This window comes from Oncorhynchus nerka, linkage group LG2 (genome assembly GCF_034236695.1).
Source record: "Oncorhynchus nerka isolate Pitt River linkage group LG2, Oner_Uvic_2.0, whole genome shotgun sequence".
Lineage (NCBI taxonomy): Eukaryota > Metazoa > Chordata > Actinopteri > Salmoniformes > Salmonidae > Oncorhynchus > Oncorhynchus nerka.
In genome coordinates this window covers 49267476-49555833 of record NC_088397.1, presented here as the reverse complement: position 1 = coordinate 49555833, position 288358 = coordinate 49267476, and the positions used below count along the sequence as shown (strand labels likewise).

General features: G+C 41.2%; 2 protein-coding genes and 1 long non-coding RNA gene across 12 annotated transcripts in view; 1 reads left to right on the top strand and 2 right to left on the bottom strand.

Annotated features, from left to right (window-relative positions):
- The first annotated feature begins 54441 nt into the window (after positions 1-54441).
- On the top strand, positions 54442-220351 carry LOC115136960 (contactin-4-like). 3 transcript variants are annotated; one of them, XM_029672915.2, is made up of 23 exons: positions 54442-54743; positions 78023-78163; positions 99686-99818; positions 103782-103957; positions 123418-123513; positions 142559-142762; positions 148105-148207; positions 148533-148717; positions 151688-151827; positions 165167-165296; positions 166942-167092; positions 190378-190505; positions 208324-208499; positions 209848-209965; positions 210777-210935; positions 211611-211760; positions 211969-212039; positions 215823-216057; positions 216342-216457; positions 217381-217567; positions 217663-217775; positions 217871-218039; positions 218396-220351. In XM_029672915.2, exons 2-23 carry the CDS (start codon positions 78109-78111, stop codon positions 218485-218487), a joined length of 3087 nt encoding a protein of 1028 aa, XP_029528775.1. In that variant the 5' UTR covers positions 54442-54743; positions 78023-78108; the 3' UTR covers positions 218488-220351. The 3 variants fall into 3 exon arrangements, with proteins under 3 accessions (XP_029528775.1, XP_029528756.1, XP_029528766.1); XM_029672896.2 differs by having other exon boundaries at positions 209845-209965; XM_029672906.2 differs by lacking the exon at positions 54442-54743 and adding an exon at positions 54926-55042 and having other exon boundaries at positions 209845-209965.
- On the bottom strand, positions 142421-152919 carry LOC135575145 (uncharacterized). 2 transcript variants are annotated; one of them, XR_010465718.1, is made up of 4 exons: positions 152840-152919; positions 151624-151784; positions 144564-144678; positions 142421-144125 (listed from the first exon to the last, which is right to left on the bottom strand). It is a non-coding gene; the product is annotated as an uncharacterized LOC135575145 (long non-coding RNA). The 2 variants fall into 2 exon arrangements; XR_010465716.1 differs by having other exon boundaries at positions 142421-144678.
- Positions 220352-243391: 23040 nt separating the features above from the next.
- The window catches only part of LOC115136901 (band 4.1-like protein 1), a 113881-nt gene continuing 68914 nt past the window's right edge, over positions 243392-288358 (bottom strand). The window contains exons 3-21 of one of the 7 annotated variants that reach the window (XM_065027317.1): positions 287875-288042; positions 284366-284470; positions 279048-279090; positions 277642-277717; positions 272033-272251; positions 271483-271570; positions 271159-271311; positions 269885-269982; positions 268245-268420; positions 267812-268056; positions 264862-265011; positions 255675-256055; positions 254302-254433; positions 252069-252149; positions 251226-251291; positions 247664-247759; positions 247432-247512; positions 247097-247271; positions 243392-246520 (exon numbers count right to left, since the gene is read on the bottom strand). In XM_065027317.1, the coding sequence (XP_064883389.1) occupies positions 247134-247271; positions 247432-247512; positions 247664-247759; positions 251226-251291; positions 252069-252149; positions 254302-254433; positions 255675-256055; positions 264862-265011; positions 267812-268056; positions 268245-268420; positions 269885-269982; positions 271159-271311; positions 271483-271570; positions 272033-272251; positions 277642-277717; positions 279048-279090; positions 284366-284470; positions 287875-288042 (2496 nt within the window). In that variant the 3' untranslated portion in view covers positions 243392-246520; positions 247097-247133. Of the gene's footprint in view, positions 246521-247096; positions 247272-247431; positions 247513-247663; positions 247760-251225; positions 251292-252068; positions 252150-254301; positions 254434-255674; positions 256056-264861; positions 265012-267811; positions 268060-268244; positions 268421-269884; positions 269983-271158; positions 271312-271482; positions 271571-272032; positions 272252-272686; positions 273073-277641; positions 277718-279047; positions 279091-284365; positions 284471-287874; positions 288043-288358 lie in introns of those variants that run through there. The other 6 variants (XM_065027310.1, XM_065027325.1, XM_065027332.1 and 3 more) reach the window with 6 other exon arrangements.

Genomic DNA, 288358 nt, shown 5'->3' with positions numbered 1-288358 from the left:
TGTCAACCGTGATGGCGAGATCATGGAACGGGCAGTCCTTCCCGGGAGGAAGAGCAGCTCCGTCTTGCCGAGGTTCAGCTTGAGGTGGTGATCCGTCATCCACACTGATATGTCTGCCAGACATGCAGAGATGCGATTCGCCACCTGGTCATCAGAAGGGGGAAAGGAGAAGATTAATTGTGTGTCGTCTGCATAGCAATGATAGGAGAGACCATGTGAGGTTATGACAGAGCCAAGTGACTTGGTGTATAGCGAGAATAGGAGAGGGCCTAGAACAGAGCCCTGGGGGACACCAGTGGTGAGAGCACGTGGTGTGGAGACGGATTCTCGCCACGCCACCTGGTAGGAGCGACCTGTCAGGTAGGACGCAATCCAAGCGTGGGCCGCGCCGGGAGATGCCCAACTCGGAGAGGGTGGAGAGGAGGATCTGATGGTTCACAGTATCGAAGGCAGTCGATAGGTCTAGAAGGATGAGAGCAGAGGAGAGAGAGTTAGCTTTAGCAGTGCGGAGCGCCTCCGTGATACAGAGAAGAGCAGTCTCAGTTGAATGACTAGTCTTGAAACCTGACTGATTTGGATCAAGAAGGTCATTCTGAGAGAGATAGCGGGAGAGCTGGCCAAGGACGGCACGTTCAAGAGTTTTGGAGAGAAAAGAAAGAAGGGATACTGGTCTGTAGTTGTTGACATCGGAGGGATCGAGTGTAGGTTTTGTCAGAAGGGGTGCAACTCTCGCTCTCTTGAAGACGGAAGGGACGTAGCCAGCGGTCAGGGATGAGTTGATGAGCGAGGTGAGGTAAGGGAGAAGGTCTCCGGAAATGGTCTGGAGAAGAGAGGAGGGGATAGGGTCAAGCGGGCAGGTTGTTGGGCGGCCGGCCGTCACAAGACGCGAGATTTCATCAGGAGAGAGAGGGGAGAAAGAGGTCAGAGCACAGGGTAGGGCAGTGTGAGCAGAACCAGCGGTGTCGTTTGACTTAGCAAACGAGGATCGGATGTCGTCGACCTTCTTTTTCAAAATGGTTGACGAAGTCATCTGCAGAGAGGGAGGAGGGGGAGGAGGATTCAGGAGGGAGGAGAAGGTTGCAAAGAGCTTCCTAGGGTTAGAGGCAGATGCTTGGAATTTAGAGTGGTAGAAAGTGGCTTTAGCAGCAGAGAGAGAAGAGGAAAATGTAGAGAGGAGGGAGTGAAAGGATGTCAGGTCCGCAGGGAGGCGAGTTTTCCTCCATTTCCGCTCGGCTGCCCGGAGCCCTGTTCTGTGAGCTCGCAATGAGTCGTCGAGCCACGGAGCGGGAGGGGAGGACCGAGCCGGCCTGGAGGATAGGGGACATAGAGAGTCAAAGGATGCAGAAAGGGAGGAGAGGAGGGTTGAGGAGGCAGAATCAGGAGATAGGTTGGAGAATGACCAGGTGGCGAATCGCATCTCTGCATGTCTGGCAGACATATCAGTGTGGATGACGGATCACCACCTCAAGCTGAACCTCGGCAAGACGGAGCTGCTCTTCCTCCCGGGGAAGGACTGCCCGTTCCATGATCTCGCCATCACGGTTGACAACTCCATTGTGTCCTCCTCCCAGAGCGCTAAGAACCTTGGCGTGATCCTGGACAACACCCTGTCGTTCTCAACTAACATCAAGGCGGTGGCCCGTTCTTGTAGGTTCATGCTCTACAACATCCGCAGAGTACGACCCTGCCTCACACAGGAAGCAGCGCAGGTCCTAATCCAGGCACTTGTCATCTCCCGTCTGGATTACTGCAACTCGCTGTTGGCTGGGCTCCCTGCCTGTGCCATTAAACCCCTACAACTCATCCAGAACGCCGCAGTCCGTCTTGTGTTCAACCTTCCCAAGTTCTCTCACGTCACCCCGCTCCTCCGCTCTCTCCACTGGCTTCCAGTTGAAGCTCGCATCCGCTAAAAGACCATGGTGCTTGCCTACGGAGCTGTGAGGGGAACGGCACCTCAGTACCTCCAGGCTCTGATCAGGCCCTACACCCAAACAAGGGCACTGCGTTCATCCACCTCTGGCCTGCTCGCCTCCCTACCACTGAGGAAGTACAGTTCCCGCTCAGCCCAGTCAAAACTGTTCGCTGCTCTGGCCCCCCAATGGTGGAACAAACTCCCTCACGACGCCAGGACAGCGGAGTCAATCACCACCTTCCGGAGACACCTGAAACCCCACCTCTTTAAGGAATACCTAGGATAGGATAAAGTAATCCCTCTCACCCCCTTAAAAGATTTAGATGCACTATTGTAAAGTGGCTGTTCCACTGGATGTCTTAAGGTGAACGTACCAATTTGTAAGTCGCTCTGGATAAGAGCGTCTGCTAAATGACTTAAATGTAAATGTAAATGAGAAGGTTTGAGCAGAGGGAAGAGATGATAGGATGGAAGAGGAGAGAGTAGCGGGGGAGAGAGAGCGAAGGTTGGGACTGCGCGATACCATCCGAGTAGGGGCAGTGTGGGAAGTGTTGGATGAGAGCGAGAGGGAAAAGGATACAAGGTAGTGGTCGGAGACTTGGAGGGGAGTTGCAATGAGGTTAGTGGAAGAACAGCATCTAGTAAAGATGAGGTCGAGCATATTTCCTGCCTTGTGAGTAGGGGGGGAAGGTGAGAGGGTGAGGTCAAAAGAGGAGAGGAGTGGAAAGAAGGAGGCAGAGAGGAATGAGTCAAAGGTAGACGTGGGGAGGTTAAAGTCGCCCAGAACTGTGAGAGGTGAGCCGTCCTCAGGAAAGGAGCTTATCAAGGCATCAAGCTCATTGATGAACTCTCCGAGGGAACCTGGAGGGCGATAAATGATAAGGATGTTAAGCTTGAAAGGGCTGGTAACTGTGACAGCATGGAATTCAAAGGAGGCGATAGACAGATGGGTAAGGGGAGAAAGAGAGAATGACCACTTGGGAGAGATGAGGATCCCGGTGCCACCACCCCGCTGACCAGAAGCTCGGGGTGTGCGAGAACACGTGGGCAGACGAAGAGAGAGCAGTAGGAGTAGCAGTGTTGTCTGTGGTGATCCATGTTTCTGTCAGTGCCAAGAAGTCGAGGGACTGGAGGGAGGCATAGGCTGAGATGAACTCTGCCTTGTTGGCCGCAGATCGGCAGTTCCAGAGGCTACCGGAGACCTGGAACTCCACGTGGGTCGTGCGCGCTGGGACCACCAGATTAGGTGGCCGCGGCCACGCGGGTGTGGAGCGTTTGTATGGTCTGTGCAGAGAGGAGAGAACAGGGATAGACAGACACATAGTTGACAGGCTACACAAGAGGCTACGCTAATGCAAAGGAGATTGAATGACAAGTGGACTACACGTCTCGAGTGTTCAGAAAGTTAAGCTTACGTAGCAAGAATCTTATTGACTAAAATGATTAAAATGATACAGTACTGCTGAAGTAGGCTAGCTGGCAGAGGCTGCGTTGTTGACTATGTAGGCTAGCTGGCAGTGGCTGCGTTGTTGACACTACACTAATCAAGTCGTTCCGTTGAGTGTAATAGTTTCTACTGTGCTGCTATTCGGGGCTAGCTGGCTAGCTAGCAGTGTTGATTACGTTACGTTGCGTTAAAAGAACGACAATAGCTGGCTAGCTAACCTAGGAAATCGCTCTAGACTACACAATTATCTTTGATACAAAGACGGCTATGTAGCTAGCTATGTAGCTAGCTACGATCAAACAAATCAAGCCGTTGTACTGTAATGAAATTAAATGAAAAATGTGATACTACCTGTGGAGCAAAGCGAAATGCGACCGGATTGTTGAGTGCGGAAGTTCTGTTCGGTAGACGTTGGCTAGTATCTGTAGTTTATTTGACTATTTATATTTTTCACAACTTTTAATTTTACTTCACTACATTCCTAAAGAAAAATATGTACTTTTTACTCAATAGATTTTGCCTGACACCCAAAAGTACTCCTGACATTTTGAATGCTAGGCAGGACAGGAAAATTGTCAAATTCACACAATAATCAAGAGCAATTGCATTTACTTTTGGTACTTAAACATATTTAAAACCAAATACTTTTAGACTTTTACTCAAGTAGTATTTTACTGGGTGACTTTCACTTTTACTTGAGTCATTTTCTGTGAAGGTATCTTTACTTTTAAGTATGACAGTTGGGTACTTTTTCCACCATTGAGCATTAATACAGAGTAGACCCCCCCTTTGCTTCTATAACACCCTCCACCAGTCTGGGAAGGCTTTCCACTAGATGCTGGAGCATTGCTGATTGCTGTGGGGACTTGCTTCCATTTAGCCACAAGAGCAGTAGTGAGGTCGGACACTGATGTTGGGCGATTACGCCTGGCTCGCAGTCGGCGTTCAAATTAATCCCAAAGGTGTTCGATGAGGTTGAGGTCAGGGCTCTGTGTGGGCCAGTCATGTTCTTCCACACCAATCTCGACAAACCATTTCTGTTTGGACCTCGCTTTGTGCACGGATACCGTCATTGTCATCCTGAAACAGTAAAGGGCCTTCCACAAACTGTTGCCACAAAGTTGGATGCACAAAATTGTCTAGAATGTCATTGTATGCTGTAGCATTAGTATTTCCCTTCACTGGAACAAAGGGGCATAGCCCGAACCACGATAAACAGCCCCAGACCATTATTGCTCCACCACCAAACTGTACAGTTGGCACTATGCATTGGGGCAGAGTGAGTCATCACTCCAGAGAACACGTTTCCACTGCTGCAGACTCCAATGGTGGCGAGCTTTACATCCCTCCAGTCGACACTTGGCATTGCGCATGGTGATCTTAGGCTTGTGTGCGGCTTCTTGGCCATGGAAACCCATTTCATGAAGCTCCCAACGAACAGTTCTTGTGCTGACATTGCTTCCAGGGGCAGTTTGGAACTCTGTAGTGAGCGTTGCAACCGAGGACAGATGATTTTTATGCACTACGCGCTTCAGCACTCGGATGTCCCGTTCTGTGAGCTTGTGTGGCCTACCACTTCATGGCTGAGCCGTTGTTGCTCCTATATGTTTCCACCTCACACCGAGGACAGATGATTTTTATGCACTACGCGCTTCAGCACTCGGATGTCCCGTTCTGTGAGCTTGTGTGGCCTACCACCAACAGTTGACTAGGGCAGGTCTAGCAGGGCAGAAATTTGACCAACTTACTTATTGGAAAGGTGGCATCCTATGACGGTGACACGTTGAAAGTCACTGAGCTCTTCAGTAAGGTCATTCTACTGCCAATGTGTGTCTATGGAGATTGCATGGCTGTGTGCTCGATCTTATACACCTGTCAGCAACGAGTGTGGCTGAAATAGCTGAATCCACTCATTTGAAGGCGTGTCCACATACTTTTGTTTATATAGTGTTCTTCCACGCACACACATACACACACACACACACACACACACACACATACACACACACATTCACAGAAATCAGTAACATGGACAGCCACATCATAATTACGTTGATTGGACTAAATGGTTTTTGGTATCTTTTAGTTGTCACTGTATTAGACTCAGCATAGGTGATTAGATGATGTTGAAGTTGAAATGTTGCTGGAATTGAAACTTCCGGTAACTCTCCGTGGCTCTAAATCAATAGGCCTAGTTGTTAAGTAGTCGGAAAATGTCAGAAACATTAACTTGTTTGACAATGCTGTAGGTCATGTAGTTGTTTGTGACATGCAATATGTTTTGTGGACTTCGCTGGACAGATGTTGTTCTCTGGTTTTGCGCTGAAACAAAAGGTGTGGTTGAATTTATTCTGCCCACTGTGTCTTCTTAATGTCCCGGCCTTAGGTGTATATGTGACATTGTCAAGGCACATGAACTAACAGGTTATAGAGCAAACAACGCAATTATCACAACACATGAGCCTATATGGCTTTTCTTTCCTGGCTTGGCTTCCCCAGTGATTTTAATCACGCACCGCTAACCTGCATGATTTCAAAAGTTTCCGTCTCATTACGTTGTTATACATTTTATCACCAGCCTGTAGGCTACAGAAAAGGCCACTTAGGCCTACTCTTTCTACCATAAGATTTATGTTATATTATTATTATTTTGACGGAACGTTGGTGGAGCGCCACAGCGATGCGTCTCTCCAACAGCACCCTGGAGAGGCGCGCTGGGAATGGACAAGATAAATATTTTGCGGTCCTGCCTTTGACTGACGAAGTGGGCACTTCTTTTCACAGGGCGGCATCAGTGCTCAGCTAAAAATACCATGTGACACCGGTTGAGAGAAACTGTCATTGTTTTGGGGCAGAATTATGTGAGGTTTTATGTGTTTTTGGAAGTACGTATTGGTCAGTTTAGCTCAGAAAATGCCATACTCGTTAATCTGCCGCCATAGTCGGCTGCCTAATCCTCCCTAATGATCGGTCCGGCCCTGCAACACCCTTGCCAATTTAACCTCCAAACACTGGCTTCTCTGGCATTATCACTTACTTAACTGACTACTTTAACGAGAAGAGAATGATTGATCAGATGTTTGTTATTTCTATCCCAACCATAGAGACATGTAGCCCAACCTTCCACTGTCTGACTACAACAGGAAATGAGGGGTGTAAATACCGTTTATCCATTTTGCATTTCACCAATGAACATTTCATTATGCATTCACCAATTATCCTTCCCTAAATTACAGGTTGGCATGAACCGCACAACGTATCGCTCCTAAACACACCCCTGTTTGCCTGCCACAATCTCCAACCAGGGGTGTATTCATTACGCTGAGGTACATAAACCATTTACTCCAAATGGAAAATGTTTTGAAATGAAAACAAGAGTTTCTATTGGACAAATTCAAGTAGGTCCCTTCCTGTTTTTTTTCTCCGTTTGATCTGTTTGCTTCCGTTTGTTTCTTAAATGGTGTGTTTCTGTTGCAAGACGTAATGAATACACCCAGGACACATTAAGGACTCCTCAAAAAATATTTGGACAAAGAAGTAAGTGTTTACATTTCTTTAATGTAACTTTAGCGTTAATTCTGAAAAAGGATCATTGGTACTGTAGTTTTCATTTTAATCAACAAATACATAAATGGAAATAGTGTGGAGTCGCAAACAAAAACTTTGGTGGCTAAACGAAGTACATCGGCATCCGTGACCACACATTACCATACATTTCATTTTTGTTTTCACCAGTGATCAACAATCAAACTAATTGAGAACATTTTTGCAATTACAAAACCTATATTTGATTAAATTGTTTTTGATAAATGACATCGGCAAGAGACTGGGGCTAAATCCCGGCATTTGTGCAGGGAGGGCTTTTGTGAAGGTAACTCTTCTTAGGTCCCAATTGAAACTGGTCTTCAGGGATGCAGCAACCAACCATATGGTGAAAATAAACAAGTGAGTTTCCTCATAAAAGTGAGGGAGGCATGGAGCTGTTATGAGCTGCTTCCATTAGCCCCAATAAACTCTGAAGGTGAGGTGGAACAGTGTGACAGAATCTAAACCGACAGCAGTTTGTTTTTGCAGTTTTAATTAAGGAAGGCAGGTGTGATAAGAATTGGTGTGTTATGCAGCATATTAGTGATAATAACACAAATGAATGTTATTCTCTCACACTTTGTTTTATTTAGTACTCAATCTCCAAGTGCTCTACATAAAGAGAGAGACACTAACAGGTTACAAGAGGCTAACAGGTTACAAAAGGCTAACAAGTACAAATAAGACTATTTTGCACAAGTGAACACTTGGATGAGCAATACATTTTCAGAAAGTAAACAATGACAAAGACTGAGATCATGGGCCCCAAATCCCTCATCAAGAAACTGGGTCAACACAACATGACTATTGATGGCTGCACCATCCACTCCATCTCCACAGTCAGGAACCTTGGTGTCACATTTGAGCCCAGTCTGTCATTTAAACCCGTCATCATACAGAACATCACCAAGTCAGCTTTCTTCCACCTCCAAAACATCTCAAGACTCCGACCCTCTCTCGCTGACCCCACTGCTGAAACTCTCTCTCACTGACCCCACTGCTGAAACCCTCTCTCGCTGACCCCACTGCTGAAACCCTCTCTCACTGACCCCACTGCTGAAACCCTCTCTCACTGACCCCACTGCTGAAACCCTCTCGCTGACCCCACTGCTGAAACCCTCTCTCGCTGACCCCACTGCTGAAACCCTCTCTCACTGACCCCACTGCTGAAACCCTCTCTCACTGACCCCACTGCTGAAACTCTCTCTCGCTGACCCCACTGCTGAAACCCTCTCTCACTGACCCCACTGCTGAAACCCTCTCTCACTGACCCCACTGCTGAAACCCTCTCTCGCTGACCCCACTGCTGAAACCCTCACTCGCTGACCCCACTGCTGAAACCCTCTCTTCGCTGACCCCACTGCTGAAACCCTCTCTCACTGACCCCACTGCTGAAACCCTCTCTCACTGACCCCACTGCTGAAACCCTCTCTCACTGACCCCACTGCTAAAACCCTCCTCACTGACCCCACTGCTGAAACCCTCTCTCGCTGACCCCACTGCTGAAACCCTCTCTCGCTGACCCCACTGCTGAAACCCTCTCTCACTGACCCCACTGCTGAAACCCTCTCTCGCTGACCCCACTGCTGAAACCCTCTCTCGCTGACCCCACTGCTGAAACCCTCTCTCGCTGACCCCACTGCTGAAACCCTCTCTCGCTGACCCCACTGCTGAAACCCTCTCTCGCTGACCCCACTGCTGAAACCCTCACTCACGTCTTTATCATTCATGGACTACTGCAACACCATTCCCTACGGACTCCCCACCAAAACACTGGACAGACTTCTACACATAAAAAATTCAGCTGCACGAGTCCTCACACACACTAAACCTTGGGACCACATCACCCCCACCCTCATAAAACTCCACTGCCTCCCAGTTCAATACAGGATCACCTTCAACTGCTCCTGCTCACCTACAAAAGCACTCAATGGACTGGCGCCCACATATTTTACTGATCCCCTACACTCTTAGAAAAAAGGTGCTATCTAGAACCTTAAAGGGTTCTTCGGTTGTCCATAGGAGAACCCTTTGAATAATTTTGGGTTGCAGGTAGAACCCTTTAGGGTTCCATAATGCCTTTCACCATTGAACACTTCATTATACATTATATGTTCACCAATTATCCTTCCCCAATTTGCAGGTTGGCATGAACCACACAACACATTGCTCCTAAACGCACCTCTGTGTGCCTGTTACAATGTCCAACCAGGGGTGTATTCATTCCGTTTGCTCTGTTTGCTTCTGTTTGGTTCTTAAACGGTAAACTGTTTCCGTTGAAAGACGTAATGAATACACCCCAGGAAGCATGAAGATGAAGAACCCTTTGAAGAACCCTTTTTGGTTGCATTTAGAAACCTTTTTGGTTCCAGGTAGAACCCTTTTGGTTCCAGGTAGAACCCTTTTGGTTCCAGGTAGAGGAGTGCACACTCACTGCGCTTTTCTGACACTGGCCTCCTCAACATCCCTCGCACCAGGCTCTGCTCCAAGGGAGACCGGGCTTTTAGCAGTGCAGCTCCCCAACTCTGGATCTCCCTCCCTCTCCATGTCAGAACCTCACAATCCATACAGATATTCAAGTCCAAACTAAAGACACCTCTTCACATAGGCTTACCCGGATACTCTGTTTGTCTTAGCTTTATATCCCTTGTCTCGTTCCTTCCCTGTTTAGTCTGTCATCATGATTAAGTCGGGTAAGTCTGTCCTGGTAAGTCTGTCCTGGTAAGTCTGTCCTGGTAAGTCTGTCCTGGTAAGTCTGTCCTTATGTTAAGTCTACTTTTACATACTTATTTTAATGTGTGATTTTATAGCTTTTTATCCCACTGATTATCTTGTGTATGTAAAGTAACTTGATAAGTACTTTAAATCAAATGTATTATTATTATCATTTTTGTTATTATAATAATATTATATAATCAGTCAAAGTTAGTTTTGAGGCCTGTATAAAACTCCTGGTGAGAAATTGGCTTCAGTCTATGGTAATTAGGAAGAGCCCTGAGTGATACATTTAATTTTTAAGGCCTAACAAACACATTTGTCACAATCATTTGTAACCATTGTCACAATGTGGCATACCATTAAACATGTGATTATGTGTTAACAGGTGCTCACAAATGATAATAAAATTGGATGATTATGTTGTATCAATTGAAATGTAATTCTAAAATGAGAATATTTCTAATTAAAGAACTAAAACCAATTTCTCATCACCAGTCTGTTTTCTACTCCTTTGAGAGATTTGAGTAATTGAGTGGAACCCACCAAGAGATTAATGACATGGTTTTTGCAACTTGGCAACTAGTCCTTATTATGGCTGGCAAGAGGGAAATAGTACACAACAGTGTGTAAACACAGATCTGATTTGATGTAATGATCCCAGTTTTCCCAAATCCCAGTAAACTCTCTGAAGAAAAATAAGCTAATTTGTTCAAAATTTTCCCCATGCTCCTGCGGGCAAAGTCTGGTTCCAAGGAAAATTGGGTCTAATGGAGTGTGCGCCCTAGTGGTATGACCTCAATTAACGTTGCCATCCTCAATGTCTGTACAGTGTTCAACCCTCGGTGACCACATCAGAAAATCTCTTGCATGTCTTGTTCCCTCCTTATTTTTTCTCCATTTTATGAAAAGCACAGATGTTCTTTGCTGCTGTTTTCCATTGCTTCCTGAACTTCTGTCTTTCAATCAACTTTCTACAGACGAAGACACTCAAATAAGGTAGACAAACAGCCGCCCTGTTTCAAAAACATATTTGATACTTGCCCCTTCTGCACCACTGAGAAATGGTTACTGTTTTTTATTAAATAAGGGTCAGGGAGAATATTATAAACTGCATGAAGGGCAGTCGCATGACCCTATTGTACACTAAGAATGATCAGAATTCATGTTTGCAATGCTTGACAAGAACTTATCTCATCCAAGTGGCCCCATTTTCAGACTTGTCTCATGGCCATGGTTTAAAAAACCTGGCACAGGGACTGGACTAAGGGGCGTAGCTGCCATGTGAAATCCTTCACATGCATAACTAGGCGGAAAAGGACAGATTCCTGAAATACCCCTTAAAACGCGAGGCAGTTGCCAGCTCATAGCTGAGATAACTACACAGAGCCAGACTGCCTGAAGCCTCAATGCATCATTGGGCCATTAGTACAGACAGTGTTGTGTGTGTGTGTGTGTGTGTGTGTGTGTGTGTGTGTGTGTGTGTGTGTGTGTGTGTGTGTGTGTTTGTGTGTTTGTGTGTTTGTGTGTGTGTGTGTGTGTGTGTGTGTTGTGTGTGTGTGTTTTTGATACTTTCCGTTTTTTGATTGACTCATGTTTCTTTGAGGCATCCGTCTCCTAAGAGTGACAGCCCAGTGGCCAGGAGAGCCAAGTTGCCAGACTTGATGATGATAGATGATGCCAATGGGACACGCTTACCGCATGGATCAAATATAAAGGAATGTGACACTGAAAAATGACTTGACCAAAAAGTATCATTTGATTGAATAGTTCTGGATTAGTCTCATCATCTCACACAGAAAACTGCATGACAATTCTTACATCACTGCAATTCCTGCCTTCCATGGAAATAGGATAGAGCATGTAGCACTTAGATCCGAAATACTGAAAATAGTCTTTCATGTCTCATTAACTTGCAAAGACATTGGGAGCTTAATAGACTATTATTATAGAGTGCTCTGAGTACATTCCTTTTTATTTTTCACAACGTAGTTGCTGTGGGCTTTGATTTCTCCAGTCTTCCTTAACCCCCTAATTATTTGAATGCACCTGGCATCTTGAAATTAGAAAATTGTTAGACACTTTTTGTCATATATTTATGACACCAGTGCAACAATCTTCTAACTTGTTGGGTTACAGTTAGAAGCAGTTGAGTTTGACAATCTTCCTCTGGGTTACAGGAGAGCAGTCGTCTGGGAAGCCAGTAAATGCTATTGAAGCATCGCTGAGCAAATATATCCAACCAAGTCACAGCTATTTTGTTCAAGGAAACACAATCTGCGGTCCACTGACAATTCAGAGAAAAGGGTTGGCTAAAATTGCATTTGTGATGCCAGTAATGTCTCACTGGAGAAACGGAGTCCAATTTCTTTTTGAAATAGTTTACAGTAGCGCTAGGCAGGCAGCACCCACAGTTGTCCCTCCTCAGTGTACTCCTACATGTGCATTTTTCCAGGTTTTAGTGGATCCTGTCAGCAGGCTGGAGTAATCCAAGCCTGGAACTCAATCACCATACACAGAGAGAGAGTCTTGTTACCGTACGGTTACCATGGACGCAAACTTGGCTACACCCCATGAAGATGAGAGATGTAGCAGACATGTATGTTTTGAGAATCGACACGGACAAAGTCATTACTGCAGTCGCCGCGGTGATCCTCCAGGGCAAGGGCTGATGTAAAAAAAGGGCTTTTGTAAATACATTTGATTGATTGGTTGAATGACAAATCGTTAGAAGGTACTTTCTAACGCCAGACAATATAGTGAAGGTAAGACCAGACATTCTTTAACAATGTCATTTAAATGTTGCCTGGCAAAGAACCCAAAGAGGGCCATACTTGGAGTAATCCATGAATGGTTTGAAAAAGCCTACCTGTTGAATATACTTTTGTCTACAGCAAATACATCTATTACAGTGCACTTTTTAGATGAGGGCATTCCTACCACGGGAAGAGTGAAATAAATGTATTTCATTGAAAAGATCACCTACTAAAATCATGCTGCGAACGGAATGCACAGTATGTGAAAAAATATTGGACCTTCTCCTTGTAAACAATATTGTGTAGACGTACGACTTATTAGTCTCAAAACAGCCAAACAAACACATGATCGTTTGATGATTTTCTTTTTGCATTTCTTTTTTTTACTTACTTTATTATTTTAAACCAAGGGTCAACATTTGCACGCTTTCCTTTACCTTAGTCATCAATAGCCTATTTCTCGCAAACCGAATGTGCAAGCTAATGATATCCGACAGATGTGTCGTGCAGAATGTATACGCTGGAAATGTTCCAATGAAATGTTTGTTTTTTCTTACTGTCAGTGCATTTACAGTACCTGTGATACCATTCCAGAATGTCATACTTGTCTTGTATTTGTATTTTTTATTGAATACTGTATGTAGTACTTTGTCGTGTAGAAAGACAGTGCGATTGTGGTGGGCCTACTCTATGTTATTGGAAACACGGCAGCAGGTTGCTGGTGGGTTTAGAAGCAGCTGTGTCAACTGCAGCACCAGCCCCCTTTAAGCATCACAGCTCAATCCATCAATCCAGGAGACACATTTTCGACACCGATATACACACAGCATTGTATGTGCTGCAATGCCTCATGGATGTGGGACAGCTGTTTGGAACATCTAATAGATTCAACAATGGGAGATTTTGTGGAATCATTTGTAAAAAAAAATACGACATTTAATGGTGAATGAATCATTCATTACATGAGTATTATACATGTGCATGTTACGTTTATGATTTTCCTTTTTCTTGCTGAAATGGGAGCTGTAAATGAATAGGCGATACATGCAATTGTCCTCATTATGTCACAGTGATAGAGTGTGTGAGTGCTCCTCTGGCATTCTTCAGGGCGGCTGTTTTATCAGGGCTTCTCTGCAGACAGCCCCATGGAGGGAACCAACATTTGGGCTTGTGACTATCAGAGCCTATTGTCAGAGAGCTCTGACTTGCACCCTGGGAGCCATCAAACCCACACAGCCCGAGTGTCTGTTGCATGAGTGGCGAAGCAGGGGCAAAGAGAAACAGGAGGTAATATCTGGAGCGTGGCTCTCCGTTAAAAAAAAGAGATTTCATGCAGTGTGCTGTTGGGATGTATTTTGGCATTTTTATACACCTAAACACTACAGGTTTTATTGTGCTGCTGTGTTAATGCTGAGGCTTGTGTTTCTTTGCCCAGTGATTGCGTTAAGTGCTGTTTTGAGTAATGTATGTCTACCTCTTACCTTGGAGGGTGTCTTGTGGGTGGTGTCTGCTCCCCTCCATGTCTTTGTATGGGAGGTGAGTGGGAGGTGGGAGAGCGCCTGTCTGAATGAAAGACTAGGGCAGGGAGGTTTATAAATAAAATTGACAGCAGACACCTTGCTGAACCATGACTGGAATTTTTAAAGGGTGGCAGAGCTTTTGTGAGAGGCCAGGGAAATATCTAGCTCAAACGCCTTGCAGAGTACACTGCCTCACTGGGTATAAATATGGATAGGGTGGTCTCTTTAGAGTGCTGGTCGGTGGGTTCACGTGATCTGTGCAGTACATCTCAATGGTGGGGAAAGGGAAAGAAAGCTACATGTGGCGTTATTTGAGACAAGCTGGAAATCAGATCGTTGATTTCCTGAGCTGTTACCTGAAGCCAAAGGCCACCTGAAGCAGACATGTCCTGGCTGGACGGACAGCAATGTCACAGCTCTCAATTTGATCAAGATTAAAAAATGGACAAAAATATTGAAATAACAAAAATCTTTTGAAAGGTTAATCTTTTGCACTCCTTACAAAGAGAAGAATGAAAGAGAAGGGATTGAAGAAAGAGAGACAAAACGATCCAGGAAGAAAATGAAAATCATATATCTGAAAGGACAACCTGTTTTCAGTTTCCATTTTTTTTTCATGACTGATAACCTTATCTCAAGCAAATAGCAGTTGTGTCAAAGAGTCTTGATGTATAGTAAGAGGGAACAAAATTACCTTGGGTCAATCGATACTCATCAAATTCTGTTATCACCTTGAGACCCCATGCGAAAGGTTTGTGTCTCCATTGGAGGTGCACATTTCACCTCTGCTCTGGCTTTAAGGAGCTGATATGGTTGCCTGCAGCAGATTCCCCTCTCCCTCACACACACAAACACCTATGTAGAAGTGACTCCAGGGAGATATACCCTTTCTTTTGGCTGCGATAAATCTCAACACATTAGGAATTTAACCTTTTGTTTTGAACTTGAGCCTTGGCCTAGCTTTCCCTGTTGTGACATCTCTAGGGCAATGGAGATGAGCCATCCATCAGATATAAGCTTCACCTATATTAAAGATTACTTACACTCAGCTCTGCCCTTCTGCTCCGTGCACACACACATAACACGATTCTGTCATCGAAAGAGGAAGAACAACCTGGAGCACAACATCAAACAGAACTTCTTGCACCATCCATGAAACCAGCATGACTTATCATCAGAGCATATGAAATGTTTATCCTTCACATTGGCACGTTTAAAAAAAAAGAAGTCATTTAGCAGACGTTCTTATCCAGTTCAATTTAAAGTTGTGAGTGCATACATTCTCGTACTGGTTCATCGTGGGAATCAAACCTGGCGTTGCAAAGCACAATGCTCTACCAACTGAGCCAAATGGATTGTTTAAACACACTAGCATTTTACTAGCATTTTTCTGAGAACACACAGCACCCTCTTAGCGTGCTTGCATCTTTTATCATCTAATTTAAAAGGTACAGCAAAAACAGTTCGTACACTTGTTTGTACTAAAGCCTTGTACCATTTTCTATGCATGCACATGTCTATGCATGCACATTTCTATGGCGCCACATTTCTATGCATGCACATTTCTATGACGCCACATTTCTATGACACCACATTTCTATGCATGCACATTTCTATGACGCCACATTTCTATGCATGCACATTTCTATGATGCCACATTTCTATGGCGCCACATTTCTGTGACACCACATTTCTATGCATCCACATTTCTATGGCGCCACATTTCTATGCATGCGCATTTCTATGATGCCACATTTCTATGCATCCACATTTCTATAGTGCCACAATTCTACGAATATGCACATTTCTATGACGCTACATTTCTATGACGCCACATTTCTATGGCGCCACATTTCTATGGTGCCACATTTCTATGGCGTCACATTTCTATGACGCAACATTTCTATGACGCCACATTTCTATGGCGCCACATTTCTATGACGCCACATTTCTATGGCGCCACATTTCTATGGTGCCACATTTCTATGGCGTCACATTTCTATGACGCAACATTTCTATGACGCCACATTTCTATGGCGCCACATTTCTATGACGCCACATTTCTATGGCGCCATATTTCTATGGCGCCATATTTCTATGGTGCCACATTTCTATGATGCCACATTTCTATGGCGCCACATTTCTATGCATTCATTGCTGTGTATCTCTTAATGATCCTGCTTTACAAGAGATCCACGTTAAAATACGACACTTAAACCCATCTGTGTTTTACATAACTGCATCTAGAGATGTTATAGTAAGTCTGCCTTCATGGAACACACATGCTTGTGACCGTATGGTCTTTTTGTTATCCACATCAGTGATCAAAGCGAAGGGGAACGTTTTCCAGGCCATCCCATCCCATGTTTTCAAAAGACCTCCCGTTTGTAAGGTAAAATAAACCTATTCTGAGAAATAAACTAGTGTCTCAATTTCTCACACTGCCCGCCTCTCCTGCTTCCTCAGGGGACCCAGCGCCCCTGTCCCTGAGTCTCCAGAGGTTGACGTAGACCTGCTCATTGCACATTTTCTCTCCCCGTCTCAGCTTCTCCCGGCTCACTGTTAACTGATTAGTACAGTCATAGCCTACTTATTATTACATTCTGCCAGCCACAGGGACACGTTCCAATAAGTTCTCAGAAGGAAATGGGGGATTAGTTTGCATGTTTTTAAGATTGCTTTTGTGAGTGAAAAAGAAAATGCTGTGAGCACTAGAAATGGAAAGGTAAGAAAGCTTTATGTATTTGCATCGTTTTTTGGCATAAAGGGCATTTAAAGGCTAAAAGTATTAATCCCAGAAATTGGGTAATTTATTTGATTGACATGACGCAGTACCATTAAAGGTATACCATTTCAATAAAAAGGTAACTTCATCCATGATTCCTAGTTATAATAGATAGGGACTCTGGTAGAGTGACCCGAAAGCACTTTTGTTTAAAACCGGTCATTCAATCAAATGTATTTATAAATCAGCAGTTGTCACAAAGTGCTTATGAAAAAAATATATCCAAAAACCCAAAAGAGGAAGTAATACAGATGTAAAAGCACGAATGCTAGGAAAAACTCCCTCGAAAGGCAGGAACCTAGGAAGAAACCTAGAGCGGAACCAGGCTCTGACGAGTGGCCAGTCCTCTTCTGGCTGTGCCAGATGGAGATTATAAGAGTGCATGGGCATTAGGGCCAGATCATTCTGGCCTTTAAACACGGTCAATAACTTAGACAACTGCTATGGTGCCTCAGGGCAATATCACACCACTTGGGAAGGTACAATTATTGACCAAAGTAACAAAAATACAGGGAGGAACTGAACTGACCTGATTGAACAGGTGAATTAAAAAGCACACTCATATCTCTTGGTTGATTTTCCACCCACCCATTCTTGGGATTGTGGAGTAAGGTGGGACTTGATTCTATAACATCAGTATAAATGTCAATGGAGAAGGACTCTAATGATGGCTACACAATAGCAGCTTTGCTCCAGGGACCTGATTAGGTTAGAGGAAAGAGAACTCACCAGGTGGGAGTCCATTGCACTGGCCATAATGAGTGGAAGCTACACAGGGTATTTGAATGTCAACTCTGCCTCCCGAGAGCTGCTTTCTTACATTTTTTGGGGCATTCTAGAGTGAAACATCGGGGAAGATCCATGAGCTAAGGGTGCCATTTTACAGGTAAGACATGAATATTCCTGTTGCATGTTCCTGTGTCAAAAACTGATGAGCGAGGATGATATGTCACTTCCTCCTGCCAATTTGAGCTGACATGTCTATAATGATATCCTAGTGTGCTTTATTTGTAAGGATGATGAGAACGTCAGATTTTGAGGGGAATGACATGTCAGACCAATATGGCAGGAAGGTATTCAACTCTATAAAACTGTATAATAGTCAAGTTTCGCGTACTGTAAGCCGAATTTAGTATTTACATTTTACTTCAAAATATTCTGATGAGTACTGTTGGGGGAAGCAACTGCTCTAGTTTTGTTAAATGTGTTCTCTTCAATTACCGAGTAAACATCGACTACCTAAGGTTACCTATTTTTGATTGTCACCCTAATGTCAACCGTTCAAGTGGCAGAAGAAACATGCGGAATTGGTGCGTTCGGTTGCTCTTTAACTTTTATCTTTGGAAGAGTTGGAGACGTAATTCCAACATATCATTTCTTAACTTGTCGACAAGTTAATAGGTTATTTATTCTATTTCAAAAGTGGTATTGAATTGTGTTTGGTTGTCAATGCAACCAAATAGTAACATTTGAATGAGATTTATCTTCTGCTTGGAAAGTTCCATCTGTGCCAATGACTTAGTCTGGCTTTAATTCCAGTTTGATGTGTTGGATTCATGAAAAAAAATCTAAATAATCTATAGAATAGTACTAAATCAAATAAACCTTCAAAAAATATATATATTTATTTAGCTCAGCTCCAGTACAGTGGGCTTGGCAGCACCTGCCTGCATTGCGTCTCTTCCGGTGGTGCTGCTGTGACAGGCTCTTGCTCATTGACTGTCAGACGTCTATTGTCTGGAGAATCATCATGAATCCTCTCCCCGGCCCTGACTAGTCCTCCATCATGAGGCTTTAGCCCTGGTTCTCTGGCGGGGATGTGCACCTGTCACCTCAGCCTAATCTCACAGGCAATCTACAGTTCAGCCAGCCTCATGTCACTGTGACATTGGCCTGTTATTAGCCTCACTACTCTTTTAGGGAGCATGCAAAGACACTTTTGGCAATCCGACAGCTCCGTGGCCTGAACTTCATTTTGGTGCAGGTAATACAGCTGCCAGCGGGACTGGATCCTGATGCTCAGACGAAGAGGAGAGAGTAAAGGTAGGCCCCCAATTGGGAATTCTACGAGCCAATCCCCTTCAAACTCCATTCTATGGTAGTATAGCCAGGCAACATTGGAGTCTTCCTTGTCTCAGCCATGCTTTGGATATCCCTGACATCACGTTTGACTGTGGATTGGATCTGCTGGGATATCCCACTTACCACGGCTAACCCCTGACAAACCTATCTAAAACGTTCATTATTACTACTGCAATGTAGGGAAAAGAGATACCTGGTCAGTTGCACAACTGAATCCCTCTGAATCAGAGCGGTGCGGGAGGCTGCCTTAATCTATGTTATCGGCGCCCGGGGAGCAGTTGGGAGCAGTTGTGGTTGGTGGTTAGGGTGGCAGGTGGTTAGGGTGGCAGGTAGCCTGGAGGGTAGGAGCGTTAGACCAGTAACTGAAAGGTTGCTGGATCAAATCCCTGAGATGACAAGGTAAAAAAATCTTACGTTCTGCCCCTGAGCAAGGCACTGTTCTCCGGCTGCCGGTGGATGTCGATTAAGGCAGCCCCCCACACTTCTCTGATTCTGAATCAAATGCAGAAGACACATTTCAGTTGAATGCATTCAGTTGTACAACTGACTAGGTATCTCCCCTTTAAACGGCCTTGCTCAAGTGCAGAACAGTAGATTTCTCCACCTCAGAGATTCAAACCTCTAGGCTACCTGCCGCCCGTACTGCTACTAGTCGCTTCAGGCTATGTACTACTACTATTACCTAGTCTCCCACTGAAAGCTAATATTTATAAAACATTCACTCCTAGTACACCAGCCTCAATTTTTTTGATACAATAACAAACATATAAACTTCCCCCAGGAGATGCACCATCATATTTCTCTCCCTAAATAATAGCCTAAAACGTTTAGAATGTCTTATGAGTAAAAGTGTAGTAGCCTGGGTGTAGTTCTTTGTGATATGGGATCTAACCGCCCCACACTCCAAAGTCATGATGTTGATATAGTAGTCTGTCAATGTACTCAGACCAGATATTTCAATATATTTACCTTTGACTATATTTCACTGCTTCACATAAGTAAAAGGGTTTTAAACCTCTTCAACGACCACTAAAAGAATACTTTTATAGAGCTGAAGCAAGTCCTTTTGTCCCCCAGGGAGAATAATGTATTACACTTAATGAAACTAATTACACATTTACAAACAGGCCTAAGAAGAATATGTGACATTTTCTGTGTTGTTAATTCAAGCTACGTTCACCCTTAAATTACATCCCGATTGGCAAAAATTTCAGCACAATTGGTCCGTCAATCAAGAATAACTAAATAGCCCATTTACAGAATTTAGACACAGCACATAAATATATGTTAGGTTAACAGGAGTTAGTTGACTGGATATGTAACCTTTGTCCAAACAGTGTACAACTGCAAATGCACAGGGGGACCTCGGACTTCTGTCTCTTTACATTCTACTGAGAGGAAGCCAATCCGGATGTTTTTTTTCTTCTTTCTTTCCAACTATACTTGTTACAAGTCGAAGAATGATGTATAACTGTCTTGACTAGGAAATCCCTAACAGGACCACAAGAGAGTTGTTTCAAGAGTACAAAGAAAAGCACATTTCTTATTTCATCTGCTGTATGCTATGTTCATCATCCTTCCTATTGGGCGTGCTCCATTGGCAAGTTATACAGTTATGTTCTTATTTGAGATTTCTCCCAATCAGTTTCTTAGAAGTGCAACACTAACGGCATCTCCATCAGGTATACAAGACAAAAAAAACAAGTTGATGTGTCAAATGGATAGTATTTTCACTATCTTTTTAAGAAATGTGTTCAAGCTGTGTGTAAGGCAAGTGCAATTGTTGGTCTGATAAGAAGATGCTGGCTCTTAAGCAAGAAACACAGTGTAGGAAAACCCTAACCTTTAATGATAGACAACATGGCCATGTTAACTTTGACCTTCCATTAAGATTTCCATCAGTTATTTTGTTGTTGTTCATTCGGGACCATTTCTGTGTTAAGATGAACCTGACCTTCTTGATATAACAACATCTGCCAATGTGTCTTTGATGGGATCTGCAGAAACATAAGGAGATGTTGAATTCATAAAGTGTTTATCCGAGTACTCAAAGTGCTTCACATTGACGGCAAGAATACGGTGTATTGGAATGTTTTAATTAGCGTCGAGCAGGGACATTCACAATTATTTTAACACTTGTGGTTATCATACCCTCTCATGTTATTAACAGCTGTTTACATACACTGAGTGTATAAAACATTAGGAACAAAATCCTAATATTGAGTTGCACCCCCTTTTGCACTCAGAACAGCCTCAATTCGTCGGGGCATGAACTACAAGGTGTCGAAAACGTTCCACATGGATGTTGGCCCATGTTAACACCAATGCTTCCTACAGTTGTGTCAAGTTGGCTGGATGTCCTTTCGGTGGTGGACCATTCTTGATACACACGGGAAACTGTTGAGCGTGACAAACCCAGCAGCGTTACAGTTCTTGACACACTCAAACCAGTGCGCCTGGCAAATACTACCATACCCCATTCAATGGCACTTAAATATTTTTGTCTTGCCCGTTCACTCTCTCAATGGCACACATACACAATCCATGTCTCAATTGTCTCAAGGCTTAAAATCCTTCTTTAACCTGTCTCCTCCCCTTCACCTACACTGATTGAAGTGGATTTAACAGGTGACATCAATAAGGGATCATAGCTTTTACCTGGATTCACCTAGTCGGTCTAGATCATGGAAAGAGCAGGTGTCCCACATGTTTTGTACACTCAGTGTAATTCTCACTTATTCAAACACAGAGTTCTCAGAATTGCAACCCAGATGGCTTACTAAGGGCATGATGGTGTGTGAACCTTCTTAAAGGCATATATGAGTTGGGAGGCTAAAAAGCAACAGTTCTCTAAATAACACTTAGTAGTGCTGTTGTGTATATTTTACCATATGCTATTGTATTGAACTATAATGGAATTTCAAACATTCAGTTCAGGGGTATTTTAAAATTGACAGATGTTTAACTTCATGGGGCCATGCTTGCGAATATAAGCAACCATTTAAATTGAACAGTTTCGTATCAACATATCAGCCAATTCAAATTGCAGATTTACACGTGACAGAATGCTAAATTGTAGCTAGTCCAATCAGAGAACATGGCACACATTAGCCCTACAGTATGCTAAACTCGCCAAACAACGGCATTTCTGGCCAACAGAGGGATATTTTAAACTTACAAATTCAGGGTTTACTGTTGGTCTGTAACAAAATGTTGTGCACCAATGTTGTTAATTTATTTTAAAAATATATATTGATTGAATTTCAAAAACATACAATCTACCTGCTGGGTAGCCGCTCAACATCTACATTACATTCCAGTCATCTAGCAGACGCTCCCATCCTGAGCAACCCACAGGAGCAACCAGGGTCAAGCACCCCGACCAAGGGCACATCTACAGATCCCCAGCCCAGTCGACACTGGGACCCTAACCAGCGACCTCCCGGCCACCGGCCCCAACGCTCCCAACCGCCAGGCCACCCATCACCCCCAGTCATCCAAGATCCCCCACATTTCCCCCCCAAGGGCTGCCCCTCAACCATACAAGACCCTCCCACAGTCCCCCTCGAAAAACCTCTCCCTCCTTTCCCCAACCCCAATGACCCATCTCCACCCCCTCCAAGCCACCATCCCCGTCCAACCCAACCAAAACAGAGTTATCCAAAGTTGGCTAGCAAGCAAGCAAGGGATAAGAACGTTGCCAGGCATCATGGCAACGGAACAGTTAGAACCAATGACTGGGTCGTGTACATAGATTTAGAACAAAAAAATTTATGACTGGGTTGCGTCTCAGGCAACCGAACCGGTAGAACAAACGACCAGCCAGCTTGGGTAGCAACCCTAGATTTGTGTCGGGACTATATCTCACGGAAGGATGAAATAGTATGATTAAATTCATCAAAATTATGTTTTTAATGAAAATATGTCAAGCCGTTGTATAAAAGTGATAATGTACTCCAAGTGTTAAGGGGATATATTGTCAGGGTTTGACGGCTCACAACTTCATCTCGTAACAACACCTGTGCCAATATATCCTACAAACACCGGCCTCAAGGGCAATATCACTTAACTGTAAGTGGGAAAAAGGTATGGGTAGCCTAGTGGTTAGAGCGTTGGACTAGTAACAGGAAGGTTGCAAGTTCAAACCCCTGAGCTGACAAGGTACAAATCTGTCGTTCTGCCCCTGAACAGGCAGTTAACCCACTGTTCCTAGGCCGTCATTGAAAATAAGAATTTGTTTTTAACTGACTTGCCTGGTTAAATAAAGGTAAAAAAAAAAATTAAAAAAAAAAAAAAGTGCAGTAGTTACAGCACCTATAGAAAGTCACCCCTCCCATTGGATTTCTTCTCATTTTATTGTGTTACAAAGTGGGATTAATTGACATACACAAAATACACTGTAATATCTAAATGGAAGAAAAATTACGAATATACCTTGGTTGCATAAGTATTCACCAACCTCAGGTAATACATGTTAGAAACACCTTTGGCAGCAATTACATCTGTGAGTCTCTAAGAGCTTTGGAAACCTGGATTGTAAAATATTTTCCAATAATTATTTAAAAATTCTTCAAGTTATTTCAAGGCATTGAGGATCCATGGATAGAGAGCAATTTTCTAGTCTTGCCATAGATTTTCAAACAAATTTACACTACCTTTCAAAAGTTTGGGGTCACTTAGAAATGTCCTTGTTTTCCATGAAAACATACATGAAATGAGTTGCAAAATTAATAGGAAATATAGTGAAGACATTGACAATGTTATAAATAAGGATTTTTAATTGGAATAATAATTGTGTCCTTCAAACTTTGCTTTCATCAAAGAATCCTCCATTTGCAGCAATTACAGCCTTGCAGACCTTTGGCAATGCTAGTTGTCAATTTGTTGAGGTAATCTGAAGAGATTTCACCCCATGCTTCCTGAAGTACTTCCACAAGTTGGAATGGGTTGACGGGCACTTCTACGTACTATATGGTCAAGCTGCTCCCACAACAGCTCAATAGGGTTGAGATCCGGTGCCTGTGCTGGCAACTCCATTATAGACAGAATACCAGCTGACTGCTTCTTCGCTAAATAGTTATTGCATAGTTTAGAGCTGTGCTTTGGGTCATTGTCCTGTTGTAGGAGGAAATTGGCTCCAATTAAACACCGTCCACAGGGTATGGCAGGGCATTGCAATATGAAGTGATGGCCTTCCATCTTCAAGATCCCTTTTACACTGTACAAATCTCCCACTTTACCACCACTAAAGCACCCCAGACCATCACATTGCCTCCACCATGCTTGAGAGATGGTGGCAAGCCCTCCTCCATTATCAATTCATTTTTTCTGCATCTCACGAATGTTCTTCTTTGTGATCCGAACACCTCAAACTTAGATTCAACTGTACATAACACTTTTTTCCAATCTTCCTCTGTCCAGTTTCTGTGTTATTTTGCCCATCTTCATCTTTTATTTTTATTGGCCAGTCTGAGATATGGCTTTTCTTTGCAACTCTGCCTAGAAGGCCAGCATCCCGGAATCGCCTCTTCACTGGTGACGTTGAGACTGGTGTTTTGCAGGTACTGTTCTGTGAAGGGAGTAGAACGAGATCTTCAGTTTCTTGGCAATTTCTCGCATGGAATAGGCTTCATTTCTCAGAACACGAATAGACTGACGTGTGTCAGAAGAAAGTTATTTGTTTCTAGCCATTTTGAGCCTGTAATCGAACACACAAATGCTGATGCTCCAGATACTCAATTGGTCTAAAGAAGGACAGTTTTATTGCTTCTTTAATCAGCACACAGTTTCCAGCCGTGCTAACATAATTGCAAAATGTTTTTCTAATGATCAATTACCCTTTTAAAATGATTAACTTGGATTAGCTACACAAGGTGCCATTTGAACACAGGAGTGATGGTTTCTGATAATGGGCCTCTGTACGCCTATGTAGATATTACATTTAAGAAATCAGCCGTTTCCAGCTACAATAGTCATTTATAACATTAACAATGTCTACACTGTATTTCTGATCAATTTAATTATTTTAATGGACAAAAATGTGCTTTTCTTTCAAAAACAACAACATTTGTAAGTGACCCCTTTTGAACGGTAGCGTATGTCTAAAATGTAACTTGGCCACTCAGGAACATTTACTTCTTGGTAAACCTTCTTTGGGATAGCCCCCTTTTTTCAATTTTTGCCTAAATGACATACCCAAATCTAACTGCCTGTAGCTCGGGTATGCATATTCTTGTTACCATTTGAAAGGAAACACTTTGAAATTTGTGGAAATGTGAATTGAATGTAGGAGAATTCAACACAGTAAATCTGGTAGAAGAAAATACAAAGAAAAAAACGACCTTTTATTTCTACCACCATCTTTGAAAGGCAAGAGAAAGGTCCCAGTTCTAGCCATCACTCTGGTTGTAATTCTGATAGTGTCCACAAGATGTGTACTGGCTTATTTTCCATCATAATTTGCAAATAATTCATAAAAAATACTACAATGTGATTTTCTGGATTTTTTTTCTCATTTTGTCTGTCATAGTTGAAGTGTACCTATGATGAGAATTACAGGCCTCTCTCATCTTTTTAAGTGGGAGAACTTGCACAATTGGTGGCTGACTAAATACTTTTTTGCCCCACTGTATGTACTGACATTTGTTGCTTCTCTAAAATATGCGATCTTAATTAACATAAGGCGCTGCATGATTTATTTTAAGGTAAGCAACTCCAGTGTAGATTTGGCTCTGTGTTGTAGGTCATTGTCCTGCTGAAAAGTGAATTTCTCTCCCAGTGTCTGGTATAAAGCAGACTGAAGCAGGTTTTCCTCTGAGATTTTGCATGTGCTTAGCTCCATCCTGTGTATTTTCATCCTGAAATACTCCTCAGTCTTTTCCGATGTCAAGCACACCCATACCACCGCCATGCTTGAAAAGAAGGAGGCAGTTACTCAGTATTGTGTTGGATTTGCCCCAAACATAAGGCTTAGCATTTAGCCAAAAAAGTGTAGTCTTTTGCCGTGTTCTTTTGCAGTATTACTTTAGTGCCGTGTTGCATACTGTACATGAGCATGTTTTGGAATATTATTCACAATATTAGTCACTACAGTGTTGTTGAGATTTCTACACCACTGTGTCTGTGTGGATGGACCATTTTAGGTCCTCAGTGATGTGCACGCCAAGGAACTTGAAGCTTTTGACCCTCTCCACATCGGCCATGTCGATGAGGATGGGGGTGTGCTCTCTCTGCTGTCTCCTGTAGATCAGCTCCTTTGTTTTGTTGTTATTTTCCTGGCAGCACTCCGCCAGGGCCCTCACCTCCTCCCTGTAGGCTGTCTCGTCATTCTTTGTAATCAGGCCTACCACTGTTGTGCGTTAGCAAACTTGGTGATTGAGTTGGAGACATGCAGACATGGGTAAACAGGGAGTACAAGAGGGGGCTGAGCAGGCACCACTGGCTGAGGTGTTGTTGCCTATCTTCACCACCTGGGTTTGGCCTATCAGGAAGTCTAGGACCTAGTTGCACAGGGAGGGGTTCAGACCCATGGCCATGAGCTTAGTGATGACCTTGGAGGGCACTATGGTGTTGAAGGCTGAGCTGTAGTTGATGAACCGCATTCTCACATTCCACATCTCCAGGTGGGATGGGGCAGTGTGCAGTGCAATGGCGATTGCGTCGTCTGTGGATCTGTTAGGGCGGTATGCAAACTATAGTGGGTTTAGGGTGTCAGGTAAGATGGAGGTGATATAATCCTTAAACTAGCCTTTCAAAGCACTTCATGATGACAGAAGTAAGTGTTACGGGGTGATAGTCAATTATTTCAGTCACCCTCGCTTTCTTGGGTACAGGTACTGTTCTGAGGTTAAATGCGGGTGCAACTCAACGTGTTCTTAATGTTTGATATACTCAGTGTAGTGTAGAGAATCATTGTACCATCTAAACTGTTGTGAAATATATTTTCCAAAACCCCAAATATTATATTTTCAGCTTTTTGAAGCTGGTGTACGAAGTCGAACGTAAAAGACGCAAAAACTGAACTCGCTTCTAAGACTTGCTTTCAATGACAATGGCAGATCTATAACTCACAATTCTATTGCTGTATTTAGACTTGACAATTCATGCAGATTTAGTATTCTGATCATAGAGTTCTGATCATGGAATTCCGAACGCGTCATGCGTCTACAACTACATTTAAAGGTGTCTACCGTGTCCACAGTGTGTCCAGATTCCCTTTTCCCACACTTCAATTGCCAGTAAGCATTCTAAAAATGGTGGAGCAGTTGCCATACCAGGCGGTGATGCAAACGGTCAGGATGCTCTCGATGGTGCAGCTCTGCTACCGCACGGTAATTGGTACTGGAGCATAAAATCTAGGACCAAAAGGCCCCTTAACAGCTTCTACCCCCAAGCCATAAGACTGCTGAACAATTAATAAAATGGCCACCCGGACTATTTACTTTACAAAATACCTCGACTATTCTGTACCCCCGCACATTAACTCGGTACCGGTACCCCTTGTATTTAGCTTTGTTATTGTTATGTAATTTTCTTGTGCTACTTTTTAATTTAATTTAATTTTCTTTCTTTAGTTTATTTAATAAATATTTTCTTAACTCTATTTCTTGAACTGCATTGTTGGTTAAGGGCTTGTAAGTAGACATTTCACAGTAAATACAAATACCTGTTGTATTCGGCACATGTGACAAATACAATTTGATTTGATTTGAATATTCTTACACCAGCTAAACTCTCTAGCAAGTCAGCAAGCTAGCATGCAATGCTAAAGGGATTGCTAACAGGTTAGCATAACTATCCAAACCAAAACTAGTTTTTCTAATTATTAGCAAACTGGCTAGCATTTATGAGTCCAGCAAACTTGTTCCTCACACGCTAGGAATGTATTTCCTCTAACGCTATGATGAAAGGTGCCTCTCTGTCCCCAAACACATGTTTTCTGGAGACTTCTGCTAGGAGTGCTGGTGATGTTGTGCACTGTATGCGCTTTCAGTTGCCTGATTGCATCTAGACTGAGGAGAAATCCACACACAATGCATCCCTGACTACCTCCTGAAGTGGTCAGACAGATATGAACACAATCAGAACACAAAGCAACTATTGCACGTCTAGACCCATCTTTGCAATGCAATCTTCATATTCTGATAATAGGAAGTTGCATGTAAGTGTCAAGTGTAGACACGACCTCTGTGAATTTGTTTGGGTCGCCCAAAAAGTTACATATTGCAGCTTTATGGCCCTTACAGACTGTACGATTTTACGCCATCTTATGCCATCCCATGTTGTGGGCAAATTCTTAGAACGTAAAAGATTGTCAGACGTCTTTATTCAGTGTAACAGAGTCTAGGTGTGCCTTGCAGTCGTAGGCTCTGACAAGGTTCTGGCAGTGTCCTAAATATTGAGCCTTTTTCGTGTAGTGTGTGGCTGGTGTTAAGAGCCGATCTCGGTGACTGACCAATAGGAACATTGCCGGGCAATGACACAATGCAGTTTTTTCTTTTCAAATAATCTGTAGAATTCACACATCGTATAATTAAAACTTGGTGCAAGTAATGGGTTGTGTCTAGTTACAAAAAACAAACACACCACAAATGTCAAAATCGCAACTCTTGTATTGAGTAATGCCAAGGATTATTTGGAGACGTATATCACATTCAAGCTATGGGGCTTAAATTCGGCATAACGTTTCCATGTTCTGATGTGCCTCTTCAATTCGAGAGTTGAGCTTTTCATTACAAGGAGCGCACTGTCAGAGAGGTAGGAGGAGCCTATCAGTCATCAATATAGAAACAGCTTGCTGTAAGTTCTTTCGACTTCATGCTTGATACGCCCAGTTGACGTAGACCTACGTCGCAGTTAACGGAGTCTACGTCCAGCTGACGTAGCCTCGCAAGCCAATCGAAAAGAATGTGACCAACAAACTGAAGCAAATTGTACAATCTGGCCCGGTTGATATAAAGATTTTAATTTTGGTCACATTGCACAGTGTGACGCATGATAAGTGTAAAAGACCGAGTCCGACGTACAGTGTGGGAAGGCCTTTAGTTCCAATATCTCTGCCCCAGAATGTGCCTAATGCCCAAGTTTGACCAGCATGATGGAAAATGTGATTTTTCTGTGTACCCTATGTGCACTACTTACAGCATAATAATGATGACAAAAGTAACTATAAATATGGTTATTCCATACTCTAAGTATGTATGATTACATAGTCAGTTTATATTGATATGTTCAGTAAATTTGGTCAGAATGTGACTATCCTATTTGGCTGCATGTACATTTTACCCATAAAAAATTGCATAACGGTTTCAATATCTCTGGCCCAGAAAGTCAGGTAAAATCTCCCACAGTTTTCTGAGAGGGTCTACATCATCTGAGAACGGCTCTTGGTGGTGCTGTTCTACTTGATAATGAATTGCACACACTTGGTGTCCCAGGTCTAAATCAGTCCCTGATTAGAGGGCAACAATGAAAAAATGCAGTGGAACTGGCTTCGAGGTCCAGAGTTGAGTTTGAGGGGTCTAAGTGTTTATGTTTGATAATGCACCCAGTTTTTGTTGAGAATTTCAGGATATTTGACCTAAACCTATTCCTTTTTCCATTATGCCCATTTTCACCAGATTTGACCTTTAACCCTTTGAAAATCTAAATTTAACTTGTTATCCAGCCTAACTTTTAACAACCTCTAAAAACCAACAGTTAACTGAAAGTCAGTAGGTTAACTTAACTACTATTGTGGGTTTTTGGTTGCAAGCAAGTTTGTTTTAACCCGCAGGTGCATGTAATCACCTGTTTTAAGAAACCCGGTGCTAATGTTCAGCTATGTGATACAGTAAGCCCTGCCTTTTGGTTACAATTGAGCCTATGGTACTGACACACTGGCATTCCCATGGTAGGCTACTTGGAGCTGAAGAAATGGCAATATTGTCAGTGAGCTGTATGCTATGACAGTGTGAACGTTCTGAAGAGTGCTTAATATCAAGGGCAGAAATGGAGGATATTACAGTTCCTTTCATATCTCAACTGTTCTCTGACACAATCTAATCTCACAAGCTGCATCCTCTTTAATCAACAGGGTTTGGTTAAATAGCAAGTCATGAAGTCTGTCAAATAAATCTGGAACATCTTATTAATTAAGTTAGTGTTACAGTCATTTTGATCAAGGACCAATTTCCCTCTAGATTGAATGCCAATCAATAAAGCTGTGGCTTGCTATTGGCCTCGCTAATGGTGTCAGTGGACGTTTTTTCCTTGAACAGAAACTTAGTCCCCAATTCAATCTAAAGTTCGTCTTGGAGATAGGAAATAATTTATCTGTGTAAATCTGGCTTTAACACCACACCACACCATTGGACACCAGACGCCAAGACCATGCTGCTGCTCCCTGCCAACATAGTCAACATAAGATAAGAGCCTATCTCCAAAGAGCAGGTACACAGGTAATTTAATCTACAGGGAGGCAGGTAAAACGATTTCTTGTCTGCTGCAGTTCATTGAATATCAGTAAGAAGAGCAAAATGTAGATTATGCGTTGCTATACAAGTACTGCATTTTTAAAAATCTAGACCTCTTGCATTTCCTTTCTGAACCATTACAATGCATTAAAACAAAATCCATTAACGGGACAAATATGCCATATAGATAGCTAGCCCTTCCTGTTACAGTACATTAATGACCTTAAGATGCCCTTCCACTTACTACTGACCCATATATTTCAGCAGTGAAACACAGTTATGCATTTAATAAACCTGAACACTTTAGTGAATTGGAAGCTGGACTCTTTTGTTCAAGTTCAATTCCCTCTTGGTTTGTGGAACAACATAATCATTTCCTGAGCTGGCTGGTTATGTAATATAAACTTAAAGTAGCATTTATGTGAACCGTTTAGGTTCGCCTCAATAGCCCAGAGGTAATGCTTGAAGACAAAAAGCTCTAAGCAGCCACTCCTGAGTTGTACAAACAAGTCAATTGGATTAAGATCCATCTGTGATTTAAATAGGAACAACAACAAAATAAAACATCAGTGACACGTTCAGCAATTAAAGTGCAGATGGTGGAATGAAGCAGTTGGTACCTGTACAGGGAGACGGGGCATGTTGCACGATGCATCTTTCAATTAAGTGTGCTTTAAATGTTTGATTGTGACACTAAGCTCTGAAAGGTTGTACTTGCAGATCTCCTGCTAACCATTAATAACGCATTATATTTTATTTGGATGTTGTCTACTTGTTAATGAGTGCCTGTATCTGGTATAAAGGGTGTGTGTGTGTGTGTGTGTGTGTGTGTGTGTGTGTGTGTGTGTGTGTGTGTGTGTGTGATTATCAGTTACACATACATGTCAGTACATACACACAACAAGAAGGTCACATGGGGGAGAGGCGTTGTGCCGTGAGGTGTTGCTTTATTTGTTTTTTGAAACCAGGGTTTGCTGTTCACTTGCGCTATATAATATGAAAGGGAGTTCTATGCACGGATGGGTCTGTATAAAACTGTACGTTTCCTTGAATTTGTTCTGCACCCGGAGGATGTGAAGAGACCACTGGTGGCATGTCTGGTGGAGTAAGTGTGTGTGTCAGTGCTGTGTAAGTTGACTATGCTTGTTTGTAGGCTTATGTAGCTTAATTGTATCTATGATCGGACGCTATCCATTTATGTTTTTTGTGTGCTATTTTAATATATGAGAATTAACCAATGATATCAGGCCACATTGGGCCATGATTACAGACACCTGTGTGTGTCTAGTGACACTATTTAAACGAGTCATCCCGCAGTGTTTGTCATTATACCCTGATGAAGACAGCTTGTCTGTCGAAACGTATATAAATAAATATTTTTGCATCTGAGCTCCTAGAGTGTGTGGCTCTCCTTTATTTTTTAAGTGTTCTACTCTGCCTGCCAGCACCTCGCCTAAATAGGTGTGCATTTCTTTCGCCTCTAGATTAAGTTGACTATGCAGAATATTTGGGGAGGAATGCTTACTTTTGGAAAGATTTTTGTCAGAGATCAAACTTTGCTAACTGTCATTATATAAATTGATGAGGCCCCAAGGCACATGACAACACCCATGCCAATATATCCTCCAAACACTGGCTTCTCTGGCATTATCACTTACTGTAAGTAAATGGTGGTGTCACCTGAACTATGGTCTTAAATGTAGGCAGAGAACTTCATATTTCTTTTAAATTTCAGCATTCTCCCTCGTAATGTTAGAAACAAATGCATGACTGGAAACAGACCACAAACTCTCATACTTTTTTATTTTCAGGTGATCAACAATCAAAATACTGGAGACCATAAGTGCAAGTGGGATAAAATAAACATACTATCCTGCCTCCTCACTGCACAACCTCCAAGACGGCCTACCACACAACAGTGTATGGTAAGTAGTGCATTGATTGTGCATACTATTCCTTCACACACATTTGATTTTAAAAAATTAGTTGGCCAATTTGTATTACTTCTGTAGTCTGGCCCTTGCAGGTCAGTGTTTTCTGCAAAAACAAATGTTACTAGAAATACATCATCTTTCCCAAGGGATTTTCAGGTCAAATATGACAAATGTCCATATCATATATTTTGGCTCATGCAGCCTTGTGGAGTCAGATCCAGATTGCATTAATATGACTGTGCTGTAGACAGATATATCTGACAGAAATTGACACCTACCCGAAAATGACGTCTGACACTGGAGAGAGGAAACTGGGTTGACAGCACCTGCAGCAATGAGGCGATAAGACGACGGGGGGCGAATGGGAATCTCATCAGATTAGTGGAGAGAGAGAACCTTCAGGTAGAACTGACATAGATGCCATTTAAATCTCAGCTGTCACTTCTCCCTCTGAGGGACACTGTGACGTTCAGGGAAGCCAGAACAGTGCAGGCTGCTCAAACAATACAGCTCAGCTCATAGACCGTTAACGCTTTCTTCTCGTTTCCCATTTAGTTTGGATTTTGTATTATATCTGTATCATATAACTACTATCTATGAAAATGCATTTATTGCATTGGAGTGTTTTCTGAACCCTTACGGAAAAACCACATTATTTCACATGTGGAAAATCACATGATTTCCCATTTCGAACATCAAATGTGTTTTTGGAACACTTCACGTGATGATATTTCACATGAAGTTTCACATTTGAAATGTAGTTTTTAATGTGAAACCATGTGTTTTTGGAACTCTCAACATGTGAGGATATTTTTTCAACTTACATATTTCACATACATGATTACATTGTGTATGTTTATTTATACGTTATTCAACATGTCCTCACCTGGGATTTGAACTCAGAACATCTTGGTTCACAGCATTCTGATCTTCCTGCTATGACACCATATCTGTGTCAATGACTGATTTCCCATGTATTCATACACTTTGGACTTCAAAGTATATCTCAGCTTTGTTAAAAATACACTAAAGAAACACGGTTATATTTATCATCGTGATTCAGGAGTAACATTAAACCAGAATAATATGTCCCACCAACATTAGACAACTGTAATTGTATTGTCATTGATTAAAGGTTTTTATACTATTTTAGCTGAACAGCGTACCACTTACTTTAAAACCCCCATACCATTTCATTCCCATAGAAAAAAACACATTTGAAATTGCATTTTCACATGTTATAACTGTTTTCACATGTTGATCTGAAATGTTCACATGTGAAAACAAAATAGACGATCAGTTGTTGTGAAACCATATGCTCACATATCAAATTGAGTTCACGTTTACACCACATTTTCACATGTGAGGAGAATAATCAAATTTGCATTTTCACATGTGAAAAAGATCCATATGTGAATATCGAATTTGCAGTTTTAACATGTCATTTTCTTTTCTTCACATGTTAAAATCTAAGTCTCACACTTGGAATTGCATTTTCATGTGTGAAAAATGTTCACATGTGAAAATCTGATTTGTACTTTCACATGTAAAACTAACTCTCACATGTGGAATTGTTGAAATTTTGCATCCCGATGTTGTAACATTTATTTCACAAGATCATATTTTCACGTGAAGTTTCATTTGATCACGTTTCTTTTACATCTTGTCACATGTGAACACATTCATTTGACAAAAGATCACACGTGAAATTGATTTGGTTTTCTGCTTAGGGAATGGCCAATCAATATGCAAATTACACAATGCTAATTAGATGACCACAGGGTCATACATTTTACATTACATTAGACACATTAGAAATTTCAATTATACATGATTCCTCAGAACAAAATAGGTTGCATGGATACAGAACCGCTTGCATTTACTCAACAAATGAGTGAAAGGGCCAGTGTTATTGTCTATTAGACTTTAGGCCTCAGCGTAGCATTTGGACATTAAATTGCCTCCATGGAGCAGCCCCTGGCAGCCCCATGTTTAATGGGCCGTGGTGACCACTTGTCATACTCAGCAGTCACATCTGATAAGTTTAGAATGGGGAGCCAGTCATAACACTTTGTGTCACATCTCCGTGTAAGCATTTTGAGGGGCTTTGAAAAACCCTGTGTTGCCACACAGAGGGGATAAGTGCTCGCTACACTATCCATCCTACCATTCATCTCAAAATGGTCCAATCTTACAAATTAAGCGCAAAGGTAAAAAGGTCCATTAAGACAAGAGAAAAACACTCATCCTGGTTAACTACTGTACTTTCATAATCAAATGTTGTTTTCTTGAAGTTTGGGACACAGTACTGTTATATAGATTCCCGTAGCAATACTGTGACACTGACTGATTCAATCTGAAGTTTTTATGTCAAACCCGAGAGATGTGCAAATGGTAAAACTGAAAGCATGAGAGGCGATACAGCTCCTAGGTGAAATTAGGTCTCATACTAGCAATGTCTGCCCTGCTTTCTCGCAGACTATGTTTGGCAGCGAGTGTACATTCTGTCGAGCTATCCACTGAGTGAGAGTGGTGACTGGTCTGCCAAATAATTCGTAAAAGGCCATTTTTCTCACCATGCTTGACAGGTAGGGAGAATGAAGGACTAGAATCTTTTTTGTGGCGCCTGGCCTAAGCAGCAATGTGTGGACCATAGTGAACAGACCACTAAGCTTAGGGCCATAAAATAAAATGGTGTATAATTTTGTAGGGGAATCAACTGTGTAGTTTCCTGAGGTGAAATATAGTGTGCAGAATGTGCATTCTCAGTTATTTATCACAAATCCCAGAATGTACTTTGAATTCCCTTTCCCCTTTAAATACGTACTTATGACAACCCATCTTAAAGATGCACTATGCAGAAATCCTGGTTCCCCCTCAAAAATCCTGGTTGCCAAAATTAATAAGACAAAATTAAAACAAAATTAGTTTGTCTAAACAAGCAGTCATTGTGTAGAGAATCATTGTACCATCTAAACCACTGTGAAACATATTTTCCATATCCCCAAATATTTCATATTTAGCTGTTTGAAGCTGGTGTAAAAAAACAAAAGTAGCACATAGAACATCTACCACTTCTTAGATTTGCTTTCAACAGGAATGAAATATCTATAACTCACATGTCTATGTGAATTTGGTCAGATTGCCCAAAAGGTTACACATTGTAGTTTTAAATCTTTTCTTACTCTACCTTTTTGGAAGAATTGTCATTTGAGATATGCCTTGGACATTCTTGAGGACCTGTCAGATAAATTCTGGAAGTCGTAACACAACAGAAAGTAATCAAATGTATTTGACATTTCTGGACTCTTTTATGACAGTGGCATTATTAACTACATATGGACTATCGAATAGATGTTTCATCTTTCTCCACAAAGACAGCAAAATAGTTATTCGTATAATTTATCTTTCATTTACTCTTCATCTCATAATTGCAATATCCTCCAGCTCTTTGTAAGGTTAAGTTCAGAGAAGCAGCTTCTTTTAAAATGAAAATCAGGTGGGAAATTCTGTTCCCATGACCAACAGTAGCATGATGTAGGCTTCACCCATGCATGTTGACTATCACATGGCCCTCTGTACCTGGGGCTTGATGATGCCATAAACCAATCATAACCAGTAATGACAATTTCTCAAGTTTTGTTTTCCACTGCCAAGCTGATAAATGTACAGTATTCAAAAATTGTACACCATATACCTTTTTAGTGATTCAAACAGCAAATCATGTCTTCTATGATTACCAGTGGCGATTTTAGCATGTAAATCTTGGTGGGGCAAACTCTGTTTTAGATGCATGCAAGCAAAGCCATTGCACAACTCAACACTAAACAATACATGAATTGAACTATAACAGTGACAAACGGTGCCCACAAACTGTTAGGGCCTACATAAAGCTGTCCCAAAAAAAGCAGAGCTTTCTTTTCAGCCTCATGGAGTGAATCCTTACCACCGTTACACCTGACTATCAGTGGAGCCTTGTCTTGGCGGCAAAACAGTTAATTCAGCCTAATTTACTGCCTTTTAAAAAACATAGCTGATATGGCTAACTGGCCACAAATGTGGTTTCAACTGACAATTGAGATGTACAAACTATGGCATTGTTTTGAATGCGGCAGAAGTCATGCTGGATTGACAGCATGCCCAATGTAGAATGTTCATCCTTTTAAGCTTGGAAAAGAGACCCTTAACCACAGACTTGGACCACACGCCCACTCCACTGAATAGCAGGTTAGTGATTGCTTTGCAGCACTTGCAGTTAGTCACTGATTCCTTCGAAACCACTCATTGTTGAATTTGCAATTTCCAACTTGTTGTGAAATGTTTATGTCCAATGGCCGATGAGCACCGATAAATTTAAAAAGATAATTTATCTTCATATGACAAGGATTTAAAAGGATTTGCCAGTAGATGACTGCCAGCTAAGATTTTGAAAGTATGATGTTCACATGATCCGTCCAATCATTGCACATGATATTGTTTTCATGCAGATTTCAGAATATTCACATGAAAATCTGTCGACAAATAGATGGAAACCTAGCTAGTGAGAATGCATCAGAGAAGGGAAGGTTCTCTTTGAGCTGGGGTGCTGCTTATCTAACACACTAACAGCTCATTGTCAGAGGTCCTGTGCTCTGAGGCATCTGCATTGCCATTATACCTCCTCTGAGGGATTAGGAAAACACGGTCCCATTAAAAAGATAATGACAGATTCATGCATTTTAATGACACCAGGGACAATATGTGCAGCGTTTCCTTAATATTCGTCAGTATCATTTCTCATTTCACTGTTCATCCATAATCATAGACATGTTCCTTTGAAAGCTGGTACATTATGTAATGACTGTGTAAACGGCCCGGGCTGTAAGAACCATGAGGAGGCCCAAGGAGATGTTAATTTCATGACTTATTAAACAGCACTAAATAGACATACTACACATCCTGTTTTCAGCTCATTTCACATACCTAGAGAAGCTCTACTCTAGGCCTAGAGGACTAACTACATACGAGGACACCGATATCCGGACCGCTGTCATTTCTTTCTTTCTAAATAAAAAAATGAAATAATAATACAAATATATATTTTGTACAATCGTTAACAGTGGTTTGTTTGTTATGTTCGCCTTCGTCCCCCTGATTTTCCTCCCGTATTTGCATTTTAGCAGCACCTTCGCCACTCTTTCAAAAGGCTATAACTTCACCCTCTCGCGGCACAGGCTGAGGGCCTGAGAGGTGAAACGAACTACCCCAGCTCGCAGTCGTAAGCAATAGAGACTCTGCTGACAGTGTGTTGTGGGACAAAAGGCCATTTTAAAACTGTCCTACGACTCCTGCCGTGGCTACAGACATCCCTAAACAAACAACAAACTACTCTCAGAGAATGAGTGCACAACTGGTAAATAGTCGCTTATAGTTACGTCAGTTAGTCAGGAGGCTAGCTGCCGGCAGAGACTTCTATTGCAGTAACGTCAGCGTTGAGGGGCTCTGGCTAGCATTACTTAGCCAGCAAGAAGGGTGAAGTAAGAAGCTAACTTTAAACAGAGCCTACCTCAGCAGGTAAAAAAAAAAATAGGCTACTAAGTTCTCATAATAGCCTTGCTTTACAGAGAGAAGACTACTAATAGGCTATGTGTTTGATAGACTGAGGTGAATGAACATACAGCAGCCAAGCTGGGGTCATTTTAGCTTGTTTTTGCTTTTCTCCAGGTTGGTAAATGGGGGAGTTATTGCCATAACTATCAGCCAAGCTAATTCAAGGTTGACTGTAGCAGATGTTCATGTTGGTGAAAGAGATTTAAGCTCTCCCAACTACCATCTGGGCCCTGCATAAGCAATGGTTGCTATGCCCGTCATTTCCTAGTTTTGCAAATCACTTGGCTAACTTAAAACTAAACATTTTCTCACTTAATTAAACTGTTCCTTTTCCCCCCTTTATTTGTGTCATCCATTTATTAGGAATAAAAACTATTCAAAACTATTTTTTATCAAACTTGCCTTTTAAGTATATGGTAAGTAATAGCCTTTATAACGATACTTTCATGACAATGCTGTAAATGAAAAGATGATTCTCTGATATGTTTTGATGGGAAAGCACTTGAAATGGTCCCTTGGGACTCCCATTTATTCTCAAAATAAGTCCTAGCTAGAAACGTAGTGGCCAATCACACACTGACATCTCCATAACATTCATAGACTACTCACAGCAAGTGTTTTGGTAGCTTTTATGCAAATATATATTTGTCATTCAGTTCAGTTAAACACGCAGGGCTGGGTTAACTAAACTTTCCATTCTGTCATATTTCTGTCCTTGACACTTGGGGAAAGTGTTTGAGAAGTGTTTCTCAAATGTGTTTGTGACTCATTCCACAGTTTCAGTTTCCTTTGGCCATTGCATCGGGCGTGATTCAGTCCAACATAGTCCCTACGTAGTGTACAGAAATCGATACACTTGAGGAGTGGTTGGAGGGCCTTTATCTTTGGGGTCTGATGATTTTGCCCTATGAATAATTCACGGGTAAAAAGCCATGGCTAATGGTGAGCCGTGAAGATAGGAATAACAGCTTTACCTTATCACTCTTAATCTTAGAAGCTGCAGTAATACAATGCCTAAAATGTAGCACTTAATGGTGTGTCAGTGAGGAAACATGATCTAAGACCATTAGGAGCATTTTGTGCTGAGGCACAAAACAGGCATTTCCCCTCTTATCAGTCCCACTGAGCAGACTGGGAATGCAGAAAATCAGGGAAGGTGTTGGGGACGGACTGAAGTTAGCATTTGGACAGGTAAACTGTCAGCCTCTTTGCTGAGTCCAGGAAAGTAATTTACTCTTTTTAGCGAGTAAATTATTCTAGCTTGTATCCCCACAAATATGCACAGTGTGATGCTGTGTGGTTAGCATGTTCTGCAAACAAAGGGTTGAGTCTTTTCCCAGACATCCCAATGACACCAGATGAGGGTTACAGGTTCATCAGATTCAACAGTCAATGAAACATTAGCATTGCTTATGACACTTGTTTGATTAATGAGTTTATTTTTGACATGGCCATGAAAAAAAAATGACTTCACGCTTCTGCTAAAATTGATTGAAATTATGCGGAAACTGTCAATGAATTCATATTACCGTCTGTTGGTTTTGATATTGACTGGTGGTCATTCCATGAATAAATGGCCCGATCCAGGGGTCCTGAGAATACTTAAACAAACACTTATGTAGATGCCAACTGACTTTCGCCAGTGGTTTTCCATTTAGAATCCAGCACTTCTCTAAAAACAGAAGAAGTCACTTTAAGGTTCTGAGCACAGAAATCACAAGCACTCTTTAATTATATTTCCCCATGGACAGACAAAGTATTGAGATGTGTAGGCCTACATATTTCAATATCTTTAAGTGCAGGGAACTCTAAAGAGAGATTGCATATCATGTACGTTAAAACTCATATCAATCAGCCATGGCTGAAATGACTTCCTCGCATTGGATCTAAAATAAGAAATAGTTGTAGGTTTCATTATAAGAGCTGTAACTTCCAAAGGGACCTCCATATTTACGATTTAATTTACTTTTCAAATGAGTTTCTGTCCAAAGCTGCCTTTGTATAAACCTGCTGTAGATTACAGCAGAGGTACTAATTCACTTTCAAAGGTATGATCTCAAAAGGCACGAATCACAGGTATTGTAGTTGGTATTATATGACCAAATAAATAAACATTGAAATTATGAGACTAGGTGGAGAATGCTAGTTGTCATTTTTACTTTTATAACAGATTAAATTTGTTACAAACAAGTTCTACATACATTCTCAATGCTCATTCACATAATATGTAAGTCTACACTGAGTATACAAAACATTAAGAACACCTGCTCTTTCCATGACAGACCAACCAGGAGAATCCAGGTGAAAGCTATGATCCTTTATTGATGTGACTTGTTAAATACACTTCAATCAGTGTAGATGAAGGGGAGGAGACAGGTTAAAGAATCATTTTTAAGCCTTGAGACAATTGAGACATGGAAGGGTGAATGGACAAGACCAAATTTGTAATTGCCTTTGAACGCGGTATGGTAGTACGTGCCAGGCGCACCGATTTGAGTGTGTCAAGAACTGCACTGATGCTGGGTTTTTCACGCTCAACAGTTTAATATGTGTATCAAGAATGGTCCACCACCCAAAGAACATCCAGCCATCAGCAGGCCAGTGGTTGAAAACGCTTCATTGATGAAAGAGGGCAAAGGAGGCGGACACAAATTGTGCAGAGCAACAGACGGGCTACAGTCAGTCAACTGACAGTCCAGTGCAACATCGATGCCCATAGACCCATAAAATAATGCACAACTCGTCGTACCTTGACACGAGTGGGGTATGGCAGCCGATGACCTTAGAGTTCCACTTCTTTCAGCAATGGGGGCTAAGGAATGAAAACTCTGGACACTGGAGAATTGGAAAAACATTGCATGGTCTAATGAATCCCTGTTGTTTCACGCTGATGGGAGGACTAGGGTATGGAGAAAACCACATGAGTACATGCATCCATCATGTCGCATGTCAACATTTCAGGCTAGTGGTGGTGGTGTGATGATGTAGGGGGTGTTTTCATGGCACACGTTGGGCCCCTTGATAAACGTAGAGCAACATTTGAATGCTACAGGATATCTGAACATCATTGCCAATCAGCTGTATCCCTTCATGGCAGCAGCGTATCCATCTGCACATTTTTTCATCAGGATAATTGCCAGTGCCACAATGCTAGGTTTGTCCAATAATGGTTCCATGAACATGACAGTGAATTCAGGTTACTGCATTGGCCTACCCATCTTGTATAGCAGTGGATTGAGATTCCACGCCGGCTAATGACACGACCAAGGACTGAGTATGGTCCCGGACCCACCACGTCACGACAGTATCTGTTCTTGGACACATCCTCTTTGTACTGTACATGCTCCCACTCGGTCGTGTCATTAGCCGGTGTGGAATCTCATTCCACTGATATGATATGAAAAGCTATTTACAAATGTTCTACATTATTATAATTTAATTATTATAATTACTATTATTATTTTCACCAGATGGTACATTAGTTAATAGACCAATAAGAAAGAGAGTTCCAAACCTCTCTGCCAATAACAGCTAGTTTTCAGTTTTTCCCTCCCCACTCAGACAGTCCTAGAACAATTCTTGCTTGAAAAATGGCTCTTTCTAAAGAAGCTTTTTTTTGTTTCTTTTTGACCATTTCAATTACAAACAATCACAGTAAGGTACTTAATTGTTACCCAGAAATGATTTGATATGGAGATGAAAATGAAAATGGCTGCATTGGGCCTAGAACTACTTCTTCCAGTGAGGGCTCGCCAGAGAGGGTACACTGCCTGCCCTCCAGGACATTTACAACACCCAGTGTCACGGGAAGGCCCAGAAGATCATCAAGGACCTTAGCCACACCCTGTACCTTAGAGACTGCTGCCCGATATACATAGAGTCATTTAACACTGTTCAATTTAAGAATGTTTTCATTGTTTTTATTGTTCTGAAATCATTTCTATAGTTAGAAACAGATAACATTAGCATTCCTGCAACTTTATTTGGACGAAATGTAACCTGATCTCTGAGAAATCAAGACAATTGTTTACTCGCATTATATGTAAATACAGTATTATCGACATAGCTCATCCATATACAGTAGTTACTGCTGTTTCTATTACTTATATATTGTCCAAACTGTCTATATATGTATTTGCTGTGCCTTCAGAAACTATTCCCCCCCCTTGACTTTTTCATAATTTTGTTGTGCTACGGCCTGAATTTATATTTGATTAAATGCAGATTTTTTTGTCACTTGCTTACATAAAAAGAAACGTCCTCTCACTGTCAACTGTGTTCATTTTCAGCAAATTTAACATGTGTAAATATTTGTATGAACATAACAAGATTCAACAACTGAGACATAAACTGAACAAGTTCCACAGACATGTGACTAACAGAAATGGAATAATGTGTCCCTGAACAAAGGGGGGTCAAAATCAAATGTAACAGTCAGTGTCTGGAATGGCCACCAGCTGCATTAAGTACTGCAGTGCATCTCCTCCTCATAGACTGCACCAGATTTGCCAGTTCTTGCTGTGAGATGTTACCCCACTCTTCCACCAAGGCACCTGCAAGTTCCCGGAAAGTTCTGGGGGGAATGGCTCTAGCCCTCACCCTCATCCAACAGGTCCCAGACATGCTTAATGGGACTGAGATCCAGGCTCTTCACTGGCCATGGCAGAACACTGACATTCCTGTCTTGCAGGAAATCACGCACAGAACGAGCAGTATGGCTGGTGGCATTGTCATGCTGGAGGATCATGTCAGGATGAGCCTGCAGGAACCCTCCACCTCGAAATTGATCCCACTCCGAGTACAGGCCTCGGTTTAACGCTCATTCCTTCGACGATAAATGTGAATCCGACCATCACCCCTGGTGAGACAAAACCGTCAGTGACTCGTCAGTGAAGAGCACTTTTTGCCAGTCTGGTCTGGTCCAGCGACGGTGGGTTTGTGCCCATAGGCGACGTTGTTGCCAGTGATGTCTGGTGAGGACCTGCCTTACAACAGGCCTACAAGCTCTCAGTCCAGCCTCTCTCCGCCTATTGTGGACAGTCTGAGCACTGATGGAGGTATTGTGCGTTCCTGTTGTAACTCGGGCAGTTGTTGTTGCCATCCTGTACCTGTCCCACAGGTGTGATGTTTGGGTGTACAGATCCTGTGCAGGTGTTGTTAGTCATGGTCTGCTACTGCGAGGATGGTCAGATGTCCGTCTTGTCTCCCTGTAGCGCTGTCTTAGGCGTCTCACAGTATGGCCACACCCTGGCCACATCTGCGGTCCTCATGCCTCCTTGCAGCATGCCTAAGGCACGTTCACGCAGATGAGCAGGGACCCTGGGCATCTTCATTTTGGTGTTTTTTAGAGTCAGTAGAAAGGCCTCTTGTGTCCTAAGTTTTCATAATTGTGACCTTAATTGCCTACACTCTGTAAGCTGTTAGTGTCTTAACAACCGTTCCACATGTACATGTTCATTAATTGTTTATGGTTCATTGAACAAGCATGGGAAACAGTGTTTAAACCCTTTACAATTAAGATCTGTGAAGTTATTTGGATTTTTACAAATTATCTTTGAAAGACATGGTCTTGAAAAAAGGGATGTTTCTTTTTTTGCTGAGTTCACAATACCCCATAAGGTCAAAGTGGAATTACATTTTTCGAAATGTTTACAAATTGTCAATAAGTATTCAACCCTTTTGCTATACCAAGCCTCAATAAGTTCAGGAGTAAACATTTGCTTATCAAGTCACATAAGTTGCATGGAATTGTTTAATATGAATTTTAAATGACTACGTCATATCTGTACCCATAAAATTATCTTTAAGGTCCTCAGTCGAGCACTGAATTTCAAACACAGATTCAACCATATAGGCCAGAGAGGCTTTCTAATACCTCGCAAAGAAGGGCAACTATTGGTAGTAAAATAAATGGCTATATCCCTTTGGGAAAGGTGAAGTTGTTAAGTAGACTTTTGATGGTGTATCAATACACCCAATCACTACAAAGAAACAGGTGTCCTTCCTAACTCAGTTGCCGGAGAGGAAGGAAACCGCTCAGGGATTTTACCATAAGGCCAATGGTGACTTTAAAACAGTTACAGAGTTTAATGGCTGTGATAGGAGAAGACTGAGGATGGATCAACAATATTTCAGTTACTCCACAATACTAACCTAGTTGACAGAGTGAAAAGAAGAAAGCCTGTACAGAATAAAACTATTCCAAAACATGCATCCTGTTCACAACATGGCACTAAAGTAATACTGCAAAAATGTGGCAAACCAATTAACTTTTTGTCCTGAATACAAAGTGTTATGTTTGTAGCAAATCCAATACAACACATCACTAAGTACCACCCTCCATATTTTCAAGCATAGTGGAGACTACATCATGTTATGGGTATGCTTGTAATCGTTAAAGACTATGGAGTTTTTCAGGGTAAAAAGGAAACTGAATGGAGCTAAGTACAGGCTAAATCCTAGAAGAAAACCTGCTTCAGTCTGCTTTCCACCAGACACTGGGAGATGAATTAACCTTTCAACAGGACAATAACCTAAAACACAAGGCCAAATCTACACTGGAGTTGTTAATCAAAAAGACAGTGAATGTTCCTGAGTGGTCGAGTTACAATTTTGTCTTAAATCTACTTAGAAATCTATGGCAAGACCTGAAAATAGTTGTCTTGCAATGATCAACAACCAATTTGACAGAGCTTGAAGAATTTTGAAAAGAATAATGGGCAAATGTTGCAAAATGCAGGTGTGGTAAGCTCTTAGAGACTTACCCAGAAAGACTCAGAGCTGTAATCGCTACCAAAGGTTATTTTACAAAGTATTGACTCAGGGCTGTGAATACTTATGTAAATGAGATATTTCTGTATTTAATTTTCAATACATATGCAAACATTTAAAAAATCTTGTTTTCACTTTGTCATTGCCGGGTATTGTGTGTGGATGGGTGTGGAAAAAAAATCCAATCAATTTTGAATTCAGGCTGTAACACAACAGTGTTTGGAATAAGTCAAGGGGTATGAATACTATTAATGCTACTAAATATTATCTTTTTCTTGAACTGCATTGTTGGTTAAGCGCTTGTAAGTAAGCATTTCACGGTAAGGTCCTGTTGCATTCGGCGCATGTGACAAATTACATTTGATTGGATACTTTCTGAAGCCACTATACATTTATATTCAGGACACTGACATTGGTGCTTCTGATATTTCTTAATTTCTTGTTCCTTCATCTTTTTTTCCTTCTTTTTTTTGTGTACTTGTATTGTACTGTTAAGATACATAATGCACTGCTAGAAACACAATTATTTTCACTACACCCGCTGTAACACCTGCCAATCTGTGTACGCAAAAAACAACAACTTTGATTTGAGAAGTAATTGTTAGCTTGGTACACTACATTTTCAGAGTTGCTTCCCCAACACTGATGGTAGGGTATGTTTATGTCCATGGTAGTGGCAATCTAACTCTCGTGACCTCAATGAGGAATTTCCCAGAAGACCGATTACAAAGGTTCACAAAGTTGTCCCGCATATGCCCAATTACTTTTTAATGAAGCCTAGTGGTGCACAGCCAAATAACGCAGTCCTGTTTTGCTGCCGTCTGCCTGTTCAATGGTGTATGTATTGCTTGTTCATCAGGGGGTTGACTTACAGATGACTGTTTTTCAGCTGTCTTATGCATACTGTATCCAATTAATAGAGTTTTAATTAACATTACATCGAAATCTGACACTTTGCAATGGCTCTAGGGCAATTACAGGTACAGTGTAGATGTGTCCAAGCCAATACAAAGTATGTTTGAACAAAGACCAGTGTGATCCTATGTGCTTCAGTGGATACACTCCTGAGATTTAACCAGGCCCCACATCACAGCATGTCCCCTGTGTACTTTGTGAGCGTTAGCACACATACCCTCCACATACCCTTGTTAGCGTGTCCTCAACCAGTCAGCTCCGGCGGGCGGCTCCCTGGGCCAGGCTAACGCCAAGGAGGGACTGCTCAAGAGGCTGCACCTGGAAAGGCCTGATGAGATGAGATGTGCTACAGTGAGCAGGGAAATGAACATCAACGCGTCACTCGAGGGCGATGGGGTGGCACGCCTTAACACAGTACACTTTTTCCTACCACCTTCTTTCTGCCGCTGTTTATGATCTTTCCCCGATCTTGAAAAACCATCACTGTACTCAATGGAGCGACGGGTTTATCCAGTATATATCCTGCTGCATTTTCTCAAGCTCCACAGGTTAGAGACTTTCATCTTTTAAAAAAGCTTGGAGTGTTCCATGTTTTTTTTTACTCAAAAACATCCTTGAGGGAAAGACATAGCACAACTTGTACAATTCTAGTAATTAATTAACATTTTAATTTGCATATACAGTACAGCATAAGGCACAGAGCTTTAATTGTGAGGTGCACTGTGACCTAAGCAGACTCCGCATGAGTTTCTCTAATTATTTGTCTAATATTTCAGCTCATCCTTGAGTTGTTCATTACGAGTTAATGAGAAATGATCGACGATAACAAAGAGCTTTACAGGCCGTTACATCCTTTTCAAATGAGTTTATTGGGGAAAGGAAGAGGAAATTATCATAGCATATCACAGATAACAAAGCTCTCATGGTGTTATTAGAGAGAACTCGGTTTATTGCATCTCTTAGAAACGATAGTGACGAGAGACAGGAAAACGAATTGTGGTCTGTCCGTTCTGCTAAGAGGCTTATAGAAATTCAACCCAACCTGTACACTGTTAGAAAAAAAGTTACTGTCTAGAACGTCAAAGTGTTCTTCTGCTGTCCCCACTGGAGAATCCTTTGAAGAATATTTTTTGGTTTCAGGTAGAACACTTTTGGGTTCCATGTAGAACTCTCTGTGGGGGTTGGAACCTGGAACCTGGAACCAAAAAGGGTACACCTATTGTGACAGCCGAATAACCCTTTTGGAACCCTTTTCTTCTAAGAGTGTACAGTAGTGGCCCTGATATGTTCATTTCAAATGGTCCCTTCCAGCACTGTTCCAGTAACTATAGTGGAGGCGTAACCAGGCCAGTGCAGTACAGCTCTAACTGGGTCAGTTCGGCTCAGTAAGGTGAAAAGGGTATTCAATTATTGTTACCCATACTCTGTTGGGGATCAGTATACACCTTTGATTTTCCTTCACATATCTATTAGGTTGTCAGTTCTCCTCTTTTCTCCCATTTATAAACATGACTTTAAAGATGGCAAGCACAAAGCATCATTTGAGGGCCATTATCCAGGGTAAGATCCCTATTCATTTGTAGTCAAATAAAATGAAATGTCATTTAATTGTCATTTTCCAAATTGTTCTACTATTTGAAAAATGTAGGTACTTCTGCATATTACAGTGTCAGCAGTATCTCAAGAAGCTTGTATCAAGAGCTGATATACTTTCAACACCTCACAACCACTTTTCATTTCGACATCTAGCTCACCTCTTTTGTGTCTAAATTGATTGCAGAACTTTTTCACGTAATTGACTGACAAGTTCACTTAAGAAGAAAGTGTCATTACTGTATCTGCCTTGAAGATATTTTTCCTCATATATGGCTCTATCAACTCTATTGACTTTTTCCCTCTCTCAAGCCTGGCATTCAATGCGTCACATGGTGCAACCATGTGAGTAATGTTCCCCATTATCTCTAGGAGCGAAGTCTAGACGTATGAGACAGTGCCAGCTCTCATGCAATCAATGCCACAATTTCCAAATGCTGTCTGTTTGTTCAGCCCTCAGGTCAAAAGCCTCTTATTGTGTTCAAGGGCAAAAGCATGTAGTATAAAGCCTCTGGCATGACCCAAAGGGTTTTGTTCTGCCTTTTCAAGTGAGCTGTGGTTTAACAGATTAAAGCCTACAAGACCGGACTGAGGTCTACAGGCATGATTGATTGGCTCAGTAGTTAATAGTTTGTGTGCTTGAGCTTCTGTACAGTACCCAGATTAAGAACATTGAACAGTAAAACAATTAAAACGTTCACTGAGTGAACACTGTGACTACAAGACAAGAACAAAGCATCAACTCAAACAGGCACACATGGAATTTTTGTATTTCCACCCTGACTTGGGCATATGCCAAGAAAAAGATTCTACAGAGTAAAGTGGGTAATATTGGGCACAAGGGGCCATGCCACCCTATAAAGGAAGCGAGTTGCTAATTACTTTTTCAGGAACTAATTTTCTGCATTGAGGCACAGCCCATAAAACAAGGTTATTTCTCGCATCCAGGGATAAATAGAGATTTAACTGTCTCTTCTGTTTATTGTCTTCAACAGCAGCATTTATGTGTTGGACACAGCACAGATTTAGGAGACAGTCTCAGTAGACTTATTTTGTCCGGTGACTTGCGGCCTAGAACTGTTTTGTTAATTATAGAGAGAGCCGGTAGGAATCCACTGAGGCATTCAGCATATATCCCATAACAAATGAAAGTAGTTGTACTAAAGATGTCAACATAAGGACCCTTAAAGTTGCCTGTGTCAAGATTTTCCTTCTTCACAGGAAAGCACACTGAGAGCATTTCTCGTTAAATCTACCGAGCAGCTTATGGTGGTCCAGCCTTTTAATGACTAAAACAAGGTGACAGTAATGCCAGGCAGACAACATTTGCTTAAATGCTGAGCTGCTGGTGACATAGTCCACCTTATTATACATGCACCCCCCCCCATGCACCCTAATTGCCCCTCACCCCCATTTTACCCCAGCCGCCACCACTCTCACCCAAACTTCAAGATGATTTTGTATCCTTAAAGCAATTCCCATGAATATATTCAGTAGGTGGAGGGTTTAGGGAGTCTATACACTAGGGCTGCAATACAAAATACCATACCATAGCAAACAGTGCAGTCTTATTTTAAAACAAGCATGCCATTTCACTGTATTTTGAGTATTACCAAAAGGAGAGAAAGGGATGTACCAATAGAGCCAAGCCCAACCCCACCCTGAGGCAGAGGACAGAGATTTTCAGAAGGCTTTTGCCAGCTGTGTCCGTCAAACTATAACCTTACTGATGAATTCATGCAGCACCATGACTTAATTATGACTGGACAGGAAATATTGTCCATTCCTAGTAATGACCCCATAATCCATCGATTAAAAAAAGCCTGATAAAACAACGCTGCAGTAGGACTTCCTGAGCATGGACAGATGTATACAGCTTGACTAATGAGACCCTAGCTGCGGACGATGCTCAGAGACTGGAACGGGATGCTTTTATCCCTTCTTTGAAACCTCAGTGTGTGCTCACTTGTTCACAGTTCGGTTTCACGCAACCCTGTGTGTGATCTTTCATAGGAGAAAAAAAAAAGCTTGAGATATCAGAGCAGATTTCCATGTAACGCGAGATGCCGTTTTCAGAAGAGCTGCTTGTGTTTCGCTCGCACTGCTTTCATGGCTCCCAAAGTCTAACCTTCATATGGAGAGTCATAAAAGAGACCTTAATATGCATGTGTGGGGATCAAATAAATCTAAGCTGTTGCACACCAGTGGTAGGCTATGTCACAGTATATCTAAAAGAAAATAAGTTTTAACAGCAAAGGCAGAGGCTTTACCCCAAATCAGCAATAGCTCAGCTTAAAGATATTCTACAGTACTTTTGAACCAGTAATTCTGAAAGTAGCGCCCACGAGACAAAAGTGGTCCCTGGAAATTGCGTGCAATGCAAAAATGTGCAGATATGTGCACATCATTGCTCTCTCTCTCTCTCTCTCGCTCTACTGTGTGTCTTGCCCAGCTGTCACTCAAATGGTAAGGGGCTGATGCTCATTGGTGAAACTCGATTGCTATCGGGCTGGCCCACATGGGGGTAAATGGTGTTGTTTTCTCTTTGAACAAAAACAAGGGTTTACTGCCTTCATTTTTAATGCCTTTACTTTGCTGGGCCCCGGGAAAAGTAGCCTTGTCAGCAGCTAATGGGGTGTCATAATAAATACAATTACAAAGGGTCTGCGCCCTGAGCCGCCTTGGGAAGGCCTTCTGGGCTGCCTTGGGCTGGCCTTCTCAGCAAGGTGTGTCTTTGGCTAAATCCCGCCTAACTGAATGACCCTGCTGCCATGGCCCCAGAGCTGGAGAGGAAGTGAAGTCACTTGCAAGCTTAACATTACAGCCACCAGAAACAAACACAGAGCAGACAAAGCCCTAACTGTTTGCAGATAAACTGGCGGGGTACCAGGTACAACAAAAAAAAAGGAATTATTTGATATGCCATGTGACTCAATAAATATTTGGTAAGTAATAGTTGGCTACATGAGGCTCTGTTTGCCTGTTCAGCACATTGCCTCTATAGCATTGCATTCATTCCTGCTGTGAACTGCCCAACTTGAAGGACTGAATGAATATCCAACTTGGTTAGTCAAGTAAACACAACTAGCTCTCCCAGTCTCACGTCAGAATTAGACGTTCATCCATGTTTCTCAAATGTCAAATTTCAAAGGTTAGGCATTAACTCCAAATTGTTAAGGTTTGGGATAGGCTTAAACCAGAAATACCATTATATCGCTTTTTACGCCCATCCACAATGCCCTAGCAAAACCAAAACCTACTTGAAGGTAACAGCACCCACTGTTGCCCCTAGCAGCCAGTTTCCACATCATCTCCAGACTTTTTTTGGTCACATTAGCATGACACGTTACAGCACAACACCACATCCTATGTATGCAAAGGACACTGTTGTGACGCTGACTTATTTGGTAGTAATGCCCCCCCCCCCCCCCCACAATTTAGCTGTAGTCAACAGATTGTGATTCTGTGTGACCTATAATGCACAGAATTGCTTGGACCTGCTGGGTGGAGGACACAAAATCAGTCATACTGTAGATGATAATGAACAACCCTTCAGCTGCATTACATGTGTCGTCATCAGCATTGTGTCAACGTGACATTCTACCTGGTACACCAGAAACCAATCAAATCATCTTTATTTCTCATTATTTCAATTCACAAGGTAGAATGAACGCGCCATTGAGAATTGAACCTCTGTAGCTGGGCCGTAGGATACATTGATGTCATACAGGATCTGATGACCTCCTAGTAGGGGGTTAAAGGAGGGAACCAGGAGCAGCACATAACAATTTGTGGCCTGGAGGTGTGGGACCTGTCAACACGGTCGTCATTCCAAGATGCTGTGTCTGGCGAGCACTCGCCTCCTTCCGTGATTCTCTGCGGCACCGTGTAGGCTTTTTTTCCCCCTGGGAGCTGGTAACTAGCTTTATATGTCTTGCCTTGTACGTGTGATGTAAGTTCTACAAGTGTTCAGTTGTCGTTGTAATTGTTCAATTTATTTATTAAACAGTCACTTTTACCTTGTAAAGTTTTCAATTGTGAATTCAAATGAAAACGTGGATTTTTACATAACAGAGATTTGTGTGTTTAGTTTTTTAACATGCAGGAAGTAGGCCAAGTCATCCATGGCTCTGTTACTCTGGCAGTGTTGATGCTGATGGGAAAACGAAAAAAAAATCATATCACTGAAATGCATTGAAATCACTTATTAGCGTAAGTTTCAATGGCCTTTCCAAACCAAGTTTTCATTGTATTGATTCTAACTAAATGTCATTGTATATTAATTTCTCAAGTCTCTTTAGGAAAAGGGAAAATACTTGTAATGAGAGTAATGTTTGCTATTCTTTTGAACAAAATGTTCCTGGAGAAACTCTTGGTTGGTTGGTAGTGGGACAGAAGGGCTGAGTCCCGAGTCTGTGGGGGTTGTTGGCTTGGGAAAACATGAAACAAATTGTTACTTAAATATTACACGGTACAATGTAATGTCATATTCATCTCAAACCAAACACACTGTCATGTCATCAAATCGCATCTCGAGCTTCAGTTAGCTAAAGTTAGGTAGTTGAAATAAAGAAATTGGGCATTTTGTGAGGTTTTATGTAGTGTAGGAGTCCGAATACGGATGGCATTAGCTAACTAGCCTGAACATTAAACATACTGTAATGACCTGACTAGATCATAAATGAACAATTGTCCAGACAGAGGCTTGAGTTTGCGAATTGACGGTTTATTGAACCAACTTTACACAGGCTACTGTTTGGGCCGTAGCACACGCCAAATAGATGACAGATAACCCACAAGCCAATCGTGACCTTCTCTTGTGAAGCCCAGACGTAAGAGAGAGAGAACAAAGGCTGAACCTGGTCTTAACTTCCAATGCCCAACCCCCCTCCACGCCACTCCGCCAACCACCAGGATGCCCGGCATCAGAACATTCCAGGCATTCCCGTGATTGGCAGATAGCAGGTTGATTCTTTCAGGAATACCTAGGATAGGATAAAGTAATCCTTCTCACCCCCCTTAAAAGATTTAGATGCACTATTGTAAAGTGGCTGTTCCACTGGATGTCTTAAGGTGAACGCACCAATTTGTAAGTCGCTCTGGATAAGAGCGTCTGCTAAATGACTTAAATGTAAATGTTAAATGTTGATTGACATGTCGGACCCCGCGAACACCGGGTACTGGTCAGTACAACACAACCACCTCCTAGCCTAGCACATAACACACAGCTGTCTGTGCGGGTCGCTACAATACTGTAATGAAACAGCAGGGAGCAGGTTCCCAACCCTCGACCTTGGAGCCCGAGGTCTTGCGACTCTACGTCTTACAGGAACGAGCTCACCGGACAAGCACACGCACTGTCGTGGATGCAAGGTCCGATCCCTTCTGACACCAATGTAATGATGTAGGGAGCAGGTCTCGAACCCTCGACCTTCCAGCCCGAGGTCCAGGGCGCTATCGACTGTCGTGCGGCAGGGTCGATTTCCGTGCTTATAAACCCTGGGTCGTTACAATACTAAGGTTAACTGCTATGGTAGCTAGCAGGCTAAACACGAAACCCAACACTTACCTACCAATCCATGAGAACCGTGGCCATTTCAGCGTCACTCTTCCACCTTTCAAAATTAATTCCAGTGTTTCTGGATTGTTCCTTTTTATTTTGGGGTCACCCACGACCTGCGGATTCCTACTTTAATAACCGAATCTAAAGTATTTATTCTGGCGCATGGTGAAAACGCTATAGCCATTGTGGAGTACAACTGGTTCTATTTCATGGTTCAGATACTTTTCTATCCTTAGCGAGAAGACAGATAGTCTGGGGTTAAATGTCTTGGCAAGGCAATCATTAGTCAAGCTCAGAGTGAAAGACCCCAAAGACGTTGCTTACAGCTCAATGAGGAAATACTGTTAAAACGTGATTTTCATAGCGGCAGGAGCATCATGGGAAATATCCAAAATCACCTGAACATTTTCAATTATATACTATTATAGTTAAATATATTTTACAATCAGATAAAAGGTCTACAGATTAACTATGTTGGTTATGGTCACTAGGTCCTCTGTACTGAAGCTCTTTTCCCTACCAGCTTATTTGCAATGCCCACTGGGAATTTCATCTACTTGTACTTAATTATCACCTTTTTTTTCATTGACTATTTTATAAGGAGTAGATTTTCTTAAATCCCACTTACTATAAGGCTTCTATGAGGATAATGAAAAAATAAGGGAACAAAGGTTGAATTAATTAGGTGAGGCCTACTTATGTATTTAATTCAATTTATACATCTACGTTGAATAGGTATCAAGCTACTGCAGACAGACAGACAAAGACAATTTGTCAGTGTTTTAAGTACATTATTACTATGTATGAATGAACAAGTCAATGTTATTGCATGCATAGTCTAGATTTTTTTTTAAATACATAAACAATAACTGAATTTAATTTTCATTATGGTAGGCTACTAACAATTACCTCTGGCACAAAGGTCTTATCTTGACAACTCACTTGAAATCTTGTTGCCACCTAGTGGATAGTTGTATGTGAGAGAGCGAGAGAGCGAGAGAGCGAGAGAGAGAGAGAGAGAGAAAGAGAGAGAAAGAGAGAGAGAGACTTCAATAATATGATCAAACCACTGACTTCACACTCCTGGCAATACAGACTTGTGTCTATGGACTGGTAACTGGGAGTCACAGGTGTCGATAGAATCAGTTCATTGATTAAGATGCAGATTTAAAGGCTTAAAGTTCTTCAACTGACCTCATGGACCTCCTGCTCCCCGGGTACACCTCTGTATCCTTTAAACCAGCTCATTGTTGTCAATGGTAAATCTTGATTCAATCTGCCAATTCTGCTTAATTGAGGGGGATTCCATGGTATTGAATGGAAAATGCAATGTCCGGATGGTGAGATGTGATCTCATTAAGAAGATATAAATATTTGATCAGCTAATGCATTCTGGGTGTAGCCTTTTCCAGGGTTATGGGCTGATACATTTAGCATGAGGACACTAAACCTTGATCTGGAAGGATAAACCTCAGGTTATTACCTGCCTGATTGCTGGTTTCAGACACTATTGAGGGAACAAAAACCCTAAAAACACTATTACTGAAACTATTGTATAGAAAATGTTTTAAAAAACCCACCCAAAAAGTTTTAAATGAACAATACTCAAAATTGTGTTGGTAGTTTGGAAACAAGAATACCTTCATAACATGTGAATGGTTCTTTCTTTCATCTAATAGGGTAGCCTAATATCACAGTCTTGACAATATAGTTACACTACTGTAATAATAACTTCAGTGAACTTTAAAGTTATTGTACCAGATTTCCTCAGACAAGTCCTAAGTATGTGGGAGGTGCCCCCAGCCCCTCTTGTGCCAGCTCGCGCCACTGTAGGATAAGGTAGAATGATTTATGCGCTAATGGCAGGGCACTGCTTTCCTAATCAATGGGAATCGTACTAGTTTACAATACTTTCCGCGTATTGCTGAATTGGAGTGTTTTACAGATCGCGTAGTTATTTTGTATTAGAGCCCAGCTGAGAGAATTGCTCTATTACATCTCGACCGCTTAGACTACCCAGAAGGGTCTGTTCCGCTTGGATGCTCGGTGCAGTGAGTGCCTCGCCGAGGACAGCTCGTGTGCCTGCTCTGCTCGGGTTAGAGGAAGGAAAATGATGCATCACAGTAAGTATATTTAGATAATAGTCGCGGGGAGCTCCTGTTAAACTGTGCACTCTTTACCTACATTGCAAATAACGAAAGCGACATTCATAGAGTAGGCTACTATTTTAATGTATTCTGTCGGGGATAGCCTACAATGCCTTGCACTCTCGAGTGAGGGAGGAATATTCATAGTGCATACTCAGCCGCCGACAGCGTCGCCACGATTCAACAGTGAATGTATGTGTACAGCATTTTGTTAGGAGTATCGAAACACGGATTATTTAAATGAAATGCAAATTGCAGGGATAATTACGCATACGGTAAGAATTTTGTTATTATTATTATTAGGCTATTATTACTATTATCATTTTAATGCTAGACTATTATAGCTTGTTATCTGTGTCCCAATCGAATATACTCTTTATTGCCAAAAGAGTTAATTTATTTGCTTTAGCCTTGTTTGTAATTGCATTTCATTCACGTGGAATTGTTCAATCAGTGTTGGAAACTGTAGTAGCCCAAGCCCGTATAGGCGTATAGCCCACACTGCAGGTGAAAAGGCACCTCTGTAACTTTCCCGTGAAAACTCATAACCCATATCCTACTAGTGTTATCCCATATTTACATCAATAAACAGGGTCCCCCATTCATTTTGCGCGCGCGTAACCCACTTGGAGTTGTAATGATCTGGGGCCTCATTTATCAAAGGTGCGTGCGCACCAGTTTTCCCACAAAGGTTGGTATTTATCCATTTTGAACTTGACGGGAAAGTGTGCGTATGTCCACGCAAATCTCAGACCATGCTTACCACAACTTCTATTGGTTGAGCAACTGTATTGCAAGCAATATGTTGGGGGAAATGAAGGTGTTTGAGGCAAGGCAATTATAATAATGGTAGGCTAATAACATATTAAAACATAGGCAGAATGATAAAACAGATACATTTACATTTGCCATTGGTAAGGAGATCACATAGCAGCATGACGCCTAATATATTTATCTTATTGTACTATATTGGCCTAAATCATAATCATATTGCAGGATATCTCTCCTTTTCTGTCATGACTGGGTTATTCCCGCTACACAACGAATATTAGGGTACCATTTATCCATCGCTCCTTCAATAGCCCACCATGCTCGAAAGTAAATAGACCAGTAGCCTATTTAAAAATATTTTACAGTATGGGTAGGCTACAGTTTTGCTATGTGATAGGAGCACGTGATCACAGCCTATTTAATCTCAGAGCCTATCCCAAGGCAGGAAACATAATCATGTATTGATAAACAAAATTATTGAACAACAATTTGTCTTTTGCGTAAAAGTTTGGGCTGTAGACAGTATTTACTTTAAAATAGACAATCAATCTTGCAGAATGCACCCCCAGTGTTTGGCACTGGCTATAGGCCTCGTGCATTTTTTGTTTAAAAATGTCACTGCATAATATGAAAACATTCTGACCACACCTCTACAGAAATGTGATCAAATTTGCCGTTGCCCTTTCTTTTAGAAGCTGTCTTGATCCAGTTCCAACATCTCCAAATCATACAGCAAATGAGGGTAGTTTTGTTACCATTAAAGGTGAATGGAGAGCATTTTTGTTACCATTAAAGGTGAATGGAGGGCATTTACCATGCAGTGTTGTAGCACTCGTTCACAAGCACATAAATATAGTATGATATGTTGCATGTGACAGTTTGATAAATCATACTAATTTATTGCGCACGCAAATCCTAGAATCTCCAAGTACGCCAGAATTTAGTGAGACATTTATGCGTGTTTGATAAATGAGGCCACTGATTTGCCAGGAGTGTTGGATTTAGTTTGGGAGCTGTTATGCTGGAAGTATGTATTCTATGAGTCAGTAGCTGTGTGCCACCATGCCGATCAGTGCGTGCAGATGTTTGGTAGCCTAATCCCTTGCGCTGACTCCCTATCATAATCCCCCCTGGATTTGCTGATTATGTAGTTGACCAGCAATTGCGGTCATAGTATCCTATGTCTAGCCAACTAGATTAAGCAAACAGAAATATTCCACAATGGCTTCTCTTCAACATTATCTCAATTTTGTACAGGCTATACAAGTACACGTTTAGCAAGTAGGCATAGGTTCAGTCAGGAAACTTCAAAACATATCAATAAAGTCAAGATCAATATCCTAAATTACATCCTTCCTAAGTTTTCTTCGGCCGACATTGAAAAATCATTTCCTAGCGATCAACACAGGACTAATCCAAGCATCTGTCCATCAGCCTCATGGTACTCTGCTGCTGTTGCCCAGTGCCCTTATCTGATTTAAATGGGTGGCTAACAGATGTGTCCACTCACACTCGCTGTAGCCAGATGCACAACTAAACCTGCTCTTTTAATATGCATAATAGATATTTGAGCATCTGTCTGTTTTTTTAGTCCGCTCTTATATTAAATAATTACTGGTTGACCAAATGTGTTATTTACAGTGTATATTTGTATCTGCGTTCTCCACGGCTGCCTAGAGTCCTCTGTGAGTTCACTTGTGTGACTGGTTAGGTGTGCTCTGAATGTGGAATGTATGATAAGGTGTGATATCTGCTTTGCTGTGGGAGATGAAAAGCGTCCTTTAGATGAGTGATATAGATACGGCTGTGCTGTAAATTTGGTTTGTCTGGTAGCTATGAATGGATCCTCTGTCCCTTTGCACTTCACATGGGACATTATCGAGAGCATTCCCACTGGGCACGGACTTCATTTCAGCGTCTAGTTTTGGTTGAGTTGACAACTAACCTAAATTCTACGCGAAATCAATAAAACATGTCACCATGTCATTGGATTTGGTTGAAAAGTTGGGTGATTAAAGTCAGAAATTCCCCGACATTGATGACTTTTTGCAAGTCCAATCAGTTTTCCATGTTGATTCAACATCATCACATCAAATGTGTTTTTGTTGAAATGACATGGAAAGAACATTTAATCAAACCATTAGTGGGTTTCCTCAAAACATGAATTCCATGATAGCAAGAACAAATTGTCCAGGCAGTCCTGTGTTGGAAATCCTCACCACTTCCTCCCCCGCTCCTAGTTCCTGCGTTCTTGATGAAAGTAATCCCGAGGCTGACATGCCCCGTGCAGCTCAATGGACACGGCAGGCACCCTGCAGAGACAAACCAAGTTTGGAATGACTTGGCTACCTGGCATAACTATATGATCTGCCATGGACACATAGTTGGTTGGTTTAAACATTGCGTGTTAATTGTTGCCACACATTTCCCTGACATGCATGTGTGGTAGTTTCTTGGTGGACTGGAGAGTGCCCTGGCAGATGCAGCTTTGCAGGAAGTAGAAAAACAGGCCTGTAATGGTTAGCGTGCAGCAGGCCAACAGCCTGTCAGTAGTGATGTAGTGCAGAAGTGACATTAAATAGATTATGGGATAGTAACATTTAGAGACATTTCATAAAAATTTCATTGGATGGTTCCTGCTGGTATTGAGAAAATGTGTCATAGGGGATATTTTTATTTAATGTATACAATTCTTCCCTCCCTCCAGGACAGGAAACACTTTTGAAAGAAAAGGAAACCTTTGTTTTCCATAGTAACCGTTGGGAAACATGTACATTTTGCAATGCTTCTGGAAAAAATAAGTGTCCCCAGCAAGCGACTAAAGTGAGTGTCCATTAAGGTACTGTAACTTTATTTCAGCATTGGAGAGGAGTGCCTGTCAAACTCTCTCAGTTCAAAAGAGAGGCATTGCGCTTGTTTCACATGCAAGGAACACTTCAGCATTTTCAACACATTTTCAACACATTTTCAACACATTTTTATCTCTTATTGGAGCAGTATTCAGTCGGGCAGCGGTGAAGTTCAGCCAAATATGTCCGTCCTTCTTAACCAGTAACCGTGCAGCCTTGTCAGAAATCTCCTCCCCACTCACTTAGCTGTATCAATACGGTTGAGAGACACTGTATCAGTCAAAATGTTGAAATAAAATAGATCTTTTGACTTTTTTCCTAAATTCATGCTTGATATAACGTGCTGGAATTATAATCTGGTTCTTTATGGGCGTTAGCATCACACCGTGAAAGCAACGTATCTCAATTTCAAGTCATTCCCCTATATTGCCCTTCCCGGTAGTGACAGGAAATGTTATCATTTTGCATACATTCAATTGCATAGATAGGCCTTTAGCGTCTATTAGAGTCCAAAACATGTACGCGGACGCACAGCAGTGTTCTAGATTGTTTTTCTCTCGTACATTTTTACTTTTGGAATTCTCCGCATTGGCTCAATCAATTTCCCCATGGACGGTGGTCTCAAAGCCTCGTAGCCATGTCACAATGGGACCCTGGACTATCATGTCTCTGCGTCTGTGGACTCTGATTTACTCTTTAGCCAGTGCTTTGAGTTTTTGATCTATGGTTGCCTGTGTATTCATTTTCTTACTGTACACCGCTACTTTGATTATGATATTGACTGCATTTACAGAGCCAGAAATGCCTCCAGCACTTATTTTCATGAGTGCTCAGCCAATGCCATAGTCCAGAAAGCCACTCATCTCTGCACAGTCCCTACTGTGTGAGTACAATCTCAGTTGAAAAGCGCTGTGATTCCACGGGACTCCAGACCAAACCGGGAAGGTTTGGCGGCACTATTAGGCAGGCCCCTAGTTGTTGACTATGAAGTCTAAGTATTTTCTATGGAGCGTCACGACTGTGAGGGAATTACTTTTATGACAAATAACTGTGCAGTCCAAGGGTCTTGCCTCTGAGGTTGTTGCCACACTGGCGCTTTAAAGAACAACAGGGCAAAGAGCAGCAAATAAAGACAAATGCTCTGTGTCAGTTCTTTAGCCCCACTTTTCTGCTGCTCTCTGCTGGTTTTTTAAAAAGTAAACAGTGCTGTGTGATTCTTCATAACATCATTATGGATGAGAAGGAGGCTGCAGGCCCCTGATACTACTTTGCCAGTGCACAGACAGCGGTTTACACACCTCCTGTGTTATATCTGGGTGTTCTCTAGTTCTCTGCCTGCCGAGGAGTCAAATTGTTTGTTCATTGGGATCATTGGGTGTAGTGTCAGTCATTGTTTTGAAGCAGGCATTGTTTTTGCCAAGCTGAGTTGTCAGTGGTGTAGGCAGCAATCTTGCCATATGTATGCAAATGGAAATAGCGGAGAGACATGTACCATATACGAATACTTTAGAACATTTCTACGTTTGAATACCCATATCAATCACCCCGGCACAACAATATATACTCTATGTTTTGTTTGAGAAGGGTTTTAACTGAGGGAGACATTTGACACAGACAACCCCTCAGGTCCATTCTCCAGTAATAGCGCCAGGTCCAATGGTTAATTTATAGTGTTTTTAGACCGAACTGTGTGGGACTGAGGGACCAAAGGGTTTCAACAGAGGGTTTCTTTTTCCAGAGAAAGAGGACTTCCCTGACTGTCCATCCCTGTCAGCTCCAACCCGTTGACCTTCTTCTACACAAATTGGTTGTTTGTACAGCAGCATGTTTTATTCCATGTGTTCTAAAAAAAACATGAACTAGCTGACAGCAGCACAAAACCCAGCAGTGGTGTTTTTGTGGAGCAGCACTTTTATATGAAAGCATTACGAAAGTCAAGTAACGTGGTGGTAAATCTATCAGCGTTGCTAAAAAAATACATTGAGCATTGAGCATCTTGTTCCAGCAGACAATTCAAGCAGACAGATAGCATGCATCTAAAAAAAGTTATGAAGTAGACCTTTCCTGCAGTCAAATTACCTAGTGGCCTCATGGATGGAATGTTATTCATCTTTTTATGTAATTTCATGATTCATCAAAAAAAAAAAATTTAACTGACGGAAATCCGGTGTTTCTATGTCAACGGTTTTGTTATATTTCAGTCTTCTGTGATGTACTGTATACAGTTGAAGTCGGAAGTTTAAATACACTTAGGTTGGAGTCTTTAAAACTCATTTTTCAACCACTCCACAAATTTCTTGTTATCAAACTATAGTTTTGGCAAGTCGGTTTGGACATCTACTTTGTGCATGACACAAGTAACATTTCCAACAATTGTTTACAGACAGATTACTTCAATTATAACTCACTGTATCACAATTCCAGTGGGTCAGAAGTGTACATACACTAAGTTGATTGTGCCTTTAAACAGCTTGGAAAATTCCAGAAAATTATGTCATGGGTTTAGAAGCTTCTGATAGGCTAATTGACATAATTTGAGTCAATTGGAGGTGTACCTGTGGATGTATTTCAAGGCTTACCTTCAAATTCAGTGCCTCTTTGCTTGACATCATGGGAAAATCAAATGAAATCAGCCAAGACCTCAGCAAAAAATCTCCACAAGTCTGGTTCATCCTTGGGAACAATTTCCAAATGTCTGAAGGAACCATATTCAACTGTACAAAAAAAATAGTATGCAAGTATAAACACCATGGGACCACTCAGCCGTCATACCGCTCAGAAAGGAGACGCTTTCTGTCTCCTAGAGATTAACGTACTTTGGTGCGAAAAGTGCAAATCAATTCCAGAACAACAGCAAAGGACCTTGTGAAGATGCTGGAAGATACAAAACTATCTATATCCACAGTAAAACGAGTCCCATATCGACATAACCTGAAAGACCGCTCGGCAAGGAAGAAGCCACTGCTCCAAAACCGCCACAAAAAAAGCCAGACTACAGTTTGCAACTGCACATGAGGACAAAGATCGCACTTTTTAGGAGAAATGTCCTCTGGTCTGATGAAACAAAAATAGAACTGTTTGGCCATAAGGACCATTGTTATGTTTGGAGGAAAAAGTGGGAGGCTTGCAAGCCGAATAACACCATCCCAACCGTGAAGCACGAGGGTGGCAGCGTCATGTTGTGGGGGTGCTTTGATGCAGGAGGGACTGGTGTACTTCACAAAATAAATGGCATCATGAGGCAGGACAATTATGTGGATATATTGAAGCAACATCTCAAGACATCAGTTCAAGCTTTGTCGCAAATGGGTCTTCCAAATGGACAATGACCCCAAGCATACTTCCAAAGTTGTGGCAAAATGGCTTAAGGACAACAAAGTCAAGGTACTGAAGTGGCCATCACAAAATCCTGACCTCAAGCCTATAGAACATTTGTGGGCAGAACCGAAAAAGCGTGTGCGAGCAAGGAGGCCTACAAATCTGACTCAGTTACACCAGCTCTGTCAGGAGGATTGGGCCAAAATTCACCCAACTTATTGTGGGTAGCTTGTGGAAGGCTTATCCATTTGATCCAAGTTTAACAATTTAAAGGAAATTCTACCAAATACTAATTGAGTGTATGCAAACTTCTGACCCACTGGGAATGTGATGAAAGAAATAAAATCTGAAATAAATAATTCTCTCTACTATTATTCTGACATTTCACATTCTTAAAATAAAGTGGTGGTCCTAACTGACACAAGACATGGAATTTTTTACTAGGATTAAATGTCAGGAATTGTGAAAAACTGAGTTTGAATGTATTTGGCTAAGGTATATGTAAACCTCTGACATATATATACTGTATATATGTATATACTGTATATATGTATATATATATATATTGTATATATGTATGTATATATATATTGTATATATGTATGTATATATATATATATATATATATATATATATATATATATACTGTAATATTGGGATGCAAACTCAAAATGTAATACATTTTAACTTTATATCTCTTGTTTTAAAGCCTATAACCATGTGTGAGGTGCATTTTAGTTGACTTTAGTTTATTAATTTGACCATCTAGAAAAAAATGAGCACACATAAATCTTGAAAAGCCATACATGCACATGAGTAAAATCGTCGAGAATAACACACAATAAAGTCTGGGACTTATTTCCATTGTGGTCCTAGGCAATATCCATGACGGCTAGGCAATATCCAACACGGTTGAACACAGTATGACAGCGACATAATAAAACATAAAAACAAAGAAGAAGAACATCTATCTCATCATTGCAGTTACAGCGTAGGACATATTTTTGTTTGAAAGTAGATTTGTACAAAACTTACCAGTAAACACTGTGTGACCCTGATTTAGCCCACTGCAGTAAAAGGTTCATTTGTTGAAAAGTTTAGACCAGGACAGGACTTGTACTTCAGCTCTAGCATTGAACTTTGTTGAACTGTCTGTGTTCTTGAATACGTAAGAATAATAATAAATACATACATATTTACCACAATGAACCAGTGGGGTAATATTTATCATATTTGTATTATATATACCTCACATACGACCCATTAGAAGACTAAGCAATTAGCCCATTAAATGGTTTTCTGACTCCAGAAAGATGATTTAGAAATATGCAAGATACTATAGTTAAGTCACAGTAATAGAAAGGTCAAGAAAGGAATAAGAATTGTCTATATCAAAAGCGAATATTTAATTGACATGGTAAAATTAATGATTCACACACAAGGCATAAGCTTATGTTACCAAGCATTATTAACAAGCATTACAAGGCATTATTCTAGGCATGATCAGGGAGAGAAGACATCGCCTGAAAGGGCATGGCCCCAAGAGTCCACGAGGAGGAGAGAGAGAGAGTAGGTATCTCACTAGCACAGGTCTCACCAGAAAGAGAAGCTAAGACCCTTTTATAACCATTTTGCCATGTTAGATTTAATATCTGAGTTGTTTTGCAGGTAGTATTACTGTAAAGTAATAACCTCCAATCAGATATCAGACCTACAGGATGTAAAGGAAACATAACATCTGCTTCACGGAGGTGTGACAGAATGGGGGGGGGGGGGGGGGGGCTGAGCAACACAGAGAAGGCTGAATTTCCGAGAAGGCAATAAAACCTTTTGCATACAGTTGATAACAGTCACTTCGGGGGCTGGCCCGCCCTACAATAGCTCATCGTTTTACTCAAGTACTATATTCCAGCTAGCAACACTTCAATGGCCCAATGACCCAACAATTAAAACCAGCCTACCTCCTAATGCATCTACCTGCACTGTCCTGTTTTTTTTTCTTCATAAAAGGTGAAAAAGCCAAAAACGGCAATTTGTGTTAAAAGGCTTTTTATTTGCCGAGAGGCATTTGGTCAGCTCTAAGAGATCAGTCTACAGCTGGAGGTGTTGTGGTCTCACAGACCGTAGATTGGATTTCAATACAACAAATCTCCTATTCTTACAGGATGGTAAATCATGTCTGCCACCTTTTACCTCTTGCCTTTAGGGGATGGAAAAAGGAGAATTCTGCCCAGACCTTTCCATAAAGGTATTGTGTGAATTGAGGTATTAGCAGACTTTGAAGTTGGAAATACAGTGAGTATGTAATGTAATGACATAGTTATTAAGGTTAGTTAAACATCCAATATGTGTACATTTGTATGGAGATAAAGTGAGATAGTGAATTGGTTTTGCTCTTGTACAGTACGTACATTATAACATCTTCTACATCCAGGCAGCTCCATCTCCTGCAGTATTTCTTGCTTGGTCATTCAGTTAACACCCTAGCTGTATTCCACTCATATTGCCTCAATCCTGTGCTTTAGCTACGGTATGTTGAAAAAATATGTTAGAGCTAGATGTGGGCTTTTGGCTTAGCGGCACAACAATCCTTGGGGTATGATACAAACTGTGTTGTTCCTGCATCACTTCCTTACTCAAACATGGTGTGATACGGTCCCTCCTTGGGAACAGATTCGATTGAAGGCCTAATAAGAGTAACACCAGCTTGTGTAAATATCTGAGCATTGGAACTATTGCATTATTAACTATTCTTTATGTGGGGGCTTCTAACAACTTCCAAGCTATCACAGCAAAGGGGCAGGTTTGTGTTTTTTCTTCAGAATGCACTTAAATTGAAGATGAGGGAATTATTTGGATCTTTTAACACTTTGTTATCGTTGTACCACTGGGGAAAATTCTCTGATTTTGCAATTATCTTTGAGAGGAAAATGGTACCCTCCCCCCATAGGGTGGGCCTGTGATTTGTGAGCCTTCTTTCCCCCACCATTTATTGGAATACTAATATGCTTAATAAAAACAACATGCCCCAGAAGGCATTGTTATTTTCTTTTCACATAGTTGAGATGAAAGAAATGTTGGATGAATTGGGATCACTAGATGACTCAACAGAATGTCACAATGTTCTGGCACCGTTTTATGGTTTCTGGTGGATTGAATTTGTTTTGATAGAATACAATCTTATAGAACAAGTTCAACCAGAAACTAATACAAGGCCATTTGAATATCCTGATTCACAGTCTGTAGACTTTAGACAATTCATTATGAAGAACGCAACGGTATCAATTCATATGAATATGAATACTGCTAGTATTCATCCTATGAATAGTATGTTGTCTCCAAAGCCTGTGTTATTTATGGAGTAATTGTGAAGCATACAGTCTGCTGATGGCTGTCTTTGTTTAATTATGAATATTCAGAACAATACATTACATACATTTCTTGGAAGGTTGGTTTGACACTGCACAGCAGAAGAACTCTTCGTGTACTGCTCTCATTTATACAGATAGTAAAATGTCCCCTGTTGTTCTTATAAGTGTAAATGTTTTTGCTAATGTTTTCAAGGGATTGTTAAAGCTTATGAAAGCTACATGCAAATAGCAAAATAATGACCTCCAAGAGCTGCGATTAAGCAATAAGGGAGTCCTTCCTCTTTCTGGTGCATTTTAAACATGGGGTTACCTGTGTGACGGACAGAACATTAGCTGAAAGGGCAGAACAGGCTAAGAATTATATGAAAATGTTTATTCAGTGTTAAAATGCTACCCAGGAGCACACTGGTGGACACACTATCCATGCTAGAAAAGCAGGAAAATATGACTCACGAGGTGAAATAATTGACAGCTATATTCAAGGGAAGTAGGCCACCAGAATGGCTTAGTTCATGTGTATATAATCCACTATAGAGTACTGTGTATGCAGCGAGCAGAGTTATCTAGTCTGCCTTACAAGTGTACAAAGCAGCACGCCATGAAGTATCTGCTGTCCAATATACATCACTCACAGCAGATGATGAAAAGTCTCTTCTTGCTTGCCATGTTAAAAAGGTCAGCAACTTAAAGGGATAGTTCGAGATTTTGGCAATGAAGCCAGAGTCATTTTAAGCTAGTTAGCATTTGGCCTGTGAAAATACCTCTAACTTCCTTCATACTGGACACGGATACATAAAATGGTATCCACAGGTTCATCTGACTCTGGGGAAGTAGATTCAAATAGCCAAAATCCCTAACGATCGCTTTTAACCATCTTGAAGAATCCAAATAGTCTGTTTCATACAGTCATTTTTTCAATGGAAATGTCCATATACTGTCCTGTTTGGCAGGTGAGTTATGATGTACTGTACCAGTGAGCCTGGGATGTTATTCAATTTCCTCTGAATGCAACTATTCTTTTTCCTTATATTCGTTATTTATCCATGTGAATCATGTCGAGATGAATATCTATTTTATAAGGGAGCGCTGGCACAATTGTCATTGTGTGAAATACTCTTTCTTTTCGCTGTATTTCCTACGTGGAAATTCAAGCATCCATGTCAAGGATGGTTTGGGGTGTTGATGTTGATGCTGTGTTCTCGGCTTCACAGAAAGGGTAATGCTGCGTTCTTTGACCCCATTATATGGAGTTGAATTACTGCGCACGACTCCAGTTGTTCAGCCTTTATTGGGTTTTATAATGAGGAAACACATTCTATTGTAATCCAGCTGGTGCGCGACACCGCCGTGAGTAGGGGATTGAGAGACATGATGATGTAAGTAATGAAGCCTGTAATATCACCCTGGATGGTCTACGAGCCTTAACTGTCCACTGCCAACATCTAGTCACCACCCACTGTGTTTCAGCTGGTCCTTTTTATCAGGGAACAGATGATGATGGTACCATTCTGTTAGTGATATGAGGCACTGATGTTGTAGCCTAGTTTCAGAGATGTTAGTGCTTGAGCCAATCTCTCTGACCATGCCTGCCATGCCATATGTCTGGCATAGCATGGCACTGCAATGATAGTTCAGGGGAGTTGGCTACTAAATCACATGCATACGAATGGGAATTGGTTTGGTTGATTTGAGAAGTGATTAATACAGGCTTCTTGAATCATATCTTATCTCTTTAAACAGTACAGCAATTGTATCATCAACAGCACCCTTGGACATCTTGATAGTTGAGCAGTTGTATCGTAGTGTCTCTGTTTATTGTGCTCCGAGCTGGCAGAGGCTGCACCGCTTTAGGATTATTCTATTTGACACTCATGAAACGCTTGCTGCATGAAACACTAGCTTATAAGGCGAAGAATGGGATTTGGGTGCTGTGTTTTAGCTCTAAACTGTCTGCTCCTTTGTTCTGATGTTCATTATGGTGGTTATACAACAAGTCAAAACCAAGGCAACACACTGGTTCCAGACAGAGTATTATGAGATTCTCACAGACATGAAGTGTTTCACCGTCGCCATAGCTTACCTTAGCTTGGTTACATCCCAATGCAAAGAACCATGAGAAGGAGAATGTAGGTATATGTATTTTCGGAGGTTGATAGCCATACATCGTGAGCCATGTAGTAGTTTCTTTACATTTTTACAAGTAGGCCTGGAATAACTGTAACTATGGGCTTAGCTATAGTTTTAACTATGCTTTGTGGAAAAAAAGAAGGAAGAAAGTGACTACTTTGAGGCCTCCCGAGGGGTGCAGCAGTCTAAGGCACTGCATCACAGTAGTAGAGGCATCACTACAGACTACAGTTCGATCCCAGGGTCAATTACGCAGTGCACAATTGTCTGGGTTAGGAGAGGATTTGTCCTATCGTGTTCTAGCGACTCCTTGTGGTGGGCCCGAGCGCATGCACGCTGACTCGTGACCCCAGTTCCACAGCGTTTCCTCCAACGCTTTGGTTCGGCTGGCTTCCGGGTTCAGCGAGTAGTGTGGCTTGGCAGGGTCGTGTTTCAGAGGACGAATGGCTCTCTCCTGAGTCCGTATGGGAGTTGCAGCGATGGGACAAGCCTCGTAATGACCAATTTGATTTTACGAAAAAGGGGTAAAAAAAAATATTTGAATACAGATCTCAGAACTGACTACTTTGTTAACTATTTGAATACAGATCTGAGAAGTAACTACTTTGTTATCTATTTGAATACAGATCTGAGAAAGCAACTGCTTTTTACAAATATTTTAATATTTGAAACACAATCATTATTTTTTTAAATTTCTGTTCCACTGTTTCGACCAGCAAAATAAAGTTCTGAACTGCTTCGAATCTCCCAATAAGTAATGGTTTATATTGTTCCTTTCTGTTCCTTTTTAAACCTCTGAAAACTACATGTTTTTACATTGAGCTCGACAATAAATTACTTCACCAATCACTGCAGACAGAGCAGCTCGCTATGAACTTGTCTGTCCAATGTAATGGAGTGTGTAGGGCGCAAGACAGAACTGGAATTTTAAGGGTGGAGAGAGAACAAGAGAGGGCGGAGGAGGAGGCTTTTTTTTTTTATTTTACCTTTATTTAACTTGGGTATTTGATCCAGCAACCTTTTGGTTACTGGCCTAACACTCTAACCACTAAGCTACCTACCGCTTGCAGCGCTGGGAATCTTGTGATGATATGCATTATCTGAATTAAGCCCACAGAATTATACCTAAAGAGGAGCGGCTTCTATCTGTACTTAATTATTTTTATTTAACCCTTATTTTACCAGGTAACTTGACTGAGAACACATTCTCATTTACAGCAACGACCTGGGGAAAAGTTACAGGGGAGAGGAGGGGGGGACGAATGAGCTAATTGGAATTCTATCAAGGAACTTTGAATATCTTTTAACTTCCGAGAGTTGGCTTAACGTTGGACTAGAGCTAGCTAGCTAGCAAACTAAAAAGCTTGTGTGTGCAGAGAGACACAATCATTTAAATAAAACCACGTTTTACCTTTTTTTTGTTAACTCAATGTGAAACGTGATAACTATTGTATCCTTAACTTGCAGTCAAAAAAAGTTAATCCATAGTCTTCTCAAATAAAAGATTTCTCTTCCTCATTTCTGAATCACGCTTGTAACGTCAGTAGGCTCCAGTAGCTTCGGAGGGGGAGGGGCAGATAGCCTACATGCACACACACACTGGCAAAGATTTTCAGTTGTCAAGCAGACACTGGAAAATGTTTTTTAGACAGAGTGAGTGCTTTTTATAGGACCTGTGTTGCATTGTTTTGTGGGTCAGAAATGCTCTGAATGGAAAACAACGTTATTAACCGATTCCCAATGCTTTTAAAATAACGTTTATGTTCCTGAACCGTATAGATCACTTTCATAATCTGACTTTGATATTATGGGGTATTGTGTGTAGGCCAAATGCAGGATAAAAATCAAGAGGTGGGAATACTTTCAGCACATAACATATAAAGAGAGAAAAGAACTTCCTATTGGGTGTGACAACTGGTCGTGTGTACTATTCAGGCTATAATTATGCAATACTGTGGTACTATACCTTCTGCAGGCATTTTTAAAACATTCCAAATGACAACAAATATGTTACGATAGATTTTGGTCCAAGGCATCTTTAAGATTAGAATGTCTATTTCAGACTCTGTAACATCCATAACGGAGGGTGTATCATCCATAGCGGTCATTTTTCGCTGTCTAAAGTAAGAATTGAAATGACTTTTTCATATTATTATCGTTGTTGTGTTCAGCCAAGTATTTTCTTCAAAATGGCTATCCATGGTAACTCACATTCTCCACAAAAAGCTTGTCCATTTCATGTAACATCCATTATTAGCTTGATTTCTTCATCATGCCAATATTTAGTCAGCTTTTTTGTGTATACATAAGGTCGCAAAGGGAGGGTATATTACTGAAAACATTCTAAGTTTAACAGTAAACTACCAGAAGTTTGGTAACTTTAAAGGATTTTATATAATTTGTCACGATGTCTAGTGGTGCTTTTGGCTACTTCAGATTATCACAGGTGTCTGTAATTATCTCGAGCCCTCTGTGTGGCTTTATCACATGTAAAACATATCAAAACTAAAATACATTGATTTTAAAATAACAACATATATGACAAAGCTGAAAAACATTATCCTAAATATAAACCACCAACCATCTGTGTGTATGAGGGTTTCAGCATGAAATATTTTTTATATATTTTTTTACAGACTTTTATTTATTTTATGCCAATGCCTTTGTTGTTGTTTTGGCACCAAACTGGTGGCAATCGTGAAAAAAGTCAATAGTTGGAAGAGTTCATTGATGTTTTTTTCATGAGTTCTGTTATTTTCTCTTGAACCATATGGTCTATCCACTAGAAACGCATGGACAATATGGACACATATATAAAATAAAATAAATACTATATATGAATAATAAAAAAAAAAAGCTATTGTATTTACTTCCTTTACAACAGTTTTTAACTTTTCTGTTCCCATTCATGGATGTGCTTTACCCTGGAAGTGACTGTTGTAATACTGTCATGGAGTGAACTGGCTGTGGGTGCTCCTTGGACCTTTCTATTACACCAATAGTCTCTGTGGCAGGACGATGAGAGAGAGACATTTCAAAGTAAATAAATGTCCGATAGACCATGTCTGTCAAAACCTTTATCACAGTTGAAGTTCACATGGTTTCTGATTAATTAGGACACCTGTAGTCATTACTGAAGCATTACGAATGCTCAGTAAAATACAATATCTGATAATTATACAATAGCTTATGTAATAACTCATTCTGTCATTCTCTTAACTCTATTGAGGCATAGTGTATTGCAAATGTGTAAATGTTGAGCCTACCTTTGTCTCATAAGTATGTGTTATTATAGGCATATGCTATGATGTATGTATCCTGGTAAGTATACTGTAGGTATACATCATTCAGGAAAGCTAATCAATGGTTAGTAATCTGACCTCCATTGATCACCAAGCACCATTTGGTACAATATCATGACATGTCTCCATTTTACCAAGTCACACTAAAAATGAAAGACATTGGACATCGCAAAGCTTCTCACAGAACAGCCTTCAGGCTACAAAGCTATACTGAAGAAAAAGATCAATACAACATGCAACAATTTCAAAGATTTTACTGAGTTACAGTTCACATGAGGAAATCAGTCAATTGAAATAAATAAATTAGGCCCTAATCTATGGATTTCACATGCCTGGGAATACATACGTATAGGCATCTGTTGGTCACAGATACCTATAAAAAGGTAGGGGCGTGGATCAGAAAACCAGTCAGTATCTGGTGTGACCACCATTTGCCTCATGCAGCGCAACACATCTCCTTTTCATAGAGTTGATCAGGCTGTTGATTGTGGCATCTGGAATCTTGTTCCACTCCTCTTCAATGGCTGTGCGAAATTGCTGGATATTGGCGGAAACAGGAACACTGTCGTACACGTCCATCCAGAGCATCCCAAACATGCTCAATGGGTGACATGTCTGGTGAGTATGCAGGTCATGGAAGAACTGGGACATTTTCAGCTTTCAGGAACTGTGTACAGATCCTTGCGACATGGGGCTGTGTATTATCGTGCTGGAAAAATGAAGTGATGGTGTAGGATGAATGGCACGACAATGGGACTCAGGTTCGCTCCATGGTATATCTGTGTTTTCCAATTGCCATCAATAAAATGCAATTGTGTTTATTGTCCGTAGTTTTTGCCTGCCCATACCATAACCCCACCGCCACCATGGGGCACTTTGTTCACAACGTTGACATCAGCAAACCGCTCGCCCACACAACGCCATACACGTGGTCTGCGGTTGTGAGGCCAATTTGAAGTACTGCCAAATTCTCTAAAATGACGTTGGAGGCTTGCCAACTGCACGCACCCTCAAAACTTGAGACATCTGTGGCATTGTGTTGTGTGACAAAACTGCACATTTTAGAGTGGCCTTTTGTTGTGCCCAGCACAGGGTGCACCTGTGTAATGAACATGCTGTTTAATCAGTTTCTTGATATGCCACAGCTGTCAGGTGGATGGATTCTTGGGAAAGGAGAAACAGGGGTGTAAACACATTTCTAGGATCTTTCAGGGACCAACACTTTACCTGTTGCTTTAATATAGTTTTTTCAGCATATTTAAATGTTGCAATTATCTTTTGATCCTTTTTGCGTAAATGAAACACTTCTGCCATAATGCCGAAAATGTAAGTACTTTGAAACATGCTTTGTGTGTCATTCCTTTGTAATTTACGGTGGTACAACATACAGTCAGTCTTCAGTACATTTTAATGAGGACGAATGGAAACCGAAACTGTCTTGCATGAACCGAGCAAATGCAATTATAGCAATTAATTTTTTTATATATATTTTTTTTTACAGATGTGTTATGTAAACAAATTATATTTACAGAAATAGCTATACATAGACAAGACATGCAAGGTTATGCATGTCATTGAGGTGGTCCAGATGAATCGTTGATCTTGCAGCTCTTCCAGCTAAAGGAAATACATCTTGTCAAGAAGCAGGAAACACAGCTTCCATCTCAAGGGGAGGGATTCATTAGAAGACACTGATTGAAATAAATAAAGATAAAATCTTAAATGTGACCCACTCAGACAAATCCAGGCTTCATTCTCAGTCCTTATTTTTTTAGAAAGTGAAGAAAATACAATATTCTGGTCCCATATTGATTTCCTGCCCCTCGTGTTTTGAAACATGTGATTATTGCATTACTCAAGCATGTCTTTGAAATGTAGTGTTACAGTTCAGTGAGCAAGAGCTGAAGGAGACGTTCAGTGCTGCTTCTGCCTCTGTTTCGATGGTGGAATGCTAACAAGAGCCTGGTTGTGCCATAATGGGATGGTGTGGGTTATTATATACTTCTACTCTATGAATAAACATGTATTTACCCGAGGGACATATGGTTATTGCAGCTTGTTTTTTATGGAAGCTTTGCAAATGGTACATTGCAAATGACTTAAGTTGTCACATTGCTGTAATACCTTTCTATCCAGTGTACACAGTGTTTCCAGAGGCAGCCTCTGACATTTGCCTCAGACTTATTCTGTATTCTTCTCTCAGACTCTATGGCAAGCTGCGTAAACCTTACTGCCTACCCCCACTGTGTTTCATTTACATATTTACTTCCTCTCCCTGCTACTCAAAACCAAATACCTCTCCCATTTGGCACTTTTGAATGTGTTTGTCAAAACAGTCAATTAAACAAATTCCCCAATTTAATCAATTCAAGGAAAACCGCAATGCGGGTTCATTCAGATTGTTTGTGTTGTATTTCAAGGAAAGGTATGGTTTTGTGTAAATATGCATTGACAAGGTCCGTAAGAGGAACCGCTCCAGTAAAGTGTAAATATTCTAAGATAACCCTCAGAGGAATTAACAAAACCTGAAACATCAGCACATAAGGTAGTTAGTTTGCTGTTATTCCTTACAAGTCTGTGCAAACATTTTAGACCCCTGTTTTAAGCTCGTTGTTTTCATATTTACTTTGAATAATCACTAGTTTCGAGATGCATACAGAATATATACAGTATATATACAGTACCAGTCGAAAGTTTGGACTAGTGGTGGAAAAAGTACCCAATTGTCATACTTGAGTAAAAGTAAAGATACTTTAATAGAAAATGACTCAAGTAAAAGTGAAAGTCACCCTGTAATTTCCTACTTGAGTAAAAGTCTAAAAGTATTTTAAATACACTTAAGTATCAAAAGGAAATGTAATTGCTAAAATATACTTAATTATCAAAAGTAAAAATATGAATAATTTCAAATTCCTTATATTAAGCAAACCAAACGGCACCATTTTCTTATTATTTTAAGTTACGGATAGCCCGGGGCAGGCAACAACATTCAGACATCATCTACAAACGAAGTATGTGTTTAGTGAGTCCGCCAGATCAGAGGCAGTAGGGATGGCCAGGAATGTTCTCTTGATAAGTGTGTGAATAAGACACTTTTCCTGTCCTGCTAAGCATTCAAAATGTAACGAGTACTTTGGGTGTCAGGGAAAATGTATGGAGTAGAAAGTACATCATTTTCTTTTGGAATGTAGTGAAGTAAAAGTAAAAAATGTCAAAAATATAAATAGTAAAGTAAAGTACAGATGCCCAAATAAACGACTTAAGTTGTACTTTCAAGTATTTTTACTTAAGTACTTTACACCACTGGTTTGGACATAGCTACTCTGTCACGTATACTCCCTCTCCGGCCTCTAGGTCATCAGGCTGCTGATTATCCTGCACACCTGTCATCATCGTCTCGTGCCTCATGACACTCACCTGGACTCCATCACCTCCTTTATTATCTTCCCTATATCTGTCACTCCCCTTGGTTCTTTCCTCAGGTGTTGTTTTCATTGTCGGTGTGTTATTTGTGTATAGTTTATTTATTAAAACACTTGCTTCCCGACTCTCAGCGCACTCGTTACATACTCATTCAAGGGTTTTTCAAAACTATGAAATACACATATGGAATCATGTACTAACCAAAGTATGATGTGTTAAATGAATCAAAATATATTTTATATTTGAGATTCTTCAAAGTAGCCACCCTTTGCCTTGATGACAGCTTTGCACACTATTGGCATGCTCTCAACAGCTTCCCACATATGCTGAGCACTTGATAGCCCTTGTCATTGTCCTGTTGTTTAGGTGTGCCTTGAATTCTAAACAAATCACTGACAGTGTCACCAGCAAAGCACCCCCACACCATCACAACTCCTCCTTCATGCTTCATGTTGAGAACTACACATGCAGAGATAATCTGTTCACCTACTCCGCATCTCACAAAGACACGGCGGTTGGAACCAAAAATCGCACATTTGGACTCATCAGTCCAAAGTACAGATTTCCACCGGTCTAATGTCCATTGTTCATGTTTCCAGGCACAAGCAAGTCTCTTCTTCTTGTTTGTGTTCTTTACTAGTGGTTTCTTTGCAGCAATTTGACCATGAAGGCCTGATTCACGGAGTCTCCTCTGAACAGTTGATGATGAGATGTGTCTGTTACTTGAACTGTGAAGCATTTATTTGGGCTGCAATTTCTGAGGCTGGTAACTCTAATGAACTTATTCTCTGCAGCAGAGTTAACTCTGGGGCTTCCTTTCATGTGGCGGTCCTCATGAGAGCCTGTTTCATCATAGCGCTTGATGGTTTTTGCGACTGCACTTGAAGAAACTTTCAAAGTTCTTGACATTTTCTGAATGGCTTAAAGTAATGATGGATTGTCGTTTCTCTTTGCTTTTTTGAGATGTTCTTGACATAATATGGACTTGGTTACTACATGATTTCATATGTGTTATTTCATAGTTTTGATGTCTTCACTATTATTCTACAATGTAGAAAGTAATAAAAATAAAGAAAAACCCTTGAATGAGTAGGTGTGTCCAAACTTTTCACTGGTACAGTACTGTGTGTACAAAACATTATGAACACCTGCTCTTTCCATGACATAGACAGAGCAGGTGAATCCAGGTGAATGATCCCTTACTGTTATCAATGGTTAAATCCACTTCTATCAGTGTGGATAAACGGGAGGAGACAGATTAAAGAATGGTTTTTAAGCCTTGAGACAATTGAGACATGGATTGTGTTTGTGTGCCATTCAGAAGGTAAATGGGTAAGATAACAGTTTCTCGTGCGTATCAAGAATGGTCCACCACCCAAAGGTCATCCAGGCAACTTGACACAACTGTGAGAAGCATTGGAGTCAACATGGGCCAGCATCCCAGTGGAATGCTTTCGACACCTTGTAGAGTCCATGCCCCGATGAATTGAGGCTGTTCTGAGGGCAAAACGGGGTGGGGTGTACAACTCAAAACTCAATATTAGGAAGGGGAATTTGATGTTTAGTATACTCTGTGTATATCACCAGAGGATACTGAGGGGAGAACGGCTCATCATAATGTCCGTAATGGAGCAGATGGAATGGCATGGAAACCATGTGTTTGATGTATTTGTTATCATTCCACTCCAGTCATTAGAACGAACCCGTTCTCCCGAATTAATGGGCAACGCACCTCCTGTCGTGTATATATATTATTTAGTCCTCTCAAAAAATGTGTTGTTTTTGGGGGTTGGTGTTGAGCAGGCGAGATGAAAGGGAAATTTGTAATTCAAATTTCAACAATGCAGCAATTGATTGTGTCAGCCACTGAATAAATCAGTAATTGGATCATATTTGTCTTTCAACAGCAGAAGAATGACTATATGTAATACATATTCAAAGACTGACTATAACAAAAACCCTGCATCAAAATTACCATGTAATGTCTAAAAGTTCACCATTAACTACTTTTCTACCAAAATAGAGAGCATTACTGTATATTGTCTATAGGGCAACAGGGTACATTAAGCTAATGTTTTAAAAGTACTGCCATGGGACACTGCGTCTCTGGATGGCATTGATTTTATTTGTCTCCCCCTGCAGATCCCTCCCCCCATCTTCCCTTCTGCTCTCTACATCGAAGGCCCACTGGAGCACACAGAGAATTACTATCCCACTGACACAATGCAGGCTTTTGAGGTTTGGGTACTGATTTCATGCCGATACCCCTGGTATTTCTGCTGGGGAATAAAAACACATCTGACGTTGACACTGTAGTGGGATCGCTGGAGTTTTTCACACCCTATCTCTTGCTATCTCTTACAACATTTATGAACATAACAGTGAATGGGTATTATTCTGTGTATGTTTAAGAGGGAGCTTCTAAAATAGGCTTAAAAACAGGATTCTCTGGAGACGTATTTGTCGCGGATATGGAAAGGCATGTAATAGTCGCTGTGCCAAAAATGAAAATCAGTGCTATTTTTTTTTGTTTTCCCTCTCTAACTTTTTAGTTAATAGATTAGGCTCCAGCTTGACTTTGGTAGGCAGAAAAAGGGAGTAATGTATGTTTTTTATTTTTTATAGTACTTCTGAACCAGCCCATCGGTTCTGAACCAGCCCACCAAAGCTGTACATTCAGAGTTACATGTAATAGGGATTTGGTGAAAGAGAATATTGAGTCATTTGTATAACTAATTTATTTCATTAATTCATTGATGTATACTTTAAGGCAATCTCTTTGCACATTGCTCTTTCAAGGCTTAATTTCTTAAATATCATTTACTAGATCTAAATATACAGTGCCTTCAGAAAGTATTCATACCCCTTGACTTTTTTCATATTGTGTTGTGTTACAGACTTAAATTGAGATTTTGTTGTCACCGGCCTTCACAAAATACCCCATAATATAAAAGTGGAATTATGTTTTATTTTATTTTTTACAATTAATAAAAAACAAAAATCTCAAATATCTCGGGTCAATGTAAATTGTCCAGTGGCGATTTTGATGAATTATTCAGCAGTCTAATGGCTTGGGGGTAGAAGCTGTTGAGTTGTCGTAGGGCTGGATGAGTTACAGTTTTGACTTAAAGCTGCTCAGTTATCAGAGAGGAAGGAAACCGGTCAGGGATTTCACAATGAGATCAATGGTGACTTTAAAACAGTTACAGAGTTTAATGGCTGTGATGGGAGAAAACTGAAGATGGACCAACAACATGGTAGTTACTCCACCATACTAACCTAATTGACAGATTGAAAGAAGGAAGGCTGTACATAATATGACAGTGAATGTTCCCGAGTGAACGAGTTACAGTTTTGACTTAAATCTACTTGAACATCTATGTCAATACTTGAAAATGGTTGTCTAGCAATGATCAAAAACCAATTTGACAGAGCTTGAAGAATTTTGAAAAGAATAATGAGTAAATGTTGCACAATCCAGGTGTGGAAAGCTCTTAGAGACTTACCCAGAAAGACTCACAGCTGTAATCGCTGCCAAAGGTGCTTCTACAAAGTATTGACTCAGGGGTGTGAATACTTATGTAAATGAGATATTTCTGTAGTTCATTATCAATGAATTTGCAAGCATTACTGAAAGCATGTTTTCACTTTGTCATTATGTTCTTTTGTGTGTAGATGGGTGAGAAAAACATATATTTAATCCATTTTGAATTCAGGCTGTAACCCCCGAAAATGTGGAGTAGGTCAAGGGGTATGAAAGCGCTGCACATGACTGAATGTGTACAGTAGGCTACATGCTGCTGTAAAGGGCAACATTTTGAAAAGCATTTCCCTAGTCCTTGACATGTTATCAGAAGTGAGAAATGCCGTCATATTCCTTCAATTCTCTTAATGTTCAATTCATGCCCCTGAACGAGGCAGTTAACCCACTGTTCCTAGGCCGTCATTGAAAATAATGATTTTAAATTAAAAATCTTTTTTTTTAAATGTTAGAGTTCTTTACAGTCCTTTATCAGCACTTTTCTCAAGTGCTGATAAAAGACTGTCTTTCTGTCTTATCATGGTATTCATTACGCCTGTTTCTTTTTCTACAGAGTGAAGACCCAGAAAGGTACCGAAAGGATTCCTCCGTACATTTGTGATTGGATGTGAGTCTACTTTTGACCCCACAAAACTGAAGATGACGTTGCTATGGAAACTGCTGTTGCTGCAGTCACTCATGGGGTGCCTAGCAGGTAAATAACTTTTGATGCAAGCAAGAGCTCTCTTTGTGAAGTTTTGTGTCTCATTCATATGTTTTTTGGGGGCAGGTTGCAGTGTGAAAGCCATAGTTTAGAATGAAGCTAGCTCAAGTAACACAGGACACAGGGAAACATTAAGATACAAATAATGAGGTTGTAAAATGTATTTGATAATAAAGGAGGTTGTTAAAGGAAATCATTGTAATTGTATGGTCGGCAGTCCGTAAAGGTTGACTGCTGTTAGCGCAATCGTTATGAATATAAACAAGGAGATTGGGTTGCGGATATGAAATTAAAGACAGAAATATTAAATGTAATGCATTGATTGCAAAAGAGTGTGAGATTTAATCAGCAGAGGAAAAAATGGCAATGACCTTTGTTCTGGGGTAAACTAAGACTGCATCATGTTCATACAGTAGAATGTACTGCAGAGTCAAGGCCAAAAATGTGAAATATTAGACAATGACAGGTGAAAAATAGAAGCTTTGGACTTCTACTGTCATAATCGAATGGTTGCCGCTTGCGGTAACTCGATTTGGCGTCATTTGGTTTGGTGAACAGAGAAGCTCTCCTCAAATTTTCGTAAAATATACATAATTAGGTTAAATACATATAAAGGATCATTGATAACATTAACATTGATATCAAAGCTTCATTGTTTCATATAATTCCTGTCACTATCTGTTTGGATGTCAGATGATAGTTCTTTAGGTTACAGAAACATTAGGGGGCTAAGGGGGATGGGAAAGGAACGAAGGTCAAAGGTTGCTGATGACGTCTGCGTTGTGGATGGTGGATGACGGATGGCATCTTTCCCTTCAAGATGTGTCGATACGTGTCTAGATTCATGGTCTCCGATACGATACAGGAACGGTACGTTTTAGTTTGAAACGATTCAGTGTGATTCACTGTGATTAGAGAAAGAATCGATGCGATTTCTTCCTCTGTGATACGATTCGATGCACTAACATGTTGCATAAACACATGAATTTATCATTCTAAATCATAATCTGCTGCTGATGGAGAGCTCATGAGCTGGATTAGTCTGACCTGACTTCTGTGTGTGTGTGTGTGTGTGTGTGTGTGTGTGTGTGTGTGTGTGTTTGTGTGTGTGTGTGTTTGTGTGTGTGTAAGTTATTGTCTATGGTGTACAGTGGGGTCTGAAATTATTAACACTCTTCATGAAGATGAGCAATAATGACTATCTAAAATACATCATTCAAATACTGAGCTATATTGTATGCTTAAAAAAAGACATGATCTTCTACATTGTAGAATAATAGTGATGACATCAAAACTTTTATATAACACATATTGAATCATGTGGTAACCAAAAAAGTGTATTTTATATTTGAGATTCTTCAAAGTAGCCAACATTCCCCCTTGATGACAGCTTTGCACAATCTTGGCATTCTCTCAACCAGCTTCACCTGGAATGCTTTTCCAAAAGTCTTGAAGGAGTTCCCACATATACTGAGCGCTTGTTGGCTGCTTTTCTTTCACTCTGCGGTCCAACTCATCTCAAACCATCTCAATTGGGTTGAGGTCCAGTGATTGTGGAGGCCAGGTCATCTGATGCAGCACTCCATCACTATCCTTCTTGGTCAAATAGCCCTTACACAGCCTGGAGGTTTGTTGGGTCAATGTTCTGTTGAAAAACAAATGATAATCCCACTAAGCGCAAACCAGACAGAATGGCATATCGCTGCAGATTGCTGTGGTAGCCATGCTGGTTAAGTGTGCCTTGAATTCTAAATAAATCACAGACAGTGTCACCAGCAAAGCACCCCCACACCATCACACCTCAATGTTTCACGGTGGGAACCACACATGCAGAGATCATCCGTTCACCTACTCTGCGTCTCATTAAGACACGACAGTTAGAACCAAAAATCTCAAATTTTGACTCATCAGACCAAAGGACAGATTTCCACCGGTCTAATGTCCATTGCTCCATTGCTTGGGCCAAGTCTCAAGAAGAGACTGGGCCCAAGCAAGTCTCTTCTTCTTCTTTGTGTCCTTTACTAGTGGTTTCTTTGCAGCAATTAGACCATGAAGGCCTGATTCACGTAGTCTCCTCTGAACAGTTGATGTTGAGATGTGTCTGTTACTTGAACTCTGTGAAGCATTTATTTGGGCTGCAATTTCTGAGGCTTATAACTCTAATAAACGTATCCTCTGCAGCAGAGGTAAGCCTGGGTCTTCCTTTCCTGTGACGGTCCTCATGAGAACCAGTTACATCGTAGCGCTTGATGGTTTTTGCAACTCCACAAAGTTCTTGAAATGTTCCGCATTGACTGACCTTCATGTCTTAAAGTCATGGTGAACTGTCGTTTCTCTTTGTTTATTTCAGCTGTTCTTGCAATAATTCTTGTATTTGACCAAATAGGGCTGTCTTCTGTATACAGTGGCTTAGCTAAAGTATTCACCCCCCTTGGCATTTTTTCTATTTTGTTGCCTTACACCCTGGACTTTTTGGGCGGTTTGTATCATTGGATTTTCACAATATGCGTACCACTTTGAAGATGTAAAATATTTTTTTTATTGTGAAACAAACAAGAAATAAGATAAAGAAACAGACAACTTGAGCGTGCATAACTATTCACCCCCCCCAAAATTAATACTTTGTAGAGCCACCTTTTGCAGCAATTGCAGCTGCAAGTCTCTTGGGGTGTGTCTCTATAAGCTTGGCACATCTAGCCACTGGGATTTTTGCCCATTATATAAGGCAAAACTGCTCTAGCTCCTTCAAGGTGGATGGGTTCCGCTGGTGCACAGCAATCTTTAAGTCATACCACAGATTCTCAATTGGATCGAGGTCTGGGCTTTGACAAGGCCATTCCAAGACATTTAAATGTTTCCCCTTAAACCACTCAAGTGTTGGTTTAGCAGTATGCTTAGGGTCATTATCCTGCTGTAAGGTGATCCTCTGTCTCAGTCTTAAATCTCTGGAAGACTGAAACAGGTTTCCCTCAAGAATTTCCCTGTATTTAGCGTCATCCCTCATTCCTTCAATTCTGACCAGTTTCCCAGTCCCGGCAAATGAAAAACATCCCCACAGCATGATGCTGCCACCACCTTGCTTCACTGTGGATGATATGTTATTCTCGGGGTGATGAGAGGTCCATCAAGGAAAACTCCAGACATAGAGTTTTCCTTGATAGACAAAAAAATACATTTGAGTCTCATCTGACCAGAGTATCTTCTTCCATATGTTTGGAGAGTCTCCCACATGCCTTTTGGCGAACACCACATGTGTTTGCTCATTTTTTTTCTTCTTTAAGAAATTGCTTTTTTCTGGCCACTGTTCTGTTCTGGCCACTCTGTGGAGTGTACGATTTAAAGTGGTCCTATGGACAGATATTTCCGCTGTGGAGCTTTGCAGCTCCTTCAGGGTTACCTTTGGTCTCTTTGTTGCCTCTCTGATTAATGCCCTCCTTGCCTGGTCCATGAGTTTTGGTGGGCGGCCCTCTCTTGGCAGGTTTGTTGTGGTGCCATATTCTTTCCATTTTTTAATAATGGTTTTAATGGTGCTGTGTGGGATGTTCAAAGTTTCTGATATATTTATATCTGATCTGTACTTCTCCACAACTTTGTCACTGACCTGTTTGGAGAGCTCCTTGGTCTGCATGATGTTGCTTGCTTGGTGGTGCCCCTTGCTTAGTGTTGTTGCAGACTCTGGGGCTTTTCAGAACAGGTGTATATATACTGAGATTGTTAGATCATGTGACACACAGGTGGACTTTATTTAACTAATTATGTGACTTCTGAATTTAATTGCAGTTGCACCAGATCTTATTTAGAGGCTTCATAGCAAACGGGGTGAATACATATGCACGCACCACTTTTCCGTAAAAAATGTACATTTTTTTTTTAAACAAGTTATTTTTTTCATTTCAGTTCACCAAGTGTGACTATTTTGTGTATGTCCATTACATGAAATCCAAATCAAAATAAATTAAAATTACAGGTTGTAATGCAACAAAATAGGAAAAACACCAAGGGGGATGAATACTTTTGCAAGGCACTGTACCAACACAACTGATTGGCTCAAACGCATTAAGAAGGAAAGAAATTCCACAAATTAAGTTTTAACAAAGACACACATGATAATTGAAATGCATTCCAGGTGATTATCTCATATCTCATTAAGCTGGTTGAGAGAATTCCAAGAGTGTGCAAAGCTGTCATCAAGGCAATGGGTGGCTATTTGAAGAATTTGTTTAACACTTTTTTGGTTACTACACGATTCCATATACTGTATTTCCTAATGCTGATGCCTTCACTATTATTCTACAATGTAGGAAATAGTAAAAAAGAAAAAAGAAATTGAATGAGTAGGTGTGTCCAAACTTTTGACTGATACTGTACATATTACCTCAATTACCCCGATTAACCTTGACCCCCGCAAATTGACTCGGCACCGGTACTCCCTGTATATAGCCTCGTTATTGTTATTTTATTGCTGCTCTTATAATTTCAGCACACAAAACATTTTAGCATTTAAATGCTGAAGGTGCTGCACAGATGTGCAAGATCAGGAACAGGCCACTTACCTCGCGTTGATCAGTGCATGAAGCTGGGCACAGTGCGTGGTTTGACCAGGCTTCTGATATTGCCTGGGGTTGTTCTGCATGCAAAATGACTTGTAGGTCAATGACTGTCAACACAGTTACATGCAGTTCAATGCTGAAGGAGTGGACACATCAGTTGTGAGAGCTATTTGATATTTCTGTAAAGTCAAAATAATTTAATATGAGCATTTGGATCAGTTTGCGGTCCACGGACCTTATGCACTTGTATCTTAAACATTTGAATCGGGACCCGAGGTGAATCTACATCTCTACTACTGACCTAAGTGAAGTAGTGTGTAGAATACGCCCTTGCGGTTATAGCACACTCTGTGTGAAAGACATTTGTTAGTAAATGTTTGTTCTTGTGAAGATTACAGATACGACGAACATGAAAGAACCCCTGCTTTCATCCATGCTGATCCATAATGGAAGTGTGTTTTTGCTCATTTAGTTCATCCCTACATCAAACCTAATACAGTAATCAGAAGAGGTATTATAATATCCCCCTTGAACCCAGTCATCAATGTCCACAGTGCCATTGAAAATCTTTCAGGGGGAAATAGAGACTCATGGAGAGTGCTCCTGTTCTCCCTATCTGCCTTTAGTGCCGCCGTGAAAGAAACAGTAAGGCATACACTCTTATTTCTATACAGTATAGCAGGGGAACAGGGGGATATGAATCACACAGAAATCCTTATTGTAAGTTTCGGTGTATGCGTCATTCATGTACAGTAAAGCTGAATTATAGCTTCATTATACAATGGGTGTCAGTTGTTCCCCACAGGGCTCTCCTGCATTGATCACATTTTGATGGAGGATTTTAATTTCTCTTGCTTACAAATTGGTGGGGGTCAACGGAGAACATCAGTTGGATTTCTCAGTCTTTAATCAAGAGGCATTATCCTAGTCAAGATTTTAAAAAGGCTCTACTGATGAAGCACTAGACTCTGGCACTAGTTCACCCTCCCCATCCAACACTAGACAGTTTTGAGACTGCACGCCTTTCTTATTCTCATGATTGGGAGTTGGAATTTGATTGTAAAGGAGTCTGTAGACTTCATACTTGTCTTTTGTTCTTATGTGTCATTCAAATCAGACTTTGGCGTTCACTCAGCATGCAGTTGGCACTGGCTGATTGACCAGCATCTGATAAACACAGTTTGTTGCCACAGTACTCATATAGTAAAGCTAGAAGAGCCGCTACCTCTATGGCCAGAAATGATTTTGCACTCGATCTGTTTCTCTTTAAGGACCAATACATAAGCTATCCTAAGTATTCCAACAAAAAGAGTCCTTTACCTGCTGTTGAAAATTACAAGACAGATGTGGGCAAAAAAATGTAGGCTAATAAGTATCATTATGTTTTCAGTGATACACACAACATTTTATCCATGTTACATCTGGGAGCAGGTTCTAGTAATTTATTATCTTTGAAAGGTGTGATCCCAGTTTGCCATGTACTGTAAGACACTCGTCTTTCATGACGTGCACTAGCTGTCTGAATGCAGCTTTGTGAAACTGACCGAAAAGGTCAAGCAACCTGGCGAACGCCAGTGAAAGGGAAGGTTACCCCTGAAAAGGCAAGGATTCACAGTCAGACTGTACCGAATGTGTTGAGGGGGCCGTAATGATCTCTGTCCCCTGCTAGGCGTGTTCCTTTGTTCTGCTAGTGTGCCTCAACAGGGCTGCCTCCTGTTTCCCCTGCCTGCACTGTGCTGCCTGCGCGTCACTCTCACCCTCACTGTTAGCATCTGATTACCCCAGCGCAGCGCCACACTCTTCCCCGGGACACGCTCAGAATCCTGATACCCTGCCTTTTATTCCTGCTTACTCCACCATGATGACGGCCCATGCCTTTACTTAATTTAGCCTTTACTTAAGCTACATACATTTTTATTATATAAAATATTATTAGCATATTAGCACAGTTACGCTAAGCAGCACTAATGGTACTTACAGTATGAACTCGGCCCTGATGGCTTAGCGTTTTGCCGCCTGTCCCAAAACCATTTGATTTCCACGCCTAAGCTGCTTGCTGTGCTCGTGGAGAATAAAAGTGTCTTACTCCATGTGGGCTCAAATGTCTTTAAAGGCCACATTGCTGTGTAAGTGAAAAAGGACATGAAAGAGACATTGTGCACACAAAGGAGTTCTCTATGGCTAAACGGTGAATCGTTTTGCATCGTTTTCTTAGCGAGATGACCTTCACAGCTCCAGAGACATTACTGTAGTTGTTCTGTCTCTGTGAAAGTCCACCTGTTGTTGTTAGAACCCGGAAAAGAACATGGAACAAAACGGTGAATGTACTTTCAGGATGCCTTTATGGTCCAGAGCACTTCTCCGAATGAGGATGTCGCATCAGCTTTGCTTTCTCTCTTATGCTTTCTGAGCTGTGCCTATAGGTATAGAGTCTGTCTAAAGAAGCCACTAAAATACATGTGCGCATCCTAAAGGGCATGTTACTGAATCAAGGTTGTACGACATCCTTTCATGGATTCCTCCTCAGTTCACCTTTTCTCTGGGATTTCAATAGGGGCTGAGTTATTTTCAAGATCCTGAAGGACAGAACACGAGAGATCCATAGACGTGAAACAGAAGGACAAAGAGGAAAGTCCGTTTTCACACCAGCTGCTCTGGATATCCTGGTGTTTACTGTATTGTACTGTACACCAGCGTAGGACAAACGTGTTTCAGGGGAGGCCATGCAGAGTACAACATGTGTTATATCTAAACCGCCACAGGAAATGTCCAATACGAGCCATAGCAATACTGCAAACACATGAATATGATTTTGCAAAGTCACTTTACAATGCAGGTTTTGTATCATCTTGTCGTATTGATCAATTTCAACACATTTTTCTTTCATGGGTAATACTCAATGTTTTCAGGCGAAAAATGAAACAGCAGGATTCCACAGCAGTCAGTTGATGGCCAAGTTATTCAAGGCCTGTAAAGCAAACCCAGTAGGTGGCATGTAGACAAAGCCAATTTTCATGAAACAATTTTTGTCCTCTGTTTCATTTCATGTTCATGTAAGAGTGCTGTGTCACCGACCTACTGCTGCTGTTGTGAATAAGTATGCTAATATAGCCGTAAATAGCTTGCTCAGTTTGCTCTCCTTATCCAACCTTGTACACTTTTATGAATACACACAATTTCTTGGGGTGGGCATAATGGTGTCATGTTACGGCCTTTATCTTCCCCTTGCATTAAGGTCCACACAGCAGGCACTTCATAGCCCTTATCACTATACATTGGACGAAATTGTTCTCAATATATATCGCTAATAGAAATCTTAATTTGATTATACAGTACCGGTCAATAGTTTGGACACACCTACTCATTCAAGGGTTTTTCTTTATTTTTGACTATTGTATACATTGTAGAATAATAGTGAAGACATAGGAACTATGAAATAACACATGGAATCATGTAGTTAGCAAAAAAAGTGTTAAACAAATCAAAATATATTTTATATTATTCAAAGTAACCACACTGTGCCTTGATGACAGCTTTGCACACTCTTGGCATTCTCTCAACCAGCTTCACCTGGAATGCTTTCCAATGTATGCTGAGCACTTGTTGGCTGCTTTTCCTTCACACTGCGTTCTAACTCATCCCAAACCATCTCAATTGGGTTGAGGTCGGGTGATTTTGGAGACTTCATCTGATGCAGCACTCCATCACTCTCCTTCTTGGTCAAATAACCCTTACACAGCTTGGAGGTTTTATTTTTTATTTTATTTTACCTTTATTTAACTAGGCAAGTCAGTTAAGAACAAATTCTTATTTTCAATGACGGCGTAGGAACAGTAGGTTAACTGCCTGTTCAGGGGCAGAACGACATATTTTTACCTTGTCAGCTCAGGGATATGAACTTGCAACCTTTCGGTTACTAGTCCAACACTCTAACCACTATTCTACCCTGCCGCCCCCAGGTGTGTGGGGTCATTATCCTGTAATGACAGATGATAGTCCCACTAAGCGCAAACCAGATGGGATGGCGTATCGCTACAGAATGCTGTAGTAGCCATGCTGCTTAAGTGTGCCTTGAATTCTAAATAAATCAATGACAGTGTCACCAGCAAAGCACCATCACACCTCCTCCTCCATGCTTCGTGGTGGGAACCACACATGTGGAGATCATCCGTTCACCTACTTTGTTTCTCACAAAGACAGCGGTTAGAACCAAAAATCAGATTTCCACCGATCTAATGTCCATTGCTCATGTTTCTTGGCCCAAGCAATTCTCTTCTTATTATTGGTGTCCTTTAGTAGTGGTTTCTTTGCAGCAATTTTACAATGAAGGCCTGATTCACGCAGTTTCCTCTGAACAGTTGATGTTGAGATGTGTCTGTTACTTGAACTCTGTGAAGCATTTATTTTGGCTGCAATCTGAGGTGCAGTTAACTGTAATGAACTTATCCTCTGCAGCAGAGGAAACTCAGGGTCTTCCTTTCATGTGGCGGTCCTCATGAGAGCAAGTTTCATCATAGTGCTTGAGGGTTTTTGCGACTGCACTTGAAGAAACTTTCATAGTTCTTGAAATTTTCTGCATTGACTGACCAACATGTCTTAAAGTAATGATGGACTTTTGTTTCTCGTTGCTTATTTGAGCTGTTCTTGCCATAATATGGACTTGGTCTTTTACCAAATAAGGCTATCTTCTGTATACCACCTCTACCTTGTCACAACACAACTGATTGGCTCAAATTGCATTATTAACTTTTAACAAGGCACAACTGTTAAGACCTTTTAAGGATGTTGCGAATTTTCGCAGCTTTTTGTTAAAAATCGCGCAACATTTCAGCGCCCTGCTATTCATGCCAGGAATATAGTATATGCATATGATTAGTATGTGTGGATAGAAAACACTCAGATGTTTCCAAAACTGTTTAAATCACGCCTGTGGCATTTACAGAACGGGCGTTTCATCGAAAAGTGCATGAAAATCTGTTCACTGAAAATGGAAAAATATATCCTTCCGCGACTACAGGCAAAGCGAACCAAATTAAATAGAGCCGAGTTTTCATTGGCTACAGCTTCCACAGGTTGTCTAAAGTCACGTCATTTGTTTCGCAATTGATTCTTGGTCTAACCGAAACAAGGGAACTCCTTCCCTACTGTCCCCGCCCAGATTTTTGTTCGACCATTTCAAGACATCTTTTTCTCCACGGACAAGCTAAACATTTCACATCGCCTCCTGAGGAATTTTATCGCTTATTAACGTGTACTAATACCTAAAGTTGCATTACAAAAGTATTTCGAAGTGTTTTGTGAAAGTTTATCGTCGACTTTTTGATTTTTAAAAAATGACGTTACGTTATGAAATGCTAATTTTTTTCTTTACTCGCACAGTATTCTTAGCTCGATATCTAGCCTATATATGGACCGATTTAATCGAAAAAAGACCCTAAATTATGTTTATGGGACATCTAGGAGTGCCAAGAAAGAAGCTCGTCAAAGGTAATGAATGTTTTATATTTTATTTCAGCGTTTTAGTTTGCGACGGCTAACGCAAAATCTGTCGTTTTAGGTGACATTGCAGTATTTTGAGGGTGAATGGTATCAGATAATAGCTTCTCATGCTTTCCCCGAAAAGCATTTTACAAATCTGACTTGGTGGATGGATTCACAACGAGTGTAGCTTTAATTCAGTATATTGTATGTCAATTTTAATGAAAGTTTGAGGTTTATCAACCTCTATGTTGGCGCTCTTGAGCATTTCCGCTGATTGTGGTCCCCACTTCGGTACCACGTCCTTAACAAGAAGTGCATTCAAGGTGACTACCTCATGAAGCTGGTTGAGAGAATGCCAAGGGTGTGCAAAGCTGTCATCAATGCAAAGGGTGGCTACTTTGAAGAATCTCATATGAAATATATTTTGATTTGTTGAACACTTTTTTGGTTACTACATGACTCCATATGTGTTATTTCATAGCTTTGATGTCTTCACTATTATTCTACAATGTAAAAAATAGTACAAATAAAGTAAGGGTGTGTCCAACTGTTGACTGGTACTGTATGTCACAATCACCTATATTTCAAAAGCAATTCACATGTATTTAATAAGGATTCATTGAATTGCTCTTGACTCCAGCAAAATATGGTTTCAGTTTGGAAAATTATAAATCAGTTCCAAAATGTTTACAGAATGACTTTATATGGAGTGATATTAGTGCCAACAGAACTATCACAGATCAGTCTATTTGATCGAAATTGCATTGTCTGCAATGTGTCTACAGGCAACTTGAACACCTAGTTAAAGTAATTAACACTTAGCATCTCGCATATTAGTCAGAATCTCATGAAACTAATTATACTTTTTTTCCCCTAGCAGCTAAAAGCTATCGTATAATCTCAAAGGAAAAAGCATTGCGCTTCATAATGATTGACTAGTTAAAAGCGTGTTGCAACATTATTGTTCTATTAATCCTATTGATCTAAAGACAGAGGACGAGAAAACAACCCTTGTGTCTATTAAGAGCTGAAAGGAGTTTGAGGTGGGGTGCCGTTCTCAACTGGCCCTGAAATTGTCCTTCGGTGTGGTGTGGTGATCGGCAGTGCTCCGTCCTCTCACACTGGGAGGGATTGTTGAGCTCTTAAAGGGACAGTGCTGTAAGGTGTGGTTTGTAGTTACACCACGAGCAGGCGAGAAGGGCTATGCTCGAGATGGAAGGACCACTGGATGGATCAAAGTAGGCAAATATGAATATCCATGGACCATGCAAAATACATCACATTGGTAACATGGAAATCGCTGTCACTCATGGAAACACATGGAAATATATTTTCACCTCAGCATTATGATGAGTGATAGCTTGGCTGTTTTACTGTTTTTGCACCAACATCTCTGGCTGTTGATCGTCAGAGTGTGACAATGGCTTGGCTCCTGACATTTTCTGATGTAGTTTGTGGCAGTGCTCCCCTAAATACTTATTCTATTCATCTCCAACTAGGCATTGTGGTAGCTATGTTCAATACAGGGCTGCTGCCTGCCAATACCAGGTATCCAATTTGATCCATATCCTATTCATGTCTTCTCAAGTCAATTACAATCACGTCAATTACATCAAACTTATTAACTTGAGCATTTTTCTTCATTCCACTGATAATGGTGATGAACTGATTTCAGAATAATAAGACATTGTCATCTGAGAGGCTCTAATTATGGCATACTTGTTTTCAAATGCAATTACTTTCAAATGTGTTCACTTTTTTTTTGTCTGAAAGGGATTCTGTCTGTAAATGCATGTCATATCTGTGCCCTATCTACGGGAGATGAATACTCCCCTGTCCCACTGAACTACTCCAGCGCAGGAGAGAACCATTCTTTCTAATAGCTCAGCTGAAGCATGAAAGATATGGGCAGATTTTCTCAATTCCTTGACCTTGAACCCATTTATGAAGTCTTTTTACATGGCCTTTCTACGAAGAGGCTCGCCTAGACATCCACTCTGGCTCCCAGAGCATGGAGAAATGCATTCCCTCTGAAGTTTTCTGTATAGCTCGTGTATCTGCTCCAATTGTTCCACCAGTGTATCTGGACCACGTGTCTTGCGTTGTCTCCACGGAGGAGAAAGGAGTAGGAGGAGGAGGAAGAGAGGACATCTAAACGAACACCTATGCAGTAGCCCAAGAGTCCAGCAGCTGCTAGAAGACACTTGATTCAGCTGGCCTATAGTAATGATGGGGGAAAAAATATACTGTTACATATCGGGATATTATTTTTGACAACATATACAGTTGAAGTCGGAAGTTTACATACACTTAGGTTGAAGTCATTAAAACTAGTTATTCAACCCCTCCAAAAATGTTTTGTTAAACAAACTTCGTGCATGACACAAGAAATATTTCCAACAATTGTTTACAGATGGATTATTTCACTTATCATTCACTGTATCACAATTCCGGTGGGTCAGAAGTTTACATGCACTAAGTTGACTGTGCCTTTAAACAGTTTGGAAAATTCCAGAAAATTATGTCATGGCTTTAGAGGCTTCTGTTAGGCTAATTGACATCATTTGAGTAAATTGGAGGTGTACCTGTGGATGTATTTCTAGGCCTTCCTTCAAACTCAGTGCCTCTTTGCTTGACATCATGGGAAAATCAATAGAAATCAGCTCAATTTTTTTTGTGGACCTCCACAAGTCTGGTTCATCCTTGGGAGCAATTTCCAAACGCCTGAAGTTACCTCGTTCATCTGTACATACAATAGTACGCAAGTATAAACACCACGGGACCACTCAGCCGTCATACCGCTCAGGAAGGGGACGCGTTCTGTCTCCTAGAGATTAACGTACTTTGGTACGAAAAGTGCCAATCAATCCCAGAACAACAGCAAAGGACCTTGTGAAGATGCTGGAGGAAACAGGTACAAAAGTATCTAAATCCACAGTAAAACGAGTCCTATATCAGCATACCCTGAAAGGCCGCTCAGCAAGGAAGAAGCCACTGCTCCAAAACCACCATAAGAAAGCCAGACTACAGTTTGCAACCACACACTTGGAGAAGTGTCCTCTGGTCTGATGAAACAAAAATAGAACTGTTTGGCCATAACGACCATCGTTATAGTTGGAGGAAAATGTGGGAGGCTTCAAGCCTAAGAACACCATCCCAACCGTGAAACATGGGGGTGGCAGCATCATGTTTTGGGGGTGCTTTGCTGCAGGAGGGACTGGTGCACTACACAAAATAGATGGCATCATGAGGCAGGACAATTATATGGATATATTGAAGCAACATCTCAAGACATCAGTCAGGAAGTTAAAGCTTGATCGCAAATGGGTCTTCCAAATGGACAATGACCCCAAGCATACTTCCAAAGTTGTGGCCAAATGGCTTAAGGACAACAAAGTCAAGGTATTGGAGTGGCCATCACAAAGGCCTGACCTCAATCCCCTAGAAAATGTGTGTGCAGAACTGAAAAAGCGTGTGCGAGCAAAAGGGCCTACAAAAATGATTCAGTTACACCAGCTCTGTCAGGAGGATTAGGCCAAAATTCACCCAACTTAACGTTTGACCCAAGTTGAACAATTTAAAGGCTATTTGCTACCAAATACTAATTGAGTGTATGTAAACTTCTGACCCATTGGGAATGTGATGAAAGAAATAAAAGCTGAAATAAATCATTATCTCTACTATTATTCTGACATTTCACATTCTTAAAATAAAATGGTGATACTAACTGACCTAAGACAGGGAATATAGTAAAATAAAATTGGGAGAGTATCGGAATATTTTTTGCACTAGTCGGCTGTACCTGCACCGAAACTCCAGTATTTGTCCTTCATAGCTTGTTCTCCACCTTCTATTAAAACAGGGAGCCAATTTGTTTTCAGCACTTTTGTTTACATGACTGATGAAAACATGTTTTCTCATGGTTCTTTCTGGTCCCTCTGCAGCAGAAATATGGTGAGCAATATGTTTGAAACATCGAATCGCAACACATAGAATCGTGAGAATCGCTATTCATATTGGATCGTTTTGTTTTAATATCGGATGGTGAAGTCCCAGGTAATTGCCAGCCCTAGTTTGGAGGAGTGTCATCTGAGTGATAGGCTGGGAGTGGCTGTAATATGTGAGGCTTGGAATATGAATCTGTGTTGAATGGATACTGGAAGAATTCACAAAGTAGATTCTCCTCTATGCTGGACTCCTTCTGGGCCTTTTTTATTCATGCTGAGGAAAGCTCTGCAAATTCATTTTCTGTCACCTGCTATTGGGCATCAGATTAGTTTGGGAGGAGGCGGGGTTCAAACAGCTATTGCTTTTCAGCATTGCCACCAGACGGTCTTGGGCGGTCAAAGGCAGCCCTGAATATTGTATGGCAGGTGTGGAACATGGTGGGATAGGGAGGTTTCTGAAATGTCGTACCTCAGTCCGCCTTGGAACATGTAAAGATTTCTCTCCCAAACTAAAAAATAAATAAAACAGAAGTTATTTTGAATGAATGTCTTGACTCCCGTTGTCAAAAAAAAAAGATGTACCTACCTCCAGCTGTGCAGATATTCCAGAAACACCTGGGACCAAGTGCCTATGGGTGCATATTAAACAACGTTCCTGAGGTAGTTGTAGCTCTACCTACACAGTGGAATTGGGAAGTTCCATTTTGGAGAAGTGGAAAACACATTAATGAACAGCAATCATTAAAGAAAGAGGATTGCAGTTGTGTTTACAGCTTAATCCACATAAGCTTGGGGACCATTGTGGTAGCAATTATAGGCATAATATACTTTTTATGCAATTATTTTACACTATCATCACAATTATTATGTTGTTATTCCTGTGTTATGGCATTACTAGGGTTGCAAAGGGAGGGTATGTTACTGGAAACGTTCCAGTAATCTACCAGAAGTTTGGTAACTTTCAAGGATTATATGTAATTTATCATAAAACATCTAGTGGCCCTTTTGGGTACTTCAGTTTATCACAGGCGTCTGTAATTATCTCGGGCCCTCTGTGTGGCTTTATCACATGTAAAATGTATGAAATAATTAAACAAGATGATTTTAAAAAGTACATTTGAATGACAAAGCTGTAAAACATTCTCCTAAATATAAACCATCAACTTAGTGAATACTATTGCTGTTTCATATGAGGGTTTCAGCATGAACTATCCTTTATAAAATAAATTTACACCATTTATTTATTTGACGATGTCAATACATCTTTGTTATAAATGTTTTGCCACCAAACTGGTGGCAGTTATGAAAAAACTAAATAGTTTGAAGAGTTGCAGAGATAATTGAAAATGTGCCATTGTTGATCAGGTGCTTTTTTCATTATTTAGGGTATTTTCTCCTGAACCATATGGTTTATCCACTGTGGACAATATGGACACACACATAAAATATATGCTATATATGAATACATTTAAAAAAAAATGTTTAAGTATAAATAGCCAAAGTTACCATAGAAGATTCCGGTAACTGAAATAAATTACAGGTAGCTTTGCAACCCTAGATATTACACCCTTGAAGTATGTAGACTACAAAGCCTGAAACTATGCTCAACTTTCAATTTCTGTATAAACCTCGGTGTCATAAACTCTGAGAAGGCAATCAGTGGATGTCATTTGCATTGTATTAGACTGACCCCAAGGCACAGCTTTGAGGACACAATCTGCACTAAATATCCAGCTCTTTGGGCCAAGGTTTTCTAGATCAGGAAAAGCACATCTAGGGGAAACTGAGTTTTCAAAAACAAACGGGAGTAATTTAGTCCTGTGGAATAATATCTGTTGTTGTTGGTTATTGTAGGGTTGGTCTTTCTGTTTAGCATATAGAGTTTGATAAGGTGTGTGGTCCTGGGATTTACATTTTCAGGAGCATCTCTGATTGATTAAATGTTAGTCAGACATGTAGGATAAGTCAAAGCCATCACCTGGGCTCAGTGAGTTTGCATAAATATGCATGATGCCATCTGCAGCTCAATAAAAACATTCACTGGGTTGCTAATGCTGTTTGCACATGACATGCATTATGTTTTCAATTGTCTACTACTGTATCTTCCTTGTTCATTTGAAATCTGCGATGGAAGCATCTGTGACGGCTCAGACTGATGGCTAATATACATATATTTATATGCTGTTCAATTAAACGGTGGACTTGGTACTGTCATTTTGTTCTAGCCAGGGTGATATTCATACAGTGCCTCTCTCTGCTCTTATCCACTGGCCGTGAAGGATGTAGCTAGTTGTGCTTGTGCCTGGACTGCCATGCATGTCAGATGGTCTGGTTGGATGTTAAAGTTCCAGTGGAAAGGCGTTCTCTCCAGGCAGTTTGACAACGGAAGGCTTAACATCGACCTCTGTCATTCCACTGGGTGGAGTGTCCTACCCCCTCTGTAGCAACCCACCCCCTGGTGTCAGGCCAGGCCAGCTGAGAGGTACTGCTGCTGGGTAGACTTTGTGGCCAATGGCCCCTGGATCTCAGTCCGGATGGACCTCCTAACCAGCACAGCTGTCCCTGCTGTGCCTGCTTCAATTACAATGTGTTTATTAGGATTAAATTAGCATGTGAGATGGACTAGAGTCAATCCCTGACCAGTAATGCTATATATACTATATCAGGGGTAATATAGGCAGCTCTCTTTTTTGACGAAATATAGCCAACTCTCCTTACATATTGTAAAAGATCTATACTGAACCATTCAACAAAAACACATTAGCTTATTTTTCTGTTTTCTAGACTTCCTCGTCCTTACAGAGGGAAAGGTAATATGCCCTTCCACGCTGACTGTTCCTCCTCAAACATGACTACGGTTCTACTCCATTAAAGGATTCATTAGCCAGGCTATCTCGTTGATGACAGTATTAGTGAGAGCTCAACTCCTGTCGATGAAATCTAACACGGTGTCTTAGTAACGGGGAGCGTGCCCGCCTGCCTGCCTCTCCAGGTGCACTCACCTGCTCCTCCTCTGGAGAAGCAATTATTCTTTGTGTGGTAGGATGAAGGAGGAGGCGCTCCCCAGACGGTCACACAGCCAAGCCCCTGCTAATTGGTGATGTTAGGGATTCAGACCAGATGCCAGGAGCTCCTCGCTCCCCTTCTCCTCCTTTCTGCGTTGCTTCCTTCTTTCTCCACTTTGGTTTTGTTTTGTCAACACTTGCTTTTGATATGTATATCAATAAATGTTTTATTCATGCAATCTAGGAAATCAGTCGGGTTAGCCCCGTGCCCCTCTTTATTTCCTCCCCACAATGATTCACCACATGTGTGTGGGTTCACAGTTTCAAAGGTGCTTTTCTGAAAGGCTGGTACAATTAAACAACCCGGGCGAAAATGAATGATTAATGCAATTGTCAATCTCACACCCGGAGAAAACAGCGCAGGTGAAACTGCAGATCCATGGTATTTTTTCTTCTGTTTTTCTGACAGGCTCCAGTATTTTTAATGAGTCTGTGATGCTAATTGAGTGGCTGGGAGGGAGGATTGATCAGTGCTGCTCTCGGCAGAACAGCTCAGAGGCATGGGGCAGAGGCAGGGGCACTGGCAGGATGTGCTGTATGGCGTAGGTTTACAGTTCCTGTCTCCCAAAGGGCGTGTGCACCTGTTCCAGAATAACGGCTCTGGCTCTCCCTGTTAATCATCACTTTAAAGATGTGACGTTTAATTTAAACTGCGCTCTACTAAGATCATGTCAACGTTTATTAAGTCTCATAATGACTGTGACAGCAGAGGCCATCTTTGTGAAGAGCAAGTCACCATGACTCATGGATGGTAGTCCCCCCCCCCCCCTGCCTGACTGCCTACCAGTTGTCATGGAACTTTGACTGATGCAAGCCAATTCAAAGTGGTGATGTAGTAACTATGCAGTACTACCACACACGGATACTTTACATAATACAGTTGGTGTCTTGGTAAAAAAAAAATCTAATTAAATTGTTTTTATCCACTGTTAGAGTAACTCCACCACCTCGTCTATGTGCTTTCCTCATCAATATGTCCTATAGTCATGTAGAGTACCACTGCAAAATATTCACTGATGAGAACAGAAATGCTATGCACATAGTCAATACCAGCTTGAGACTTTAGTCAATTGCCTGTTTGGTTGAACATTCTGTTCTGTTTTTACCCCCCCCCCCCCCACCCTGTACAGTAGCTTTATGGTTTAATATATATATTCTCCAGTCTCCGCTGTTGTTGCATCATCCATCCAGGGAAGGTAGCATTGTGGACCCGAGATAAACACACGAGTCTGTCACATCGCTTGGGACTTCAGTCTAACCAGTAAGGACTCTGATGAGGCTGTCTGTCTGGGTGGAAACAAAACAAGTCCAATTATACCAGCTCAAGTGCAATGCAGTGGAGGCAGGCAAACAATATGTTTTTTTTTTTGTATTCTCTATCACAGACACCCTTTACTGGAATTATATTCTTTGTATAATGGAAAATAAGGATTCTGGTGCACACACACAAACATACACGCATCAACTAGATATATGAACCCATTCACTTTTAAATAAATACCAGATAGGCCTACGCACTTGTGAAAAAAATCAGCCAGTCTTCACATACCTGTTGAAGGGTTGTGAAATTAGTTATGAATTTATTTGCACCCTGCTTCGCACAAACACAATAGTTTACCACTCAACGATATGCAATATCCATCAGTTTATGCGACTATAAATTGAAATAGCTGAGTGCTGTTCTCTTGACGTGCTAGTCACACACGTACACATGTACACACACACAGGCGCACGCGCGCACACACACAATCACACACACAGTGTGAACACATCATTTTCATACTTTATTTACAGTGAGAATAGACAGCAGTCTGGAAGCAGCCAAGCCCTTCATAACGCATTTTCAGTCCACTAAACAGCTCTCACTGGGTGCAAAATGTAAAGATCTTACCAAAAATGTATCATTTCAAGTGGTCAGTCATAGATAATCTTTGTCCAGTTTCTCTTGTCATTGTGGTTACAGTAATTCAAAGGGAATATCATGTGAGACACTAGATATCAATTACACATCTTTCTTAGAATAATTCATTCATTTTTTCATTTTTTTTCTTCATTCTTTCATTTTCAGTCGTATTATTCATTGAATCTGGAACAAATTAGTGTGATCATTTTCTCTCAAGAATGAAAAAAAAAAGACATTCTGAGAATAAAATCTGGCTTCCATGACAAGTTCATAAAGGTCATCCCACAATCAGTGGGTGAATACAATTGGCTTGGTCTTATTACAGATGGCAACAATAATGACACAAAAATGTAAACCTGTTTACGTCAACGTTTTGGAATAGGGTTTATGGCCTCTGTCTCTGTATCGTACACTTTCCAATGTATTCCCCATTAAACAATCATCTATTCCATTTGTCATCTCTGTGATAAATCTAGCAAGGATGTGGGCATTACTTCAGTCCTAACTCTCTCAGTGTATTGAGGAACCTGATTATGACCCCGTGAAAATGTGATGGAAAACTATGAAAACACCACCTCAGTCTCATAGCCTGAATTTTGCATGAGAAATGGGGGAAGTGTGTGTGAATGTCACAATTATGAATGCAAGCCACCAATTTGAGCCATGCTGGAAATACAGAGCGCTGGGGCTCCTTCTCAGCAGAAGTATACCCTGGTGCTTTCACCTGACAAGTTTCTTCTGCCAAATATCATGCTCATGAATCGTGCAATAAAGCTATAATCTTTCTTGTTTTTTTGGTCTGGGGTACGGTATGTGAGGCCAGTAGGGAGTACTGTAAAGATAGCTGCATGTGTTCCATGAGGCTTTAATGGTGACCTACTTTCACTGTAGAATAAGATGTACAGTACACTATTATTATGTCTGCCCAGAACGAGAGCGAAGAGGGTGTGCTGCTTTCTTTAACTGTATCACGTACTGGCAATAGAATATCCCAAATTGGGAATGGGAACGTGTCACAATCAGTGGAGACTGTCGCATCTGTTGCAGAAGTGATATGAGTTAAGACTTGCGGCAATACACTGTAACTTGTCTTCACTCATTACGTTCACACATGCGTTCTTTTGCTAAAGCATGTTATTAGAGCCACTCCCGAATTGTTTTTCCGACGGGCCTAGTTTGAAAACGGGAAGAAAAGATTTTAGGTCTGCAGGGAGTACTGTATCGTAGTTAGGGTTTTTGTTTTGAAACGCATTTTGTCACATTAGCTTATCAGTCACGTGACGTCTCCAGCATGGTTTTCTGTTGTTTTTCATTTTTCCTCAGGGGAGGTACCTTAGAGAAGATCCCAAACAGAAACAGCAGATGTGTTCATTTTCATTGCAAAGTTCTGGGAAAAACAGAGCTTATCTTTCCCCAAATTAGCATGACGTCTCAATGACTGCTCACAGGGCATCAAAGGCATGTAATTATAGAAATTGTGCAATTTGTGGGGGTAGGACAAAAGCTACGGTCACAAACACAGGAAATCATTCCCCCAGTAAGGTATTTTCGCTGTTATTGTTTATTTAAACATGGCATTGAATAAGGCAAATTGTCATGTTTTGAGTGGCTTTGTTATTTACTGCACAATGTAGCATTGATACATCCTGCTGCTAAAAAGCTTTTCTATTCCGGAGACAAAATAAGTGGCCTGGATCGCCATTGTAGAGGCAATATGCACCACCGCTGCAAGCCAATAAGAACACTGACCTTTGATGTTATACACATTTCAGGAACCAGTCATGAATATCTTTTAGCCAGGCTAGCCACAGGCAGGTGTTAAATACACTCTTTGGTTGTGTTTTTTTTTTGTGTTTTTATTTTATTTTTAAATGACTCGACAGACAGTCCATAGTCATGTCTTGATGGATCTGGCCCGAGCATGAGTCTGCTACTACTGCAGCGCAGAATGGAAATGGCTGAAGATTGGCTAGGTAATGTACTGTATAACCCTTGAATCACATCTAATCACATTCTAGGCCAAAGGTAAGGTGGTTGCAAAGACTGTCACTTGTCCTTTGTCCCATGGCTTACTGACACTAAAGGCTTTTGTTAAGTCATGCACACATAGCCCATTGGATTCCCAGCTGCCCATGGAGTAATGGAGACTTCCGTTCGGTGTGTGTCATTTCACTGAGAGAATACAAAACCACAGCCGAGGAACGCTAACCGCACAACTAATTGCTTAAACGTCTGCAGAGACACAACTACTCCAATAGCACTTTGTGAAAAAAAGGATGCAAGTTAAAACGTGTCCCGACTGGTATACATTTGGAGATCTCCTATTACCGCCTAAATGGCTTTTGAAGACACGTCTCACTTCCGATAATTCTTGTCTGTGCGACGGTGCTGTGACAGACGGAATTAATTGATATGTTTTGTCTGCTTGTGGTTCGCCCCCCACCTTTTGGTTTTACCAGGTCTGGCCTGTTTGCTGCCTCGGACTAATTGCCTGTTTTGCAAGCAGGTTTGTTGTCTGAGCCTGAGTGTAAGCTGAGTGTTATCCCCTGTCCGTGTGCCCCCTATAGAGAGCAGTGTCCTGCAGAGCCCAGTATTCACCAAGCAGCCTGGCAGCATTGTGTTCCCTGTGGACTCCCAGGAGAAGAACAGAGAAGTGGTGTTCAGCTGTGAGGCCCAGGGAAGCCCATCTCCACTTTATCGGTGAGTATGTATTACACAGTGCACATCTCCGACCACAATCATTTCCTCTGTTCTGTTCTTGTGGATCGATCATTTTGTGAATTTTATTTCATTCCGATGTAGCACCCTGACTGCTGGACACAAAATCGTTAAAAAAAATTAATAAATACAGTACGAGTCAAAAGTTTGGACACACCTACTCATTCCAGGGTTTTCTTTATTTTTACTATTATACTACAACGTGGAAAATAGTACAAATTAAGAAAAACCCTTGAATGAGTAGGTGTTCTAAAACTTTTGTCTGGTACTGTATATATATTTTTTAGCTCATTGAGATCACACACATGAACGGTAAAAGCATTCATCCCACTTAAGAAATAGTATGGAACATTATCTTTCCTATTTTGGGAAAAGCAGTGTGGCTCTGGTTATGAACATTATCTTTCCTATTTTGGGAAAAGCAGTGTGGCTCTGGTTGTGAACATTATCTGGTTCAAACGAATTGAGGCAGAGGCTCAAAGAGACTGTCCCTTTCGCTCTCTCTTCTTCTTTTCCTGGACGGTTCGTTAGTCTATCGAAAGGTTAGTAAGTTGTATCGCTGGCAACTGCAAGGTTCAAATCAATCATGTTTGCACGGTGAAATTGCTGGGTTGAGATTTAGAAGGATTGGTACGTTTAATACTTGGGATTGAGCCAGTTTAAAGGGTGACCTAATCAGCTGTTTCCTGTCAAGGTCGCTGTACAGTCCTGTCAGAGAGAAGCACAGAGCCTTGGGGTGGGATGGGCTGCCTGCCTGCCTGCCTGCCTGCCTTCTAAGACTGTATTCCTTTACACAGCTGTAGACTAAATCATCTTCAAAGTTCATTAACTCCACATCACAAAACCGTATGCTGTGACTGGCTGATGTAAGAGAGGCTGGGCATTACATTTGGCTCATCCTCTGATATGCTTTAAAACGGTCTGTCCCTACAAACATAAAGCTTCTAAGAGAATATTAACTCTGGAAAGAAGAAGCATTGTTCCCTGGTTCTGGGTCTATTTGGTTTCCCCAAAAAAGAAAAGTACAATGCAGAAGGCTAAAGGAAAAAATGTGACATTCTACAAACTCGTAAGCCACGTGGCTTTGTATCATGCCACTGTATGGACATCCTGTTGAAAACATGATTGCATGAAGCATGTGCTTAACAAACGGAGCTGCTGTACCAGTGTCCCCCTCTAGAATGATTGATAGCCAAAGAGATTATTCGATTGTCTGCAGCATGTCCATGTACTTGATTAGATGTGTTGCTCGATGTATCATAGCTGTGATGTTAAATTCTGTTCAAGAGTCAGTGTCTGGACAACATCTAGTGACAAGACCATAGATTTCATCTTAGTGTGTTAACCTAACTCCCTTACTTATTCCTTTGCGCAGAACATACCTTGTAGAGCGTAATGCTCCGATGTTGACCTAAAGACAAGTGGAGTTATGTGTTTTCTCATGATTACCATATCAGTCAAAGCTATGGCAGTTAACATTTGTACATTTTTTATTTAACCTTTATTTAACTAGACAAGTCATTTAAGAACAACTTCTTATTTACAATGACGGCCTACCCCAGCCAAACCCTCCCCTAACCCGGACGACACTGGGACAATTGTGCACCGCCCTATGGGACTCCTGATCACAGCCGGTTGTGATACAGCCCGGGATCAAACCAGGGTCCGTAGTGACGCCTCTAGCACTGAGATGCAGTGCGTTAGACCACTGCGCCACTCGGGAGCCGTCTTAGCTCTCATCCGATACACCCTATTTGCTACAAAAAAAGACCTTGACAATCCTAAGCTAGCACATTTTTGAAAGACACATTTAACGCTACATAATAAGACTTCTCCCTGCCAACGCATGTGAAAATGAGACGGTGTAGCACATTGATAGATAGACAGTGATCTTCTTCTGCAGGGTCGTACACTCTGCAGTCTTTGTGATTTGTAACAAGATACGTATACATTACTCATCAAATATCTTTCTCTGTCCCTAAATTTGCTCTCTTTTAATGTCTTAGAAAGTCACGGATAAAGCATTAAATGAATAACCGTCAGTAAAATAATTAGCGGGCACGCGTAATTCAAATTGTTGGCTCTATTAAGTGCTTTCCTTGTGGATTTGTTGCTCACTCTCTCTGTTGAAGAATACTAGAAGGCTGTGGAATAGGGTGCTTTCATTTTTAATGGAATACAATTTTTTCGTCTCTGAAACAGAAATAGCACTTAGTAACAACACATAACAGCCTGCTATGAGAGCTGATGACGACTTCCTCCCTTGGAGATCTAGGATCATGTTAGATCCTCTTCTCTTCCTGTTGCAGGCTCTCTCTCTGGAAGTCTGAGTAGTTAGAGTAGACTCACTACCGGGAAGTAAAATATTAATGTTGGTACTTGTTTTTCTTGCATTGGAAGTAAGCGAATGGCTGGAGTTGCCTTGTGAGACGGTCGGGGAGGACCTTTGCCATAGTGTGTGTAAAGTAATGAGGCTCTGGAGACCAGGGGACTTGTGTGTGTACTGTAAGGCTGGTGTGGAGTAGGCATGGTAATGAATTCGGGAATCATTATATATGTTGCTTGTACAAGCAGTGCAACTCCAATAAGCACTATGTATTTAATGGCATGGCCATATTGTATTCTGAACATAAGAAGAAAGCCACAGGGAATGTTTATAATCAGATATTTTTAGGTGAACTACATGTTCCCTTTTCCTCAAGCGTTGATACAGACCATGCTCAGGTGCTTATTATCTTGAGTGTGCCTCAGTCATAATTGGCGTAGCAAGACCTGAGCTCTCCCCTCTCTATAGCGAAGCTCTGGGAGAGAACTCTCAGTCCCAGTCTTTATATAAATGCTTGATATGGTCGGTAGTTGTCTAAATGCTGGATGAAAGAGAAAGAGCGTCTGCTAAATGACTTAAATGTAAATGTAAATGTAAACAAAGACGTTGTCGACAAATGTTATGCTTTTAACCTGGCATTAACCTTTTACAGTGGGCTCTTTATTAGTAGTGCCTTTTCTCGGCTAAATCATACAATAAAATTTTTATCTACTTTTATCTATTCAAGCAGAGCTGCACCAACCTAATGCAGATATTTCTATGAATGCTTTGACAAATTCACCCGATTTGTTGAGCTGTTTGGAATCCATAAAGACAATCAATTACTCTCCTCACTCCAAAGACATAATCAGCAACTAATCGCCCTGGACGCTAATCATGATTTGCGTCGCCCATTTCCCAATAAAGTGATTAAGAATACCTATCATGCTTACTCATATGTGAAATGCCATTTTTGACTTTTTTTTTTTTTGGTTAATGGAACTGGACGTTGTTGAAAATACCTACATGTATCAAAGCGTTTTCCTGTCAAGACGCTGTGATGTGTAAATGATGGGTTCACACCTCCGTAGCGGGGATTTAGCTGGTATCGATCCCTTTACCCCCCCCCATGTTGTTTAGCATTGTAACGGCCATTGTGCTCAATGTGGAGGGATTGAGGAATCTGCTGCCTTCATAAGTGAATTATATCCTTCACTGATCACCTCTAACACCAATGATAATCTTGTAGCCTGGTGTAGAATGCAAAAGTGCAGAATGCAGGGCGCTAGTCATTAATTTTAATTGCTGCATCGTAATGATTAAGCTGCACTTTTATGCTGTTTGACTGGGTGTCTAGCAAGATGGATGGCGATGGAGGCTGTGTATTCTTGTTGAGTGGGTTCTTTTCTGCTCCGTGGTGTGCCGGCCGTCAGTGTGGTTCACTACTTAGATTAACGCTAAGCCCTTTCTTCGCTTATTGAAAAGGAATTAATCAAATGAAGGTAAAATCATCATTTTCTTTGTCAGAATCTCATCTTGTCCTAAAGGTGAATGATCTACATTAGAATGGAGTTAATGGTGGGATTCTAAGATTGTCTATCAATTGTTCTGGATCTGACTGCTTTTCATTCTGTTTTTAGGTGGAAACTGAATGGCACCGCAATCACTCCAAAATCAGTCTCACACTACAGCCTGTCTGGAGGCAACCTCCGAATCAGCCATTTGGACAAAGACCAGGATGCTGGAACATATCAGTGCCTCGCCTTCAACTCTTTTGGGACCATCGTGAGCCGAGAGGCCAGTCTAACCTTTGCATGTAAGTCACTAACTATCTTTAGTTCCCTTTCTGATCAAACTGTACTAGCCAGCAGTGTGAAAGCATGTGACATAAAAGATATGTCATTGGGACTTGTGATAGTGTCTCGTGTCCCGCCTGATAAAGCGATCAACATGAAAATGTCTCCTTGGGGAGCAGCAGTTCCCAGTGCTGTGATTCCACACTCCCCTTTCTGTCAGGGTGCATCCTAATCCTGATAGAGCTTAAACATGAATCTACACAACTCCAACGCACAAAACTAACTCTCCATCACTTTCCCCAGGCTTGGCTGTTACTCAAAATAAGTAGCAATAAATGCCTACACTACCACATACTGTTCTTATAACACATGACAGACTCTCCAAGATGTTCAGTTAAAGCATATTGAGCAAAAGTAATGTCACCGTAAGTATAAAACCGAATAGAAATCATCTTGTCTCAGCATGTGAAAAGAATCGTTATTGTAGAATAAGATTTTTTTTTTTAAATTGCGGAACTTTAGACATTATAACTGAGACGTGAGTAGAATAAGATCAAGATTGTGAATAAGATGAAGAGCCTGTGGTTTCCATTTAGCCCTTTTCCCTATAAACTACGAACTCAATACTCCCTGCTGCTTCTCCAGTTATTGGACATCCTTAAATGACGACATTGGCAGTGAAGTGAGTGATGGCTTCTTCAGATTGAATTTTGATGCCCCACGTTGGGAACAAGGCCGCTCCATCCCTCACAACGCTGTTTGTTTTGTCCCTTGGTTGAGCCCAGTCTAACCCCTGAGCAGGAACTATTCGATTTCGTAAGGGAACTCCACTGTCACTATAGGGTTAATACAGTGACAGTTTCATCAATTGCCACGGCCTGACCTTACCAGTCTTGGGTTGTTGTCACATATTAAAGCATGCATCTTCTTTATTACTCTTGGTAAAGATTCATTTACTCCGCATGATGACTGAATGGTGCGGGTGGAAGAGAATCATTTTAAGGGCAGCTGATATTATTAGAGTGTATCCTACAATTTGTTAGAGTAGAGATGAGAGATAACGTCTATGTGGCTCTCAGCTTCATGTCAACATTGTGACGACAGTACCCGATGTCTATAGCCACATGTTGTCATCCCCAATGATCAGCAATGTTTTAGAGAAGATTCTACTGTAAAAATCAGTGAAGAAAGTACTGAAACATGAAAGTAACTGTCCAGTGTTTCCCAATTACTATGACATTTGACCGATTATTAATTACAGTAAGCATGTTCCATCCATAGTTTTTATGCTCGTAAAGTCATACCGTATTAAAAAATAAATAAACGACAGCTGTGATGGAAACAGGACGTTTCGGTACAATTTTATGATGCCGACATGGTGGGATCTTTTTGTGTCGGTACAATTAATTATGCGAGAAATGGCGGTGGAACAGCCTTGATGTGCAAATATTGATCTAGTAACCATAAAATCAAAGTAAACTTGGAGTTGCGATGATATGGAGTGTGGTCCTCTCACTATGACTCAGAAACCATGCAGTTTATTAGGCTACAGATGAAATAGGGGTGGTGAAATCACAGCGAAAGCGCAAGGTGATGAGCTTGATGCTTCTTTCCAATAAATATTCTGGTGATATGATAATCGATGCTTGACTGCTGTTTGACAAATACAACTATTCTCGCTCTTTTCCCTAATAATCTCATTTTGTAGACTAGCCTATCCATACAGCCTACCTTCACTGTATCTGAGAGCTGTTGTTGGCTAGAGCACACCTGCCAAGACCAGAATAGGCACGTTTGCTACTTAACTCAACAGCTTTTGTGACAAAATGATGGGTAGAGTTGAAAATGCGATGGAACATGAAAACTTAAGCAAAAATTTACATTTTGTGTGGACTATGTCATCACGCTCTGATTTTTATCCACATTAATTCAGTTTAGTGAAACACACTACTGTTGGGAAAATGTGCCTATTTTCTTTATGCATATTTTTGAATATGCGCATGAAAATCTGTTGCCAATTGGATGGAAACCTGCTAATATGAGTGAAATATGAGTTTTTAAAAAATGAAGTATGTTAAACATGCATTTTTCTGTATTGAAATGGTGTGGGCGTACCCCAACAACAGAATGGTGTGGGCGGATAGCGGTCATTACAAATATTCATGTGAGTAGACCACTGATTGGCCAGCTCATTTTCCTCAGAGGATGGCATGATGTTATGTGAGGAAATTGGTGGATTTGACACTATTATACCTTTGGGCACAATATACTCTACATCTTATTCATCTTGTGTCGATCATTTTCCATGTGTTCATTTCTTACCTGTTTCTATGTTAACTGTATTGTGTTCTTGAACTTGAAAATGGTTTTCTGTTGATTCACATGTAATATATGAATGTCATTTTATACTGTAACTTGCGTACCACTTAATTGGTGCAGTACAGTCAGTGGCGTAGCGCAGTTTCTCGGGGCCCCCCTCAAGGTTCGAGGAAGGACCTTTGTTGTCCAACAAGTGTTTAAAGGCCATGATTGTTTCATTCTAAATATTCTAACTTCTCTTTGTTTTCTTTTATGGCACTGTTAAATTCTCCAGGGCTAATTTTGTTAGCATTTTGGCATGTTTTTCTAGATTTAGAACATAAAATAACATTTATAAAGCAAACATTATCCCTTAGGTCTAGCATAGCAAATACTTCAATGTTGCAGAACGGTGATTACAATATTTTGTCAGAAAATGGACTAAAACAAATATCTTAAGAGGGTTAGTCATCACGGAGCCACTGACAGAGTTGACAACAGATACTCAAAACAGATTTTTTTCCCTCATAAAATAAAGTTCAGTACCAACATTTGTAAAATATGGAAAACGATTCAATTGAAAATCCCCAACAAAAACATAACCATTCTGTCAGATCTTTCAGGACTCAGACAGAGTTGACGTTAGAGAAAAATCTGACAAGAGTTGATGTTTTACGGAGTTGACAAAAATTGTGTACCACTTTACTCAAGTGGTGTACACAGTAGCAATTTTGTTTTTCCTCAGTTGCTTCATAACTCTAAAACCTAATTAAATGTGACATATTTGGACCAAAATTCATACCATAGTCTATCTTAATATATCAGGCAGATGGAGTTGACAGACTATGGTTGTCACCATGGTAATTTCAATATTGTTTGTTTTAATCTAAAAGTAGATAACTTTACAGACCATGAATGGTTTTGTTGCAGAACATGTAATGAGGATATGAATAAGGGGTCCTTGTGGTATAGCTGACCCTGCCCATTCCTGATTAAGTCAACCAAATCTCTGGACACATATTTTAGGAATCAAAGTTTTGAGAGAAATATTCTTTCAAGTCACAGAGGGCTATTCCAAGAAATTACATCCTATAATATTTCAGTTAATATACATTTTTTGCCCGTTATTAAATTTTAAACCGTTTTTTGGAGAGTTTGAAATCGGGACCTTTGCTCCGGACAAGTGGCGTTTCCAGGGAAAGAGCCGACATGGAAATGAATAAAAACAAATCTTTCCCTTATGAAGTAATACAACAAAATCCAAAGCTCGTTCCACCCCGTGTGGGGGCTGCGGTGGCGTGTGCTACGTCAGTGAACCCGCTTCAGCTCAATCAAAAATACATTCTGTCCATGTGCAGATTAAATGAATGGAATATGTTATTGCTCTTAAAATGAATTCTATGGAAATATGGCTTCAATCAATACCATCTTCTACCAGAGAAGCGTAATGAAAGTTGGCTATTTAGTGTTTTAAAATATGCTCTGTGATTATTCCACTGGAGCTTGACCTTGCAAAGTTGAGATAATAAAAAAGAGACCAAGAACAATGAACATCAAAATACTTCAAGGAGATATGCGTTTCTCTGCCTTTCCTCCTGAATTGGGTTGCTTAAATTGCACAGATATTGAAAGCCTTGTCAGTAAGATCCATAGGAAATGGATCATTGTCATTACGGACGCACTGATGTTGTCTGAAGGACAAGCTCTGCTTCCTAATTCAGTAATTGAGTTCTGGGTAAAGAAAGTTAAAAAATAAATTCAAATCAACATTGAACGTGAACCTCATGCATAGTGTTTTAATCATGTTTCTTGTGTACTGTAATCTTTTTTTAAATACGTAATTGTTGCGATGAATTGACTGGCTGAACATAAAAATAGTTTAAGAATGCAAAGGATGATTAAATAAGAATATTTATTTTCTTAGGTTTTTGACAATCATTCAACCACTGTAACTCATCTTTATCTCATCCAGCTCCTTTCAACACTGTATCAATCCTTTTCCATTTTGTACAACAACTGTCATGTTTATCTCATCCAGCCCCTTTCAACACTGTATCAATCCTTTTCCATTTTGTACAACAACTGTCATGTTTATCTCATCCAGCCCCTTTCAACACTGTATCAATCCTTTTCCATTTTGTACAACAACTGTCAAGTTTATCTCATCCAGCCCCTTTCAACACTGTATCAATCCTTTTCCATTTTGTACAACAACTGTCATGTTTATCTCATCCAGCCCCTTTCAACACTGTATCAATCCTTTTCCATTTTGTACAACAACTGTCATGTTTATCTCATCCAGCCCCTTTCAACACTGTATCAATCCTTTTCCATTTTGTACAACAACTGTCAAGTTTATCTCATCCAGCCCCTTTCAACACTGTATCAATCCTTTTCCATTTTGTACAACAACTGTCATGTTTATCTCATCCAGCCCCTTTCAACACTGTATCAATCCTTTTCCATTTTGTACAACTGTCAAGTTTATCTCATCCAGCCCCTTTCAACACTGTATCAATCCTTTTCCATTTTGTACAACAACTGTCATGTTTATCTCATCCAGCCCCTTTCAACACGGTATCAATCCTTTTCCATTTTGTACAACAACTATCATATTTATTTCATTCTGGTGTTAATATTCAGAATGAATCTGATCTCTTAATATTCATGGGATGTATCATTTATTCCTCACAACTTCTTCACACCCTTAGGATATACTCACCCTGATTGATGTAATGTTCAATTTGTTTGCTCTGTGAATGCAAATCCTCTGATGTTGGAACTGTTGCTTCCTGCCTTGCTTACTTTAAACCAATGGCTAGTTTTCCATCTGCTCATTTCCATGTCTATGAACTTGAAGTGACATTGAGCACAGGGGAAGAGCTGTCTAAAATAAAAGATAATAATTCATAGTAGTTTATTACATTTGTAAAGTGCTTTTCATTATACAAGAATAATCTCAAAGTGCATAATAATGGCACTTTGTTGGACTTTCTTATCAGAAATATCTAGGAATATCTTAAACCAACTGCATCTGCTTACTTGTCAGTGATTTGTCAGTCATGTTTGGATATATTTTTTGGTCTACTAGTAATACCCGATGGTATGGTCTGAATTTCAGTATTGACAACAATCAGCACTCTGCTTCCTACACTATTAGAGGAAAAAGGTGCTATCTAGAACCTTAAATGGTTCTTCGGCTGTCCCCATAGGGAAACCTTTTGAAGAACCCTTTTTGGTTCCAGGTAGAACCCGTTTGGGTTCCATGTAGAACCCTTTCTACCGAGGGTTCTACATGAAACCCCAAAAGGTTCTACATAGAACCAAAAAGGGCTCTGCCTGGAACCAAAACAGGTTATCCTATGGGGACAGCCGAAGAACCCTTTTGGAACCATTTTTTCTAAGAGTGCAAAGTGTAAAGTTTCAATAGGTATATATTCTTCAGTTGGAAAAAGTTATGTTCCTCTAGATATTCTACTGGGCCGTCAAGGTTACCCCCATGAGAGTGGCAGTGCTCCAAATAATTTGGCGTTACCCTTCCCTCTCGGAACTTTTGATGGATGATGGTGCTGCCGGTGAGGAGTAGGTCCTGTCTGCTGGCTGAGGCATGGCTAACTGATGAATAGAGGGCCAGTCTCTCACTCAATACCATCTGGCCTTGATAAGTATTTCTATTGATTCATTATCAGTGATTATGTAAAAGATGTACACCATAATTCATACTGATGAATAGCTTGTATATCCAATGTGTCTGAGTCACAGAGTTCAGTTGTTACGTGGAAACTATTTCAAAGGCCATGCTTTGAATGTGATACATTGTGAAACAGTGTATTCAAGTTTGTCTATAGTGTTAGACTGAAAACTGACCAATCATTTGTTGGCAATGGAAATGGAAATGTGGGTCCGGATTAAAAGTATGTTTAGTACAGACACTTTTATATACACTACCTGTAAAAAGTTTTAAAACACCTACACATTCAAGGGTTTTTATTTTTACTATTTTCTACATTGTAGAATAATGGTGAAGACATCAAAACTATAAATAACACATATGGAATCATGTAGTAACCAAAGAAGTGTTAAATAACTCAAAAGACTTATATTTGAAATGATTGAAATAGCCACCCTTTGCCTTGATGACAGCTTTGCACACTATTGGCATTCTCTCAACCAGCTTGATGAGGTAGTCAAATGGAATGCATTTTAAGCAGCAGATGTGTCTTCTTAAAAGTTAATTTCCTCCTTAATGCGTTTCAGCCAATCAGTTGTGTTGTGACAAGGTAGGGGGGTATACAGAAGATAGCCCTATTTGGTAAAAGTCCATATTATGGCAAGAACAGCTCAAATAAGCAAAGAGAAACAACAGTCCATCATTACTTTAAGACATGAAGGTCAGTCAATATGGGACATTTTAAGAACTTTGAACGTTTCTTCAAGTGCAGTAACAAAAACCATCAAGCGCTATGATGAAACTGGCTCTCATGAGGACTGCCACAGGAATGGAAGACCCTGAGTTACCTCTTCTGCAGGGGATAAGTTCATTAGAGTTACCAGCCTCAGAAATTGCAGCCCAAATAAATGCTTCACAGAGTTCAAGTAACAGACACATCTCAACATCAACTGTTCAGAGGAGACTGTGTGAATCAAGCTTTCATGGTTGAATTTCTGCAAAGAAACCACTACTAAAGGACACCAATAAGAAGAAGAGACTTGCTTCGGCCAAGAAACACGAGCAATGGACATTAGACCTGTGAAAATCTGTCCTTAAGTCTGGAGTCCAAATTGTAGATTTTTGGTTCCAACCGCCATGTCTTTGTGAGATGAGTTGTGGCTGAACGGATCTCTGCATGTGTATTTCCCACCGTGAATCATGGAGGAGGATGTGCTATGGTGTGGGGGTGCTTTGCTGGTGACACTTAAAAAAAAATTCAAGGCACACTTAACCAGCATGGTTACCACAGCATTCTGCAGCGATACGCCATCCCATCTGGTTTGAGCTTAGTGGGACTATCATTTGTTTTCGACAGGACAATGACGCAAAACACACCTCGAGGCTGTGCAAGGGCTATTTCACCAAGAATGATGGATTGAGTGATGGATTGCTGCATATGATGACCTTGCCTCCACAATCTCCCAACCTCAACCAAATTGAGATGGTTTGGGATGAGTCGGGCCACAGAGTAAAGGAAAAGCAGCCAACAAGTGCTCAGCATAATATGTGGGAACTCCTTCAAGACTGTTGGAAAAGAATTCCAGGTGAAGCTGGTTGAGAGAATGCCAAGAGTGTGCAAAGCTGTCATCAAGGCAAAGGGTGGCTATTTGAAGAATCTCAAATACCAAATATATTTTGATTTGTTTAACACTTTTTTGGTTAGTAAATGATTCCGTATGTGTTATTTCATAGTTCGATGTCTTCACTATTATTCTACAATGTAGAAAAAAGTAAAATAAAGAAAAACCTTGAATGAGTAGGTGTTCTAAAACTTTTGACGGGTAGTGTATATTTTGCCAGAAAACGATCCGTAGTTGTTTTTAGTTTACATTCATAGAGCGTGTATGTATTTCTCTCACAGAACATGTGCAATTGCAGATTTGCTGTTTTTATTTCCCTTTTTTTCCTCTGGGCTCTAGATTTTTACGAACCCTGTTCATCCAGAGATTTGAGAATCCTAGATTTACTGAACATGGTGTGAAAATCCCAGTAAGTCACAAGAGCAGACCACAAGCCCTGGAGGATATACAGTACATGAATCCCTCATTTAAGCGTGAATAATTCCGAAACATTACTCTCCAGCTGTTGTGATAATGTGTATAGAGAGAGCACAGTAAGCTGAGTTAATGAAGGGTAAATATCTACCAGCTATTTCAACTTTTTCCTTAATAGAATGCAGGTACTGTATCTGTACAGCACTGTATGCAGTTGCATCAGATACCATGTACATTTCTCCACCTCGTGGCTTTGAATGCTTCTTCTTTGATAAGAACAAAATGAAAAGAAACATCAGTCATTAACTGCACATTTGAACCTACTCTATGATGCAATGTCAAATCCAGTTAACCCAGGTGCAGTAAGTTAAGCGTGCAAAGATGAGTCGAACTTTCAATCCCCTGCAAATCCTCCGGGGTCTGTTTCTGAGTTCAGCGGAAAGGGAAGGATGCGGAAAAACCATCAAACGCCTCCCCAGGATCTCGACCATCAAGGAGACCCAGCTATAGCCCCTACACAGCCTGCTGTGAGGAGAAAGAATACCTCACTCTATACCTCAAATAGAGATACTGTGGCCAACGTGTCTTAAAAAGATCAAAATTGCTTTCCCGAACTGAAGGGGTAGAGAAGACTAGCAACAACAGATATAGTACTATGGTCCATGTCAAACATAAACAGATCATCATCAACACAATGTCATATCTGATAGCAACACATCTACTTCCAAAGATCAAGTCGTGATGACAAAACATATTTAAATATGTGGTTTATGGTGTGCGATAGGTACTAGAGTAGAACATCATTGAAATCGACCCTCAGTCCCTTTAGCTCTGCCCTCATCACGGTAGTAAATCGTACCTCCAGGAGTTGGTGGCGTAATGAATCCCATTGTTCCACTTGGACAGCCTTGTTGAAGTATGATAAGTCGTCCTGGCATTTAGAATGCTCATATAGCTGGGATGTGATCATCAGGTTCATCTGGATCATTGTATGTAATGTCATCCCACCCTTAAAATAATGGATGCTAATTGGATAAGGAGTCACATTCAAACTGTGATTTATTGTAGTTAGCTCGTTCCATTATGGACATAGACCTACGTTATTGTAGTGCTAGTGTCTTCTGTTTTTTCCACTCTCGTGTGTATGTTTAGATCGAACCGAAAGACGTAACTAGTCTTGATACTACAAAGCCATTTTTTTCTCACTTGATTTGTATTTATTTATATATTTCCTTTAGTATTTCTCAAAAGAAATCATGGCGAAGAGTAGTTCAATGCCAACATATACAAGGCCTGTTATTTTTGTTGCGACTGATGTGAATTATTTGAAATGTCCCTTGAAGGCTGACGGCATGCTTTCTTTGGAACAAAAAGAGCACGAGCACAGCTGTGTGCCTAGAGGAGCATGCATTTGGTCAAGTCCCTCCCCAGCACTGGCCGCTCCGACTCTGCAGAGGCTCCTCTTAAGACATGGCCTGTATCATACTGTATTAAGGATTTCTGCTTGTCTCTTCAGGCCCTTTTTGCAACAATGGTTTGTTTGCTCTGTTTTGTCTTTCAGGACAGGAGGGGGCACAGTGTGTGTGTGTGTGTGTGTGTGTGTGTGTGTGTGTGTGTGTGTGTGTGTGTGTGTGTGTGTGTGTGTGTGTTTTATCAGGATGATCAAAAAATGGCCTCCTGCACTTGCAGTGAAGTGGTCCCAGTACTGTTTCTTTTTACTGCGATGGCTTTTATCTCGATCCCAAATAATGCCCAAAAAGATACTTTGTTAAATTAATTCAGCACCTTAGATGTCCAATGCTTTTGTCCACTTTGTTCCCTTAGACTCTCTATTTCCTAGGCTCTCTGTGGCTTTTATCTAGCACCCCATCCTGTGTTGAGATGAAAGAGGGCGGCAGTGCCACTCCAAACCTTTTGTTACCAATCCCCCGGTAGCAAGATTGGACCAATATAGACACAGAATTACCTCCGTGGGCCCACATGCACGGGACATCGGCATACATTCATTAAATTTGTGTTTTGATAGAGAAAAGTCAAGCAGTCTAGACTTCCCAAATGGAGAGTTCACTTGCAGACAATTAAGCCCAGTCAGTCCAGAGATCACATTCTCTTTTACCAGTAATACTGTCTATAGTTGAAATGTAGAAACACTTTGAACTGCCATAGCATTTGAAACAGTTTTTGATGTTGTAGAATATGTTCAGAATAGAATGTATTCAACCGAAATTATTCCAAAATGGGATAAACGTTGTCCGGAATTTCTACCAGTGTGCAGTTTAATGGTCTACCAGTTTAATGGTATGGTATCAACAAAATGCATTTATCTTTTTGCATTGAGAAAGAAAATATGAGATTCATTCATTCCTTTTTTTTTTCATCAGTTCAATTGCGGAGGTAGGTGCATATAATTGACTCCAAATTGCCAAATCTCATATTAATCTGTGAAAAGTTGCAAGGAATATATTTTCTTAATAGAGCTTAAGAGTCTCAAATAGCTATTAGCAAAAGTGTGTTCTTGTATGGGTTCAGAGGAGATTTATGTTTTAAGAAATAATTACAGCCTGCCTCCTAATAGACTTGTCCCATAGTCAGTATGACATATATTAGCTGACCTTATAGTCCTCTTCATAAATCAGTGAGCCCAGTAATTTTACATTTAAATCTTCTCCTGGAGCAGAACTAATCAGCAATATAGTTTCAAAGCAGGTTGGGTTGGTTGCAGAGAGAGACGCTCAAGACTTTTCCATTGAGTCGCCCTGGAAAGAGAGCTTTCATTCCTGCATCGCTGCTCGAGGTCACATGACAATATGGAGCATGTTACAGAGCAAGGTTAATTAAGGTTAATTAATCCAATTTGAACAACAGGTGCTCTTAAATCTGCGATATCACCCGTTATCAAATAAATGTCTCGCCGTTCCCTGTGGTAGAAAGATACAGTATGAATGTCCTTCTTATCGCTGTCTGTGTCCCCGACGGTCAAATTCTTTCTAACTTGGCCCAGTTTTGTGGAGACAGGTTTCACTTGTAGTAAATTACCACTGGTTAAATTCATACTGTCCCCACTTTAAACAGTGTCAATACAAATAAACTAAATGGAACATTCAGTAGTGTTCGGGGAATATCAAAGGGAGGAAAATCAGGGGAATTTGTCCACAAGCTCGACTGCTGCTGTTTTGTCTTTGTGCGATATCTACAGCATCGGTCTGTGCAGCTTTTTCCCCCAAACACACTTTTGCGTAACTGCCCCTTTCATGTCTGTGGTAGGTATGGCATTATTCCAAATCGAATCACTGCTCACAGCCTCTTGAAAGGAATTGAGAAGTTCCCGATCGCAGTTCCCATATTTATCCAGGTCCCACCCGAGACGCTCTGCACACTCATCCATGAAGACTGCTCTTTTTGCTTTCTGAATTCCCTTTACCCAGATCCGCCGGGCAACAATGGCGAGGGAAGTTGCAGGAGTCTGTTGCGGCCTGTTATTGTTTCCCGTCAATTGTCAAACATAAATTAGTTTCAATAAAAAGGTAATTTTAGTTTCTAAGCCATTTTTGAATTGCTTTGTAATGTTTGCGGTAGTGAGAGTGATGAATAAAACACAATCGAAAGCTGATAACCACTGGAGCCATTAAAATCCTTCATGTGTGACTTAGGCTAAGCAAAATACCTTCTGCATACTGGAGTCCTCCTTTGTTTTGGAGGCCCTATTTATTTGGGCCTTGTTGATTTCATCCTTAACATTTTGGGTCTAATATCGCCTTCTTGATGTTCCCGAGACTATGACTTCATAATTTCAGGAGTGAAATTACATGATGAAAGTTGTTTTTCCGTCAGCCTCAGCTGAGATATTTTTTTCTCGGCAGGCTCAACCGTGCAACAATGATTGTAATCTAGTGTGGATAACTGTAATAATCTTGTGGTAGTGATTCTTGTATGGTTGCACCGTGTTGTATATGCTGTTTGGTACCCTATTAAATACCCAAGACGTAATAGGAGGAGTGTTAATAAAATGATTGTTTGTGTAGAGTGTTCAATTGATTGAACAATGTTTACTGCAGGGTTCCCCAACTGGTGGTCCGCAAGAAATTGACTGCAAGAAGCCCAAACAGATATAATATTTGACTATGTAACATAATCATTTCAAACCTGGCGTACATTTGTATATGATCACGTGTCTCTCTTCCAAGACACCGTCGTAGCTTTGTGTCACGTTCGGACCTTAGTTCCTTTGTTATGTCTTTGTTTTAGTATGGTCAGGGCGTGAGTTGGGTGGGTTGTCTATGTTCCGTTTTCTATGTTGTGTTTTTGCGTTTGGCCTGGTATGGTTCTCAATCAGAGGCAGGTGTCGTTAGTTGTCTCTGATTGAGAATCATACTTAGGTAGCCTTCTCCCACTTGTGTTTCGTGGGTGTTTATTTTCTGTCTAGTGTGTTTTGTCACCTTACAGAACTGTTTCGGTTTCGTTTCTTTCTCTTTGTTATTTTGTTTATATAAATATCATCATGAACACTTACCACGGCTGCGCTTTGGTCCTCACCTCATTCCAACGACGATCGTTACACTTTGTGTATAGCGGTTTTCTCATGTTCATGGAATGACCCGCTTCCCTTCTAAGTTCAAGTCCAAGTTTGTTTATTTGTCATATACACATGATCTAAAAAAGAGTACACAGTGCAATGAAATACTAACTTGCAGGTTCGCCTCTCGACAATGCAACAACAATAGAAAAAGTAGGTAGTTAAGTGATTAAAAAGAGTAAAACAAATAAAAGCTCAATGAAGTAGATCCTGTAGATCACTTCATTTACTCCCATCTTGTTGACAAAGCTCTGCTCCAATATACCTCACTTCCCTGTTGAAATATACATATATGAGAAACCAAACCTGTTTGCAGGGTTGGGTAACTCTCGAGGTCCCGCTTGTCTCCACAATATTTGGTAAATCCGCTTTCAGTCTTAACGCACCACAGTTATGGAATGCCTTACAAAACAAATGACACCTGGATTTCCTGGTGTCAATAGGGCAGTTTAAAACTCTGTTGTTAAATTAGTTCACTGAAGTGTCCAATTGTTTCAATTCATTGTTATAACTTGTTGTAATTACCTGAAGTTCTATATTTATAGCTGTCTTGTAGTTTTTATCTTTTTGTTGTTGTGTTGATGGAATTTTTGTCATCACGGCACCATTGCAAATGAGATGTGGTCTCAATTGGGCTCCCCTGACTAAAGAAAAGTATATACAAATAATTTAACCAATTTAATAATTGGCAGTTTTTTTTTACAAATAGTTGCTTAGACTACTGTATATGGAAATAACAGACATGAGACAAGTATGTTTACCTGTAGAATGGAATAAGACCTCTATGATTAATTTCATTTTTTCAATTCTACCACCTCAACATTGTCCATTTTAAACAGGGTTAAATATCTAGTTGTAGTAAAGTTCAGCTTCAGTCCACAGGGGGGCACTACTTCAGTCAGAAAAGTGTTCTCTCATCTCTTCAGTCTCAGAACAAGCATTTCGCTAACTCTGTCTGACACCCAATAACTAAAGGAGGCTGAGTGCTAACACTAGCTTATTAGCATTAGCTACCACCTTCCCTGCACAAACCTGTGGCTAAACCTGCCGCTGCTGTGATTGCACTTTGACTTTCTGGCAGTTCTGCCCTCTCAATCACTGCTGCCTGCTCATGCTCAACCTGCTCGCTTTTTCTGCCTCTCTTTTGGAAGAAGTTCAGAATATCCATATTTGCTCTGCAGACTCTGACTGAGTGACAGGCGTTTCCCTGAGTGATGGCATTGACATCTAAACGGTGCTGTAGGTCTGGGGGAGAGGGCAAGGGACGTGAGCGGTCCACTGCATTGTGAAATCTTGACCAAATACAATATATATATATAATCAAAAAAGTGTTAAACAAATCAAAATATATTTGAGAGTTTAGACACTTCAAAGTAGCCACCCTTTGCCTTGATGACAGCTTTGCACACTCCTGGCATTCTCTCAAACAGCTTCACCTAGAATGCTTTTCCAACAGTCTTGAAGGAGTTCCCACATATGCTGAGCACTTGTTGTCTGCTTTTCCTTACCTCTGAGGTCCAACTCATCCCAAACCATCTCAATTAGGTTGAGGTCGGGTGATTGTGGAGGGCAGGTCATCTCAAGCAGCACTCCATCACTCTCCTTCTTGGTCAAATAGTTCTTACACAACCTGGAAGTATGTCCTGTAAAAAAAAATTATAGTAGCGCAAACCAGATGGGATGGCGTATCTCTGCAGAATGCTGTGGTAGCCATGCTGGTTAAGTGAGCCTTAAATTCTCAATTAGTCACAGACAGTGTCACCAGCAAAGCACCACCACACCATCACACCTACTCCTCCATGCTTCACGGTGGGAACCAGACAGATTTCCACCGGTCTAATGTCCATTGCTCATTTTCTTGGTCAAAGCAAGTCTCTACTTATTGTGGTCCTTGCAGCAATTCGACCATTAAGGCTTGATTCACACAGTCTCCTTGTTAATGTTGATATTTGTCAGTCATAACATAATAAAAGGATTTATTTGGGCTGCAATTTCTGAGGCTGGTAACTGTAATGAACTTATCCTCTGCATCAGAGATAACTCTGGGTCTTCCTTTCCTGTGGCGGTACTCAACATTATGGTTTTTGCAACTGCACAGTTTCAAAGTTCTTGAAATGTTCCATATTGACTGACCTTCATGTCTTAAAGTAATGATGGACTGTTGTTTCTCATTGCTTATTTTAGCTGTTCTTGCCATAATATGGACTTGGTCTTTTACCAAATAGGGCTATCTTCTGTGTGAATCCCCTACCATGTCACAACACAACTGATTGGCTCAAACGCATTAAGAAAGAAATCATTTCCGTAAATTAGCTTTTAACAAGGCACACCTGTTAATTGAAATGCATTCCAGGTGACTACCTAATGAACCTAGTTGAGAGAATGCCAAGAGTGTGCAAAGCTGTCATCAAGGCTAAGGGTGGTTACTTTGAAGTGTCTCAAATAGAAAATATATTTTGATTTGTTTAACACTTTTTTGGTTGCTACATGATTCCATATGTGTTATTTCATCGTTCTGATGTCATCACTATTATTCTACAATGTAGAAAATAGTAAAATAAAGAAAAACCCTGGAATGAGTAGATGTGTCCAAACTTTTGACTGGTACTGCATATACAGTGTCTTCGAAAAGTATTCAGACCCTTTTACTTTTTTCACATTTTGCTACTTTACGGCCGTATTCTAAAATGGATTAAATAAAATAAATTATTCGGCAATGTACACACAATACACCATAATGAAAAAGCAAAAACGTTTTTTTATACATTTTTTGCTAATGTATATAAGAATTCCGACCCTTTGCTATTTGACTCGAATTTGAGCTCATGTGCGTCCTGTTTCTATTGATCATCCTTGAGATGTTTCTACAACTTGAATGGAGTCCACCTGTTGTAAATTCAATTGATTGGACATGATTTGGAAAGGCACACACCTGTCTATATAAGGTCCCACAGATGACAGTGCATGTCAGAGCAAAAACCAAGCCATGAGGCCGAAGGAATTGTCCGTTGAGCTCCAAAACAGGATTGTGTCGAGGCACAGATCTGGGGAAGGTTACCAAAACATTTCTGCAGCATTGAAGGTCCCCAAGAACCCAGTGGCCTCCATCATTATTAAATGAAAGAAGTCTCTTCCTAGAGCTGGCCGTCTGGTCAAATTGTGCAATCGGGGGAGAAGGATCTTGGTCAGGGACGTGACCAAGAACCCAATGGTCACTCTGACAGACCTCTAGAATTCCTCTGTGGAGATGGGAGAACCTTCCAGAAGGACAACCATCTCTGCAACACTCCACCAATGACCCCTTCATGGTAGAGTTGCCAGATGGAAGCCACTCCTGAGTAAAAAGGCACATGACAGCCCGCTTGGAGTTTGCCAAAAGGCACCAAAAGACTCTCAGACCATGAGAAACAAGATTATCTGGTCTGTTGAAACTAAGATTGAACTCTTTGGCCTGAATGCCAAGCGTCATGTCTGAAGGAAACCTGGTACCATCCATACGGTGAAGCATGTTGGTGGCAGCATAATGCTGTGGAGATGTTTTTCAGCATCAGGGGCTGGGAGACTAGTCAGGATCGAGGGAAAGATGAACAGAGCAAAGTACAGAGAGATCCTTGACGAGAACCTGCTCCAGAGCACTCAGGACCTCCGACTGGAGCGAATGTTCACCTTCCAACAGGACAATGACACTAAGCACACAGGCAAGACAATGCAGGAGTGGCTTCTGGACAAGTCTCTGAATGACCTTGAGTGGCCCAGCCATAGCCCGGACTTGAACCCGATCAAACATTTCTGAGAGACCTGAAAATAGCTGTAAAGTGACGATTGAGGGCATCTGCAGAGAAGAATGGGAAAAACTCCCCAAATACAGGTGCTCCAAGCGTGTAGTGTCATACCTAAGTAGACTCGATGCTGTAATCACTGCCAAAGGTGCTTCAACAAATTACTGAGTAAAGCTTCTGAATACTTACAGTTAAAGTCAGAAGTTTACATACACTTAGGTTGGAGTCATTAAAACTAGTTTTTCAACCACTCCACAAATTTCTTGTTAACAAACTATAGTTTTGACAAGTCGGTTAGGACATCTACTTTGTGCATGACACAAGTAATTTTTTCAACAATTATTTACAGACAGATTATTTCACTTATAATTCACAGAATCACAATTCCACTGGGTCAGAAGTGTACATACACTAAGTTGACTGTGCCTTTAAACAGCTTGAAAATTCCAGAAAATGATGTCATGGCTTTAGAAGCTTCTGATAGGCTAATTGACATCATTTGAGTCAATTGGAGGTGTAGCTGTGGATGTATTTCAAGGCTTACCTTCAAACTCTGTGCCTCTTTGCTTGACATCATGGGAAAATCAAAAGAAACAAGCCAAGACCTCAGAAAAAAATCTCCACAAGTCTGGTTCATCCTTAGGAGCAATTTCCAAACGCCTAACGTTCATCTGTACAAAAAATAGTACGCAAGTATAAACACCATGGGACTACGCAGCCATCATACCGCTCAGGAAGGAGATGCTTTCTGTCTCCTAGAGATGAACGTACTTTGGTGTGAAAAGTGCAAATCAATCCCAGAACAACAGCAAAAGACCTTGTGAAGATGCTGGAGTCCACAGTAAAATGAGTCCTATATCCACATAATCTGAAAGGCCGCCCAGCAAGGAAGAAGCCACTGCTCCAAAACCGCCATAAAAAAGCCAGACTACGGTTTGCAACTGCACATGGGGACAAAGATTGTACTTTTTGGAGAAATGTCCTCTGGTCTGATGAAACAAAAATAGAACTGTTTGGCCATAATGACCATCATTATGTTTGGAAGAAAAAGGGGGATGCTTGCAAGCCGAAGAACACCATCCCAACCGTGAAGCACAGGGGATGGCAGCATCATGCTGTGGGGGTTCTTTGCTGCAGGAGGGACTGGTGCGCTTCAAAAAATAGATGGCATCATGAGGGAGGAAACTTATGTGGATATATTGAAGCAATATCTCAAGACATCAGTCAGGAAGTCAAAGCTTGGTCGCAAAAGGGTCTTCCAAATGGACAATGATCCCAAGCATACTTCCAAAGTTGTGGCAAAATGGCTTAAGGACAACAAAGTCAAGGTATTGGAGTGGCCATCACAAAGCCCTGACCTCAATCCTATAGAAAATTAGTGGGCAGAACTGAAAAAGCGTGTACGAGCAAGGAGGCCTACAAACCTGACTCAGTTACACCAGCTCTGTCAGGAGGATTGGGCCAAAATTCACCCAACTCATTGTGTGAAGCTCTGTGGAAGGCTACCTGAAACGTGTGACCCAAGTTAAACAATTTAAAGGCAATGCTACCAAATGCTAATTGAGTGTATGTAAACTTCTGACCCACTGGGAATGTGATGAAAGAAATTAAATCTGAAATAAATAATTATCTTTACTATTATGCTGACATTTCACATTCTTAAAATAGAGTGGTGATCCTAACTGGCCTAAGACAGGAAATGTTTTCTTGAATTAGATGTCAGGAATTGTGAAAAATTAAGTTTAAGTGTATTTGGCGAAGGTGTATGTAATCTTCCGAAATCAATTGTATGTAAATGTGACATTTCAGTGTTTTATCTTAAATAAAAATAAATAAAATTATGTGTTTGCTTTGCAATGATGGGGTATTGTGTGTAGATTGATGAAGAAAAAATAACTATTTGATCAATTTTAGAATAAGGCTGTTGAGGAACAAAATGTGGAAAGCAGGCAGTGTAAGTTGCATGGACTCACTCTGCATGGTGTTTAACATGATTTTTGAATTTTTTAAACTATTTTTATTAGTATTATTTTTATTGGACCATCAAAACATCCGGGCTGAAGCTAATGATGCAACTGTGTGTGACATTTTTCTCATATTGAGGCTTGGGATCCCTCAGTAAACACTCAGTCACAGGGGGATTTAGCCTGAGGCAGAGCTTAAGGCTGTTTACCACCCCCAAATGTGTATACGTACAGCACAAGGCAAGGCTCACAGGGATTTCCATCATGACTATTCATCTCCAGCTAAATATACACTACATTGCCAAAAGTTTGTGGACACCCCTTAAAATGAGTGGATTCAGATATTTCAGCCACAACTGTTGCTGATGGGTGTATGAAATCGAGCACACAGCCATGCAATCTCAATAGACAAACTTTGTCAGTAGAATGGCCTATACTTAAGAGCTCAATGACTTTCAACATGACACAGTCATAGGATGCCACCTTTCCAGCAAGTCAGTTCATCAAATTTCTCTCCTGCTAGAGCTGAACGGTCAACTGTAATTTCTGTTATTGTGAAGTGGAATCGTCTAGGAACTGCCCAGCCACGAAGTGGTAGGCCACACAAACTCACAGAATGGCACCGCTGAAGCTCGTAGCGCGTAAAAATCATCTGTCCTCGGTTACAACACTCACTGCCTCTAGCAGCAATGTCAGCACGATAACTGTTCGTTGGGAGCTTCATGAAACACATTGGGTTTGGCGGATTCCAGGAGAACGCTACCTGCCCCAATACATAGTGCTAACTGTAAAGTTTGATGGAGGAAGAATAATAGTTTGAGGCCTAGCCCGAACCATGAAAAACAGCCCCAGCCCATTGCTCCTCCTCCACCAAATGAGATGTCCGACGAGCAGGTGTACCTCTCACCACTTTCCTTTCTGACCAATGTTGACTTTTTTGAGTTAGATGTTAGATGTGCAGCACAGTTGCAGCACACCTGAGATTGTTCAATTTGACCCAAAGTTATTCTCTCTTTTCTTTTGATTTATCAAATGTGTGTGTTTTGTTTTCTTGCTCTGCACAAACATGTTGTTTTTGTTTGTTTTGTCTTGCACACTATCAAAGATTTGTCGGGCCACAATCCAGCAGGGAGTATTACATAATGCCTATTATTTTTCAGACATGGAAAACTTCAAGACCCACAGAAGAAGCTCGGTGTCAGTTCGCGAGGGACAGGGGGTGGTGCTGCTGTGTGGTCCCCCATCTCACTCTGGAGGTAAGAAACCAACCACAGACTCTTTATAGTGATAACTGAGCCATACATTGTCACCTGCTTGTCAGGCTATAACACGTCTCTCTCCTGAACACATTGAAACTTTTCTAACAGCTTAGGATATGTCCGAGGCTGAGGCATCAGAAATGAAGAGTGGAGTTTCCAGACAGGCATCTCCTCTCTGCTGCTTTCAGCTCCTGGAGCTGCCTATCTTCCTCTTGCTCATGTTTCCTAAGACCATCAGCAAGTGTTAGCTTGCCAAATTGCCCTCGGGAGACAAAGGTGTTTGTGTGCCACTAGCCTATAGCTGACCAACACCCTCTTTACCCGCATCTGTGGGGAGCCAAGGCCAAGTGATCTCCAACGGATCGTTCCCGGTATCCAATAGATTGCGCAAACATTATCATCCTCTGCTAACCATGGGGTGTTAAGCCATTCTCCTCTGTCGAGAGTTTAGCTTCTTCTCCCTACCAGCCTTGGAGTCCTACCTCTCTTTCATAGGAGGGACTTTGTGTTGAGATTCATTTATATAACCACCTGTCAAGCCTCCTCGCACTTTCTGTACCTTCCATCGTCCTCTGTAGCTCAGTTGGTAGAGTATGGCCCTTCCAAATGTCAGGATAGTGGGTTTGATTCCTGGGAACATCCCTACATAAAATGTATGCATGCATATAAGTCACTTTGGATTAAAGCGCCTGCTAAATGGCATATAATATATTATTTTCCCATATCAGTTTGATTACTTTTATTCATTAAAAGAACAGCATGTGTTTTAACATCTTATTAATTGTGTTGACAGTGTTGCTCAATTAAAGCTAGAATCTGCAGTTGAAACAATAACAAAGCCCATCCCTGTCTCTGTTTTAGCAAAAAAAACTGAAGGATGGACATAGAGAAATGTAATTACTTTCGAAATCATAGACTGAGCTGATGCAAGGACTGGCCATCCATTATATCAATATTATAGTTTTAACCATGTTTTTTGGCTATACAGTGTTTGTTTACATTTACGTTGTTTACAATCATTGGAGTAAAACAAGCTTATACAATATTTGGGGTTCTGATGGGTTATGACAGTTAAACTAAGCTCACGAGGCATTTGTAAGTTATATTCCTCAAGAATCAATGGGTATGTCATTCATTTATATCATTCATTTATATCATTTATTTATAAGTCCAAAAATAGATTTTGCAACTGCAGATTCTAGCTTTAAAAGTGCTTCATATCCACAGAATGTTCAAATTACTACGGGTTGGTCTTAACCCATCAGAACTGAGAACTATCATTTTCAGTTTTGCTGAATATTCTTACATGATGAAATAGAATCATTAATTACTTTTCAAAAGCAAGTTGAATTTCTGTATATTTTCCATTGTGAAACATACTTGCTTATATTGTATTTTCTATTTTAGCTCACACTTCTGTTCATAAATTCTTAACAAGTTAAAAGAGCAAAAGGAATTGCTTTAAGTTATCACCACTTCTTAGAAACTGAAAACTTCTCAGAAGTGAAGAGGACAAGCTTGTATTCCCTATACTTGAAAAGGGTGTCTGGTGTCTGCATGTTCCTTATTTACAAGATCTCTGCATGAGAGATGAATGGTGAAGGCTGAACTTTATACACAGTTTTAACCCACAGTAATATGCTGCGGCTGATGAAGAAGGATCATTGTATTGCTATTGAATATAATTATTGAATATATACTGTATGTATATATATATATACACTACCGGTCAAAAGCTTTAGAACACCTACTCCTTCAAGGGTTTTTCTTTATTCTTACTATTTTCTACATTGTAGAATAATTAGTGAACACATCAAAACTGTGAAATAACACATATGGTAACCAAAATCATGTAGTAACCAATTTTTTTATATATATATTTGAGATTCTTCAAATAGCCACCCTTTGCCTTGATGACAGCGCTGCACACTCTTAGCATTCTCTCAACCAGCTTAACCTGGAATGCTTTTCCAACAGTCTTGAAGGAGTTCTCACATATGCTGAGCACTTGTTGGCTGATTTTCCTTCACTCTGTGGTCCGACTCATCCCAAGCCATCTCAATTTGGTTGAGGTCAAGGGATTGTGGAGGCAAGGTTATCATATGCAGCAATCCATCACTCAATCCATCCTTCTTGGTGAAATAGCCCTTGCACAGCCTGTAGGTGTGTTGGATCATTGTCCTGTTGAAAAACAATGATAGTCCCTATATGCCCAAACCAGAGGGATGGCGTATCGCTGCAGAATGCTGTGGTAGTAATGCTGTTTAAGTGTGCCTTGAATTCTATATAAATCAAATACAGTGTAACCAGCAAAGCACCCCCACAAAACAACACCTCCTTCTCCATGCGTTATGGTGGGAAATACACATGCAGAGATCATCCGTTCACCAACACAAGGCGGTAGGAACCAAAAATCTCACATTTTTCAAACCAAAAAGGACAAATGTCCACCAGTCTAATGTCCATTGCAATTTGACCATGAAGGCCTGATTCACACAGTCTCCTCTTAGCAGTTGATGTTGAGATGTGTCTGTTACTTGAACACTATGAATCATTTATTTGGGCTGCAATTTCTGAGGCTGGTAACTCTAATGAACTTATCCTCTGCAGCAGAAGTAACTCTGGGTATTCCTTTCCTGTGACGGTCCTCATGAGAGCCAGTTTCATCATAGTGCTTGATGGTTTTTGCAACTTGCACTTGAAGAAACATTCAAAGTTCTTGACTTTTTCCACATTGACTGACCAACATGTCTTAAAGTAATGATGGACTGTTGTTTCTCTATGCATATTTGAGCTGTTCTTGCCATAATATGGACTTGGTCTTTTACCAAATAGGGCTATCTTCTACCCCCCTACAACTGATTGACTCAAAATTCCACAAATTCACGTTTAACAAGGTACACCTGTTAATTGACTTCCTCATGAAGCTTGTTGAGAGAAGGCCAAGAGTGTGCAAAGCTGTCAAGGCAAAGAGTGGCTACTTTGAAGAACCTCAATTATAAAATATATTTTCATTTGTTTAACACTTTTTCGGTTACTACATGATTCCATAAGTGTTATTTTATAGTTTTGATGTTTTCACTATTATTCTACAATGTAGAAAATAGCCCAAATAAAGAAAAACCCTTGAATGAGTAGGTGTGTCCAAACTTTTGACTGGTATTGTATATATATTGCATGAGGACATTTTGTACACGTTCAATATTTCTGAAATATCTGAACTGAATGTGCAGCCGAGATGGCGAAGCTTGAGTACCAAATGTTTTCTTGTTATTTGTCTATTTGAATATTTCTGAGAGAGAAACTGGTAGAAAACAATTCCCTTTCAGCCAGGAAAAATGTTTTTCAGTTCTGAGTTATGTCACTTGAGTATACGGGCGGCAGCTTTGTGTGAGGAAGAGCTTATCTCCTATAGCAAACAGTTTCCTCAAAGTCTCTAAGTCTCTTCGTCCTACAGCTCTTATAGCTTCAGTAGGACGCGTTTGTAGCAATGAGTTACGATAACACATTCGAATGACGGTGCTTTTTCTCATGCTATGATTATACGCATTAGCTGTTACTTTAGGCACACATCTGGAAAAATAGGGTATCCACGTATTTCGAATCATATTTGTGCTATCATTTAGGCTGTCACCTCCTTTGCCTGTTGGCACATTCTGTCTTGTTTTGGCAGATGGATCAGATGGGATCGATCCCATCTCTTTCAGGAGTGATTAAATGCAACACCTGCTTTGCCTCGCTCACTCAAACCTCTCTCACAGATGTCATAAATTCACCTACTACCCCTGCAGGGTAGTACAGTAAGTGGAGGGATCGGTGATAAACAAGGGCTGTAGCAATTTGTAGTTTGTAGCCTGTTGGGATTGTTCCTAACAAAAGCTTGGCAGGCTCCATGGCCAATTACAATTTCAGATGTGCATATTTCATAGTTTGGTGCCAGTGCCTAAGCTAAAACAAAGGTGCAGAAAACTGCCTGGAAAAAGTTAGTATTCAACCCTTTCCACTTACCTTCATCATAGTCCTCCATCTAGAAATAAAGGCATTTTGTCACGCCTGCTCCCGCTCTTCCTCCCCCTGGTGCTCGAGGGCGCCAGGATCCCCAGCATTACGCACTCAAGCCACCATCAGTACGCACACCTGCCTTCCCCCCGTCACGCGCATCAGCAATCATTAGACTCATGTGGAATCAATTACTTGTGTCATTACCTTCGCTATACCTGTCTGTTCCCAAGCTCTGTTCCCTGCTTCGGGATTAATTGTCTCATGTCCGTGTTACCCGGGTTCCGACGCTGTTCCTGCCTTGTTTCCTTGTCTGTTCCCGAATAAATGTCTGACTCCCCGTACCTGCTTCTCCTGTCCGGCTTCGGCCCTTACAGAATCCCAAAGCCATCACACGACGCATCGGGGAGTACTGGCGTTCTGGTTGGTGGTGACGTGGGTTCTGGGTCGCCACCAATGGAACCGGGGGTGCCTAGCCAGCTCGTCGGGCTTCCACGCCCTAGCTGGCTCGAGAGGTTTCCCTGCCCCGGTTGGCTCGGAGGGCGCCCATCCTACGTCGGGCCTCAGCCGGATTGTCAGGTTTTGTTCGCCCAGCAGGCTTGTCAGACTGTTCCATCTCTGCCGGATCATCAGGCTTCCACACCGATGCGGATCGACAGGCGTTCATGCCTCAGCCGGATTGTCAGGTTCCTATGCCTCAGCCGGATCGCCAGGCTCCCACACCCCTGCCGGTTCGTGGGGAGTTTCCCACCAGCCGGCTTGCCCAGCACCCATGTCTCGGGCCGGGTTGCCCAGGTGGGAATCGGGTGAGATCATTGGACTCACGTGGACTCAATTACTTGTGTCATTACCTTCCCTATACCTGTCTGTTCCCAAGCTCTGTTCCCTGCTTCAGGATTAATTGTATCATGTCCGTGTTACCTGGGTTCCGACGCTGTTCCTGTCTTGTTTCCTTGTCTGTTCCCGAATAAATGTCTGACTCCCCGTACCCGCTTCTCCTGTCCGGCGTCGGCCCTTACACATTGTTAATAGTATCCTGATCTACCCTCATATTTTCATTGTTGATAATTTCATATCTAATGTATTTAGCGGAGGGCTGGTCGCTGGCTCGAAGGCCCTGTTTGGGGATGACATCTCCACTTTAGTTTGTATTTTAATAAACCCATTACTTATTGTGTAAGAAAGGCGAGGACATTTCAATCACATCAGACATGTTAATACATATAACAAAGGCCACCTCGAGGCTGGTGACTCACTTCCGATGCATGGTACCGTGTCAGCCTGTCAATTAAGTGTTTCTCCTTGAGTTACATGTCTTCTTAGTAATGAGAAGTGGAACATAATTTTAATTCTCACAATGTTGTTTCAGAAAGAATGAAGAAAGGAGATATTTCTTCTCAAAGACCAAGGTTAATTTGAAATATTTTCCTATAGAATGTTACTCTACTTCCTGTTGGAGGAATTCTATTGATGGAATGTTTCTTCTTAGAAAGTAGGTTTCCATTTTTTGTTCCTACACGGTTTTCCACAGAAGTCCTTGAAGACCAGATGAAATTCATTTCAAAGCTAGAGTCTGATAAGTCCAATGCTAAGAACAAAACAAAAGAGTAAACCTCAGAGTGTATATCCCTGTACTGGCACAATCGGTCATTGTGAGTATCTTCGTGGAGTCCTTCCCACTCAGCTGATACGTTGACCTTAAAAGTTGCGTTATGTTGCTGTCTTTCTAGTGTAATAATAATAGGAGATGCACCAATGGTCCTTACAGTATATTTAACAGCTGACTACATGAATGTACATCAGAGTGAGTGTAGTAGCTCAGGAATAAACAAAATGGAGATTGTGGAAGGCCTCCATACTATACAGTCAGGTCCAAAATTATTGGCACCCTTGATAAAGATAAGCCAAAAATATTGTAGCAAATAAATATTACAAATACTGAGCTATATTCTATACCAAACATGTTTTTTAATGATATTCTTTCTATCGCCGCAAATGTGCATGGCCAAAGAGCTCTATTTTCGTGTCATCCAACAAATCTAAGAACGAAAGAAAGATGCATATGCAGAAAGTAATCTCATACCTAAATGTAAAATATGGTGGTGGATCTTTGATGTTATGGTGCTATTTTTCTTCCACTGGTCTTGGGGCCCTTGCTAAGGGCGACGGCATCATGAACTTTACCCAGTACCAGGATGTTTGCCTCTGCCAATAGGCTGAAACTTGGCCACAAATGGCTCTTCCAGAAGGACAATAACCCCAAGTACACATCAAATTCAGCAAATAAATTGTTAATTGAACCCAAAATCTACATTTTAGTTTCCAGACTTGAACCCCATAAAAAAAAAACTGTGTTTTGAATTGAAGAGAGCAGTCCATAAGCACAGATGATGGAGATCAAGGATCTGGAAGGATTCTGTATGGAGGAATGGTCTAAGAACTCATAAAACCTTTTAGAAAACGGCTCAGTGACATTGTCCTCACAAGATGAGGTATTGAAAGGTATTGGAAAAAAAAGATTACTTGTTAAATAACATCTCTTTCACTGAGCAATTGTATTAGTATAAAATAATATAATGTTCCCATTCATTTGAGCAATAGAGTTCAGTATTTTTATTATTTATTTTATAGTCTTCTTTGCTCATCTTTGTAAAGGGTGCCAATAATTCTGGACCTGACCGCATACAGTATGTACCCAAGCCATGAGTGCATACTGTAGTGACGCCTCACAAGTGTGATGTGATGGGTTGGGGAAGCATTTACATCGTAAGTCACTCGTTTGACACGATGAGGGGTGTCTCTCTTAGCATGTCTTCAAGATGGTGACAGCCTATGACAAGCGATACTGACAACAATCTGCCATATTGCCACACTATATCTCATGAAGCCAGTAGCTCAATCAAATCCTGCATGTGGGTGGTGCAGTATTCATATTCATTACCCTATGTAGGTGGGCAAGGCCATGGCTTCCAGCCTTGAGTACCAGTGTATCCCCAGGGCTCCACTGGGCCTCTGCCTGAGTGGCTGTCAAGGGGCCCACAATGTATAACAGACAGCTGTCTACAAGCTCCCTGTGCAGCAGAGTGCATGCATAGTGAGCTCAAATATGCAGATTGAGCTGTATGATCTACTGGCAAGGGAGCGTGTGTGTGTGTGCGTGCCTGTGCGTGTGCGACTGAGTTAGAGAGAGGCGAGAGAAAGAAAGAAAGAAAGAGACAGAGAGATTTCCTTCTATTCTATTCCTAGCTAGGGACACAGGGGTGTGAGTTCACATTGCCTTACACCCGATGGGTTAGCAGCAAATATCAGCAGAATGTTTACTAAAAGGCATTTACAGGTCATCTGTGACTCCGTATTTCAGAAGGGGTATGCTGTCAGGGTTTATGTATAATCTGATTAGTGGATGACACATTTTATAATCTCCATAAATAAACTCCTGAGTTGATAACTCAAAAATACTGTATTGAGAGACATTTTTACACTCTGGCTACCGCCAGAGGAAGAATCCACACAGAGTGTAATTTGCCGAACCCATTTGCAACAGCACGCATGGCACATCTTCCTACCATATTAAAGACACACACACACACACAAGTGAGATGCATGTGTTTCCTAAGGGGATATACTGTGATAGTGTTATTGACCTGTTTCCCATATTAGTATCAAGTACAAGGTAGAGGCTTTTATACAGACATATCTACACTAGTAGACATGTTCAAATAATTATACTCCATTACGGTACAGAGACAGTGTTCACTCTCTTGATAAAAACAACTTTGCAGGTAACTGAGTAATATTCTTGGAAAATCATACTCAAACCCTGTGATTTATTTGAATGTAGTTATTAGTAATATAGAGAGCTAACAATTCATGGAAATTGGGGATATAAAGTGTATTGAAAGCAGGTGCTTCCACACCGGTGTTGTTCCGGAGTTATTTAATAATTAACATCCCATCATGTTTAGGATTATGTATAAATATGCTGGGAAGGCCATTATTTTGACCATTGTTTTGGCTACAAGGGGCCACTGAATGGTTTGAGAAGCATGAAAACGATGTAAACCATATGCCACGGCCGTCTCAGTCACCACATCTGAATACATTGGGAGATTCTGGAGCGAGACATGAGCCGGCGTTTTCCACCACCATCAACAGAACACCAAATTATGGAAATTCTCATGGAAGAATGGCATTCACATTCTTCCAATAGTGTTCCAGACACCTGTAGAATCTATGTCCCAACACCCTATTAAGACACTTTATGTCGTTGTTCCATTTATTTTGGCAGTTACCTGTAGTTTATGGGCATGTACCCATAGCAGGATCAGTGTACATACAGTAGGCAACTGTAGGAACACAAACATGCAATCTCGAGGGAAACTTGAATGACGTTTAAGCTTCTCAGAGTATGGAGTAAATAACATTGAGTTGTTGTTGTCGTTATATTTAATGTGTGTGTGTGTGTGGTGTGAGGGGAGTGTAATTGCAGGTGCCTTTCCTGCTATGCTATCTAGTTGGCTGTATGTAAGTACTTCGTTCCTTTCTGCTGGACACCAGCCACACGAACTCTCCCCAGGCTCCCGTGCCAGAGTACATAAACACAAATCCCTCAATGCCAGTGGGAATTTCATTCCCTCGAGGAATACACTGCATGTCAGCTGCTCTGCAAGGAGAAAATAACAATCCTGGAAAACAACACTCTGTTGTCCTGTTCTGTGCTCAACAGCAAGCTTGGGTAGCAGAGCACCATCTTGGACTGGAATAGAGTGTTGTTACTAACCATTACGATGACAACACTCCAGCTTTCATTGTTGCAAGGAATTAAAGCTGCAATATGTAACTCTCTGGGCGAGCTGACCAAATGAACATAGAAATACGAGTTATAGATATGTCATTCCTATTAAAAGCAAGTTTAAGAAGCGGTATATCTGTTCTATGTGTGTAATTTCTATGCTTCCCATTATTACGTTTTGCTTTATGTTTTACCTTCAGTTTTGTACACCAGCTTCAAACAGCTGAAAATACAATATTTTTGCTTATGAAAAATATATTTCACATTGGTCACAAACTGAAATTAGGCAAACTATTATAATTTGAGCAACCAGGAAATGGCGGAGCGATTTCTGCAAATTGCACCTTTAAACTCAACTGCATTGTGTTGTGTTCCTTCTCATATTCAAATACTTTTGGCTTTTGTATGTTAAATTCTCAACATCTTTTATTCAAACGTATAGCAATATTGCCGAAGTGAAATTACAGCTGCTTGTTTGCTTTTAATATTGCTTGCAGTAATGGTCTCACTCTTTGATAAGCTAAGAGATTGATGTAGAGTTGGCTGTCTGGCTGTGTGGTTATGGTACAATTCAATCAATAGATGGATGTTTCCTTTACTCCCAGGAAAGATTGCATTGATATACTGTCTTCTTTCTCAAATGTGCTTTGAACACAAATCCCTTTCATTTACAGTATATTGATTGACCTCAGGTGTATATGATAAAAGGATATGGTGCCGCCATTAAAAATGTTTTTTTTTCTGTCGTGCCTTGACCTGCAGTAATATCGGTCTGTCATAGCATATAAACCATTGTGGAGGCACCGTCTGAATTCAGGTTGACGTTTATTGTCATGAATCTTGCTCTGGAGGCCAACACACTATCACAGCTTATTGTGAAATAGACACCAATTACTTATTTGAAATTCATGACAGCCATACAAAATAGTGCAACATTACACGATTTTCATCACAACACATTTCGCGTGTCTTACACAATCTTCTTCCCTCAATACGTATGTGTACGTTACACAAATTCCAATTTGTTTGGGTTGCTAGACGTTCACATTATATGCCCACCCATCCATCCTCCCCAACCAACATCCCTCCTATCGTTTCTGCCTTAAGTAACGTACTGTCTTCATCTGTGATTGAAATTCACTGTATACTGTTGGATTCGGGATAAACTCTGAACATTGCGATATTAGATAAATGATAGATCAGAAGCATAGAATATGAGGAGTGAAAGAGACTGGGTTTTTATGTTGGAAGTTAATGATTTTCTGTAGAAAGACAGATGGCTTTGAAATGTGTTGGGTGGATGAGAGGATTAATATAGGGGAGTGGATGGACATATATGGATTAGGCGAAGGAGGGGTTGAGGTCAGGAGGTCAGGTCAGATCCCCTGAAGGGAGTAATAAGGGTTTATTACCCTATTACCCTCTTCCTGTGGAACCATAAGATGTAAGGATTGGAGAGAAGGAGGAGTGTCTAAAGTGGGGTATATATACTTGTGATGGTGAGAAAGATTTTTTTCTATCTGAGTACAGCTGTGTCGACCCTTTGGGAAGAATTAAACTTGGTTAAGCTTCTCTAGTGTCCGTGAGTTATTTACTCTGAAAAATAAGAGCCTAACAATACCAAATTGTGTACTGCACACAAAAATATTAACTTATTCGTGTGACTGTCTCGAATTTCCAATAAGCAATTTGTTTCTATTTCAAACTAATCTGTGATACTGGTTTGTGGAGGCAGAATTGACTGCTAGATGGGCCAGCTGTGAAGTCATAAATGGCTATATCATAAAAATGTATGAAAACAACATTTGCTTTTTGGTCTTAATTTAAGGTTAAGGTTAGGCATTAGGGTTAGTTATGTGGTTAAGGTTAGGGTTAGGTTTGCATGACTTTGTGGCTATGGCAGCAAGTGACCACTCTGCATAGCTTCCTCCAGGGCAAGATTCCTGACAATAAATGCCGACTTACCATCTGAATCAGTGTTCTCAAACAGGTTAAGTGAGACACAATATTAATCATGTGTTCTGTAACTCAACGTCTTAAAGGGCTCTTCGCAATTCTTGTGCTGTTTATGTTATTGGAGTGCATTGCTTTCACTTATTGCTTTTCAGTGTGGCCCGTAAAGTGTTCCATTCAATTTGGTGGTGTACAGTAGCAACCTAGAAGTGGGTGAGACAGGAACAAATTGGACTCCTTATGTCTCCAATCTTCCTATTGAACATAAATACACGTGCCCTCTGATTTGGCTGGTTTATTTGCAGTTGAGTATTTGGAAAAGCTTTGATTAATTGTAAGCCCTCTATGTGATTAATAACTACATTCAAATGAATCACAGGGTTTGTGTATGATTTTGCAAGAATATTAGTCAGATCTAAATCTGTCTCCGCTAATGCTCCTTATCTACTGTTGTCACCATGTCTAGATCTACATGAACTTTGCCCGTACACTCAGGCCCGTCTAGTCCAGGACATGACGAGATGGGCAGCCAATGACCAGACTGATCTTATCCACCCACACCTTCCGATTACTAACGTATTTGCTAATCGGTGATCCTATCATTCCAAATATATACTGTATGTGATATTTCGCAGTATTGGTATGCTTTTTTTATGTAAGTGATTTTTACCTCAGAAGCATTGTTAGGCATGTCACATTTCATTTTTTGATCATGTGGTATGGATTAAAGAGGTCATTCAAATGAACATGATTATTGCCCGTTTTGTGAAGCTATGGCATGACAAGTGATATTTTGGCTGTTCTTTTTTTCCGAAGGCCAATGTCCGCATGCAGAGCCTACCTGCTCCTCCTAGTCAGCAGAAGAGAGACAGGCAGGGAGATGGGGCTGGGTGCAGATCAGGGATGACACAAGACTGCCAGGCCAGATACAAGCGCAGACAGAGCAAGGAGCTGCCTCCCCTCCGCTGATGCACTTCCTATTTTGACAGGCCAATGTTCTAGCATTGGGAACGTGCTGGGAATGTGTGGTCATTATAACCGAATACACCCAGATTTGAAGTAGACACAGTCGTGTGCACATGCTATTATTAACATGGTCGAGATCGTCTCCTAATGATGAGGTAATAATACTCTCTGTTTTCTGAATGTGTTGCTAGCGTTTCCAGAAATCTACAGTGGAGAGTCAAATATCTATCTTGGCCTCCTGATATTCACCTCGGATCAGAGAAGCTAGAGAGGCTAAAAGGCTGTCACTTACGCTCTCTCAAAGCACACTACATTAGTGTGCTGCCTGTGTGACGTAGCCTTGGTCTTTGTATTACTCAATTACTTTTTTTAGTCCTGGACCTAATGCGCCTGACCTCCATTTTATAATGGAGAGAGAACTTTTAGGGGCACTCCAGACTGAAATCACTTGTGCACATCTACTTAGAAGAGGGTTGCTTTTATTGTGTATCCTCTGTTCTTTTTTGCCCCAAGACCCCAGGATTTGAGAACATGGAGCATGTGCACTCTGTCAAGTCATGTAAAGGAGCAGAATGTGGGGAGGAAGAGGATTCTCGGAGCCTGGAGCAAACTTGGGAGCACTGCACTTTGAAACAGAATTGGAATGGCATTACTTTCAAGGGGTGTTTTTCACAGAGGCTGTGGGATGGAATTCTATGTTTTCAGCAGAGAAGAGAGGCAGTATTTTGGAGGAGGCCCTAGTTATATTAACAGTGTGCACTGATTGTACCAAATTTAGGGTGAAGCTGTTATTTTGTGTAATTTTATTTTGTGTGCAATTTCGCCTTATTTTGATGCTCACCAGACTATTGGACCTGCTAGGACCTCGTCTCAGTGAAACTAAAGTAAAATATCAGAGAAACTAAGAAATTGGTTTTGTGACCCTTCTATGGGTTTGTCCAACAGCTCCACACATGTCACGGTACATTACTTCTTCCTTACGGACTATATTAAACTTTGAACACGACTATTAGATACCTTTTGTTTTAAGTTTGTTAATCGCCAGGATGCTGCTGCCTGTGTTTGTAGCACGGTAATAATAAATGCATAGTGTTGTCAGAATAAACTTTACATGTATATTAATAGCAGACAATCAGACATCTGTGTCATTATTAATATTCATTGAAAGCATGCCACTGATAATGCTTGATGAAGATACAAATACAACCCCCCACCCCCCCACTCAGAATCAACACGCCAATATCAACACTGATGCAACTCAGAAGGATCTAACCAACTGATATGCCCTTATTATAAACCTTAACAACCGCATTGTATTGATAGATGGGTTGTTTTGTCTGTTGATGAAGGCCTATGCTGCACATGTTGTTCCTCCTTGTCATAATTATTCCCCATGTTCAGATGAATATTTATTGTTTTTATAGCAAGCTGACTCTGCAGGGGGATCCCAGGGGGCTCTGCCACTGGGTTAAGTGTAGGAGGAACTGAGGCTAGGAGCCTGCCGTCCTGCAGCGTGTAGATATGAATCACGTTGGTTACTTTGAAGAAAGCCAAGAGGCTGGTAGGGCTTTAATTGTTGTCTCAGAACACTGACACTATTAGACACATGAAGGAATGCTTGTGTAAGCATTTCCAATCATTTGTCATGAAAGTCTATTTATATTCTGTCATGCCCATTGAAGGGAATAATTACACTGTTGGACTAGTGCTTTGATGATAAATAAACAATATTATTTGTATTTCTGTCATGGGGATTTTTTTGTGTTTTTGGGGAAAATGTAGAGATGCACAATTATGTCATACAAGATTTTCCATGGTGATTGGATGTGCTATTGTGTTTGGTCAAGTTTGCTTGGGCTAATGGAGTGAGTCTATACATTGACTAACTCATTTGACCAAAGATGTTATAAAATATGTAAGACAAACCCTTTAAATCTTACTTTCAGTCATACAGTATGGTATTTTCTCTGAGTGTGACAGAAACACAGTGTATGCTGAATCTGTAGTGGAAACCTAGGAGACAGCGGTGTCATCTTAAATTATGGCAGATTTACCTTTGGATAATGTCTTAGTGTCTCCGTCTTCCTACATCATTTAAACATTTTCACAAATCATTTACGATATACTTGCTGGTTTCTCTGTTTTTGTGGATCTCCTTATTTCATGGTGACTTCTCCGAAGCATTGTGCCACCCTAGCAATCTAGACACACACCGCACTATATTCTGTCAGCATTTGACAAGCCTCTTGCGGGGACTCCTCAAAGTGGGAACTCCTCTCTACTCAAATGTAGCATCTTTTCGCAACAGCATCAAGGAATTTGCCCACACTTTACAGATTGCCTTATCTATCTAGCATTCATAATCTCATCACATGGCCAAAATCAGCAGAAATTGTTCATTGTATAAAATGAATTTTTAACAAGAAACTTCTTTTCACTTTCTGTTGGTTAAAAACACCTTTGGCGTCTGTGTTTGTCGTTTTGTTTGTTGAGCGTAAACATGATAAAGCAATCAGTCAGTTTTCATGGGTGTGGTGGTTGTCAGGTCGGTCTTATTCATATTAGTAAAGCTTAATGGTGAAACCGCCACGTCTGTTTGTGATATTACAACAACGAAGAAGTTACTGTAAACAACAAAACACTGTTTGTTTTCCCTCGGATATCATTGCACATGCAACGCTCCTCACCTCCACTTCGCCAACAGTCGGGATCTCAACGTACTGTTCAGAGTTAGAATAGTAGAATACACAAGGTGCAATTTCGACGTGTGGTTGTGCATCATCAGTTTTTCTCTTGTTATGTCAGTCACTGACAGTCACTCAATTACCGACCGGGCGCCAGCCGATTGATTTTGTTAGTCACTCTCACTCAGATATCATATTAAAAACTGCAAACATTTCTCTCCACCCTATGGCAAAATGTGTAGAATTGTAGGAAATGAACTCTCTCTGCTAAAATGTTTTGCTCGCAAGGTTGGTTGTCGGTACGCAGACCCATGAGCCACTGCGGCCCCTCCATTTTGAGTTCAGTTTTGTGGCCCCAACCCCCATCAAAGTTGCCCATCCCTGGTTTATATTATGACAGAATTCTTGATGCTTTAAGAAAGTAAATATTGATTTCAGCCCCCATCTGACTGTATTTTCTAAGTGCTAAGTCTGATGTTTAAATACTAAGTTTAATTTGAAGTCAAATGCCCTCTGTTACATTATGCAAATGCCTTATTCTCTACTTTACCTACAATAACCAATGACTATTTTTGATAATATTATTCAGGCATGTTTCCTAGTCTTGTTTAACACTGAATTATCACTACATTTTCTTGCTCTGACATTATTTACCCATACTGTAGTCACCATGTATCATATGAGTAGTACATTTAAGGCACTGAGGAGAATAAATGGAAGTAATTAGCCTTTTTATTTTACTGAACTGATGGTACCTGCATCTGATGGTGCTTTCAAGACAACTGGGACCTCTCCCCCCCCCCAAAAAAAATGTTTTGGGGTCAAATCATGATGTCAGTGATCTTCAGGTTGGAAAGTCAGAGCTCTAGAAAGATGCCTGAGTTTCCGACTTGGAATTCTGAGTTGGATGACCGTTCAAAACTATTTTTCCCAGTCAGAGCGCCTTTTTTTTCTTTCTCAGTTGTATTGAAAGTTGTAGATTTACGAATTCCCTGTAGTTTTAAACACAGCGTTAGTCTCAGTGGAGGGAGGGAGAGAGCAGCAGAGGGTCCACCTCTCACAGTCCCTTGTCTCTTCTTCCTTTCCTCCAGTGAGACTGACCAGAGATGAGACACCGTCTTCCATCTGATGGGGAAACTGAGTCGCACTGCATTTGCCTTATGCAAAAATTCATGTTGTTCCTATGACCAGATAAAGTTAAATATTCCTTGATATTAAAATAGACACAATGAGTGGCTAATAATAATGAAAACGCAGGGCTATCGATACACTTATTCATTGCAGTTGCAGCGCGAGTGGAAGTACAGAGAAGCGTTTTTTATTTGTTGTAATAGTGTTGAATAAAAACAGTGTTGACAGTGGAGAATAGAAACAGTGTTGACAGTGCTGAATAGAAACAGTGTTGACAGTGGAGAATAGAAACAGTGTTGACAGTGCTGAATAGAAACAGTGTTGACAGTGATGAATAGAAACAGTGTTGGCAGTGATGAGTAGAAACAGTGTTGACAGTGTTGAATAGAAACAGTGTTGACAGTGCTGAATAGAAACAGTGTTGACATTGAAGAATAGAAACAGTGTTGACAGTGCAGAATAGAAACAGTGTTGACAGTGATGAATAGAAACAGTGTTGACAGTGATGAATAGAAACAGTGTTGACAGTGATGAATAGAAACAGTGTTGACAGTGTTGAATAAAAACAGTGTTGACAGTGCTGAATAGATACAGTGTTGACAGTGCTGAATAGAAACAGTGTTGACAGTGACGAATAGAAACAGTGTTGACAGTGATGAATGGAAACAGTGTTGACAGTGCTGAATAGAAACAGTGTTGACAGTGATGAATAAAAACAGTGTTGACCGTGCTGAATAGAAAGTGTTGACAGTGCTGAATAGAAACAGTGTTGACAGTGCTGAATAAAAACAGTGTTGACAGTGATGAATAAAAACAGTGTTGACAGTGCTGAATAGATACAGTGTTGACAGTGCTGAATAGAAACAGTGTTGACAGTGCTGAATAGAAACAGTGTTGACAGTGATGAATAAAAACAGTGTTGACCGTGCTGAATAGAAAGTGTTGACAGTGCTGAATAGAAACAGTGTTGACAGTGATGAATAAAAACAGTGTTGACAGTGATGAATAGATACAGTGTTGGCAGTGCTGAATAGAAACAGTGTTGACAGTGCTGAATAGAAACAGTGTTGACAGTGATGAATAAAAACAGTGTTGGCAGTGATGAATAAAACAGTGTTGACAGTGATGAATAGATACAGTGTTGGCAGTGCTGAATAGAAACAGTGTTGACAGTGCTGAATAGATACAGCGTTGACAGTGCTGAATAAAAACAGTGTTGACAGTGCTGAATAAAAACAGTGTTGACAGTGATGAATAGAAACAGTGTGGATACTGCTGAATAAAAACAGCGTTGACAGTGCTGAATAAAAACAGCGTTGACAGTGCTGAATAAAAACAGCGTTGACAGTGCTGAATAAAAACAGAAACACGGAACTCACTCCTAAAAACAGCAGCTCTTTTCTGTCTATTCTTGGAACCCCTGTAAGCACGGTGATTTGAGCTATCCAATTGGCCTGCGCAGTAGGGGCCCTCGATTTAGCCATGGATCTCCCAGTCTCTTCAGACAAATGAAATGGTTCAAAATGGGAGCACTTTGTTTACCCGTTGCGCAGGGCTTCTGAATCGAGTGCACCTATGACTAACAGCGCAACACGAATAAAAAACTAAAAGGAGCGCAGGCCTTTATCGTTGGCTTTTCTACAGAAATGTTGGACCAACGTTAGACCACTTGTCTATACACTCAGGACTCTGCCAAAACACACTTTTGAAGAGGCTGATTGGCCTGCTCTGATTCATGCTGTAGCCTATACCTGCTCCTAACTGTGAGGGAGCTGCATCATGGATCGAATCCTGCTTTGATAAATGACCAAGCAGTTAGAAAGGGTAAGGGAGGAATCCTCCAAGACTGTTTTGTTTAATTACCAGCCAGCTAACAAGTGAATGGGTTTGATTTGGCTCAGCAGGGAAAAGGTACACACGTGCCTGTCAATTAGAAGGCCTGGAAAACTCATTGATGAGAATGTCAGAACATTCAGAAATAATAATTTCTTCAAAGGAGAACTCAGCAACAGAAAACTAGCATTGAGAGCAGTGCATTGATAAGCACACCAGCTGAGATCAAACTGTTACAAATCATGATGTCTTACACTGGCTCTGGTTCTCAATGTTCCTTGCAGTAGGTTGAAACCTAGAAGTATGATTTCGTTGTAGGGTACTGCAGGATCACAGCTAATTTGACATACCTTTTAAATCACATGATGATGATGATGATGATGATGATGATTAAACAACATTCAAAATCCTGCTGGGAACAGTGAGCTTGGATTAACACAAAGTAGTGAGCATGGATTAACACAAAGCAGTGAGCATGGATTAACACAAAGTAGTGAGCTTGGATTAACACAAAGCAGTGAGCATGGATTAACACAAAGTGGTGAGCTTGGATTAACAGAAGGCAGTGAGCTTGGATTAACACAAAGTATTGAGCTTGGATTAACACAAAGCAGTGAGTTTGGATTAACACAAAGCAGTGAGCATGGATTAACACAAAGTGGTGAGCTTGGATTAACAGAAGGCAGTGAGCTTGGATTAACACAAAGTAGTGAGCTTGGATTAACAGAAGGCAGTGAGCATGGATTAACACAAAGTAGTGAGCTTGGATTAACACAAAGCAGTGATCTTGGATTAACACAAAGCATTACAAATATACAGAACTAAGAATGTGGAGTATTTCAGTTGTCTCAGTCACGTACAAATATTATTTGAATTTTTAAGTGTTTTCTACTCCTCCGTGAATCCTTTTTGCCTGAGGGGCCCAAATCTCTGAGCACAGAAAGTAATTGACTCTGCAGACAAATAGCAAAATAAAATGTCTTTCTCAAAGGTCAGTCTTCAGAACGTGTGTTTTGTTCTTTTTGAAAGAAGCATGCCACAAAGACGACTAGAGAGATTACCCGTTTGACAGTTACCAGCCAACAGGACACTCGTTATCCTGAGAATCATAGAAGAGCTGAGATCCTGGCTTGCTCTGTGATCCTACAAATGTCCTGTATACTGTATGTTGTACTGTTATTTGTACCATTGTGGTAATGAGTTATTTTAAAGCTTACTTAACGTAAAATGTACCTAGTATTTTTGGTCACGTTACTGTCCAACTCTGTGCTATAAGAACATCTTCATCTTGAAGCCGTGTGTTAACTACAAAGTGTCCACAGATTTTTGTCCAAATGAAACGTTTGTTTACAGAAGAAACCTTGCCACACAAACAACATTCATGTTGAAGTGTGTCCAGATAATTACAGCATATGGTAACTCCTCACACTTGGAACATCATTCATTTTCACCCTAGTGTGTAGCTCTCTGGTGATTGAACCACAACACCACCCACCTGCTACACCATCAAATCAACTCCAGTCTGAAAAACCATGGACAAATCTGGTATTTTCTGTATTTTCACGTGATATTATTTTAATAAGAAGGAGAGTCAGCTTGACCCTCTAACCCCTGTGTAATTTTAGATTTAATTTGATCTCACACGTTTAAAAAAAAAAAAAAAAATGTCATCCTTTTTCCACAGATCTGACGTTCTCCTGGATTTTTAATGAGTACCCCTCATTTGTGAAGCAGGACACGCGTCGCTTTATCTCCCAGGAGACTGGAAATCTATACATCGCTAAAGTGGAGCCTTCTGATGTGGGCAACTACACCTGTGTGGTGACCAACACGGTCACCAAGACCAGGGTCCAAGGCCCGCCCACTCCTCTGGTGCTGCGCAGTGATGGTGAGATCCAGTTCTACAGCAACTCTACTACAACCCTTATCAAACAGTATATTTCTAGGTCATGTGTTCCTTTTCTGGCCCTTGTGCGATTTAATGTGATCAAATACCATCACATTTGAATATCAATTCAATTCAAATGTTGTTTGTCACATGCGCCGAGTACAACAGGTGTAGACCTTACCTTGAAATTCTTACTCACAAGCCCTTAACCAACAATGCAGTTCAAGAAACAAGAGTTAAGAAAATATTTACTAAATAAACTAAAGTAAAAAATGAACTAAAAAGTAACACAATAATATGACAATACAGGGGCTATACACAGGGGGTACCGGTACTGAGAAAATGTGCAGGGCTACAGTTTAGTGGAGGTAATTTGTACATGTAGCTAGGGGTAAAGTGACTATGCATAGATAATAAACAGAGAGTAGCAGCAGTGTAAAAACAAAGGGGGGGTGTCAATGTTATAGTCTGGGTGGCCATTTTATTAATTGATCAGCAGTCTTATGGCTTGGGGGTAGAAGCTGTTAAGGAACCTTTTGAACCTAGACTTAGTGCTCCTGTACTGCTTGCCATGCGGTAGTAGAGAAAATAGTCTATGACTTGGGTACTGAAGTCTTTGACAATTTTTGGGGACTTCTGTCACTGTCTAGTATATAAGTCCTAGATGGCAGGAAGCTTGGCCCCAGTGATATACTGGGCCGTACGCACTACCCTCTGTAGCGCCTTAAGTTCGGATACCGAGCAGTTGCCATACCAGCTGTATAACTTTTTGAGTATCTGAAAATCTTTTCAGTCTCCTGAGGGGGAAAAGGTGTTGTCGTGCCCTCTTCACTAGTGTATTGGTGTGTTTGGACCATTCTAGTTTGTTGGTGATGTGGACACCAAGGAACTTGAAACTCTCGATCTGCTCCACTTACAGCCCCGTCGATGTTAATGGGGGCATGTTCGGCCCTCCTTTTCCTGTAGTCCACGACCATCAAATCAAATTTATTTATATAGCCCTTCGTTCATCAGCTGATATCTCAAAGTGCTGTACAGAAACCCAGCCTAAAACCCCAAACAGCAAGCAATGCAGGTGTAGAAGCACGGTGGCTAGGAAAAACTCCCTAGAAAGGCCAAAACCTAGGAAGAAACCTAGAGAGGAACCAGGCTATGTGAGATGGCCAGTCCTCTTCTGGCTGTGCCGGGTGGAGATTATAACAGAACATGGCCAAGATGTTCAAATGTTCATAAATGACCAGCATGGTCAAATAATAATAATCACAGGCAGAACAGTTGAAACTGGAGCAGCAGCACGGCCAGGTGGACTGGGGACAGCAAGGAGTCATCATGTCAGGTGACTCATGGTCCTAGGGCTCAGGTCCTCCGAGAGAGAGAAAGAAAGAAAGAGAGAAAGAGAGACTTAGAGAGAGCATACTTAAATTCACACAGGACACCGGATAGGACAGGAGAAGTACTCCAGATATAACAAACTGACCCTAACCCCCCCGACACATAAACTACTGCAGCATAAATACTGGAGGCTGAGATCATCTCCTTGTCTTGCTCATATTGAGCGAGAGGTTGTTGTCCTGGCACCACACTGCCAGATCACTGACCTCATCCCTATAAGCTGTCTCATCGTTGTAGGTGATCAGTCCTACCACTGTTGTGTCGTCAGCAAACTTAAGGATCGTGTTGGAGTCGCCTTGGCCACTCAATCGTGTGTGAACAGGGAGTACAGGAGGGGACTAAACACATACCCCTGAGGGGCCCCCGTTTTGAGTATCAGCGTGGCAGATGTGTTGTTGTCTCCCCTTACCACGTGAGGGCGGCCCATCAGGAAGTCCATTATCCAGTTGCAGAGGGAGGTATTTAGTCCCAGGGTCCTTAGCTTAGTGATGAGCTTTCTGGGCACTATGTTGTTGAATGCTGAGCTGAGACAAACAAATTGTAATTTAATTGATTAACTGGTATTTCTTCATAGGTTTATAACTGAGGCCTAAACAGTTGGAGTGAAAGATCTGCTCAAGGCCATTCAAGAAGAACAAAAAAACAAAAAAACAAAAAGTAGGACAGTGATTTTAAAGGTCCAATGCAGTCGTTTTATCTCAATATCAAATCATTTCTGAATAATTAAGTACATTTTCTGTGATTGTTTTCAATTAAATTGGTAAAAGGAAAGTAGCAGAGAACAATTCCTCAAGCTAACATTTTGCTAAGTCTGTCTAGAAGTGGTCTAAGTGGGGAGAGGAAAACTGTCAATGAGCTGTTATTGGCAGAGTTTGAGACTCTCTTTCTTATTAGTCTATTAACTAATTTACCACATTGTGATGTCACCATGGAAGCCCAAAACTCCATCCCACCAAAACAAGCTGAAACTTCAGGTGCTCTTTTCAAACAGCTCTTACACTAAAAAGGCATTGTCATAATTTTCACAATTTCACAGTATTATTCCAATGTCATATTGTGGAAATATAGACACCCAGAGGTCAGTTTGTTAGGTACACCCATCAAGTACCGAGTCAGATCTCACTTTAGCTCCAGAACAGCCTGAATTCTTTGGAGCATGGAAACATTGCTCAATTAATATCAGGAGACTTAACGTGTGCCAGAAAAACATTCCCCACAACATTACACCACCACCACCAGCCTGTACTATTGACACCAGGCAGGATGGAGCCATGGACTCATGCTGCTTACGCCAAATCCTGATTCTGCCGCAGCATGATGCAACAAGAACTGGGATTCGTCGGACCAGGCAATGTTTTTCCACTCCTTTGTCCAGTGTTGGTGATTGCGTGCCCACTGGAGTCGCTTCTTACTGTTTTTAGCTGATAGGAGTGGAACCCGGTGTGGTCTTCTGCTGCAATAATCCATCCAGGGCAAGGACCGATGAGATGCCGTTCTGCAAACCACTGTTGTTTCTGCCTCGTTATTTGCCTGTTTGTGGCCCGCCTGTTAGCTTGCACGGTTCCAGACATTCTCCTTCGACCTCATCAATGAGCTGTTTTCGCTCAAAGGACTGCTGCTGACTGGATGTTATTGCTTGTCGCACCATTCTCTGTAAACCCTAAACACTGTTGTGCGTGAAAAGCCCAGGAAGCCGGCCATTTCTGAGAAACTGGAACCGCCACTCCTGGCACTGACTATCATACCACGGCAAAAGTCGCTTCGGTCACTTGTTTTGCCCGTTCTATACTTCAATTTAACAGTAACTGAATGCCTGAATCCCGGTCAGCCTGCTTTATATAGCAAGCCATGGCCACATGACTCACTGTCTGTATGAGCTAACCATTTTTGTGAACGGGGTGGTGTACCGAATAAACTGTCCACTGAGTGTATACAACACAGGTAAATCACGTTTTTTTTTGACTGCACTGTGCCTTTAAGGAATACAAATTAATTCCAAAGGTTAATTAGCTGTTTCTTTGCAACTTTAAGATAGCCCACTCGCCAATGGTTTTGGTGCTTCAGGCTGGCCTTATCAAAGGCTCTCCAATGGAAAGGTCATTTGTCTGAGAGTGATCTAATTGTTGGCTTTCTTGTCCCAGGAATAATTATTTATCTAACTAATGTTTAACACCATGCAGGGATACAATTCTGTTATGTGTGATCTATTCATGGTAGTGTATTGTAGTTTTTAATACTCCTGACATTTCATCTACTGATTGTGAACCATATCTAGCAAATATGTCAGGCGCAAGTACAGCAAACTATAGTACCTTATGCTAGCATGAAAACCACTACTAACTACTAATTCATCCCTCTTAGGTATGAACATGAGTAAATGAAGCCTCCCTGTTGAATATGGTCTTTAAGACAACTACAATTGGTTGAATCAAGGGAAACATTTACTGTATGTGTAGTCAGTCTATGTATCATTAAATATTGCCACGGGTAGTATCGCAGAATTACAGTACATTACACTGAGTGTATCTAAGCAGTCAGGCGGGAATTGTTTAGATTACAACACTCTGCAGAAGCAGCAGCAGCAGCATTTGACAGTTAGGTTTCCACGACAGTGGATCTCCGATCGTCTGGAATCACTACTTCTAGTGCATGCTATTTTGTAGGATGCCGCATGAGAAGGCATGATTGTTTTTATTTCATTTCTAACTTATTGTTTTTTTTATCAACGCACCAGACCTGCTGAGATGCCAATAATGAACCCTCCAGAGTCACACAGGTCACATTAGCCTGTGTCCCCTTCCTAAAGGTCATGGTATGAGAACTGGTTAAACACGATGGTGTTCTCAGTTTGTCTCTATGAGACATGCTTCCTTTTGATGTATTTTTTGGACTCTCTGTTTTCCCATGCATTTCTATGGGCTAATAGCAGGAGGGCTAAATTCAATGTTTCAGATAAAATGATGATAAAATGATGATGCTCATAGGCACCCGAGTGATGGAGCAAATGGAGCAGCTGCGTCCCCACCTTCAAAATAGGTTGCAATTTTCAATGATTATCAATGTTTGAGCTAGACTGTATTAAAATAGACATGTCACGTTTCTATATTTTTACTCGGCAAGTCAGTTACGAACAAATTCTTATTGACAATGACGGCCTACCCCTAACCACAGTGGGCCAATTCTGGGACTCCCAATCACGGCTGGTTGTGATAAAGCCTGGAATTGAACTAAGGTCTGCAGTGATGCCCCTACCACTGATATACAGTGCCTTAGACCGCTGCGCCACTCAGGAGCCCAGGAATGGAAGGAATATCATTTTCTTGAATAGAAAGCGACAGGCTGAACAATTGAATAGGTTAACTATTCTACTATGGGGTTGTCTGATTCTGCTGTTGCTTACTTGTGTTGTTGGCTGTGGAAAATTAAATATGGACAACACATGTTTCATTATAGAATAAAACATTAGCATAACCAAAGGTACCAGGTCTCAGCTCCGCCTGGCTCTCATTTGGATCATAGGTGGCGGGTCTCGGACCCAGCAGGACCCAGCCCAGCTGAATCCCTGCGTATAAGACCATTAGAGCCTCGTCCAGTGGTCTCATTTACCATGGCTGATAGGCCCTTGGATACCTGGCAGTATTATAAAATGGAGATACGGATGAGAATGAGCTTTCACGGTCAGTCAGGGAACCTTCCAGATAACACTTGCCTCGCAATATCAAGAGCTCATTTGGGCTGAGAAACCTTTGGAAATGTGATAAAGGATTGCAGATAAAGAATAGCAGCAGCAATGAGAAAACCTGTTAGTGGATTTCCAAAATAACCACTTCTCAGATGTATGATGGTAATCGCTTTTAGGACATATGTAGGAAACGACATATCAGCAGTTTCCACATTGTTTTTTTTGTTTTTTTGCCTTCTTGTAATTGGTTGTGAATTTCTCTCCTCAGGTATAATGGGTGAATACGAGCCAAAGATCGAAGTTCAGTTTCCAGAGATTGTCCATGTAGCCAAAGGATCAACAGTGAAAGTGGAGTGTTTTGCATTAGGAAAGTAAGTATGCTTTGGGCTTGATGAAACAGGCACACAAATACATGAAAAGCAGAAGGTTATTAACAAACAGCATGATAGTATTCATGTTTCACTGCATGCCTCCAACCCTGCCCTGATTGAGGCCGGGCTGCAAATCGGAGAATTCTGGTACAGTTGGGGCCGTGTGAGACTCCTCCTGGTTCACTAGCTGAGTGATGCCCTACTTTTTTCTGTCAAATCCACTGAATCCATATAGGTTAAGTACAGTGGCGATGTTACAATGATTTGTGTTTGTATGAACATGCTCCAAGGTTTCTCTACCTCTCTGCATTACTCTTCTCTCCAGCCCTGTCCCCTCCATAAACTGGAGGAGAATGGACGGAATCCCCTTTTCTAGGAAGGTGGACGTGAGGAAAGCCAGTGGCGTCCTGGAAATCCCCTATTTCCAGCAGGAAGACGCGGGCACATACGAGTGTGTGGCAGAGAACTCCAGGGGGAGGAACACTGTAAAAGGAAAACTCTCTTTCTACGGTAGGTGATCCTGAACCACATGAATATTTGAACCAGGGATGGCTTCATGTGTCAGTTTCGCTTAGACTGAGAGGCATCAAACGGAGACCTTACTGGGTTTAAAACAGCGATTGGTAATCAACTGCGGCGCCGCCACTTTGCATGGGGGAGCATCGTTTTAACAGCGCATCCCAAATGATTAAAGCCCTGGTGGCCAATATGCCTTTAATATTTTGATCCAGATTAAAGCAGCGATGATGTGAATGAGGAGACCTTGGATGTGACCTTGTATTGGGCTCCAACAGATGGCATCATGATTGACATCCAACTTAACTGGAGATCAAAGCTCTTATACTGCATACTTAGACCAGGGCCACATATACCCCATGAATTATCTGCAGTGCAGCATCTGGATGAAGTGGATGGGGAGTGGTGGCAGGTCGTCTAGCGGTTAGAGCGTTGTGTCAGTGACTGAAAGGTTGCTGGTTTGAATCCCCGAGTTGACAAGGTGAAAATGACTTTTTGCTAAATGGCAAATGTACTGTAGTAGTTTGCTGAATATGTCTGTCTTATTTGTGGCTAGCCGTACCACTGACATTGATCCCTTCTGGACTCTTTCTATACTGCATGCCTAAGAACCCATTTACAAGAATAGCTCGTCGGGCTCCATGAATGTTTTCTTACACTTGTTGTTTAATTAATTGCTTATATTCCACACCATGTGAATCCCTCACAGATGCTGGAAAAGACTGAAAACTAACATGGCTGGCTGGACTAATGATATGAAAGTATGTTCGCTATGGTAGCGGCAATGAGATACAGCATAGCTGTATGCATTATAACATGAGGTAATAACAAAACAGCACAGCAGATGATAACAGTCGTACGTCCATACAGATCATCTATTTTAGTATGGGTAAATATTTATGATATATTTGACAAATTACTCATTGTCTGCGCTAAACAATTTGCCATTATTTACAAGGTGTCTTGCTAAAAGCTCCCTGCACCTCTCTGTAATGGAACCCAGCAGCAGCGTCGCTCTGGCTGTGAGCTATGGGGGGATGGTTTGTCCGAATTAGCAGCAGGTCTGCCCTCTTTTGATTTCTCTCTCTCTCTCTCTCTCTCTCTCTCTCTGATAAAACATATCTGTATTCTTATTTTGAAGTCCCTTGGAATTAAGCCTTTGAGACATTTGTCAGCAGTGTGTGAGAATCAGGGAATCGATAAGTGTATCTCGTGTACATCGCTACAACCTGCAGTCACAAAGCTGCGAAAGCCTCAGCTTTCTGCCTAGGAAAGAGCTGAAGGCATTATTTAACTCTGAGAGTCTGCTGATCACTGTGTCCTTAGTAGTTAGATGTCAATGCTTTAATAGGGTTCTGCACGTCTTGTGTTTTAACAAGGTGAATGGTAATTATCCTTTCATGTCAGTCGAAGCTACGTTCAAATGAATGTCTGTTGTTTTACTCTTGATTGGAGAGAGCATTTTGGGATCAAATGGGGAAATGTTGCGCATTATTCCATCTGAATGTCATCTAAAAAGTAGCCTAATACAACTAATTAAATACAACTAACTATGCATATAGACTGCCATTTGAATCAACAATTTGCCTCTGCAGTGTATTTAATACTTTCCTACAGTAAGTAGTATCCCAAGATAATGCCATGAATATAAAAACCCTGTGTCAGTTTCACTCTGATTCCCCTATCGCCTATCTCCAATCTCCCTCTTTGCTTTAGCTGGTTGATTTGAAATGTTTGGGCTGATTGTGTGAACACTGGGCCTGATGCAGCCGAGGATGGGCTGCCCGCTTTCATTTGGTGGTCTGTGACTGAGAGTCGATACGTTCACAGTGGCTGAAGGATGGAGTGACAGAGGGCTAAAAACAACAACAACAAAGGGGTCCTGAAAGGTGGAGAGGGTGGAGCATGACCAGTAGGCTTCTCTCTAAGATTGCGCTGGCATGGATGTGATGCTAAATGACTGGTGATAATGGAGTCTCAGAGTACCTCTCTCTGCTATCTCGTCTAGGGGCACTTCTGTCCAAAACACACACTGGCTAACCTCTTAATACCCAGACGCACACACAGACCCACAGACCACACAAACAGACCCGCTCTCTCTTTTTCATTTGTTTCCTATGTCTCTCTCTCTCTCTCTCTCTTTCGTTCTCTCTCTCTCTCTCTCTCGCTCTCTTTCTCTCTCTCCTCTCACACACACATGCGCCACATCGAATACACACAGGAGTTATGGGGATAGAAATGCAGTAGCAATTGCAAATGTAACTGTTTTATCTCGAATTTCTTGGAAGCAAGCTGAGCTGAAGCAGGAACCCAATTAGAGTTGGATTTGTATGTACCATTACAGAGAAGTCACCTCAAAGGTCAGTCGGGGAGTATGGCATTAGTCAGATGCTGCGTAATGGAAATGTATAGTGTGCCATTACTCTTGTCGTGACAATGACCTGGTGTGATAGAGGATGATGGCGGATTGACCTACACATCATCCACAACACGGAGAGTTACGAGGACAGTAAATCTGCGGGTTTATGTTCCTTATTTCCCCCCTTGCTAATTTGTTAACCAGTCATGAGTTACTTGGAAGCTACTGTAGGAATCAATAAAGCTCCTGTATAATTCCACCATCATTTACTTGAATGGTTTTTGGTAGAGGTATTTTATGGCAATGTGCTACCCACCCATGTATACACTAATACATCTGGATTGTTTTGTTCACTGTCTCAGCAGCACACATAACCTAAAACTAGGATAGTCATATACCATTTATGCCATTTACTGTATTTTTGGGTTCTGTAGTCAATTTGCAACGATACATAACTCATAATAATTTCAGCGCAGGATCAACTGTCTGGGATTTCAAAATACTCCACATTGTTCTTGAAGTTAGAGGAGTACAGGCTTACCTGCGAGAAATGGGATCTGTATGAGAATGTTCTAATTCACAGCCATGTTGTTTTGACCATGCAGCCCCTCCACATCTGATAGAGAAACCCCAGGATGTGCAGAAGCCCATTGACGACTCTCTGGTGTGGGAATGCAAGGCCACTGGAAAGCCCAAGCCCTCCTATAGGTGGATGAAGAACGGAGAGAACCTGGAGTCACTGGAGGTTAGATCTACATAGGGTGGCAAAACTACTGGTCATTTACCAAAGTTACTGTAATCTTTGGTAAATTTGGTAATTAAAATGCATGGCAATTTATGGTAGCTTATACATGAATGCTTTTTTAATTATTTATTTATATAGTATTCATTTGTTATATCTGTGTCCATATTGTCCATGTGTTTCTACTAGGTAGACCATATGGTTCAAGAGAAAATAGCCTAATTAAAAAAGCATCCAATCTAATTAGTTTCAAATCAATCCGCAGCTCGTACAACTATTGTATTACTTCACAACTGCCTCCAGTTCGGCGCCAAAACATTTACAACAAAGACATATTGACAAAGTAAAAAGAAGTGTGTAAAATAATATAAAGGATATTTCCTTGGTTGAAACCCTCATATTAAACAGCGATGGTATTCACTAAGTTGATGGTTTATATTTAGGAGAATGTTTTACAGCTTCTGTCATTCAAATGTTTATTTTAAAATGATCTTATTAGATTTAGTTCTATTTTGCATGTGATAAGGCCACACAGACAGCCAGAAATAATAACAGACACCTGTAATAATCTGAAGCACCCAAAAAGACCACTAGATGTCATCTGATAAAATGCCATATATTCCTTGAAAGTTACCAAAATTCTGGTAGTTTACTGGTACACTTTGAAAGTTTCCAGTGCCCTACTGTAGTTCTGCGTTTAGCTCACAGTGGAGTGAATTGGAGTTGATTCAGGATGATACAACAGATAAATGCATTGTGCCTAACAGACATGATTCTCATTTCACTGGCATACCCAATGCAGATAGTTTTATGAACTTCAATTACTGTAATAAACATTGTACTGACAAAGCAGTGTATTTCCTGCTTGGCTTGTTCAGCCTCTCTTTCCCAGTATATGAGTCCCTGGTGCACTTGGTAGTAAAAACAATGAAATCTAAACACAATTTGGCTAGATATCACCTTTATTCCCCAGAACATGGCTTTAAACTGTTCCGTTCCCCAGAACACCACTTACCTTACAGGATTTACAATATCCTGAAAGTGTCTACTAAGCTGGTTTGTTAAAGGTAGACGCAGTGAAATGACGTTGCCACGAGCAGCGCCGGAGATATTGAGATGAGCGAGATGCAACACTTCGCTCTCACAAAGTCACACACGGTATCTGCGCATGTGCACGGGTTCGCTTCACGCTGTTACAGCGTGGTAGCCAGGGCACCAAAACAGCAGAGAGGTTGAGCCTCGCGCTTCAACGCTCTTAGTTGTTGCGGAAGTTGACCCACTATGCTGTTTACCTTCTGCATCTACGTCACATCCCTGAGTCCACCTTTAAGAGACCAAACTCCAAACAAGGAAACAATTGTATGCTTGTCTGAGCGCCATAATATAAGACCCACCGTAAACTTCTGGTAAATCTCTCTTCCCAGAGTGCAGTCATTAATCCTGTACCACCAACGGAGAAAAAGGAGGTTAGCCTTTTACAACCACACTGACATCATCTGAAACACATCCTAGATTTGTTTTAGCCAGCCCCTTATAAACACACTGACCACAATGCATCCTGGGACCTCCTGTACCATGTCCCCGTGCCTCCCTCAAATGACCCATCACGAGCACAGTAATGAGAGCTGAACACTACCTAGACACTGTACAGTGTAGACCGCAAATGGAAAGTTATTCGTTCGACTCATATTTTTGGAGATAAGGGTATGGCTTTGTGGAAATATTATTCAGTACCCCCTGAATGGGAGCGTGCCATGTCCCCTGTGCTACAGTATGTGGCCAGGTTATTTTCTGGAGATTGATGGTGGGCACTCAGGCACAGCTTGGACGTAATAAATAAGCAGACTTGATGTTAATTTTCTTAATTACACAAAATGTTCACAAACAAAACAGACGGTATTGATCAATCCTTCAATGTTATATATGTAGTAGAAATGAGAGGTGCAGGATCATTTTATTGTTACCAGTGGCAGTGCTCCAAACAGCAGCACCAGGCTCTCTCTCTTTCCTTCCCCCATAAAGGCAGATTAGGGTTGCCTTCAGCTGTGCATAATTAACAATCTGTCTAGTCATTGCATCACATTTGATTAAAAACCTTTGCAAGGTCTGCTGGAATGGTATGATTTGTTCTCTCAGTTGGTTAAGGAAAGAACTAGAGTAGGTAAGAGTTACCCCCCCCCCCCCCCCCATCTGTTTGTCTCTATGGAAGAGGGATACGTTTACTTAGTTGTTTTTATCACTTTTTGCAAGCAGTATTTTCATACCATCCCACTCGGTACAGATGTCAGTTCAACGTCGATTCCTCGTTTGTTCAACGTCGTTTCTTTGAAATGACGTGGAAACAACAACGTTGATTCAGCCGGTTCATTTTACACGGATAGTTTGACTGCAAATATTTGGGGAACCATGTGTATCTGATGCCTCTGAGTGTACAATATCTGTGGTAAAAAGGTTAGACACATTGACGGTGTTAATTCCCATGGAGTAGGATTTCCTTAATATGGACATAATAAATGGGTGGATTAGCAATACACTTCGATAAATAGATGACTCAAGCAGAGGTATTCCATTGTTTGAAATTTCACCATCAAATAGTGCAGCTTCATCAATCTAATAACTAAAGGTCACTGATGGAAGGAGAGCAGGAATCGGGGAAGATGCACCATTTGTCGTGATTCATTACAGTAAATCAATGGGAACCTTTTCTGCTTCTCCTGCTCATTTGGACATTTGAGCTGACTGCAATGGCTTATGGCTTAATTAAAAAAAATATATAAACTTCCGGTAACACTTTCTTTGGATAATCCCAAATAGATTGTTTGTAGATGTTCAGTAGATGTTCTATAACTGTCAACAACATTCCAACTAACTACAGTATCTACTAACCCTTGACCTAGCCCTAACCCTAACCTTAAGCCTTATCCTAACCCTTAACTTTACCCTAACCCTTGCCCTAACCTTAACTCTTGCCCTTATTCTAAATCTAAACCTAAACTTAACCTTAACCTTTACCTTAGCAAGCAGTTGCTTATCGGCAGATCATTTGCTGATAGTATGACCATCTGTAGATCATCTATATGGGACTATCCAAATAAAGTGTAACCTAACTTCCCAAGTTTGGTCAGTAGTTAAAGTGCATGGGCACACAGTAGGGTATGAATAGTTCTGATACTGTCAGTAATGCAAATGTATTTCTCATACCAGCCGAAACGGACAACAATTAAACACCAAATTCAATGCATCTGAGAAACCGCCATGACAGACGTTTGTTTGTGACATCAATCACGTCATCCATAGGGCTGTTGCGGTGACCGTATTACCGCCACACCGGCAGCCATGAGTCATGACCGCAGTCAAATTCAACTTGACCGTTTGGTCACGGTAATTCCCCCTTATGCATGCGTTAGTAGTACCCAACTTGCTAATGACCATCAGGTCCTAATGGTCTGGATCTTACCACTCTATTGTCCCTCTCACCACTCTGATGTCAATGCAAATACAATAGAATATCACATCAAAACTGATCATCAAAACAGTATCATCCTTTTAAAACTCACCTCACACATTCACTACAGTTATTTTGAATTTGTATTTGATTTTGAATATCCTAGTAATAATTAATTGGCTGACACATTACCTTTAGCGACAGAATATTTCACCACTGTGCGTTTCCATCTCCTCCCCTCTCTCCTTCATTCAATTCTCGAGCGAACAGAAAGAGTGGCTGTCAACAGTTTATTGAAATGTTTCGTTTTGAAAACATGGTACTATCGATGTTCCCGAACAGATTTCACTTGGTTTGGCTGCAGGAACAGGGTTGGATAACCCCACAGCATACAGAGTTTGGGTGGAATATCACCTGTTGCACAGAGAGAGGCTGCATGCTCCTCAAACAGTGGTTGATGCATGGAGTAGCCTACCCGGCATGATGAAAAAAAAACAGGCGGTAAAGCGGCCCCCATTCGCTATTCGAGTCCATACAGATGACTTGTATTTCCCCCTGCCCCTGTTCCTGCCCATCTGACAATGGGCCATTGTAAATCAAAACAGATTTGACATATTGGTAAAGACGAGATTAAATTGAGAATAGTCTGATGGGTGAACATATACAGTAAAAATGATCACTTGATGAGAGAACAGCTTGTGCAGCCTGAGGCAAGGAACAGAGCGCAAGACTTTCTCAAATGATCAATAGTCGCATCACGCAGCACACGTTTTGATTTCTAAGACATTCTAAGGTTTGTATCATTCACAACTAAAGTTGCCAAATAACTCAAAATCTAGCATATAGGGCCTGTTTCAAATGATCACTTTTACTCTCAACATCAAATGAGCACTAGCTCAGGAATGGTAAAAATATCCTTTCTATTTTATTCAGATAAGTTCAATTACAGTGCCTTCAGAAAATATTCGTGCTGCTTGACTTATTCCACATTTGTTGTTACAGCCTGAATTCAAAATTCATTCAATTGTTGTTTTTTTCTCATCCATCTACACACAATACCCCATAATGACAAAGTGAAAACATTTATTGAAAATGAAATACAGGAATATCTCTCATTTACATAAGTATTCACACCCCTCAGTCAATACTTTGCAGAAGCTCCTTTGGCAGCGATTACAGTGGTGAGTCTTTCTCAGTAAGTCTCTAAGAGGTTTCCACACTTATATTGTGCAACATTTGCCCATTATTCTTTTCAGAATTCTTCAAGCTCTGTCAAATTGATTGTTGATCATTGCTAGAAGCCATTTTTCAGGTCTTGCCATAGATTTTCAAGCAGATTGAAGTCAAAACTGTAACTCGGCCACTCAGTCTTCTTTGTATCTGATTAGAATCCAAGATGGCATAGCAGTCAGACTGTTGTCTTGTCCCGTCCCGTCCCATGTATACATATTTTTTCTTCGTATATTTTTCGTATACATTTTTTTATTATTTTTTTAATCTCAATTCCCATCTAATGACTGAACATACGCTCCTGCAATCCGCCTCACCCAATGTGGTATTTTTACACTTAGAACCGGAACCCACATCAGAAGCTAGCCAGCTAACTAGCTAGTAGTCAGCTATCCACTGCTTGTGGTCATCACCGTTAACTCGGACATCAGCCAGCCTCAGCCCGGTCAATTCCTGCCAGTTTGCACAGCGCGATATCAACCCAGAGCATATCGGACTGCTTTTTCTCTACCACATCTCCACATCTCCGGATTCATACCGCAAGCTCTGAACCTTTACACCGGATCTTCGCAGCTAGCTAGCTGCTATCCGTGTGGCTACTCCTGGCTAACGTCTCTGTCCCGAAGCAAGCACCAGTTAGCCTGGAGCTAGCCTCGAGCTTGGCCATCTTCCGGCTAGCTGAAGAGGTCTATCAGCCAATTTCTAATGCTATACCGGTTTTGCCAAATGCCTTGGACCCTTTTACTGCCGAAATGGAGCCTCACCGATCCATCACGACTGATCCGCCGACGTAATGCGATGTCCCCCAAAGGCCCTTCTGCTAGCCCGCTAGCTGTATGAATCGCCGTGTCTCCAGCTCGCCTAGCTACTCACTGGACCCTATGATCACTCGGCTACGCATGCCTCACCCTAATGTCAATAAGCCTTGTCCATTGCTGTTTTGGTTTGTGATTATTAGCTTATTTCACTGTAGAGCCTCTAACCCTGCTCAATATGCCTTAGCCCTTTTGTTCCACCCCCCAGACACTGTCATCACTGTCAAACACTCCCTAAAACACTTCAGCGAGCAGGCCTCTCTAATTGACCTGGCCTGGGTATCCTGGTAGAGGATGCCTGGTTGCTCTTTAAAAGTGATTTCCTCTCCATCTTAAATAAGCATGCCCATTCAAAAAATGTAGAACTTAGAACAGATATAGCCCTTGGTTCAGCCCAGACGTGACTGACCTTGACCTGCCCTTGACCAGCACAAAACATCCTGCGGCGTTCTGCATAAGCATCGAATAGCCCCCGCGATATGTAACTTTCAGGAAGTCGGGAATCAATATACTCAGTCAGTTAGGAAAGCTAAGGTTTTTTCAAAACAGAAATTTGCATCCTATAGCACTAATTCCAAACAAATTTGGGACACTGTAAAGTCCATGGAGAATAAGAGCACTTCCTCCCAGCTGCCCACTGCACTGAGGATAGGAAACATTGTCCCCACCGATAAATCTATGATAATCGATCATTTCAATAAGCATTTTTCTATGGCTGGCCATGCTTTCCATCTGGCTACCCCTACCCGGGCCACCCCCTGCAGAAACTTGCTCAAGCCCCCTGGATCCCTACAAATCAGCTGGGCTAGACAATCGAGACCCTCTCTTTCTAAAATTATCTGAGAGAAATTATTGCTACCCCTATTACTAGCCTATTCAACCTCTCTTTCGTATCGTCTGAGATCCCCCAAAGATTGGAAAGCTGACGCGGTCATCCTCCTCTTCAAAGGGGGAGACACTCTAGACCCAAACTGTTATAGACCTCTATCCATCCTGCCCTGCCTTTCTAAAAATCTTTGAAAACCAAGTTAACAAACAGATCACCGAGCACCGTACCTTCTCCACTATGCAATCTGGTTTCCGAGCTTGCGATATCTGGTTTTCGAGCCTAAACGATATCATATCCGCCATCGATAAAAGACAGTACTGTGCAGCCGTCTTCATCGACCTGGCCAAGGCTTTCGAGTCTGTCAATCACCACATTCTTATCGGCAGACTCAATAGCCTTGGCTTCTCAAATGACTGCCTCGCCTGGTTCACCAACTACTTCTCAGATAGAGTTCAGTGTAATTAAATCGGAGGGCCTGTTGTCTGGACCTCTGGCAGTCTCTATGGGGGTGCCACAGGGTTCAATTCTTGGGCCGACTCTATTCTCTGTTTGTATTGTGGATTAACTACCATGTTGTTGATCCATTCTCAGTTTTCTCCTATCACAGCCATTCAACTCTGTAACCATGTTAAAGTCACCATTGGTATCATGGTGAAATCCCTAAGCTGTTTCCTTCCTCTCAGGCAACTGAGTTAGGAAGGGTGCTTGTATCTTTGTAGTGAATACACCATCCAAAGTGTAATTAATAACTTCACCAAGCTCAAAGGGATATTCAATGTCTGCTTTTTACATTTTTTACCCATCTACCAATAGGTGCCCAGAGTTAGTCCATGCAACTTATTATGTGACTTGTTTAAGCACATTTGTTAAGCACACTCCTGAACAGTTTGAATCATAGCCACGGGATGTACAGTGGCTTGCGAAAGTATTCACCCCCCGTCGCATTTTTCCTATTTTGTTGCCTTACAAGCTGGAATTAAAATGGATTTTTTGGGGGGGATTTGTATCATTTGATTTACACAACAGGCCTACCTCTTTGAAGATGCAAAATATTTTTTATTGTGAAACAAATAACAAATACGACAAAATAAACTGAAACCTTGAGCGTGCATAACTATTCTCCCCCCCAAAAAATCAATATTTTGTAGAGCCAACTTTTGCTGCAATTACAAATGCAAGTCTCTTGGGGTATGTCTCTATAAGCTTGGCACATCTAGCCACTGGGATTTTTGCCCATTCTTCAAGGCAAAACTGCTCCAGCGCCTTCAAGTTGGATGGGTTCCACTGGTGTACAGCAATCTTTAAGTCATACCACAGATTCTCAATTGGAATGAGGTCTGGGCTTTGACTAGGCCATTCCAAGACATTTAAATGTTTCCCCTTAAAACACTTGAGTGTTGCTTTAGCAGTATGCTTAGGGTCATTTGGAAAGTGAACCTCCGTCTCAGTCTCAAAGAATTTCACTGTTAGCGTCATCCATCAATCCTTCAATTCCTTCAAGTGTCCCAGTCCCTGCCAATGAAAAACATCCCCACAGCATGATGCTGCCACCACCTTGCTTCACTGTGATGGTGTTCCCGGGTGATGAGAGGTGTTGGGTATGCGCCAGACATACTGTCGGAAGTTTACATACACTTAGGTTGGAGTCATTAAAACTCGTTTTTCAACCACTCCACAAATTTCTTGTTCAATCAAATCAAATGTATTTATATAGCCTTCTTACATCAGCTGTTAACAAACTATAGTTTTGGCAAGTCGGTTAGGACATCTACTTTGTGCATGACATAAGTAATTTTTCCAACAGTTGTTTACAGATGGATTATTTCACTTATAATTCACTGTATCACAATTCCAATGGTTCAGAAGTTTACATACACTTGACTGTGCCTTTAAACAGCTTGGAATATTCCAGAAAATGATGTCATTCTGTTAGGGTAACTTAATTTCTGTCAATTGGAGGTGTAGCTGTGGATGTATTTCAAGGCCTACCTTCAAACTCAGTGCCATGGGAAAATCAAAAGAAATCAGCCGAGACCTCAGAAAAAAAATTGTAGACCTCCACAAGTCTGGTTCATCATTGGAAGCAATTTCCAAATGCCTGAAAGTACCAAGTTCATTTGTACAAACAATAGAACGCAAGTATAAAAACTATGGGACCATGCAGCCATCATACCGCTCAGGAAGGAGATGCGTTCTGTCTCCTAGAAAAGAACGTATTTTGGTGCGAAAAGTGCAACTCAATCCCAGAACTACAGCAAAGGACCCTGTGAAGATGCTGGAGGAAACAGATACAAAAGTATCGATATCCACAGTAAAACGAATCCTATATTGACATAACCTGAAAGCCCGCTCAGCAAGGAAGAAGCCACTGCTCCAAAACCGCCATAAAAAAAACAGACTATGGTTTGCAACTGCAGATGGGGACAAAGATTGTACTTTTTGGAGAAATGTCCTCTGGTTTGATGAAACAAAAATAGAACTGTTTGGCAATATTGACCATCGTTATGTTTGGAGGAAAAAGGGGGATGCTTGCAAGCCGAAGAACACCATCCCAACCGTGAAGCACCGGGGTGGCGGCATCATGTTATAGGGGTGCTTTGCTGCAAGAGGGACTTGTGCACTTCACAAAATAGATTATGTAGATATTTTGAAGTAACATCTCAAGACATCTGTCAGGAAGTTAAAGCTTGGTCGCAAATGGGTCTTCCAAATGGACAATGGCCTCAAGCACACTTACAGAGTTGTGGCAAAATGGCTTAAGGACAACAAACTTTTTTTTTTCTTTAAGCAATGTTTTTTATTCTTGACACTCTTCCGTAAAGCCCAGCTCTGGAGTGTACGGCTAAAAGTGGTCCTAAGGACAGATGCTCCAAAGTCCACTGTGGAGCTTTGCAGCTCCTTCAGGGTTATCTTTGGTCTCTTTGTTGCCTCCCTGATTAATGCGCTCCTTGTCTGGTCTGTGGTGGGCGGCCCTCTCTTGGCAGGTTTGTTGTGGTGCCTTGTTCTTTCATTTTTTAAATAATGGATTTAATGGTGCTCAGTGGGATGTTCAAAGTTTTGGATATTTTTTTTATAACCCAACCCTGATCTGTACTTCTCCACAACTTTTTCCCTGACCTGTTTGGAGAGCTCCTTGGTCTTCATGGTGTCGCCTGCTTGGTGGTGCTCCTTGCTTAGTGGTGTTGCAGACTCTGGGGCCTTTCAGAACAGGTGTATACATACTGAGATCATGTGACCCTTAGAATGCACACAGGTGGACTTTATTTCACTAATTATGTGACTTCTGAAGGTAATTGGTTGCACCAGATCTTATTTAGGGGCTTCATAGCAAAGAGGGTGAATACATATGCACCCACCAATTTTATGTTTTTTAAGTTTTAGAATTTTTTAAAACAAGTTATTTTTTATTTTTTTCATTTCACTTCACCAATTTGGACTATTTTGTGTATGTCCATTACATGAAATCCATATAGAATATTCATTTAAATTACAGGTTGTAATGCAACAAAATAGGAAAATTGCCAAGGGGGATGAATACTTTTGCAAGACACTGTAGGGGTGCTGAGGGTTCTGCAGAATATCCCCTCCCCTCCAAAAAATCTCACGTTAATCCATTACACAACAAAATGAGGAAAAAGTCAAGGGGTATGAATACATTCTGTAGGCACAGTATATTCTTCTTACTATAAAATCATATAATACAAAAATAAATGAGACAGGACATATCTTGCCAGATAACATACAGTAGGCCAACTTATATTTTGTTCTTCTGAATGACATTTTCTTCATACAGTATCATATTTCTTTAATCCTGCCTAACATAAATAATGCATTTATTTTGATGGTGCATTACACTGATTTATTTTACTTTTTTAAATGTAGATGTTCCAAAGGCATCAGAGACCTGTATGCGTATTGCATGCATGGACGCCTGGAGACGCTAAATGTGTTTATGTTAATTAATTGTCAATTACCGTGAGACTGGCCACCTTTTGCATGACAATAACCCGTTGACAAAATGTCATGTCCGCCACAGCCCTACAGTATCTGTGATAAGAGGTGACAGTGTTCATTTTGGAGTAGGATTTCCTTAATATGGACATAATAAATGGGAGGATTAGTAATGCACTTCAATTAATAGATGAATCAAGCAGAGTTGGTCCATTGTTTGAAATGTCCCCATCAAATGGTGCAGCCTCATCAATCTAATAACTAATGGAGGGAGAGCAGGAACGGGGAAGATGTACCGTGCGCAGTGATTCATTACAGTAAATCAATGGGGACCTTTTCTGCTTCTCCTGCTCGTTTGGACATTTGAGCTGCAATAGCTTATGATATTACCTTCATTTTTCAAATAACTTCCGATGACACTTTATTTGGCTAATCCCAAGTGGATGGCTTGTAGATGTTCATTAGGATACCTTTCAACAACATTCCAACTGACTACAGTATCTACTAACCCTAACCCTTATTCTAAACCTAAACTTAACCTTAACCTTTCCCTTAGCAAGCAGTTGCTTATCGGCAGATCATTTGCTGATAGTATGTCCATCTGTAGATCATCTATATGGGACTATTGAAAAAAAGTGTAACTTAACTTCCCAAGTTTGGTCAGTAGTTAAAGTGCATGGGCACACAGTAGGGTATGAATAGTTCTGATACTGTCAGTAATGCAAATGTATTTCTCATACCAGCCGAAACGGACAACAATTAAACACCAAATTCAATGCATCTGAGAAACCGCCATGACAGACGTTTGTTTGTGACATCAATCGAGTCACACGGCTTGCTGTTTATACTCTCCTATATCAAATGAAGTGACCCGGTAGTGTCGGCAATGACATTGCCAATCATTTTCCATTCAGCAGAAGTTGTGCAGATGGTCCCCCCAGGTCCCCGCATGAAAAACTGCTGATTTAAGAGGAATGTCATGCTTAATTAATAGCAAGCCGTAAATGGAGTGCGTTCCACACAAAGACCGATATAAGCCACCACCATTCTGCCGTTCTCGCCAGCAGGCACATTCGCCTCTGTGCATCCAGCTAGCAGCAAGTCACTGAGCATCATCAAAATTCACAACGCGACCTGCTCAAACACGGGCTTAGCTACTGATGTTTCAATGAGGACAGCTCCTCTTTTCATGTGACAGTACCTTAATCCCGTCAGACTGGAGCCACACCAAGCTGACACCCCTATGGAAATGTGCTTTAATGACATTAATGGTAGGCCTTTTGAAAACAGAGGAGATGAAGGGAAGCGGGGAGCATGTAGCACCAAGTGCACTGACAAAAAGCCCTACCCTTAAAAACTGGTGTCGGTTTTAATGCCGTTCTGGGAATAGACACTCCGTGGCCAAAAGTATGTGGACACCTCCATGTCGAACATCTCATTCCATAATCGTGGGCATTAACATGGAGTTGGTCACCCCCCTTTGCTGCTATAACAGCCTCCACTCGTCTGGGAAGGCTTTCCACTAGATGTTGGAACATTGCTGCCGGAATTTGCTTCCATTCTGTCACAAGAGCATTTGTGAGGTTGGGCACTGAGGCGGGCACTTTGGCGATTAGGATTGGCTCGCAGTCGGCGTTCCAATTCATCCCATAGGTGTTTGATGGGGTTGAGGTCAGGGCTCTGTGCAGGCCAGTCAAGTTCTTCCACACCGATCTCGTTAAACCATTTCTCTATGGACCTCGCTTTGTGCACATGGCCATTGTCATGCTGAAACAGGAAAGGGTCTTCCCATAACATTCTAGAGAATTGTCTAGAATGTTATTGTATGCTGTAGCATGAAGATTTACCTTCACTGGAACTAAGGGGCCTAGCCCGAACCATGAAAAACAGCCACAGACCATTATTCCTCCTATACCAAAATTTACAGTTGGGGCAGGTAGCGTTCTTCTGGCATCCGCCAAACCCAGATTTGGTCATCGGACTGCCAGATGGTGACGCATAATTAATCACTTCAAAGAACGCGTTTCCACTGCTCCAGATTCCAATGACGGCGAGCTTTACACCATTCCATTTTGATCTTAGGCTTGTCGGCTATGGAAACTCATTTCATGAAGCTCCTGACAAACAGTTATTGTGCTGACATTGCTTCCAGAGGCAGCTTGGAACTCGGTAGTGAGTGTTGCAACCGAGGACAAACCATTTTTACGTTCTACGCACTTGGCAGTCCCGTTCTTGTGTGGCCTACCACTTCACGGCTGAGCCGTTGTTGCTCCTAGACATTTCCACTTCACAATAACAGCACTTACAGTTGACCAGGGCAGCACTAGCAGGGCAGAAATTTGATCAACTGACTTGTTGGAAAGGTGGCATGGTAACATGTTGAAAGTCTCTGAGCTCTTCAGTAAGGCCATTCTATTGCCAGTGTTTGTCTATGGAGATTGCATGGGTGTGTGGTTGATTTTATGTATGGCGTGGCTGAAGTTCAAATATGTAAACATACCTTGACGATAAAGATGCTAAGTGTCTGGGTTTTAGTGCATTAAACCCACTTAAACCCAGGCTAATACGCCTGTTTATTTTGACGGGACAGTCACAAGAGCTGTATCTCCTTCACTAAGATGGCAGGAATCTGCTATTCACAGTGGCTCAGTGCAGTGTGGGATCTGCGGTGTACATAACAGCATACATACAGTACTTAGTATGTATAGGGCACACTGTACCTATCAGGAAACCAATTTTCACATGCAGCATAGCTCTGATAAGATATTCCTAATCCTCACATCCAGTCCTCATGCTGAAGGGGAAACAGGTCCATTGGTGCAGCCAGAGATATAAATAGGGCATGGTTTTATTCCACTCTCATAAACATGCAGATTGATTAGGGTCATTTTCTGCTAGCCTGCCTCCCTCCACCCAACCCCCTCCCTCCATTAGTGATGAAAACCTAGATTTATTGCCACGTCCGTCACTGCCACACTATAATTCACTGGCACATTGGCTGCATGCTTTTATGTAAATGAGCAATCGCAATAAGGCATATCAAAAAGCATGTCTCTGTCTCTCTGTTCATAGGAGCGCATACAGGTTGCCAATGGGCTGTTGTCAATCAGCCGACTGACGCTGTCCGACATTGGAATGTATCAATGTGTGGCTGGAAACAAGCATGGGGAGGTCTACTCCAATGCAGAGCTCAAAGTCATAGGTAAGGCAATACAAGGTGTGTGGGTGTACGTGCCTGACAGCCTACATGCCGGTGCATGTATTGTATGTTGTACAGTATGCACGTTTGTTGTGTGCATGTTTTAGTGTCATAGGTAGTTTGTTTTTCCGCTCTCTACCATCGCAGTGTGACCTCTAGCTTCTCTGTGATTGCCTCCTAATTAAAAGGCATTCATTAAAAGATGAATGCACTGGGGTGCTGTTGATGTATGGCCATGCCACTGTGCTCCCCAGTCCCACCCATCTGCCCTGTCAGTCCTGTTCCTCTGGACCCTGTTCCCTGGCACAGGGCTGGCCTTCAGCTCTCCCTCTCAAAACCCATCTCCCACCACTCTTCATCATCATTTTGCCATTGATTGGAATTAGATCCAACACAGCCAAAGTTCACAGGTTGAATTAAACGTGGAGGAGGTAAAAACGTCATTGACAGCCCCTGGCACTAATTGAAGTGCTTTATAAAAGCAAAGGAAGGGAGGATCCTGGAGAGAAAATGAGATGATCATCACAGAACTAATTTGAGCTGCAAAACAGACATGACATTTTCCCTTTGTTTTTCTTAGCCGAGAAAAGGATTCCCTGTTTTTTAAGGAGTGCAGTGTGTTGCACTCTCCTTCCTTCCCTGCCATTTCTACTCAACACATTACACGCCTCACTTTGAAGTAGACAGCAGCCATGCAAGGGTGTATTAAAACCTTTAGGGGTTATACAGATAACGTACCATTGCATAATTATTTTTTTGTTTTGTGCTTTTTTTCAACATGTCTGCCTTTGACTCACTCTATGTCTAGTGTGGAGTTTAGTAATCTCCTTGAGCCTTGTTTACACTGGCTAAGACCTGCTCTATCTCTGGCCAATGACAATGACTATCTCTAGCTCTGGCCAATGACAATGACTATCTCTAGCTCTGGCCAATGACAATGACTATCTCTAGCTCTGGTCAATGACAATGACTATCTCTAGGTCTGGCCAATGACAATGACCATCTCTAGGTCTGGCCAATGACAATGACTATCTCTAGGTCTGGCCAATGACAATGACTATCTCTAGCTCTGGTCAATGACAATGACTATCTCTAGGTCTGGCCAATGACAATGACTATCTCTAGCTCTGGTCAATGACAATGACTATCTCTAGGTCTGGCCAATGACAATGACCATCTCTAGGTCTGGCCAATGACAATGACTATCTCTAGGTCTGGCCAATGACAATGACTATCTCTAGGTCTGGCCAATGACAATGACTATCTCTAGGTCTGGCCAATGACAATGACTATCTCTAGGTCTGGCCAATGACAATGACTATCTCTAGGTCTGGCCAATGACAATGACTATCTCTAGGTCTGGCCAATGACAATGACTATCTCTAGGTCTGGCCAATGACAATGACCATCTCTAGGTCTGGCTAATGACAATAACTATTCCCTTGATTTATATGTTGTTATTTCCTGTGACACCACCAGGTAAAGACTCTGGACCCAGTATACTAAGGCCCTGAGGTTCTCCTAGTTCAGGTCATGTGTTCAGGATAAACTCATGTCTTTACGCTCATGTCATACATGTTGAAAGTTAAACATAAAAAGTAAAGGGGAAGGGAAGTGTTGAGTTTTTAACATGCATGTATTGTCTTAGCTGTTGCCCCAGATTTCTCCCAGAGCCAGCTGAGGAGCCACACAATGGTGAAGGAGGGAGGAGATGTGCTGATGGAGTGCAGGCCCAAAATGTCCCCCTGGGGTGGGATCTCCTGGAGGAAGGGCAGTGAGACTCTACAAGAGAGCAACAGGTAAGCAAACAATCTCTCTCTCTCTCGTTATTAGGTAATCCCTCTCTCATAATGGGGTTGATTTCCTAAACACTGGGGTTACTGTGGGATTTGTTCTGGTATGGTACCCTGGAGGCTATGTTTACTGTATGTTTACCTTTCCCGCCTCTGTAGCTTGGTATTATATATCTGGTCATATTAGTGATTGTATTCCTCAATGTTACAGAGTCCCTCCTTGACTGTTAATATTTTATATCCAGCTTTGGGTTAAAATAAATATTGGAAGTAACGTCTCTGTCTGTATACCTACCTGCTTCAGATGTAGACTCCCGTAGGCCAGTGTTAATTTTGCCAACAATATCTAAGACGAAAAATATTAGCCAACAACCTATATTTCCTGACGAAAACGAATGAAGATAATGAGACAAGATGCCATGGAGAAAAAAGACAACTATTCATAGTGACTTTTCATTTGAGATGACGAGATGAGAATTCCATGCGAGACTAATGGACAGGAATTTGACAGGAAGCTCCTTTTCATCTGTTTTGTCCAATCATAAGCAAGCATACCTTTGCAGAATATAATGCAAACCTCTCGTTGGTCTTTTAGTTAAAAAGGCTGATTGAACTGATATACAGTATCCACAGACATTTCAATTGTAACAGTAGTGTTTTTTCCAATTAGCTTTTTCCCGTGTGGAAATACTAAATCTATTTGCTGAATATTAGGTAATATACAGTAATAATTCGAACATTGTTGGAAATGCTCAGATTCTCCCCTTTTAAGGGAATCACTGTCATTTACCTCATCACAAGGTGGAGAAAAACCGTAGGCCTAAATGGTTAAACCTGTAGCCAATAGCAAGGGAAAGGGGAATACCTAGTCAGTTGTACAACTGAAATGTGTCATCCGTATTTAAACCAACCCCTCTGAATCAGAGAGGTGCAGGGGGCTGCCTTAATCAACATCCATGGCTCCTGGGGAACAGTGAGTTAACTGTCTAGCTCAGGGGCAGAACAACAGATTTTTACCTTGCCAGCTCTGTGATTCGAGACAGAAACCTTTCAGTTACTGACCCAACGCTCTAACCACTAGGCTACCTGCCACCACTGGATCGAAGGCCTAGTTGGTCAAGGCTATCTTAAAGTGCACATAGAAGTTGGAGGTAAAAAAAAAAATGCACAGAGGAAAATGTGACGAACATAACAGTGACTAAAACAAGACTAAAATTGTCCAGAGTTTTAGTTGGCTGATAATAACTAAAACTATGAAGGCTGAAATGACTAAAATGAAATCTAAAATATCTGACACAATTCAACACTGCCGTAGACCTACATTCAGTAAGGTTTTCAAGTCACTTAGTGTACAAAACATTAGGAACACCTTCCTAATTGCACCCCCTTTTGTCCTCAGAACAGCCTCAATTCGTCATGGACTACACTGTGTCGAAAACGTGCCACAGGGATGCTGGCCCATGTTTACTCCAATGCTTCCCACAGTTGTGTCAAGTTGGCTGAATATCCTTTGGGGGTGGTGGACCATTCTTGATACATACAGGAAATTGTTGAGCGTTAAAAACTCAGCAGCGTCGTAGTTCTTGACACAAACCGGTGTGCCTGGCACCTACTACCATAACCCGTTCAAAGGCACTTAAATATTTTGTTTTGCCCGTTCACCCTCGGAATGGCACACATCACAATCCATGTCTCAGTTGTCTCAAGGCTTAACAAATCCTTCTATAACCTGCCTCCTCCCCTTCATCTACACTGATTTAAGTGAATATAACAAGTGACATCAATAATAGATATGTTTGGAATGGAGAGTTTTGTTGATTGATTTGGGGTTTTGCACTGGTGTGACACTGTTATATGTTCCAATGGGATGATTAATTCAACAGCAGTGGCTATATTACGGTTGAATGGATGGATGTTTCCTTGTAACCCTGTTGAGATAGTGTATATGTTTCCTAACATCAATAAGGGATCATATCTTTTACCTGGATTCACCTGGTCAGTCTTTATCATGGAAAGAGCAAGTGTTCCTAATGTTTTGTACAGTCAGTATATAATGCCTGGTGTAATTCACAGTGTAGATGTACACCACAAACAAACCAGTGTCAGTACTGAAGGTATAATTGGTTTGGCCAGTACTTATGGGTGTCCCGATATGCCCCTCGCTGTGTAGAGTCCGGGTGCTAATCAAGCACTTTTCGCCCTCTGTGGGGGTGTGTGGGTGACCAGTCGCTGTCTGCTGACATGACACGCTTTTCTGGGCTAAAGTGTTAACTGCTAACAGTGACAGGAGAGTAGGGTGTGTGTGCGTGCGTGCGTGTGTGTGTGTGTGGCATCAGGGGTCTGGTCAGTCAGGCTGTCCTGATCCAGACAGCAGCTGCACCCCTTTTTGTGGCACAAGTCTGACAGCAGGACTGTGTGCACAGTGTCTGGCACGTCTTGTCAGAGTTTACATATACACAAAGAAGTGTTGTCGCTAAACAAAGTGGCCCTGCATTTGCATAGTGGTTGCGCTGCTTGTGCCCTTCAGTTGCCCTGTATACTTATGTATATGATGCTGTCTCCCTAGCAGACTGATCAAGGCTGGAATTCTGAAGCACATCAGGTTTTATTAATAAAATATGTATTTTTCTCTTTCGTCATCCCTCTTGAACTGACAGCTAGAATCTTGGTTGAACTGTGAGGTAGCAACGGATTACACACACAAAAAAAACGAGGGTTCCTCAAAGTTTCTTTGGGAAGAGTGATGGTTCTACTGACTAAAAAGAACTGACCCAAAGAACCATTTGAGCCATTTGATGTCTCTTTGCAGTTCAAGAAAGGGTTCTTTCCTCTTTTAGTGATAATTCAAATGTGGGGGTGGCGGTTTATTAGAATATTTTTGAGGCACTGATTTGCTCACAGCTCTTTTTTGTGTAACCGTGAGTGAGAGTGTCATTTCAATATCTAATCTGTTGTGTTGTGCCAGTACATGTTATATATGGCAATCCCAGTGTAGGTGTCTTGTGAAAGACTTACCTATAGCCTTGTGTCAATTGAGAATGGGTGACTAAGTCAGTAGTTCTCAATTCTCTCCCAGCTGTTCCAGAGCTAGCACCCCTGATTCATCCTACGGTATGGCATTTTAACAAGACACTATCAAGCCAGAATAAAACAACTCTGTGTTGTTCTACAAAGAAACTTTGATGATTGAGAAAGGTTCTATAAAGAACCATAAAAAGGGGTTCTATATAGCCCCAAGAAGCATTGTAACCATAGAGGAACCCTTTTTTGGTGCTAAATAAATATAAACCTTTTTAATGGTTCTTCATAGCACTGTAGATGTTCCATTTAGAACCTTATGAACACGGTTCTCTATAGAACCTTCAAAAAAATACATAGCATATAGCACCAAAAAAGGGTTCCGCTATGGTTACAAGCCAATAGAATCATTTGTTTGTAGCGTGTATGCTTTTCCCTTTCCATGGTTTCCAACACAGATATCCACTGAGCTACAGTAACTGATCATTTTGATTTAACATCCTGCTCGTAGCCTATGGATATGTTTGGAATGGAGAGTTTTGTTGATTGATTTGGTGTTTTGCACTGATGTGACACTGTTATATGTTCCAATGGGATGATTAATTCAACAGCAGTGGCTATATTACGGTTGAATGGATGGATGTTTCCTTTGTAACCCTGTTCTTCCCTGCTGTTTTGTGGATCCTTGTTGTTTCACTATGAGCTTGTTAGAAGTAGATAGATAGTTGAGATATACTGTATATGTTTGCTGTAGCGAAGAGGCCTACCAGAACTCATATACTGTATGGTATTTTAATGTTCTGATCGGGACTTGTTGGAAGCAAAGGCAAAAGTGGATTATTACATCTGGACCAGTGCCCCATAAACACAATCTATCATAAAAATATGCTATTCACAAAGGGAATTATATTACAATACCTCTAGGTCTGTGTTCTTGTGGAGTCCTGAATTGAACTTGAAAAGTAAATTGTCATGCTTTTACTTTGTAAATGCTATTCAGTGCAGACCACCTCTTTGACACAGAGGTAATTAAAAAGAAAAATGTGCAGATAACACGTTCGCTCGCATCTGTCCCAGGTTGTATTGTGCTGGATGAAATCTTGTCAGGATGCTGGATTGCATTGTCAATAGGTGGAACCCTGCCAAATTACTTTTTTGCAGAACTGAAAAAATGTGTGAGGCATTGAATGTGTTGTCTCTATTCTTTCTTGCTTTCTTTCTTTCTTTCTCCTTCGCCCTATTTCTCTCGCTCTCTCTCTCTATCAGTTTCTCTCTCTCGCTATCTCTTCCTCTCTCACCCCAGTCTCATTCTCTCTCTCTCTCACACACACACACGGACACACATTGCTCAGACATACAAACCTACTTTGAGCCCAAGTTGTCCTGCCCTTTCTGGACCGCCTACATCTCATGCTATGGAAGTAATCATCACCTGTTCTTGTCGTCATTTAACATATTGTGTCACTTCGAAAGGACTGTGTTACTGGAGGATGAATGCTTTGATAACCATTGTGATTTAGCGGTAGTTAAAAGACCTTAACATCATGTAAAGTGAAACTAGTTCACCATGCAAATGAGAGGACCACCACTGCTTTGCTTTGTCCATCCCAGATCGATTATACCAGTAACACAATTACTACACTTGAGAGTAATCAATAATCACATTTATTGTTTTGAAAATAAGGTGTGAGCAGGATGTGGCGGTACACCTGCTCAGGAGCGTGCATAATCAAAGGCGGGAGGGGGGTGTGTGTTGTGAACCCCTTTTGTTCAAGATTAATTGGCCTAATTGCGTTAGCGCTCCACTGTGGCTTTAGAGGGAGGGGAGCCAGTGTCACCAGCTGGGTAATCCATCTTCATAGCAGCAGCTCTTTTTTTCTGCAAGAGACCAGCAGAGAGTGGGGTGGGGGTGGGGGGGGGGGGGTTGTCTTATCTCTCCCAGACAACCCTGCAGGGACCCAGTTTAGATGACATCAGCTGGAACAAAGCAGCTGAGAACGCAGAGCAGGGTCTTGCTGATGAGTGTATAAGTGGGCCGTGTCAGGCAATGGACCGTTGCCTAAAAACATGCCATTTCAATATGTCACCACTGAATTGGAAGAGAGAGAGAAAAAAAAAATGTGTTGGTCCCACACACCAGACCCACACACTGTCTCTGTATGAGTGGCCACCGCCCGCCCGCCGGACGTGCCGACATTCTGTTTTCCCCTCATCTCCTCTCCCTAAATTAAAGGCAGTCTTTCAAAGGGCTGTGTGGAGTTATCTTATACCACAGCAGCACTCGTAGGGAAGAAGCCATTTTTGTCATTCAGCATAACTATGTCAAGGGAAATATAGATACGTTAAGGGAAATATAGATATCGTTCTATCAAAGATATCTACATACATTTTGAAACATTGTATATCCCTGGAAATAACCAGAGGTATGTAAACATAACAGTTTTGAAAACATTTAACATATCCCAGCGATAATGCCTGGGAAGAAAACACTTCAACTGTGGCCTAGAGGGGGAGCGAACCCCACTGAGGAATGCATTTTTCATCATTTGAATCACACAAATGCGAGGTGTCTTCAAAGTACTATGCATATTATGCATAAAATGGACAAATGTAATCATTATTTGTATGGGGTATATTGATTATCTATTGACTCAACTTGCCCCTTGCTAAGTGGCACAATTTACCCCAAAGCAACCATTTTGACTATATTATCTACAAGGATGCACTTTCATGCTAGGTTTAGGACCTCGTATTGTAGCTTATAGAGACCCCAAAGTATGCATAAAACAGTCTTTAATCAGTCTACTTTTGGTGTAGACAGAAGCATCATGAAACCTATAACACAATAAATACATTTTACTTTGTAAAATTCTTCTTTTTTTTTGTTTGACCTAGCTTGCTTATCACTTTTCCCATGTGGTTTCTTCCTTCACGGACTCCATGAAATGATGACCTCTTCCTAAATATTACCTCATCCTGACCTAGAAATATTTCAAAATATTTTCGGGTCCTTTGATATAGTTGCTTGGCTTCGGATGGAAGTCTTAAACTGATGTGCAAAAGTGGTACAGATCAACTGCAGTGTGTTTCGGTGTGCTGTGATGCTGTAACCCATTGTCTGTGAAGCACAGGGGTTGTATTGCCTTGGTGAGATCTGTTTAGTGGCTCTATATTAGTTTTGCTGTAGTATATGGAAGGAGGAAAGAAAAGTAGATTGGTTAGTGTCAGTTAAGAATTACATATGGCAAGTTTACTCAGTCAAAGCCATGGTATGTTCTCATTAAGGCTCAACGTAATGTAGCGCTAACATTTATATAATTGCTGTGTAGAATTTTTCCTGAAGTTGTACAATTGAAGTATTACATACTACAAGAAGTCCCAGTCAGTAGTGATTGTATTTTATTGTAATGTGTAGGCTTCTGCAAAAATGGCTGTATCATGAGCGATACGGTAGATTAAGTTAACTTCCAGAAGATGTCATGCAGAGACCATCTTCTTTTAAACATTAACCTCACTTTAAATCTATTCTTGTAACTTTCACCTTTATTATATGTGGCCAGATGGAATTACTGCATAGAATAAGTTACCTTGATTGCTTTGTGCACTTTAAAGAAGTGCACTGTGTTTTGACTTTACAGCTGTTTCTACCACTCTCTCTTGAACTCATAATTGGTGGCTTGTCAGGCCTTGATGCCTGGCCGGGGGTGTTTAACATACAACGCTTGTAGAATATTCTCCCTACATCCCTGTAGAGTGGATAATGGATTGAGTGGTGGAAATGAGGCATAGCAGGGGTTTCTGCGTCAGGGTGTTGACTGTTGACTGCTCCACCATATTGAGGGTGACAGGGACGGGAGTGAGATTGCTCCAGATCTAGCCATGCTTTTGGCCCATCTCTAACCCTTCCTGCAAAGCAAGAGGAAAAGAGATGGCTCTCACATAAATGAAGTGATGTCTGCCAGAGTGAACTCCATTTACAGACCCCATCTGCTATGCCAGACACACTCCAGACTGAATCAATGTCAGGAAGGAAACCAAATGTGGAATGAGTATCAGCACATTTTTATAAGTGTCCACAGAGGAAGCTTGTGATGCATTTACTTACATTGACTTAGTATAAACGATGTTGCACTCAGTCATTACTCAGACATGATTAAGTGTCACACTTGCACTTTTTAAAATGTAATAATGTGATTTTCATCAAACGTTGCTCAAAGTTACATTATGAAATCTTAACATGAAACAGATGCGTTGTTATTAAAGAGAGGGATTAGCCCAGAGCACTGTTTTAGTTTTCATTCATTTCAGTGGTGCCATGCTGTTGTGCTTATTAAAAAACATTGGTTATCATGTTTGAATGTCACTTCGCATTTTTTCTCATCACGTCTCTAATTTCCTCATTTGATTCTAATTGAACATCTGCTTGGAAAAGTGGAGATCTGGATCTCTGCAGAGGTGCCTGTGACAACGTCGCGTTCCGAGTGGAATATTGAGAGGTTCTGCAGCCTAATAAACGTATCTCATTTCCTCACCTTGAAGGGAGGCACACCACCTGATAAGTTGTTTGTGCAGCTTATGGTGCTCATGGTCATTTAGCCAATAGACTCTGTCTTCAGAGTCTGGTGTTGGCTGGGCTGGGAATGTCACATGAAGGGGAATGGCCCTCCCACCTGAGGATGAGAGCAGGCTGGAGAATGGATGCACTGACTGGAGCACATCCCAGCACAGACAGACAGACACACACACACACACTCCTCCGTGCAGTCTTGATGTCACCTAAAGTATGTTGTGGCTTTTATCACTTACATAGTTTTAATAGCTGACCTTAACTTGATCTATCAAGATGTGCAGTGCTAGTGCATAGAGGATTCATGTTTATTGAATATTTCCCTCTCCAAAAAAAAGTCAATTAATAAGAAACACATCACATATTTTTTATTAACCTTTATTTTACTAGGTAAGTCAGTTAAGAACAAATTCTTATTTACAATGACGGCCTACCAAAAGGCAAAAGGGCTCCTGCTTGGACAGGGCCTAGGATTAAAAAGAAAACCATAGGACAAAACTGTTGATGTGATATTTTATACAGTATATGTTTTATATTTTTACAGACATTTTATAAAGTATTTTTAGTCACGTAAATCATGTATTGATACCAGTGGTAGATTTATCGGTAACACTTTATTTGGACGGTCCATCTGTGGATGCTCTACAGACTATCAGTAACATTTCAACTAAATATCTACTAACCTTAGCCCTAACACTCTACTAAACTTAGCCCTAACACGTAACCCTTACCCTAACCCTTATTCTAAACCTAAGCAGTTGCTTATCAACAGATAGGTGTAACCGATTAACGCAACAACAAAAAACATGCCCCTTAATGATCAAGCTATTTCTGGTCATATCAAGTTAGCTGAACCCTTGTTCCCTATCTTGTAAAGGTTGTAAAACAAGCTCAAGGAAGTTAAGTTGATCGATTTAACCCAAATAAATCTAAACCTGGAGATTTTTGCTGAGATTAGGTCAGAACCCTTTGCTGAGATTAGGTCAGAACCCTTTGCTGAGATTAGGTCAGAACCCTTTGCTGAGATTAGGTCAGAACCATCTTTACCTGTCCACGTGCCATGTTCTTCTCTACGGGATTATTCTTTATCCGGGAGAGACTGCTGCTGATATCGTTTTTCAAAGGGAGAATGTGCCAGCACAGCACAAGTAATCCATCTTGGTTCCCGACAATTTCTTTGGAACCGGTGTGTGTGTGTGTGTGTGTGCTCCTTATTCCTGAAGGATACCTCAGCCAGCGCATGAGGAGGAGATTAATATCAGTGGAAGGGAATATATTTTGAGAGCAATTTGTGATTAGAGGAAGGATCCTGTAGCAGTACATCCACACAGCCCTCTGTGGACCAGGCAGATAAACACTCCACTCCTTCCAATGCAATTACCAACACAATCCCATCCTGTTCTCCTGTTTCACAGTCGGAAATGAAGACGATGTAAATCGGGAGCTTTGATTAAGACAGCTACCTGTAATAAGTAGTAGCTCTGCACAGCGTTTAATTCATACACATACACTGAGTGTACCAAACATTAGGAACACCTTCCTAATATTGAGTTGCACCCCCTTTTGCCCTCAGAACAGCCTCAATTGGCCAGGGCATGCACTCTACAAGGTGTCGAAAGCATTCCACATGATTATGCTGGCCCATGTTGACTCCAATGCTTCCCACGGTTGTGTCAAATTGGCTGGATACATACAGGAAAGATACATACAGGAAACTTTTGATTGTGAAAAACCCAGCAGCAATGCAGTTCTTGACACACCCAAACCGGTGCACCTGGCGCCTACTACCATACTCCATTCAAAGGCACTTAAATATTTTGTCTTGTCCATTCACACTCTGAATGGCACACATGCACAATCCATGTCTCAATTGTCTCAAGGCATAAAATTCTGTAACCTGTCTCCTCCCCTTAATCTACTACACCAGGGATGAACAATTTTTGTAGGCCCGCGGTCCGATTTTTTAAATACATTTTTAAAACAATTTTTCATTGTTGTCTGTGTGTTTTTTGGGGGAAGTCAGTCAGGGTCACAAGTTACTGTTGAGATTTATAATAATAGAATACACAAGGTGCAATTTATAAATTTAGTTGTGCATCAGCAGCCACTCAATTAGCCAATGTCAGCGACATTTTTTTTGATTGGTAAATTAGTCTAGCTGCCAGCTACCTAAACTTGTAGTAAGCATGATCGAATGACTATTTACTATAGAATTGTATAACTGAGTGAAATTAGTTATATTATTGCCAAATCTTCTCTCCGCCCCATGGGAAAATGTGAAGAATTCAGGAAATGAACTTTAAAACAAAAAAAATGTTGTTCTTCACTGTCACGGGTGGCCACTAAAATGTTTTGCTTACAAGGGTGTGGATATGCGGCCCTTCATAATGAGTTCCGTTTTTTTTCGGAGCCTCCACCTACATCAAAGTTGCCCATCCCTGATCTACACTGATTGAAGTGGATTTATTAACAACTGACATCAATAAGGGATCATAGCTTTCACCTGGATGCCATGGAAAGAGCATGTTTTGTAAACTCAGTGTATAAAAGCATATTCAGTTAGAAAAGCTTATGTATTAAGGAATGTTATTGTAGGTTGCATTAGCCACGAAAAATGTGTCTGTTAGATCCATGGGGAATCACTTGTCATTTCTCTCTTTATGTGAAGGTGGTGTAAGAGGGAATGTTTGGCACCTCTGTGTATTTGTTTCACAAAGTAGAGATTAATACTTCCTTTGCAGGCTAACACCCCTGTCCCCTGGCTGTGTTTTGATTAAGCTGCATATTGCCATGGAAACCGCATTAATGCTACAGAGTGCCCTGGAGACAACGGTCAACCGAGACAGAGCTGAAAGGAAATGTCATTTCACGTATAGCCTGCAATTCAGTATTTTTTCTTCCTCCATCTTAATGTAACTGAAAAAAGAAAAAGAACCCACTCAGTGCATTCTGCTAGTTGCAGGGTAGAGCAGGGTAAATCATATGTACTGTGACAAGGGGAATGAGTCCTTACTTACTGCCAATCATTCTTCTTCTTTCTGTCAGACATGTACACTCAACTAGAGCTCTGTGCAACACTGGCTCCAGATGCACTCCTCATACTCCTGTTGTGCTTTGATTGACACGTGCAAATTATCTCTATAGGGTAGGCCTTCTAACAGTAGCTTGAGGAACTTCCAAGCATTGTGTTGTGTTCATTGCTGTTATTCTCAGCATTACTCTCCATGATGTACTGTTCTGTTCATCACATCATTGTTGTTGATAATTAGTGCATTCAGTGGTCGACAGTTCCAACTTTCTGCTATTTAAGCAATGTGTAAGCTTTGTGTTATTAAGTACATTTAGTCATCAGGGCTTCCAAATTTGAAGATAGCTTGGCGTGAGATCTCCTATCGTGAATGATCTCCTATCAGCTCCAGCTCTAGCTGGAGGGGTATGGGGATCCCCTCCCCAGGAAAAGAAATAGCTGTTTTAAAGCTAATTTCCTGCCATTATACATGTTTTCACGTGGCTTAGTCCCATGACCAGGGTGAAATAAAAACCATAGGTCAGGTGTATTCGGGATCATTTTAAAATTGAATTAACACTGAAAACTCAACAACTTGGTTTGAAGTTCATTTGAGATTATTTGGAGATGGAATTTAGAGTATGCTAGCTGGGGAAACATTGATGTTTGGTTCTGAAATGCTAATATTAATAGTTGGTGGCAGTAGCCAGCCATAGGATGGATTGCAGCCTCTCCTTGTCCATAACAAACAAACATGTTAATATGTAATTAATTTGGGTGAACTCTCCGTTTAAAATAGGACCGTAGAAAATCTTGCCTAGAGGTAGCTCTCCAAAGGGGGTTGGCCACCCCTGATCTGTTTCCCTAATACTGTGGGTTTGAATATGGTCATGTGACATTTGATTTCTACACATTACCTTACATTCAAGAAAAATCAAATGAATAATGACAAGTTGGCGTATCAGATTTCAAATAGCCTAATTACTCCAGAGAAATTGGTAAGAAGTGAAATAATAAAAGTATGGGGGATAACAGTAGTGTTTGTTCTGAGATAAGCACACTAATTAGTATATATTTTAGCCCTTTGTAGGGTATGTGAATTCTTCTAATGTCTTGTGAAAGACCTAAATCTAATCTGCCCCTACACCCAACCCAAATTATCTTTCAATGTATTGTTGTCCCCCCACTAGAATCAGATTCATTCGGTTCACAATTTGTTTGGGCAAATAATGTTAATAATACAGATAGAAATTCAGGCTAAATTCCCTCTGAATGTTGCCTTTTTGTTGTTACAGCCGAATGAACATAAGTGCTAAATTGCCAATGACCAAACAAGGTGAATAATGTAGGCTATGGATCTGAGCTCATGCAAGTGGTGGATTATCAAGTTAGTAGGCTAGGTTATATTATCACATGCTGTCAAAAAGAAGCATTCTGTTGACAAGTTGCACTGCTGCTCTTTTGACAATTTAGCTCACAAACTTTGATCAGATGAGAACAAACCTGCCTGTCCAGTCTGCCGTGGCTGCTCCACTCTAATCGTGAGGGCCATTTCTTTACAGACACACATCCAATCGCCTTGGTACTAACCCAATCACAAGCTTCAATCTGCTGTGGTTCACAGAGCGGTGGTAGGAAAATGATGGATCTCCCGGGTGAAGCTGCCACAGTCACAATGCTCGTGATGTAGAATTGCAGGGTATATGCTCCCGATTTGAAAATGATTTGGTGGCACAGTTGAAAAGTTCAAGCGCTGTGTTAATCAGGAAATAAAAACCAGCACTTTTTTCCATGCGAGAGAAATAAGAGACATGGCGTGTGAGTGTGTGAAGAGGGTCAAATGTGTGTCTCTCGCCCAATGCGTAAATTGGCAGCACTGAGTCATACAACACTTACTGTACCTGTATCCATCCACCTTTAGTGTCACGTTCTGACCTTAGTTCTTTTATTATGTCTTTGTTTTAGTATGGTCAGGGCGTGAGTTGGGTGGGTTGTCTATGTTTCTTTTTCTATGTTTTGGGATTTCTGTGTTTGGTCTGGTATGGTTCTCAATCAGAGGCAGCTGTTTATCGTTGTCCCTGATTGAGAACCATATTTAGGTAGCCTGGTTTCACTTTTGAGTTGTGGGTGATTATTTTCCGTGTTAGTTACCACACAGGACAGTTTTGTTTGTTTCACTTTGTTATTTTTTTTTATTTGTGTAGTGTTCAGTTTGTCTTATTAAAATGGACACTTACCACTCTGCAAATTGGTCCGACCTCTCTTACTCCTCATCAGAGGAAGACGACGAACGTTACATTTAGGTAGATTTGTCACACACTACAGTCTAGACACTCTAGTCACACTAAACTCTGATATATTCAATGCTTATGGCAGTGTCATCATAAATATGCAGTTTGAGTGACATTTGAGTTCTCTCCTGTTGTGGGGGTGTCAGCCCGACCGTTAGATGAGGTGCCATTTGTATGTTGTTGCACCTCATTTTACAGCCGATAACTGTAAATCATTTTCTATCATAACGACATCAATTCCTGAATAATTTGGTAGAACTAACAGTGCATGTGACAAGCTAAGAGGTATTGGCACAAGCCTACGTAGGGCAAAAATCAATATCAATTACAGTGCTATTGGAGAATTGTCAGAGGTAAATGCTCAGGTGTCCCTATTTTACCAATGTCAGGCAATTGGTTTGTTGTCTAAGTGAAAAAAAAACACCTCATTGCCACACATATTATCGTAGACTGTAATTGCCTGTTAACCTTGGGGCTGACAACTTTAAAAACAGTGGTATGCACTCTGGATTTATCTCGATGGTACTGTGAAAATAGACTTATCTGTACTTTTCCCATTGAGTTGAACCACACACTGCATTCTGCGTCATATACTCCGACTTTGGTTTTGCTGGGTCAAATCTGTGCAGTTTGACTTGATTTACGTGTCTGACAAGGCCGTTCCTCTCAAACACGGAGCTCTGTGGGGAATCTGGGGAGAGACAGACTTTCCGTTTATCTTGAGATGCCAGAATTTCACACCCTACACTTCAGAACTTTAGAGCAGTCAGGAGTGTAGATCAAAAGTTGGGTCCAACCTCTTGTCCTGTTCAGAGGATAGGGTGACATAGCCTCCCCCCTGTAGACACCTGATCTGAGCTTTTCCTATTCAACCCTGGAGCAGTGTTACTACCACCGACGCTTTGATACAATCATAATTACAAACACCACCTGCAGGTAGGTCAGTGTCGACCAGGACAAGCAACATACTTTAATGCATACCTATCCTTATGTGTAAAGTTAATACAAAAGGGCACACACAGCTACAGTACAGTAGCACACAGAGTGAAACCCTGACATACTTGTTCATGTGCTGGATGAATGCTGCATGCATTTGGAGATTGCATGGCTCCAGTGGTGTTTGGACTTAACCAGATGGGGCGAAATGAGTGTTAGACGAGTGCAGAGATGCAATATGCACTGAGTGTAACGCACCTTAGCAAAGGTTAATTATTTTGTCAAATCACCGAAAGCGTAAGATGGCCTTTTTTCACACAGCCTCGTGGCTGAGTAATTCTTCTGATAGAATCTTAACCCCTATTTTCACAGTCCTGTTTTATTTACCGGGCTAATGAAGAGCACACAAAGACCCTGCATTCACCTGTCCAACCGGGCTCTGAGATGAGAGGGTGTATTTGTGTATGGTGGTGTCTACCAATGCTACCTTCACATATGCACGTACTAGGATATTGGTGTAAATAGTTTGATTTATGTTATGCCAATATACACTGAACAGTCAGTATCTGGTGTGACCACCATTTGCGTCATGCAGTGCGACACATCTCCTTTGCATAGAGTTGATCAGGCCATTGAGTATGGCCTGTGGTATGTTGTCCCGCTCCTCTTCAATGGCTGTGCGAAGTTGATAGATATTGGCGGGAACTGGAACACGCTGTCGTACAAGTCGATCCAGAGCATCCCAAACATACTCAATAGGTGACATGTCTGGTGAGTATGCAGGCCATGGAAGAACTGGGATATTTTCAGATTCCAGGAATTGTGTACAGATCCTTGCGACAGATCCTTGCGTGCATTATCATGCTGAAACTTGAGGTGATGGTGGCGGATGAATGGCACAACAATGGGCCTCAGGATCTCGTCACGGTATCCCTGTGCATTTAAATTGCCATAGATAAATTGCAATTGTTTTCATTGTCCGTAGCTTATGCCAGACCATACCATAACCCCACCCCAACCATGGAGCTCTCTGTTCAGAACATCAGCAAACCGCTTGCCCATATGACGCCATCTGCCCGGTACAGTTGAAACCGGGATTCATCCGTGAAGAGCAAACTTCTCCAGCGTACCAGTGGCCGTCGAAAGTGAGCATTTGCCCAGTGAAGTAAGTTATGACGCCAAACTGCAGTCAGGTCAAAACCCTGGTGAGGATGACGAGCACGCAGATGAACTTCTCTGAGACGGTTTCTGACAGTTTGTGCAGAAATTATTCGGTTTTTGCAAACCCACAGTTTCATCAGCTGTCCGAGTAGCTGGTCTCAGATGATCCCACAGGTGAAGAAGCCGGATGTGAAGTTCCTGGGCTGGTGTGGTTACACGTGGACTGCGGTTGTGAGGCCGGTTGGACCTACTGCCTAATTTTCTAAAACAACATTGGAGGCAGTTAATGGTAGAGAAATTAACACCACAGCCCTGGTGAACATGCTTGCAGTCAGCATATGAATTGCACGCTCCTTCAAAGATTGAGAACTCTGTGGCAAAACTACACATTTTAAGAGTGGCCTTTTATTGTCCACAGCACAAGATGCACTTGCGTAATGATCATGCTGTTTAATCAGTTTCTTGATATTACCGCCCCTGTCAGGGGAGAAATGCTCACTAACAGGGACAAATTTGTGCACAAAATTAGATAGAAATATGCTTTTTGTGTGAATGGAACATTTCTGGGATCTTTTATTTCAGTTCATGAAACATGGGACCAACACTTTACATGTTACGTATATATTTCTGTTCAGTATAGATAGCATCAGCAATTATAGCTGTTTGCATGCATCAAATCCAACATGAAATGCAGTACTCTCGACATTTCAGTGTAGTGCTGCCACTATCATTTCAAATCATTTCTGGTCCCTGGTTTTGTCATGAACTCATCCAACACACTCTCACATTCTAGCACTTCCTTTCACAATACATCTGTGCCATTTAATTAACTCTACATACAATAAAATTGTCCACATCACTGTGTTGTTTGTGTAAATCACAGGCCAATGTAGTGTCCTTCAATTATGAGGTAGTAAAGACAACCAAAACTGACAGCTTGTTTTGCATGTACTGTAAACTGAATGCTTGGGTCTCATGTACTGTAATATAGTCTTATATATAATGGTGATGTTTCAAAAAGAATGTCAGAAAATATATTGGGAGGAAAGGTTTTTACTTTGGACCATAATTACAGTTTCCAATATGCACTTCACAGTACGAGCAATGGATTCTCTGAGACTAATGTTATTTTTGAATCCCTTTCATCTTGGAGGACATAGAAGATTAACACTGTCCAGTCTCTTTGCCTGTTACTTGATCTTCTCCAATACATTTTTTTTGTTTGTATTTTGTATGATTACATGAGTAGTGTGTTTGGGCTTTTCGCCTCTTGTTAGAGATAAACGTCTCCTCTTCGGAGGGGTTTACAGCGGCAGCCGTTAACTTTGTGTGAGGCTGAGATGAAAAGAGTGGCACTTCTCACCTGTGAATTATTGATACGTCCTCCACAGCAGCAGGAAAGGAAGCTCTCCTGAGACAGTGGGAAGATCAGACAGACATGTTGTCCAAAGGTTTCTTAAGTAGGGAGAGGAGGAGTAGAACTGGAAGACATTTACTTCACTTAGTTGACTTGTAGTTTACCTCAGCTCCTCTAACACCAGCTTCAAAGCTAACGTCTAAGTCTACTAATAAAGCCTTTCCCAGTTCTGTAATTACAGCAAGAAAGGCATAGTAGGATGCATTATGTCTGTTCACTCTCCCCATTTGTATTCTTTCTGTGGAGCTTTTCTCAGAGGATGCACCAGTCACATGATTGTCCTTTTGTCCCGGGGTATAAGGGAATTGTGGAAATATACAGAGTCAAGCACACAAATGCAGGTATTGAGTTATATGAGGCATGTGCTCAGAGAGGTAGTCTTAAATCAGGTCAGAGCTTGATCTAGTTAAAACAATGTGTTGTTGCCCTATTTGTTCACAGTCTGGGGGTTATACTTTAACAAACCTAACGCAATGGTAAATCTTAGCGATAGCGTTATAGTTTCAGGGGTGTGTCAGAAATATTTGAGCTATTTTCACAACCCGGAATTAAGGGCTTAGTAGCTGGCGGTGGCGTGAAAGGGCTGGGTTTTGATGAATTAACAAGTTGTGGGAGTGTCAAGGCTTGGCCTCTCACTGGCCAATCAGAACGTGCTCCATGGCTAAATATGTGGTTACTTCAAGTTGTGTATTTATGGTCTTTTATGTGTTGCATTGTCATCAACTCCAATTTGAATGTTAGTCCATTATAGCCTATTTCATTAGATAGCCTGCCCCATATATGCTAAATGAACATGTTTGCAATCCACATTGTTCTAATTGCATTGCTTCAATATGGAAATAAGCTGTTAAACGTAAGCTACAGCTTTCGCACTGATATAGTGGCTAGACATACTGTAAATTGAGGAAGGTAAATTGCAGTCTGGACATAGACATGTCAAACGTAGTCAATAAGCAAGATTAAATTCACTAGGCTATTGATAAGACCTAAAAAGACAGTGTATAATTCTAATCAAATTGTAATAAAAACTAAACAACAACTTGCTTTAAATAGGCTATGGCTAAATACAGTTACAGGCACAATAATTGCTCCTCGTGGACATATAATACAGACTAGGCCATTTAGACTATGGAGAGTTTTACGCACATGCAAACCTTTCACAGGAGCTGGGAAAATGTATTTTATTTATCCGTTATTTTACCAGGTAAGTTGACTGAGAACCTGTTCTCATTTGCAGCAACGACCTGGGGAATAGTTACAGGGGAGAGGAGGGGGGATGAATGAGCCAATTGTAAACTGGGGATTATTAGGTGACCGTGATGGTTTGAGGGCCAGATTGGGAATTTAGCCAGGACACCAGGGTTAACACCCCTACTCTTACGATAAGTGCCATGGGATCTTTAATGACCTCAGAAAGTCAAAGATCCAATATAAAGGCAAAGGGGGAATATCCACTCACCGTTATACTGCTCGCAAATGTAATGTTTTATAAACATAATGGAAACATCTTACAGATCATATTCAGACTTTTCCAGAACGATCAGATGAAATTGAATTGCATTCGAGCCATGTTCATTTTCACCATTAACCTCTTGCTCCTACCTGAAACGCAGGCGTCCCATCTAGACATCTGGAAATGCAAATGCGCTACGCTAAATGCTAATAGTACTAGTTAAAACTCAAACGTTCATTAAAATACACATGCAGGGTAGTGAATTAAAGCTACACTCGTTGTGAATCCAGGCAACAAGTCAGATTTTTAAAATGATTTTCGGCGAAAGCATGAGAAGCTATTATCTGATAGCATGTAACACCCCAAAAGACCCGCAGGGGACGTAAACAAAATAATTAGCATAGTCGGCGCTACACTAAACGCACCAATAAAATATAAAACATTCATTACCTTTGACCATCTTCTTTGTTGGCACTCCTAGATGTCCCATAAACATCACTATTGGGTCTTTTTTCGTTTAAATCGGTCCATATATAGCCTAGATATCAATCTATGAAGACTGTAATCAAGGAAAAAAACATTGTTTTATAACGCAACGTCATTTTTTAAAATTAAAAAAGTCGATGATAAACTTTCACAAAACACTTCGAAATACTTTTGTAATGCAACTTTAGGTATTAGTAAACGTTAATAAGCGATCAAATTGATCACGAGGCGATGTAAATTCTATAGCTATACGTCTGGAAATAATGTCCGGGTAAATCTCAACCAAAATATCCAGTCGGAGACCGGAAGAAAGGCAATGCCTTGCGTCTTTTTGACCCAAGAAACAAAAGGTAGGCAAATGACAAGACTGTTGACATCGTGTGGAAGCTGTAGGTATTGCAAGCTCGGCCCCATTAAATGTGGGTCACCTTTATCAATTGGTTGAAGTGGCGCATGGATATATTTTTCCATTTTTCCATTTTCAGTGATCAGATGATCAGATTTTCCTGCACTTTTCGATGAAACGCACGTTCTGTTATAGTCACAGCCATGATTTAACCAGTTTTATAAACGTCTGAGTGTTTTCTATCCACACATACTAATCATATGCATATACTATATTCCTGGCATGAGTAGCAGGGCGCTGAAATGTTGCGCGATTTTTAACAGAATGTTAGAAAAAGTAGAGGGTCGACTTAAGAGGTTAACCCATGGACGGTGAATCTTCCTTATAAGTTTATTTTTAAATTAAATTAAACGAAAAACAAACTGTTTTTTAAACCAACAACACTATTTATAAATAGGATACAGTCAGAAGCATGACATCATAAATCGCATCTCTCATTCCATGAGCATAATGCAAAGTGCATATAACCGCTGAATTGCATAGCGCCACATTCAAATAATATTACTAAAAATATTTATATTCATGAAATCACAAGTGCAATTTTGCAAAACACAGCTTAGCCTTTTGTTAATCCTCCTATCGTCTCAGATTTTGAAAATATGCTTTACAGCCAAAGCCATCCAAGCGTTTGTGTAAGTTTATCGATCGCTCGACAAAACATTATGCACACTTAGCATCAAGTAGCTTGGTCAGAAAAATCAGAAAATCAATCAAAGGAATCCTCAGATGTTTTCACTCACGAGACTCCCAGTTACACAATAAATGTTCCTTTTGTTCCATAAAGATTATTTTTATATCCAAAATACCTCCATTTGTTTGGCGCGTTATGTTCAGAAATGCACAGGAAAGAGCGGTCACGACAACACAGACAAATTCCAAATAATATCTGTAATGTCCACAGAAACATGTCAAACGTTTTTTATAATCAATCCTCAGGTTGTTTTTAAAATATATAATCGATAATATATCAACCGCAACTGTCTTTATCAGTAGGAGAGGGAGAGGCTACGGCTGCCCAAACTCTGTTGCGCGAGCAAAACAAACCTGACGCGATGTTATCTTTCTCGCTCATTTTTCAAAGTAAAATTCCTGAAACTGTGTCTAAAAACTGTTGACACCTTGAGGAAGCGATAGGAAAAGACATCTGGTTGATATCCCTTTAAATGGAGGGAAGGCAGGCTATGGAACACAGAGCTTTCAAAATAGAAGCCACTTCCTGGTTTGATTTTTCTCAGGTTTCGCCTGCAATATCAGTTCTGTAATACTCACAGACAGTATTTTGACAGTTTTGGAAACTTTAGAGTGTTTTCTATCCTAATCTGTCAATTATATGCATATTCTAGCATCTGGTCCTGAGAAATAGGCCGTTTACTTTGGGAACGTAATTTTTCCAAACATAAAAATAGTGCCCCCTAGCTTCAAGAGGTTAACAAACTTCCTACAGTCACTGACACCTTTAATTTTTTGTATTTAACTAGGTAAGTCAGTTAACCTCTCTGGGATACGATAGGCATCCCACCTCTCCAACAGCCAGTGAAATTGCAGGGCGCCAAATTCGGATTTCAAAAAGGCTTTACGACGAAAGCACACCAAACGATGTTAGGTCAGCACAGTCAATTTTCCAGCCAAAGAGAGGAGTCACAAAAAGCAGAAATAGAGATAAAATGAATCACTAACCTTTGAGGATCTTCATCAGATGACACTCATTGGACTTCATGTTACACACTACATGTATGATTTGTTCGATAAAGTTCATATTTATATCCAGAAATCTCAGTTTACATCGGCGCGTTATGTTCAGTAGTTCCAAAACATCTGGTGATTTTGCAGAGAGCCACATCAATTTACAGAAATACTCATAATAAACATTGCTAAAAGATAGAAGTGTAATGCATGGAATTTTAGATCCACATCTCCTTAATGCAACCGCTGTGTCAGATTTCAAAAAAACTTTACGGAAAAAGCACACCATGCAATAATCTGAGTACAGCGCTCCGACACAAAAACAAGCCATACAGATACCCGCCATGTTGTGGAGTCAACAGAAGTCAGAAATAGCATTATAAATATTCACTTACCTTTGATGATCTTCATCAGAATGCACTCCCTGGAATCCCAGTTCCACCATAAATGTTTGTTTTGTTCAATAAAGTCCATCATTTATGTCCAAATACCTCATTTTTGTTTGCGTGTTTAGCCCAGTAATCCAAACTCATGAGGCGCGAGCACTAGGTCCAGCCGATTAGTCAAAAAGTTCTGTTACAGTTCGTAGAAACATGTCAAACGATGTTATAGAATCAATCTTTAGGATGTTTTTAACATAAATCTTCAATAATGTTCCAACCGGAGAATTCCTTTGTCTTTAGAAATGCAATGGAACGCAGGTCGCTCTTACGTGCGCACGCGTGATCAGCTCATGCCAGACATCTGGTTGAAACAGCTCTCTTTCTCTCCCCCTTCATAGTAGAAGCCTCAAACAAGGTTCTAAAGACTGTTGACATCTAGTGGAAGCCTTAGTAAGTGCAATTTGACCCCATAGGCACTGTATATTCGATAGGCAATGACTTGAAAAACTACAAACCTCAAATTTCCCCCTTCCTGGTTAGATTTTTTTCTCCGGTTTTTGCCATATGAGTTCTGTTATACTCACAGACATCATTCAAATAGTTTTAGAAACTTCTGAGTGTTTTCTACCCAAATCTACTAATTATATGCATATTCTTGCTTTTAGGCCTGAGTAGCAGGCAGTTTACTCCCAGTCCCAAAGAAGTTAAGAACAAATTCTTATTTACAATGACAGCCTAGGAACAGTGGGTTAACTGCCTTGTTCAGGGGAAGAACAACAGATTTTTACCTTGTCAGCTCAGAGATTCAATCCACCAAACTTTCGGATACTGGCTCAACGCTCTAACCACTATGCTACCTGTCGCCTCATTCAATGGGCATCGCACATAGGCCTAATGAGTCCTAACTTTTCACAGAAGCTGGACAAAAATTATGTTTAAAAAACAGGATTGTCTGGGCACCACCTTAACACCAGCTGAAAATAGAGCCCTGGCTGGATTTACAAAAATGCTCCTTGTTTCCCAGAACTATACCAATGTCAATGTGCATTTCTATAATATTTATTTTTCTTGACACAACTATCCAATGATCAGGACATCTCCCAACACCAGCAAATAAGTTCAATTTTTTTGCAACTTCATTGTTCAGTTCTTTCAGCTGAACAATGAGGTGCATCTAATACCATTTGCAGTATGGTAGTTAGTTCTGTGACCGCTGCAGTACTTGTTTAACTCTCGTCTGTTTCTTTCTCCTCCTTTCCAATAGTCCGATAAAGACCAGGTAGTGATTCTCTCGCTTGATTGTAGTAAATTGACAGGAAATTGGTCATTTAAAGTGTTTTGTCAGGTAAGGTCGCCAGAGTACATCACAAACACATTCAGTCATTAAGATAAGTATATGTAATTTCAAAACAGGGTTTTTTCATGTTTCTTGCCCTAATCTTTTTACGTTCAACTGGTGCAACCTTCATTTGAGTGTAGTGTTTACCATCTCTGTTTTTATCAACACAAATTAAAAGCTTATTTCACCTCATCCAATCAGAACATCTTAGATAAGTGGCTTCACTAACCGAGAAATTTCCAGAGTTGCAATAAATGACCTGCTAACACACAGAGCTGTAGATGACAGTTTTCTTTACACTGTCCCTTACATTACACAGCAGATCACTGGGGAAAGTGCAGTGCAAAGACAGAGCTCTATTTTTCTTGTCTGCTTTACAAAAGGGCCGGGGGCTTTTTTTTTCATATTTACAGTTTGCACGGAGTTTCAGATAATTAGAATCCACCACGGTTTAATGAATTGGTCTTCCCATTTTCCCACACTGCCCTGCTTTTAAGGTCAACTATTTCAATTTGTTGTTTGTTATTTAGGAACATGTCGAGTTTGGTTAAGGATCATTGACCTTTTGTAGTACCAGTGGCCATTGTGTAAAGGCCATGCAGAGATGAAGTGACTGTTGTCTTGGTCCCAGATTTCTTGTGGTCATATGAAGTCATGAATTAGCCATTTGACCACCTTGTCACATTTTATCACATATAAAAGAACACAGCATTATTAGAAATGTTTCTAAACATTCCCAGTCACAATAGTTACATTTTAAGTGTCATATTCAATTTATTTGAGTGGCACGTATACATACAAGGACAAAAGTAGAGAGGAAGTTTATATGATCAAATACAGTATATAATCAAATATTACATTTAATCTCAATTAAGTTATGTAATTAAATTATGTTAATTCCAATCAATGCATGATATAGACATTTATGTTTTCCATTTTCTGAAGACATTGCAACTGCTAGACTGATTGCCTTTCTCTCTGGGGAACGCCCATGCTTAATGATGATGAACAATGCAAAAAGTTAACCTTTAAATTGACAATTGAAATTCACAGACTGCAAAAAAAAAAAAAAAAAGTGGGAAAGTAATGTGGTCATGCAATGTTAGTGTCTGTAACACAATCTTTCTACTTTTTCTGCCTGCAGAGTTTCCATTCTGGACAACGGAAACCTCCGGATACAGAATGCAACCAAACCAGATGCAGGTCTTTACACATGTGTGGCACGAAACCAGTTTGGAGTGGCAAGCAGCTCCGGTACTCTCATGGTCAAAGGTAAGCCTATTTGTCATTGTCTTATACTGTATGGGATTATTAAGTCTTTAAATTGGGTTGTGATTTCTCATAGGATACAACTTGTGCATTTATCTTGTGACAGACTCTTCACAGGAGATTTGGTTCTGGGTTTTGAGATTACTACAGTCCCTAAGCCTTTCTCCCCTACACATAAGTGACAGTATCAATGGGTTCTTGCACTTAGCGCTCATTAAGAAACAGAGTTGGAGGTTGCACTGTTGCCCTCACTGCACTGTTGCCCTCACTATGTGCTGTAGTGAATGTTCAGCACTGTCTCTAGACCTCCAGACCAACCCGATTATTGGTACAGTATAAACGTAGAAGAGATGAGAAGGGGAGTAGTGTTTTTGAGATAATCTGAGTCAACCCGTGGGACTGAGGGTCGTGTTTCTGCTCTGTTGCTGTGACTTATTATACTTCATTAAATATGAATGGGAGGCGGGTGTAAGGTGCTGTGTATTGGGTGGCTTTGTTTTGTGCATGCTGCTGTTTTTTTCTGTCCTGCTGCTGTGAGGGGGGGTGATATTCTCACCAGGTTTTTCATCGCTTGGAGTGTTGGTGATTCCCTCTCCCCTTTTTTTGCATTAACTTTAACCCTAACATGACCTATGTTTTCAGAGGTCAGGTCTGGTCCAGTTGTGTTGTGATATGATTTTTTCCCCCTATAATTACTTTCTTTGTAGGTGGTGTGTTTTGCCTGAGCTATTGATCCCTCATCCCACATGTCTGTCCCCAGGGATAAAAAGTTGTCAGTTAGATCTTTGATTCACATTCCAAAGTGTCTGATATTGATCTTATTGTACATGAATATTACAATTGATTGTTGGAATGAGATGAGTGTTAATGATTGTCTCATTATTATACTGTAGATCAGTTTTTCTGTGTCATTGTATTTATTAGGGGTTCAAGCAGCAAAGCTGGGTGAAACCCTTTTGTATTTGTTGGTGTTCTTATTATTATTCCAAAAGGGAATCTTCACATGCAAATTCCTGTGAAATTCTAAAACTTACAAGGTTGAGACTTAACCAAAAAAGATAAAGGGCCAAGGGCCACAGCCTCTCAAGTAATGGCATGTCAATTGGCCACATGGGGGCACTATAACAAGCAATTGAAGATGAAAACTTGAAAAGATGAAAAGTCATGCCTCTCACCCCTTCAGACCTAGAATCCTGAAATTTGGTACAGAGGTCAATCTCCTTTCAAGGAAACATTTTGCCAGGAGGACCCATAAGGTCTACCATGATGGATATTCCGCCATTTAGAATTGTTCTAAAAATACTTAAAACGCTACTCCTCTGGCACCGAATGACTAGTCCACACAAAACGGTATATGTGGCATCTATGGACCAAAGTCTCTTATTTTCCAGGCTAGTAGCTCAAACAACATGCCCAATACTGACCAATAAACTCTCACATGGGTGTGGTCTGGCACATAAATACAGAAATATCTGGCATAGATATTAGTATTGGAACACACTTGATACACATGTTCAAAACACTGTCAAGACTCAACAAATGCAACCACAATATGGGCACATATTTATTTCTCTTGATCTGTTTGAGTCAGAGTGATGAAATGTGGCCCACATGCCCAGGGATGTGAGTCTAGCTAACCTGTAGGGTATGGTTCTGTTTGGCCACATGGTGGCGCTGTTGGATGGCTGCTTGCGGCTATATTTTAAGTTGGAATTGGAAAGTAGAGTTGGCACCATTTAAACTGGCAAAACTGGGCAATTTGCCAGCACCCCTTCTCTTTTCAAATGCATAATGTTTCTTCTTATTCGAGATTGAACATTGGGGGTTATTTAAACATTTGACCGTGACGCAATGGCAGAAATCAGACGGTCTGAGTGAAAATCGAACGCGACAACCCTTGACTCAGTATTCAGTGAAAACTTACCTTATAACACTTTCCCACCCCTTGACCTCAGCCCGGTATATTTCTGATGGTGAATTGCGCTATTGAAGACACTAAGGGATGCGATTTGATCATGTCTCAATTGATAAAGCAATACAGAGAAGTTTTTAAAGCAGTGCGATGAGAAATGCTATATGTTTTTTCTCCCTTTAAAGTTTAATGCTGGGTTTCACAGAGCATTGAAGACAAAGCCGCTGCCGTGGAGTACTCTGTCATGTTTGTTCAAGGGTTCAATCCATTTAATTTTCTTCCCTCTACAACTTAGAGATCTCCAAAGCCCTTTGAAATGCAGAGTAAACAGTAAGGTCCTCTGTTGAAATACCTTTTGGAATTCCCTTGCGTTTTAGCGTTGCAAAGCGGTTGCCATAGAAACACTGGTGGATAGCTTATTGTGGCCCCTAACGAATCTCAAATCTGCAATTATTTAATGATTGATTGTAACTGCATGAGGTGTCCTGATAGTACCTGCAGATTATGCATGTTACAGCCTGTTCACTAACATCGGGGTACATAAGGTAATGAATGCTCAGATCCAGCCTAAAGTAATTTCTTCCACACCAGCTGTGTCTTCTGTAAATCACTGTCAGGCCATGTTTCCTTATCACGATTAATAATAAAACATACATTTCATATATTATAAATGCTAGAAAGTCAGCAGTCAAGGATGTGGAGCGAGAGCTTAGAGTGCACCTTGCCACAGACAGCTTTCTGCTGATGCCTTACAACAAACCCTCATCCACTGCCTGCCCCTCTCATTTTATCTCCAGAGTCATCTGCTACCACAGACAACTGCAATGACCCCGCTATAATTGAGTGAAGAAATTGAAACATATATCAGTATTTTCACCTAGATATATGGCTATGTACAGTTAATTGCTGTTAAATTTACAGCATTACACTCTATTTAACATAATGAATTGAATGTTATTTCTTACACAAAATATAGCCATTTTAATCCCCCCCCAACAGCTCACTGTTCTGAAAGCTTGTAAACGTCACTCTGGGTTCAGGTTGATGGCCCATCTATGATTTCCCAATCTGGCTCTAAAGAAATATGCTTGTGTGTCTATATACTGTGTAAATATGCCCGGCTGTTATTCTCTCATTATTCACGTGAAAGGCAATATATGAGCTTTATTTGACATTCTCCCTTAACAGTTTACTTTCCATCATTATGTGATGGCTGCATTCTTGGGCTGATGTACAAATGTTCTCATATATGATCTTGTGCCTCTCTGTCACAATCAATACTGTAGGGAAAATGGGACAGGGAAATTTACATGCACTATTTCTTTGAGAATTGGAAACCTGTTTAGTTGGAGGATATTTCCGCAATGAGAGCAGCCCTTATGGGAGATGACAGCAGTTTATTCAAATTGACTGTGGCTGTATGAATACTGAAAAATACCTGTCACAATGCATTTATTTACTGTGGATGTGAATAAACCACCTAGACAACAGCAGAGGAGCAGTCACAACAGATGAACCCTGTTAATGTCCCCATTAGTTCAACACTGAGGGGATATTAACCAGTGTAATCAGTCTTGATTAGGAAATGGACTCTCGGAATGTTGATTGCGGTGGAAACTGAATATTGCAATTAGTAATTACAGCTGGTCAATGGCCTCAAAACTCTTTAACTCAATGTTGAGTTCACTCCTTTATTGATGTCTGAGATGGCAATTCATTTTCTTTTTCAATAATGTGATTTTCTATTGCGAGTTGTCATCGTGTCACCTTTCCAATTACATTTGAGGGTCCTTGGTTGTGACATACATGCTTTAAAAAGGATTCCTTGGATCAGCAGGTTATCACAAAAGTATCAAACTAAATTCAGAGAGGTGGCAGTGGTCATTGCCTTTGTCACTTCCAGTGGTGTGATTTTTCATAGGTGCAGGACGAAAGATACATTGTCTGAACAATTTATTCTATGCTCTTTCAGGCAGATGCGAATTACAGGGCGGCCAGCGGGGCTACACCCCCCTGAATGAAAGATGAGCCCCACTAAACGCAACAAAAGTCAATCTTTGGGGGGGGTTTCTAAATAATGCTAATTTAACCATTCTCCTATTTGTTTAAAATGCAATTGTGTACTGCTACTATACAGTTGTAAATATGAAAAGAAAAGCTTATTCCAAATTAAACGAACACCACTTCTAACATGTATTTTTTGTGTTTATGTTATCCCATGTCATTAGTTACCATAGCCACAAAGACAAAGTCATTGGCTATATCATAAAAATGTATGAAAACAAAAATGTGCTTTTCTATTCTTAATTTAAGGTTAGGGTTAGGCATAAGGTTAGCAGTGTGGTTAATGTTAGGGTTAAGGTGTAGGTATGAAATCAGATTTTAAGAAGATACATTGTAGATACAGCCTGGTTTTAGCCTGCCGAGGCGGCAGGGTAGCCTAGTGGCTGGAGTGTTGGACTAGTAACCGAGAGGTTGCAAGTTCAAATCCCCGAGCTGTTATTCTGCCCCTGAACAGGCAGTTAACCCACTGTTCCTAGGCTGTCATTGAAAATAAGAATTTGTTCTTAACTGAAAAAATAAAATAATTATGATTAATAATTGTGGCTGTGGTAACTGGTGATGACCTCCCGGGACACTCAAATAATTCCGGCTACAAGAGTGCTGGCCTAAGGACAATCGCCAAACATGATTTTTTGGTGTTTTGTAACAGATGTCTCTTTCCATTCATCAAATGGCGTGTGCACAGTTCATTGTTTGGATGCTGGAATTATTTTGCAGTGGACAAATATACGCAGCCTTTTTTGAAGTGATTTGTTTGACAATCAGATGAAAACATCATGACTGGTTTTGTTCACGCCACATTAAAAGTGTAGACATTTTTACCGTTAAATCACACTGTTACACATAAGACTCATACAGAGATGATTGCTGATTTATTGAAGCCAAAGGAAAATGAATGGCAAATGTTACAAAAAGCTTACAGTGCCTTCAGAAAGTATTCCTGGACTTATTCCACATGTTGTTGCAGCCTGAATTCATCCAGAATTCAGCCTGAATTCAAAACGGATGAAATATTTTTAAAAAATCTCACCCATCGACACACAATATCCAATAATGACAAAGTGAAAAAATGTTTTTAGAAATGTTTGCTAATTTATTGAAAATGAAATACAGAAATATCTCATTTCCATAAGTATTCACACCCCTGAGTCAATACTTTGTAGAAGTACCTTTGGCAGCGATTACAGCTGTGAGTCTTTCTGTGTAAGTCTCTAAGAGCTTTGCACACCTGGATTGTGCAACATTTCCCCGTTATTCTTTTCAAAATTCTTCAAGCTCTGTCAAATTGGTTATTGATCATTGCTAGACAACCATTTTCAAGTCTTGCCATAGATTTTCTAGTAGATTTAAGTCAAAACTGTAACTCGGCCACTCAGGAATATTCACTGTCCTCTTGGTAAACAACTCCAGTGCATATTTGGCCTTGTGTTTTATGTTATTGTCCAGCTGAAAGGTGAATTAATCTCCCATTGTCTGGTGGAAAGCAGACTGAACCAGGTTTTTCTCTGAGATTTTGCATGTGCGTAGTTCCATTCTATTTGTTTTTTTTTAATCCTGAAATACTCCCCAGTTCTTAACGATTAAAAGCATACCCATAAAATGATGCAGCCACCACTATGCTTGAAAATATGGAGAGTGGTACTCAGTAATGTGTTTAAATTGGATTTTCGCTTTGTATTCAGGACAAAAACTTTTTGCAGTATTACTATAGTGCCTTGTTGCAAACAGGATGCATGTTTTGGAATATTTTTGTTCTGTAATGTCAATTGGGTTGTTTTTGGTCCATCCTCAGTTTCTCCTTTCACAGTCATTATCTAACTGTTTTGAAGTCACCATTGGCCTCACGGTGAAATCCCTGAGCAGTTTCCTTTCTCTCCGGCAACTGAGTTAGGAAGGACGCCTGTATCTTTGTAGTGACTGGGTGTACTGATACATCATCCAAAGTGTAATTAATAACTTCACCATGCTCAAAGGGATATTCTATATATTTGTTTTGCCAACAGGTGCCCTTATTTGCGAGGCATTGGAAAACCTCCCTGGTCTTTGTGGTTGAATCTGTGTTTGAAATGCACTGCTCAACTGAGGGACCTTACAGATAATTTTATGTGTGGGCTTCAGAGATGAGGTAGTCATTCAAAAATCATGTTAAACACTATTATTGCACATTATTCACCTATTATGTGACTTCTTAAGCACATTTTTACTCCTGAACAGGTTGAATCATAGCCATGGGAATTAGGGGTGCTGAGGGTGCTGCAGAATATCCCTTCCGCCAAAAAATGTACATTATTTTTTCACAGAAATAGTGCACTGGGCTTTTCTAGTCCTGTATTAGCAGAATGATATAGCCGTCTGTGGCGGGGCCAGCTACCTGTATGTTAAATTATCGCCCAGTTTAGCCAAAAAGAAAGCACTGAGCCATTATAGGTTGAAGACTGGGTCCATCCTAGTTAGTCATGACTGGCAGAGATAATAGAGTGGTTGGACATGTCAAACGATGAGTCCTGATTGGTCTGTCATGTCACAGTCTTCTGTCTATAGAGAGAATCTTTGCTACTGCCAATTTCTGGAAAGATACAGTGCCTTCGGAAAGTATTCAGACCCCCGATTGCTCAGTTTGGCCGGGCGGCCAGCTCTAGGAAGAGTCTTGGTGGTGCCAAACTTCTTCCATTTAAGAATGATGGAGGCCACTGTGTTCTTGGGGACCTTCAATGCTGCAGACATTTTTTGGTACCCTTCCCCAGATCTGTGCCTCGACACAAGCCTGTCTCGGAGCTCTACGGACAATTCCTTCGACCTCATGGCTTGGTTTGTGCTATGACATGCACTGTCAACTGTGGGACCTAATATAGACAGGTGTGTGCCTCTCCAAATCATGTCCAATCAATTGAATTTACCACAGGTGGGCTCCAATCAAGTTGTAGAAACATCCTAAGGATGATCAATGGAAACAGGATGCACCTGAGCTTAAGTTCAAGTCATATAGCAAAGGGTCTAAAGGTATCTGTTTTTTATTTTTAATACATTTGCAAAAATTTCATAAAAACGGTTTTCGCTTGTTCATTATTGGTTTTTGTGTTTAGATTGATGAGGATTTGTATTTTATTTAATCAATTTTATAATAAGGCTGTAACGTAATAGAATGTGGAAAAAGTCAAGGGGTCTGAATACTTTCCGATGGCACTGTATAGCTATAGACAACTGCAAAAGCATTGCTAGACCTCTCAGAAACATTGCTGCCCTGAATTTAGCTGGTGCTACTGACAAAGCTCGCTCGGAAAAAGTTTAAGTAGACAGACTACTTTCTGGAGTACAATGCCATGTCGACTCACATGCATTTATGTGTTTGGGTGGGGTGGGGATAAGGCTTAAGAGGGTGTGAACAATGTTGAATAGGCGTAAAGAAAGAATAGTTCTCAATATTCCACTTTATTTGGAACGGCAGCCAGACAAAATTAAACGGGCCTATTTATATAATGAATATGAATTCTCGGGCAGAAATGATAAAATATTAAAGCATTGGACCTCTCACTAAAGGATTCAGTTAAATACAAACTGGTTCTCTAGCAGATTAGTAAGAATGGCTCACCCCGTGTTCAAGAATGGCCTTTTTCCCTTCATTCAGAATACAACCTCTCATTTTCGGGTTATTTGAAAAGGAAATAATCTCCAAAATATCACAATTTTTAAAACAAGCAATAGAAAGCTGATTGCAATTATAGTTTAATCCAACAGAAAAGACTGAACAAATATTAGAAAATAATATTGTTTAAACTCAAATATACTAATTGATAAAATACCAATATTTTCATTTTTTTATAAAACAGTATAATCTTTGTAAATTATATAATAAATAGCACTAGTGGAGTTGTCACACATCCAGTTAACAAAAATATATTGAAATGTCTGCTCTATGCAAAATTACAACCAACTGATTGCAGCATTAATGCAAAAATGGAGGAGGCAAAAGTGGAAAGGGGAGAATGTAAGGAACTTGTCTGTCGGTCCTGAATTAAAGATCAAAATTGTCTGAAGATAATTGTGATAAATAAAAAAGTATACCAGTTTAATTTAAGGATAAAATAATTGACAGCTGCACCATACAGGTTGCAAAATAGTTGGGAGATTTTCAACGGCACATGGTTTATGAACTGATACACAAACCGTTGTTTTTCAATTTAAATTATATACAAAATTCTTGCAATAAATAGAATGTTATATGTATGGGGGATACAACCATCCCAGCTCTGCAGATTTAGCTACAAAGTTACAGAATCATTAGATCGCTTGCTTCGGTACTGCCCATATGCAGGGTTGGGTAGGTTATTTTATAAATGTAATCTGGTACAGTTACTTTGTAACCAAAATTGTAATCAGTAATGTAACTTTTGGATTATCCAAACTCAGTAATGTAATCTGATTAGATTTTGTTACTTTTAAATTACTTTCCCCTTAAGGCATTAGAAGAAGACAAAAATATATGTTACCAATTGAACGACATCTATTGCAGGATAAATCATTGTTAAAGGTTACATAGCTGGCCATGTATGGATGGTCAATTTTACTTTATGGGTTGGTTATGTAGGCTTCTTCTAACCCATCGCTTTCTACTACATATAATAATATGATTTAATTATATCTTTGGATGTCATAAGGTGAATGCACCAATTTGTAAGTCGCTCTGGATAAGAGCGTCTGCTAAATGACTTAAATGTAATGTAAATGTACATTAAAAACCAAAGTCTATCAGAATTCCAGTTATTGCAATAAATGTTATACCTCTTGATCTTTAAGAATAAGACTTGGAAATATGGAAGTATAGATTAGCCAAATTGTTTTACCTGAGCATAACCCCAAAACTAAGGACTTTTTTAGCTGTTGTTTAGGATTTTGGTTTTTGGAGGACTGATTGGGCTCATTGATTTGAAAAATAAATGCTGGTTCATGGAATGGCATGTTTTGAACACTTTTGAAAAGTACTATTTACACGTGGAAAATGAAAGCCATGTGCTGCATTATAATGTCCATTGCTCGTGTTTCTTGGCCTAAGCAAGTCTCTTCTTATTATTGGTGTCCTTTGGTAGAGGTTTCTTTGCAGAAATGCAAAGCATGAAGGCCTGATTCACGCAGTCGCCTCTGAACAGTTGATGTTGAGATGTGTCTGTTATTTGAATTCTGTGAAGCATTTATTTGGTTGGAGGCTGGTAACTCTACTGAACTTATCTTCTGCAGCAGAAGTAACTCTGGGTCTTCCTTTCCTGTGGCGGTCCTCATGAGAGCCTGTTTCATTATAGCGCTTGATGGTTTTTGCAACTGCACTTGAAGAAACTTTAAAAGTTCTTGACATTTTCTGTATTGACTGACCTTCATGTCTTAAAGTAATAATGGACTGCCGTTTCTCTTTGCTTATTTGAGCTGTTCCTGCCATAATATGGGCGGTCTTTTACCAAATAGGGCTATCTTCTGTATACCACCCCTACTGTACCTTGTCACAACACAACTGATTGGCTCAAACACATTAAGAAGGAAATCAATTCCACAAATGTGACCCACCACCTGGATTTGATCTTATGCCGCAAAAATGTTAATGGTGTTTTTTACATTGGATAAAAGTAGAGGCTCAGAGCTACAAAATGGTATATCATACACTTCATTTTTGAGGAACAATGGGAAAGTAATTCTGCTTTGAAAGTTGACACATTTGTAAACTCACTTTTGAGAAAATGTCCTTTCAATGTTTTGGTATCTAGTGAAGAGCTCTTCTTTGTCTACACCCATTCAGCATTCAGAGTTCACAGCGCACACCTGATGCTCTGGCCAATGATTTGTTTACCTCTTAATAACAGGAAAACAGCCTAACCACCTCTGCTGGCCTCAATTTCATTACGCTTTTTTTTCCGATGTTTACTGACACTGACCATATTCAACGGGTGTTGCACACTTTTGCTAAGACATGTAACTAGCTAGGTGAACAACGTGTAAGATCACACACGTCACATAACGTTAGCAAGCGAGCCAACCAGCTAACGTTAGCTAGTTAAACAACAATGAACGTAGTGCCAAATCATGTTGTTACTGCCCTGCATGAATCTGCTGGGAGCTAACCAACCATATACAATGTTAGCTAGCTAACATTAGGCTCTAACTAGCAAAGCAAATTGCTCTGGGATACGAATAATAACGTCACCTAGGGAGCCAACCAGCTAACTTTAGCCAGCTAACAGTACACTTTAGCTTAAGACATGTAGCTAGCTAGGTAAACAATGAACCTAGCTTGGTAAACGTGTAAGATCACACACGTCACGTAACATTAGCTAACGAGTCCGCCGGCTAATGTTAGCTAGTTGAACATCAATGAACATAGTGCCAAATCATGTCATTACTACCCTGCATGAATCTTCTGGGAGCTAACCAACCAGGTTCAATGTTAGCTAGCTAACATTAGGCTCCAACTAGTAAGGTAAACGGTTCTGGGATATGAATAATAATGTCATACATGTAACAACATTTTTTTTTATATATGGTGGATTGGAAATGATGCAGACAATTACGTTGATAGAAGTCACAATCTATCTGCAGTATTGAAGCTGATCTACCCCCTAAAAAGCGAGTGTGAATCTCAGCAAAATCATTCAAGAGCATTTTTCTCATACAGTACTGGTCTCCAAGCTGTCTACATGCTTCACATGCGTAGATCTGCTCACACACACACACGTGCACTTTTGGGTGGAGTTGGATTTTTGGAGCAAAGCACACCTTTTGGCTGATCCAGACTCCCAAATAACATTCCCAAGGGGGCGATAGAAGTTCTTGTTGTCTTCTAATTTGTGTTGAAAGCAAAAAAATAGTAAAGTTGTCTTCAAGAGTCTTCCCCTTGCTAGCTAAAGTAAACTCACATAAACTCGTACTTCGCCTTGGTCTGTACAATTGCCCGTATTTTTGCGCCCCAAAAACGTAATACTTCCAGATCAACTTTAATGTCAATACCATTGTAAAGCACAATTTCTCCCCTTTCCAACAAAATAAATGACATGACCTAAACGCTGCCCGTTTCAGCATGATTCAAGCAGGCAATGAGCCCCGTCGGATGTTTAAAAAAATGGCGGGTGGGGAAGCGAAACTAATGCGTGATAGTGAGAAGGAGAGATGTCGTGTGGGAAAATTGCTTTTTTTCACGCGATCTGTCCAACTTATCACCTTATTGCCGCTAAAATGTAAATAAAACACTATAAAGAGTTTATATAATGTGTCATTACATACCTATTTGAAGGTTTGTGTCGAATTTGAATGGGGTTTTAAGGGCGGTGAATGATGATCGCATGCAATGATGACGCAAAAAATGAATAGGTATCCCCCCTTACCCCGTCACTGTCCATTTCTTGTTTTTAAAGGATGAGAGAAGTGCTACACCTGGTGGAGAGAGACTGTAAGACGGAAATAGTTGCTTTATGCGTGCTGTACGTTACGACATGACACGTCACGATGTAACGGAGGGTCCGTTGTTTAAACTTTTCTCCAATACTATAGAGCTATTACCATGTCGATCAACGCTTGAATAGAAACCTAGTTCACACCCCCGATTTTGAAGTCAACACAGTCACTACAGTCCCATTAGTGTTCTTTGTATCCTCGTTTGAATGTTGCGGTTGAGCACATTTGTACAGAATGGGGTTAGTTTACGTTAGTTGGCTAAGCATAGCCTGTAAGCTAGCTATCCTTTTAGCTTTGCACATTTCATTGTGAAAAAATCGGGTTGATAATTTTAAAAATATGCCCTGGCAAATATTCTTATACTTGTCATTTTAACCTACAATATTATCCCAGTTTGATATGCTGCTTGAATGTATTCACTCCCAGCTAGCAGCTGTTTTTACAATTTCAAAATAGCCTAGAATCACTTTGTTATCACTACTTTATTTTGGGGGGATTCTAATAAGGATACAATGTTGTTTGGTTTACTGTGTGAACAGTTACTGACATTACATTTGGTTATCAATGCAAAATAGGCTACCTGATTCATGGCCTATACAGTATATATAGATCAGAACAAGGAACCGAGCGAGTTGGTGGTAAAATACAGCTTCATAGCCTACACAACACTGCCCCATGGCTACGCAATTAATTATATTTTGCGTTCCAAATGTCATGGGCTGCCAATCAATACGCACACCTGTCACCATCGTTACACGCACCAGCACAACTTTGGACTCACCTGGACTCCATTACTTTGTTGATTGCCTGTCCTATATCTGTCTGTTCCTCGGTTTGATCCCCGTGTCAGCATTATTGTCGTTATGTTTCCCCTGTTCAGACGCTGTTCTTGTTTGTTTCATGCCGGTTATTTATTAAATGTTCACTCCCTGTACTTGCTTCTCGTCTTCCGGCGTCTGTCCTCACACGTTGCTATACTGCGCTACGCTCTGAATTTTCCATCTCCGTAGGGTGTAAATTGGCCTTTCAGTGGCATAACATGTTTATTAACTTTCAAAGCAGCATAACTTTCCTGTGTTTCCTCCGGCTACAGTGTATGATATACCATTTTGATGCTCTGAGACTACGTTTTAAAAGTGTGAAAAAAGAGAGGAGAGAAATACAGCCGCATAACTTATCCGCAGATACAGTAGCTACAGATGTACTGTTATAGACAGGATGAATAGAGTGTTGAGAGCAGCTCACTAGAATATGTCTCTTTATTTGCACAACGTTTGCTCACCAACCACCAATGCTCCATTGAGGTTTGTCCTTGAGAGAATCCTTTTTGTCTCTTGAGGAAAATGTTAAGTATCCATGTTGAATGGCTTTAGAATCATTTGTTTGCTCCGCATTGGTAAAGGGCTTTCTTTGTGTTTCCTTGATCTAAAAGGCTGGGAAATGAAGATTGGGTTTGAACTATTTATTTCTCGCAGATACCCTATAAGAAGTTAGTTGCAGGGTGCATTGCTATTAGCATTAGCACAATGAAATGCTAGCTGTTCCCATAGACTTCCAGTCATTGAGTCAAAGGTTATTAATGTAAAAACGCATCTGGGCAAAAATATATATATATTTTAAAAAGAGCAGCTTTTTTTGCAGCAGTGGCAACAATCTGTGAAAACTCTGTCAAAACCATGTGACTCTGGAATACACCTAATACATTAGTCAACTGCACATAGCCACCCTTGAGTAGAGGGCCTTAAGAATATGTACACCAGAGAGGAGTACACATTTACACCCCCCCCCCCCCCCCCCCCCTTCCCCCTCCCAAGGCCATTAAACTTGGAGGGAAGTCTCCACAGTGGTCGATGGGGCATCTCTGCCTCAGTAGCACTAGCTACATAGCCTGTGAGAGCATTATTCACGTATGACCGGCTGTTTGTGGGATGAGCAGAGGCTGAGCAGAGGCTGTGGCCGAGTGAGGAGTGTCAGCCGTGAGACACAGGGACGGGAGAGGATGGAGCTCACATTAATTCACACCTTAAACAGTCAGCCCAGCCCAGCTCCTTCTATCTCTCTCTCTTTCCCGTCGTTGACTTCCCACTTTAATGATATTACTATGCAATTTCATGTCTCTCCAGTTTTTCTGCTGTTCACCCTCCCAGCAGTCCCTGGAGTGTAGTTGGATCTACCTGTCAGGGTGGTTGCAAGCTTTACCATCTTGTCTCTGATTGACTTTGCTTAGTGAGAGGGGTGCGCTCCTCGCTCTTATAGCCACAGTAGGTAACAAGGCATTATACAAGATAGATATCAATCAAATGACGCTGGAGAGCTCTGCTGAGGTTGTGTAACCAAGCAGGGTTATCCATACAATCTGTCACAAATGATGATGGAGTGGAGTAATAAGAGACATTTTCCCAGTATCGTCTTTACAGTGAATGATTGGCTCTGGTCAGCCTCAGAGCTTAGAGCTGACTATGCATGGCTATATATCTGGCCACCAGGTTTTTTAAATGACTGTCACATTAGCATTTAGGTTGCCATGTCAGTTAGCATTGGATATTTCACCTGAATTTTGTCAGCACTCTGTTCACATGTCATTAGGTGTGTAAATGTGTGACAATTGTGTTATAAAAGATACCACACTGAGAGGAGTAAAACAAAAAAAATCTGATCAGCAAACTGTTACAATTGGCATTTTGTCAAGAATTAGACAGTCAAACCCAAAGCTCCTATGGCCATGTTCTCACAAGCGATCTGTCAGGAGAAAGAGGAGGTGTAGCTTTTTCTCCCTTTCAAACCTATTGGCATTGATGGACATTTAATAAACGTGTTCTCTCTGCAAATAGAAACCCAGACCCAGACACTTGAATAGTTGCGCTCATGTGTCCCATTGTGTCTGACTGTGTCACTATATAGCTCCCCATTTTATCTTCCCTGGAATAGGGCTGAGCCTATATGACACCCTCTCATTGGGGCGGCAGCGTAGCCTAGTGGTTAGAGTGTTGGACTAGTAACCCCCGAGCTGACAAGGTACAAATCTGTCGTTCTGCCCCTGAACAGGCAGTTAACCCACTGTTCCCAGGCCGTCATTGAAAATAAGAATGTGTTCTTAACTGACTTGCCTGGTAAAATTAAATTTAAAAATTGTATGTTTAACAAAATCAGTGTCGTGTTTTCATGGATGCCAAGGGAAGCCAGGCTTCCTTCCCCCCCAAAAAATTGACCAAGAAGAAAAACGTAAAATAATGTATCTTTCGTCTCTCTGTTTCATAATTTCCATTCAATTTGCAAGAGGCTGACTGTATCTCACTGGTGAAAGCGTCCGAGCGAGTGAAACATTGCCCCTCTGTCTCTGTATGTGTTGCCCATCTATCTGACGCTGTCTGGTCGAAAAGAGTATGACATTGTTGCCGCACCTATCATTGAATACAAGGGAAGCCAGTGAGCATTCTCCCTTGATACAAATATCATAGAACAATAAGCAATGAGTTTGGATTTGGCTTCACACCAATCATATCAAAAGCCAAACGTCATTGACAGAAAAAAACTTTAATTGTTGCATCTCAATGTGTTGTCGTCTTCCGTTGTCTAGCTAGCTAGATAAAATTGTCACTTTCCTAAATTAGCCATGGATGGAGATAGAGATTTGGAATTGTGGTTTTACTTAATTCTCCGTACTGGCCAATGATTATAATGGCGATCTGATCCAACCCTAAGTTCATACATTGTGCCTCTGGCCTGAGAGGATGAAAGTTCAATATGTAGCTAGATGTTGTAGGCTAATGTTAGCTGGCTAATAGTTGCCCATGAAAATAAGTTAGGCTAGCGAGCATGCATTTTAGCCAGGTAGCTAGCCTAGGACAACAAATACTAAAAGTGTGTATAGTATGACAGAGTCATAGGTTATTTCGGCCACATGAAAGAGAGGAGGATGGCATTGGCATTTCTCTACAAGCATTTCTCTACTTTTTCTACTTACGCACACACACACGTTTGTTTTACTATCCTTGTGGGGACCAAACAATTGATTCCCATTCAAAATCCTATTTTTCCAAACCCCAAACCGTTAACCTGACCCTAACCTTAACCCCAAACCCTAACTCCTAAACCTAATCCTAACCCCTAAGCTTAAAATAGACGTTTTCCTTGTGGGGACCGGCAAAATGTCTGCTCTTCTCTAAATTTTCCTCTTTTTACTATCCTTGTGAGGCCATCTGGTCCCCACAAGGATAGTAAAACCAAAACACACACAGACATCAGTATCATGGACAGCCACATGATATTTAGTTTACCTTGATTGGACTAAATCGTTTTTAGAATCTTGGAGTTGTCACTTTATTAGACTAAGCAGAGGTGATTAGATAATGTTGAAATATTGAAGCTGAAATGTTTCTGGAATAGTAGAGGCAGCTCCTGTTTCCTTTGCGACTTGCGGTAACTCTTTGGTGTTCTAAATCAATAGTTGTTTAGTAGTCCAAAAATGTCAGAAACCTTAACTTGATTGACCATGCTGTAGGGCATGTAACTGATTGTTACATGCAATATGCTTTGTGGACTCCACCGGACAGATGTTGCTCTCCGGTTTTGTGATGAAACACAAAGGTGTGGACGGATTTATTCGGCCACTGTGTCTTCTTATTGTCTCAGTCATAGACCTATATATAACGGTGGCAAGGCATATGAACCAAAGGGTTATAAAGCAAACAATGCAATTATCACAACACATAGGTTGTAATATGGCTTTTTTTCCTGGCTTGGCTTCCCTAGTGATTCTATCGCTACTGAACAAAATCCATCAGCTGATTGCGGTCTACTCTAAAATCAAAAAGAGACAAGATAAATTACATTCTGCGTAGGGGGCATAACATGCAGTAAGGTTGGGGTAAATTCGGAATTCCTGAATTTAATTCAACTCAAACTATTAATTGAAATTGTAATTTTATTTGGCCTCAAGAACAGAATGCAGAAATTGAATTGAATTTGAATTAAAGGAAGTAGAATTCAATTCAAACCAATTTAAATAAATTCCACTGAGACATGAAAGATACAGTATGTATCACATTCCTGTGAAAATTATTTAGCCAAAAGCATATGCCACCTCTTACTGAATACAGATTCCATTTTAAATATCGGTTTGATTATAACTCGAAGATGTCAAACAGTATTTTGTTTGTATTTTTGTCATGAGATGTTAGATTTTTCCATTCTGCTTCATCCTTCCATTCTGGAGTGTTTGATCTAATGCATTCTGGGAAATGTATTTTTTATATTTAATAACATATAAGTGAATTATGAGTTATTAACATACAAAATAATCTTAGAATGCTTCCCGACAACTGTAATTATTTAAAACTATTTTGAATAAACATTCATAGTGATGTGCAGTACCAGTCAAAAATTTGGATTTTTCTTTATTTTTAATATTTTCTACATTGTAGAATAATAGTGAAGACATCAACACATATGGAATCATTTAGTAACCAAAAAAGTGTTAAACAAATCTAAATGTATTTTATATTTGACGTTCTTCAAGTAGCCACCCTTTGCATTGATGACAGCTTTGGAATGAATTGGAATTAATTAATTGGAATTAAAGACCAAGTCGCAACTCAATTCAGAATTGACCCCAACACTGCAATGCAGGTATCGAATTAGCTCTGGATGAAGACTGCACTGCAGGCACTTTTTACAGGAATCTATGGCTACCTGTCCAGGGATCATTTGCCATGGTTAATTTAGTTGGCGCTCAGAGTGGATATTTCAGCCGAGTACTCACAGCACCCCCAAGAGGGAGACAGGCACCGTACAGCATCAGAACAAAGGGGCTTCTTATTCCTCTCATCATTCCGCTCTCGTGCTCCTGTAGCTATCTTTCTTGTCTCTGCTCACACTCACACTGGAGACGAGGAACACTGTCTGTCTAATTCCTCAGTGAAACAACAGCAACACACCACATACATGCAGAGACTTGAATAGCGAATGTGTAGTGAGGGGAGCCCTGCACGTGTTTATTTTCTTTGAGTGGCTGCAGAAGTCAGGGGGTCTGCAGACTGCAGATGTAGGAATTACAGTACCTACCGACTGAAGGCTGAGCTGACAGTGACAGTTGGAGCACATTCTCTAGGTACAGGTAGACGAGCCTTCGCAGTTCCCACACTGTACCCTCTGGCTGGCTGAATCTCATTCATTCTGGTAATCACACTAGTTTTTGTTCTGGGTTCGTGTGTTTTTACTTCCACGTGTCCATTTATTCCATTGAATTCTGCATTTGAAAAGCGTGGAAAATATTTGAATTTTGCACAACAATTGGAATAACCTTTTACAGTATTTTAAGCTTGGGATCACTGCATAATATAATGGTTGCTTTTAGTATGTGTTTTGTAGCGACTTCCTTCACACTAACAGTAGTGCATGTGTGCTGTTTTCCAGAGCCGACCATTATATCCACGCCACCGTCCACCCTGGACGTGACTGTAGGAGAGAGCATCGTGCTGCCGTGTCAGGTGACTCATGACCCGTCTCTAGAGCTCAAGTTCACCTGGTTCTTCAACGAGCAGCTGATCCACTTTGGCGACCACGGCGGATACTTTGAAAAAGTGGGAGGTGTAAGTGCATAAGCCTCCAAATATTCCCTCCGGATTCCCTCCCGATTCCCTCCCGGGGCCATCAAGCCTCCCATTTATAATCAAAGTGTCATGTCTGAGAAATGGTGCCGTATTACCACGCTTTTACACCATGCTTGTCAGGGGCACTGCAATGCATAATGAATAGGAAGAAACACACATCTTTACTACGCCGTGTTGCAGATTGCTTATATTTTATTTATGCCACTGCTCTCTCACGAAGATATGTCATTAAAGAGACATTGATTTTTCAACCCCTTCAGAAATTACATTGAGAGAGGTCAAGGGGTGGAGCTGGTGATACATTGCAACATCGACACCGTGGTTCCCTTCCTTTAATATAAGTGAGGTCATATTAAGTAGGGTATCCGCAGTGCAGAGAATGTTTGGAGCATGTGTATTTATGTGTGGTGAAAATGTGCTGCACATAGTTTATTTTAAAATGACATTTACATATTCCCCATCCTTCCCTAAAACCTACCAAGCTCAAAGCTCAGATCATATGCCCTGTTTTGCATAGGTTTCCTCTTTCATTTACACTTTACGTTAACTACAAAACACTTAAAAGCTACTTTTTCATCTCCCCTGTCTGAAGAAAGAGTGATGATAATCATTGTTCCAGAAGTGATGAGTAGGGGCATGTACATTACACTCTCTGGTCAGGTTGTCATGTTTTTCATTATTTTAATCGTAATAGTTTTCCTTTTACATGATAAATGACACCACCTGGAGTTACATATGCTGTTTTTGCCACATCCAATTGAGCTTTTGCCACATCCAATTTATGACTGGTCCTGATTCCACTCAGTACTGGACTGATTAAATGATGGTGTGAAAGTGGGAACTGCAATTGGAAATGGAATGGAAAGAACTTGAGAACTTTACCTTTAAGCTTTGCTTGATCATTGAAATAATGAGGCCACTCTTCCACAGCTAAAATCAGCATGTGTATGAATACATTTGCGTAATAATTATAATTAAACGTAAGTGCTCTGCCCGTCTCATATGTACAGGTATGCCGATGACCCTTTTAAAACATGGAAACAGATCACAGTTAAAATCCTAGAATTATAATAGAATAATAGGCATACAAAGACCCTGAATATTTTTTTTTTTAAATATACAATTTCTGCTCACATATGATTATTTCTGCTCAAATCATCATATTTCATTTATTTGAATTACACGTTGGTAAAATGTTACTACAGTATATTAATCGTTGTGCTTGTGTATGTGTGTGTGTGCGTGCGCGTGTGTGTGTCTGCGCGTGTCTATCCGTCCGTGTGTGTGTGTGTGTGCATGTTCATGTGTGTGTGTTGCATGTTAGCAGCATTCCGCTGGGGACATCATGATTCGGAACATCCAGCTGAGACACGCAGGGAAGTACACCTGTGCAGTGCAGACCAAGGTGGACAGCATCTCCATCGCAGCAGACCTGGTGGTCAGAGGTAGTTCTCTCTGTCTACAAGCAATATTTCATGAAAGATACCTTGATTTTGACTACCATTTGTTGTTATTTAATAATAATGTAATACATGCTTATTTAGCATGATAAAGTATCATGCGATGTTAACACTTTCACAAATTCAACATGGGTTACCTTTGTAGTAGGCATTTGTCGATCTTGAAAACCTTGTAAACCCCACAGAACTGATCCTATGTTGGAAAGTCATTCTCATGTCCTTGAAAGGTCATTGAAAAATAATGGTAATAGAAAATGCAATTTGATAGGGAACAATCCCACCCACTCACTTGATTAGGTCAGTCGCTCTGGATAAGAGCGTCTGCTAAATGACTTAAATGTCAATGTAATGTCAGTTATCCATGGCAACAACAAAGCATTATTTAAGTTAGCTGTGCAGATTTGAAGGGGTCCCATCTGTGTCTTTAAGACTGAATGAGATGGATGCTAGTTAGTTGTCTGTGTTTATTCTCCATCATCCTGGACATGCCTCTAATTAAGATGTGAAGGCATTGTACTCTGTGAGATCAGTTGAAAAGATGGTCAGATAGAGATGTATCTCTCTCTCTTTTAATCTAATTAGACAGAAAAGCTCCCTGAGGATTCACACCAAACTGATTTCACCATCTGTACTCCTAGTGCTGAAGGCAGATAGTGATAAGGACACCACTGCTCTGCTCTGCCTTTTTTATACTTCTTTCTCTCTCTCTTTCTCTCTCTCTCTCTCACTGTCTCTTCCTCTCTCTGTCTCCCTCCCTCTATCTCCCTTCCTGCCTGGCTGTGCGTCGTATCTGCAGGTCCCCCAGGCCCGCCCACCAGCATCCATGTAGAAGAAATCAGTGACACCACAGCCTCTCTCTCCTGGAGGCCCGGGCCTGATAATCACAGTCCAGTTACAACATACACCATCCAGGCCAGGACACCATTCTCCCTGGGCTGGCAGGCTGTCACCACAGGTAGGCTCTTCAACCAGCGATTGCCTCATCAAAGCGGTATATAGGGGTCTGATCTCCATTTTCTCTTTTCCGTGTGAGAGTATGAGCCTATGAGTGATTTTACTTCAATTCCAAATGGCACTCGATTGTTCAGTGACAGGGTTCACTGCAGATTTACTTGACAGCAGGTGTTGTTGAAATGTGGATCCATTTCCAGAGGTCTGACTTACAGTGAATGGTGCTGTTTGATAGCATAGAAATGAGCCCCATACGGAAGTTTGGATGGCGGTTCTAGAGCAGGCTGTAGTTATGCATGTTTGGTGCTGTTCCAATTATTTTGGGGAGGAGCCTGTTAGTTTGGGGGAAAAATACATATTTAATATATATATTGATACTGCATCTTTAAGTGTGTGTCACTGTACAAGGCAACATCACTAGTGCCAAGAGTTTTTCCTGGCCATGCCTTTTACAGCCAGGACAAACCTGACCAAACAGGGACACTGAGTGAGGTCCACCCTTAAGGTGTGTGTTTTGTCTTGTGCGTGTGTGTGTGAGTGAGTGAGTACACCATGTGTCCTTCTGTGTAATTAGCCCCCTGCACCTGTGGAGTGTGCTCAGTGGGCCTGTCAGCCTAGAGGACACTCTCCTGCTACCTGCTTCATTCTGAGGGGAGGGGGCTGTTTTGTTTTGTGCCAGTTCCTGAGATGGTGGGGGGCCGCCGCCTGACAGCTACAGTAATAGACCTGAGCCCCTGGGTGGAATATGAGTTCAGAGTCCTGGCAAGCAATGCCATTGGGACTGGGGAGCCCAGCAAACCATCCAAACAAGCAAGGACTAAGGAAACATGTATGTACGGTATTCATTGAATCCCTTCAATTCTGCATGTTTTCAGTTTTTCTTATGTGCATCTTCTTGCCATTAGTTTGTCTGGTATGGTGGGAAAAAGCTATTTCAATGTCAAAGAATCTAATCCGAATGTGTTGTTATCGTGTTATCTTTGATGGCTGGGGTCGACTGAGTTGAGCAGGATTACGATTACCCTCTGTTCCCCCAGCTCCGAAGGTCACACCAGCTAATGTAAGCGGAGGTGGAGGCAGTCGCTCAGAATTAGTGATCACTTGGGAGGTAAGCAAGCCGCTCACTCCAATACTCCCTCACCCATGGAGGGGAAGCCAGAAGTCATTATTCTCTAAGGAGTCGGGCCGTTGTTTCATTAATAACAGCAGCCAGGCTTATTGTATGGCATTTCATTTTTAAGAACAGAGAGGCAATAACTGCTGCTGTCTCCCCGGGGTAGAGAAAAATGCCTTTGAGGTTTTAATAAGCTAATTAAACCGAATGATTCTTCACACAGTCACAAGCAACTTTTTCAAAGATTGTCCTTCCCTATCTTTTTCAGTCTTACAGTTCTTCTCAATCCCGTACAAGCTTTTTTTTTTAAATGTTTTAACAATGTTGCCGATTTTCAAAACAAAGTTCAAAAGCCACAGAACTCTGTGGCGTTTTGCAAAACACTAAATGCTTTTTCACTAATGTAGTTGCCTTCTCAAAACATAAATATATTAATCAAAAGTAAATGATACGGTCAAAATTGTAAATACGTTCATCAAAAGAACATGAATGCCTGCAAAAAGATTGATGCTGCCATACTTATGTCTTGAAGTCAAGCAGACAAAACAGAAAGTTAGTTGGTCTTTTAAAAACCCCAGATCAATACATTTTCTTTGCAGTCACTAGATAATGATGATCAAAATTGGAAGTACAACTATCCAAAAGTGCAGAATTATGGGCAATTACTCTCCATGTATGCATATTTCATCAAACAATTTCATACACATCAAATCAAATGTTATTCCTGGTAAAAAAATAAAAAAAAAATAATGAAAAAGTACATTGAGTGCCGGTTGCGTTCATCGGTATCATCACAATACAATTCCATGTATTCAATACATAGACTGGTTTGTTCATAGTTTTGTAAACTTTCCATCAGTGCACAGAAACACAATCCACAATAGAAACAAGTAAAGGTGAATACAATGGAATACAATGGTGGAGATGACTTAAGAGGAACCCAAAGTTACTTAGAAGTAACACAACTTCATTCTCTGGATCTCTGCATGTCCGCAATATTGTAAAAAAAAAAAGATCTCAGTCAGGGACTCAACTTATTGTTGAGAACAAATGAAAACATTTGGTGTGCATCAGCAGTCAACAAACTAGCCCATGTTAGATTGGTAGATTAGTCTAGCGGCCAGCTATCTAAACTTGTAGTAAGCATGTTCGAATTACCGACCAGGGTGGGGCCCATTGATCATCAGTCATCATATTAAAAACTGCAAACATTTGCCTCCACCCTATGGCAAAATGTTTAGAATTGCAGTAAATTAGCTGTAAAACTGCACATTTTTCTCTGTGCCCCATGGCAAACTGTGCAGAATTGCACAAAATTAGTTATAAAATGGCAAAATCTTCTCTCCACCCCATGGCAAACTGTATAGAATTGCAGCAAACTTGCTTTAAAACGGCAACATTTTCTCTACTCTCCATGGCAAAATGTGCAGAATTACAGGTGATTGCAACTTTTAAATAGAAAACAATTTCTCAGATGTAACGAGGGAGGCAGACCCATGTGCCACTGTGGCCCATCATGACGAGTTCCATTTTCTGGTGGCCCATCATGACGAGTTCCATTTTCTGGTGGCCCCCACCCCCATCAAAATTGCCTTCCCTGGCCTAGATCTTTCCCTATATTGTAATGTACATGGTATGACACTGATGGGGTGATTTAGAATGTTGTGCAGAAGTATTTACTGATTGTGTATTCACTGATTACAATTATGTTTAATGTTTTGCAAAAGGTGGACTAAGACATGCAAGTCAGGTACTAAGGCAAGAAAATGATCGGAAATTCTGTAAATATATTTGAGCATTTGGTCATTGCGGTTCTGCTATAGATTCGTTTCAACACAGATTCAAACATGTCTTGTACGCGATTGAGAAAACATGTGATTAGCCCTGCTTGAAAATCATCCACTGCTGTGAAAGTTTTGCTGATTGACTATTGAATGTTAATGAGTTCAATTACAGTCTAACTTTGCTTTAACAAAGTTTCAATACAGCCTTGATTGAAGTTACTTCAGATGAGAAGTACAATGGACTAAATTATTTCAATGTGTAGCTACACAATGATGTGAAAATGTAAGCTACAGTATCTGACTACATACTACTTTTCCAAAGCAGTGGCGGTCGGTGCCATTGAAGATGAGGGAGGACGATTCATTTTCTTATTTCTATTACAGCATATTGGATGACTGTCATTCATATTCCATTCACCCAACTCAATGTAACATCGATAGGTTTTGACTACTACATGATACCAACACTTTCCCTATACCCTATCATGAGGTTACTAGCTATAACCTAGCCTATGAATGAAAGTCTGCAATGTAGGTCAAGAGAAATTTTGAGCAATCAAATCTATTGCCTGCATCTATCTGATATAGGGTTTAATCATTAGTCCAACAGTTGCAAACGAGAGTTTCATGTGAACAAATTCAGGTCTGTTTATCACTGATTCATTCCAATTGCTTCTGTTTAAGAAATGGTTTTCAATAAAATTGGTGGAATGAATACACCCCTAATCACACTCAAACACAGTTCACTTTCATAGCAGCCACATACAAACAGCATGAATGATCCCTTTGATCATAGTATTCCTTCTCGTATCTACGCACTCTCCTCCTCTCCTTTTCCCTTCGCTTGTGGACTTCAGTGTACAACACATCAGCATTCTGTGACCAGGCGAAAAATAGCTAACTGCTATACACGCCTACATCATTGTCACCATATAAACATCATAGTCAGCATAGCTACTAGAACTAACTAGAACATGCAGTACAGTGTACAGTCAGCAGCAAGAAGTTTAGCAGTTACACCGGTGGGCCCCAGTGGCAATAAATTAATACAACCAAAAGCTTACCTTGACTTGGAAGAGTTTCAGCTAACATAGCAGCCCTCTCTGTTTAAGCGGGGTGTTTGAGTAGGCTAAACTAGCTAGCTGCATTCTCTAGCTAAGTAAGTGAAAGTGAAAAAAAAATACAACAAAATATATCTCTCTCTCTCGCTTGCTTCTCCTTTATTTTTGAAGAAATGAATTTGTTCAAAACTGTTCAATTACTGTCTTTCTCTCTCTTTGAGTCAACTACTCACCGCATTTTATGCAGTGCTAGCTAGCTGTAGCTTTCAGTACTAGATTCATTACTCTGATCCTTTGATTGGGTGGACAACATGTCAGTTCATGCTGCAAGAGCTCTGATAGATTGGTGGATGTCGTCTGGAAGTTGTCATAATTACTGTGTAAGTCTATGGAAGGGGGTGAGAACCACAAGCCTCCTAGGTATTGTATTGAAGTCAATGTACCCAGAGGAGGACGGAAACGAGCTGTTCTCCGGAAACACCATGGTGCTAACCTACAGAGTGCTGCTGAGGGTACTGTAGACCTTCATTGCCAAACAGTGTGTATTAATCATTTATTTGGTGACATTAATATATTTAGTATAGTTTTATTTAAAGAGGTTAACTTTTTTAATGTCTCACTATTTAAATTTTTATGAAATTCACTGAGGAGGATGGTCCTCCCCTTCCTCCTCTGAGGAGCCTCCACTGTTCCCAACTATTATAAAATAGAATGCCCTTTATATAACCATGCATCTTTGGGGAGTGTTGACTTAAAACAATAAAAGTCAGTCCCCATAAATATATGAAATATGATGTGCTTTCAGTCTTAACAATAGCTAGGTGGTGGTATCATGCTGAGGGCGCTTTATTATTGATGGACGTGGGTGTTCACTACTTGTGCACCAGTTTCAATGTGTTTGTGTATGTGTGTGCGTGTATGTTTTCTTCTAGCCTGTTCCCGAGGAGCTGCAGAACGGGGGAGGGTTTGGCTATGTGGTAGCCTTCAGACCGTACGGCGCCACAGGCTGGATGCAGGCCGCAGTGCCCTCATCGGAAGCCTCCAAATATGTCTTCAAGAACGATAGCATCCAACCCTTCTCCCCCTTCCAAGTGAAGGTTGGAGTGTACAACAACGAGGGGGAAGGCCCTTTCGGACCCGTCATCACCATCTACTCTGCAGAGGAAGGTTGGTAAAGAATTAAGTCATACCAGAGGAGCGGCAGTGCTTCCCGGGCCTCAGTTCACACATAGCATTTAAAAGCCAATGGAGAGGCGCCTCTGGATAGTTTATTCCCGGTCAATACAGTGATCTTGTTGCCCATGCTCTCCTATCTGCAGATGGTTGGTTCCCACAGCTGCTGGTTTTGGTTCTCTCTGTACTTCTGATGAAAGAGATGGACCCACTTTAAGAGTCATCAAAGCCTGCCACTACTTTTAAACTCATTCAAATTATTTTTACATTTCACCCAGAGCCTGGCAGAGCGCCCACCAGGATCCGAGCCAAGAGTCTGTCTGCGTCTGAGATTGAGGTTTCATGGAAAGCCCTGCCTTGGAACACCAGCAAGAGAAGAGTCCTAGGCTATGAGGTTAGCCAAGTTTTTTTCTAGTTTCCCTCTACCTATTTGTGTGTCAAAGTGTTCTTGCATGAGTAAAGGCATGCGTGTGTAGTTGTGAGCATGTGCATGTGTGTGTGCATGTGTGTAGCAACTAATGCTGTACGATCTTGTTGCGTTCTATTATTGATGAGTGTTGCTAGCTCATGCACATTGGGAATCTCAGATGTAATAGGTTGTTATGTGTAATGGTCCAGCCAGGTCCCCTGTCTGTTGAGTTGTGTTTCTCTTGTTGCTTGCTAAGTGCTGTTACTAACTACACTGATTAGTCTAACAGTCTAGTGATGCAATGTACCAGGGGACAGAATGTTTAGCCTATAATCCACACTGTACTGTAGGCTAAAAGACTGTGGCTTTGAGCTCAGTTAGTTGATTCCAATCCTTAGTCAGCTCACTATTGACATTCAATATTGGAAAAAATATATATTTTCATTCATGGGATCCATAAAGTACTGGAATTATGAATTGTTGACCATTTAAAGTAAACAGGGAAGTGGGGCCTGAGCAAACGGTTCCTGTGAGGGAAGACAAATTATATTTGTGCTGTCAACCGTGCCAGCTATTTCAGCCTAGACACTCAGGCGACAAAGAAAATCTGTTATCATTCAACTTGACAGCTGGGACATTTTACACATTGTGATTTCTCTTTGACCACGCCATTTAAACACTCCCTCACTTCAAGAGCTAAGTAACCAGAACCAAGGCACCTTACCCATGGAAAGACGAGAATATATGAGGTGACACCATACAATGAAATGCTGTTTTTATACCAATTCACTGCAGTTCTAGTTTACAGTTCGTGGACAGTGTCTACCAAAAAACAGTTTTTTACAATGTTCTCACAAATTAGTGTCTGCATTAATGTCCCTAGTTATCCTCTTTCTATCTGGTCTCAGTTGAGGTACTGGGAGAAGAGAGAGAAGGAGGAGGCAGCCAGTGTGCAGAGAACGGTAGGCAACCAGACATCCGCCATTATCCGAGGGGTGAGAGGAAGCAACACGTACTACGTCACAGTGAGAGCATACAACACGGCCGGGGCAGGGCTTCCTAGTGTTACTGTCAATGTCACCACCAAGAAACCACGTAAGTGTCTACCCCTGCTTTTGGTTCGAGCGGTTGTTTCCATTGACTTATTGGAGATCATGTGATCCTCATCCTCATGTATTTGTGTCCCTCAGCGCCCAGCCAGCCCCCGGCGAAGGTCATGTGGAACACATTGAATTCCAAGATAATCCTGAACTGGGAGCAGGTCAAAGCCCTGGAGAACGAGTCAGAGGTCACAGGCTACAAAGTAAGGAAGCACTGACTGCATGGATTTAATTAGAAATAGTGGCCATTGTCATGGTTTCTCCCGGGTGACCTTCTAACTGTGTGGTCCATCCCTAGGTGCTCTACAAGCGTAACCGACATAGCCGTCCGAGTGTCATGGAAACCAACACAACATCGGTGGAGCTTTCCCTGCCTATGGATGAGGAGTACTTCATCCAGATCAAACCATTTGGGGAGGGAGGAGAGGGGAGCAGTAGCAGACAGATCACAATCCCCAGAATACCAGGTCAGTCTCTAGTGGACTGCTTCCTCATACTTCATTGATCTCAATGGCGTTGCTATAGCTATTGCCAGTACTGCTTTATTGTCTTGACTACAGACTGGAGTTTTTCTTGCCCTAGTCATGTCTTCAAAAGGAACAGATAGAGTAAGGATTATCTATAAAAATGAATAGTGCCAGGATTTAATCCCGGACTAAATTACTTTATGTATTCAGAATTGCGTGTAAATATGCCCAAGGTTTGATCATCAAAGCATTTAATAGCACAAAAGCCTTCAACAATTAATTGCCAACCAGGCTGCTTGTCATTTTCCGTATAAACAGACAGACTATCAAAGCCCATTCCTTTTCATGTTTTTCAGGTCCCAATGCAATTGGCTCGGCGACCAAGGTCTCTACTTTATCAGCCCTCAGTACAATAGCACTGTCTTTCACAGCGCGGACATCGTTATGACAAACCGCTATCAGCGAACATCTGATGTGGAGGCAACTTGACAACGGAACAGGAACACCAACCACCCAGTCTGGTGTAACTAGATCCGTTCATTTAGATTTTAGCGGCAGGAGGATGAGCAACGTTGGAAAACAAAGTCACTGAGATGAGAGGGAGAGAAAGGGCCTCGCTTCAGCACCCCGTCCACCGGCGAGAACAGGAAATCGACCGATGTCTTGACTCTGTTGTTACCAAAGCAGCTTTCATTAAAAAAAAAGAAAAATGTCTTATATGCATCTTTTGTATGACATGTCTAGCTTTTATAGATTTCTTTTGAAACCAATTCATAATTGGTCTGGGCGTTTTATAAAAGGCAAGGTTGAGGTGAGTTCAGTGCATGGTGCGTACCTACATACAGATCTGACAGTTTTAGAATTTGATACGTTTTCAGTTTGTTGGAAAGAGCGCTTTTGTCGTCTGAGGTGAATTGCATTTTTTGGTCAAAGAAAACTACCTGTTACTGTGGTTTCATGTCAACAAAAACCATAGTTCAGTCTTCTTAGAAATGTATGCATTTTTACCACCATCTAGACTGATATGTTGAGTATATTGCTTTATAACTATTTTTTTATTACTCCATAAAACATTGCACTGATGCCTGGTGAAAAATGAGACTTGATAGAAATGTGACAAACTATGTTAAAGTATGAGAGGGACTTTATTGTCCCTTGCTGGTTTGGAGTCCCATCTTCCATAGGTTGCTCTGGCCTTGGCCATTTAATTGCTCTGGCTGTCTGTCTCATCCGCTCATCACCCTACTCATCCTCTCAGTTACATTAGCTGTGTGTCAACTCTAAAGCTATTCTATTCTTTGCCTTGTGTGTGCCTCATCATATCTTCGAAATCCTCAGGTCCTTAAAGAGCCTTAACTTATCTATCAACAACTATTATAAACATAGATGTATGTTGTTATGCAGCTGCTGTATGATGTGTAGCTACACTCTGCATTAATAGACAGGTTATTACCATCCCGTGTATAATCCTACAGTCATTCTTAGGGCCAGGAGTTTTTTTCCTGGTCAGGTTATGTGGTCGGGAAAATCTCCTCGTCCTTGTCGTATATTATAGTTAGGGCCAGGGGGTTTTCTGACCATGTGACCTGACCTGGAAAAGCTCTTTATGAAGGAGAAGTGTGTTTCAACAGTGTCGTGCTGTTCAGCATGGCTTAAAGGTAAGGTGGAAAGCCTGGGACATTTTAGTAGGTCCACTGACTGCTCCCCTACTAAAAGATGAAAACTTGTCAGCAGCATTTCTTTCCCATAGTCTTCTGATGCCATGTGATACTGGTACAGTACAGTACAATACAGTCCCATACATATGTAGCTTGTAATCCAGTGAAAAAGTAAAAAGTGCAGGTAGTTTGTAGTACTTTCGAGGGGAAGTTTAGGCAGACTAATGGGTCTGACTCAGAATCATGCGTTGAGAAATGTCTAATATACTTTTTTGTACACTTCAGATCATTTATATCAAATAAAAACCTTTCTAAAGAGCTGATTAACCTGGTTTTTATGTAATAACACAAATGTTTCATACAGTAGCTAAATGTCGTTCAGCATGACTGTATTTGCCCTTCTTTTCTGTCCATTTGCTAACTGACTGAATGGCTTGAGACCATACAAAGAGATAGCAGGTTTGTGTATCTAGCCATACAAGTCAAACCACTTTTATGTCTGTGCTTCTGTCTCAAACAGGTGTTCTCCTGTAGGCCTACACACTTTGGGATTTACCGGTACTACCATCCATTTACTCCATGTGAAGTTCTGTTTTTTGCTGTTGTTGGTTGTTTATACTGTGTTAATGAATAAAGTTGATTGATTTATATTAAGTGAGTGAAATTCAATGGACTTATTTCTTAATGCTTATTACTTGTAATCAGAATTAATTATCTTGAAATTCATATTACATCCAGTGGGCGGTGCTGCAAGTTACAATTCATGTTCAGGGAGCAAGTGTGTATCGGACCCGATTCAGACTTAAGAAATGTATGCCTTTCCTACACACGCCTTTCCTTCTCAGTAGTTGGATTCAGGCTTACCTTATGCAGGTGCATAACAGGATTCACAGGCGTGGTTCCCTTGCTCACGCTGAATAAATGTAATTCAACCACTGAAAACCCTCCCTCTTGCTGGCCAACAGATTTTCTTGTGGAGTTTTCACTCAATACAATTTTCAGTAAATTTTTTCTAAAGCAATCCCTTTAAATTTACCATGTGATACTGGTACAGTACGGTACAATAATTATACTTTTCTTGACAAACTCACTAGAATATATGGACAGAACAGTTCAGAATATTTGGGATCAATGAAAGAAAGCCATGTAAATATGAAATGAAAGAAAGCTATGCATATTTGTCTCCTTTTTAGTACCAATTAGTAGATTTTAAAATACTCTGATCTTGTGTATTATTTAGGGTTAGGAAAGCATTAATGAATAATAATTACAAACAAAATGGTTTGGAGAGCCTTTATGGTGAATCAAAAATACATCCTTAAAAAGTTGTAATATTCAATTCCACGTGACCGTTTAGTCATGGTAACTACGCTTCTCCAAGCTCTGATGCTGCTGATGGTCATTAGTAGCCTACCAGACTTGTTAACTGCCTGGTACTCAGCACTCTATTGTCCCTCTAATCACTCTGACGTAAATGCAAATGTAATCAAAAATCGAATCAAACACTTCATGAGAGCCCATGAGCTCATGTTGCACAACATTTCATTAGGCTAGGCAACTGCATGAGAAAACAGAGTTTTGATGGCCTCTATTAAAAAGAGGAGGATCCCATCAGCTTTCTATAGGCTAGGCCTACTATATTTATTTCTCAACTTTCTTAATATTAGGCACATTGCTTCTCTTTACAACAGGAGTATAGCCTACCTGGCTGACATAAAAAATGAACCACAGGAAAAGCATAGATGACATGTCTTTTTTCCCCTGCCCCTGTTACGAGACAGGTGCATGATAATGGTCCATTCTAAATCAAAACTAATTTCACCCATATTGTTTAGTATATGTAAAGACAAGATTAAATCAAGAATAGTCTGATGGGTGACAATGTTAACCTATCACTTGTGAATTATATATTATCAATTGTGAATTATGCCCAACTTGTGTGGAGTAAGGCAAAAAACAGCGCCTGTCTTTAAAAGAAAACTTGTTCAAATCATAGTCCCATAACTCATGTAGCCTAGCCCATAGGCTTATATGTTTTGATAAGGTTTGTATAACAACTAAAGTGTCAAAATAACTGAAAATTAAGCACATGAATTGACTGACATACATAGGTGGCGCGTGAGTTTCAAGTTTGGGGAAGTTAATGTTCACCATAAAAATGCACCTTTATAATAAAGCATCACATGCATAATCGCATTTGCAGTCACTTTTGAGAATGGCGTTTTCCGCTAATTTATTGCATTTTGCAACGTTCGCCCTTATAGCCTACTGCCATGTGCGCTTATAATGTGAAGAAATAGCCTAATATGGGCTCTTAACCAACTGTGCTATTTTTATTTATTTATTCTTCTTCTTGTCTTCATGTTTCTTCATGTTGGTGCTACTGTCTCTTATGACCGAAAAGAGCTTCTGGACATCAGAACAGCGATTACTCACCTCGCCGACGTGTAGGTAAACCACCACTACAATCCATATTATTGGCCAACAAGCAATCATTGGAAAACTGGACGATCTACGATTAAGTCTATCCTACCAACAGGACATTAAACTGTAATATCTTATGTTTCACCAAGACGTGGCTAAACTACGACACGGAAAATATAGAGTTGGCTGGAATCTATGTCTGGGAAGACGAGGGGCGGGGGTGTGTGTCTATTTGTCAATAACTGCCGGTGTGCGATGTCTAATATTAAAGAATTCTCGAGGTATTCTTACCTAAGGTAGAATACCGCATGATAAGCTGTAGACCACACCAGGAGAGTTCTCATCTATATTTTTCGTAGCCGTCTATTTACCACCACAAACCGATGCTGGCAATAAGACTGCACTCAACAAGCTGCATAAGGCCATAAGCAAACAAGAAAATACGAATCTAGAAGTGGCGCTCCTAGTGGCCGGGGACTTTAATGCTGGCAAACTTAAATCCATTTTACCTCATTTCTAGCAGCAAGTCGCATGTGCAATCAGAGGAAAAAACACTCTAGACCACCTTTACTCCACACAAAGAGACGTATACAAAGCTCTCCCTCGCCCACCGTTTGGCAAATCTGACCATAATTCTATTCTCCTGATTCCTGCTTATGAGCAAAAACTAAAGCAGGAAGTACCAGTGATTCGCTCAATTCGGAAGTGGTCAGATGACGCGGATGCTATGCTAAAGGACTGTTTTGCTAACACAGACTGGTACATGTTCCTTGATTCATCCAATGGCATTGAGGAGTATACCACCTCAGTCACCTGCTTCATCAATAAGTCACCGTCTTCATCAAACGGTGACTGTACATACATATCCCAACCAGAAGCCATGGATTACAGGCAACATCCGCACCGAGCTAAAGGCTATAGCTTCTGCTTTCAAGGAGCGGAACACTAATCCGGACGCTAATAAGAAATCCCGCTTTGCCCTCAGACGAACCATCAAACAGCCAAAGCGTCAATACAGTACAAAGGTTGAATCCTACCACACAGGCTCTGATGCTCAATGGATATGGCAGGGCTTGGAAACTATTACGGACTACAAAGGGAAACTGAACCATGAGCTGCCCGTGCCTGAACCATGAGCTAAATGCCTTCTATTCTCGCTTCGAGGGAAGCAACACTGAAGCATGCATGAGAGCACCAGCTGTTCCGGATGACTGTGTGATCACGCTCTCCATAGCCAATGTGAGCAAGACCTTTAAACAGGTCAACATTCACAAACCCGCGGGGTCTGATGGATTACCAGGACGTGTACTCAAAGCATGCATGGACTAACTGGCAAGTGTGGTCAAGAACTACAGGAAACATATGATCTCTGTAATTGCAAACAAAGTTTTCTGTACCAAATACTAAGTTCTGCTTTTCTGATGTATCAAATACTTATGTCATGCAATAAAATGCTAATGAATTACTTAAAATCATACAATGTGATTTTCTGGATTTTTGTTTTAGATTCCGTCTCTCACAGTTGAAGTGTACTTATGATAAAAAATTACAGACCTCTACATGCTTTGTAAGTAGGAAAACCTGCAAAATCGGCAGTGTATCAAATACTTGTTCTCCCCACTGTATGTGTTAACTGTCTACAGCTCAGCATTCGACACCATAGTACCCACCAAGCTCAGTACTAGGCTAGGGACCCTGGGACTAAACACTTCCCTCTGCAACTGGATCCTGAACTTCCTGACGGGCCGCCCCCAGGTTGTAAGAGTAGGCAACAACACATCTGTCCAGCTGATCCTCAACACTGGGGTGCGTGGTTAGTCCCCTGCTGTATTCCCTCTTCACCCATGACTGCGTGGCCAAGCACGACTCCAACACCATCATTAAGTTTGCTGACGACAACGGTGGTAGGACTGATCATCGACAATGAGGAGACAGCCTATACGGATGAGGTCAGAGACCTGGCATTGTGGTGCCAGGACAACAACCTCCAGGACAACAACCTCGCCCTCAATGTGAGCAAGACAAAGGAACTGATCGTGGACTTTAGGAAAAGGAGGCCTGAACAGGCCCCCATTAACATCAACAGGGCTGAAGTGGAAGGGGTTGAGAGTTTCAAGTTCCTTGGTGTCCACATCACCAACAAACTATCATGGTCCAAACACACCAAGGCAGTTGTAAAGAGGACATGACAACACCTTTTTCCCCTCAGGAGACTGAAAAGATTTAGCATGGATCACCAGATCCTCAAAAAGTTATGCAGCTGCACAATCGAGAGCATCCTGACCGGTTGCATCACCGCCTAGTATGGCAACTGCTCGGCATCTGACCGTAAGATGCTACAGAGGCTAGTGCGTACGGCCCAGTACATCACTGGGGTCGAGCTTCCTGCCATCCAGGACCTAGAGTATATTATCAAGGCACAAGGCAGACCCAGATGCAAACACAGGAGGCAGATGGTTGGAGTCGTACAATGTTTAATTATCCAAAGGGGTAGGCAAGAGAATGGTCGTGGACAGGCAATAAGGTCAAAACCAGATCAGAGTCCAGGAGGTACAGAGTGGCAGACAGGCTCGTAGTCAAGGAAGGCAGAATGGTCAGGCAGTCGGGTACAGAGTCCAGAAACAGGCAAGGGTCAAAAGGACTAGGAAAAAGGAGAATAGCAAAAAGGAGTACGGGAAAAACACGCTGGTTGACTTGACTAAACATACAAGATGAACTAGCACAGAGAGACAGGAAACACAGGGATAAATACACTGGAGAAAATAAGCGACACCTGGAGGGGGTGGAGATAATCACAGGAACAGGTGAAACAGATCAGGACGTGACAGTATATGCTCGGCGGTGTCAGAGGAAGGCCCCAAAAAATGTCAAAGACTCCAATCACCCAAGTCATAGACTCTTCTCTCTGCTACCGCACGGCAAGCGATACCGGAGCACCAGGTCTAGGACAAAAAGGCTCTTTAACAGCTTCTACCCCAAGCCATAAGACTACTGAACAATTAATCAAATGGCCACCCGGACTATTTCATTGACCCCCCTATGTTTTTACACTGCTGCTACTTGCTGTTTATTATTTATGCACAGTCACTTTGCAAATTACCTCAATGTAGCCTCATTATTGTTATGCCATTTTCTTCTGTTACTTTTTAATTTGATTACATTTTTTAAAACTTTCGTTTACTTAAGAAAATATTTACAAACTCTATTTCTTGAACTGCATTGTTGGTTAAAAACTTCTTAGTGATCCCTTCCCGCTCGAATCCCGGTAACGGGTTTGATTTGACAACATCCAGTGAATTTCCAGGGTGCCAAATTCAAAAACAGAAATACTCATAATAAAAATTCCCAAAACATACATGTGTAATTCATCAAAATAAAGCTTAACTTCTTGTTAATCCAGCCACAGTGTCAGATTTCAAAAAGGCTTTACGGCGAAAGCAGACCATGTGATTATCTGAGGCAGCGCCCAGCATATCAACACATGAAAATCGTATTTCAACCAGGCAGGCGCTACACAAAAGTCAGAAATAACGATATAATTCATGCCTTACCTTTGAATATCTTCTTCTGGCACTCCAAAATGTCCCAGAAACATCAGAAATTGTCATTTTGTTCAATAAATTCCTTCTTTATATCCCCAAAATGTCCATTTATTTGGCGTGTTTGATTCAGAAAATACACCGGTTCCAACTCGCCCAACATGACTACAAAGTATCTAATAAGTTACCTGTAAACTTGGTCCAAACATTTCAAACAACTTTCCTAATCCAACCTATAACGTAAATAATCGATCAAATTTAAGACGGGATAAACTGTGTTCAATACCGGATGAAAACAAAGTGAAACGCGTTCCAGATTGTGCGCACCAAAAGACCTGGAGTGACACATGGAAGGAACAGGGCTACTTCTTTCTCAAAAGAAAAACATCAACCAATTTCTAAAGACTGTTGACATCTAGTGGAAGCCATAGGAACTGCACGCAGATTCCTATTAAAAAGGTCTTACCATAGAAATCTAATGGAAAACAGATTGACCTCAAAAACAAAATTCCCTGGATGGATTGTGCTCGGGGTTTCGCCTTCCATATCGGTTCTGTTATACTCACAGACATTATTCAAACAGTTTTAGAAACTTCAGAGTATTTTCTATCCAAATCTACTAATAACATGCATATCCTAGCTTCTGTACCTGAGTAGCAGGCAGTTTACTTTGGGCACGCTTTTCATCCGGACGTGAAAATACTGCCCCCTATCCCTAAGAAGTTTTAAGGGCTTGTAAATAAGCCTTTCATTGTAAGGTCTACACCTGTTGTATTCGGCGCATGTGACGATTTGATTAATAGTTTATCAACATTTTAAGTTAAATGTTCTGACATGTTGCATCAGCCTCATTGATTTTAAACTGTGCGGTCTATCCCATCCCACAACTGTCCCAGACTATTTGGAATATTTATTTCTCGAGACAGAAAAAAATAGAATAGGTCAACTTTTGTACTATGGGGGAGAGTAGATTGACATAGGCTAGTGCTTTGCTGTTTGTTAGGCCTACTCATCTTGTAGGCTGACGAAAAGTAAATCTGGACAGTTCTTCCAACATCTTCAATATGCGCCTCGGAATTCGATAAGAACTCACGCCCCAATGTATCTGTCTTTACTTGTATCCTGTGAGAAGGACCCCTGAGATTGCCTGTGAGAAGGACCCGATCACGTGACGGGCATTGGCTAATAAGAATTGAGATATCTGAGAGAGCCATGGGAGTGAGAGGTGATGCGTCATGCAGCCTTGGAATGTAAAACAAAAAGAAGATATATAGCCCAACGTTTATATGACTAGTGAAGTTGCATAAATAACTCTAAATTAAGCATACAGCATAGGTGGACCAGTTTCTTTGTTAACCGCACAACACGGAATAGCCGCATGTGCGGACTCCCTCATTTGTATTATTCATACTATAAAATAATGCCAAGGTATTCTTGGCAAAAGCAAATATTTTCTGCTAAATGAACTAATGTAGCCCACAGCTATATGGTAGAGCCAGATTAGGGCCTAACATTAGGACAACTCAGAGTATACTATTCTGTTCTTCTGAAATAGACCACATTTTCTTCATATCATGTTTCTTTAAACCGGTCTAAAAGAAATCATGGATTATTGTGATGGTGTAGCCTTAATTAAATGGATTTGTTAGACTTTTTTAAATGTAGATGTTCCAGAGGTCTGCATCAGTGGCTTGTAGGCTATGCGTGTTAGCCAGGAAATGCTACATGTGTTTATGTTAACTAACAGGCACTTACAGTGAGACTGGCAGTTGTTTGCTTGACAATCACCGGCTGACAAAAATTTAATGACAGCCCTACTTGGATGTCAAGATGACAGCAGGCAGGACAGCTGTGCTAGGCTTTTTCAATGGTAACAACTTTGTTTCAATCATCAATGATTATTTCTACACGACAGTTTAAAGTAGAGGGTAATGAAGACAATGTGCCTTGTTTTTCGACTTGACCACATAAGTTACAAACATTTTGGCTATGGATGTCAAGTTGTTTATAACATTCTTATCATAGCTATCTGCCTATTACTGTCATGATTTACACTCAATGACCAAAACTATATGGACAGTATATGCCCAAATCATGGGCATTAATATGGAGTTGGTCCCCCGCTTTGCTGCTATAACAGCCTCCAACTCTTCTGGGATGGCTTTCCACTAGATGATGGAACATTGCTGCGGTAATTTGTGTCCATTCAGCCACAATACCATTAGTGAGGATGGGCACTGATGTTGGGTGATTAGGCCTGGCTTACATTCGGCGTTACAATTCATCCCAAAGGTGTTCAACAGGGTTGAGGTCAGGGCTCTGTGCAGGCCAGTCAAGTTCTGCCCCAACGATCTCAACAAACCATTTCTGTATGGACCTTGCTTTGTGCACAGGGACAATGTCACACTGAAACAGGAAAGGGTCTTCCCCAAACTGTTGCCACAAAGTTGGAAGCACAGAATCGTCAAGAAGGTCATTGTATGCCGTAGCGTTATGATTTCCCGAACCATGAAAACAGCCCATTTTTCCTCTCCCACCAGACTTTACACTTGGCATTACGCATTGGGGCAGGTGGTGTTCTCCTGGCATCCGCCAAACCCGGATTATTTCATCAGACTGCCAGATGGTGAAGAGTGATTCATCACTCCAGAGAACGCGTTTCCACTGCTCCAGAGTCCAACGGCTGAAAGTTTTACACCACTCCAGCCAATGCTTGGCATTGCACATGGTGATCTTAAGCTTGTGTGCGGCTGCTCGGTCAAGGAAACCCATTTCTTGAAGCTCCCAATGAACAGTTATTGTGCTGACGTTGCTTCCAGAGGCAGTTTGGATCTAGATAGTGAGTGTTGCAGCCAAGGGCAGATGATTTCATGCGATACATGTTTCAGTACTCAGCGGTCCCATTCTTTGAGCTTATGTGGCCTACCACTTCGCAGTTGATCCATTGTTGCTCCTAGACATTTCCACTTCATACTTTTGTATCTACACTACTGTTCAAAAGTTTGGGGTCACTTAGTCCTTGTTTTTGAAAGAAAGTACATTTTTGGTCCATTAAAATAACATCAAATTAATCAGAAATAATGTACAGACATTGTTAATGTTGTAAATTACTATTGTATAACATGTGTATGTTACCAATACAATTAGATTTGATTTGATTTATAAGGGGACGACGAGCGGATAAGAGGCAATCCGTAATTTCGATTAAGACATTAATGAGCAAGCTAGGATTGACGTTACAGCTTTATTTTAAAATGGATTTTTAAAATCCTCAATGTACAAACAGTACCCCATAAAGACAAAACGAAAACAGGTCAAAATGTAAAAAAAAAAAAATTAAAGCAGAAATACCCTTTGCTATGAGACTCAAAATTGAGCTCAGGTGCAACCCTGTTTCCATTTTTCATCCTTGAGATGTTTCTACAACTCGATTGGAGCCCACCTGTGGTAAATTCAATTGATTGGACATGATTTGGAAAGGCACACACATGTCTATATAAGGTCTGACAGTTGACAGTGCATGTCAAAAAAACAAACAAGCCAGGAGGTTGAAGGAATTGTCAGTAGAGCTCCGAGACAGGATTGTGTCGAGGCAGAGAACTGGGGAAGGGAACCAAAATATTTCAGCAGCATTGAAGGTCCCTAAGAACACAGTGGCCTCCATCATTCTTAAATGGAAAAAGTTTGGAAGCCTCTTCCAAAAGCAGGCCGCCCGGCCAAACTGAGCAATCGAGGGTCACTCTGACAGAGCTCCAGTGTTCCTCTGTAGAGATGGAAGAAACTTCCAGGTGGACAACCATCTCTGCAGCACTCCACCAAATCAGGCCTTTGAGGTAGAGTAGCCAGATGGAAGCCACTCCTCAAAAAATGCACATGACAGCCCGCTTGGAGTTTGCCAAAAGGCACGTAAAGACTCTCAGACCATGAGAAACAAGATTCGCTGGTCTGATGAAACCAAGATTGAACTCTTTGGCCTGAATGCTGTGGGGATGTTTTTCAGCGGTAGGGACTGGGAGTCTAGTCAGGATCGAGGTAAAGATGAACGGAGCAAAGTACAGCGAGATCCTTGATGAAAACCTGCTCCAGAGCGCTCAGGACCTCAGACTGGGGCGAAGGTTCACCTTCCAACAGGACAAAGACCCAAAGTAAACAGCCAAGACAATGCAGGAGTGGCTTCGGGACAAGTCTCTGAGTGGACCAGCCAGAGCCCGGGCTTGACACCGATTGAACATCTGTGTGCTTGATTTATACACCTGTCAGCAACAGGTCTGTCTTCTATAGAGTACCAGTCAAAAGTTTGGACACACCTACTCATTCAAGGCTTTTTCTTTATTTTTTACTATTTTCTACATTGTAGAATATTAGTGAAGACCTCAAAACAATGAAATAACACAAAAAAAAGTGATTATTCAAAAAATCATTTGTCTTGATAGTTTTGCACACTCTTGGCATTCTCTCAACCTGCATGTGCCTTGTTAAAAGTCCATTTGTAGAATTAATTCCCTTGACAAGGTAGAGGTGGTATACAGAAGATAGCCCTATTTGGTAAAAGACCAAGTCCATATTATGGCAGGAACAGCTCAAATAAGCAAAGAGAAACGACAGTCCATCATTACTTTAAGACATGAAGGTCGGTCAATCCAGAATATTTCGAGAACTTTGAAAGTTTCTTCAAGTGCAGTCGCAAAAAACTAGCGCTGTGATGAAACTAGCTCTCATGAGGACCGCCACAGAAAAGGAAGACCCAGAGTTACCTCTGCTGCACAGTATAAGTTCATTAGAGCCTCAGAAATGGGCAATTAACTGCACCTCAGATTGCAGCCCAAATAAATCATTCACAGAGTTCAAGTAACAGACACATCTCAACATTAACTGTTCAGAGGAGACTGTGTAAATCAGGCCTTCATGGTCGAATTTCTGCAAAGAAACCATTACTAAAGGACATCAATAAGAAGCGACTTGCTTGGGCCAAGAAACATGTGCAATGGACATTAGACTAGTGGAAATCTGTCGTTTGGTCTGATGGTGTCCACATTTGGACAATTTGATAAATTATATAATAAGGCAGTAACATAACAAAATGTGGAAAACGTCAAGGGGTCTGAATACTTTCTGAAGGCACTGTACAGTGTACTTTCTCCTCTTTTGGTTGCTAGATTAGGTTTTAGCTTTTATTTATTTGCACCAAAGAAAATAACTGAAATACAAAACAGTACAGATAAAAACAAACTAGCAAAAATGGTGTACATGTGAGGTTGGAAGCCCAAAAGGGCTTATATGAATACCACACCACAAATATAAGTACAAAAAAAGAAGTTACATCCAAAAAGATGCCAAGAGCGTATTCATTGTTGTTTCGGGCTGTAAAGATTTTAGTTTCTACACTTGCAAAAGTGCCATATCTGTGGAGTAGTTTTTATGAAAAACATATATTTGTGCTCATATAGAATAGAGTTGATTTAAATGTTTCGACATTAAATGTTTGGACAAATCATTTGTAAAATATCTTGGATCTCCAGTTTTATAGAATGGGATATCTTTGGCAATTTTCAAATCTTTAGGAACAACATTTGGTAAAGATATTATCAGGGATCAAGGTAAGACCCAGACGCAGACTGTCGAAGTAGCAATGTTTATTTGTAGCACCAGAGGCAGGCAAAGACAGGTCAAGGCAGGCAGGGGTCAGAAATCCAGGGTAAGGCAAAGGTACAGGACGGCAGGCGGACTCAGGGTCAGGCAGAGAGGTCAGGCGGGCAGGTACAGGGTCAGGACAGGCAAAGGTCAAAAACCAGGAGGACGAGGAAACAGAGGCTGGGAAACAAAAGGAGCTGACAGGAAAAATGCTGGTAAGCTCGAACGAACAAGATGAACGGGCAACAAACAGACAGAGAACACAGGGCGTGACAGATATACGTTAGTGGCTCAGTAAGCGAGGAAGACACTGATTTCACCAAGGAGACACCAATCTCATCATGACCTGCTGCTGAGATCTTTACGTTACCAATTACCTCCATTCCTAAGGACACATCAGGAGGAAGTAGGGAAAAGGAATTGTCAGTTAATGTAATCCAAGGGATTTCCATCCGTTTTCAAAATGTTATTTGACAGAGAGGAACCCACATTCACAAAAAAGTTATTAAATTCACATGAAATAACATCAGGATCACTGTCATTCTTATTTCCAACAATACATTGAGATGAAATAGTTGTAGATGCCTTTTTATTATTCAACAGTTGATTGATGATTTTCCAAGTTGACTTCATATTATTTAAGGATTCTTGGAATTTGTTAGTCAAATTTATTTTGGGGGATATGCAAAGTAGGTGAGTAAATTTGTTCTTATACTTTTTGTAATTTGCAGAATTCAGGGGAGAGATCTGTGAAAAACTTTTAATACAACTTCCAGAATCCTTCTGCTGCTCTCTTACGTGGTTTAACTAAGGGAAAGCAGTGATGAAATAAAAAATGAAAAGATGTGAGAAAAGTCTGATAAGCAGACTCCACATCGGCCTGATTACAAACATTTCCCCATAAAATACCATCAATTGACATCTTAAAGCACTCACAATTCCTTTTGTTAAATATTCTAAAATGAATGCTACTAATCATTCCCATCTGTTCATTTCCAGCTGCCAAAGAGAAGTGTAATATTGGAAAGCGGTTAGAAATGTCAGTAAAAAGTAAGTATTAGCCACATTATTCAAAGAATTTGTTAAAATAAGATCAATAAGGGTGGCAGATGAAATGGTCTCTCTTGTGGGTTTATAGATGATGGGGTACAGATTGCTGGAATATGAATTATTTAAAAAAAATCTGATGTCAGTGAGTGGTTCTATAAATATTTGTTGTAATCACCCAGTAGAAAACACATGTTATCTTCATTAATAATCAAATCCAAGGTTGGTGCAAGGATATCAATTAAACTAACAATGTCAGAATCGGGTGGCTGATACTGTAGATGCATCCAATTACCCCTTTTTTTACCAGCAGAAAATGAACAGGAGGGAATGTCTAATGAAAGAGATTCAACATCAATGTTATCAGATGTGAGTGTGAGGTCCCTCTCTCACAAAGAATTGAAAACGTTTACGAACAAAAATGGACACTCCTCCTCCCACTCACGAGGTCCTACAGTGGTGAACAGCATGATAAGGGGACATGTCATAAAGCGAGGTTGTCTCTTCAGTCAACCATGTTTCTGAACGGGCAACAATGGGAAATTCACGACTGAGAGAAGACAGACAATGAACAAGGTGGTCATGATTTTTAGGAAGACTGAACATTCAATTGAAAGGCAGAAAATAAGCTTGTCTTGGAATTAGAGCAACTGCTTTACAGATTGTTAAATTGCTTAACATTATGGTAATCACAAGTTGTAGACTAATTTCTGGTACATTTCAGGAAATTTCAATCTGGATCAACACAATCATTATATTTATCATACGCTTTATTAATATCTATTGGGTTAAAGACCATGTTATCGGGGTTGATATCCTGCCCAACTAAGAGTGATACACAGTTGGAATCATCCAGAGAGTGCAACGGAAACATAGAAGTGCATGCCTCACATGTCCAATACAACCATCCATTTGTGTTAGTTTTATCAATAGGGGTGCACTTCCTATGGAATGCACATTGAGACAGTCCACATAACGCCACTGAAGAGTTCAGAGGGTTATGACATTTGAGGCGTACCTTTTCGGAGAAGTCTTCATTGATGAAGATTTTGGTTCCTAGTCTTTAAACCTGAGCAGTTTCGCCACTATACTGTAGATCTGGGCTGTCCATCAGGGAAGAAAGTGCCATTCCTACACACCCTCTCCACCTCAATGAGTTTAGGGTCCAGTTTGTGATGATCTGCCAGGCGTTTCTTGGCCTTGACTTCTGTGTCATGCCAAGTTTCAGTCTTTCCGTCCTCAATTCCATCGATTAAAATGTTATTGCACCTCCATTGGTTTTTGAGGTAGTCTACTTTGGAAGAGTGCTTGTCAAGTGTTGTTTAGAAATTTGCAAAACTCTCACAGAATACCACCCTGCATCCCACTTCTGGCTTGCTTCTGAAGCTAAGCCAGGTTGGTCCTGGTTGGTCCCTGGATGGGACACCAGATGCTGCGGAAGTGGTGTTGGAGGGCCAGTAGGAGGCCGGTCTAAAAAAAAAAATCCCAATTCCCCAGGGCAGTGATTGGGGACATTGCCCTGTGTAGGGTTCGGTCTTTCGGATGGGACGTTAGACGGGTGTCCTGACTCTCTGTGGTTGCTAAAGATCCCATGGCACTTATTGTAAGAGTAGGGATGTTAACCCTGGTGTCCTGGCTAAATTCTCAATCTCGCCATCATGCTGCTCTCTTTGCATGAAAACCTGCTCCAGAGTGTTCAGGACCTCAGACTGGGGCGAAGGTTCACATTCCAACAACACAACGACCCTAAGGACACAGCCAAGACAATGCAGGAGTGGCTTCAGGAGTGGCCCAGCCAGAGCCCAGGCTTGAACCCGTTTGAACATTTCTGCAGAGACCTGAAAATAGCTGTACAGCGACGCTCCCTATCCAACCTGACAGAGCTCGAAAGGATCTGCAGAGAAGAATGGGAGAAACTCCCCAAATACAGGTGTGCCAAGCTTGTAGCGTCATACCCAAGACGACTTGAGACCTTAATCTCTGCCAAAGGTGCCTCAACAAAGTACTGAGTAAAGGGTATGAATACTTATGGAAATGTGATATTTCAGGGAAGTTTGTGTTTTGTTGCAAAAATAAAAAATAAAAACAGTTTTTGCTTTGTCATTATGGTATATTGTGTGTAGTGTCGTGTCTTTGGCTATGCCGGATTTAAGTGATATAACATGCTATTCTATAAAATAATTTATCTGTATTTAATATTACCTGATTAAGCTAATCAGGTAGATCATTAACTAGAATGTCGGGGCACCACGAAATAATGTTTATAGAGCTGGTAAAAGACCTAGTAATCTTTTACATCAATAGGAGTCAATGTTAATAGTCACCTTATTTCAGTCTCGTCTGAACATTGTAGAATTCTTCACAATCCCTGACTAACAAGTTGAATCAGCAATACAAACTTTGTTTAAATTATTTATTTACTAAATACCTAAATAATCACACAGAATTACATAAATACAGAATGGATATGATGTCATATGCAAAACGTCCCTGGTGGACGGAGCCGACATGACGGCTGATTACACAAAGGAAAGGGGGTTGGGTTTGAGTGAAAGAGCGGGAAGACTGAGGAACAAAGGGAGAAGCTATGCTATCGTAAATACAGTATCTTATGCATTCTAAATTACCGGCCATTTGGAAAAGGAAAATGCAATAAATATTTCCTCAGAGCTGTGCCTCGGTAGGTTGGTCGTAGATGCTGGTTGTGTTGCCCAACAGAGATCTTCCTGTCCTCGGGAGAATGTCTCTGGTGGTAAACTGGGTAATTTGTAGTATCGTCGTTGTTTGTTAGACTGGATCCGACGTCCGTCTTTTCCTAGCCCACGTTTTCAGCGGCCTCTGCTAACTCAACGGCTAGGAGGTATCACTTCTCTAGTGAATAAGAGTTCATTCATACCATTCGCAACCAAAGCTCACGCTGAGGTTGGGTTAGTTCTGTAGTATACATGTTAGTCCTTTTAACGTGGGACTGTCGTCCTCACGTCCTCGGAACAGCTTATTATCTGAATCCTTCTGACATCGGACCGTCGCCCTAATGTATCCGGACAGAAAGTTATATTTTTTGTAAAGGGCTTATGGAGTGGAGGGAGAGAAGGGTGTGTTTCATGGTTTATAACCAATGTCTCTTCACAGGGGCGGGCCACTGATTGAGCAGAGCTTTAACCTTATGAAAATCCAATTCTCTCATTTGGAAGCTAAAATTACATTTAATCTTTTCACAAATAGTTTCATATTTAAACATTTAAATTGCACAACAATTCCATGTGAATCTGATAACTATAATGTGTACACTTTCCAAGATACAGTTTATATCATCCTATCATTAATAAGAATGGCTCAGATGACAACCGAGCTGACATCATATTCATTGAGTACCAACACATATTTTCAACTGGTTGGATTACCGAAATATGGTTCCTTTCCCCCCACCTTTTGATGTTCCCAGACTCTATGTTTAACAAAGGTTCTTCAAGAGTCCTTCTGTAGAAAGAGAGGGAAGGGAGAAAGGTATTTATGGGGGGAGGTCATAAACCTACCCCCAGACCAACGTCATGACAGTAGATTGATGAGGGAAGAAAATCATTTAATACATTTTAAAATAAGGGTGTAGCTTAATTAAAACTAGTTAGGGATAGGCGGGACGCAAATGTCTCAACTGGCCAATTGCCAGGGAAAATGCAGAGCGCCAGATTAAAATAAAATACTATAAAATTCAAACTTTCATTAAATCACACATGTAAGATACTCTATTAAAGCTACACTCGTTGTGAATCCAGCCAACATGTCAGATTTTTTTAATGCTTTTCGGCGAAAGCATAAGAAGCTATTATCTGATAGCCATCTGCACCAGCAGTAAACAAAGGAGTTAGCATATCTCAACCCTGCAGGCGCTACACAAAACGCTGAAATAAAATATAAAACATGCATTACCTTTGACGAGCTTCTTTTGTTGGCACTCCAATATGTCCCACAAACATCACAATTGGTCCTTTTGTTCGATTAATTCCGTCCATATATATCCAAAATGTCCATTTATAAAGCGCGTTTGATCCAGAAAAAAAACAACTTACAAAATATTTCAAAAGTTGCCTTTAAACTTTGCCAAAATATTTCAAACTACTTTTGTAATACAACTTTAGGTATTTTTAAACGTTAATAATCGATCAAATTGTAGACGGGCAATCTGTGTTCAATACAGGAAAGAAAACAAAATCAGCGCCACTTTTCACGTCAGCGCAACTCACAAAAGTGTACCCAGTTCCGAGTTGGCCTACTTCATTGCACAAAGGAATAACCTCAACCAAATTCCAAAGACTGGTGACATCCAGTGGAAGCGTTAGGGACTGAAAACAGGTCCCTAAGAAATATCCCTTGGCAATAACAAGTCTGGGAATAGAGAGAGGCAAAAAATAATAATCTGAACAGTTAGTCCTCAGGGTTTTGCCTGCTACATATGTTCTGTTATGCTCACAGACATGATTCAAACAGTTTTAGAAACTTCAGAGTGTTTTCTATCCAAATATATGAATAATATGCATATCTTATATTCTTGGGCATGCTATCTATCCAAAGGTGAATATTCTAGCCTGTTACGAATCCCTTTTGGCCCGACAGTCTAGGGGGGATGGTAATGAGACCCGTAACATAACTCATGCAAATTATTATTGTGACAAAGTAAAAGTGTGCACGAAATAACCACAACAACAGAAATCTACCGTCAAACTCTAGGTTTATTTATAAACACACGGTAATGGGGGGAGCAGGGAAAGGGGCTGAGCTGGACCCAAGGAAAGAAACAATAAGCATCCAAAACACCCCTAAGCTAGACTAGCCTACTTTAACAACAGCTAACTAACTATCCAAAAATACAGTGGGTGGTCCGCCCAGTTCTAACTAGTGTATTTAACAAAGTTCACCTACGGGTAGTGTATGCCCATGGGCGACTTGTCTTGGTTTCCCCCTTTTCCCACCAGCAAACAAACAAACACCATAACCAAAAACAATACTCACAGGTGATGACAAAGTGCTATGGAGGTGCTTAAACAAAAGAGAGGTTACGACACAAAGCAAGAGTGAAACACAGAGACCTACAGACATGGCATTTACAGAGAGATTGAGCTAGAGATAGCGCTAGAGATTGCGCTAGAGATTGAGCTAGAGATTGCTCCAGAGCAAACAAATGATGGGGTTTTTAAACCATGGGGAAGGAACTGTGATAGGGTAGGAAATAGGAGGAGGTGTGTCTTCTGATTGATGATTGATTGGGGAGTGATGGTTTTCACCTGTGAGGGGAGAAGGAGAGAAAAGAAACACACACACAGGATACACACACACACACAGGATAACTGTATCCGTAAAATAGCCCCAAGAAGTTAACAAAATGTGGAAAAAGTCAAGGGGTCTGAATACTTTCCGAAAGCACTGTACATATCCAATAATGTGCTGATGTATAATTTGCAGTCTGGTTTAAGAAAGTCACATTCAGCTGATTCATGTTGCCTGTATTTAACCGACCGCATTAGGAAAGATATTGATGATGGAACATTTTGTGGGATGGTGTTACTGGACCATCAGAAAGGCTTTGATATAGTAGAGCACCAGATATTACTCTACAAGCCAAGGGCCCTAGATTTTAGCAGCATAGCAGTAGAGTGGTTCAAGTCGTAACTGTCAGGAAGGTATTAGAGGGTTGATGTCAATGGCACTTCATCAGGTGCAAGGTTAATCAGCTGTGGAGTGCCACAAGAAAGTGTTTTAGGTCCACTACTTTTCATGTTATATGTCAATGATATCAAATCAGCTTGTTCCTGTCAGCTGTTTTCATATGCAGATGTTTCAGCTCTTTTGGTCTCTCATAAAGAAAAGAGTATGGTTGACAGCCAACTTAGTGCAGAACTGATGAGTATCGCTAACTGGCTGTCAGAAAACAAGCTGTCTCCTCTTTTGGGAAAAATAGAGAGTGATATTTGGCTCTAGGCTAGTTAGATCACCAGGCTTTAGAGTCACAGTTGGTGACACAGCGGTTACTGCCAAGAACTGTGTTAAATACTTAGGCTGTGAACTAGACAGGTTCCTGACAGGGGAGTGCACGGGGCATAATGTAATTGTCAAGGTTTACCAGAAAGTGACATCTCTGGCCAGAAAAGCCACATTTCTAGATAAAGAACCTTGAAAAACACTTGCAGCAGCTTTAGTGCAGCCTCACTTTGACTATGTGTGCACTACCTGGCTCAGTAGCTGCCCTAAGTTCCATCAAGAACAAGCTACAGACAGGGTCATTCTGAATCTTAGCCCTTGGACTCCTTCTCAGCTCCTTCTCAGCTCAGTGAACTACAGTGGCAATTTGTTAGAGCTGTATATTACCTTTTTTGGTAATACTTTACTGCACACCAAACGTCATAACACGTCATAACCATGTCAGAATATGTAATAACAGCTGACATAACTTGTCAAAACCTGCTGTGATATGGTCATAACACTGTCATGAACCATATATTTAGCCCTGTTGTGACATAAATTGCGTTATTTTATGTCTGGTTATTAAGTTATTTAAAATATGATGAAACAAATATGACTGTTAAGAATTAATTACAAGCAAAAAACACATTTGAATAAATGCGGGTTTTGACAATCTTATGTAGGTGTCATAACCAGACATAAAATAACGCAATATACAGTACCAGTCAAAGATTGGACACACCTACTCATTCAAGGGTTTTTCTTTATTTTTACTATTTTCTACATTGTAGAATAATAGTGAAGACATCAAAACTATGAAATAACACATATGGAATCATGTAGGAATCCAAAAAGTGTTAAACAAAATATATTTTATATTTGAGATTCTTCAAAGTAGCCACCTTTTGTCTTGACAGTTTTGCACACTCTTGGCATTCTCTCAACCAGCTTCACCTGGAATGCTTTTCCAACAGTCTTGAAGGAGAACCCACATATGCTGAGAACTTGTTGGCTGCTTTTTCGTCACTCTGCGGTCCAACTCATCCCAAACCATCTCAATTGGGTTGAGGTCGGGTGATTGTGGAGGCTAGGTCATCTGATACAGCACTCCATCACTCTCATTGGTCAATTAGCCCTTACACAGCCTCGAGGTGTGTTTTGGGTCATTGTCCTGTTGAAAAACAAACGATAGTCCCACTAAGCTCAAACCAGATGGGATGGCGTATCGCTGCAGAATTTTGTGGTAGACATGCTGGTTAATGTGCCTTGAATTCTAAATAAATCGCTGACAGTTTCACCAGCAAAGCACCCCCACATCTCATCCTCCATGCTTCACGGTGGGAACCACACATGCGAGATCTTCCATTCACATACTCTGAGTCTACTCTGTGTCAAAAATCTCAAATTTCTCCAGTCTAATGTCCATTGCTCGTGTTAACTTTGCCCAAGCAAGTCTCTTCTTCTTATTGGTGTCCTTTAGTAGTGGTTTCTACCACTTTTAAAAGGGGGAGATCCAACTCATTTAAATAATTATAGGCCAATATCAAAGCTGTTACCCCTGGCAAAAATACTTTAAATCCTTGTTAGTGAACAGCTAAAATATTTTTTTTATATACTAACTCTATTTTATCAATGTACCAATCGGGCTTCAGGAAGAAGCATAGTTACAGCAGGCACGAAGTTTTATATGATATCACTGAAGTCCTTGACAAAAAACAGCACTGTGTCTCACTTTTTATTGATCTCGCTAAGGCTTTTGATACAGTTGATCATACTATACTGAGGCAGAGATTGTCGAGCACAGGTCTTACAGGTGCATGGTTTGCTAACTATCTGTCTGATAGAACTCAGTGCACTCGATTTGATGGGTTCATGTCTGTCTGTCGGTCTGTAATCGTGTGCCCCAGAGCTCTGTACTTGATCCCCTCTTACTCATTATTGATAGAAATCAATAAGACAAAAAATGGCCAAATGCTCAACTTCACTTTTATGCTGATGATACTGTTATTTATTGTTGTGCCTCATCTCTCACAAAAGCTTTCCAGAACTTGCAAACTGCTTTTTATTCTGTTCAACAACTCTAATGAACTTATCCTCTGCAGCAGAGGTAACTCTGGGTCTTCCTTTCCTATGGCGGTCCTCATGAGAGGCAGTTTCATCATAGCGCTTGATGGTTTTTGCGACCGTACTTGAAGAAACTTTAAAAGTTCTTGAAATTCTCTGTATTGACTGACCTTCATGTCTTAAAGAAATGATGGACTGTTGTTTCTCTTTGCTTATTTTAGCTGTTCTTGCCATTATATGGACTTGGTTTTTTACCGAATAAGGCTATCTTCTGTGTACCACACTTACCTTGTCACAAGACAACTAATTGGCTCAAAGGCATTAAGAAGGAAAGAAATTCCACAAATGTACTTTTAACAAGGCACACCTGTTAATTGAAATGCATTCCAGGTGACTGCGTCATGAAGCTGGTTGAGAGAATGCCAAAAGTGTGCAAAGCTGTCATCAAGGCAAAGGGTGGCTACTTTGAAGAATCTCAAATATAAAATATGTTTAGATTTGTTTTAACACCATTTTGGTTACTACATGATTCCATATGTGTTATTTCGTAGTTTTCATGTCTTCACTATTACTTTACAATGTAGAAAACAGTAAAAATAAAGAAAAACCCTTGAATGAGTTGGTATGTCCAAACTTTTGACTGGTACTGTATATATTAAAAAATATATATATTTATATGGGGGATTGTAAATGATGCAGACAATTACATTGATGAAAGCCACTATCTATCTGCAATATTAAAGCAAATTTACCCCCCAACAACAAAAAATAATTAATAAATACAAAATCAACAACCAATTTGACAGAGCTTGATGAAGGTTTAAAAGAATGATGGGCAAATATTGTACAATCCCGGTGTGCAAAGCTCTTAAAGACTTATCCAGAAATACTCATAGCTGTCATTTCTGCCAATGTTGATTCTAACATGTATTCATTCAGGGGTGTAAATACTCATGTAAATAAGATATTTCCGTATTCCATTTTCAATCAATTTGCTAACATTTCTAAAAACATATTTTCACTTTGCCATTATGTGTGTGTGTGTGTGTGTGTATATGAGTGAGATAAAAATTTGTTTTAATCCATTATGAATTCAGGCTGTAACACAACATGTGGAATAAGTCAAAGGGTATGAATAGATTCTGAAGACACTTCACATATGGTCTGCATTCCATAATGATTCAAATAGACTAATACGCTAATTATTGTAATATTTTTGCCTGATTTCATCCACTCAGGAACAACCAAACGAACGTGACCGAGGAAAGAAATGTAAACTAATGATGGAATGGAATGATGCAAAATGTAGGGAAACCAACACTAAAGTGACAGTTATAAATGTATGTGGGTATAAGAGACAGTAGCTACCGATAGTGGCTAATATTCAACATGACACAGTGAAAAGTCCAGGCATATAATTAAAATAGTTAGAAAATCAGAAATCAACTCGGTAGGTTTTGTCGCTATACTATCATGGCTACAGAAGTACAGCATATAGCTCGGGTCTCCAAATTTCATCCCTGCAAGGTATAAGGCCAGCATTTTATAAACTTCACTGTGAAAAAGGTGATCTGTTGATATGCATCAGTTTGCTGCCATACGATTGGTTTCACATTTGACTCCAGCGATCATCAGATAAAATAGATCTAAAACAATTGTCACTGCAGAGGTCACTAGTGGATCTTAAGTTAAATGCAAACAAAACACATGTTTTTTTTATAGGTCTCATGACCCAGATTGAAATGAATTTGTAATGAATAGTTCCTTCCTACAAATATCTTGGTATCTGGCTTGATGACAAACTGTCATTTAAAAAAAAAACATTTCACTGAGCTGGTGAAGAAGATGAAGTTCAAGGTTCGGTTTATTTTACAGAAACAAAGCATGGTTGACTTTTGGTAATAGGAAGGACATTGTCCAGGCCACTTTTATGTCAATCAATCAATCAAATGTATTTATAAAGCCATTTTTACATCAGCAGATGTCACAAAGTGCTTAGACAGAAACCCAGCCTAAAACCCCAAACAGCAAGCAATGCATGTCTATCTTAGATTATGGGGATATTATCTATATGAAGCAGCATCTACACTTCAACCACTAGATGCTGTTTTCCATTGTGTCCTTAGGTTTATTACTGGTGATGTTTATAGAACTCACCATTGTGTTTTGTATTTAAAAAAAGGTTGGGCCTCTGTATGTATAGAGAGAGCAACATTTTCTTGTGGCAGAAACATACGATTTACCTATCATTAATTCAATTTAGACTGACAAATTAACAATCCCGGACTCAGGCTTGGAAAACACTGGAGGCCCCTTCGGTCTCCACAGAGTTGGGTAAAGCTGATTTTAGTTTTTGTTGCGCTCTTTATGTGGAACAACTTACAGAGCTCTCTGAAATGAGATGTTCTGGTCCCCCTTTGTCAGTTCAGAGTAGTGATCGGAGACCTCTGTGTTGATAAATGTGTCTGTCAAGATCAGAATCTGTAGACACACCTCTGCCACGCCTTCATTTCGTTGATCTCCTCCTCAAACAAATAGTGGGCGAATAGCATGCTCTCCTCAAGCTTAACTTCAAGGTCAGAATACTCTTCGATAGAAAAGTGTAAAGAAAGGGAAAAGTCCATAAAAAGGGAATTACGTAACATTTATGAAGGGCTTAATTAACCCGGTTCAGAATTCCCCCCTTAGAGCCTAGATTGTATATATAAAGAGTTAGAGATGTCCAATGACAGTCAAAATGTTAAAAATACAAAGCATCAATAGAACAACTGGCACTTGGCAGTAATAGTAGAACTATAACCATTAAGCGATATTTGAATCAATTTGAGGAGAATGATGATTATGCTTGACTGAGTATTGTCCTTCTGTAATCTTATTCCCAATTGCAATTCTCTTAAGGGCCACAAGATGGCAATGCAGGATTCCAAACAAACTAAATGTAACTGCCTAACGTCTCAAGCCCTTTACCGGTTTCCATTACATGGTCTTGCAGCATTTGTCTTCCTCATGAAATTCGCAGAGACAATGTGAATAGCATTGAGACATTTATTTATTTACGTATGTATGTTTTCCATTTAGACTGAACGCAAATACAGCAAACACACACCACCAAGCACTAGGGGGAATGTAGAACAAACAGGTTGAGGTGAATTGAAGGGTGGAAGAAGAAGAGTGGGATGGACAGTGCCTCATGTGAGCCTATGGAATCAGCCAGTTAGGTCTGTCATGTTGGGGCCTGTGATTGTTTGTCATCTTTCTGCTCTTCAATATATTTGTGTTCCAATTCGTATTATTCCTACCACTGAAACAGTGTATCATAGCTAATCTATAGTATTACCCAGTTCTTCTAAGAAGAGGTCATGACCTCAACACCACATGGAGAGTGGATGGCTGAAAGGTCAGTAGATCACAAAGGTAGGCTAAATAATTACTTCCATGGTTTCAGTATAACAAGTGCACTGTATTAGCACTTACACTTAGTCTGTAGTCGTAACATTGCACATTTGTGAATCCTCTATTACAAAATGCGCACAACCTCATTACCACTCTTCCAGTATATTTGTAACTAAATGCACACATAGAAGTATTTATGTTCATACATACAATATGCCTCCCACCCTTCAAAACAGCACATCAAGATATACAGAGCAACTTCTTTCTCAATGTCTATACTGTACAGCAAGTAATCATTTTCAGAGGTGTGTGTCCAGTAATAGAGAAAACACACATTCCTAACAATATCGTTGCTGTCTATCACTGCAAGCAAGTGCCTTAACATGAATCCAGTGTCATTTGACCAGATAAAATGAAATAAAATATACAAAATAACTGTTAGGGACTCTGTTCACAGCGACTGAACTCTACAGCAGATAAGACAAGTCCCGAAGGATCTTCTCCGTTACTTCAGGGTGAAGTGAGAGTGGAGTAACTAGGCCAAGCACGGTAACAAAGCCATGGGAACACGGTGGCAGAACTCAACTTTAGATTCAACTCCATCTTGGAACGGTTTTGGTAGTGCTTTTTATATGCATAAGAGCTCACAGTTCTCTTTTAAATAGATTGATAATGGATTACAATAGCGAGGTGGCTACAAAAAGAGACGGTTATTGCAAGTCTCACAAGCAGTTAAGATTGACCGCTGTAATAAACAATATCATATACTGTAGGAGATGAGAGCAGAGCGGCACACCATAAAATGAATCGGGTTCTCCTCTGTAATATTTTCAAAGTTAGTCCGCACAGGAAACAATGCATAGTATTTATTCAACAGTTTGTTCCAGCATATCGTTTCTGTTGATTTTTCAGACTGACTGACTGATGAATGTATACGCAGCTGTTGAATATAGCTTTAGAGTTATTATCCAGAGAGTATACAGATTTGGCCAGGCAGGGCTACGGAGGCCTTTGCTAGGTGTTCTGGAACAGGTTCACCGCCTGTCTATCTGTCGAAGGTGATGGGAGTTTGGCCTTAAAACGTGTCACACTATGCATCCAGGCTTTGTCTGTGAAGGTAACAGAAAAAGGAATCCCACACTTAATAATCATTTTTAGGGAAGGCAAGAAACCCGCCGGCTCACATTCACCACCACTCTTATAAATACAAATGTTGAACTCACACACCATAACTTAAAAAGAAAAGTTGAAAAAAAAATCCAAATCAAACATATCCTCACACTTCATAAAATTAGATACTGTAAAACATTATATTAAAACTGCTCATTTGACCAGACTATAGCTTTGTCTCAAATGACACCCTTTTCCCTGTAGAGTGTACTAGTTTTGACCAAAGTAGTACACTACATGGGGAAATGGGTATGATTTGACTTTTGCCCTACGCGACCAGCATTTGCGACTAAAAGTATAACAGTATGATGAGTGAAGGAGAACAGGATGAGCAGAGGAGCACAGAAGGGGGTGTGGAAGGATTCTGTTCGTTATAATCCAGAGAACGAGCGTCAGAGCCTGGAGTAGTAACGCACCCTGAATGTCAAGCGGAGTCCCAACTCATAGTCTCTTGATGTTGTAGAAGTGTCTGTCCACGTATTTCTTCCGTTGACTCTCCTATCAGTATAGGCCCGTCAGCTTTGTTTGACATGCAGTGTCTACACGCCGCAGAAGTATATTCCACAGAATCCTCCTTGAGCACTTCCTGTGGATGTCAGTTCCACGACAGCTCTGTATCGTATCGTTCATTCCCTCGACTACTTAGAATCATGCATGTGAGTATGAGACGCTAAATCGACACACTTTTTTTTTCAGGAGATAAGCAAACACTGGACTTTAAATTAGATTGTTCTATTGTTAAAAATGTTTAAAAAGCTAGTAAGACAGCTGTTGACTATATATGTGTCACGCTGGTGACAACAAGCATTAAAGGCTGACCCTCACTACCGGCCCCTGCAGAGCACCCCTCCCCCCAAACCCCTTCCTCACACTCCACTCACCCAGTCCCCATGCTTCATGCATGATGTCAGCACAGAGCAGGCATCTCCATGGTGACCATATATGACTGCAATTTGTGGGGGTGGGCTATTGAGTTCCTTAAGAATAAATGATCGGTACTTACAGGTAAGTCAATGTGTTCTGGGGAAATGTCGATCCGTTTTTTTTGTGGATTACATCGTGATCGCTAATAATTTAATTGAACTATGCTGATCAGAGGTGATGAACCATTAACATGCCATTATGTTTGTACTGTACATACAGAGTCTGTCTGGGGATGTAAAATACCAGAACCATTATACTGATCTCTCACAGATCCCAGAGCTAAACAGCCCCATTCGCGACCAAATACAGGTGTAGGAACTTCATTATGCGTGCACAGACACACACAATTAAGATCCTACACCTGTAGCCCTATTCTTTACAAACCATGAGTCAGTCCTCATGGGGGTCTACTGTACAAACACCGGGCATTTTCTAGGGCATTTTCCAGAGGAAGAGTGGTTGGTGGGTGAGGATGGGTCAGAGGCGGCGTCACAGTCGGTTCTGGCTAAAGGGACAGTAGAGGAGACGGAAATTATTTCAAGGAGAGCTGTCTATTGTATTGTAGTATACACTGTGGGTAGGTTACTGTAGTCCTCTTGCAACGGTGGAGTGGGAGTCAGGGAGTTGATGGGCTCCTGTCCCCACTCCCAGGAACCACCATGGGTTATCAGGACTGAAACAGAGAGAGAACACACACACAGCTCTGTGAAACTGACACTGGGATAAACAAGGTGGTTTAAACGCAAGTTGAGGTTTGTCGTCATTAATCTTTCCCTTGAGGCAGAACTGAACGATGTCCACTAGATGGGCCAGCTGTATAGTCAAAATTGCCCATTTCGTAAAAATGTTGGGTCTAAATTTAAGGTTAGGGTACGGCATTAGGGTTAGCAGTGTGGTTAAGGTTATGGTTAGGTTTAAATCTGATTTTATGACTTTGTGGCTTTGCCAGTTAGTGACCACTCTGCAGAGTTGCTTGCAGTGCAAGAATCATGACAATAGATTGCAACCTGCATTTTAAACAACGTGATTGACTTCCATGTCCAACATACTGTACGTGTCAGCTATGGCATATTTAAAGCCACCTATAGCCTGTATAGCATACATTCACAAATAAATGCATACACGCACACACACACACACACACACACACACACACACACACACACACACACACACACACACACACACACACACACACACACACACACACACACACACACACACACACAGTCTATCACCATCTACCTACTTATCGAGGCAATACTATGGTGTCTTGACAGTGATGTTTACATTGCAGCTCCACACACCTCCGATTTTCTATGTTGCTCCTCAGTGGGAGACTCTGTTTCCCTGACAACCACTGCTTTTGTCACCAGCATGTCGGGGTGTTGCTGCTTGGCCTCCTGTATCGCCATGGCAAGGGCCTGTGTGATAAAGGTCACTGTTCCCATTAAATGGACACTATTCATTTGCAGTCAATCTACAATATTAGTGTCTTTGAGTGTCCATGAAAGATGCCATACAAATGACATGCATTTCTACAGTGCTTCTAACTTAGTAACGGCTGTGACTGTTGTTCCTCACCTGATGCTGGTCCACGTCATCATCTCCCGTGATGATGATCCTTTTCTCAATCCTGGTCTCGGAGTAGCCACCTTTCACTGTCTGAAACACAACACACACACATAGTCAACATCAATCAGATCAGATCAGATAATAATTGTGTCCTTTCATAGCTCTATAGTGTATATTAAGTGAAGAGGAAGTGTCAATAACTTTTTTTTTTAAAGGTCGCAGAGGAGACACGAGGGGTTACCTTGGTAACTTGAGTTGTGGTTGCTGAGGTGACATTGTCGGCGGTGACAGTCAGCGGGGACACTACGGCCTCTCTCCCCAGGGTGCCCGCCTTCACCTGCAGCACGGTCATTAGGAGAAAGAAGGGTCACTTACATTATCAGCACAGCTGCCACAAACACACACACATCCAGTGGTTAAATTGAACCGGAGCAAGGGTCAAATGGAGCCTAGCTCCAGCACCTTATGGGTCCAACAAGGATTTTTGATCTAATTTATTAGAACCCCCCCATTAACCGACACATAACGAAAAATACATTACAGACAAAAGACTTTACAATTGAAATACATTTAATAAATATTAACATGAAGTGTGTGTGTGCGCGCATCTATCAGTTAGTACATACACACAACAAGTACTGTAGGTCACATGGACGTTTTGCCATGAGGTGTTGCTTTATTTGTACTTAGTCCAATAAAATAAATCCAACAGTTTGCATAGAGCAGGCAGCAAGCTGATAGGCTGCTTTACCACTCTTGGATAGCGGAATGACTTTAGCTTCCCTCCAGGCCCGAGGACAACGATTTTCCTCTATTCTCCAATTAAATATATGTCATGACGTGGCCCTCTTTGGGTATAGCGAGTACCATACCCTTCTCTCTCGCTCGGTCTCTCTCCCTCCTACACCCAGGTTCTGTTATCTCAGGTCATAAATTCCTGGAGGTGACTCTCTCCTCATGGCCAGGCAGTATATAGAGAGAGAGTTTCACAGTAGAACAAAGGAACTTCTACATCATGGATATTGTTCAGTTCTCAAGTTCTATGTTTTGGAGAATGTGTAAACAGTCGATGGAGTAGCCAGCTACAACCCGGTCCATTTTGTTTCATGTTGTGACCTCATGAAAAACAATACAGCCACATTACCATACCTCTGTTTATACAGGAGCCTCCGTTATGAGGTTTGCATCTAATTATTGTATAAAATGAATGAGTAAAGATCAAACTATTTGTGAAATTATGTAAGGTGATGTTGAACCGTTAATGTGAGAGTTTAACTAAGTCATTGGCCCACCCCCGTGAGCACAGACATGATCTGGCGTCATGGGACAACCCTTTTCTACTGTTACGAATGGGAGCGAAGGTTGAGTAGAGACCACAAAAACCTCAGTATAAGCTAAGGTTGAAATGATTGTTGAAACTCTGAGACTATCGATTCCAACAGAATAAGAGCACATTTTCGATACTAATTACTAGTCTAAAGCTAGAAATCGACCTGAAATGCGAAGACCAACAACTGCCGCAACATCTATTCTACAAGAACATTTCTGAATGTTACTCTGAAGTATCCAGTCTAACCACAAAAGACTTCATGGAACAAAGAGACGATCAAATGAACTTTCCAACAGAAAGACGGACGATTCCAACAGAGATCACAACGACAAAATATATATTGATCGCAGTTATTGCCGAATCAGTGAGCGTTCATGTGCAAAGGATTAGCATTTCAGTTAATATAATTATCAACTGTGTAGTGACTCTCGTCTTTCCCGCCCTTCTCAGTCCACACCCACTTCCCTTTGTCTAGCAAGCCGTCATATCGGCTCAGCCCACTAGGGAACCTCCCCTATCATTTCCTTGTAACCATATCTACGGTTTGTTTGTTTACATTTACACGATTAGTTTTATCACGTAATAATAATTACAGAGAATTGATTTGATAAAATAACAGTCTTCAATTTAATGATGCCAAAGACATGACAGATATGACATATAGGAGTGGCTTTGGAGTCAACTACCATCCTCAGTAGCTCTCCATCTAAGTTGTTAATGCCAGGACGTTTGTCATTATTGATCAATGACAGTAATTTTTCCACCTCGCACACACTAACTTCACAAAAATATCAAATTCAAACTTGCAATGCTTTTCTTTCATTATTTAGTTTTTTTTATGCATGAGTGCGATGGCTCACTGTTCGTTGTTGGCATTTCCTGCCTAAGTTTGCTCACTTTGTCAATTGAGTAATCATTCAAATAACTGGCAACATCAAATCGTTTTGTGATGAATAAGCCATCTGATTCGATGAAAGACGGAGTTGAAATTGTATTTCTGCCCATAAATTTAATAGAAAGAACTCCAAAGTTTTTTAAATATAATTTATCTTGGCTTCATAATACAGTTTCTTATTTTTTGTCGTTGTGTTTAGTCACATCATTTCTCAATTTGCAGTAAGTCAGCAAGTAAGATGTGCAGGCAGACTTATTAGCCACTCCTTTTTCCCCATCTCTTTCAACCAGACATTTTTTTTTTAATTCCTCATCAATTCATATGGAGCCGTAACAGTTCTAACAGTCAGTTTCTTAACAGGTGCATGTTTATCAATAATTGGAAGAAGCAATTTCATAAATGCATCAACTGCACCGTCTGGATGCAGATCATCATCCACATAAGAGTCGCAGCAAAATCTTTTGTATGATCTCTTATGCACTATTTTAGGCCCAGGTTTTAGAAGTTTGGCTTTCCTGGATATAGCCACTATATTGTGATCACTGCATCCTAAGGGTGCAATTTTAGAACAAAGTTCTACACGTGTGGATGACCTTGTTCCTGTAGTGTTTGTAAACACCCTGGCAGGTTGATTAATAACCTGAATCAGATTACAGGAACTGGTTACAGTAAGAAGCTTCTTCTTAAGCAAACAACTTGATGAAAACCTGTTAATATTCAGGTCCCCAAGTAAGTAGACCTCTCGGTTGACATCACATACACCATCAAGCATTTTACACATATTATGTAGATACTGACTGTTAGTACTTCGTGGCCTATAGCAACACCCCCAAAAGAAAAGGCTTTAGATATGCCAGATGAACCTGCAACCATAACACTTGACATAAGATCTTCTCTACGCACATACAGCAACACCTCCCTATTTGCATCCCTGTCTCTTCTATACATGTTATATCCATGTATAGCTACTGCTGTATCATCAAATGAATTATCTGATGTTAGCAAGTTATTGATTTCATTAACCTTGTTTCTAAGGCTACATATAGGAGTAGGATAAAAAGTAGAATAAAGTACTAACCCTCCCCCTAGAATGGTAATACATTATACAGCAGTTAACATTACCCTAGACACTTTCCTAACCCTAGCCCTAACCTTATCTTCATTTCCACACCCTGGTTCAACCCTAACAATACCCTAACCTTGTCTCTGCCACCTCCAAAGTCCCAATTTAAACCCTACACACACACACACACACACACACAGAACCCCCCCCCCCACACACACACACACAGAAACACCCACACACACTATGCTGCTGGTTCAAGGTATAGTCCAGCCAAAATACAACTGCATCTTTAACCACTTCTCTCTACATGACAACATACAGTGAATCACAGACACCGCTTCAATTCAACAACAAACAAGAGCATTGTTTCATGGGAACCTTTATCACTGCGTCAGCTACAATTAATCAATCGCTACAGTATAGGACTAAATGTCTGGAGTCAGAGTACAGTAACATAGTCTATTGAGTGAGATGAGGGGGGTGGAGGATGGTAAGGTGAATTATGTACTTACATGGGAGCCATTTTCTATACTGGGGAGAGGAACTTCCTTCCTACTGCCAACTTCCTGGTTCTGGTTCTGGGATAACAGGAAGGATGAGGAGAGGGAGGGGGGAAAGAAAATGTCACTTGGATGAAGGGATGAAGTCATCATGTTCATGATGATTCAACTAATCAGGGAGAAGAGCAATGTGTCCATATGGGAACAAGCATTCCACAAAACCTGATCACCATATTGCATGCAGCTACCATGACCGTAGTGAATCAGAAGCAAGGTATTAGGATGAATTTATAAAGCAACTTATAAGCCAATAGGCAGCCAAGCAGGAAGTTCAACCCAACAGATCCTCCTGTCATTATCATTACAGCATGTTTGTTGGCACTGTGATACAAACTGGAGCTTATTTAAATATTAAGTGCCATAGATAACCAAAGCCAATTATGTGGTAGCAGTATGACATATTGTAAACATGTGACTCTGCACAATTTAGAAGGGGGAGAAGTCTTTATAGCAAGCCTATTTTAAAAGGATGCACATGCAAAAATTGTGAGGCAATATCATATTAAGGCAGAAAACTAAACAATCTGGCAAAATATATTCTCTAAATGTGCAGCCCATTATTTGCACATGCAAAACCTGTCATGGCAGATTTGAGTGATTCTCTATATCTATATATGTTCCCTTATCCCCCATGAGCACCATATTTACACCAGTCCAGTTCCTTTCAAATCCACCAGGGGGATTAAATTAGTGTGCAGTTCAGGGAGAAGGGTAGTGAATCAGACTGCAGACAGAGCTTGCATAGCATAGCCTTCAAGCCTTTCCGCTATTGTCAATAGAGTGTATGATACATACCAGGTCGCCCTCTGGTGGCTTAGCCACGTCAGTGCTGCTGGAGACCTTTGTCTCGTTACAGTTGATGTCAGCCTCCATTTGCTGCAGACACACACACACAAACGCTACTGTATTTTTGCTTACTCCAAACCAAGAGCATATCTGCCAAAGAGGCTCAACACACGAGACATGGCTATTTGTCATCTAGAAGACTAATGTACCTACACGTAGTGTACAAACCATGAAGAACACCTTCCTGATATTGTGTTGCGCGCTGAAGCGTTGCAGTTCTGGACACAACCCGGTGCACCTGGAACCTACTACAATACCCCGTTCAAAGGCGCTTAAATATTTTGTCTTGCCCATTCACCCTCTGAATGACACAGACATACAATCCATGTCTCAATTGTCTCAAGCCTTAAACATGCTCTTTAACCCGTCTCCTCCCCTTCATCTACACGACTGAAGTGGATTTAACAAGTGACATCAATAAGGGATCATAGCTTTCACCTGTTCAGTCTATGTCATGGAAAGAGCAGGTCTTCCTAATGTTTTGTACACTCAGTCTATTCAAGGTCAATCAATTTCTCTGCTCAACACACACTGACTTGAGTTTTCACTTCAAAGAAACCCGCTCCAACACAGCTCATCCTCATCATTATATGAATGACACACCAGAGGCACCAATTACATTTTAATCAGGCACCTGTGGGACTGACACAGCTCCATGCTCTGCCTTTAGAGATGAATGGAACTCCCGCATGCTTTCATAATTCTCTTTAATGTCCTGTCAATACTTTAATCCCTGTATAACAACGTTATTAAAGTCCCAATGGATTAAAAAACATGATTTGATTTTGGCCTTCCATGATGACATCACCATGCGGTAAATGTGTTAATTGACCAATAACAAAGAGAGTTCCAAACCCCTCTGTAAATAACAGCTCAGTTTCAGTTTTCCCCTTCCTACTCAGACCACTCCCAGACAGTCCGAGCAAAATCCTTGCTTGAGAAATTGCCCTTTGCTAAAGAAGCTATTTTTGTTTACTTAAAACATTCACAGTGAGGTGCTTAGTTGTTACCCAGAAATGATTTGATATTGAGATTTTTTTTAAATGGCTCCATTGGACCTTTAACTCCCTGTGGTCGTGAGAATATGTCACTCAATCGAATCAAGAGCTGCAGTACAGCAGAGCTACAGAGAGAAAATGTCTCATCTATATTAGGATTATATGCTTCCTCTTTAAATGACTAATTACATTTCCCGCTGTTTACAAAAAATATCAAACTATATTGGTGGGGTAAAAATGAACCTATAAATGGTCTTATTCACCCAGTGTTTCCATTTCCTGCTGAAGATCATTTCAGATGCCTTCTGGTCAAACTGTAGGGCCACTCTGCTACATTTGTCATTTGATCATTAGTATGCACTAGCACTGGTAACACTAATCTGCACTGGTACCAAAGTGACTCTTATCAACTGGATGCAAGGATTTCCTTTGTGTTGCCGTAGGAATGCTGCATTATCTCACCAACCCCCTTGTCACACCTCTGGGTAGCAGAGGTTCTGTTGTGATAACATCCTTTAAGTCTGATATCACTTTGTAATGCTATTGTTCAACAACTCAAAATGTTGAATCCAAACGGAGACCTTGTAAAAAAAAGGGGCCTCGGATTCATTGTCTCTTTCTCTTTCGTTCCTGACCTGCGCTGGTGAGATTCATGCGCTCTCTCGTTCTTTCTTTCTCTCTCCACCTCATGGACTCTTGGGGCATGCCCTTTCAGGCTATGACTTCTCCCACTCTCTCCCGCTCTGATCAATCCGATAATAATGTTGTGTAATGCGTGTCAAAGCTTTGTAACTTAAGTTTATGCCTTGTATGTGATTTCAGTCATTTTACAATGTTAATTAAATTAAGAATTCCATTCTCAGACCTTTCTTGATTGCCTATTGCTGTATCGCAACTGTAGTCTCTTGCATATTGCAAACATGTTTTTATGGAGTCAGAAAACTTGTTAAATAGGTTAATTGTATAGTCCCGGATCGCATGTGAGGCATATATGATCAATATTACAACATAAAACTGATAGCACTTATCTGGTATGTGCTTTAGACAACTCATCTGTCATGTTTATTGGCAAAGGACTTGGCTAGAGCACAAAGAGATTTGACTACTGTACCAGGCTAAATCATCAAACATCAAAACACAGAGGGACATGAAGGAGTCCGTATGCATAGACTGATCTAGTGTACCTGCTCGGACATGTCCATGATGTTGGTGCTGGTGACCTCTGACCCATTGGTATGTGTCTCCATCTTAGTGTCGGCCTTCCTCAGCATCTGGGCAGCGCTAACAGCACTGGGGTCTTTCCTGGCTACTGGGGGCTGCAGCAGGAGGACACAGACAGGTACACTAAGATTTCATAGACCATAGACAGTCTATTCTTCTCCAACGTCGTCAATATTACCTGACGGTAAACTAATCTTTAACAAATGTCCTAAAATTGAGCCCCGGAGTAACAGTACCAGTCAAAAGTGTGGACGCACCTACTCATTCAAGGGTTTTTCTTTATTTTTAATATTTTCTACATTGTAAAAGAAAATAGTGAAGACATCAAAATGACAAAATAACACATATGGAATCACGTAGTAACCAAAAAAGTGTTAAACAAATCAAAATGCTGTATGTCGTTTTCTATGTTTATATGTTGGAAATAATTGTGGGTGAATCACTTGAAAGACATATGAAAATCCATCAAATTTGAATCTTACTTACGTGATGTCTGAATACTGTATATTCTGTCATGTACGTGCTGTGGCCTTGACGTGTTACTGACCGTACTTATCCTTAGTTCAACTACAATACATTTCTTATTCAAAAACTACAATACTGTTCAAACAGACAATGAAGCAATACAAGCATAGTCATACACTGCAGTATCAATTGGTGATTGTACATCACTTCATTTCAGACCAAACATTTAGTAATGCAAGCAGGACTGACAATGGAAGGGAAAATACCAGAGAACATACACATTTCACAATAATCTGAAACAACGAAAACAGCAAATGGACAAACCATAGGAAAATAAATAAACAAAAACCAAAAGACTAAGCAAAAATATAAAAAATAATTGTATAACATGTAAACATCAAATTAAAACATCAACAACAAATGGCAACTGAAAAGGTGACTGGTGATTTCATTAAAGGAAGGACGTTATCTACTTCCCCAGAGTCCGATGAACTCATGGATACCATTTTCACGTCTCTGCATCTAGTATAAAGGAAGCTAGGGGTAGTTTCGCGAGCTAACGCTAACTAGCGTAAGCGCAATGACTGGAAGTCGATGGAATGTACTAGCGTGCTAGCAGTTGCCACGGTCTTCCAGTCATTTCACTAACCCTAGTTAGCAATTGCACTAACGCTATTTAGCAACGTCCTTCAAACTGCATGCAGAGACATAACAATGGCATCCGCGAATCCATCTGACTCTGGGGAAGTAGATAAAGGGCTTCATTGAAAAAAAGAATGAAGTTTCCCTTTAAGGGCAGGATTCGCACTCAGAAGCAGGAGGGAGGAGACAGGGAGTGGCAAGGATCAGGGATGGGGTACATTGTGTCTACCTCATGGCGCACACGTTCCTCACGGTGCACAGGGGGCATCTCCTCTACAGCGGACATGTCATGGGAGCCCATGAGACGGGCCGAATAGAACCTGGAGGTCTCCTCAAAGTCGTCCCGGCCCACCTCGGGCAGCCGCTCGGGCAACCACTCCCTCTCCCCCAGCTCAGACAGGCCCTTGGAGAAATCCTCCACGCCCGTGTGGAGGTCCATGATGACGGTGAAGTCCACCTCGGCCTCCAGGCTGGACGTGGAGCTGACCGTCATGCTGGAGCACTTCCTCTCGATGCCCAACTGGGTCTCTTTCATGAAGACCACCGTGTCGCGCTCGTGGTCTTCCTCCGAGGTGGATCCCGGCCGAGGCCTCCTCTCCCAGTGTTCCCTCTGGGTGAGAGAGGGGGTTACAGAAAGATGGCCGCCACAACAAAAATCACAACACACGGCCAGTCTGGCCGCAGCTCAGGGCAGGGAGTGACCATGAGAGAGGGATGATGATGATGATGATGATGACAGTGGATGAATGATCCTCTAGAAGGGAATATGTCCTGTCCTGGAGGTGTGCATAAGTATTCATGTAGGATCTTTCCAAGGCCCTGATACCTATTATACATGTATATATTATCATAAAAATCGATCATAAAAATCTTCTCCAGGCATGCAATTTGCCACATCGTATATAAAGAAGAAAGGAGATAAATGGGGAAGTCTTACACAGAGGAAATTACTTTTAACATAGCGGAGGATAAACGCCTGTGGCATAGTCAGGGTTCAGCCTCTATTGTATGCTGCTCATATGACAGAGTTACCCATGTGTGACGGTGAGGGAGACAATGGGGAGTGAGGGATTAATTTACCACAGGGGAGAAATGGGAAAATGGTGAGGCATGTGGTTGAATTCAAAATGTAAAAAGTGACCTTGGCATCATCTACTGTATCTTCATGAATGGCAAGAGTGGAGAGAGGCTCCTGCGGAGGGAAAGCAAGGGAAGAAGGAGAGCAGCCAGAGGTTATTCCAAGCTGGAGAGACAGACTACTAGACATTAGTAGAGAGACTGGGTCTCTGCTAAAAGGCCGTTAGAACAACAAAACCGCACGTTTCTAGCATAGAAGGGCAGTTCCCCCTTCCACCTATTTGTGAGTACAAAAAAAAACAAGTAAGCTTTACTACCAGCTTGGACAAGAGAAATGAATCCAACATGTAAAGCCAGTTGTCATACTTGGAATTAGTTTAAACTAGAGTGTCGTACAGAATGTTCTATGGACAGGTTGTACGATTTGATCGTGTCGAACAGCCGTAGCAGCATGGCAACAGTCAATCATTGGCCAAGGACAGAATCATAGAATGCCGCAAACCACGCAGACTGAATTTCAAGGGGCTCAAATGGCCAAAGAATAGTGTTTGGTTTTCAATGACATCAAAGGCAGTTTGGGAAGTCAAAATAAGGAGGCTCGTTATGATTTTATAACATGCTTGTGAGCCCATTCAACTTTTTTCACACCCAGTATACAGAATGGCGGTTGCTCTCACACTGCTGTATGTCAGTTTTTGAGTGAGGCAGCTTACAAAGTGATCTCACACCTCGTTCCATGTCTGATCGTGCCAATGTGTCCTGGGCCTACCCTCAGACTAAACGCAGGGAATGATTTAAGCTGTTTGATCCCAGTCCTAATTTCTAATTATTATAATTCCACTGGCAGATATATGCAAGCACCTAATGACACTAACTGTGAAATGAAAGTGGCGACTCTCTTTCTGAAAGCTAGTCTGTCTGTGTAGCTACAGTACAGCAGCCTGGGGATTGCTGCTTGAGGGCTTGTTGCCTGCCTCTTTTTTTCCACAGTCTGGGTGGGTCCTTTGCTTTACAATAATGCATATAGCATCCAATGTATGATCCTTGTAAAGCATTTTGATCTGGTTTCTAAATAATCACTAACCAATACGGTACCGTTATTCATTTTCATGCTAATGAAGTTGATATTTTGAAGGGGGGAAAAAAAAACATGTCAAATCACAAACTATTTACATTTACATTACGCAAACTACTTTTTTCTTTTAAAAAAGTATCTTTGAGGTCAGGAGATTAATGGCCGACATTTGACTGATGAGCAATACTGTACAGTATATGTAACAGAGTGCCTTTACGGGTGATAATGACATGTTTCTCTCATTTTCTCATACAGTTCCTGTCACAGTCAACTGAGCTGTAAAACATGTATGAAACCATGTCTGAAGTCCATGCCTTCCTCCACATGTCAGCTTGGAAACAGCATGGAGGAGAAGTGCAAAAGAAAACTCAGCGCCATGGCAATATGCAAGAGGCATTTTTTCCCTTGCAACCCTCTGCGAAAGAGACTTGCTTGGAGGGTTAGTTGGAAGGAGCGTCACGGTTCAAATGTGAATAGAGGGGGAATAGAAGCCAAGAGCAAAAGCATGAAAAGTTGTGTTCGTCTTTTTGACAATCTCTACCATAGCCCTGTTGTGAGTTTTACAGACTTGCAAAGCAGTTGTGTTTCAGGTTTGCTGTGAAGCATAAGGGTGAAGGGAGGCAGGGAGGAGTAGGGGGGCTAAACGGGGAGGATCCAAACTCATGGCAGACAAAATGCATTGATGGCGGCATCAGCCAATGAGACGCAGCCAAAAACAAGTGTCTCATAAGTTACACTCCAACCCCTTCTTCATATACAGGCACATATATATATGTATATTCAAGTCACTGAAAACAGGAAAATAAGAAAATGGGAGTGTACGGGTCAGTCTGAAGCTCATGCGATGCTTTTTGCTTCCAAATGACTGAAAAGCCAAGTTACCGAGTGTCTCTTCTTGGCAGCATCCAGGCCAGGCTCCCTGCTAGCATTGCGGTTGATGTTCCGGAGTATGAGTCCAGACTCTCTGGCTTTCCGTGTTTTCACTGGAGGGGCAGGAGGAGCTGTTCTGGGAATCGCTGAAGCTGGAACTGAGGCCTTAAAGCTGAGAAGGTGATGACTCTCTATGGCTTCTCGAGCCACCTGAAAGGGATCGTCACAGGAAGTGCTGCTCTGTTCCTGGACCAGCTCTTCAGTTTTAGCCTCGACTCTCGTCAAGCCTTCCAGACCCCAGAAGCTGCCCTGTACCTGTGTAGCTTCTCTGTGTGACGTGGTCGGGGAGTGAGTCTGTCTTGCTGGACTAGTGTTGGTTGTTACGAATGATGTAGGCAGGGTGAATGTTGGATGAAAGGAAGGTGCGTCGTTCCGGTTGATGTCTGAGGGTCCCTCTGAGGAACCCCCTGACCATCTGTACTCTCTTCTAAAAACTCCAATCAGCTCAGACTCCGTCTCCTGGCTCCCTTTGTCGTGCTCATCTTTACAGGCCAAGCTCTTTGACCTTTCGGGTTTGAGAGGAACGATCCTTGTTATTTCTGACTGACTGCTACCTGATAGTCTTTGAAAAGGCCTTCTCTGACCCCTGACCTCTGACATGAGACCTTCCATGTCCTCCCCCCCAGAGTTACTGGCTTTTCTCTCATGGGTCTTGACCACCCTCAGTTTGACCTCTGCTATGTGTTCTTTCTTGTCAGTCATGCTCCTCTCTCTACGATCAAACTCTTTAACCATTTCTGCTAAACTATCCCATTCTTTCTTATCAGGACCGTTGACAGAGCCCAGCACTTCATCTGCTGGCTGGACTTCATCGTTGATGAAGCTTTTAGCCTGGTCGTTTTCCTCACACCCTGCCGGATCAACCACAGCACTTCCCGGAATCTCCTTGTCTTCTCCTATTGATGTAATGTGGCCCTTCTGGTTATCTTCATACACAGCGGCAGACACCACTTTCTCCGTCCACTTTCTCCGTCCACTCGTCCCCCAACACTGGTCGTCTGGCTCCTCTCTCGTTGTACTGTCTTCAGGGTGGTCTATTAGTCCCGCCTTTGTCTTCTCTGTAGGACTATCCTCCCAGTCTGATCCCTCATGGTCTTCTTCGCCATTTGAGCCGTCGCCCTCTTTCTCATAGACAAATTCTGTTGACATTCCCAGGTTTAAACTATTAGGCCTCTTCTTTGTTCTGTGTCTGTTGAGTTGATGATCCTTCTTAGAGTCTCGGAATGGGACTGGGGCTGGGGTTGATACTGGGTCTGAGACTATGTCATTCTTTGCACCAGAGTCATCTGCTGGAGGTACTTTCCACTGTGTATCATCATCAGAAGAGTCAGTGGTTTCAGCTAATTCCACCATGAACCGGCTGTTGCTAGTCAGCCGCGGTTCAGAACATTCATCATGGGCTTCCCTTGTGGCTTTGGGCAAAGGAAAGTTATCAATATCTGTCATTTCTGGCCCATCCTCTCCTGTAGCCTTGACATTAATCATCTTGGCTCCTTCTCTCTCTTTTTCCAGTTCTTTCTTTCTTTCCCAAGAGGAATCAGGGACTAATGGGGGAGGCGAGGTGGAAGCTTTGTTCTGTTCCTCGGCCTTCCAGTCATGGTTATGTTGATAAGTGTCTTGTTTCTCAATCAATACCCACTCCTCAGAGCCCTACATGTTGATATAGATTAAACACAGTTAGAGGTGCCAACTGAACTGTAACATAGGTTAACAGCTACAGTACAGAAATGTGTTTTTATTGTACAAATAGATCCTCTACCATCCTCCATGTAGATGGTAGGTGCATGCTCATAGACTGTAATCTGCTAATAATGTATGCTTCAATTGCTGCAATCATACATTGAAATGTTACATTTTACATCAAAAATGTATATGTTGGTTATTGCTTTTCTTAAAAGATTTTCTCAGACACAATGACAGCAGCTGGTCAGATTAAAACAGGATGTAAGGGATATCAGCTATAGCTGAGTGAGCAATATGTATATGAAATGGTACCAGGCCACAGATTCATTACAGATAAATGGCCAACTACAGTACAGTCAGTATGTTATGAGGTAACAGTTAGAAGAGAAAGGAAGAGGAAGTGAAGAGCAACCTCTGGGGAAGTCACCAAAGTCTTCTGGAAGAAGAAGCCCTCTACAGAGAAGCTGTTTACTGGGTCCTTGCCCCCCACCTTATGGGGGGGACGAGCGTTACCCGCCAGAAGAGGTGTGGAGGGGGAAGAGAGAGGGAGGAGAACAGCTATTAGATGAGCCCCAACTGTATGGTTCTTTGTCACAGCATACTATCCAACGTTTGGTAATTTCATGCAAAAGGGGAAAAGGAAAGTGAAGGATAGAAAGGGGGAAGAAATATTGATTCAACGGGCTAGGGAGACCAGGGGTTTTCAAAAATATACTGTACGACTCTCCTGAATCAAAGTCCTAACTGAAATCTAAGAGCCAATCCAGATTAATCTTGAATCAAATAACGAGACATGGGCCTAGTTGGCGTCCACCTGCACATTGCGGCTCCCACATCCACATAACCAACTGAGGAGGTATTTGCAATGCAAAAATAACATTTGCAACTACATCAAAGGCTACATGATTTCCTCTGAATCGCTCCGAGTTGGACTCCTCCAGGACAGAGAGATTTCTCAGGCCACACGTTGTCGTTGTTCAATCGGGACAATAGCGTCACTCCCTCAGATCTATGTAGGTGCATGACAGATGGCGTTTTCATGCCCTCGAGGAGGTCTGATGAGAATCTCTATGGCTATAATCTGATTGTTCTCAAAGAGCAGATGTGAACGCGTCGGTAGACTACATAAATACCTGGAAACAGACTGCATTGACAGAGCTACACTACTAGGACTATCATATTATTGTCTCTTAACAGTATAATCACAATGTGAAAGTGATCAAAGCGGCAGGGGCTTTTGCGTTCTGACACAAAGGATAGATTTGTAACTGTCAGGCAATCAAGGTGGGTTGACGATCGAGATGGTTGTTCCTCTAGGGCCTCATAATCTGAATATGTCCAGATTTTGCACATCTTCTCTTCAAGTTAATGCAGAGTCACTTTTCTACCATCTCTAAATAAACTGGGATTTTGCTACAAGTGAAGATCCGTTATCAATAAAGCGGTGAATTGGGAGCTTCGACAACACTAGGTGTTCTTTGTAAGCCCAGCACCTATGTTTTTAAGGATGTGCGTATCACCACAAACACCCACCTTTAATGATAAACGCAGGACATGATTTCAGTTTTTTCAAATTCAATATGTTCTTATGATCTAGACTGAACAGAAATGTAAACACAACATGTAAAGTGATGGTCCCATGTTTCATGAGCTTAAATAAAAGATCCCAGAAATGTTCCATATGCACAAAAAGCTCATTTCTCTAAACTGTTGTGCACAAATTTGTGTACATCCCTGTTAGTGAGCATTTCTCCTTTGCCAAGATAATCATTCCACCTGACAGGTGTGGCATATCAAGAAAAGTGTGCTGGGGACAATAAAAGACCACTCTAAACACAACACCATGCCACAGATTCCGCAGGTTTTGAGGGAGTGTGCAATTGGCATGCTGACTGCAGGAATGTCCACCAGAGCTGTTGACAGAGAATTGAATGTTCGTTTCTCTACTATAACATTGTTTTAGAGAATTTGGCAGTAACCGGCCTGACAACCGTGGACCAAGTGTAACCACGCCAGCCCAGGACCTCCACTTCCGGCTTCTTTTGTGGGGAAAAACAAATTCTGATTGACTGGGCCTGGCTCCCAAATCGGTGAGCCTGGCTCCCAACTGGGTGGGCCTACTGTATGCTCTCCCAGGCCCACCCATGGCTGAGCCTCTGCCCAGTCATGTGAAATGCATAGATTTGGGCCAAATAAATGTATTTCAATTGACTCATTTCCTTATATGAACTGTAACTCAGTAAAATTGTTGAAATAGTTGCATGTTGCGTTTATATTTTTGTTCCGTATATTTTAGCAGTACCATCACACTATCCAATAGATTGGGTCTGAGTCTGCAGCAGTACCTACAGTTGAAGTCAGAAGTTAACATACACTTAGGTTGGAGTCATTAAAACTCGTTTTTCAACCACTCCTGAAATTTCTTGTTAACAAAAATTGTTTTGAGAAGTCGGTTAGGACATCTATTTTGTGCATGACATAAGTCATTTTTCCAACAATTGTTTACAGACAGATTATTTTACTTATAATTCACTGTATCACAAGTCCAGTGGGTCAGAAGTTTATATACACTAAGTTGACTGTACCTTTAAACAGCTTGGAAAATTCCAGAAAATGATGTCATGGCTTTAGAAGCTTCTGATAGGCTAATTGACATCATTTGAGTCAATTGGAGGTGTACCTGTGGATGTATTTCAAGGCCTTCCTTCAAACTCAGTACCTCTTTGCTTGACATCATGGGAAAATCTAAAGAAATCAGCCAAGACCTCAGACAAAAAATTGTCCACCAAAAGTCTGGTTCATCCTTGGGAGCAATTTCCAAATGCCCGAATTACCACGTTAATCTGTACAAACAATAGTACAAACAATAGTATAAACACAATGGGACCACGCAGCCGTTAAATCGTTCAGGAAGGAGACACGTTGTCTCCTAGAGATGAACGTACTTTGGTGCGAAAAGTGAAAATCAATCCCAGAACAACAGCAAAGGACCTTGTGAAGATGCTGGAGGAAACAGGTACAAAAGTATCTATAGCCACAGTAAAACGAGTCCTATATCGACATAACCTGAAAGGCCGCTCAGCAAGGAAGAAGCCACTGCTCCAAAACTGCCATAAAAAAGCCTGACTATGTTTGCAACTGCACATGTTGACAAAGATCGTACTTTTTGGGGAAATGTCCTCTGGTCTGATGAAACAAAAATAGAACTGTTTGGCCATAATGACCATCGTTATGTTTGGAGGAAAAAGGGGGAGGCTTGCAAGCCGAAGAACACCATCCCAACCGTGAAGCACGGGGGTGGCAGCATCATGTTGTGTGGGTGCTTTGCTGCAGGAGGGACTTGTGCACTTCACAAAATAGATGGCATCATGAGGCAGGAAAACTATGTGGATATATTTGAAGCAAAATCTCAAGACATCAGTCAGGAAATTAAAGCTTGGTCGCAAATGGGTCTTCCAAATGAACAATGACACCAAGCATACTTCTAAAGATGTGGCCAAATGGCTTAAGGACAACAAAGTCAAGGTATTGAAATGGCCATCACAAAGCCCTGACCTCAATCCTATAGAAAATTAATGGGCAGAACTGAAAAAGCTTGTGCGAGCAGGGAGGCCTACAAACCTGACTCAGTTACACCAGCTCTGTCAGGAGGAATGGGCCAACATTCACCCAACTTATTGTGGGACGCTTGTGGAAGACTACCCGAAACATTTGACCCAAGTTCAACAATTTAACGGCAATGCTACTAAATACTAATTGAGTGCATGTAAACTTCTGACCCACTGGGAATGTGATGAAAGAAATAAAAGCTGAAATAAATCATTCTCTACTATTAGTCTGACATTTCACATTCTTAAAATAAAGTGGTGATCCCAACTGATTTTTTCTAGAATTAAATGTCAGGAATTGTGAGTTTAAATGTATATGGCTAAGGTGTACGTAAACTTCAGACTTCAACTGTATCTACAATAAATAACCACCTACAATACCTTGAAGAATTTTTATTATCCTTAAAAGTAATTGTCAAAAAGACAGTTATTGGTTTCACATCAGACTGTAGATTATTCCAAAAGCACCAGTACTGTCTGTTTCCCTATGAATAATGGAGAAAAACATGTTCTCCTGTGTTGACCTCCAAGCATACTGGGTTCTAGGAGAGTGAACTGTAAGAGGTGCTACAAAACTAACCTCAAGACTGGAATATCAACGCTGTCGGTCACACACAGCCTATTTGTCAAACGCTAGGGCAGTTTCAACAGGAGTATTAAAAAGGTGCACTACGCAGAAACCATTTCCTGGTTGCTAAAATTATAATAGTTTCAGTTTAAGTGACAAAACAAGCAAGTATAGTGTAGAGAACCATTGTACAATCTAAACCGCTGTGAAATATATTTTCCATAACCAAAAATATAATATTGTAGCCGAAAGTACTTGCTTGTACCAAGAATGAAAGATCTAGAACTAACGTTTCTATGTGAATTTGGTCGGGGTCGCCCAAAAAGTTACATATTGCAGCTTTAAGGCATTATCAGTGATATATTCATGGCATACAGTAGAGAATCTGTACATAGGTTAAAGATTGTGAAATCTCTCAACCTCCACCCGTGCGCCAGTGGACCGCTGGTCCTCACCACCCTTATCCCACACTCACAGCCTTCCTCTCGGGCGTGCCGCCTGGGGGCGTTCCTGACAGACGTTTCTCACGGTTCGTCAGCTTGCTGTTGGGTCCCCTCAGAGCTTTCTTCAGCTCATTGATACTGGCCTGGTGCTTCAATAAGACATCCTCCGACTTGTCCAAAAACTGTATTGAATAAAAGGGGATAGATAATGATAATTAGAGAGGATTGGGAGAGAAGGAGAGAGAAATATACATTAGTTTGACATCTATATCAATTACCACATGTAGTAATCACACTGACACTCAATTCAATTGCATTATGACTTGATATGCATGGACAAGCGGAACGTGATCTGAAATAACACATCAAAGTGACATTAATATCGCAGGCAGCACACAAGAAAAGACACCAATGTGTCTTAATACTTAGTGATTCAGCACATGCATCAAGTGCATTGTTTGTGGGCTGTTTTCACATTGCTATTCTGTTCAGTAGTCTGTCTATTAATGAACATGGCATTTGGGATGCTATTAAGACCCACGGAAATGAAATTATTATCTGACTTTTTGGATTGTTTATTAAGATGAAACACAAAAGTAAAACAACTGAGTCCCCTAATAAATCGTCTTAGTGACTAGCTAGCTAGTCTACTTTTGCCCAATATTCATTTTCATTGACTGTATCTGCCTATCAATTGAAGGCTGACTTAAGTGAATGCTGTTAATTCATATGAAGGCTGGTTGCATCTCCATGCAACAATAGGGCCATCACATTAATGCTACAGGCACCTAGAGAGGAAATGGAGCTTCAGTGCAATTTCTCCCCTAGTCCTAGTCATACATTGCAGGGTTCCACGGTGTTCAATACTCTGCAAATAGTATCGTGAGATATTGGTAGATACCACATGTTCAGTTGAGGGGGTCACAAAGCACTGGGACAGAACCAGGGTTGAATTCAATTCCATCTGAATTCCAGTCAATTACAGAGCTGATTTTAACTGCTGAAGAAATGAAGGAAAAAGGAAACCACACACTGCTCTTGATAGTATCACTGATATTTAATAAGCTTATGTATCGGCCTCGCGGCCTTCTTCAGAGCTTTTGTCAGAACTGCTGAAGAAATGCAATGTCCAATTGAATAGACAGGAATAGACCTGGAACAGACTCCAACTCTGGATAGATAATCAGCACAATGAGCTGTACCTCCTTGTGTCGAGGGGTTGTCTCCTGGTCCAACTGAGAGGGCAGAGTTGGGGCAGGAGCAGGGACAGGGACGGGGGCATGTGGAGTGGGGGAGGGGGAGTGGGGGAGGATGCAGAGACAGAGAGGAAGAGCAGAGATGGTGAGTCAAGGAGGTCAGGCAGGCAGACAGACAGGGAGACTGAGCAACCCGGACAGGACACAAGACAGCAGCAGCCACAAACACACAGAAGCACAAACCAGGAACACGAACATACACAACCATGCAGGCTGACTTCAGATTTTCACATTGAATTGCCTGTAAGATCCTTGTAGTTAGGCTCTTGCTCTGATAGTTGAATGATCATTGGGGAACTTTGTCATGTCTATTTGATTTGAGCAGCACCTCATGCAATTTTTTAAAACAAAAATTCTACCCCCGAAGCACTATTTAACAACTAAAAATACAGCTGTACCAAAACCGTAGTTCATTCTAGAAGGAAATAAAATATTGCATTACCAGCATAAAATGAAGGCTTTGCAGCTTCAATGTAATACTTTGGGTGCAAACAAATATAACATGGTGCAGAAGATTCCTCACTGTCGGTCAACCACTGCTAGTTTAACAGGAATATGTGGGATTACTAAACAACAAGACAGGTAGGCAAAGAACAATCACACTGACCGACAGACAGACTAACAGAGAGACAGACGGGGGCACAAGACACCAAATACCTCCTGTATATTGTCAAGTGGGGACCCAGCATCCTCCTTTTGTCAGCGAGGGTTAAAGAGAGAGAGCATGTTAGTGAATGACAGGGAGAGAGAGAGCATGTTAGTGAATGACAGGGAGAGAGAGAGCATGTTAGTGAATGACAGGGAGAGAGAGAGCATGTTAGTGAATGATAGGGAGAGAGAGAGCATGTTAGTGAATGACAGGGAGAGAGAGAGCATGTTAGTGAATGACAGGGAGAGAGAGAGCATGTTAGTGAATGACAGGGAGAGAGAGAGCATGTTAGTGAATGACAGGGAGAGAGAGAGCATGTTAGTGAATGACAGGGAGAGAGAGCGCATGTTAGTGAATGACAGGGAGAGAGAGAGCATGTTAGTGAATGACAGGGAGAGAGAGAGCATGTTAGTGAATGACAGGGAGAGAGAGAGCATGTTAGTGAATGACAGGGAGAGAGAGAGCATGTTAGTGAATGACAGGGAGAGAGAGAGCAAGGAAGAACAGCAGCAGGAGAGGTTAAGTCGGCTTGACATTATGAGAGAGAAGTGAAGGATCGACACGACAGTTAGTGGGGATAGTGAGCCATAACGGTTAGCCTATAAGCCACTGAGTGGCAGCAGAGTTAGTTCTGACAAATCTTTCACTTTTTAAACCCCAGCAGGGAACGTCACAGCGACCCCAAAAAAGTTCCAGCGGTACACTCCTGCACCCTTGCGGTCACGACCCTCTGCCCTGAGACATACAGATCCACCCTGACAAAAACATGATCTCCACAGAAGCAGTGTGACTCTCTAAGCGTCCATACAGATGCAGGATCCTAATTTGATCACCCTGTTACAGGAGAACTTTCCTGCATTGCAAGTGGGGACAAGTAGGCTGAGCCTGGGTCAACAGATCTGTTTGTGCTTTATCCAACTCCTATGTCATGTAGCCTAAGGAATGTTAGAGGAGTTGGCTAAAACATATAGATCTGTCAACCATGCGAGGTTGGGCCATTTACCCTCTGAACCAGATATGACAACCGCGGTATCATAAATCTACCCTATCAACCCTCCTCCCATCCGCTAACAGTACCTTGATCTCCTTCTTCTTGCTGGGGGTGGTGACACCCGCCTCCTCTTGGTCCTGGTCTTCCTCAGGATCCCGTTCCTCATCCCGATCCTCCTCATGGTCCTCTTGGTCCTGCTCCAGACTGGGTGGTTCCAGTTCAGTCTCCTGTTCATCCCCAGAGGGGCTGTGGAGGTTGGGGTGTTCACTGACACAGCGCCGGGACAGACCATCCTGGTTCTCACACATGGCCGACACTGGCCGGGAGAACTCTGCTGGTTAGACAAAGGCACAGTGGGACTGTTTTATTTTTTTACAGGGGAACAATCCAGCACTAGATATACATACATAGCCGCTTCTAAAAAATATCCCATAGCCACTGATATTTCATAATATAATTCACTTTGAATAATTGTCACTTGTGTGAGTAGCCTTTGAGGAACACAACCATGGTACCTACCTCCATCCAGACTGCGGGACAGCAGGTACCTCTTGCTGGTGGATCGTTCAAAGTGTGGCGCGGGCCGGTCTATAAGGGCACTGGCCTGCCGGGTCTGGGCCTGTGTTCGCCCACTGTAGCGGAACTTCGAGCCCATCACCAGGAAGCCCTTAGGAGGAGGCTCCGGAGACACTAACCTGGAGGTGTTATAGTCCACAGACAGAGAGGAATTCGTCAGCCCTAATTCTGGAGACTTTAACCTGGAGAATCCGGATTCAGGAACATCTTCATTGTCTGATTGCGGTTGTAATTTTGGTTGTAACGATAAAAAAACACAAAAAAAACAAGGGTTAACTATAAAATACTGGTGAAAGAGAAATTCACCATCCTTGCTTTACAGCAATACAATTAAGAGAAATGGCAGATATAAGTATGAGAGTAATTACTGGATGTAGTAGACGGCTTTGTAAAATGCTGAGAACTTTGGACTTGTGTTAGAGCAACAGGATCTGTTTGAACACATCGCTCAATTCAGTGGTTCCTAAACTCGGTCCAGTTTTAAACGTACTCTTGAACGATGTAATAGTAGAATGCACAAGGTCCAATTTCAAAATTGGGAAGTGCATCATCAGGTCCTCTTGTCACGTTAGTCAGAGCTATTTATAACTTGTCAGAAATGTCCAGATCAACTAACCCATGTCAGCTAGGTTTTTTTTGCACATAGATTTTCAGACTTTCAGTCCCTCAAATATTACACGAATACATATCGGACAAGGCAAAATGTATAGGATTGCAAGACAATTTGCTTTAAAAACGGCAACATTTTCCATGCAACCCATGACAAAATGTGTTGTATTGCAGGAAATAAGAATTTAAACCTGCAAAATTCTCCCCATCAACAAAAGGGCTGTGAACAGTTTGCATCATGAACAGTGCTTGTGCCCGTAGAAAAAGGCATCGTGCATGAGCACGCCCAGGATGTTCCCCAACGCTGGAAGGGGGGCCCCTAATGAGAAAGTTCAGTAACCCTTGCTCTTACCTTTGTTTGCTATTTAACTAGGCAAGTCAGTTAAGAACAAATTCTTATTTACAATGACAGGCTACTGGGGAACAGTCATTCAACTGCCTTGTTCAGGGGCAGAACAACAGATTATTACCTTGTCAGCTCGGGGATTCGATCCAGCAACCTTTCGGTTACGGGCAAAATGCTCTAACCACTAGGCTACCTGGTGTCTTACTACCCTTGCAGTGAATTTCTCAAAACCCGAGGCAGCACAGGCAGAGAAACACCAGAGACACAAGTCGTAACATGAAGACCAAGACACAAAACAGAGAAGGAAACACCTCGAGCCTCAGTGTAGTGCTGGCTGCTGTGGAACAAAAATGCTGCTGTGGATGATGCCTACAGGGAGAACGAGCCCTGATCAAAGCTGTGCTCTAATCACTCCTGAGCTTCCCCAGCAGTGGGATAGCAGGTGCTGGAAGCGGCTGGGGAAAAAGCTATAGAGAGATGGGAACACGATTGAAGCGAGTGGTGTTTGGTTATATTTGGCTGCCTAAAAATCAAGAGGATCTAAGGAGAAATGGCTTGCATGGGGTAACGTAACATAGGTACAAGAGGGCTACAAGTGAGGGGATTAGATACCTGAAGTTGCTCTTACCTGAAGAAGGTGTGGTGCTCGATGCAGACCTTCCATAGTCTCTTAGCCGCCCGGTGGTTGGGAAGCTTGAAGCCAATAGTGCTCTCAAACTGCTCGTACTGGTTCGTGAAAGAGAGAGATTGAGGGAGAGGGGAAGACCGAAAGGAAGGGAAGGAGGGAAAAGAGAGAGGAGCAGGTGTTTCTTGGGGTTACATTTACTGCATGAATGCATCATGTTCCATTCCGTATGAGGAAGAGACTGCAGTTTTGTATGACATGATACATTCTTAAAAAACAACTTTGTAATGCATAGTCACTTTATTTCATATTCCAAACTGTCACAATTTGAAGTTCTATGCTTTTCAGATAGATTTGCTGGATCGGCCTGCTTGTCACTCAGGAGATGAAACAAGCTCTAAGCAAACAGACAGTGTGAAACTGTTCACTTCTGTAAAGCCACAGACACCTGTTCCAAAGCCAAACGGCTGACAAGCAGGGTTAAAACTCCCAAGTATGGACACTAGTAATCTGTTCTCCCTGAAATTCCAGCCCTGTAACCACCAGACAGATTCCTGCGCTGAGCCGAGCAAACGGCTAAGAAACGACAATTTTCAAACAGTGGAGACAAACATGAGGGTAGCGTTTCAATTTTCATGACTATATTTACACTTTTCATCCCTCTATTCTGGGTGCTGCTGCTGCAGCTGCACTGGCAGTGTTAAAGGCTCTCTTTATCCTGCTCTTCCACAGGCTCACTGTGGGCCTCTTGTCACTTTAGCAGCCCTGGCCAGACAGCCTGTCACACTGGGCAGAGCTTCGGAGCTGGGTCTGAGCTCAGTAGGCTGCAGAGGTTGAGGCTGCAGTGCAGCAAAGAACTGAATAGAGACTGGGCGAGAAAGGCAGGCTATAGAATCTAAGCCTGTGGAGCAGCTAAATTGGGGGGAACTAAATATTTTCCAGTCCTCTGGTTAGTCGAACTGACCACACATCCGTTTCCTCACAATCTTTAGCTGGACGTATTCCCAGTTATAACAGAAATTATGGGGTGCATACTGCATAAATGTTCATGTTTCATGTTCATTTTGAAAGGGGCTAAGACTTGATCTACACCCAGAGGAGAACCCTTAGAAGAACCCTTCTTGGTTCCAGGTAGAACCCTTTTAGTTTCAAGTAGAACCGTGTTATGTTCCATGTAGAACCCTTTCTAACTGGAACCTAAAAAGATTCTCTATGGGGACAGCCAAAGCTTTTTTTCTAAGAATGTACAGAGAAGCCACTAACTTGGTTCAGCTTACCTCTCCAGGCCGGATCTTGATGTAGAAGTTGCTCCTCTTGTAGGAGATCTTAAGGATCTTTGGCCAGGCGAAGCGGTTGATCCTCAGGCGGTCGCGGTAGATCAGGAGCCCGTTGGCACACACGCCCAGCATGATGTCAATCCCTTCTGAATCCTGGAGCAGCCAAAGACAAGCATGGCAGAGGAGAGGAAGATGAAAGGAGAGGAAAAAGAGAGGTAAGGAGAGGAAACATTCAAGTAATAAAGTAATATGTTGGTAAAATAAATAATCCTGCACAGTCACATAGAAATTTAGACTAACAACATGTCATATGTAACAGCATACCTTGGCATGATGAAGGTCCACCCCATACATGGATAGCTTCTTAGCATTTTCCAGGAAGTTGATTTCTGCGTCAGCTGGAGTCATACCCCTGAAACCAAAAATGGGAGAACCGGAGAACCAATTGAATACTCAAAATGGTAAGAGTGATATTTTCAATCCCATGTCTCTCCCTCCACCTTTCTACCATAACTCCTTGGGCAAGTGCAGGGGCCATGCCAGGAAAGGGATGGGGGAGACCCTGAGACTTGGGAAGTATTGACAGTGTTGGCAAGGCCATGACAGACCAGGGCAATGTGGTGGCATCTGTCAACATATGTATGGTATGTTGTTGGACACTGTCTGAGCAAAGGTTCATCAGCAGGCTCCAATGGTTCCATATGAATGTAACTAAAATGGATTTACTATAAAAACTGAACTGAAATAAACCTAACTGGGCCTAGAGATTTCTCTGACCATGTGACCTGACCAGGAAAACCTACAAGACCCTAGTCATGGCCCTATCATTTTCTGGTGGTCAGATTATACTCTTGGACAAAACCGTACGTCCTACCTGTAGTTACGATGGAGCTCCATGACCCTCTCCTCCAGCTCTCGTGTCTGATTGGGTGCGAAGCGGAAGTCGCTGACGTAGTCGGGGCCATGGTCGTCGGTGTCATAGTCTCCCAACTCGGCCTGTACGGCGTAGGAACCCAGCAGGGCGTGGGTCACGAAGGAACAGGGCAGACGACCTGACAACATGTCATCTCTCAGCTGCAGACACAGGTAGTACCTGTGAAGGAGAGGGAGACGTTAAAAAAGGCCATAGCTCCAACAAGAATGCTGAGGAGTTAATCCATAACAGTCAGTGGAATTCCAAATGTAGCTAATCCTTCTAAGTAGAGTGGGATTTTGAACTATTTGACAGCTGTGAAATATGCACTGAAATGATTACAACTGTACAAAGTCTTTCAACACAAAATGTTGTTATTTGACAGCGATATTTTAATGTGCAAACCGACACTGTAAGTATGAGAGACTGCATGCTGCGAGCTTATACAGTGCATTCGGAAAGTATTCAGAACCCTTCACTTTTTCCACATTTTGTTACGTTACAGCCTAATTCTAAAATGGATTAAATAAATGTTTTCCTCAATCTAAACACAATACCCCATTATGACAAAGCAAAAACAGTTTTTAGAAAAAAAAACAGAAATACCTTACTTACATAAGTATTCAAACCCTGTGCTATGAGACTCGAGCTCAGGTGCATCCTGTTTCCATTGATCACAACTTGATTGGAGACCACCTGTGGTAAATTCAATTGATTGGACATGATTTGGAAAGGCACACCTGTCTATATGAATCTCACAGTTGACAGTGCATGTCAGAGGAAAAACCAAGCCATGAGGCTGAAGGAATTGTCCGTTGAGCTCCGAAACAGGATTTTGTTGAGGCACAGATCTGAGGAAGGGTACCAAAACATTTCTGCAGCATTGAAGTTCCTGAAGAACACAGTGGCCTCCCTCATTCTTAAATGGAAGAAATTTGGAACCACCAAGATTCTTCCTAGAGCTGGCCGCCCGGCCAAACTGAGCAATCGGGGGAGTAGGGCCTTGGTCAGGGAGGTGACCAAGAACCCGATAGTCACTCTGACAGAGCTCCAGAGTTCCTCTGTGGAGATAGGAGCATCTTCTAGAAGGACAACCATCTCTGCAGCATTCCACCAATCAGGCCTTTATGGTAAAGTGGTCAGACGGAAGCCACTCCTCAGTAAAAGGCACATGACAGCACACTTGGAATTTGCCAAAAGGCCCCTAAAGGACTCTCAGATCATGAGAAACAAGATTCTTTGGTCTGATGAAACCAAGATTGAACTCTTTGGCCTGAATGCCAAGCATCACATCTGGAGGAAACAAGGCACCTGGCCAATACCATCCCTACGGTGAAGCATGGTGGTGGTAGTATCATGCTGCGGGGATGTTTTTCAGTGGCAGAGACTGGGAGACTAGTCAGGATCGAGGTAAAGATGACCGGAGCAAAGTGCAGAGATCCTTGATGAAAACCTGCTCCAGAGCACTCAGGACCGCAGACTGGGGCGAAGGTTCACCTTCCAACAGGACAAAGACCCAAAGCACACAGTCAAGACAATGCAGGAGTGGCTTCGGGACAAGTCTCTGAATGTCCTTGAGTGGACCAGCCGGAGTCCGGTCTTGACCTGAAAATAGCTGTGCAGCGACGCTCCCCATAAAACCTGACAGAGCTTGAGAGGATCTGCAGAGAAGAATGGGATAAACTCCCCAAATACAGGTGTGCAAGCTTGTAGCGTCATACCCAAGAAGACACGAGGCTGTAATCGCTGGCAAAGGTGCTTCAAGAAAGTACTGAGTAAAGGGTCTGAATTGAAGAACAATTAAATCCATTTTAGAATAAGGCTGTAACGTAACAAAATGTGAAAAGGTGAAGGGGTCTGAATACTATGTGTGTGTGTGTGTGTGTATACTTTATATAGGGCCCTATTAAATCTGTATTATTAGTAGCCTGAATCCGTTTTCCCAAATTTCATTTTCTGCATTTTGTTTTTCCAGGTTTCCACCCCCACCATCATCGCTAACGGCTACACAAAGTGGTAGGCACCCGCACCACAGATACAGACGGGGAATTCTCGATGCCTCTTCAGAAAGTCACACGAAATACGAATCACTGATGCATTCTGTTCATCATTCTGTTCGTCTAATGATGAACTTAGGCTAATTAATTACTTTTCAATACATTTAGTTGATTCCTACCTACTGCAATAATTGTTGAATTCTGTTTGGTCACACTTTATTTTTGTACATACTCTACAGATGGTCACACCATCAACAAACCATCTGTTGATAAGCAACTGCTTGCTGAGGTTACAGCTAGATTTAGGGCAATGTTTAGGCTCCTGAACAGCTTCTACCCCTAAGCCATAAGACTGCTGAACAGTTAATCAAATGGCTACCCATACCATTTGACCTTTTTTTGCACTGACTCTATCCATATTCACTGGACTCTACCCACACACTGACACCTTTTTACAATGTCACTCCAACACACACTCATACACACACACATGCATATTGATGCTGATGCTACTCTGTTTATCTATCCTGATTGCCTAGATACTTTTGCACCTGCCTACATGTACATATTGCCTCAACTACCTCGTACCCCTGCACATTGACTCGGTACCGGTACTCCTTGAACATAGCCTTTATTATTGTTATTTATTTATTGTGTTAGTAATTTATTTGTATTATTTAAAAATGTTCTTGTTTAACTCTGCATTGTTGGGAAAGGGCTTGTATGTAAGCATTTCACAGTAAAGCCTACACCTGTTGTATTCAGTGCATGTGACAAATAGTTTGATTGACGCTAAGAATAAGGGTTAAGTTTAGGGTTAGGATAAGGTTGGAAGAAGTTAATTGAAATGTTACGGATAGTCTGTAGAGCAATTACAGATGGACTATCCAAATATAGTGTTATCTGGATTCTGTGATTCTGGCTATACTCAACCCTGCTCTTCTGGTGTCCACAGATGCATCAGATTATGACTTGGGTGGTGTGCAAATACATCCAGACGGAACAGAACGGACAGTTCTGCATCCCGTTCCTTCTCCTCAGTCGAGCGGAAATACACTATGGTAGAAAAGGAAACGCTTACTTCTGTGTGTGGTCAGTTGAGCCGTAGCGAACGTTCCTGCATTTTAACAGTGCCATTCTGTGCTTTGAATAAGAATAACTGTTCAATGAAAGAATTGTGAAATGTTTTATTTGGGTTGTTCTTAGAAAGCTTTCACAAGAGGGAAATATGTTATGTTCTGCTGCACTACCCATATTTACCACTAGAGACACAGGTATTCTATCCTACCTGACACAGAACGGAAGTACAATGAGAACAGGATTTCAGATTTCAGATAGGGAGAAGAAGAGTATGCATGTGCTGATGATGTATGCTGTGATGGTGCTGAGTAAACTTGTCCTTAATTTTACCCATTGTGTCCTCATGTTATCCTCTTGCTCTTTTGCACCCCAGTATCTCTACTTGCACATCATCATCTGCACATCTATCACTCCAGTGTTGATGCTAAATTGTCATTATTTCGCCGCCATGGCCTATTTATTGCCTTACCTCCTTACTCTTCTCTATTTGCACACACTGTACATAGATTTTTCTATTGCATTATTGACTGTACGTTTGTTAATGTGTAACTCTGTGTTGTTTCTGTTGCACTGCTTTGCTTTATCTTGGCCTCAACTGGCCTACCTAGTTAAATAAAGATAAAATAAAAATAAATGTTACTCAGGCTACACGACAAGCTGATAGGATTGGAACGCGGTGTGGTCGGCTGTTGCAATAGCCCATCCGTGAAAGGACGGACAAGTTGTGCGTTCCGAGATGCCATTCTGCACATCACTGTTGTACAGCGCCGTTACTTACTTGTTTGTGGCCCGCATGTTAGCTTGCACGATTCTTGCCATTCTCATTTGACCTCTCTACTCAACTAACTGTTTTCGCGCACTGGATGTTTTTTGTTTGTCGCCCCATTCTCTCTAAAACCTAGACACTGGTGTGCAGGGAAAGCCCAGGAGGCCATACCACACTCAAAGTCCTTTAGGTCACTCGTTTTGCCCATTCGAACATTCAATCGAACATTAAGTTACATACACTAAGTTGACTGTGCCCTTAAACAGCTTGGAAAATTCCAGAAAAATAGGTAATGGCTTTAGAAGCTTCTGATAGGCTAATTGACATAGTTTGAGTCAATTGGAGATGTACCTGTGGATGTATTTCAAGGCCTACCTTCAAACTCAATGCCTCTTTGCTTGACATTATGGGAAAATCTAAAGAAATCAGCCAAGACCTCAGAAAAAAAATTGTAGACCTCCACAAGTCTGGTTCATCCTTGGGAGCAATTTCCAAACGCCTGAAGGTACAACGTATAAACAACATGGGACCACGCAGCCATCATACTGCTCAGGAAGGAGACGCCTTCTGTCTCCTAGAGGTGTATGTACTTTGGTGTGAAAAGTGAAAATCAATCCCAGAACAACAGCAAAGGACCTTGTGAAGATGCTGGAGGAAACGGGTACAAAAGTATCTATATCCACAGTAAAACGAGTCCTATATTGCCATAACCTGAAAGGCCGCTCAGCAAGGAAGAAGCCACTGCTCCAAAACCGGCATAAAAAAGCCAGACTACGGTTTGCAACTGCACATGGGGACAAGATTGTACTTTTTGGAGAAATGTCCTCTGGTCTGATAATGACCATCGTTATGGTTGGAAGAAAAAGGGGGAGGCTTGCAAGCCGAAGAACACCATCCCAACCGTGAAGCACGGGGGAGGTAGCACCATGTTGTGGTGGTGCTTTGCTGCGGGAGGGACTGCTGCACTTCACAAAATTGATGGCATCATGAGGCAGGAAAATTATGTGGATATATTGATGTAACATCTCAAGACATCAGTCAGGAAGTTAAAGCTTGGTCGCAAATGGGTATTCCAAATGGACAATGACATTCTTCCAAAGTTGTGGCAAAATGAATTAAGGACAACAAAGTCAAGGTATTGGAGATGCCATCATAAAGCCCTGACCTCAATCATATAGAACATTTGTGGGCAGAACTGAAAAAGCATGTGCGAGCAAGGAGGCCTACAAACCTGACTCAGTTACACCAGCTCTGTCAGGAGGAATGGGCCAAAATTCACCCAACTTATTGTGGGAAGCTTGTGGAAGGCTACCTGAAACATTTGACCCAAGTTAAACAATGTAAAGGCAATGCTACCAAATACTAATTGAGTGCATGTATCTTCTGACCCAGTGGGAATGTGATGAAAGAAAGAGAAGCTAAAATAAATAATTATTTGATTTGACATTTCACATTCTTAAAATAAAGTGGTGATCCTAACTGACCTAAGACAGGGAATTTTTACTTGGATAAAATGTTAGAAATGGTTAAAACTGAGTTTAAATATATATGTCTAAGGTGTATGTAAACTTCCGACTTCAACTGTAGCAAGCCATGGCCACGTGAATCACTGTTTATTGGAGCAAACCATTTTCGTGAATGGAGTGGTGTACCTAATAAACTGAGTTTTTATACAGTGTGAAAATGATATGGGTGCCTCTTCATGCTGCCCTGCTGGACCACAGTACCTGGTGATGTCCTCTGTGAGCTGGGAGGGGTCTGGAGGGTAGAACTTGACAGAGAAGGCAAAGTGCCAGGGAGCAGCTGAGGACAGACAGAGGAGAGGGGATGAGTTTACTGTGTTGACTGGACATCTATCACTGATGCGATGTATTTGTATTTATAATGGATCCCCATTAGCAGCATCTACTATTCCTGGGATCCAGCTAAATTAAGACAGTTATACCATTTTAAAAACATTACAATACATTCACAACAGATTGCACAACACATTAAGTGTGTGCCCTCAGGCCCCTACTTTACTACCACATATCTACAACACAAAATCCATGATGTGGAATAGAGTTCCATGTAGTCAAGGCTCTATGTAGTACTGTGTGCCTCCCATAGTATGTACTAGACTTGGGGACTGTGAAGAGACTCCTTTCTTGTGGCATGTCTTGTGGGGTATGCATGGGTGTCCGAGCTGTGTGCCAATAGTTCAGACAGGCATTCAACATGTTAATACCTTACAAAAACAAGTAGTGATGAAGTCAATCTCTCCTCCACTTTGAGCCAGGAGAGATTGACATCCATCTTATTAATGTTAGCTCTCTGTGTACGTCCTGTTCTGAGCCAATTGTAATTTTCCTAAGTCCCTCTTCGTGGCACCTGCACGACTGAACAGTAGTCCAGGTGTGACAAAACTAGGGCCTGTAGAACTCACCTTGTTGATAGTGTTGTTAAGAAGGCAGAGTAGCACTTTATTATGGACAGATGTCCATAATATGTTTTGACCATGATATCAATATGTTTTGACCATGACAGTTTACAATCCAGGGTTACTTCATGCAGTTTAGTCATCTCAACTTGCTCAATTTCCACATGATTTATCACAAGATTTAGTTGAGGTTTAGGGTTTAGTGAATGATTTGTCCCAAATACAATGCTTTTAGTTTTTTAAGTATTTAGTACCAATTTATTCCTTGCCACACATTCTGTGTGGCAGTCATTTCAGTCGTTGTAGTAGCTGACATGTATAGTGTTGAGTCATCCACATACATAGACACACTGGCTTCACTCAAAGCCAATGACATGTTGAAAAAGTAAGGGGACTAGACAGCTGCCTTGGGGAATTCCTGATTCTACCTGTGTGTGACACATGTAAGACATAGCCAAATCACCAATAAAAGTGTCTGAGAACATTTAAATACGGCTACAACAATAGCATAGAAACAAGCTTGTATTAAACATAAACTCATTATATTGTCTTAAATGGACCTACAGCTTCTCATTGTACTGCATAAGTACTTAGCAGATTCCATTTAGAAACAAACAGTATTTGAATAATAACTGTGTTTTCGGTCACTGTGTGTGGATGTGATGTGTCTGTGCTATGTGCTACGTATACTGCGTGTGGGACAAGGATACTCACTGCGCATCTGCTTCTTGATCTCCTTGGAGGGGTCCAACCAATTCTGAAAGACAGACAGAAGAGAGAGCATTCATAGGCGTCTGTGAGAGACGTGGCTAATGCACACCCTGTTGCCATGCTCCGATTCACTCCGCAGCTCTAATTACAAATGGTGTTTCTAGTGAAAGCCTTCACTGTACATGTGGTTCAATGGAACGAGGAGGAGAGGGAGGAAGCAGGAGGAACCCTCCCCCACTGAGACTTTCAGCATGAGGAAATGAGAGTGTCAGTCCCAGCATCTGTTAGCCCATTTTGACAGTGAATTACCACTGGCCAGTTATCCTAGCTCGTATCACACCAGATATGTACATTGACATCGTTCGCCACAAGAGGCGCAGTTTTGTACAGCTACTCTCCCTCCTGCCTTGTGTTGATAAAGCTTTCTCATTCAATGCACACCCTCTTGTCGGGTGTGAAATCTCTCAGGTTATGGCCTGCTCTTTGACAATCACACCATGCGCATGTGCTGTTAGTTGAACAGGAAGTGTGAATATGCCTATTGCATGGATAATAGTGCAGGCAGGCGTGTGCCTGACCACTGACAGTGAGCTTCCCAGCTTTCTGAGCCTGAGTGGCACATCCCAGCTGCTGAGTAATGGTGAAAGTATTTTTGGCAGCTACTACAGTATCACTCTATCACTGTAAAATCAGGAGTGGAATAGGTTGAAACAGCACCGCAGTCTCCAATACTATCTTTGGAGTGTTCCTGCCAATTTCACAGCATCGCATTAGTGGAAACCAAGTCTGTTCTCAGGGCAGGCCTGGTTGTAATTAGATATGTTAGTTGCATCAGGGACAATTTTAACATTTTAGCTAACGCTTTTCAGAACCTGAACATTATTCTCCTAAACTGCCACATTAATTCTCCTAACCTGCTAGTAGTCAAAACGATCAGATCTGCCATGAGAACAGTCTTGGTTTCCACTAATGCGATACAGTGGCAATTTCAGTACACACAACCTGAAATATTCACCCACACCTGCACACTAACATGCTGACTACACCGGCAATCCACACATGTTGATTTTGTCTATCCCCACCAGACACGATCATGACACGCAGGTTAACATATCAAACCAACTGTGAACCAACTTTTATCATTTAGGGACAGGTCGAAACATACATGAAACATTCAAGGACATTTAGCTAGCTAGCTGTTGCTAGCTGCTGCTAGCTAGTTTGTCCCATAGACATTGAAACCGGTAGATAGTGATAGTGACGATGGCACATGAAGCCGGAAGTATTTGAATTTGAAGCACCCCATATTGCTGAATGGCACCAAATATCAGAAAGGATCATGGTTGATGTAGTCATTTTTATCCTGCCAGAGAGAGTTAACCCAACGCTGCTGGGTGCACATGCAAAGAGCATGCAAAGAGCATGCATGAGGGCGCAAGTCTCCTTGTGGCCTGCTGGCCCGTGATACAAATACAATTATTAAATTACGAGCCTTGTTGGTTAAGCCACAGAAAAATTCAGCAACCTTCCTACTGGCCATGATTGGCTGAGATAATGAGTTGGCTGGACAAGCCAAGAGAGGAGTTCAGATTGGTCTGCCAAATAAAGGGCGTCTGTCTATTTTAGCTGGTCGGTCTGTGTATGTAATCTTGTTGAACGCAGCTTTTTTAAAATGTATCGTGTAGTGGGGCTGAAAAAGTGTTGCTCTCTACTTTCTGGAGGTTGAGTTTTGAAAATCAGTGGAATTAGAGTGTGATAGCTAAAGAGATGGAGAAAACATCTTCAAACTAAGGATAACATCTTCAAACTAAGGGCAACCATGGCATGGCATCCGTGACAGGGAGATGCGTCCATCATGCATGATTATGTATACGGGTAAGATAGTCTGGCTAGCTACATTCAGATATTACACGTTTCTAATTTTGACAGAAAGTGGTTTCATTTCAAGCTAAAGTGTACTGTTAGCTAGCTAGCTTACGTTAGCTGGCTGGCTCCCTAGCTGTTATGTGTATGACGTTATTATTCGTATCCCAGAACCGTTTGCTTCGCTAGTTAGAGCCTAATGTTAGCTAGCTAACATTGAACCTGGTTAGTTAGCTCCCACCAGATTCATGCAGGATAGTAACGGCATGATTTGGCACTATGTTCATTGTTGTTTAACTAGCTAACGTTTGCTGGCTGGCTCGTTAGCTAACGTTACGTGACGTGTGTGATCTTACACGTTGTTTACCTAGCCAGGTTTATTATTTACCTAGCTAGCTACATGACTCATCTAAAGTGTACAACACCCGTTGAATATGGCCGGTGTCAGTAAACATCTGCAAAAAAGCGTAATATAATTGTTGCCAGCAGAGCTGGTTAGCATGTTTTCATGTTATCCAGAGGTAAACAAATCATCGTCCAGAGCATCAAGTGTGTGCTGTGAACTCACCGAGAGCGAAAGGAGATGGGTGTGGCTAAAGTTTAAGAGGGTGTGAACGATGCTGAATGGGTGTAGACAAAGAAGAGTTCTTCACTAGATACCAAACCATTCAAAGGCCATTTTCTCAGCAGAAATACTTTCCCATTGTTCCCCAAATATGCAGTGTGTGATATACTATTTTGTAGCACTGAGCCTCTGCTTTGATCCAATGTAAAAAACACATTTTCTAATTTTGCTACAGAAGACCAAATCCAGGTTGTGAGTCACAAATGTAGTAGTCAGAATGGATCACTATTTAATTAAATATCTCGATTTGTAGCGAACTTTCAAATAATTCACTGTGAGGATCAAACTTGATCATAATAAACACATTTTACAGGCCAAAACGGCTGTTTAAAAAAACGTTGTTTTGCCATTCTAGTGATTGTAATTTACATAGGCTTTCTAGGGCAGACCAGCGCTTTTGGCACCTCTAACTTGCTACGCAGTAGCCAACCAGCAGAGCTCTGGGCTTCACGCTCCAGACTGGACACTGTGGGCCTGGTTTGTCCTTAGAGATAAACATTGGATTGTTATTTTACCTGTTATGCACATGTTCCTCTTTTTAGATGGTTCTTTGTAGAATTTTGACCCAGAGCCATATAAAATCATGTTTCTCTACTCCAACGATTAATCCACACATAAAAAGAGAAGCCTAGTTCGTTTTTTAGTTAGTTCTTGAATTAATCTCTCCTTGTTTGTCTTATAGGCATCAACGTGGGTTTGTAGCTTACCGATATCCAATAAGGAGGGGACTTGCAGCGTTTGGCATGTCTCAAATAGGGCCAAATTATATTTTAGCACTTGGTGCGGGTGAAATTATTTTGCAGCGCTCACGCACACAACTTGGCCGGTGAGGTTTGCATTTAATGAACTGAAATCCACTCACACAAACACTAACAAGCTCTCACTCACACACAACCTGAGTGAGGTCCTCTGGTGCTTAATCAGCGTGCTAAGCACCATAATCAACAGCAGTCATTTATTATCCTCCTGAATCTCTCTGATGTCGGCTTGGGCCAAATACCACTCAATAACTAAAAAGGCACTGTCTCATTTGTCTCCTCTCTGTAGAGCAGTCCAGCAGGAATAACAACTGTTCTCACTGTTCTGCTGCCAGGATGCACTGGAGTCAAAGTTCACAAAGCAATCATAACACAATAGATGTTCTCCTCAAATGGTGTGGACATAATATCCTCAAAGAGAGGCAGAGAGGAGTTTGAGGAAGACATTTCAATCAAGTATTGTTTGGCTTAGAGTCACCGAGGACCCCAGACAGTAAATGCTGCCCTGGTATTGAAGAGGGGGCCTACCTTCTCTCAGAGGTACCTACAGTTGAAGTCGGAAGTTTACAAACACTTAGGTTGGAGTCATTAAAACTCATTTTTAAACCACTCCACAAATTTCTTGTTAACAAACTGTAGTTTTGGCAAGTCGTTTAGGACATCTAACCGACTTGCCAAGGAAACTGATGTGGATATTAGGTTATGTGGATAATTGGAAGGAAAATTATGTGGATATATTGAAGCAACATCTGAAGACATCAGTCAGGAAGTTAAAGCTTGGTCGCAAATGGGTATTCCAAATGGACAATGACCCCAAGCATACTTCCAAAATTGTGGCAAAATGGCTTAAGGGCAACAAAGTCAAGGTATTGGAGTGGCCATCACAACGCCCTGACCTCAATTCTATAGAACATTTGTGGGCAGATCTGAATACGCGTATGCGAGCAAGGAGGCTTATAAACCTGACTCAGTTACACCAGCTCTGTCAGGAGGAATGGGCCAAAATTCACCCAATTTATTGTGGGAAGCTTGTGGAAGGCTACCCGAAACATTTGACCCAAGTTAAACCATTTAAAGGCAATACTACCAAATACTAATTGAGTGTATGTAAACTTCTGACCCACTAGGAATGTGATGAAAGAAGTAAAGCTGAAATAAATCACTCTACTATTATTCTGACATTTCACATTCTTAAAATAAAGTGGTGATCCTATCTGACCTAAGAAGATCATTTTTACTGGGATTAAATGTCAGGAATTGTGAAAAACTGAGTATAAATGTATTTGGCTAAGGTGTATATAAACTTCAGACTTCAACTGTATGCTGTGAGATAAATCCTCCAGCATTTATCGTGTTTGCCTCACACACACACTACTTTCTCTTCCCCAGACAGAACGGGCTCAAAAATCTCAACCACTTGTGACAAATCACGTCACAACATGTCATTCTGTAACTACTGAGACCTATACAAGCTGTTATTAGTGACAGGAGACAGGTGTGTTTCTCTCACCTTAGTGGCCGTTCTCTCTCAACATGCCAAATCCTATCTTTACACAATCACTGCAATTTGCAATACCTGCCCTGAAGGTGAGGTGTACACAGGAAGGGTAGACCCAAAACACACACATCCTCAAAACAACCCTAATACCAGTTAATACAGGCTGACTGTCATGGCCATTCAATTTGGTCTCAGAGCTAAATCTTAGCCAGTTGCGTAATAACCATAATTACACCCGTTCTACTCCAATTACCCTTCCTAGTTCCATTTGGAGAGTCAAAAGCACAGACGTCAGTGGAGCACTAATCGGGCTATCTAATGTAGGCTGATGATGATTAAGTGTTCAAATGTGTTAAGGAGTTTAGGGCGCCATTTTATCTTAAATTGTATAAATTGCTTGTTGATCTGAATTTGACCTAGCATGCACATTTTCATTTCCAATTCCGAACGGAGTGGCTCACTATTGCCAGAGCCTGCTGTGTCTTCTGTTGTTATGGTGAGAGGAATGGTGATTGTGCCGAAGACAGTATTTCATGAGAAGAAGGGGGAAGGGGGGGGTACATGACAAGGCACTAACCTTTTGGCTGTCCGCCTCACTGAATGTCAGACCAAAGTAGTCCTTCTCCAGGAGGTTGAGGTGCTCACACACCTTGTCCAGCAGGGCCTGTCCTTTGCAGTGCTTCTGCAGAAACACAGACACACGTGTCATTCACGTGTCATTCAAGGGTCAAATCAAGGGTCAGGAGATTTCTGACCATGTGACCTGGCCTCACTGATTAAAGCATAACGACACCGCATGGTTTTGTTGACGTGCATACATTTGTATTCTTGGAAGTGTATTGAGAGTGTCATGTAACTGCAAATGTATCAATCAACACAACAGAATGCGTCTCTCTCCCCAACCAGATAGGGAAGCCATCTTGACACCAGCTGCTATCTGTTGCTGTCTACAGGCTAGAACAGTTCTGCCCTTGAGTGCTGTGTTACAGTCAGAATTGATCAAATACTTGACAGGGAAAATGAACACTGAATTGTAGGAAGATTGCTTTCTGCATGATAAGCGGTCTGAGCAAACAGTGCAATATCCAATGCCACTCAACCCTATCCAAATGGTTCATCTTCTTGTCACATTCCTGTGAAGGACAGACCGAAGAAGTGTGCAAATGTAGTTATCAAAGCTACTCAGATGTCAAAAGGAGAGAGACAACTGATGGGATGGCACTTTAGCAAATCATTCTAGCGATGATATACAGTACCTTGATGTAACTTTAACAAATAGAGGGGAAAAAACTATTGTGTAAATTCAAGAAGACATTCACGCATAAAAAAAAAACATTACTCTGACTCCATCAGAGTAACATGGTGCCCCGGTATTTCAATCCCAGAGTCCAGACTATGGGTGGAGGATGCTGCTGCACACACGCACTCACGCGCACACTTTTCCCTGGAGTACGTAGCTAGTGAGCTGTGTGTGTGAACTGTGCATGCTGCTCTCCGGGCGTCTGTGCGGCTCAGAGCTTTCCCTGGAGCCTGGTTTCCGCGGTGACAGGGAGACAGAGCAAGCCGTTGCCAGGGAAACAGATGCAGATGTGTGCACCATCCCTCTAGTTTTTGGTTCCTTATTATCTCAAGGCCAGAGCTAGGAGGAGTTTTAGTATTCAGTATTTATTAGGATCCCCAGTAGCTGCTGCCAGTCCTGGGAGTGTGTCTTTTGGCTCATTAGGATTGAAAAGATTGTGGGATAATACTCTGGAAGCACTTATGAACTCTCCCCGTCTCATTCAACACAGTCCCCATGGCAAGGTTGTAGAGAGAAGATGTAGATATGGATGTAGGGTCTGTCGGAGTGGACAGTATGGCATAAAGATGAGCTATTAAAAAGATACATTCCGGGCATGTTAAGGATCTTAATATGCCGGTGACTAAGACACTGAGGTGTTTGTCCATGGACACTCCCTTTCACGGTGTAATTACTTCAACTCCACCTTGCCAACTTCCTCACAAGTGTTTTCCCTCAAAAGAAGCACAGGAGAAAGTAACACATTTAAACTATTGGCAAAGAGTACAAACAAACTCATTGTCAGAGTCACAGAGTATTCTACAAAACATATGGCGCCAGAAATAGCACCATTCTGCACAATAACACAGTGCAGCTCATCCATGCATGGCCTGATAGAGTATGCACTAGTGAGCTGAAGGAAGGGGTGAGGGAAGTATGGGAGTGTGCGGCCCCCTCTCCCCCTGCAGCCCCTGGGGTGCCAGAGCCAAGCAGTCATGACGAGACGGACTAATTAACCCTTGGATGGGGCACCTCCTCCAGTGAGAGTTGTCACAAAGTGGTGCCTGTCTTTCCTTAACACTATTATTATCAACTCCTGGAGCATGGAGGAGGTTTGATAGGACTGGCTTGACATTCCAACCCACCACTTAAACACCGGAAGGGGGTCGGAGGCAAGCCGGGAGCGAGGTAAGGGTTTTGGATAAACACTGTACTGCAGCAGCTTGTTATGTCAATATGATGAGTAAAATGGGGCGGGGGGGGGGGGGTCGATATGTACATCATTCTGTAGTAATGAATGGAAATACAAAGGGAAGCAAAGGACAATACATTGCATAAAGGCTTTGGTAATCATAATTTGAAGTTTTATGTCTAGTGTTGAGAGCAGCAAAAGGTTTGAGAGTGGCTTGAAAGTATTTGTTTACCTATTTTTGCAATTTTTTATTTTGAGAAAGGTTGGTGAAAGCGAGGCTAATGTTCTTGAGATTCTTACATCAGAGACACAGACACACGCACACACCTTTGCATGAAATTAAGTATCATAAGGGCAGCTCACGATAACACAATATTCTATTTTCTGCTTGACTTCACCTGGGTCGCAATGTAATGAGTATAGATTTCCCATTGTTCTGTCACTGGGTTTTGTTGAGGGATTTTATGTGGCAGAAAGGGAGATATCCTCTGACCCTCAAAGTGTACAGTATTTCTGCTCTGCCATGTTGTATATTTATGTCTAGGAGGGGCCCTGGAAGAGGGGAGCGAGGGCAGTGGGGTGTGGCAAAGCCTGCCTTCCTGGCTGACACTAGCTGCTTTTTTTCCTACATGCACTAGCATTGCTTTCAATTGTATTTGGTTGCACAAAACACTGTCCGCGGGAAGCCAGAAGTTAAATACAATTGCATTTCAACTTACTTGGGCAGGACGGTTGGTCTTTCTGAAGTGGGGTCATTTGAGACAAAACATCTAAACAATCGTATTACGACATAGACTTTCCAAACATGGGTCTGTTGTAGACCCACTTCATCTCTGCTTACCTCATGTCAGGCTATACAGGGGGAGGTTGAGACAACATATCTAAACGGTCGTATTATAACTTGGGGGGGGGGGGGGACTTTTATTTGGAGATGGGATAAGCAGAGGGGAAGTGGGTCTACAACAGACCCACGTTTGAAAAGTATTTTTAAATAATACGATTTTGTCTCTAATCCCCCCTCGTCATAATGGCCAACCGTCCTGCCCACCGGCACAGAAAGTTGAAATGGAATTGTATTTAACATCTGGCTTCTCGGTGGACTGTTTTTGTGCAACCAAATACAACTAAAAGTAACACTAGTGTACTGTATGTAAATACATCCGCATTGCTAAAAGGTAGGCTGGTACAGATTAGCCAGGGAGAGGATACTGACTACAGTGACCATTCTCTACCAGAATGAAGACATGTCTTGTTTGATGATGAAGCTGTAATAACAGCCACTGTAAGCGAGAGAGCCTGCTTTTCCTTCACTATATTCTCTGTGTCACTAATCCTAATGATTGGAATGTGTGTCTGTGGCAGAGAATGGTATAACCTTGCCCCACGGAGAGCTCCCAATATGACACCCTGTCTGTCATCTGCTTTACGCCGGCCTTATCTGCACTCTGCAGCGCCATAACATAATCACAACAAAGACATAACGTCCGAAAGTGAAGAAACTAGTCGCATCTGCTGGTAAAACCACACAAACATATTTTGACTGGTTCCTTCCAGGACTTGGAAATGTAGCCTGCAATAGTAAAACATAGCACTGCTCTGGAGGGAGGTTCCTTACCTCAATCCCCGCCTCATAGTCAGAGGTGTCCAGTAGGGTGACCTTGAAGGGAACAGTCTTTGGCCGTTTGGAAGTCTTCTGGGGGGACTTGGGGGTCTTGCATGGGGTGGTCTTCTCTGACACGTCGTCTGTTTCCCTGTGGTCGTCGATCAGTTTGGAGTCCTGGTCCTACATAGGGGCGTTACATAGTCACAGGTGAAATTCTAAGTCAATTAATGATGTCAATTATAATTACGACTTTAAAAAACATGAGCTGGCACACACCCAGAAACATTAGTTTGTGTGGAGGTGCTGACTAACAATAAACTATAAACTATCAAAAGAAAGAAAGTCGCACACTCCATATATAAACTCCCAGAAATGTAATGGGTATTTATCAACGTTTCAGCATCACCCTGAGGAAGGCACAGTGATGCCGAAACGTTGGTAAATACCCATTAAATTGCTGGGAGTTTATATAATGGAATGTGCGACTTTCTTTACT

What these genes read in the sequence shown, in the direction of transcription:
- LOC115136960 (XM_029672896.2), top strand. Translation starts at nt 78,109, where the DNA reads ATGACGTTGCTATGGAAACTGCTGTTGCTGCAGTCACTCATGGGGTGC. An exon ending in CTGGCAGGCTGTCACCACAG is followed by an intron (nt 210,936 to 211,610) that starts GTAGGCTCTTCA and finishes GTTTTGTGCCAG; the next exon opens with TTCCTGAGATGGTGGGGGGC. An exon ending in TGTCACCACCAAGAAACCAC is followed by an intron (nt 217,568 to 217,662) that starts GTAAGTGTCTAC and finishes TGTGTCCCTCAG; the next exon opens with CGCCCAGCCAGCCCCCGGCG.